The 288,358-nt window shown below is 40.5% G+C and overlaps 3 protein-coding genes across 10 annotated transcripts; 2 read left to right on the top strand and 1 right to left on the bottom strand.

Annotated features, from left to right (window-relative positions):
• Positions 1-51,226: 51,226 nt before the first annotated feature.
• On the bottom strand, positions 51,227-62,546 carry TIGD4 (tigger transposable element derived 4). 4 transcript variants are annotated; one of them, XM_057547217.1, is made up of 3 exons: positions 62,368-62,546; positions 54,340-54,430; positions 51,227-54,167 (listed from the first exon to the last, which is right to left on the bottom strand). In XM_057547217.1, exon 3 carries the CDS (start codon positions 53,623-53,625, stop codon positions 52,087-52,089), a length of 1,539 nt encoding a protein of 512 aa, XP_057403200.1. In that variant the 5' UTR covers positions 53,626-54,167; positions 54,340-54,430; positions 62,368-62,546; the 3' UTR covers positions 51,227-52,086. The 4 variants fall into 4 exon arrangements, with proteins under 4 accessions (XP_057403200.1, XP_057403199.1, XP_057403202.1 ...); XM_057547216.1 differs by lacking the exon at positions 54,340-54,430; XM_057547219.1 differs by lacking the exon at positions 54,340-54,430 and having other exon boundaries at positions 51,227-54,161; positions 62,180-62,546.
• Positions 62,547-62,579: 33 nt separating this feature from the next.
• On the top strand, positions 62,580-194,708 carry ARFIP1 (ADP ribosylation factor interacting protein 1). 4 transcript variants are annotated; one of them, XM_007189421.2, is made up of 10 exons: positions 62,580-62,831; positions 80,713-80,792; positions 104,667-104,768; positions 121,434-121,542; positions 127,553-127,648; positions 128,972-129,084; positions 148,207-148,428; positions 155,650-155,807; positions 165,612-165,786; positions 192,838-194,708. In XM_007189421.2, the coding sequence occupies exons 2-10, from the start codon at positions 80,715-80,717 to the stop codon at positions 192,991-192,993; spliced, it is 1,209 nt and encodes a 402-aa protein (XP_007189483.2). In that variant the 5' UTR covers positions 62,580-62,831; positions 80,713-80,714; the 3' UTR covers positions 192,994-194,708. The 4 variants fall into 4 exon arrangements, with proteins under 4 accessions (XP_007189483.2, XP_007189485.2, XP_007189486.2 ...); XM_007189422.2 differs by lacking the exon at positions 62,580-62,831 and adding an exon at positions 62,980-63,061; XM_007189423.2 differs by lacking the exon at positions 80,713-80,792.
• Positions 194,709-222,749: 28,041 nt separating this feature from the next.
• FHDC1 (FH2 domain containing 1) lies at positions 222,750-261,209 on the top strand. 2 transcript variants are annotated; one of them, XM_057547455.1, is made up of 12 exons: positions 222,750-222,848; positions 228,726-229,350; positions 239,319-239,380; positions 240,047-240,149; positions 245,795-245,880; positions 245,973-246,073; positions 248,619-248,689; positions 248,790-248,897; positions 250,658-250,728; positions 253,205-253,322; positions 256,606-256,770; positions 258,800-261,209. In XM_057547455.1, exons 2-12 carry the CDS (start codon positions 228,862-228,864, stop codon positions 260,816-260,818), a joined length of 3,393 nt encoding a protein of 1,130 aa, XP_057403438.1. In that variant the 5' UTR covers positions 222,750-222,848; positions 228,726-228,861; the 3' UTR covers positions 260,819-261,209. The 2 variants fall into 2 exon arrangements, with proteins under 2 accessions (XP_057403438.1, XP_057403437.1); XM_057547454.1 differs by lacking the exon at positions 222,750-222,848 and adding an exon at positions 223,818-224,182.
• The last annotated feature ends 27,149 nt before the right edge of the window (positions 261,210-288,358 follow it).

The raw sequence follows: 288,358 nt of genomic DNA on the forward strand, positions 1-288,358 counted from the left end.
TATGTTCACATAACAAACTTTATTTGAATGTCTACAGTAGCCTTATTAAAAATTGCCCAAAGCTGGAAACAACCTAAATGTCCTTCCACTGGGAACAGATAAACTATGATTCATCCATACAGTGAAATATTACTCTGCAATGGAAAGTAAAGAACTACTAATATGCATGCCGCAACATTGATGAACCTCAAAAACATTATGCTGAATGAAAGAAGCCAGGCTCAAAAATCCACATAATGTATGTTTTTTCCATTATCATGATATTTTTGTGAGATTCTTGCAAAGGCAAAATTTTAGGGGCAGAAAACAGACCAGTGGTGGCCAGGGACTGGGAGTGTGGAGGGGTTAACCACAAAGGGGCGTGGGGGAATTCTGGGAGTGATGGAGTGTTCTAGATCTTAATTAGGGTGGTGGTTACACTACTGTACACATTCATCAAAGTTCACAGAACTATACACTGAGGGTGAATTTTACCCTAAATAAACTATACCTTAGCTTTTAAAATACAAAGCCAGTGTCTCCAGGCAGCCTGTGTAAATGCTTACTATGTCACCTTTCCAGTCAGCCTCCCCTGAAGGGCCATGTCACTGCTTCTCTCCTCCCCGTCTGTATGAGAAATGTCACCTCAGAGCTGCTGAAAAGGAATGTGGCTTTGCCACAGGCTTTTCCAGCTCAGGAGGAAATTGCTGTTGCTGCTTCGTTGACAGAGGTGATGCTGGTAATGAAAGTCAGCTTGTGCAGCTGGTTAAATGCAGCTGGGAGGGACGCTGTCAGGTCTGCCCTTTATAAACATCAAGTCGTCAGGGGTCATGTAGGACATGGCCACCACGAGCCACTGAGCGCCTAGGATGACCTCTAGGGTGAACGTGACAGGAGGCAGCCCTGCCTACCCCATGGTCAGCACATGACAAACTCAAGAAGGTCCCCAACCCAGGTTACCCCCCATGCCTCCCCTCCCCGACACAGTGCCCAGTGCCGGAGGTGGGCGCAGGGGGCGGCTGTCCTGGTGAGTAATGCCTCACTCTGCAAGCAGAAAGCTGCCTGACTCTGGCCTAGAAAACCAGGTCTCCTGGTCGCTGGTTACCCTGATGAGCGAGGTCTAGCTCTGAGCCAGTTTGAGACTGTGGGTTCCCTCCACGCGGAAAGCACGTGTTCCTGGGAGCCAGCCAGCTGCTGCTTCTGGAAAGAATCCTTTGGGCCCGAGTTGAACTGGGGCCTGGATGGTTCTCCCAGGTGAGTTCCTCTCCAGCCTGCTGAGCCCGGTGGCGGGGGGTCCCTAGCGAGGCAGGCCAGCCCCGCAGCATGTGGAGGGCAGGATGAGGATTCACCTTGCCCCTGGTTTCTGCCTCGCCCTGGCCCCAGGCCTCTCTCCCCTGGTCTTTCTCTTCCACATTCTTTCCTAGCTCTCAGTTATTCTGGCCATCAGCTTCTCTCTCTCTAGCAGCTTCCTTGAGGTATAACTGATACACGATAAACTGTACGGTTTTTTTTTGTTTTTTTTTTGTTGTTGTTGTTGTTGTTTTTTAAAGCATTATTTTTTTTAATACTTTTTATTTATTTATTTTATTTATTTATTTATGACTGTGTTGGGTCTCTTAGTTTTCGTGTGAGGGCTTTCTCTAGTTGCGGCAAGTGGGGGCCACTCTTCATCGCGGTGCGGGGGCCGCTCTTCATCGCGGTGCATGGACCTTTCACTATCGCGGCCCCTCCCGTTGCGGGGCACAGGCTCCAGACGCGCAGGCTCAGTAGTTGTGGCTCACGGGCCCAGTTGCTCCGCGGCATGTGGGATCCTCCCAGACCAGGGCTCGAACCCGTGTCCCCTGCATTAGCAGGCAGATTCTCAACCACTGCGCCACCAGGGAAGCCCCAAACTGTACGTTTTAAAGCTCACAGTTGGATATATTTTGCCATGTGCCTACATCCAGGAAACCCTCACCAGAATCAAGATAGAGAACCTACATATCACCCCCCAAAACTTCCTTATGCCCCCTTGGTCATCCCTCCTCCTGCCCTTGCTTGCCCCTCATTCCCAAGAACCACTAACCTGCTGTCACTATAGGTTAGTTACATTTCTAGAGTTTTACATAAATACAATCATACAAAATTGCTCTTTTTTGGGGGCTGGGGCTGGGGAGGGTTCGGCTACTTTCAGAAAAATTATTTTAAGATTTATCCATGTTGCCGCATGCATCAATAATTCATTCCTTTTTATTGCTGAGTAGCATTCCACCATATGGCTACACCACAATCCATTTATCCATTCATCTCTTGATGAACATTTCAATTGTTCCAAGGTTTGGGGCAGCCTTTTTCCTTTTTTTTTTTTTTATTTTTTTTTATTTTTAGAAATTTCATGTAATGTCTGAAACATTTATATTAACATATTTCCATACATATTTCCATACAAATACACATATAAGATTTTTAGAAATTTCATGTAATGTCTGAAACATTTATATTAACATATTTCCATACAAATAACCCAATGAAAGTTTAGTATTAGTTGTTTTGTTTGTTTGTTTTTTTATACTGCAGGTTCTTATTAGGCATCAATTTTATACACATCAGTGTATACATGTCAATCCCAATCGCCCAATTCAGCACACCACCATCCCCACCCCACCGCAGTTTTCCCCCCTTGGTGTCCATATGTCCATTCTCTACATCTGTGTCTCAACTTCTGCCCTGCAAACTGGCTCATCTGTACCATTTTTCTAGGTTCCACATACATGCATTAATATACGATATTTGTTTTTCTCTTTCTGACTTACTTCACTCTGTATGACAGTCTCTAGAGCCATCCACTTCTCAACAAATGACTCAATTTCGTTCCTTTTTATGGCTGAGTAATATTCCATTGTATATATGTACCACAACTTCTTTATCCATTCATCTGTTGATGGGCATTTAGGTTGCTTCCATGACCTGGCTATTGTAAATAGTGCTGCAATGAACATTCGGGTGCATGTGTCTTTTTGAATTACGGTTTTCTCTGGGTATATGCTCAGTAGTGGGATTGCTGGGTCATATGGTAATTCTATTTTTAGTTTTTTAAGGAACCTCCGTACTGTTCTCCATAGTGGCTGTATCAATTTACATTCCCACCAACAGTGCAAGAGGGTTCCCTTTTCTCCACACCCTCTCCAGCATTTGTTGTTTGTAGATTTTCTGAAGATGCCCATTCTAACAGGAGTGAGGTGATACCTCATTGTAGTTTTGATTTGCATTTCTCTAATAATTAGCGATGTTGAGCATCTTTTCATGTGCTTCGTGGCCGTCTGTATGTCTTCTTTGGAGAAATGTCTATTTAGGTCTTCTGCCCATTTTTGGATTGGGGTGTTTGTTTCTTTAATATTGAGCTGAATGAGCTGTTTATATATTTTGGAGATTAATCCTTTGTCCGTTGATTCGTTTGCAAATATTTTCTCCCATTCCGAGGGTTGTCTTTTCGTCTTGTTTACAGTTTCGTTTGCTGTGCAAAAGCTTTGAAGTTTCATTAGGTCCCATTTGTTTATTTTTGTTTTTATTTCCATTACTCTAGGAGGTGGATCAAAAAAGATCTTGCTGTGATTTATGTCAAAGAGTGATCTTCCTGTGTTTTCCTCTAAGAGTTTTATAGTGTCCAGTCTTATATTTAGGTCTCTAATCCATTTTGAGTTTATTTTTGTGTATGGTGTTAGGCAGTATTCTAATTTCATTCTTTTACATGTAGCTGTCCAGTTTTCCCAGCACCACTTATTGAAGAGACTGTCTTTTCTCCATTGTATATCTTTGCCTCCTTTGTCATAGATTAGTTGACCATAGGTGCATGGGTTAGTCTCTGGGCTTTTCTATCTTGTTCCATTGATCTGTGTTTCTGTTTTTGTGCCATTACCATATTGTCTTGATTACTGTAGCTTTGTAGTATAGTCTGAAGTCAGGGAGTCTGATTCCTCCAGCTCCATTTTTTTCCCTCCAGACTGCTTTGGCTATTCGGGGTCTTTTGTGACTCCATACAAATTTTAAGATGATTTGTTCTAGCTCCGTAAAAAATGCCATTGGTAATTTGATAGGGATTGCATTGAATCTGTATATTGCTTTGGGTAGTATACTCATTTTCACAATGTTGATTCTTCCAATCCAAGAACATGGTATATCTCTCCATCTGTTGGTATCATCTTTAATTTCTTTCATCAGTGTCTTATAGTTTTCTGCATACAGGTCTTTTGTCTCCCTAGGTAGGTTTATTCCTAGGTATTTTATTCTTTTTGTTGCACTGGTAAATGGGAGTGTTTCCATAATTTCTCTTTCAGATTGTTCATCATTAGTGTATAGGAATGCAAGAGATTTCTGTGCATTCATTTTGTATCCTGCAACTTTACCATATCCATTCATTAGCTCTAGCAGTTTTCTGGTGGCAGTTTTAGGATTCTCTATGTATAGTATCACGTCATCCGCAAACAGTGACAGTTTTACTTCTTCTTTTCCAATTTGTATTCCTTTTATTTCTTTTTCTTCTCTGATTGCCGTGGCTAGGACTTCCAGAACTATGTTGAATAATAGTGGTGAGAGTGGACCTCCTTGTCTCGTTCCTGATCTTAGAGGAAATGCTTTCAGTTTTTCACCATTGAGAATGATGTTTGCTGTGGGTTTGTCATATATGGCCTTTATTATGTAGAGGTAGGTTCCCTCTATGCCCACTTTCTGGAGAGTTTTTATCATAACTGGGTGTTGAATTTTGTCAAAAGCTTTTTCTGCATCTATTGAGATGATCATATGGTTTTTATTCTTCAATTTGTTAATATGGTATATCACATTGATTGATTTGCGTATATTGAAGAATCCTTGCATCCCTGGGATAAATGCCACTTGATCGTGGTGTATGATCCTTTTAATGTGTTGTTGGATTCTGTTTGCTAGTATTTTGTTGAGGATTTTTGCATCTGTATTCATCAGTGATATTGGTCTGTAATTTTCTTTTTTTGTAGTGTCTTTGTCTGGTTTTGGTATCAGGGTGATGGTGGCCTCATAGAATGAGTTTGGGAGTGTTCCTTCCTCTGCAATTTTTTGGAAGAGTTTGAGAAGGATAGGTGTTAGCTCTTCTCTAAATGTTTGATAGAATTCACCTGTGAAGCCATCTGGTCCTGGACTTTTGTTTGTTGGAAGATTTTTAATCACACTTTCAATTTCATTACTTGTGATTGGTCTGTTCATATTTTCTGTTTCTTCCTGGTTCAGTCTTGGAAGGTTATGCCTTTCTAAAAATGTGTCCATTTCTTCCAGGTTGTCCATTTTATTGGCATAAAGTTGCTTGTAGTAGTCTCTTAGGATGCTTTGTATTTCTGCGGTGTCTGTTGTAACTTCTCCTTTTTCATTTCGGATTCTATTGATTTGAGTCCTCTCCCTCTTTTTCTTGATGAGTCTGGCTAATGGCTTATCAATTTTGTTTATCTTCTCAAAGAAGCAACTTTTAGTTTTATTGATCTTTGCTATTGTTTTCTTTGTCTCCATTTCATTTATTTCTGCTCTGATCTTTATGATTTCTTTCCTTCTGCTAACTTAGGGTTTTGTTTGTTCTTCTTTCTCTAGTTTCTTTAGGTGTAAGGTTAGATTGTTTACTTGAGATTTTTCTTGTTTCTTGAGACAGGCTTGTATAGCGATAAACTTCCCTCTTAGAACTGCTTTTGCTGCATCCCATAGGTTTTGGGTCGTCGTGTTTTCATTGTCATTTGTCTCTAGGTATTTTTTTTTTTTTTTTTTTTTTTTTTTTTTTTTTATAATTTCTCAGATTTTTCATGCACTTTTTTTTTTTAAATTTATTTATTTATGGCTGTGTTGGGTCTTCGTTTCTGTGCGAGGGCTTTCTCCAGTTGCGGCAAGTGGGGGCCACTCTTCATCGCAGTGCGCGGGCCTCTCATTATCGCGGCCTCTTGTTACGGAGCACAGGCTCCAGATGCGCAGGCTCAGTAGTTGTGGCTCACGGGCCTGGTTGCTCCGTGGCACGTGGGATCTTCCCAGACCAGGACTCGAACCCGTGTCCCCTGCATTGGCAGGCAAATTCTCAACCACTGCGCCACCAGGGAAGCCCTCTAGGTATTTTTTGATTGCCTCTCTGATTTCTTCAGTGATCTCTTGGTTATTTAGTAACGTATTGTTTAGCCTCCATGTGTTTGTCTGTTTTACGTTTTTTTCCCCTGTAATTCATTTCTAATCTCATAGCGTTGTGGTCCGAAAAGATGCTTGATATGATTTCAATTTTCTTAAATTTACTGAGGCTTGATTTGTGACCCAAGATGTGATCTATCCTGGAGAATGTTCTGTGCGCACTTGAGAAGAACGTGTAATCTGCTGTTTTTGGATGGAATGTCCTATATATATCAATTAACTCTAACTGGTCTATTGTGTCATTTAAAGCTTCTGTTTCCTTATTCATTTTCATTTTGGATGATCTGTCCTTTGGTGTAAGTGAGGTGTTAAAGCCCCCCACTATTATTGTGTTACTGTCGATTTCCTCTTTTATAGCTGTTAGCAGTTGCCTTATGTATTGAGGTGCTCCTAGCTTGGGTGCATATATATTTATAATCGTTATATCTTCTTCTTGGATTGATCCCTTGATCATTATGTAGTGTCCTTCCTTGTCTCTTGCAACATTCTTTATTTTCAAGTCTATTTTATCTGATACGAGTATAGCTACTCTCCAGCTTTCTTTTGATTTCCATTTGCATGGAATATCTTTTTCCATCCCCTCACTTTCAGTCTGTATGTGTCCCTAGGTCTAAAGTGGGTCTCTTGTAGACAGCATATATATGGGTCTTGTTTTTGTATCCATTCAGCCAGTCTATGTCTTTTGGTTGGGGCATTTAATCCATTCACGTTTAAGGTAATTATCGATATGTATGTTCCTGTGACCATTTTCTTAATTGTTTTGGGTTTGTTTTTGTAGGTCCTTTTCTTCTCTTGTGTTTCCCACTTAGAGAAGTTCCTTTAGCATTTGTTGTAGAGCTGGTTTGGTGGTGCTGAATTCTCGTAGCTTTTGCTTGTCTGTAAAGCTTTTGATTTCTCCATCAAATCTAAATGAGATCCTTGCCGGGTAGAGTAATCTTGGTTGTAGGTTCTTCCCTTTCATCACTTGAAGTATATCATGCCACTCCCTTCTGGCTTGTAGAGTTTCTGCTGAGAAATCAGCTGTTAACCTTATGGGAGTTCCCTTGTATGTTATTTGTCGTTTTTCCCTTGCTGCTTTCAATAATTTTTCTTTGTCTTTAATTTTTGCCACTTTGATTACTATGTGTCTCGGTGTGTTTCTCCTTGGGTTGATCCTGTATGGGACTCTCTGCGCTTGCTGGACTTGGGTGGCTATTTCCTTTCCCATGTTAGGGAAGTTTTCGACTATAATCTCTTCAGATATTTTCTCTGGTCCTTTCTCTCTCTCTTCTCCTTCTGGGACCCCTATAATGCGAATGTTGTTGCGTTTAATGTTGTCCCAGAGGTCTCTTAGGCTGTCTTCATTTCTTTTCATTCTTTTTTCTTTATTCTGTTCCGCAGCAGTGAATTCCACCATTCTGTCTTCCAGGTCACTTATCCGTTCTTCTGCCTCAGTTATTCTGCTATTGATTCCTTCTAGTGTAGTTTTCATTTCAGTTATTGTATTGGTCATCTCTGTTTGTTTGTTCTTTAATTCTTCTAGGTCTTTGTTAATCATTTCTTGCATCTTCTCAATCTTTGCCTCCATTCTTATTCCGAGGTCCTGGATCATCTTCACTATCATTATTCTGAATTCTTTTTCTGGAAGGTTGCCTATCTCCACTTCATTTAGTTGTTTTTCTGGGGTTTTTTCTTGTTCCTTCATCTGGTACATAGCCCTCTGCCTTTTCATCTTGTCTATCTTTCTGTAACTGTGGTTTTTGGTCCACAGGCTGCAGGATTGTAGTTTTTCTTGCTTCTGCTGTCTGCCCTCTGGTGGTTGAGGCTATCTAAGAGGCTTGATGGGAGGCTCTGGTGGTGGGTAGAGCTGACTGTTGCTGTGGCGGTCAGAGCTCAGTAAAAAACAGCCTTTTTCTTAAACCAGTCAGGCTGGCAGTTCTTTAGGAAACACCCAGAGCTCCTCACTCTGGCTTCTTGCTCTGACTGCTCCTGACCTGCCCAGTGGGAGCAGCAGGAAGTCATTCTGAGGTAGGAGGTAAATAAGCCTTGGGAAAGCCTGCTGAAGCCAGTTTCATGCTGACCCTTTAAGATAAACTACCAACGGGAACAATGCGCCCTGACTGGGTGAAAGACAAAGCAGCCCACCACAGCCTCCTCATTTTTGTGGTTGAGAGGATTTCCCAGTCCAACACATGCACAGAAGGGGTCTCAAGTCATCCTCTAGTAACCTTGGCTGCATTGTAATATCATTATAATATCATTAGTATTGTGTTTTTGACAGCCCCCTCCCTGTGGGTTTTGCTTAGGTGCTCACTGGAAAGATTCAAAATGGCGCCTGGTGGAAGCCCAAATAAGGAATTATAGATGACATGATCATAGGGGAGGGAAAAAGGGAGTCATCTTCATCTAAACCCCTGAAGACTAACCCCATATTAACAACCTAAGCTACCCCTATCGGGGGCAACTCACTCTGCAAGTTCTCGTGTGTGTTCTCCCACACTGACTGTGCTTCTAATAAACTCTGTGCCTGCTATGCAATCTTGGTTTCTTTGCTGAATTCTTTCTTCAAAGAAGACAAGGACCTTCACTTGCTGAAAACAATTCCACAGAGCATGGGAATTATGGTGGGGAGCACTGACTTCTCCTTACGGCCCTCCTCCTTCCCACCACCCCCATTCCAGTGGCCTCTCAAATCTCAACTGCCCCTTCATTCGAGCCAGAAAGAGAGGTGAGAACTGGGAGGAATGGGGCAGTTCAATAGTGACACCTTCGGGCTTCCCTGATGGCGCAGTGGTTGAGAATCTGCCTGCCAATGCAGGGGACACGGGTTCGAGCCCTGGTCTGGGAAGATCCCACATGCTGTGGAGCAACTAGGCCCGTGAGCCACAGCTACTGAGCCTGCGCGTCTGGAGCCTGTGCTCCGCAATGAAAGGCAACGATAGAGGCCCGCGCACCGTGATGAAGAGTGGCCCCCACTTGCCGCAGCTAGAGGAAGCCCTCGCACAGAAACGAAGACCCAACACAGCCATAAATAAATAAATAAATAATTAATTAAAAAAAAAAAATAGTGACACCTTCTCTCCGTTTGCCTTGGAGAAGAAGGCACGTCTCTGCAGAGTAGTTGGTTGCTGACAGTTTTTATAATACCGGCTCTTGAAACATGTTTTTAAGATCCCAATATAGAATGTCAATGGCAGTGCTTCTTAAACTTTGATGTGGACACAAATCATTATAGGATCATGCTAAAAATACAGATTCTGGTTCAGTAGGCCTGGGATAGAGACCTCCGATTCTAGATTTCTAGCAAGATCCTAGACAATTTGATACCGGTGGTCTTCAGACCACACTCTTGGGAGGGGTCAGTCACAGGTGTTTATTTAGTAATTGCTTTTAACAAGCGTTTAATCACTACCTATAAAAGGCCACTACATACAGGCTGATTGCAGTCTGCGTCTCTCCTGGAGATCCCTACAGCTCCTCTGATCCGACCAGGGCCTGCTGAACGCCTCCAGTGCTCCCTGGAAGCCAGAAGGAGGAAGGACTGGATGGTGTCAGACTCTAGAGGGTCAGGAACAGCATCTCTTATCAGCAAGATACCTACTGCTTCTCTTGTGTTCTGACTTACACATTAGTTCCTGGAAAATACTAAGTTCAGGAACTAAGACTCTGCAGAAATGGTTTATGGGACAGGCTGAAAGACTGGAAAAAAGGGGAAAGGAAACAAGGGTATTCAGAGGAAAGCAAGGAGGAACTCCTAATTATGTTCCCCAGGCAGATCCAGCTTAAGGCCCAGGACCGAATGGGGAATCTGAGATGTGCTGTTAGTTTAAAACCTCGATCCCCAGGAAAACTTTCCAAAAGGGCTCAGCTGCTCCACTATCCCCATGAAATGCCCCTCCCCTTCCTTTCACTGGCCCTCAATAACCCCCACGTTTGAGAAACGGTTGCATTCATCTGGCTCATTCTTTAGGCCATATACACTTGGCCCAGAGCCTAAACCTAATGGAATCTTTTTTCCATAGGGACCAACTATCGCAGACCTATCTCGGGTGGAAATGAGCTGGTAATGGTAACTGTGGAGATCACAGATCTCTGGGTGAAAAGTTTCAATCAAGTGATTCACTCAATCATGCAAATGAATATCCATCTCCTATAATGTGCCAGGCGCTGTGGACACAGCCCCTTCCCTCAAGGGAGGACGAGATATATACTGATATATCTACACTCCTTCATGTGGGGAGGTACAAACAAAGCTTCTTGGGAGATCAGAGAAGGTCACTTCTAACCATGGTATACAGGGAAGGCGGCCCCGGGCAGGTGGCACTTACCTGAATGATCGCTAGGAGCTGGTCAGGGGAAAGCTGGGGAGAGGGTTTTCCAAGACAAAGTCACAAAGGTGAGCATGCCCGCTGTCTGTGGAGAAAGCAAGTCCACCTGGTCTTTGTGTCGAGAGGAATGGAACATGGAGATGTGCAGGGACGCCAGAGGCTTACCTGCTGTACTTGATGGCTAACTGAAGATACAGAAGTGACAGAACAAAAACGGTTCTTTAATGTTGATTGGCCCCAACGTGCTTGGATCAGAGTGTGGGTGAGTCGGGAAGTGAGGAGAACAGTTAGGAAGCCACTGTGTCAGTCTAGGTGGGAAAACCTCGGCCAGGATGGGGTTCTGGGGACAGAAAAGTGGTTCAGATGAGCAGGTAGGGAAGGAAGACACCCCAGGATCAGGTAGATGCATGTCAGAAGTGATGGAGGGCAGGTGCAATTTTGAGCCTTTCTGGGTGAATGACAGTTCCAAACCGTGAGTTTGGTTTTAGTTAAATTGAGACATTTATGTGAAAATGTCCAGCAGTCAGTTAGAAACACAAAGCTGCAGCTTTGAAAGCCAGGGCCTCCCAGAGACACGTGCTTAGGTTACTCACACTGAGGTCCTTTTACAATCAAGCAAACAAAAACGAGAGAATCTCCAGTATCCGACCCAGTGCTGCTCACTGCAGCTCAAAGTGAGACAGAGTCCTTCCCTTGCGGAGTTCTCATGTTTGTGAAGGAAACAGGCCCTCCTGCAATCACAGATCCCAGGGCCGAGGGCCATCTGCAGTGGAGGTGTGTGCGGAGCTGCGGGAACACAGCTGGCCAAGGGGTGTGAGGGAAGGACAGGCTCTTTTCTCTCAGGCCTACATTTTCCCAGTGTTTACAACGAGCCAGGCACTGGGCTGAGTACGGCAAAGTGCAGACTCGTGCCCGCTGTACTATACTATCCCACTAAGTAATGTCTGCCTAGGCAGAGGAGAGAAACTAGTCAGAGAAGGAAATGGAAGGGAACAGTCCCAGGGGTAGGAAATCAAGATACTGAGATGCCCGGAAGCCAAAAAGGAAACAATTCCAAGTGATAGCCGTGCTCATCAATGTCAAATACTACCAAAAAGTCAGGAAGGAGAACTGAACAGAGGTGACTGAATTGGGGACTTAGAGGTCACGGTGACCTTTGGTAGCAATCTCAGTTAAGACACATCAGAGAGAGTCATATTCTAAGGGATTAAGGCAGGTGGAGGAACACTGAGTGAAGATGTCTTTTTAGAAAATTTTGGTAATAAAAGGGAAAATGAGTGCTCCTGGTTCAAGGTGAGAGCAATGTAGGATTCTTTTTTTTAAGATAAGAGAGCCTGGGGCAGGACTTCCCTGGTGGCGCAGTGGTTAAGAATCCGCCTGCCAATGCAGGGAACAAAGGTTCAAGCCCTGGTCTGGGAAGATCCCACATGCCGCGGAGCAACTAAGCCCGTGCGCCATGCTACTGAGCCTGCGCTCTAGAGCCCACGAGCCACAACTACTGAGCCTGTGCGCCACAACTGCTAAGCCTGTGCTCTAGAGCCCATGCGCCACAACCACTGAAGCCTGCACGCTTGGAGCCCCTGCTCCGCAAGAAGAGAAGCCACCACAGTGAGAGGCCCGCGTGCCGCAACAAAGAGTAGCCCCCGCTCGCCACAACTAGAGAAAGCCCGTGCGCAGCAACAAAGACCCAACGCAGCCAAAAATAAATAAATAAAAATAAATAAATTTAAAAAAAAGAAAAAGTACTTTCCCTTTAAAAAAAAAGAAAGAGAGAGCCTCGGCCAGGGTGGTATTCAGAGGAAGAAGGAACCAATGGGGTGGTAATGTTCAAAGATGAAGGAGATAATTAACGCACTAGATTCGAGAGTGTAAAGGTCTCCTGGGCTGCCCACGTCTAGGGGCCCTGTCCTCCCCTCGGCAGCCACCAGGCCCTCACCTGTACCTGCAGCTCTCAGCGGGGAGACGGGGCCCCCGTCATCAGCATTCTGGTTGGACCCTGAGTCCTTCTGGAGCCGCCCTGCCCGGATCTGTGGTTTCTCTCTTCTGCTCCATTTCCCTGACAGTGAATCATTGGCTTAAAGCCCAGTTTCCTAGTGGCGTTATTTGTCCGTGTTCTCACCTGTAAATAAAGTTCTGTCCAGACCCAAAGACCTCAAGAAACTGGTTTTCCTAGTCCTGGACACCAGAATCCCCTGATACCCAGTGACAGCTCTGTTAAGTGCTGACCATTTGTCCACCTAGATTTCTATGAAGTCCAGCTATGTGAACTTTGACACCCGGATTTAGGACTCGATTTGGAAATTTTGGTAGCTGTCCTTCTCCCAAGAGATGTCACGTGGAAAAATGCCTTTTTTAACCCACATCTATCAAATTACTTGCTTTATTTGCACCAGATAACCAGCGTTCAGCTTTCTCCAGTTTAGGCAGCCTGCTGTTGCTTCAGCTTCAGGGTTGAGAACAGGAGAAACTGTGCTAACAGGCAGAGGTGCGGAGCATGGGGTGGGAGGGGCACGTCCTTCCCTCCAGGAAGTTTAAAATTAGAGGAGAAAGCTTGGGGAGTTCCAGCAGGTCAGCCTGGAGCTCCCCAGTCTCCAGCCAACCAGCCATCCTCTTGTCCGTTCTTTTATTCCGCCTCTCAGTCATCCACTTCCCTGTCTGCCGGTCAACAATGTTAGTGAAACACCCACAGCATGCCGGGCTCCAGAAACAAGAGACCGAGAGAGCCTCAGGAAAGACTGCAACTAGCCCATCAGTGACTCAGAGACCTAGACACGCCCAAACCGCTCTGCTTTCTGCCAGGGAGAAAGGGGAAAACCTGTTTTATTTGCAGTCTCAGTTCCGGGGCTTCCCTTAACCAATTAGGACCACAGGCCTCACACCTAGGAGGTGTAAGCAGACCCATCCTTTGGCAATGCTGGGTAGTATGGCCCGCACGGGGTGCCAGGCATTTAAAGACCTCGCCCCATTGCCCAATCTGGAGGTGAGGATGAACGCTACCTGCCTGATAATTCTTGCTATTAATAATAGCGACAGGAACATGAGTATTTTTAACATTTGAAACTCAAATCAAACACCAGGCCCTGCTCCAGCAGAAGCCCCATGACCAGCGGCTTCTCAGCTTCTCCTGTTCAGCAGTTAGGGACCAGCAGCGGCTCCCACAGCCCAGTCCTACCTGGAGATGCCCGCTTCTGCCTCCACTGCCTTCCCTAACAAGACGCACGGGACCCACGGTCCCTCCATCTGCTCCTCCAGGACCAGAGCAGAGCCCAGCCTAAGGCCAGGCAAAGGAAGATGCAGGGACATCAACTCAAGGGAGGAGTGAAAGAAAAGACTTTAACAAACCAGCAGGAGGCGTGGCCTACCTCACCCGGCCTCTGTCAGACATGGGAATCAACAGGCCTCTAGCTACGTGATGTTCGTTTCAAAATAGATTCGTATTTTTTACTTTTCTGATTAAAAGCAAAAATACTGTTATGGTGGAAATTTATCAAACATTAAAAAGGATTAAGAAGAAATCAGAGTCATCCAGAAATAAACACTGTTCATGTTCGGTCTGTTGCCAGCCTTGCTTTGTCTGCATATATGTTATATGTTCCCAAAGTTATCTCCTTTGTAATCTGCTCTTTTTTTCACTTCATACGTCATGTCCACTTCCTCACATTTTCAGATGTTCTTCGACACCATATTTAATGGCCATGTTGAATCCATGGAAAGAATAATAATAATGACAGCAGCTAACACTTAGAATATAGCAGGCACTTTACACAGAGTAACTCATTTCATTCTCACAATAACTTAATGGGGCAGATGCTATAAAATTATCCTCATTTTACATATGAAGACACTGAAGCACAGAGAAGCCACACAGCTAGTAAGTGGAGAGGCAGAATTTGAACCCAGGCCGTCTCAGTGTCCATACTCTTAACCACTTAATCATACTGCAACGAAATTTACTGAACCTAAATTCCCTCTTGATGGAGATCACTCCAGCTCAGGGGCTTTTTTACTGTCATAAACAATACTGAACTGAACATCCTTGAATACACAATTTTGTACACACTTAATTATTTCTTTACGACAATTCCAAGGCCAAAGGGAAAAATCACTTTTAAGACTTTTGATACATATTGCTGAATTTCAGAAACATACCAAATTATATTCTGCACGTATGAAAGTATGACTTTTTAAAGAATGCTTACCAATGCTGGGTATTTTTTTTTCTTAGCAATTTATCTGGAGGAAATGGTTCCTCATGATTGTTTTAATGTATATTTCCTTGTTTACTAGTTTTATAGAAATTTTTTTCATGAAAGTATTGGCCAGTTGCATTTTTTTCTTATAAATAACCATTTTGTTTGTTAACATATTTTTTCTATTAGGGTATTCTCTTTTATTTTAATTAGAAGTGTTGCGAGTATATTAAGATTTTAAGTCTTATGTCAGGTACATGTGTTGGAAACATCATTCAAGGTTGTCATTTGCCTTTTAATGTTGTTTACAGTGGTTTTAAAAAATATACATGGGGCTTCCCTGGTGGCGCAGTGGTTGAGAATCTGCCTGCTAATGCAGGGGACACGGGTTCGAGCCCTGGTCTGGGAGGATCCCACATGCCGCGGAGCAACTAGGCCCGTGAGCCACAACTACTGAGCCTGCGCGTCTGGAGCCTGTGCTCCGCAACAAGAGAGGCCGCGATGGTGAGAGGCCCGCGCACCGCGATGAAGAGTGGCCCCCACTTGCCGCAGTTAGAGAAAGCCCTCGCACAGAAACGAAAACCCAACACAGCCATATAATAAATAAATAAATAAATAAATAAATAAATAAAGGGAAAAAGATGGTTCAATTAAAAAAAATTATAAATAAAAAAATATACAGACATTTTTAATTTTTAGTTTTTACTGTGTCCAATTCACTGATCTTTTCCCTTACGTTCTATTTTTAATGCCATGTCTAGAAAGGATTTCCCTACCTCAAGAGATTAATATTCACTTATATTTTCTTGCAGTTCTTTCCAAACAATATCGTTTAATGGCTTTATGATCCAGTGAGGAAAACTGCAGAAAATCAGAACAACTTGTCCAATGACATGATTGTTTGCCCAGCTCAATATCTACTTTGCTGCCATTTAAAAAAATGTCCCTCTTGGGAAAGGACAGGACTCGGTGCCATTTTGTGGGTCTCCTGGGAGCTGCTTATCATTCCAACTCAGGGACTTGAGTTTACCACGTACCCCAAGGCTTCATTTCCTATCTCAGAGGTTGTCTGCTTGAGTCAAGATGATTTCTTTGCTGCTGTTGATGGGAGCCGTGGGTTTACCATCTGTGTGCACTTGGACCACTTTCTTTCCTCTCCAGGCTTCTCCAAAGAATATGTTTAGGAAAAATAAACACCTAGAGCTCCCAAAGACATTGAGAAATTGGTCCAAGGACTCCAACATTTCTTTTCTTAAAAAAAAAAAAAAAAGAAAAAGATCATTGCCTTTGTAGATGCTCGCTAAACCTTCTCCCGGCAGGAATACCCCACCCAGGGGACCACCTCTATCTGGCTGTGATCCTTACTCCGTAAAGTTGTTTTCCAAGCTCCACGGAGCATTCTTGCTGAGTGACAAGAAGACTTGCAGTATTCAGCTGCACTGCCTCAGCAGCCACCGGAAGTAAGAAAAAGATAATTTAAGTGCACGAGAGTCACACACTGCTGGCACAGAGTGTCTTTCTAGACAAACTTTACCAGGTGGGGAATGATCGAGCTATATTCTAAATGCCTGAGCAAGAAGCTGACAGTCAAGGTGACAGTCAAGCGAATAGACCCACTTGTGAGTGAAGAGCCGCTGAATTCCCGATTCTTATAATAATTCTCCCCCGCATGTGAGGAAAAGTAAAGAAAAATATTTTCTCTGCATAAGTTGTCTTCATCCCCTCATTTCACCATCTTTTTCTCCCCTGTATTACAATTATTACCAGGGTCTTTTAAGAGTTCTCACAGAGAAGTGTTTTGTCCCTACAAGGACAAAGGTAGGAATGAAAGGCACCTCAGCTGAGACAGGGATGGAGGGACTTGGCTCAATCTGACCAGATTCTTAGAAAACAGCGTCGTTGTGCTAATCACACAGTTTTCTCCCCATCCTCCCTGCACCAGAAGATACAGGTTTCCTGCAACCCTGAAGTAGAGACTAGCAGTGAGTCTGAAGTTAGCAGCAACCTGTTCCTTCTCTTGAAACAGAGGAGGGAAAAGAGTGCCTATGAAATACCAACTTTCAGTCACTTTCAATTTCTTCTCTCAGAAACACTTAAACAGTCTTTACTGAGGAGTTCAGGCCTGCTGGGGGCAAAAGAACGTTACAAGTAGAAATGAGAGATTCTAAGAAACTCAGTTCAGCATACTATCAACACTAAACCCAAAAACCAATAGTTTTGTTTTTCTAAATACACTTTCCTTCTTAGATTTACAGAATTTACAGTTTCAGATTTACAGAATTATTGTGAAGAGAGAGTTCCTATATACCTAGTTTCTCCTATTATTAACTATTAACATCTTACATTAGTATGGTACATTTTTTACAGTTAAGGAACCGATATTGATACGTTATTATCAAAATCCATACATTATTCACGTTTTTTAGTTTTTACCTAACATCCTTTTTCTGTTCCAGGATCCCACCCAGGACCCCACATTACATGTATTTGTCACGTCTCCTTAGGCTCCTCTTGACTGTGACAGTTTCTCAGACTTTCCTTGCTTTTGATGGCCTTGACAGTTATGAGGACTGGTCAGGTATTTCGTAGACTGGCCCTCAGTTTGGGTTTGTCTGATATTTTTTTCAGGATTAGACTGCGTTACTACATTTTTAGGAGGAAGATGACAGAGGCAAAGGGTCATTCTCATCACATCAGGCCAGGGACACATACCATCAATATGCTTCACCACTGTTGACATTAACCTTCATCACCAGGCTTGAGGTGGTGTAGGACAGGTTTCTTCACTGCACAGTTGCTCTTTTTCGTGCCCTTTCCATCACGCTCTCAGGAAAAAAGTTGTTATGCTGAGGCCACACTTCAGGAGTGGGGAGCTATGATCTGCTTCCTTGAGGGCAGGGTGTCCACATTAATGATTTGGAGTTCTTCTTCCACACTTATGTATTTATTTTATGTATATCACTATTGATTCATGGACATTTATATTATCATATTATAATATGTAAGTTCTATTTATATAAGTTATATATGTTATAATTATAGTATAACTTTAGGTTATAATTCCAAATGACTTTAGCCAATAGTTCTTTTTTTTTTTTTTTTACTTTTTATTACAAAATATTTTGAATATATATAAAAGCAACCAAAATAGTGTAATGAGCCCTCATGTACCAGTCATCCAGCCCCAATACCCATTAAACCATGGGCAATTCTGCCCCCCAAACACCCTCAGGTATTTCTATATGTATCCCTAAAAGACAAGGATTTTAAAAAAATAACTATGATACAATGAGCACAGCTAAAACAATTAATAATAAATCCTGAAAAGCAAATCATCAAGATTTAAATTTTGCATTGTTTCATTATTGTATATTTTACAGTTTTTCTTGTAAATCAAGATCCAAATCAGATCCACACATTGTGATTAATGTGTCCTTTAAGTCTTGTTTAATCTGTAAATTCCCTTTTTATCTCTCTCTATTTTTTTTTTTTTTTGTAAGGTTTGCAATTTATTTGATGAAGTGATCAATTGTATATCCTGAGAGTTTTCCAGGCTGGATTTTGCTGATGGTATTGCTGAGGAGAAGTTAGAGTTTCCTCTGGCCTCTGTAGTTCTTTCAAATTCGTAGTTGATCTAGCACCACTGCTGGTTTTCAAAGCTTACATCAATTGTCAGTGAATAATGAGACAGAAGTTATCTGTCCTTGCTAGTGTGACCAAGAACATGGAAGCTGGTCTAGGCGGGGCCACATTCAAGGCTTGGACCAGCGTTACCTTGAGGTGGGTGCGTGCTGTGCGCCTCCAGAACCCCGTCTTCACCTGAAGCCGCCTAAAGGATGCCCGCCGGCCGGCTGTAAAAATGGCAGCATACTAACTTAGCATGATCTGCAATGGAATCCCCCCAGAATTCAGGTTCAAAGTGGCCTGTGCAGATCTCAGTCTCCTGTTTCTATTAATTTTTAAAGGTTTTTGAGGTTCTTTATAAGCAGCTGCTGATGCGCTAAGTTTCTTATCTATTAAAATTCCTGAGCCCTGTGATCAGAAACAGCTACATAATAGGTAAGAAGCCTAGGTATGAAGAGGTGGGGTCCCTTGTTCAAAAGTATTTAGAGGGACTTCCCTGGCGGTCCAGAGGTTAGGGCTCTGAGCTTCCACTGCAGGGGGCACAGGTTCCATCCCTGGTTGGGGACCTAGGATCCCGCATGCCCTGCAGTGCTCCCCCCGCCACCAGAAAAAAAGACCAAAGTATTAAGAATTTCAAGACAGCAATAGCAGAGCATTAAACCAAGCACTGAGCCCTTCTAAGTGTAGGACCCTGTGTGACTGCAGGGCCCCGGAAGCCCGTCCTGGCTGTGATACTCCTTAGGAGTTAAACGGGAAGATGGATACTTTTATCATCTCCGCCCCTTACACAGGCCGAAGGAAAGGCACCTCTACGGAACAGAGCACTTCCAACCAGAGCTCTCCGAGTCCTTTGTGGAATACCCTAGGACACCGACACACACATCCCTCCATGACAAATCCCTCCTCATCTAACTCAGGGACACCAGCGACAAAGGCCTTGGCTCTGCATCCAGGGCACGAGGGGACAGTTTCATGGCAGGTTACACTGCCTGGCACCAGGGGAGTTCAGATTCCAAGAGCCCGATCTCCAGTATTGTGGTTATGTGGGAAATGTCTCTTATTCTTAAGAGATACATGCTTAAGTATTTTGGAGTGAAGCATCAAAATGCCTGCAACTAATTTTCAGATGGTTCAGGATATATGTACACTACATATACATGTAGTGGTAAGGGAAGGCCACTCTAAGAGTGCGTCAAGTGGAAATCTAGGGAAAGAACGTTCCAGAACAGAGAACCACAGGAGCAAAGACTTGAACCAGGGTGCCCTTGAACCAGGCAACCAGCTTGGCAGAGCTAAAAGCTTAAATTTGGGGTTCCGAAAAGAAACGCTTTATTCTGTCTATCACTGTAGGAACTCACCCTGCTCTGTCATTTGTTTGTTTCTCTCTCCTCTCCCCGACCCATTAGAATGTGAGGCCATGAGAGGAGGAAGCCTGTGCTCCTTATTCACCCTATCCCACCGGATCCCAGCACCCAGAACAGGGCTGCAGCCCGAGGAACTCGGGGTTTGTTCACTGGGTGACAAGGGATGAATCAGTGGTCAGAAGGGGCGTTTAGCTCAAGACCGTCCCCGGGGCCCGTTTCTCCTTGTTCTCCCGCGCACTGTTGGCCCGACGGGAGGAAAGGAATCAGTGATGTCAGTCACACTGACCCATCAGATCTGCTGCAGCTTCTCGGGAGGGAGTATGAGACGTTTCAAAGAAAGCCAAGGAGAGGAGAGCGCTTTTGCTAGGACGGCAAACATCTGTGGCAGAGATGGTGGGGTGGGCGGAAGAGGAGGATGAAAGGGGGAGCTTTCCTGCTGTTCAGATCATTCCACATAAACAGAGTCTGGGCTCCACCTTCCCTTTCCCTTTGTGGATCCTCCTAAAATGTGTGCGCGTGCAGGGTGGAGGAGTTGCTGCCGGTGTATTTCATCTTTGCTCAGCAGCCCTCTCTTGTCAGAAACAGGATTTCAAAGGTCCAGGGGTTAAAATACCACGAAGCCCCCTCACCAGGCTCCCCAGGGGGCTTCACAACCTGTTGGAATTAATCTCCTGAGGTTTAAGGCATAACCCACGGAGCGATGTGGTTATTATAACTTTTCAGTCTGGCAAGACACAGGAGCAGGCTGATTTAAAGGGAGATTTACATTCACCTGCCTAGAATGTTGATGATCTGGCAGAATTACAGCGGAATCCAGGGCCACATTTTCAAAATAACTTTTAGCAGACAGGCCTAGTCTGGTGCCAAGAAAAAAAGAAAAAGAAAACAACTGTCTGGGAGATCAAATAAAATGATAATTCCGGACCTTGAGAATCAGAGTTGGTTACATGCCACGGGGCTCAGCACTCTTGTCTAACATGTTTTAAGAACAGCAGTTTTCTTAAAAACAGCCCCATATGCGGTATCGAGCAACCTGTGTGGTTGCATCCCCACCTTGTGAAAATGTGTGCATTTATTCATCCTAAAACTTCCTGAGATTGTGAAATACTAAAAAGTAAAAATAGGACTTGTCCTGTCAGACAGGATGTACGAATCAAATATGACTTGTATGTCAGAAAGTAAAAAATAGAAGCCTCTGAAGAGTTAGAAGTTTGAAAATATAAAGGTTGTTTTTTTTCCTATCATTCCCCAAAGCCAAGATAACAAAATACAGATGATGCCAAATGATTCCACTGTTTCTCTCTGCTAGTGAGTTTAAAATATTTTAGGGAACAGTCCATCTGTTTAGACAAAAGAGCAACAGTCCCTTAGCCTTGACACAGGTCAAACTTCTTAAGAGACTTGGCCCTTTGCCTCGGATAAAAGCTAGACACGCCAAGTCCACAGACGTATCAGAAATGAAGGTGATTCCCTTCCAGGAACACTTATTAGTTCAGCCATTTGGCAAATGAATAGGTAAGCGCCTTGTTGGCAGACGGATAAAACTGAAGCAAACAGCAGCTTGAAAGTTTCTGTAGCTTCTCTCACAATCAAAGAAATATAAAGTTGGTGATACCACCCAGCCCATTATGGACTAGAAAAACTGGCATTAAGTATTCCATTGCAGCAGGGCTTGTATCATACAAATAACCAAACTAACAAATCAATGCATCTAACAATAATTAGACATCTGCTTTAGAAGAATTGTCATCTATGTCTTTGTCTTAGTCATCATAAATTTTAAGAACAAACTTAAAACTACTAGCAAAATCAAGCAAATCCCTTCAGATGGTAAGCAAGGGTCTGAAGACAACCTAGGAAATAAATGTAAGGAAAGGCCAAGTTCATTGTCTATTTTTCTTTGGGTCTTTACTTCTGCTTCTTTTGCTTTCAGGCTGGGGCAAGTCCTTTCTTAACAGTATCCAGCTAATGTCTTAGAAACTAAACCAGTAAGAACTGATACGGGGACATATGCTGTTGAGATAGCCTCTGAAACACACATTTTAAATGATCACAGTGTTTTTAAAAATAGTTTGGAATTTGAAACTATTTTCTAAGACCTATGTCTAAATATTAGTCAGAAAACTTTTTAAAAGGCCAGGCTTTCATGAATTCATTTGGAAAAAAATGTTTGTTATACATGTATGTTGGAACCAAAACAACACCTTTAATTTTTAAATCTCATTTTCTTTATTCATATAGATGAAGTAATCATTTCTATCTTACGATTGCTACTAGATAGAAAAATGCCCTCACACTAAGATTCTCAGCAAAGAGGGCTGATCATGTGTTCAGCTTTGTTCTCTCTTGCCTATGATGATACACGCCACTCATCCTCTATTTACTGAGACCCACTATGTGCAAAGAAATGCACTAAAGGCTTTGGTGCATACAGAGATGGCTCAGGTGTAGCTCATTTTGCATTTTGCGTGTTGGATAAGGGACACACAGTGTTAGAAATTGGGGGATCAAGTTCTAGTCCTGGGTCTGCCACTGACAGTGTGACTCTTGGCAAATCACTTAACCTCTGGAGGCCGCACTCTCTTCACCTATAAAAAGAGGAAGAAACTAGATCAGTAGTTCCTAACCTGGGGTCTACAATCCCCAAGGTGTTCGAGGATAATATTCCGGTCAATAAACTTGTATGGGGAAAAACTGCATTGTATTTCCACTCACCTCTAACTGAAAAAGTACATTTCCTCCCATTGTGAATGTAGGCAACAAACCACAGTTGTATTAGCTATGTATTAGCTGTGCTTTGCCACCAATAGAAACCAAAGATATCTTCATTTGGCAATTGTTGCAAATATGTTGAAATATTGTTTAGGCTCATTATTACTTTGAAGTTATGGTAATTATTAGACCAGCTGCTAGATTTTTTTAAAAATAACATGTTACTAAAAAGCATATATATCTATTACTACAAATTTGTTTTTAAAAATACGTTGAAAACTCCACCTTATACCCATTAGGATGGTTACTATTTAAAAACAAACAAACAAAATAACAAATGCTGGAGAGGGTGTGGGGAAAAAGGAACCCTCTTGCACTGTTGGTGGGAATGTAAAATGGTGCAGCCACTATGAAAAACAGTATGATAGGTCCTCAAGAAATTAAATATAGAATTACCATATGATCCAGAAATTCCACTTCTGGGTATATACCCAAAAGAATTGAAAGAAAGAGCTCAAACAGGTATTTTTACACCCATATTCATAGAAGCATTACTTATAATAGCCAAGAAGTGAAACAACTCAAATGTCCATGAAGGGATGAATGAAATAAATAAAGAGTGGCTTGTACTTACAATGAAATATTATTCGGCTGTGAAAAAGCTACATCCATGCTACAACATGGATGAAGCTTGAAGACGTGATGCTAAGTGAAATAAGCCAGATACAAAAGGGCAATACCATATGATTCCCCTGTTTTTTGAGGTACTTAGAGTAGACAAATTTATAGAGACAGAAAGTAGAAGGGTGGTTGTCTGGGGCAGTGTTGGGATGGGGAGAGAACAGAGGGTGTTTGTTCAATCAGCACAGAGTTTCAGTTTTGAAGATGAAAAGAATTCTGGAGGTGGACAGTGGTGACAGTTGCACAACAATGTGAATGTACTTAATGACACTGAACAGTACGTTTTAAAATGGTTAAGATGGCAAATTTTATGTTATGTGTATTTTATCACAATTAAAAAAAAATAATAATATATATTGATGACTATATTTCAACATGGTTGACGTTTCTGGAATCTTATGCATTTTATTTTATGCATTTAAAAATATTATTCTGAAAGGGGACAGTGGGCTTCACAAGAATGCCAAAGGGGTCCATGACACAAAAAATAAAGAACTCCTTAAAACCTCCAAAGCGGTTGTCAGTTTGGAAACTCTAGAATTCTCTGAAATGGAAAAGGAAGCAAGAGAAAAAAAAAATAGCAGTTTTATAAATGGAAGAATGCAGCTCTACAGAGGAATATTGAAACCTTCACTATAAAGTATTTTTTCATAATAAAAATTTTAAACTAGATTCAGAAATATTTAAAATGTTCTTCAAATCCCAAGAAAGAACAACCATTCTACAAGCTGCCCTTTTCTTCATAATGCTCACCTTGGGCATCTGATCAGGTGCTCTATGAATGATTTTAATTATTGATTACAACTAATCAAGCCATTTTTTTCCCCAGCATTTAGCAAGATACTGTAGCAGGCTAAGACTTTTATATCATTTTGCATGTAGGAAGAAAACAGAAAAGACATCCTTTCACTTTCTCTTATATATTGACCTCAAACGGGAAGAGGAAAAGTATCTCAAATCTTTAACGCAGTTTATTTGCTCTGACGCTGCTGGACCAGCCTCCCCTTGTCTGCCCCAACTGGCCCCACTGCAGAAAGCAGGCCAGTCTGGGCAAAGGTCAAAAGGAAATTCCTTCCTCAAGGAGAAGCAAGGTCTATTTCCCTTACCTGATCCCCAAGGTTTTGTCTAATTACCTAAGTTGCAAGTAGGTCACTTTCAGTTGTAAAGGATTTTTGTATAAACTGCTAACTAGGGTGTCATTTGTACAAACTGCCTGCCCTGAAGAATGTCTTCATGTTGCTTATCTCACAGGTTCCCGATTTTGTCCTCCAGGGACGTGTGGCCACGTCTGGAGGCATCATTGGTCATCAGGACTGAGGGGTGGGATGGGCGGGGGCGTGTATTGGCATTTAGTGGAGAGGTCGGGGCCAGGGGTGCTGCTACACGTGCTGCAACGCACAGGACAGACCCCTACCCCCCAAAAGATTATCCTGCTCAAAGTGTCCATAATGTTCAAGTTGAGAAACCCTGCTTTATCTGATTTTGTTTAAAAGAAAATGATTCTCGGATGTCTCTTGAGAGCCATCTTGGGGGGAGGGGCGGTGGGCAAGGGAGAAGAGCAGAAAGTCATACTGAGCAGTTTAGGCTTTACTAACTAATACCTGTCATGCTCACTGCAACCGTGTATTTTAGTATGTTCTCCATTTGTACAAATGAAGAAGTAGGCTTTGTAAACAAGCCACTTGTTGGGGTTGTAATGTGACAGGTCTAGAATGAACCTGAGACAATCTGGCCCTAAAGCCTAAGATCTCTCTATTATTTGTGATCTAGGTACTAAAAATTCATCTGGAGTGTAATAGAATGAGCCTCAAAAACCCGGGTCCCTAGTCTTTATTAAGCCCTTACAATGTCATGGACAGAGACCTAGGATCTCATACAAGACCCTGTATAGCCTAACCCTCTGTTGCTAAAGCGGTGTACCAAAGAAGTACTGGATTGTTCGAGGGGAGCAGAAATGAATTGAGAAGAAAAAATGAATCTGTATGAAGCTACTAAATAATAGCGCAACCTATTGTAGCACAGTGTATTGAATTGAAATTATAGCACACGTATACAACAAGAGTTGAATTACTTGGCATCAGCAGTGAGTGCAACGGGAGTTGAGAAGGGACCCCTCTCATGTGTGTTGGTGTAGACAGGACAGCTTCAAAAAGGAAGTCAGAACTGCACTTTCAGAGAGCATAGGCTTTGAAGACAGAGTTAAATTCAGGAGGTTAAGGCAACATGTTATTGTGGGGAGTATGAGGTGCTCAGACGTCAGATTCCCTAGGTTTAACTCCTTTCTCTAGCACTTAATAAGTGGTGTGGCCTTAGGCAAAGCATTAAATCTTTTGGTGTTTGTTTTTTTCATATGTAGTATCCAGATACTACATTTGGGTTGTTATGAGAATTAAATATGATAATGCATGTAAAGTCTTAGCCTAGGGCTTGCCCCATGGTAAATGCTCACTGACTGTTAGCTTAAAAAAAAAGCCACGGTGTGTGTGTGTGTGTTTGTGTGTTTGTGTGTGCATGTGTGGGCACGCAATGTCAGCAGGAGTTCTTATTTGGAAGCAACAGAAATCTAGTTAACTTAAGTAGGAAATAATTTTGCTGGAAGGTTACAAGGTAGCTCCAAGAATTGACAGAGGGCAGGAAACCTGTAACAAGAAGCCAAGGGCAGCTGGGTCACCGAAATTACAGCCCAAATCATGTGGTGACAGGCACAGTCCTGTCTCCCACCAACACTCACACAAGGAGGAGTTCCCCCAAGGAGGAAGGGGACGAAGAATTTGGGTAGCTTCTCAATTATGAAATATCTACTAATGTGTGTGTTATGTTTGGGGGGGGAGTCAGAATGGATTTTAAGGGTTCAATGGTGAGGGATAACAAGAGGAAAGCCTCTAACATTGAATGGACATAGGGTCGGAGGTGCAATGGAACCTTCCGACGGTGCCTATAAGAGCAAGTAAAATGAAAGGAGGAGTGAGTGGAAGGGAAAGCGGCTTCACCAGCAGGCAGAGGAGAATGAGCTCTTACCTCTGACGGACCAGAAGGCACAGCCCAGAGGGACCTGCCACAAACTCAAAACTTCTTTTAAGTGTCCTGTTTAGAATTTAAAGTTGCTGTGAATTTAATATTCTTGCTCCTAATAGGTTCGTTTTACTATAAAATATGATTTAGGTGCCTTACTAGTTAAACTTTTTAGTATTTTCCCCTCAAATCTTCAAGTAAAATGGATATTACAGGAAAATATATTTTATCCATGTGACTTCACACATCCCCACCCAAAGTGGCCTTGTACTCTCCAGGGGGATATGCATGGTTTCAAACATTCATTCATCAAACCTTGATTAAGCCCCTCCTACGAGCCAGATGCTAGATATACGAAGTGAGTAGTAACCAGTGAGGCCCTTTCCCATGTGGAGTGATGGTCTAGGTCATACTCCAATCTAAGAAGCATGAATCCTAGAGGGTTGTGAACAAATACAGCTGGAGAAATATGGATGGGGTAGACCATGGAGTCGATCTCAGTTCAACAAACACTGGGCCCTAAAGAGAAAAAAGAGTTTACAACAAGTAGGAGACGCAGACAGGAAGAAGAGAAAATTAGCCTCAGAAAGTGGGCAGAAAATATATAAAGACATTCAATATGAATGATGTAATTCCTCATAGAAATACCTATAAGAAAGAGAGACAGCACAAATGAGGCAGAAATGAATTCTGCAGAGGAGGAGACATTGGCCTGAAGAGGGTTTTAAAGGATGACTAGAAGCTGACCAGGCAGGCAAGGAGGGAAGGGCCTTCCAGGCAGAGAAGACACGGCCTTGTGACACAGCATGGGGTGCTGGGGAGTTTTAAGTGTAAGAGAGCGAGTGGAGGAGACTGGAGAGATGATCAGGGGCCAGACAGTTGTCCCTTTGTCTGTCTGTCACATAAGTGCTGGGACTTTATCTGAAAGCAGTGAGGAGTCACCAAAAATGTTGTAACATTTCTCAGGAATGAAAGGATCAAATTTGTTTTCAAGAAACATAACTATGGAAGCATTGGGTGGGTCTAAAGGAGACAAAACCATGGACTGGTTTGACTAGTGAGATAGTCTAGGCAAGAGATAGTAAGAACCTGAAATGGGAAAACCACTGTGGGGATGGAGAGGAGGGAATAAATCCAGTAGTGATGAAGAAGATGATAATTATAGCAATAAAAAATTCCAGTTAAGATTAATAAAATCATTACTATATGCTAAGCACTGTTCTATGGCCATTAAGTGAATTATTTCATTTTATGAATTCACTCAATAAATATTTATTGAGCACCTACTATATGCCAGATACAGAACCAGGCAATAGGATACAACAGTGAATAAACTCAATAAAAAATCCTTGCCTTCATAGGGCTTACATTCTCCTGGGGGAGACAGACAATAAACAAACAATAAATACAATTTAGTAGCATGTTAGATAGTGCTAAGAGCTAAGGAGAAAAAACTAATGCAAGAAAGGGGAAATAAAGTATTGTGGAGGGTGTAAAGATTTTAGAGAGCAGAGCCACGCAAGGCCTCAATATAAGGTGAGATTTGAATAGACGTGAAGAAATGAGGGAACCAGCCACAAAGATATCTGGGGGAAGGGCACTGCATGCAGAGTGAACAGCATGTGTGACACAGAGGCCAGAGCATCCCTGGTAAGTTCCAGTAACAGCAGGAAGGTCATTTGGTCTTAGCTAATGAGAGGAAGAGGAACTGGAGACATGCTAGGAGCAATGATGGGGTCGTGATCTTGTTGGACCTTGAAAGTCATAATAAGGACTTTGGCTTTTACTCTGAGTGATTTGGGAACTGGAGCACCTGGAGCAAAAGAGTGACGTGATGGGACTTGAATCTTAACAGGGTCACTCCTGGCTGATTTTTGAGAATAGATTGCAGAGACCAGGGCAGATTCGGAGAAACCGATATGGTACTGCCATCCAGGAGAGAAATGATGGTGGCTCAGAACACAATGGTCACAACAGGGATGGTGAGAAGTGATCCGTCTCTGATTAGAATTTGAAGGTTGAGTCAATAAAATTTGCTGATGGATCAGATACTGTGTGCGTGTGTAAGAGAAAGAGAGAAAGAGAAGAGAGAGAAGGCAGAAACCAAGGATTTCTAAGGGTTTTGGCTGAGCAGATGGAAAAAATTGAATGACGTTTATGGGGAAGACTGCAGGGAGGTGGATTTAGCAGTTCAGTTTGGGACCTGATAAATTAACGATGTCAAGTTAGCAGCTGGATATATTGGTCTGGGCTTCAGGGGAGCGGTCTGTGCTGGAGATAAAAATGCTAGAATGATCAGCATATAGGTGATGTTTAAAGCCAGATGAGATCAACGAGGGAGTGAATAACTAGTAAAAAGGAGAGGTCCAAGGACTAAGTCCCCACGCATTCTGACAGTCAGAGGTTGAGGAGTTGAGGAAGAAGAAATTATTATAGGACATGTAGATGGAGCAGTCAGAAGGGTGGGAGGAAAACCAGTAAGTGTGCTGTCCTGGAAGCCAAGTGAAGAAAGTGTTTCAAGGAGGAAGGTGTCGGAAACATCATCTGTGTGTAACTTGAAACTGTGAAGACATAAGCCAGGGGTAACCCTGGAGGGAAGGTGAGACAGCTATTAAAATAATCAAAGAGTGATACGAATGACTGGAGACTAGGTGTTCCGGTCTGAGGACAAGATCATCAGAGTTGACGCGGCAAGGAAGAGCCCCACCCCACCTCCAAGTTCTGTGAGTGGGGATCCGGCCCCCAGCAGAGGGCGCAGGGGAGGGAGTGTCCCTGAGGCACAGAGCCAAGTTTCAGTTAGGGAGGACAAGAGACTGCTCAGGAGAGGTAGGGGAAGGAGGAGTTTGCTGATGACTGACCCAGGTTCCAGAGGGCAGGTGAAAGGGTTTCAGAGATGGGGAGAGGGGCCCAATGAGGTCAGAAAATAGCGTGGGGATTAGACTCCCAGGGACGAAAGTTGACCTGTGAATGCCGAGTCTTGTGGGGATGGGCATCGGTGGGGATAAGGGACACGATGGGTTAGTCCTGATGGTCACAAGGCAGATAGCAAGGGACCTGGCAGACTTGATAGGAGTTGGACAGGTTTGGGGGCTCCCCCCTGATGGCTGTTGGGAGGGGTGTGGGATCTGGCACAGGGGTGGTCTACCCTGAGCTGGTCCCTCTCTAGGGCCTTATTTAATCCACACAACACTGTGAAGTGAGTACTGCTATTATTCCAGTTTTACAAAAGAAGATATATTCAAAAAGTAGGGAGGATGAAAAGCAACAGGACTTGGTGAACAAAGGCCTTAAATTGCAGGTTGAATCTGGTCTTAATCACCAGTAAGGGAGTTGAGAAGGGAGGCTACTTGGGTGTGAATGTGGAGGGAAGAATAGACTGGGAAGCGGATTCCTGTTTAACAGGTTTTGAGTTGAAGGTGCGGGCAGAGGGGATTGACAAATGGAAATGAGTTGAAGATGACTGGAAACATAGAAGCAGGCTTGACTGATGTGTCAGAGCAGGAGAGGTTGATCTGGAAGTCAGCAGTCCAAGCCAGAGCACACCTTTCCATCCCAGTTCTTCCCTGGGTAGGGGTCTTACTACCACAGGGGAAACAGATTTGTTTTCTAGGGGTGAGAAACAGGAGGAGATTAGAAGTGGATTTTAATTTAGGAACTTGAAAAAATCCCAGCTGTTGCCTTCAAACTACCCTTGGTAGTTTGCCCTCAACTTCTTGCCCTCAACTTCTCATGCCAACTTCTCACTTGGCGTGATCTGAAGGATCTTCTCTCAATTTTATTGCTGGTGTAAAGCTGATGCTTTTGAAATATTGCTTGAACAGTGACCTCTAGTGTTATAAAGAGATCTCTGCTAACCGATGAAGCAGTCTAAAAATGAAAATTCCCTTAACCTAAGAGTCATTGCATAGATTCATATTGCCAGGATGTACCTTAATAAATTATTCAGTCCATCTCTCTGCCTTTAGGGAGGACATCACTTGAACAATTCCAGGTCACTTCCCTTCAAGGCAGATGTAATGGAGCTTGAGAAAGTTCAGAGAATGGCAACTAGAGTAAACATGGAGAGAAATGTACTTTCCTGTGAGAATGGATTTTTTTTTAGAGATGCAGAATATACTACAGACTAGAAAGTTGACACGTATGAAACACTGAACTAACAGAACAGATCTCCAAGTGTGAGATCTCTTTGAAACCATGAAGAGAGGGCTTTAGTATAATGCTGGCTACCACTTTTGAGTATTTGCTCTGTGCCAGGTATGCTTTCAACCACCCTTGAGGTAAGAACGATTATTATCTCCATTTTACAGGTAAGGAAACCAAGGTATAGAAAAACTGATTGCTATTGTAATGAACCAAGGTGACACAGCTGAAAGGGGGCAAAAATCAGGATTGGAACCAGGCTCCCTGACTCCCAAGTCTGTGCTCCTAACCTGTAGACACAACAACCCTGGAATAAACAAGAATGCTAATTTAGATATAGGATGCACATGAATCGGTAAATTAGCAAAGGATAAAATTGTAAATTTGTTCAAGAAAAGTGTGGATGTGGACATGGCAGTTTGGGAACGACTAGGATATTCTAGGCATGGGTGGTTCTCTTCCATTTCTCACCCAGCGTTCCTCAGTCCTAGCAAACCCTGGATCTGTGGACCTTCAGAGAAGAAACCCCATGCAGACTGAGCCATGCATTTCAATTTTTTAAAACCCTCATTAGCAGAAAAATTCTTCGTGTCTAGTCCAAATCCCTCCTGTTGATGCCCATTTTCTTTTATTCCTTTTTTTTTTTTTTAAAGAATCAATTTTTGAAATTTATTTGGTTAGTTAGTTTTGGCTGCGTTGGGTCTTCGTTGCTGCACACAGGCTTCCTCTAGTTGCGGCAAGCGGGGGCTCGTCTTCGTTGCGGTGTGTGGACTTCTCATTGCGGTGGCCTCTCCTGTTGCGGAGCACGGGCTCCAGGCGCACGGGCCTCAGTTGTGGCACACAGGCCCAGTAGTTGTGGCTCACGGGCTCTAGAGCACAGGCTCAGTAGTTGTGGCACACGGGCTTAGTTGCTCCATGGTATGTGGGATCTTCCTGGACCAGGGCTTGAACCCGTGTCCCCTGCATTGGCAGGCGGATTCTTAACCAATGCGCCACCAGGGAAGTCCTCATTTTCTTTTATTCTGTCATCAGTGAAGATGGAAAACAGGTGGACAGAATCCTCGTTAAGTTTTTCTGTATCTGAATACCATCCGTGAGTCCCTCTTCAGTCTTCTGGTCTACCCGCCTTCAAGATACACCATCATCCCCCATCCTTTCCAGTATCTCCATAGGTCTTTTGTCTACCTTAAGGCTTTAATGCATCTTATGGGAACATTTTCAACCCTAAAAAGAAGTTTGTGCTTACTAAATAAATCATAAAAATGTCTTCCTTCATAATATTTACACAATGTTTCTCATTTTCAAAGGACTTCCATATACCTTATCTTGCTTGATTCCCATGTGCTTGTCCCTGTTTAACAGAAGAGAAAATGAGGCTCTGGCAAGTGAAATGATTTGCCTAAGATCCCATAAGGGAGTAGTAGAAAAATAATGAAGTTGACAAGAAAAGAGGCTGCATGGTATTTTATGACAGATTTTTTTTTAGAAAGCATGTAAGGGTTGGAAAATAATCCTTTTTACCTTTTCTGTTTGTTTTGGTAGCTATCAGCATCTGATGATAGAAATATCTAGCAAACAAAACAAAAGTACAGCTTCCCTTTCCTGTCATCCTTGGGGGTTTCATTTTCATGATTAGAGCCCAGAACCTCTCCTTCAAGTTATGGGACTTAGGTAACTACCAACTCAGTGCCACCTAATTATTGGGCCAGGCACTGTTCCAACCACCCTCCATGTACCAACTCATGTAATCTTCACAGCAACCTTGTGTGGTGGGGACTATTTTTAACTCTTATTTTACAGATGAGGAAAGAAGCACAGACAGGGTAAATAATTTGCTCAAGATTTTACAGGTAGTCCTGGCCAATATAAAGGTAAAGTTAAAATAAAATCCGCCTAAATCCTGCTGTTAAACAGTAAGCATCCATCACAGACTATGACCCATTATGATGCTGTGTAGGCAGACAAATATGACTCCTTTGACACATGAGGAATTTGGGTTTTAGTGAGATTAAGTCACTTAGTGTTGGTCACACAGTGATGCAGGGCTGGTACCCGCTGGCATCCTCCAATGGTCATACCAGTTGTTAAAATGGTAAATTTTTCTGTACGGGTTGACCGTGGTGTTGCCTCAAGCTCCGCAAGAATCCCCATCACCGCTGCTGCCCAGGCTTCTCCCCTACAAGCCCTCCAGATCTCCCTACAGCCCGGCGACTCCAGGGTTCCCTGCTCCAATGATGCTTTCACCCGGCTCTGGCAGGTTCCCTTTGGGAACTGGCATCAGGGAGACAGGAGGGGGGTTTCAGGGAGAGGGGTGGTCCACAGGAGAGAGGGCAGCCCAGGACAGGAGGATTTGAGGGGTGTCTGCTGCATAGATGGTCTCATTTCCCCTCTGCGTTATTACCTAACAGACAAAATAGGACTCAGGAACAGCAGAGGAAGTATTTCTCCTTTGTTTTCAACATTACCTGGAGAAACTCTAGGTGTCTGAGCAAGGAAACAACCCTGTCTGTGCTGCTGGTGGACTTAGAGGAGAGAGGACCCCAGTATATGGGGAAGCCAGAGGGCTGGAAATGAAGACTAAGGGATCTCTCTCCTTCTTGATAGATGGATCCGTGAGGATACATACACATGAAGCCCTCCTATACCAGGCCAGGCCCTTACCTGGGCCTCCATAAATACGTGTGTACTTTCTTAAATTATGACGTGAGTTGTTTAAGAAAGAGCCGTGAGTCTGCTTTCAGCCTTGCATTTAGTAGGGGATTACTGTAGCTCCAGAGCAGACAGGCAGCAGCCGGGAAGGGATTACCAAATAGGGAGACGATGTTTTGGTAAATGAGAGAGAGTCTCTGAAATGGGCCAGTAGTTATAAATATCAGTGGGACATGCCTGTATGCTGATGTCAGAAGATGAATAGTAAAAGCAAGAAAGTCTTAGAAAAGGCCTGAGCATAACTGATTCTTCCACGTATAAATGCTCTCAGTTGGTTCCCAGTCTCCTCAGGCATTACGTGGAAAAAGGAACAGCAGATGAGGCCTCCGTCTGTTTGTACACGTACACTCTCAGAGCACAAGGAAGCAAACAGAAGCAAAAACAGGATAAATGGCACAGGGTGAGAAGTCAAGACAGATGACCAACAGATGGAGCCTGAAAACTGGCAAGGGTGTTCCCTAGTCAACAAAGAGACTCCACAAAGATTCACTTGTTGAGTTTAATAACCACATTCTTGCAAAGGGTATAGCAGAAAGAGAACTGAGTCATAAAAAGCAAAAGATGTTTGTATTACTTTGCTAGGGCTGCTAACTCGGTGACTTACAACAAAAATTTATTCTCTCACAGTTCCAGGGGCCAGAGTCCAAAATGGAGGTGTCGGCAGGGCCATGCTCCGTCTGAAGGCTCCAAGAGACAACCTTTTCTTGTGTCTTCCAGCTTCTGGTGGCTCCTGGCATTCCGTGGCTTGTGGCAGCATCACCTCAATCTCTGCCTCTGTCTTGTGACCTCTCCTCTTTTCATTTTTGTTATTTTAGGGGTGAATTTTTTTCTTCCAGTTTTGTTGAGATATAATGGACATACAGCACTGTGTAAGCTACAGCGTCCTGATTTGACTTACATATGTCGTGGAATGATGACCACAATAAAGTTGGTGAGCATCCATCATCTCCTACAGATGCAGAATTAAGAAAAAGAAAAAAAAAAACCTTTTTCCTTGTGATAAGAACTCTTAGGATTTATTCTTTTAACGTTCACATATAACATATAGCAGTGTTAATTATATTTATCATGTTGTACATTCCATCCTTAGTATTTATTTACCTTATAACTGGAAATTCATACCTTCTGACTGACTTCATCCAACTCTCCCTCCCCCCACTCCCCACCTCTGGTAACCACACATTTGATCTCTTTTTCTATGACTTTTTGTTTGTTTGTTTGTTGAGGTGTAATTGACCTACAGCACTGTGTCAGTTCCTGGCACAGTCTTTCCTCTTCTTAAAAGAACACTGGTCATTGAATTCAGGGCCTGCCCTAAATCCAGCCTGATTTCATTTCAAGATCCTTAACTAATTACGTCTGCAAAGACCCTCTTTCCAAATAAGTCCACATTCTGAAGTTCTGGGTGGATATGAATTTTGGGGGAGGGTCATTATTCGACCCACTACAATGTGTGACCTATTGCAGGAAATGGACAAAAGGGAGAGATTATGCATTTATAAGACAGGAAATTCTTTTACTCTTTGTGATTAACTTGTTATTCTTACTACAGCAAATTATCTCACGATTGTTGACAATTAAAAGCAAACTTGACCTTTACCTATATCCTGTAGGACAGTGGTTCCCAGATGCTGGGTGATAGCACAGCCCTGGTCCAAGGGAAGTTTTCACAGGTCAAGGCATCTTTCCCTATAAACCCTGCAGGCCCTGAGTTGAGGCCCCGGGGCCTCCAGCTGCCCAGTCTCAGCTAAGCGGAGTCACTGAGTAGGAGTTTCTTACAGGCACCTGGGTTCTTCAGGGCCCAGCAGAGAATGAGTGTAGCAACAGCGCTGTCAGTGAACTTGCTTCAGTTTGCACAGAATATTCCAAATTAAGGGAAATGCCATGAAGAGTGTCACTTCTGTTTTTGTTAACAAATCTATGAGAAACAGAGCTTAATAGGGAAAGATAAAGGCAAAATATGAGAATAAATTGAACATTTACACTCTACTTCATGATATCTCATTGAATATATAACCACAAGCTGAGAAATGTGTATCAAACTAACAATTATATAAATGTAATATTGTAAAACAAAATTTCATATTGCAATTCTTCTCAACTCAAACACTATGTATATATTTGTAAAATTATATTTCATCTGTGTTTGTTTGTCATCATCTGTGTTTGTCATCAGGCTATACCAACTGACCTTTATGCTATGTCCTTTTTACTTTCTGACCTTTATGCAACTGACCTTTATGCTATGTCCTTTTTACTTTTTACTTTCTGTATGTCCAATTAGTATTTTTTTAATGAAATAATAGCAAAAATAGATTTCTACCTCACAAAATTTAAAGAGGGCAACTTTTTGTTGTCCTGTACCTTAAAAACAATTTACTGAATATATTTTACGTTTCAATGACTTATTAACCTATTGCTTTGGAACACAGAATGATTACAGAAATAGATTTCAGAATATAAAGGTATTTCACCATAAGAAAAGAAAACCTGCCATTTAAAAGTCAAATTTAAAGGCTATATTGGTTAAAATATTACTATAGGTACTGTTTTGCTTTACAGTAAGAGAGTTTGCACTTGAGGGAAGATACACCATGGAGGTCCTTTACACAGTCAACTTCTGAAGTGCATTTATAATATGATTCCACTTTATACTTAAATCCAAATTTAAAGAGTATAGACTCTTTGCAAATCGAATTACCGCCAGCGGTAGGCAAGGTATTCTATCTGCAGCTCCCACTCTCCCACCCACCTGAGTGCTCCCCTGGCACCTTGAGATCAGGCAGGAAGAAGGGCTGCACAGGTGGGAGCCACACCCAGACTGGGCAGAGTCATCCTGGCCAGGACATTGGCTCTTCTTTTCCCTGGGCCTTCACTGCAATTGACCAGCACGTGACAACTGACAGTGATGGCAGGGTCCCCGGATCGTCACTCCAGTCACTTTCAAATGTCAGAAGACCTCAGTCCTCCTTCAGAAGGAAACCCTCACCCCAGCCTCGTTTAAAGGAAGTTGAACACCTACTCTGTCCAAGGTGTTCCAAGGGGAGTGGCTCACGCCTAACCGTGTTTTATTGTCATTACCTCTTTGGTGTTTGTCTGTGTAACTGCTTCTGTGCTTCTCTCCCTGTATCCTTAGGGAGAAAAGTCAAAACTTTCAGATGCTTTACTAGGAATTGTTTTTGTCAGCTATTGATAATTAGAAAAGCACTAAATCAAGTTGTCATCTAGTCTTTCCAAATATTTCAAGCTTTTAGAAACCAAGGTCTTATTCATTTTAAATGTTTTTGAATTACAACCAGAGGTTTATTTACCAATCTCCAGTACAAAGTCATATTCTAAGAGACATGTCTGTCACATGGCTGACTTGCTTTCAAATTCTAACTCGTGGTGTATGCGTATCTCTGGCTGATTCCCAGTGAAATCTCTTATTCACCTCCATGGAGATACATAGTTTAACTTGATGCATCAAACTGCTTGGGCCTTGCATTCCAGAGGAGGAGCTGACATAGACAGGAGGATGGCAGGAGTCTAAAAAAGATGAAAAACAATTTCTTCCTGGTCTCTCTTGTGCTTCTGCAATTCATACATAAAATACATTATGCCCTTGGAAATGGCCTTTATTTTCTCCCCCTCCTCCCATCATGTTAGAGTCTAATATATCATAGTGTGAGGCAGATATAAGCATCCTTTTGGATTGAGCTGGCTAGTAAATTAACTTATGCTAAACGCTGTCTGCCCATGACTGTCAACTATGTCATCCTGGTCAGCCTCCTTTTCCTTCCCCCAGACATTTCATTTCACTGTGGGTGACATTTCATTTCATTCTCCACACCATTTCATCTCCTTGCAATGTATGAAATTTTTCAGTGAACAGCCTACTCACTGACCCTTCTGAAGCTGACAAGGATACTTGTACGCCCCCTACAAGTCCAATAATACAACACTGTTTGGATTCCCTTCCACTCTCTCTCAAGCTTGTCTACACTTCAGAAGCTGAGTTCTTAAAAAGGAGCACTTCTCCCACCTGTGCTCAAAGGCCAAGACTGGACTTAAGCCTTCATTACAGACACACACCATCAAGGATAATCTATCACATGAAGGTCTTTAATAAGCTAGTGGGCAAAGGTCATCTAGGAATCAGAAATCAAGATATTTTCTGAGCACTTAAACAGTGTGACCTTGGATGTTGGCCTGGTCTGAGAGTCACCTTAGGAACACGTGATCCTCATGTGCTTTATGATAATAAGAGATTCCTAGCAGAGCAACTTTCTGGACGTCTCTTATAAATATACTGGGGACCTAAGTTCCCTGCACCTCTTCAGTCCAGATACAGAATCACTTTTTCACACAATTATTTACTGAGGTCCCACTAAGTGCCAGGATTAGATATTGTTAAATGCTGAGAATGCAAGGCTGAAAAAGATGTGTGTGGCTTAGTTCCTCACCGAGCTTATGGTCTGGCTGAGGAGCAAGACAAGAAAACTATGAAGAAAAGAAGCTGGGAAGTATAGAACACTGTGGGAGCACACAGGAAAAAATCCCTAACACAGGTCTTGGAAATCGGGAGGGCTTCCAAGAGGAAGCAATATTAAGCTGAGACCTGAAAGGTGAGTGGAAATTAGATAAGAGAATAGTGAGGGGACCAATCTCCTGTGGATTAAACATTGGCTAGGTTTATTATAGTAATCACTCACACACACCATTCTAGATTAACTTTAATGACCTCTTACTATTTCATGCTCTTCTGAAACCTGAGATGCAGTTTCTGGTTCTACTGCCCAGTCTCTACAGCTCAGGCTTAGCCAAGTCCTGGCTCATGGTGGGTGTTCAATAAATGAATGAAATGAAATGACCACTATGAACCCAGCATCTGACTCACTGAAGATGCATTCTTTTTTTCCTGGGAAGATGAATCAACTGAATGGAGACAGAACGTTTTTGGAGAGGAAGTAGAATGAAATAATAATAATAAATAACCCTTACATACTCTGTACACCAGATACTATTCTACATGTTCACACATATTAATGCTTGTGCTCTTAGGACAGTTACTTAACCTCTCTCTGCCTTAATTTTCCCATCTGTAAAGTGGAAATAATAATAGCACTGACCTCATAGCCTTGTCGTGAGAGTTAAGTCGGTTAATCCATACATAATTCTTAGAACAATTCCTCATACATGGTAAGTACTCAATATGTTTTAACTCTGATTAGGTTATGAAATTACCACCTCTCCATGTTTTAGCAATGTGCTGTTCTGAGTTCAGTAAATAAGTGCTTTACAAGTTCTGAGATGAGGCCAAGGTAGGCAGTAGGTGCATTTACCAGAGGACATAGGATTTAAGCTGGGCCTTTGCTCAATTTGGGTGGGCAGAGTGGAGCGGGAAGGGCATTTCAGGAGGAGGGAGGATGTAGGGGGATGAGGTTAGAGTCATCCTCTAACGTGCTTGGATTCCAGCTTGACCATTTACTGGTTTCCCCATGTGTAAAATCAGGACAATATCTGCCTCACAGTGTTATTGCTATTTGGATGTTCCATGAGATAGTGAACATAAAATTCTTAGCACAGTGCCAGGCACATTGTAAGCATCCAATGTAGGTAGCTAGTGTTACTATTGTCATACAATAGAAGGGCAGAAATAGAAGTTTGTGAGACTATGAGGAAACTAACCACTTCCATCTAGAATTGGCTCCCCTATTCTATCATTAACTTAGTGATTTTTTCACCTACATAAGACCTTATTAATAGCACAAACCTGGTTTAAGTGGAGCCTTAAGTTTTAATGGTTTGGAATTGGGGAGTGGGGAGTGGGACCTGATTTTGAATAGACTACTTAGAATACCTTTCATTCTTAAACTGGTTAAGGTTAAAGTTACTGAGAAACTGAATCACTGGAGAGTAAACCAAATAGCAAGTGTAGTGGGGAGGTGATTTGCTCTTTCTTCACACCTTTGCAAGCAGGCAGACAGACTCGTGCTCCTTCTAAGTCACCTTGCTGCTGCTGGGGCAGGAGGAAGAAGTAACATGAGCCAGATGCCTTTCCAGCCACTCCTTAACATACTTGATATGAACTTCTAGCTCCCAAAATAATTTCCCTGACCTCAGCGCTCTTTTGGACTCGGGTTTTCCCTACTTGATCTTTCAGCCAACCCTACCCCAGATATCCTACAGAAGCCCAAGCTTAGGCCCCTCTAACTTTTTCTTTCATATCTAGGGCAGGAATTGCCGTTTTAATCAATTTTTGGTTTCCTGTGAAGATTCCATGCACATATGGAATGGAAGGGCATTTTCTCTTCAGAGCTTTATGCACTCAAGGGTGGCCTTTTGTAGATTTATCTACAACATGTATGAAGCCCCAAGTGACTTCATGGACTCTTCTACAACCTACATTTGGAGATACTGTAGATGTACACTCTTTCTTCCTTATATACAGCACAGAAAATATCAAATTAAAAACCTCTGAATTCTTCCAACCTGGCCTTATTGCCCTTCACTTCACCTGTCCAGGCCTGGGACCCCCTGCAGGAGAGCTTCCTGACTAGAGCAGCTCATGCCAAGCTTTTCTCTATACTCTAGGAATTCTTTTACCACACTGATTTGAAACTTAGCATACAATGGCTTTTATTACCCAGTGTGTTTATTCTGTCTTCCCAACCAGATGGCAAAATCCAAGGTAGGGATGAGGTCTTTCCCTGCTCTTTATCCCTTCTCGATACCTAACGCAATGCACTGGCAGAGAAAGCTCTCGAAATAATATCTTACCCCTATGTGACAGTCCTCTTCCCATTTCAGAAATAGATCAACTAATAGTTGATCCTATGATTCAATCTTTATTTTCTTTGCTCTGAAAACAGAAAATACATCATTCTGAAGAGGTTAGCTTGGGGTCTGTAGGGTTCACTTTTTAAACATTGTGTTTCAGATGCTTCACCAGATGATAATATCTCTGAGTGTCAAAATGACCAAGTCCTGGTGGTGGAGAATCAGCCAGGGGCTAATTTCGGACTCTGTGTTCAGCTTCTAGAGAGCCAAGGCCTCAGACAGTTCTATTTATTAATTGGATTTGGCAAGGGGAGTTAATTCCTTGTAAAAGTACACAAGCAAGCTTTTAAAAATAACAGTCAAAGAAGAAAGTTAAAAATAATATGCAAAAGACCAAACTGCTTAACTCAAACACAAGTTTAGAAAAATAATTCTCTTACAATTTCTTTAAGTATTTATTGGTAACATTGAAGAGTTTGAAAAAGAAGAGGGAGAGGTGGGATGTTAGCTTAATATCCTCAGAGATTGAGAGGTTTTTTTTCTCTTTTTAACAGTTTGTATAACTTTTAATACTGAATACTTTATATACGGTGGAAAGATGAAGTAGGGTTTCTTAATAGTGAAATCTTAAACAAATTTTATATGCACGTCCTTTTTCTGGAGAAAGTCCAAAGCTTTATTTGAATTCTCAGAAGGGGCTGTTAATCAGAAGAGATTCTAAAACACAGGTAACCTTCCTCCATACTACTCTGAGTTTAGTAGGAGAGATGTAGACACTTATAAATTACCTTTATTCCAAGTACATCTCAGATTTCAATGCGTTTTCCAGTTCTTTTAAAGTAAACAACAACCCAAAATATCCTGTACCTTTAACAATCTTAAAATTAAAAAGAAAAAAAAAAACCACACAGGTAGTATTTATTCAAAGGCTAAGCTTATACAACGATCCCATGGGCCTATGGAACTTGACAAGGATTTCTAGAGTTGCTCTCCAGAGCTTTGAACATCTGGAGTCTTCATAGCAGTGGGCTGCTAAGTCATTAAAAAGTGTTAGCTTTTTAGTTTGCCTGATTAAAAACATATATCATCTCCCTCAGGCCCCACAAAAACCACTAGAAGTACTTAACGGACTTCCACACAGTGAAAGCATTCTCTGGGCAGTTAATTAGGAGCCAGGTCTTCCCCAGACTCAGACGTTTTTGAACTGATCAGCACAGTGTATCTATTCCACACATTATTGAAAGTAAAAAAAAAAAAAAAAAAAGTTGCCGAATTTGTGGAGAAGGTTCTTACAGAAAATTAAATCCAAAGAACCATCTTCTAACCAGGGGCGTTATGTGAGATAGTTTTTTAGAAGTCTGGCTTCTCGTTTTGAAATAGGGGGAGGTGGAGTCGTGTGAGAAGAAAAGCGGATTGTCAGTGAATAATTTTAAAGACACCGGCTCCTGTTCATGTGCTCATCACAAAGCAGTGAATGATACTCCAGCTGAGAACAGTGGTCACTCAAGTGACAACAGAATTTGGAGAGGACAGCAAATAGTTCTAAAAATATATATTCTAGGGCTTCCCTGGTGGCGCAGTGGTTGAGAATCTGCCTGCCGATGCAGGGGACACGGGTTCGAGCCCTGGTCTGGGAAGATCCCACATGCCGCGGAGCAGCTGGGCCCGTGAGCCACAACTACTGAGCCTGCGCGTCTGGAGCCTGCGCTCTGCAACAAGAGAAGCCGCGATAGTGAGAGGCCCGCGCACCGCGATGAAGAGTGGCCCCCGCTTGCCGCAACTGGAGAAAGCCCTCGCACAGAAACGAAGACCCAACACTGCCATAAATAAATAAATTAATTAATTAAAAAATATATATTCTATCTTTTATGTTAAGGATAGATAGCTGCAGAATATGATTAAAACACCAAAGATCCAAAATTAAAAATTAGAGAACGAACCTTATCTGTTGTGCTTTCCATCTCCTAAAATATACTTTTATTATTCCTTCTTGAGCCCCAGCCTGTTATATAGACCAACACATCTTGTTACTATACTAGATAAGAAAAAAAATAAAGGAGGGGGAAATCATTTATTAGAGAATCATTTGTTTTTAAACATTAATTTTGCCTTTTGTCATGTTGTTTTTTTCCCTCCTCAACTGTTTTCAGATCCTCCTTTTGAGGCTTGAATCTTAAAAGACATAGCTTTCAGATGGATCATTTACTTTTTTTCCCAATAGTATTGAGGATGTTTTATTCCAAGAAGGATGTTCATTCCCAGTGAGACCATTTGAGAGCACTGGCCTAACATAATTCAAGCTACCCCCGATAAACCACACCTCAAAACAGAGAATTAGGAGAACCCTGGTTATTATTTAACCTGTGGTTCCTAATTACACACAATAGTCATAATATTTATAGAGAAGTGGCAGAAAGGGAATCAAGAATGTTAATATGTGGGGTGGGGGAGGGACAGACTGGGAGTTTGGGGTGAGCAGGTGCAAACTATTACATATAGGATGGATAAACAACAAGGCCCTACTGTACAGCACAGGGAACTATATTCAATATCCTGTGATAAACCATAATGGAAAAGAATATTTTTAAAATGTATATATATGTATAACTGAATCAATTTGCTGTACAGCAGAAATTAATACATTATAAATCACTACTTCAATTTTTAAAAAAATGTTAATATGAGACTGTTGAAATCTATTTTATTGTCTTGTAAAGATGTATGTCTTACAGCCTGACCTTATCTATTTGTTCCATAGACACATTCTTTCCTTCCAGGTTATAATTTATCTTAACATAAAGGAAATGGTTTCAGCACTGGGAGAGTATGTTGGGAGGAGGGGGGACAGTTTACAGGGATCTTAAATGAGCTCCGTTTAGGTCCTACTTCAGGAATGGGAAGATTTCTCTTCCTCATCCCCGCCGCCATCTCGGAGGTGTCCAAGGTCCACCTGCCCTTCTCTTGGGCAGTTGAAAGGCAGGCTGCTCACATGGGGAAGTGGACAAGATCTGCCAAGGTCTTGGGGCTAAGACTGGAACCACTTCTGCAAGATGGTCACCAAACAAAGTACTGGCTGCTGTGGAAGAAGGATTCCCCTGGATGCCATGAGGAGGGAGGGGCAATGGACACTGCCCATCCCAGGGGGCACTGGGCCATCTGCAAAGTCAACTCAGCTCCCGTAGTTATTTGACCTTCAAACAATGTCCATCTCAGTGACCCTGGCTATAATCTTCCTCATTCCTGTGTGGCTCTCAGGGCCTTTCTTTTCTCCCCACACCTGGAGGAAATTTTTTTCATCTTGAGAGGAGCCTCCACTTTTCTCAAACTCTCCTTTCTAATGCTTTGCCTATGTTCTGAGTCAGGCTTTGGAAAACAAAGATGGGAAGACTTCTCCTTTTCCTCTTCCATTTTTGTTTGTTTGTTTGTTTTGGTAAATAAGAGAGCGAATGCTTACCTTGTCCTGACTATAGGCCAGTCTCTGCAGGCCTGGCCTCTACCTCCTCATCCCACTTTTCGTCACTTGAGATGCTTTCTTCCGGTGCTTTAACCTATTCAGTCTCCTTCCCTCCGAGAACCTTTGCCTAGAACGTCTTCTCCTTTCATCTCCTTTGCCTCATTGACCCTTATTTATCAGTCAAATCTCAGATCTCAGCTCCTGACACTTCCTTCCTGACCTTGAGATTAGGTCAGGTTCCCATATTATATGGTTTTATAGAAGCAGGTACTATTCCTTCAGATATTTCAGCATGGTCGTAATTTTATATTTGTTCGTGTCATTATTGAGGACCATCTGCCTCCGCCACTAGCCTATCAATTCCATCACGGCGGGGACTTTTTTTTTCACTCTCACCGTTCAACCCACAGTCCCTCGCATAATGAGTGTGATAGGCTCATATGGAATAACCAGCCATTTTTTTTCTTCACTATAATCTTCTGGAGTCACTAGGCTTGAATCAAGTCTATCTGGAAAATTCTCTGAGCAACAAAATCAATTAGGCAATATCAATCTGGACTACCTAGGATTTTGTATTATTTCTCTAACAGAATAACTGAATATGGCAGATAATGATCAAATGTAGGGAAAGAAAAAAGACAAAGTTGAAATTCCACAGCCTAAGTGGATGTTGTAATAGGTTATTAGCCTTGTAGTAGACTTAAACTGTACAACTACAATTCAGGAATGCAAAAATATACTTTTTTTTTTTACAAAATTAAACTTTACGGGACTTCCCTGCTGGCGCAGTGGTTAAGAATCCGCCTGTCAATGCAGGGGACACAGGTTCAAGCCCTGGTCCGGGAAGATCCCACATGCTGCGGAGCAAATAAACCCGTGCGCCACATCTACTGAGCCTGCGCTCTAGAGCCTGTGACAAGAGAAGCCCACGCACTGCAATGAAGAGTAGCCCCCAATCGCCACAACTAGAGAAAGCCTGCGCGCAGCAATGAAGACTCAACGCAGACAAAAATAAATAAAAATTTTTTTAAAAAGTTAAACTTTACTTGTCCACAAGCCCCCATTTCCATTTAGCAGCAGAAAAACAACAATCTTTCCACTTAAATATTAATTGTCTTCTGGTTTAAAATTTAATTTCATTTTAGAAATTACTCAGACATTGTAGGATTTAAACTCTTCAGCATGACCTCTCAGTGCAGGTGCAGGAACTTGTTATAAATAGAAAAGACATTACAAAAGAGTAAACTAGTCAGCATAGGGTGATAACTTTCCCTTTAGGACAACAGGATTAGATCCTTGCCTCTACCACACACAGGATAAATCCAAATATGAAAACAAAGCTTGTAAGCTACTAGAAGAAAATCCAGAGGACTATTTCACAGTCTTGAAGTAGGGACAAGAAAAATAAAATAATTAGTATAAATTCAAAAACACAGAGATTAAGTGATCCCAATTTTAAATAATGAAATGATCTGACTAAAAACCATACTTGAATTAATAAGAAACTTTGATGATGTGACTAGATATAAAATAGTCAAAAATCATTCACTATTCTCTATACTAGTAATAATCAGAAAATTAAAAATTAAAAAACTATTCCATTCACAGTTGCAACCAAACTATAAAATATTTAGGAATAGATTAAGAAAATAAAGGATATATATGGTAATCTGAAGCAAACATCATATTATGTAAATTGGTAGATATTTGTATTGTATATACTTTCCCATACTTTTAAATTAAAAATTAGAGTATGTCAAATTAATGATTATTCTCTTGTGATATTGTATATGAGTCTTCTTTTACCAAGTTTATTGTTGGGTGACTTTACAACAATTAAAATGGTTGCAGTGCATAGGTCTGAGTTTTTTGGTGTTATTTGCTTTATTTTCTTTCTTACTTTTTTGGTAACTAATTTGTTTGGTTTAATTTTACTTGGGAATTAACTGTTCATTGCAATAAACAGTATGAAATTCTCATAGATATATAGAGTGTAGGGGTGGGGCAAATATATCTCTGCAAACCACTCCAAGTGTTGAGAGATACAATTCTGGATCTTTTTTTGGGAGGAGTTGTGCTCAGTGGGGCAGGTAATAACATGAAAATGACTCTTATCTCTGCGCTGTTATCTATTTTGCAATATAGGAAATAACGCATGGCACGAGCCAGCAATGCTGGTGTGACTTTGCATTAACAACAGGAGAGTTTAGTGGCATACAAAGAGGAAGTTAGGGGAAAACAAAACAAAACAAAACGTTGTGTTTATTACTAATACAGGAAACAAGACTATCTGTAACGTCATTGAGTTCCCCAATTGAGCAAATATTTAATCATATTAACAACCTGCCTATATTTAATAGGTACTATTGGAAGGATATAAAGGGATTATATAAGAGTCCACCTTTAAAAAGCAAAACATGATGTTGTTGGGATTTGATGACTCAGAAAAAATAAGTAAAAGTGGAGTGAAATGGGGCTCCTATTCTTCTGATTTTTCTCCCTGACACATTGGCTAAGAGTTTTCCTATCAAGGAAGCTGACTTCTTTGGACTTGTATTGGGCTAATGTGCGAAGGTGAACATGTAATTTATAGTACCTTAAACCAGCAAGTCTAGTTTTTCACCAGTTCGATACTATGTATAGTTTCTGTTTTACTTGGCAAGGAATTTCCTAGCCTTGTGGTAACGGTAAGATGTTAAAAAGGAGAATCATAAGGAGATTTTAGTTCCAGAATTTGCAAGTTGAATTTAGAAAATATCCACTTCAGTTCAAGCAAGGAAATTTGCATATACACACAAGTAAAAGAAATTTTTAAAACGTTTAGACCTTGATGTTTCATCAATGTAAACATATATGTAATCAATTTTCTTAAAAACCTTCAAATAGTTTTCGGTTTTTTGTTTTTGCTTTAAGCTATTATAGGACTGCAATCTGCTATCTGCATTCTGAAACATGAAAAGCTCTGAAAACCTTTTTGTAACCTGTGTGGTGGTAAAAGCTGACCTGATATGAACTTATTTGGCAGTAAAAACTACGAAGCTACTAAGCTATTTATAATTTTTACATATCTGACTTCATGTGAATATGATTCACCACAAAATTATTGTTTGGGGATGCTGCCATAGTATTCCCAGGGGTGTTATATAATATGAAGTATATGCATTATTATCTTTTTCAAATCTGAGAAATTCTTAATTCTGAAACATATATGCCCCCAAGGTTTTGGATAAGGAACTATGGGCCTGTATACACTGCAACAAATATTCTTAATATCTTTGTTTTGTTAGGATGAATTTATATCATGTACAACATATTTCTAAGTCAGGTTTTCTGGGTTTAAATCCTTGTTTTGTTATTTATTAGCTGTAGCTGTACTTAAATTTTCTCAGTGGTAAAGTGGAAATGATAATAATTGTAGGTATTCTGAGGATTAATTGAGACAACATATGCAAAACACTTAGAACAGGTGGGTAATTAGTAAGCATTTAATACATGTCAGCTATAATTTTACCAGAGTGTACCAATTTATATTTCCAACAACAGTGCACTCATTTTTCTGTGCTCTTGTCTACATTTGGTATTATCCTTCTTTATAATCTTTTCTAATGTGCTAGGCCCTCCCCCAAAAGATATCCCATTTTTGCTTGCATTTCTTTGATTTCTAGTGATATTGAAAATATTTTCATACTTTATTAGTATTTTAATACTCAACTACTTTTCTTGAGTATCATACTTTTTAAAAGATCTCTGTTGAAGTAATATTAAAATATTTACATTTACCTATATTTTTCTTAGTGTTTGCAAGTTTCTTTCCTCCCTTCCTTTCTCTTTTTCTTCTTCCTTTCCTCTCCTCCTTCCTTTCTTCCTTTTTTGCTTTCTTTCCTTCTTTTCTTCCTTTTAAGAGTTTAATCCTTCTAGGATTCATTTTGAATATGACTTTAAAAAATCCTATATTGTTAACCAGTTGCCCCAGTGCCAGTTACTTAATAATCCATCTTTTTCACCACGGATTAAAAACTATTTTTATCATATGCAAATTCTTTGTCTTTTTCTAGACATCATACATTATTCTTTTGATTGACCTATTAATTCCCTTGCCAACAGTATATCATTTAAACTTCTGCTATAGGTCAAATACTACCTATTTTTATTTTTCAAGAATTCCTTAGATATTGATACATTTTTATTCTTCCAGATAAAAATCAGAATTATTTTGCAAAATTTTCAGCAAACCTGCATTGGGATTTTGTTTGAAATTAACTTGGAGGAAACGGACATATTTCAAAGTTGAGTCTTTCCGTTTGTTCAAGGACATGAAATATGTTCCCATTTCTTTTTAAAGTTTCATAAACTTTAAAGTCTTTGCTAATAGCTACAGCTAATTAACAAGTTCTGAAATATGCATGCCTTTTTAGTTTATAGAAAATTGAAAACTAAATTAATATGTGAGAACAGTTAACCCTTGAACAACTTGTGGGTTAGGGGCACCGACCCTCCAGGAAGTTGAAAATATGCGTATAACTTTACAGTCTGCTCCCTGTATCCACGCATTCAACCAACTGGGGGCCAGTGTAGTCCTGTAGTATGTATTTAGTGAAAGAAATGCACATCTAAGTGGACCCTTGAAATTCAAAGCTGTGTTTTTCGAGGGTCAACTGTACCTTAATCGGTACGAGGTAGTCATTATGGACAGAATGAATGACTCAGAATTCATATGTTGAAGCCCTAACTCCCCAGTGTGATGGTACTTGGAGATGGAGCTTTACGAAGGTAATTAGGGTTAGATGAGGTCATGAAGATAGGGTCCTCGCGACGGGATAGTGCTCTTATAAGAGACACCAGAGAGCTAGCACTTGCTCTCTCTCTCTCTGTGCTGGCACAAAGAAGAGATCACATGAGCATCAGTAAGAAGACAACTGTCTGCAACCCAAGGCGAGAGCCCTCACCATAAACTGACCAGCTGGCACCCTGATTCCAAGACTTCCAGCCTCTAGAACGGTGAGAAAATAAATTTCTGTTGTTTAAGCCACCCAGTCAATGGTATTTTGTTATGGCAACCCAAGCAGATTACACTAGTAGTGTGTATATTAGTATTCCCCCCCGACTCGGGGTTACCCTCAGCTACACAAGTTAATCACAGGCCAAGGAAATAGTACAACCAAATCAGCTAGCATGGTGACTACTTTCTAAGCAGCGTGGAAGGGGCTACTTAGAAAAGGCTACTTCACAATGAGTACTTATTTTATTGAATTGCTTTCCGTGAGGATCAGTTTTTTAAAAATGAAGGTTTCTAAGTCGCCTTATTCCCTCATTCAAAAAGGAAATAATTTTTTTATTTCTACAGATGAATTGCATATTTCTAGAAGTGTTGGCTTTCCTATTTTACTGCACAGAAGACTCTCAATGAGAAAACTGTCAGTGGTGTTTAGCGACCACAATATTAATACTTGAGCATATCTGGGAGTAGTAACATAGAGGCACCTTTCTGGTCATTCTCTAAAGTTCTGGAACACTTCAGAGTTTGCTAAAGGCATTCACATGCAAATTTTTCTTTCATCTTCAAAATAAATTCAAATGAAGTGTCAGTCTCATTTTATGGATGGAGGAAACTGAGATTCAGAGAAATGAAATGTCTTTTGCAAGGTAGCATAGAACTAGGGCCAGATTTAATATATTCCAGCGAATGAAATGTTTTCTGAGAACTTAATTGTATGCATATCGTGGCCCCTAACCTAGGCCTTTCTCTCATGGGATCTCCTCTCAGCAGCTAGGGTAGCTGTCTGGCTGCCTTATACCATGCTGTCCTCAGCCCAAGTAGCTTTTAGCACCCCCAAAGATCCAGCCCACCACTGGACTCTGAACCTCTGGGCAGATGTGTGGTGTCGTCTTTCCTAGAGGCAAACCTCTATCTGCCTCTCTCTACCATGCCCCTGCTGGGCCAGTGATTGAGAGGGCTTCTCTTGACATCTGAGGTGTTTGTGTGGCAAGCTCTCCTTCGACTCTTCCTCTCCTACTTTACTCCCCCTTCCAATTATTCTGCTTTGTATACACTAAGAGGGAGGTTTAACATTTGATATTAGGTCCAAATAAGAAGCCAGGCAAGTAACATGAAACCCACAGGCCTTGATTTACTCATTGTCCTACTTTATCCTGAACAAAACCTCTTACTAGTGGAGTGAAGCAATGTCTCAAATTCAATACAAGATTCGTTGCTTGATGAAGTAGAAACAGGCAAAAACATTGTTGAAACAGTAGGAATTTATAAGGAAGAATAATGAAAATAATGCCACATTTAATTGAAAAACAAGTGAATTGTAAATCAAGTTCTTCTTTGAAAAGACAAGTGACATTTAGTCCCAAATTTGTATTGACTGTGTATAGAGAAGATAAATCAGGAGTGAGGCAGGCAGTACTGACTGTCTTAGGAAAAGTGACTTTTTAAAATTTTTGTTCTGAGAATGATTTAAATCTATATATCTTGTAAACTGCACAGAAGCATGTACATCATCAACAACTTAAAAGTTTATCTTTGAATTTAAATCTGCAGGCATCTTTTGCTTATTCTTTATAGGAGCCTTGTCTTATTTTATCACCTTTAGATTTATTATGCCCCAGAAGTAAAAAATGGATGATGTCATACAGAGGGAAAAAGAGTAGGTACTTTCAACACTTTGGGAATATTAAAGTTGTTCTAAATATTTTCATTAGAACTCCACTGGAACCTCTGTGTTAAAGTGGTACAGAATTACCAAATCAAAAGGTCCTGGTATTTCATTAGCAACAATGTTCTCAGGAGAGATGTTAATGAATACAGCTATCAGCAAAGATCCAGGCAGGGTATTTTCTGAAATACTTTGACCTCCGGGCCCTAAACCCAAGGGAAAAAACAACAGAATTTTCTTTTATAGAGTATAGAAAAGAAGTATTGTGGTATATAGTTAGAGGAACACAGGACGAGGTGACAGGGAACTACTGCATTTTAGTTTTGGTCCTGAGATTTTAACCAAGTCATCTTTCCAGGTTTTAATATCCTCATCTGTAAAAATGCAGATAATAATTCTTATGTCATAAAATATCTGGAATGATTAAATAAAATATTTGATATCAAAATGGTATGAAGTGGAGAAAGAAAGAGAAAAAATTTATTGAGGGCTCAGTATACACCAAGTACTTTAGTTACAGGTGGGGCTCTTAAGAGAGATCAATGTCCATGATTTAGGTCCATGATTCCACCACTTTAAAATTTTAAATCAGATCATTAATAAAAATGCTTTTAATTAAATTTAAATAATCCGTATTTCACTCTAAAAGAAACTTTCTTAATATTAATATATTTTTAAGGCATACTGTTACTAAATCTCAAAACCAAAGTAAATCAACAGTGGAAAATAAAAATACTTTCTATAAATATTTCCTTCCAAATGTGTCTTGTGTTGGCAGATTAATGATAATTCAGAATAAAAATCATCTGTATAATGTTTTATACTTTTCCAAAATACTTTTCAAAGGGAACAGTAAATTAGATGTAATAAGTTAAATAAACATAGTATTTAAAATTTAGGGGCTTCCCTGGTGGCACAGTGGTTGAGAATCTGCCTGCCAATGCAGGGGACACAGGTTCGAGCCCTGGTCTGGGCAGATCCCACATGCCGCGGAGCAACTAGGCCCGTGAGCCACAATTGCTGAGCCTGCGCGTCTGGAGCCTGTGCTCCACAAGAGAGGACGCGATGATGAGAGGCCCGCGCACCGCGATGAAGAGTGGCCCCCACTTGCCGCAACTGGAAAAAGCCCTCGCACAGAAACGAAAACCCAACACAGCCATAAATAAATAAATAAATAAAAATTTTAAAAAATAAAATAAAATTTAACAACAGAAAAGTCTGACACATTGTTATATTTTTCTATTGGTTAAAGACTATTTTATGGATGGAATATAAATAATTTCATACAACATTTTAAAACATCCTGAAAACAAAACTTCCCCAAACAGAAAGTTAATCCAAAAAGTTACCCACTGGATTTGAAAAAAAAAAAATCAAAATATGCTGAAAGAACAATCAGTTTTTCCTGAAAATAAAATTCAGTAAAATCAAAAAAATTCAACATTACAGATGAAAAGTTTCAGCTCTTAAAATCGGAAAACTATCTAAGAACTACATAAGACATTTTCTTTTTTAGTAACTGCATATGTATATTCATATTTACTTTTTAAGAGTAATCTTATTAAAGTATAAATATCGTAAGAGTTTAATACATATTTCAATAATGTACTTTTCTATTAAACACACATATACATACAAATATTTAGGAAGAACCCATATCACCTTCTGGTTATAGATGATTAAAAAACATCTGATAAGGTCATAGTTTTTTATTTGATCTTATATAGAAATAACTTGAAAGTTAGACACATTTTTAATCATATCGGTATATATAATTGGGTCAGATTTTATTTTCAGTAATTTTTCATAGTTTTTATTGGGACGATTAGCTAGTTATGAGAAAAATAATTTAAAATTAACACTCGATACTTTAGTTAGAATATATATGTTTATGAAACTAAATATCTAACCAATAGATAGATATTTTGTTTCTTAGATGAGGTAGATAAATTAAAATATCCTAGAACATGATCTGAACTTAAGAAAAAACAGAAAATAGCAATCACCAATTCAACCTGTATGAATCAAACAGCTGGAGAGTTCTTTTTATTTTTTACATATATGCCATATGTTTCAAGTACAGGCCTCTGAAATTCATTTTCTGCTCCCCAAAACCTTACTAAATTGAAATTCCTATTTTTTATTTACTTACTCATTATTTAATCTACCTAGGGGACTTTGCTCTTCAGACTAAAGACATTTGCAATTAAACCAGATTACTAGTTTTTCATTTTTTAGGTTTAAGTAGTGTTTTCCCTTTACATACCTTAAATAGTAAAATGTATTACAAAAAGCTATTATCGTCAGATGTTGTACAATAAATAACTACTTAGATGATAAAGAGTTAATAAAAATTTCAAGGTCTGCTAAAGAATTATGAAGCTCATCATTCATATCTTGACTTCTAAGAAAACTTTTCAGAGTATCTAAAGCGGTTATTGCCACATTTTTTGATGGTAAAGGGAGTTCTGTTCCCAGAGATCCACCATCATCCTCTTCGTCAGAAGTATAAAATCCAGTTTCATCTGATTTACTTTCTTTGGTCCACACAGCATCACCACCTGGTGCTGCTTCACACGTCTCTAAATCATCATCCAGGGCAGCATATTCTTCTATGGATAAGCCTTCAGGAAATTCCACTCCTGCCGCCTGGGCATGGGCAACCAAATCAAGACCAGTGTCCATCTCTGCATTTGTCTTGTCACTTTCTCCCTTTTGAGATTTGAATCCTGCCTCTTCATAGCTCTTAACAATAGTCTCTGGGGTGACAGCCCTCCAACAGAGATGCAATGTATCAACTGCATCTAGCAGGGAAAACATAAATTCTTTGCTGCCTTCAACAGAGCTTAAAAATTTCTTAATGAGACAATGTCGATATTTGATTTTAAGGCTTTTAATAACACCTTGTTTCATAGCTATAAGTTTGGAAGATAAACATGATGGAAAGAATGCTAACTCAATGGATTTTAGGTTTTTTACCTCTGGATGTGCAGGAAACGATTCAACAAAAATCACCACTCTTCTTTGCTGGGCTTGAAATTTCTCATCAAGCTTCCGCATCCATTGTTCAAATACAACTGAGGTCATCCGTGCCATTTTGTTAGCTTCATAATATACAGGCAATGATTTTATGCCTTTGAAACAATGTGGATTTCTGTTCTTTCCAATGATAAGCAAAGGAAGTTTCTCTGAGCCGTCCATGTTTGTCCCAACCACCAGAGTTATTCTGTCTTTGCATAACTTGCCAATTGAGCATGTTTCTCCTTTAAATGCAAATGTATTTGTAGGCAACATTCGATAAAGCAGCCCAGTCTCTTTTACATTAAAAACATTTTTAGGATGATAATCATTTAAATAATAAGGAAGTATGTTTTGGTGCCAGACATCTGAAGGGTCTACTGATACACCTGTAGCTTCTACAGGTTGAGCTCTGAATACTAAACCATACCTGGATTTAAAGCGATCCAGCCAACCGTTGCTGCACTTAAAATCATTATGTCCCAGTTTCTGGGCAAAATCATTAGCTTTTAGACGCAACATTGGACCATTAACTGGTACATTCAGACACTGAGCGATTCGATACCACCTCATTAGTGCCTCTTCCAGATCTGTGTAAAAAGCAGTTCTCAGTCTTTTTCTCTTTGGATCAAATCTCAGAGATTCAAAGGCTTCTAGAACCTTGTCTTTATTCTTCATAATAGAAGACAATGAATTTTTCTTTATTCCATATTCAGCTGCAATCTCTGCTTTTTTCTTACCACTTTCTACTGCATTTATGATGTCGATCTTTTCTTCAATGGATAGACTTTTCTTTTTCTTCACAGTTACGGGCAGAGTTGAGGCATCCACAGGAGCCTCTGCCATCTCACCCTGTGCTTATGTAGAGATGTCTTCTCTTTCTGGGTCTGTTTCTTGATGAAAATTTATTTTCCAGTATGATACAAGTTGCTGCTTTCTATTCCACTTCATATATTAAAAGTTGGTAAGTGTCTAATAGTCGTATTCCTCAGAAAATGGATGAGTAAATAATTTCTTCAAAGGATCTGAATAAGAAAAATGTTATCTGCAGCTAGAATATTTTAGAAGAGAAACTTCCTCCCCAGGACCTTGTGTAGCTCAGTTTATAGTTTATTTGGAGTTCCGGAAGTCAAGCTAAAATAGAAATCTCATTATGTCAAACCTGTCCAGTCCTGCTGATGTATTTTTGGAACTTCAATCCTTTAAGATGATCCATTTTATCCATGCGTGCATTCAACCTCCTCTTAATTCTCCACAGAAGGCCTCAGAGATAAGACGAAAAGCATCCAGTAATTTCATGCAAAATGTTACCGATTAATTTCCAAGTCTCTTTAGGATGGAGAAGAAAATGGCAGAACCCTTTTAGGACTTGACGATATCCTCTATCTCTTGAAATATTAAAAAAACAAAACAAAACAAAAAAACAACAATTTTAACAATGATGTCAACTGAATATCAAAAAATATTTATATTAATTAGTTATGCTTTTAATAATAATGAAAAGAATGGGAACATATTTCTCAAAATACAATAACTAAAGCTTCCAGGAGAAATGCTTACCTCCTAAATAGTGCCTCTGTGAAAAGCTCTCTAGCTCTGCTCTGAGCCTTTGAATTCTCACTTGCCTTTGAATGCTTTGTAATATATACTTCTGAAATAAATCAGACAAATTTAATCTGTTTTGAAAATGTGAGCTTACCAAAATTAAAGAACTAAAAATGATGCTGGATAGATCTTTGGTGGCTATTTTTTCCATGAAGTCACAAACTGTCCCCTCTGACTTCTCTAAAAGAAAAACACAGTCAGACAGTGGTCACAAGGTCCAACTTTTAATAGCACATGGGAGACAGTGCCTCTTTTATAGGAGTCTGGTACAAAATGCTTCACTAAAAATCAAATCAAGGGATTCCATTACAAATTTTAAAAATCGAAATCTTATTCTATCTAAATGCTTAAAAATCTAGTAACTTTTTATCAATTTGACACATTAGCTGGATGCATAAAGGCCAAAAATACTTGACAAAATGCATAGGAATAAATAAATTACTGAGAAGATATAATGCAGAAAAAGACCTAGATGAAAAGTTAGAAGGAGAGTGACCATGGTCTTAACCTCGCAGGACTTCCACTTCTTTATCTGTAAAATAAAGGGCTTATCATAGTGTAAGGAGATGGGCTTTGGTGCCAGACACACCCGAATTGACAAGTGACTCTGCCATTTAGTACTTAATGTGATCCTGGGTAGTTTATTTAACCAGCTGAAGCCTTGGCACCCTTATTTGTAAAATAAGGGTAACTACAGCACGTACCTCGTGGGGTAATTGCACATTCAGTGAGACGGTGTAAAGCACTTAGCACAGTATTTTGCACCTTACAGAGTGTTCAATAAATGTTTGATGATCTCATCATCATTGTCTTCTCTCTAATGTTCCTTTCAGCTGTGTCAATCTATAAAATTCAGAGATTTAATGAAATCGTACTTCAAACAGAAGCAAGAATCCCACTTAAGACATATACTGAAAGCAGAGCTCTTCTTAAGCCAAATAGTACTGTGAGAACAGTCACAGGGCCCCAGGTGGGCTCGCCTCTACCTTCCCAGGTAGCATCTCCCCTACTGGAAACCACAGGCTTTGGGCCTCCTGCAAGCCAAGGAAACAAGCTAATTTGATGAACCCGTGTTACTTCCGTGTGAGAGTGTGGGCACTCCATTCCTCTAATTTTTCTCTGTCCTCCGAGGTTTCAAGATGACACATGCATTTTTTTTTTGCACAAAACTTTGTTAAAATTCCTCTGCCTTTGTCATCAAAATCAAAGAAGTAATTTTTATTATAGGAAATATAACCAGTAAAGGAGTTTTTGTTGTTGCTGTTATTGTAAAAAAAAGGTCTTAAAAATAATTATGAGAGCCTAGAGTGTGAGTTTCTAAACTGCTTTACTTCCTGTATTCCAAACAACGCAGGAGGGAGGTAAAAGTGGATTTCAAAGCTCATACAGCTCATACATGTGGGTGAATGCAGTCCAGAATCCAGGCTTTCTAATGTCAAGTCTACATTCTTTTCACCGTATTACAGTGTCCTTGAATTACATGGTGTGGCTCCTCTAACAGGGGCACATTCTATGCCCCCAGCACCAAGCCAACTCAGCATTTCCAATGCCTATCCAAACCTATCCCCACCCCAAAAGGCAATATCAGGCCTCCATAGGAGAATAGCCATTATGAATTCTGTGGACACAAATAGCAACCCCATTCCATATCCAACTGTTAGGGTGGTCTGACCTTTCTAAGTAAATAAGATTTGACCATTCAACTAAAAAAAAAAAAAATCTTACTCATATATGGGACCTCCCTGTATATTTTTGTGCAATTTCCTATAAATCTACCATTATTTCAAAATAAAAAATTAAAAATATCTTGCTCTCATTAGGAAGACAACCAATCTTCAGAAATTTAGGTAGCAAGAACCAATTTCTTAAGAAAAATCAAGCAAAACTACTCTCCAAAAGAGAGGGAATCTCTTTCTTCTTTCTGTTCTTTCCTTTCTTCCTCTTCTCTTCTTTCCTTCCTTTTTCCCTTCTGCCTTATTTCATTTGTCAGAAATAAACCCTATCATCTCAAATAACAAGGATTACAGAAAAGTGACTTGAATTTTCTCCCTTACCCCATCCCAAATAAAGCAATGTAATATACACAATCAGAGATCACTGATTATCTTGATCAAACTGAAAATAGTGATATGTTTATTTAGGAAGATAGTTTTTTTCTGAAGTTAACAGTATATATTTCCTTCTTGAACAGTAGTCAAAGCTACAATTTTCCAAGGTAAGACGCAATATATCTTTATTCCTGAAACAACCACACTTCTAATGACAAACCAGACATGCTAAACTTTTTCCCTAGCAAAGAATAAGGCACCAATACTGCCTAATCAATGAAGCTGACATCTTCCATTCTCCCACAGTACAAATGGCTGGGATATTTTTTTGCAGGGAGTGATAGCAGCAGCTAATATTGCTTAGAATATTCATTCTCTCAATTAATTAATCATTCTCTCAATTAATCATTCTACCCCTTGAAAATATTACAAGAGAAATGCTGTACTACACGTTAGGAACTACCTTCTCTATGTCAACAGTAAAGCTAACTAACGACTAAGAACAGGCAATTCACTAAAAAAGACTTACCAACTGAATTCCAAATAAAGAAAACAATGGTCAGTTCTACTGGTAATAAGAGAAATGTAAATCTTCCTTCAAAACAGGAGATACCTTTTTGTTTTTGTTTTTATTTACCAGAACAGCAGTATCTAGTGTTTGCCAGGATGCAGTAACACAGGTTGCTAGGAGCCTATGTTAAATAAATTGGTACAAAGCTTATGGAGGGCAAATTAGCAATAGAGTACAAAAACCTTAAAAAAGGGGCTTCCCTGGGGGCGCAGTGGTTAAGAATCTGCCTGCCAATGCAGGGGACACGGGTTCGAGCCCTGGTCCGGGAAGATCCCACATTCTGCGGAGCAACTAAGCCCGTGCGCCACAACTTCTGAGCCTGCGCTCTAGAGCCCGTGAGCCACAGCTACTGAAGTCTGCACACCTAGAGCCCGTGCTCCACCACAAGAGAAGCCACTGCAACGAGAAGCCCATGCACTGATACGAAGAGTAGCCCCTGCTTGCCACAACTAGAGAAAGCCCACGCGCAGCAACGAAGACCCAATGCAGCCAAAAATAAATAAATTAAAATAAATAATTTTTTTTAAAAAAACCTTAAAAATGTGCATAAGTTTTATCCAGCAAGTCCATCCCCACCCAAAAAAATTGTAGATGTAAAAATAATCTAGCTTACGAATATATTCATTTTCTATTGCTGTGTAACAAATTAATACACATTTAGTGGCTTAAAACAACACCCATTTATTATCTTACAGCCTGTAGCCAGAAGTCCAGGCGGGCTTAACTAAGTCCTCTGCTTTGGGTCTTACAGGGAAGAAATCAAGATGTCAGTCAGGCTGGGCTCTTATCTAGAGGCTGGAGGAGAATCTGTTTCCAAGTTCATTCAGGTTATTTGCAGAATTCAACATCTGTGGTTGTAGGGCTGAGGTCCCTGGGCTTTTTGTTGGCTGTGAGCAGACTGCTCTCAGCTCTTGGAAGCCTCCCTCAGGTACTTGCCTGTGGCCCTCTTTATTTAAAAGTTTCATGTAACCTAATTAAACTTAAAAGCTTTTGGACAGCAAAGGAAACCATACATGGAATGAAAAGACAACTTACTGAATGGGAGGAAATATTTGCAAATGATGTGACCGAGAAGGGGTTAATATCCAAAATATATAAACAGCCCATTAACTCAATATCAAAAAACAAACAACCCAATTAGAAATAGGCAGAAGACTTAATTAGACATTTTTCCAAAGAAGATACGCAGATGGCCAACAGGCACATGAAAAGATGCTCAACATCACTAATACTCAGGGAAATGCAAATTAAAACCACAATGAGATATCACATCACACCTGTCAGAATGGCTATCATCAAAAATAATAAAAAATGTTGGCGAGGATGTGGAGAAAAGGGAACCTTTGTACACTGTTGGTGGGAATGTAAATTGGTGCAACCAATGTGGAAAACAGTATTGAGGTTCCTCAGAAAACTAGAAATAGAGCTATCATATGACCCAGCAGTTCCAGTGCTGGATATATATCTGAAGAAAACAAAAACATTCATATGAAAAGATACACACACCCCAATGTTGATAGCAGCATTATTTACAATAGCCAGGATATGGAAGCAACCTAAGTGTCCATCAACAGGTGAATGGATAAAGATGTGGTATAAATATACAATGGAATATTACTCAGCCCTAAAAAAGAATGAAATTCTGCCATTTGCAATAATGTGGATGGACCTAGAGGGTATTATGCTTTGTGAAATAAGTCAGACAGAAAAAGACAAATAATCTATGAGATCACTTTTATGTGGAATCCAAAAAATAAAACAAAGGAATGTATATAACAAAACAGAAACAGACTCACAGATATAGAGAACAAACTAGTGACTACCACTGAGAAGAGGGAAAGGAGGTGGGGCAAGATAGGTGTATGGGATTAAGAGATACAAACTACTATGTATAAAATAAATAATCAACAAGGATATATTGTACAGCACAGGGAAATGTAGCTATTATTTTGTAATAACTTTAAATGGAGTATAATCTATAGAAATATTGAATCACTATGTTGTACATATGAAACTAATATAATATTGTAAATCAACTATACTTCAATAAAATAAAATAAAATATAAGGCTCACGTAGTCAGTTTAGGACCACCCAGATTATCTTCATTTTGAGTAACTCAAAGTCAACTGATTAGTAACCTCAATTACATCTGCAAAATTCCTTTTGTATGTAATATAATCATAGGAATGATATCCTATCATGTTCACAGAGGAGGTAATTATACAAGGTGAACGTCATTGGAAGTCATCTAAGAATTCAACCACACGAGACTGTTCCTCATATTGTTGTTTTATAATTATAGACAAAACTAAAAATAATCCAAATGTGTAACAAAAAGGATTAGATAAATAAATTAAGGAATATCTATATGCTAAAATACTATTGAGTCACTGAAGGAGAATATTTAATGATATGATGGAAATTCCATATATTAAGTGGAAAAAGCAAAATACAAAACTGTATGCCAACAAATACAACATACACTGAAAGTTACATGAGGGCAAAGGCTCATGGCTATTCCTACAGTGCTTAGTGCCCAGGAAACAGTAGGTTCTTAATAACGATCTGTTAAATAAATGAAGAAAAAAATATTCACAGAAAAAAAAGATACTGACCAAAATGTTGAATGTTAACTCTAGAAAATGGAATTATGAATAGGTTTTTTTTCTTTTAGTTAAAACAATTTCTACTCTTATGTTCTACTCATTCTACTATTCATGGGCTTGTTTAAATGTTCCATTAATCAGTACCCTCTAATAAATGGTTTATTTCCAGAGAATTACACTGTGCAATCAGTAACTAAATATCTCTTCATGAAAAGGAAGCTGTCAATAAACAGTGATAAAATTACTGTGACACTACCAGAATTCCCCTAGAAAAGAAAAATAGCACCTTCTTCTTCCAAGGAGATAATATTGATAAGCAGAATACAGATTCAACATCTAAAGCAAAGAGAAAAGGTTGCATGCATATTTAATTCACTCAGAAAGGAAAAATAACAATATCCTTTAACCCACTGCCTCCTTTCCTTCCCGGTCAATAAATAAAAGATAGGCTGCCACAATTCCCCACAAGCCAAGTGAATAAATGGTACCTGATTTTTCTAAAGCTGAATAATAGCCAATAGCAGTGCAAAGGTAAATGAGTAGATAAGCCCCATGTCATAAGCATATGTGACAGGCAGCTATTCCCTTTTTGTCTTACTTCTCCAAACACAATGCCAATTAAAAGAAAAGTAGTAATCTTCTATTCTTCCTAAGGAGAATGGCCAGGCAGAATTCCCCAAGCTGTAGGGAGAGGGGGAGATAGAGATAGAGAGATAGAGAGACCAAAAAAAAAGTCTCCATCTAAGCAAGGTTAGGTTTAAAATAGTCTTTGAGTTAGTATGAAAAATTTTCCCCAAACCCAAGAATAATGGCTACTACTTCCTTTTTCTCAGAGAATGTGCATAGACTTTCACTGTTTTCCATTGCCAGCTGAAGTAGTTTCCAGTGTATCCTTCGAGCTTTCCTACCTTCTAATTTCTCTTGGGGTGGCAGAAGTCATAGGAAGAGTAATCCTGTGTATAGCCTTGCACAGCATAACACTATGTATAAGGACTAATAATGCACAATACCAGAATTGCACTGGACCAAAGAGTACCTAAAGTGATTCACAGCACCTTCACCAAGCAGAAGTTAGCATTAGTTCCAAGCAGTTCCAACTCTATCAGAATCTCTATCAAAACCAGCAGCTGAGAAGAAAACTATCCAGCTAAGGACAAATAACTAAAGCAAGTGTCCACCTTTCTAATATCAGAAATACCTCTGGGCCTAACAGTCTAATAGACAACTTTAGTTAAGTGTCCCGAAACTCAAGAGACAGCTAGCAGGAACACTTACAGCACCAGCCAGCTCAAACAGTTACATACACATCTTTCAAGCACCACTGAGCACTGCCACGCAACTCTTCCTAATCACCCTTCTGAAACTCTAACCCTTGTACTGGGCTACTAAGTTCCATTCTGTTCCTATATAATAAAAGCAGTAATTATTCTAGATTGGAAACCTTTTCTTTTAATTGAGAAGACTAACAGGATGGCTTTGAACAGGAAAATCCACAGTAAACTGTAGAACTGAAGTTAAATGAATCGGCATATATATTCACCCATTTAAGATAAGGGCCCTTTAACCACAGATTTATGTTTTGGGATTTCATTACAGTTTTTGTCAGAGAAGGTGTCCTGGAGATTTCAGACAATAAATATTGTTATTTACTTTTGAAATATTCGTGGTGTCACGGGTATCTACTCTCCACATATATGGGAAAGATTATCTGTACAGGGATGTACCGTTCACTACGCTGAAACTCCCTACAAATTTGCAGAAGCAGAGTTCTGCCTTCGGGCACTTAGTCATTAAAAATGTCTTGTCAACTAATGTGACAAGGCAGGTGAGAATTATGGTCTAAAGAGGGGTAGGTCCCACGGAGTGCACTTTTACCTTTGGCATTCCTGCAAGTGAAATGGTGGTGAAAATGAGCACCCAAGGCTGTCAAAGTAAAAGCGGAGTCCGGAACCTTGAAGGGAGATGCGCTCGGCTGCATCACCGGTATGTACTGTATGTAACTGAGCTTCAGGTTTGTCTAGCACCACTGCAGAGCCATACGGTGCTGGGGGCAGGGAGAATATCCGAAGTACAGATTGGGGCCTCCACTTAGGAAACTACAAAGGGATCTGAGAGAAGGACTGTTCGGCGGCTTCTGTAGACAGGGCAGTGATCAACTTAAGTAACGGGGCGAGCAAAGAAAGCAGAAATCAGTTCTCTGGATAACCAGGAGCAGGAAAGAACAGTATCATGGATCCACTGTCTGCGAGCGAGCAGAGCAGAAGGTGATCACAAAGATAGAGCAAATCATAAGAACTCAGGGATGCCGGGCGAGGGGGTCTGGTCTTCCTGAAGCGGGTGGGCGTGAGTGATGTGGCCAGAGGGTGGCTTTCCAGGCACTGGGGAAGGAGAGTGAGGCGCCCGCACCCCGTCTGCTCCCTAAACCCCGCATTCCCTCCACCCTCCCACCTCCCACGGGGCTGGAATAACCTTCTACGTGCTCTCTGGCAGCTGAGAAAGAAGCTTGGCTCTCCTGTGATTGCGAGGCGGTGAGCTACGTCCACCTCCACCCTCCCGCCACCGGCTCACCGTCTGTTGGGGGGACGCCTAATACGTGAGGCTGGGGTGTGTGGGTGAGAAAAGGATGCCGAGGGCTCCTGGACCTCCGACCACTCAAGACCAGGCCGGCGCGCCCTTCGGAAAGCTCCCAGCTCTGGCAGGTGCATCTGGACCCGCGCTCACACCCCCCAGTGATCTAGCCGCAGCCAGAAAATTACCCGGGCAAAGGCGCCGGCTGAGTCCCGGATGTGGTTGCTAGGGGCCGCAGCGGGAGGGGCGGGGCCCGCCTCCTGGAGCGGGGCGGAGGGGGCCTCGGGGGAAGCGCGCTGGCACCATCGAGACGTGGCTGGGCCGGCCAGACTGAGGGAGAGAGAGGCCGTCCAGGGCTACGGACAACGCTACTTCCGGTCCCCTCACTTCCGGCTCCGCTGCTCTCGGTGTTGGAGCTGTAGGCCTGGTGGAGCTGCCGCCGATCTGAGTGTCCTCGGCGGTTGGTCAGTGTGAGGCTGTGACAGCTGCTGTTGCTCCCCGCCCCCGAGGAGCCAAGGTGCGTGGGAGAAGAGGAAGAAGGAAAAGGCCCGGGTCGCGTTTCCTCTCACTTCTTGCCAGGGCTGAGGCGACTCCGGAGAGCAGAGGCAGGGATAATCCTCGACGTGCGAGCTGCCGGCTTCCCTGCAGACAGGTGAGGGCGGAGCTGGCCGGCTGGGAAAGAGGCGGGGGAATGCTTCTCGGAGATGGTTGGCGGGGCTGGACACGTTGCCTCTGGGGCTCGCAGTTCCGGACTTCCACAGGGCACTTATGTCCTTAGTCTGTGTGTGCCATCTCTCTCTGCCCAGGCATTCGGCCTTGGGTTTCTGCCCCTTCGTTCCTCCCGTCCCCCTGAGTGTGCCCCCGAAACAGCCGGGTGAAGAGGTAGGACTGGCCCTCCCAGGGCGGCACCCTCCCGGTTTTGCATGTATTGAGTGGGGAAAGGGGTTGCAGGATCCAGGTCTTTCTCGACTAAGTCTCGGAGCGGGCCACCTTCAGGTTTGGTGTCCAGCCTTTATTGCTCTTCTTCTTTCCCTGCATCCCCTATTTCTCCTCTCCCGCAGTGAGAGGAAGGGAGATAGCGATAGTCCCGGCGAGAGGTTCCTCGGGCAGTGGTGCAGGGAGGAGCCTTGCCTGTGAAATGTCCCAAGCCTGACTGCTTGCGAGGACGTCCAAGGAATGCTGGAGTTTGGGAAGGAAGTTGTGTCGTCGTCTCGTCCGTTCCTCTTTGCCAAGTTACTACTGTTTACGTGTCTAGGAAAAAGGAAAGAGGTTTTTGTTTTGTTTTAAGAACAGTTTCTAGACGCTTTTCCCTTTTACTTTATTTTATTATTACTTCCTTTGTTTTATTCTCATCTCCCTCTTGAGCCCTTTGATCTCAAAAGGTTCGTAGTTTACACTTCCTGCAGATCCTTTAGCCACCCCGTTTGAGGATTTCTGGCCCCCTCCCTTCCTTTTCTCCTAGATTAAAGCATATAATTTCTCTAAGTCGGTTCTTAAGGAAAAAAATGGAAGATTTGCAGGACTTTGGTTAAACTTGTGCTTTCACCTGCAAGTGTGACAGGTGTGTGTTCACATTTGCCATTTAATTAACTTCACTGGCATGGGAATGTGCACCAAAATTGGTTACCTTAAATCGTTCCTTGTTAAGGCTGCAGGAATTGGCCATTTTATTGCTGCTGTCTCAGAGTGAATGCAACAGACTACATGTCAGTACTGTTTTAATTCCACTTTTCTTTTGTTATTCCTGTGTTTTTTTGTTTTCCTCGCTCAACATGACCAACACCCTCTCCCAGCCACCACGTCTAACACTCATTAGCTGAGAAAACAAAATATTTCTAATCTTGTTTTACTTTCTGGATTAAAATCTCAGTCTCAGTTACTTTCATTCCTTTTCAGATTGATAAATTAGTTTGCCTTAATCCTGGGTCATGCCTTTGGGGACTGTGGTCTAGTGGTCAGTGACTTTCAGGGGACTTCCTTATCCCCACCCCTGAAATTAAGTGCACAGTTTTGTTTTCAGTGCATTTTCTCCTTTCTGGGGAGAATGTCCATTCTTTTAATCAAATTCTCAAAGGAGATATATAACCTCCAGGTAGATTAAAAGCCACTCCTTAGACAGTGTCTTGAAGTTAATGAAAACTTTTTTTGTGGAGCTACTACTTTTTCAAACTGTACATAGCTAGTTTGGGCACCAAGGAGAGTAGAATGCAGAGATTCCAGCTTTATAGTGATGAAATCTCTAGCTACTTCAAAACTTCAGTGTTTCTAAATTTCTTCCTAGACCTAGAGAAGGAAGTAAGACTGCCTGTTTGTTTAGTTCCTGATTTGTGGTTTTGAGGTTTCTTTTTAGGGATAAGTATTTGTGGCCAATGTTGTGGAGATCCAGTGGATTTACAAATTGATACATTTATTATTGTTTAATACATATTTAATATCACCAACCTACTGGGTACAGTTCAGAGTAAAAGTTTAAATTTCTAGTGTACTTTGTTTTCATTTTCTTGTTTTTCACTTGAGGCATCTACTTTGGGCTTCGGCTTTGTTCAGAAGGGCAAATGATGTTTCAGTGGTGTGGTCTGTAAGCCTTTGGCATGTTGCTGCTCATCTCGACATCTCCTTTCCCTCCATATTACCTCCATGTTAGGAATTTAATGATCGTTCTCTTTTGTGACTAAGTTAGTATCCTTCCGAACTTAATGTAAGTTGAGAGTGCATATTTGAACTTACTGATTTGATGGTAAAGCGTTTATTGATCAAGGGTTGACGTTCTAAAATGTTGGACGCCTGTTTCATAGAATGTTAGAACTTGAAGAGACCTGCACAGCTCATCATAGTCCATATGGAGTAACCAGTGTATCCTGCTCACAAAATCATTTTCCCGCTGTCTAGCATCCTCACGCTGGGGGGCAGAAAACACAAGTTTATAAAGAGTCAATTACGCTAAATTAGTTTCCTTCTAAGGTAATGACAGAGTCAGAAGATTGATTATATCTGACACCATAACAGCAATTAACATTTGTTTGCTTACTGTGTGCCAGGCATTATGCTAAGTGCTTTATATGAGTATCTCACCTAATCCTCACAGCAACCTTATAAAGTGGCTAAATTTTTCATTTTTGTAGATGAAGAAATTGAAACTAAATGATTAACTGAAGCTAAAGTAATCTGCTCAGAATTACGCTGGTCAAGCCAGGATTGAACCTAGGTTATCTGAATCCAGACTGAGCTCTTAACTACTACTCTAGGCTGCTTCTACCATATTTTCTTTACATCTTTTATTGGCATGTGTTGGGTTATCTCACCTGATTTTCTATCAGACATTAAGTAAAGAAGGTGTTTTCCTTTATTAATCTTCAGTAGCTGAACACCTGGTTGAATATCATACCAAAAAGTATGACAAAAAGAAATGAATTTGGAGGAGGCCTATGGAGTGTTATTTGATAGTTTTCCCACAGGGCAGATATAAATCTGTGTATGTGTTTGTCGGGTGTGTGTGTGTGTTTGTATGTATGTATGATGACATATGAGGAGTGGAAAATGTGAAAATAAAGGTTTTAAGTAATAGACTTGGCATTGTAAGAGTCTGGAGGTATAAAAACATTCCAGAATGATAACTTTGGGTTGGGGTAAGGAATAAATTCAGGATGGAGGAAGGAGTAAATTTAATAGGGAATTCAAGATAATATGGCTGTGGATGAAAAACTAACAACATATGTGCAGATTGGAAAGAGTAGTCCCACAGAATATGTATGATGATGACGTAGGGACCAAAACAGTCTAAAAGTCAGATATACACCAGCATTAGTTCTAGGAAGTATGAAAAAGATTATAAAACAAAGGAACCTGAAAATAATCTTGTTCTCTTTAGTTTCTAGTTTAGCTTTAGGCAGTCATGGAAGCCAGTGATTAGCTCTTACGGATTCTCAGCTGTTTTCTACAAGACAAAAGTCTACATTTTCTTTTTCTCTTTGTTTCTTTTCTCTTTCATCTTCCCTCCATCCCTTATTTCCCTCTCTTCCATTACTTCTAAACTTTTGTCTTAAGATGGTTCTAGGCAGATGTTGCTGGAAATTGCTCACATCTTTTGTGAAAATATGGTAACATCTTTGCCGTATTGTCACCTGAGAGTTTTTATTTTGTTTCATTTTTTGTATATGTATGATGGCATTGGACTAGCAGCTCCTGGATGTTCAGGCTTGATCCTTTTTGATCCTTTGGGGAACTGTGACATCACTGTCTTTGAAGCAGGATCATAAGAATAACAGAGTTGGTGGTGAGACCTAAATCATCCAGAGGAGGGAGTCATTTGGCCAACTCCAGTGTCTGCCGACATGACATAGTATGTTAGAGCAAAGTTTCCAAACTTCTGCCTCATGGATGGTACACATAAAAATGATTATTTGTACGGCAGACTCCCCAGCTCGCTGTAGGCGGAGGGGGCTAGGGAGAGGGGGTGTCAATATTTCAGCACATCTGTAATCCATTCTTTTTTTTTTTATTTTTTTATTTTTGGCTGCGCTGGGTCTTTCATTGCTGCGCACGGACTTTCTCTAGTTTCAGTGAATGGGGACTACACTTCATTGTGGTGCGCGGGCTTCTCATTGCAGTGGCTTCTCTTGTTGCAGAGCACGGGATCTAGGCGCGCAGGCTTCAGTAGTTGTGGCACATGGGCTCACTAGTTGTGACTCATGGTCTCTAGAGCTCAGGCTCAGTAGTTGTGGCACACAGGCTTAGTTGCTCCGCGGCAACTAAGGGATCTTAGTTTCCGCGGAGCAACAACTAAGATTGGGATCTTCCCGGACCAGGGCTCGAACCTGTGTCCCCTGCCTTCCCACCAGGGAAGTCCCTGTAATCCATTCTTGGCATATTGATTGGAAAGCTTTGTCCAAGAGAGGAGGAATATGATACTCTTTAATACCTTCTGTTTATTTAGCATATAATAATTTACAAAACATTTTCACATATATTCTCATTTTATTTTTACTCCAGCCATCTCAAGTAGGTAAGAGCAGATAACATTACCATGTTAGAAATGAAGAAATTAGATCTTAGATGAAGTACTTTGCATAAGGTCACACATCTAATAAGGGATGGATCAGGAATTCATATCCCAGATGGAAAGAGTCCCTGGGGGTTAAGCCAGTGTAACGTAACCTCTAGGATGGCTGGGATTCTGTTTTGTTTCAGAGCTCTCCCCTTCAGTATCTAGGGCAGCGCCAGGCACATAGAAGTCCGTAATAGTTGTCATTTATCGAGTGCTACTCTGGCTAAGCATTATGCTTTATAGATGCTATCTGTGTATTAGGTACTCTTATTTTCTATAAACAAATGAAGAAACAGGTATAGAAACCAGCAGAAGTAATTAGTCCAAGATCATCCAAATAGTAAAAGGAGAACCACAGACTCATAAAGTTGCTTGACTCCAAAGCTTGTACTCTTTTTCACTATAGTGACTAATGATTCCATGATATTGTGGGGTAGAGATTGGGTTCCAGTTAAAGTGTATGACATTGGTGGCAGAGGGTGGTTGTAATGGTGGTGAAAGGGAGATAAGCAAGAGGACTATTACGTGTTTATTTTTGGCAGCCTTGAGGTAGAGTTCTAGAGATGATAGCTTTCTAATAGGATTCTCAAGGTGTTTGGGATGGGGTAGAAGAGAAATATGATAAAACTCATAGAGAGTAACTTGGGCCATTGGTGCGCCTTCTAACAAAAGGGTTAAAAGTGTAGATCCTCTTCATAGATGGCTAAATGTTAATTATAGATTATTTCTTAAAGTAGGTTTACAGATTATTTTCATTTTCCTCTTTCTGTATTTCCTAATTTTTCTGTACAGCGTTTAATTAATTTTAAAATTAAAAATATTTTAAATTTTACAAGTAAGATATATTCTTGAAATAAAAATTCAAATAATATAATAAGCAGATGGAATGAAAGCTTCTACTTCTTTAATTCCTCTATCCCCCACACTGGCTCTCAGTTAATTCACAAGGTGGTTGTTTGGGATTAGATGAAATATACAAGGAAGCTCTAAACTGCTCCTGTCCGATAGAGTAGCCACTATCCACATGTGACTATTTAAATTAGTTAAGATAAAATAGGATAAAAATTCAGTTCCTCAGTCAAACCAGTCACGTATCAAGTGCTCAGTAGCCACATGTGGCTAGTGGCTACTTTACTGACTAGTGCAGGTATTGAATATTTCCAAGGACATTGGCCAGCCCTGCTAAAACTTTAAAATACTGTATGATTAGTGACATAATAAACATACTATTGAAACAAGATTTTTAAAACTCTGGGTTCCGCATGGTGCCTAGCAGTTTTTGTTGTAGTTGATGAAATATTACTGCCACGTTCTGTCTCAGCTTTTTGTTTTAACTAAATACAGATGGTCGAAGTCTTAACGTTTTTCTTAGATATTTGGCAATTGTAGTTAGCTGCTTTACTAGAATAAAGATGTCAGCTTTTCTAAGGACATGAGTGTTTTCTATCTCATCTGAGCTCTAGATCTATATATTTTGCTTTCTAGTTGGCACCTCTCTTGCATATATTAGAGATATCGCAAATACAAGGTATAAAACTAAACTGAATTTTCCCTCACTCCCAAAACCCCCCCAAAATGTTGGTCCTCTTTCTTTGCTTTTTATTTCAGTGAATGACTCCATTATTTTTCCAGTTGGAAAATCCAGGACAGTAGGAGTGATCCTTAATAACTCCCTCTCCCTTATACGTCTAGTCTGTCAACAAGTTTTATTAATCTTACTTTCTAAGTATCTCTTAAATCTGTCTACTACTTCCCATTTCCACTACCACCACTTTAGTTTGTTACCATCATCTTGCCTGAAATTTCTACAGTAGCCTTCATTCTTGCCTACCGACTTCTGTTTCAACCCCTCTCTAATCCAGTATCCATCCTGAAGGCACAGTGATTTATTTTGAAACACACGTCTGATTGTCACTCTTCCCTCCTCTTCCCCAGTCTTTTTATGGCTTCTCATTGCTTTTAGGATAAAAACAAAACTCCTTAACAATGGTCCAGCCTTATCTTTTATCATGTTCTGCTTAACTCTCCATTTCACCCATGCTGGCCTTCATTAGTCCCTTTGTACTTGTCTTGCTCCTTGCATTACATGGCTTTTGCACATGCTTTTCTCCCTGTCTTTACCACTCTTTCTTTTCTTTCATTTCACTTGTTGGCTCTTAGCTATCCTTCACACCTCAACTGAAGTTTTGCTTCTTGAGGAAATATCCTGACCTCCCAGATGAGGTAGTAACGTCATATGTTTTCCACAGTTGCCGTTTACATTTATATGTGTGACTGTATGATTGTCTTTCTCTTCCGCTACTGCCATATCCATGCAGATAGGGACCCATCTTATTTTCTTTTTTGGCTCATTATTGACTCCCAAAGACCTAGACCAGTGCCTGACACCTAAATATTGATTGAATTTCCAAGTTGATAGTATTAAAGATTTCAGTTCATGGAGTTTTGCCATATAGGATTTTAAATATAAATATTTAGAAATATATTAGTTAAACTGCCAGTTATGCTGTTTTTTCCAAGTGCATGAAAATACATTTTTTTTTAAAATTGGGGTATAGTTGCTTCATAATGTTGTGTCAGTTCCTGCTGTACAACAAAGTGAATCAGCTATATGTATACATATATCCCCTCCCTCTTGGACCCCCCTCCCCCCTCCATCCCGCCCATCTAAGTCACCACAGAGCACTGAGCTGAGCTCCCTGCGCTATATAGCAGGTTCCCACTAGCTATCCGTTTTACACATGGTAGTGTATATATATCAATCCCAATCACCCAGTTCATCCCACACCCCCCTTCCCCACCTCCATGTCCACACATCCCTTCTCTACGTCTACATCTCTATTCCTGCCATGCAGATAGGTTCATCTGTACCATTTTTCTAGATTCCACATACATGTGTTAATATACGATATTTGTTTTTCACTTTCTGACTTACTTCACTCTGTATGATAGACTCTAGGTCCATCCATGTCTCTACAAATGACCCAATTCATTCCTTTTTATGGCTGAGTAATGTTCCACTGTATATATGTACCACATCTTCTTCATCCATTCATCAGTTGATGGGCATTTAGGTTGCTTCCATGTCCTGGCTATTGTAAATAGTTCTGTAATGAACATTGGGGAGCATACATGTAAAAGAATGAAGTATTTTAATAATATAAATTTATATTATTAATATTAATTATTAAAAACAATAATTATAAAATAATAATATAGCACAGTATTCTTAGATTATTATATGGTAAACTCTTATTTTAGAATCATTTTAGATTTACAGAATTACTGTAGAGATAGTATACAGATTCCTATATACACCATGTCCAGTTTCCCACATTATTAACATATTACATTAGTATGGTACATTTGTCACAGTTCGTGAACCAGTATTTATGCATTATTAGATAACATATGTTCAGATTGCCTCAGTTTTCTCCTAATGACCTTTTTCTATACCAGAATTCTATGCAGGAATAAATCCTGGTTATCATGTGTCCTCTTAGTTTTAACAGTTTCTTGGACTCCTCATTTTTGATGACAAGTTGATAGTTTAGAGGATTGCTGGTCAGGTGTTTCGTAGACTGTCCCTCAGTTGGGATTTGGCTGATTCTTTTCTCATGATTAGACTGGGTAATGTGTTTTGGGGAGAAAGACAACAGAGGTAAAGTGCCATTCTTATCGTATATCAAGAGTAAATACTATCAATATGCCTTACCACTGTTGATGTTAACCTTGATCACCTGGCTTAAGAGAGTGTTTGTCAAGTTTGTATCTGTAAAGTTACTTTTCCTCTCCTCCCTTTGCATATTGTACTTTTTAGAAGAAAGTCATTATGTGAAGTGCACACTTAATGTGTGGGGAATTATGTTCTACCTCCGTAACAGTGGAGTGTGTACATAAATTTTTTGGAATTCTTCTGCAAGGGAGATTTGCCTCTTCTCTCCCATTTATTAATTTATTCAATCATTTATTTATATCAGCATTGACTCATGGTTATTTATTTTATACTTTGCATTATAATCCAGTATTACTTTATTTTATTGCTCAAATTGTTCCAGCTTTGGCCACTGGAAGCTCTTTCAGTTGGTTCCTATATTCTTTGGAGCTTTTGTTGTTGTTCTGTTATGGTGTTTTTTTTTAAAGCACGTTCTTGCTTTCCAGCACTACAAAATACTCCAGGCTCATCTTGTATATAATCCTGCCCCAGTCCTAGAATCAGCCATTTCTCCAAGGAGCACTGGTTCCCTTTATTGGAGAATGGTATTAGAAACCAAGATCTGGGCACCATGTGTGCTCATTGTTGCTGGAGTTGCTTCTCGGAAATATACACTAACTCATGTATATACACATATCTATAAATATTTCTGTGTAACTATCTATATTATTAAGCTGTCTTCTTAGGTTATTTCCTCTGAGCTTTTTCCCATTGAAAAAATTACCTGTGAATATTGAGGGGTTTATTTTATATGGTTTTGGGGATTAATACAGAATTTTAAAGTAACTCTCCAATTCTCTTGGTTGGCTTCATTGCTAATGTTCTGGACCTTAGCTAGCCGTTTGTGAAGAATGAGGCCACAGTACACTGAATAATTTAGAGTTTATTTACAGCTAGTTTTCTTTTCAGGGAGTAATTTAGTTTTGAGAGTCTTATCATTTTACTTCTCATTAGTTTCTCTGTTACACAATCTGAATGGGGAAAATAAATTAAGACTTCTCCAAACTGTTAATTTTGTCACTTGGTTAGAAGGTGGTATAATGGTGAGGATGAGAATAGTTGAATATCTGTTGATTTTTAAATTGTTTCTCATTACTGCATATAATTGAGAATTAACTATATTTTGTCAAAGCTTTCTAATTTTGAATTATCTAGACTGATGTGTTTATCCTAATGAGCAACGTGAACTTAATTTATCACTGTCTAAAAGGACTTAGGAGTATCTAACAAAATAGCTTTTATGGATACCAGATAGTTGTTGACATAAAGACAGCAGTATAATGTAGATGATTCTTTATCTTACTCTTGATTATTCTACTTATCAAAGAAAATGTAATATACCTTGAACATATTGTGTGGTAAACCATTTTCAGTTTAGTATCATTTGCATTGACAATAGGGAAAAGGATCTTTCCCCCATGTTAAGGAAACTACCATCATAAAAAAACCCCACTATTTTAAATTGTTTTGACCAAAACAGAAAACTAATGTATTTTAGATACTGTTTTTCACTCTTAACGTATATAGTTATTTAATGTAGTCACTATGTATTTTAACTCTAAATTTTTTACTGTAAACAAGTCAGTTCAACTTGAAAATTAATATTGAATTATGAAATTAAAACAAATCTTACCATTCTCTTCCTGTTTATCTATGAGCAAGAAAAGATAGACATATTTGAGTGAAAGAAATAGAGCCATTTTCTTTAATCTCTAACCAGTCTCTGAAATCAATGAAATACCCAGTCTAGAGAAGCTAAGCAAGTTCAGACCAAAGCAAGCCCAAGTTTTGCTACTTTTTGCCCTCAGTTTTCTGTATTTACCTCCCTAGCATTGTCCTTGAGTTCCAGTCAGAACTCCTTACTCCCATACATCAAAATTATTTATAGTACTTCTCCAACTTTTTTACTGAAGTACCCCTAGAAAGAATAACTCTTCAGATATTCCTTTGGAGATTCGTATTTCATCATAAAAATTCAAGAAATTTCTTAGAAGGCTTATGTGTATTTTATTCAAGTGAATTTTGTTTTAGATTCCATAACAGCATACTTATTTTCATTTAAAAAAAGTGTAACTTCTCATTCCACTATGATGTGCTGTGTTTATCCTGTTTATGTCTGCCCTGTTTATATCTGCTCTCCTGTGCCTTGAGCATACCATTTCAGATCCCCTGTGGTATGTGAGTACATTAATTTGAAATGTGCTCATGTTATAATTTCTATTCAACATTCATCTTTTAGTATTATAATTCTGAATCTTTAACTCATGGAGATTGTAAATGCAGTTTTTTCTTTTCTGGTATCCATGGAGTATTTTGTTTCTTCTTATCTTCTAGGATCCTGGCAAGTCTCTTACCTCTTGCCCTCTCTTTCCTGGGTCCTTGGAAAGACCTTAAATGCACTTAACAGTTGTAGGATATAAAATTCTCCCTCATTAAATTCTGGTTAAAGTTCTTATATAGTTTCCCTCTATAAACTGAATAGATCTAGTCTATTCAGTTTATAGAAAACAAAATGTGATTTTGATAATAAATCAACAACTCCAAAAAGTTGGATGAATTATAAACTTCAGGTAATATTAGTTATGCTTTTTTTTTTTACAAATGTTAATTAGTAATTCACTTTATAGGTCATTGGTTCTTACACTCATTAGTTAATGAATACCCCTGGCTGATTTATGGAAGTAGAGCCCCAGAGATGACTTGAGGTGTATTTGGCCTCCAGTATAAACCAGTCTATGAAGCCTCAACATTGATGGCAGTTTTGTAATAATGATTTATCATTTTATTTTGAAGACAGATTTAAAGATAACTTTAAATTCGTGTAAAGATCAGAACACATATATCTTAAACAGCACATTCTGCAAGTCATTAACTTTTTTTTTTTGGTTTCCCATAATTATAAGTTTTTTTTTCTTCCAGTTTTATTGAGATATGATTGACATATAGCACATATAAGTTTAAGGTGTACAGCATAATGATTTGATTTACATACGTCATGAAGTGATTATCACAGTAAGTTCAGTAAGTCATTAACTTTAAATCTTGTTGTCATTCCCTATGTGTGTCCATTATTAAAGTTATGAACAAACGAACTTTTAAAAAATGTGAAGGTAAGAGCATTTAAATAATATGAATAAAACACAGACTTAGTACCTGACTCCGTAATTCTCAGAAATTTGATTCCCTGTTTCCCTATCTGCTTGGAGTTATTTGGTCTTTTTTTTTTTTTATACTTATCAGTTTATTATATAGTAAAGGATATGATAAAGGATACAGATAGATAGCCAGATGGAAAGGACATTGGGCAAGATCTGGAAGCGTTCTGAGTACAGGAGCTTCTGTCTCTGTGAGTTGGGGTGTTCCATGATCCCAGGACATGGATGTGTTCACCACAGAATTTCTCCAAACCCCATAGTTCGGGGATTTTTGTGGAGGCTTCCTCACTGACGCATTATCAATTATTAACTCCTCTAGCCCCTTTCACCTCTGAAAGTTCCAAACTTCTAATCATGGCTTGGTCTTCCTGGTGACCAGCCCCATTCTAAAGCTATCATTTGGTCTTTTCTTGAGCTGGATGATAATGATATATTTTGCTAATTGGTGCTACTGATGAATACAGGGGAGCAGATGATAACTCCTATTTCACAAGAAAGTAGAAGACAGCAAAAATGAACTGCCTTAACTTTCTTCTGTTTTCCATTCCATTCCTCACTATTTCCATGGGTTCCTTCCTTCTTTCACTCTTCCTTCTATCTAAGGAAGAGATTTCTTCCGTCTATCTAAGGGTAATTCCTCTACCTTTGCTCAGCATTCCTTACGGTTCTTTAAAACTTTTATTTTGATCTAATTTTAGACTTGCAGAAATGGTACAGAGAGCTGCTTTATATTCCTTACCCTACTTCCCATAATGCTAACATCTTACATAACCATGATATAATTATCAAGAATAAGAAATTAGGGGCTTCCCTGGTGGCGCAGTGGTTAAGAATCCGCCTGCCAACGCAGGGGACACGGGTTCGATCCCTGGTCTGGGAAGGTCCCACATACAGAGCAGCAAAGCCCGTGCACCACAGCTACTGAGCCTGCGCACCACAACTACCAAAGCCCGCGCACCTGAAGCCCATGCTACACAACAAGAGAGGCCACCGCAATGAAGAGTAGCCCCTGCTCACTGCAACTAGAGAAAGCCTGTGTGCACCAGCAAAGACCCAACGCAGCCAAAAGTAAAAAAAATAAATAAATTTATATTAAAAAAAAAGAATAGGAAATTAACATTGGTATAATATTATTAACTGAACTACAGACCCTATTGGAATTTCACCAAATTTTCAACTAACTATCCTTTTTCTGCTGCAGGATTCTGTCTAGGAACCCATATTGAGTTTGGTTATTTCTCCATAGTCTCTTTCAATCTGTATGTTTCTCACACTTCCCTGGTCTTCATGACCATGACACTTTGAAGAGAACTGGTCAATTATTTTGTAGAATGTTCCTCAGTTTGGGTTTGTCCAATGTTTTCTCATGATTGGACTGAGTTAATGCATTTGGGGGAAGAATACCACAAAAAATAATGTTGTCCTTTTCAGTGCAATGTATCAGGGATTATGCTCTTGATATGTCTTACTACTGGTGATTACTTAATCACTTGGTTAAGTTAGATCTGCTGAGTTTCTTCACTGTGAACTGTGAGTTTTTCCATTTAACTGTCTTTCTTTTTTCAGTTAAGTACCTTGTGGGAGATATTGGAGATTATGTAAATGCTGTTTCTCGTCAAACTTTTGCTCTCTAATTTTAGCATCCATCAGTGAATCTTTCTGCAACACTTATTACTGTGATGTTTGCCTGGTGGAGAGTTCTGGTTTTCTCTTTCTTTTCTGTGTTTATTAATTGAGATTCTGTTGTGATGAATTGTCACTTTACCCCCATTTACCTATTTATTTGATTATTTATTTCTATCAGTATGGATTCATTAATATTTGTTTTATTCTAGGAGTTTCAATTCAGTACTATCATTATTTATTTTGTTGCTCAAGATGTCTCAGGATTGGCCATTAGGGGCCTTCAGGTTGGGTCCTTTTTTCTTTCGACAAGCCCCTGTCCTTTTTTGAATTTTTTCTTATTTTCTGACACCAGAAAAATGCCCCAGGCTCCTCTTGTATTTTCCTTGCCCCAGTATTAGAATCAACCACTTTTCCTTAAGAGTTGTGGTTCCTTTTATTGGAGAATGGTGTTTCGAGACCAAGATTTGAGCACCAAGTGTACTCATTGTTACTGGGTATCACTGCTTCTAGGCCCTCTCAGTGGACAAAGCTAGGAAACCTATACATACATGCATATGTGTGTGTGTATAACAAATATATATACACGAATACAGACACACATGTATTAAAAACCCAGTGTTTATACTGATAACTCTGATTCCAGTCCAGTACCACAGGGTTTATTTAGCATTTCTCCTTTCTTTATTACTTTTTTCTCTAGCAGTGAGAAACCAAGTTCTCAGTATCTACATACTATTTACATATTTGTTCTGTTCTGTTACACACATAAAGTAATTTAAGAATTATTAACCTATACCCCTGTGAGAAATACTTTTACTAACTATATTAACAGAATTTGTGTATAATTCTTTTTGTCTTTAGCCTCATGGTGTCCTGTCAAGACACTCTTTTCTCCTGCTCTTCCTTTCCCTCCCCTTCCTTTCCCCTCTACTCCCCCTCCCCTTCTTCTCTCTCTCCTCCCCCATCTCCCTTTGCCCCACCTTCTCCTTTCCCCCTTCCCTTTCCTGGGTTATTCATTTCTCATACAGTTGGTTTCATGTGTTAGTGATTTTTACTGTTTGAATTCCTCTCAAATCCTGGTTGGTTTTATTTTTTTTTTTATGAAGGGTATGTGAAAATTTCTATGGTTCTAAGAGTCAGAATTATTTAAAACTATATATTCAGAGAAGTGTCACTCCTTCCTTATTCCTGCTACTTTGTTCCCATTTCCTACTTTTTTTCCCACTCTTTTCCCACCTCTCCCTGTAGGTAACCTATCTCTAGTTTCTGGTTTATTCTTCTTGTATTTCTTTTGTTCCAATGAGCAGAAACATGTATTTTCATGTATCCTCTTTGTTCTTACATGGAGACAGCATACCTATAGGTATTTTTGGACTTTGCATTTTTCGCTTATCACTATGTCCTGGAAATTACAGTATATCATAGAGATCTTCATTTTTTTCAACAGTTGCACAGTACTTCATTGTCTGGATGTGTCATAGTTTATTCAGTCACTTTGCTATGTAAAGACATTTAGGCTCTTCCCAATATTTTACAATTATGAAGAATGCTGCAATGTGTAAGTATTTTTGTATTATTGGAGATGTATTCCTGGGATGGATTCCTAGACATGGGATTGCTGGGTTCAAAGGTAAGTACATGTGTGATTTTGTTAGGCATTACCAAAGTTCCTTCCAGAATGGATGTACAAATTTGTGTTCCTATCAGCAATGTATATGAGTGCCTGTTTCCTTACATCCCCAGTAACAGAATGTTTTGTTACATTTAAAAAATTTTTGCTAGTCTAATAGATGAGAAATGGTATCTCAGTGTTGTTTTAACTTGCATTTCTCTAATTATGAGTGAATTTGATCATTTTTTATATTTTGGAGGCCATTTTAATCTTTTTTTTGTGAATCGTCTGTTCATGTCTTTTTCCTGCTTTCTATCTGGTTTTGGTTTTCTCCCCTTTGTTTTTAAGACTTCTTTATATATTAAGGATATTAACCTATTGTGGCATATGTTGTAAATTTTTTTTTTTTTTTTTTTGGCTGCATTGGGTCTTCATTGCTGCATGCCAGCTTTTTCTAGTTGCAGTGAGCGGGGGCTACTCTTCATTGCGGTGCGTGGGCTTCTCGTTGCGGTGGCTTCTCTTGTTGCAGAGCATGGGCTTCAGTAGTTGTGGCTCAGAGGCTCTAGAGCGCAGGCTCAGTAGTTGTGGCACATGGATTAGTTGCTCTGTGCATGTGGGATCTTCCCGGACCAGGGCTTGAACCCGCATCCCCTGCATTGGCAGGTGGATTCTTAACCACTGTGCCCCCAGGGAAGCCCCTGTTGTAAATATTTTATCCTAGTTTTTCAGTTGTCTTTTTTCTTTGTTTATAGTGCTTATGTTATACAATTTTTAAAACATCTTTATTTAGTCAAATTAATCAATTTTTAAAATTATCTCTAGATTCTTAGAATTAGAAAGTTTAAAGAACAATTCATTTATGTTTTCTTTTAACAGTTCATCTATGGTTTCATTTTTTACATCTAGATTCCTAATCCATTTGGAGTTTATTCTTGTGTGTGGTGGTCTAATTTTGTATTTTTCCAAATGGGTACCTAGTTTTCCTGGCATCATTTATTGAGAAGCCCATCTTTAATTAAGTAATTTGAGATGTCACCTTTGTTATATATTAAATTTTTGTATATATTTGGTCTAACTTTAGACTTTTTATTCTGGTCTCTTTGTTTATTCGTGTGCTAGTACCATAGTGCTTTAAGTATAGATACTTTATGGTATGTTTTAACATCTGACAAAGTTAGTCCCCTTGTGAGTTTCCTTTTTCAGTGTTTTCCTAACTACTCTTGCATGTTTGATTTTTCCATATCAACTTTAATATAACTTATCTAACTGTATAATTTAGCTTGTTATATTTTTCTCTATTGCACTGAATTTGTAAACTAACTAAGGGAGAAATGACTTCTTTGTAATGTCATCATAGCCGAGAACAGGATGTCTTTTCATTTGCTCAGTCTTTAGTGTCTCTCAGTTGTGTTTAAACATTTTTCTCATATAGGTTTTATACATTGTTTAATTTATTCCTAAGTATTTAATCTTCTTTGTTGTAATTGTAAACAGGATTTTTCTCTGCCTTTATGTCCACTGATTATTGTTTTTCAATAACAGTTCAAAAATTGTTGTTTTTTTAAATTGAAATATAGTTGATTTACAATGTTCTGTTAGTTTCAGGTGTACAGCAAAGTGATTCATATACATATATATATATAATACATATATATTGTTTTTCAGATTCTTTTCCCTTATAGGTTGTTAGAAAATATTGAGTATAGTTACCTGTGCTATACAGTGGGTCCTTGTTGGTTATCTATTTTGTGTATAGTAGAGTGTATATGTTAATCCCAAACTCCTTTTGTATGTTAATTTTTTATCCTACTTTTTCACTGAATTCTTTTAATTTTTAGTTAGTTTTACCATTGAGTCTTTGGAGTTTTTCAGGTGTACTATCATATCATCTGCAAAAAGAAATAGTTTTACTTCTTCACCTATTATTCTTCTAATTGGTTTATCTACTTGGATTGGCTAATACCTCTAGTTCAGTGTTGAATAGTAGCAGAAATGGTGGGTTCCTTTGCATTGTTCCTGTTCATAGTGGAAATGCCTCTGTTATTTCTTTATTATATAAAATAATGGTTGTAGGATTAAAGCGTGTATCATGTTGAAGACATCTCCCTTAATTCCTTTTTCCTTGAGTATTGAATTATGAGTGGGTATTGAATTCTGTCAATAGATTTCTCAACATCTACATAGAAAACCATGTTTTTTTCCCCTTAGATTTATGAGTATATTATATATTAATAGCTTTCTTAATTGAACAGCCTTGTATTCCTGGAATAAATCCCACTTGTTCATGTTGTATTATTTTCTTAATGTGGTATTGGATTTGATTTGTGAACAATAAAGTTGTTCCCTCCATTGTATTTCATGAGTAAAACTTTGCTTCTGTACGTTATAGTACCTAATATGGTGTTTTGTACTTATTTATCTGTCTCCTTGATTAGATTCAGAGTACAGTCGCCCTCGCTATATATGGGGTATGGGTTCTAGTACACCCACAGATAACAAAATCTGCAGATGCTCAAGTCCCTTATATAAAATGGTATAGTATTTGCATATAACCTATGCACATCCTCCCATATACTTTAAATCCTCTGTACATTACTTATAATATATAATATAATGTAAGTGTTGTATAAATAGTTACTGGTGCATGGCAAATTCAAGTTTTGCTTTTTGGAACTTTCTGGAATTTTTTTTTCAAATATTTTTGATCTTCGTTTGAACCTGCAGATATGGAGAGCATTATGCTCTTATAACCTGAATTAGATTTTACTTTTCTTTCTCTTTAGTGCCTAGCAGAATTCTTCATATGTAGTTAGCATTCTCTAAATGTTGTTGAATAAGTTAGAAGCAGAAATAGCACATTAAAGTTTTATTGAATGAAATCTGAGTATAGTGTTTGACTTTGACAATGAGCAGTCACATCTGTTATCGGTACTAAAGAGCACTGGTCAGAGAGTTGGAAGATGTCTGAGTTCTGGTCTGAAACTTTGATTTTATATAGACCATGAATAACTAATATTTTGGCTTTATCTTTGGATATTTTGACATTTTTGATCTCAGTTTTTTCATCTAGCAAATCAAGTTGACACTCTGATCTTTTAACTTGTTTCATATCTAAAATGATTTTATGAAATTATTTTTTAGTCACTGAGGTATGTGTTTTTACATTTTGCATAAAAACTTTTCCTGAATTTTTGTCTGTTTTTGGAATCGTTTATCTGTTATAATCAATAGATACTCATGTGGTTATAGATAGTTTTGCAAAACAAATTCTGACTGTAAATAAATGATTTATGTTGTGGAATGTTTGTAAGAATATTGGTAAGGTGATATAGCTCTTTTAACTAAATTATTTAATATGTGCTTAACACATTTTACTTTTAGGTATGTCTGACTGCAGCAATGATACTACAACTCTTGGTACATCTAAACCAGCCACAGAAGAAGTCAAGTCTAATTCTGAGGTGAATGGGTGGTATTTATATTGTTTTTTTAAAGTCAACCCATATCAATCAAATTTAGACTGTCCAAATTGACTTAGTTTGTCTAAACATGTGCCATTCTAAATAAACTCTTCTATACACATAGACACAGGAAAGGGGTGGGAGGAGAGAGAGCTATTTCTTCATAATTGGAAGTAAGTTAACATTTGCCTTTGGGCATATGAAATTTTAGAGTATACCTGTCCCATAAAAATCAACATGAAAAAAATCAACATAAAAGTCTGGTCGAACTATAGTTTTAAATTTAAATATGAAATGAAGTTTCTGTGGAAATAACAGTAGTAATTGGTTCACATTTGCACTCATCTACTCCCATATTCTCTCTCTAGTTAATTATGCATCAGAATCCAAATGTAGTGTTTAAAAAAAATACTGAGTTCTGGACTTTACTTCAGACTCACTAAGTCTGAGTCTGTAGTGATAGACACCGGGCTGTGCGTGTGTGTGTGTTTTCTTTTTGAGAGTTCTACAGATGATTCTAATATATACCACCTAAGAACCACTGTTCTACCTCATTAGAGTAGAAAGCTGTTAAGAAATTAATTTTATATTGAATTCAAGTCATCAGATGCTTTTTTGAACACCTAATCCTAGGAACAGCTCTCAAATTTATAGTGCTTAAAGATTTACAGGGTAACACTTTCATATTGTCCCACCTTTGATCCTTTGACTGATTTGATACAATTCAGTTAGGCAAGTAGAACAACCATTATCTCCCCCATTTACTTGTTGATCATATTTAACTTGCACAGAGGTAGTGCCTGAGTTAGAGTAACCGGCAAGGCTGGAACACAACATGGGTTCTTCCAGCTCCAGTTGCAGTGTTCCTGAACCAGTTTGCCATCTGTGTATGTGGCACGGTGCTAGCCACAGTGTTTCCTCATCACGCCAAGATGCTGAGTCTGTGTGACAGACTTTAACGTAGGGTTTAGAGCTGGATAATTTATTTTTCGCCCAAAAGTCAAAGATGAGTTCTGGTTGGCAAAATATGTATTATCTGTGAGGGATTCAGGATTCTTCGTGATTTAAAATAGTTTGGCTGGGACTTCCCTGGTGGTGCAGTGGTTAAGAATCTGCCTGCCAATGCAGGGGACACGGGTTTGATCCCTGGTCCGGGAAGATCCCACATACCACAGAGCAACTAAGCCCGTGCGCCACAACTACTGAGCCTGCGCTCTAGAGCCCGCGAGCTGCAACTACTGAGCCCACATGCCACAACCACTGAAGCCCGCGTGCCTAGAGCCCGTGCTCCGCAACAAGAGAATCCACTGCAGTGAGAGGCCCGCACACCGCAACAAAGAGTAGCCCCCGCCCACCGCAACTAGAGAAAGCCCGCACACAGCAACAAAGACGCAACACAGCCAAAAATAAATAAATAAATTAATTAATTAAAAAAAAATAGTTTGGCTGTTTACTATTTGTCAAAGCAGTGCTGTAGTTATATTTAGTTCTGAGAACCTAGGGAATTATGTATACCGTATTTGTCCTAACTCATGGATTTGATTTTTTACAATCACATCTCTGAATCTATACCGTTGAGAGATCGTCAGAGGAAGTTTAATGCTTGTGAACTACAGGAAGGATTGGTAGCCCTGTCAGTGATGGGACTCATCATAATAAAAGAAAGTATTCCCTTTGTGGTTTACCACTGTGCGTTTCTTTTATGTGAATGTCACACCAGTAGATGCTAAACTAGACATCTGCTCAGGAGAGTTAAGGCTGGATGACAATGATCTGAAGGAATCCACTGCCAAATAATTGTTCAAATTTGTCTGTAAATTAACATTAAAATTCATATTAGGCATTCCCTGTGTTTTTAGCCATGCCCAAATGTGCAGCATCCACAGGGAATATTGTAATTTAAAAAAAAAAAAAAAGGCCAGGTGTGTGAGTATAATCTGAATTTATACCCAAATTTAAAAGCATTGTATGAGTTTACAGTTAACCAAAGTAGTATTTAGGAATATTCTGTAACTTTAAAATTCCCCATTTATCAATATTAGTATTCTACTAACTTAAATCTTCTTTTTTCAATATCCTTGATGAAAACATTTTGGGGGTCAGATTTGCTTATAAGAATTCTTCTTTTAATATATGTGTATATATATTTATATTTTTAAATTTTTTGTCTGCGTTGGGTCTTCATTGCTGCGCGCAGGCTTTCTCTAGTTGCCGCTAGCGGGGACTACTCTTTGTTGTGGTGCGTGGACTTCTCTCATTTGCGGTGGCTTCTCTCGTTGCGGAGCATGGGCTGTAGGTGCACGGGCTTCAGTAGTTGTGGCACACGGGCTCAGTAGTTGTGGCTCACAGGCTCTAGAGCGCAGGCTCAGTAGTTGTGGCGTGTGGGTTTAGTTGCTCCGCAGCATGTGGGATCTTCCCGGACCAGGGATCGAACCTGCGTCCCATACATTGACAGGCGGATTCTTAACCACTGCGCCACAGGGAAGTCCCTTCTTTTAATCTATTATAACTCTGTATGTATTATGGCCATTAACTCTTAATTAAATGTTCTATACATTGGACTTTTCAGTAATTCAGGCTAATCCTAGCAGAGGCTGGCACATCACTGATGGCCAGTTTGATGAATGAATTAATCCTCACTCCACTAGTATAAACGATATATGGATACTGGTTTCTTAGGAATAGAATATGATGACCTGGATGATAGTTTTCATTTCTTTAAGAGCAAAACAAAGCAACAACAACAAAAACTCCAGCATTTTGAACTGAGCCAAAAACAGTATCAACCCTGAACAATAAAGGACTTAAGGTTCATTTTAGGTTCTGTCAGGTGAATTGCCTTTGTGCAGGATCACTCAGCTGGTTAATTGCAGAATCCAGGTGATTTCCTCTGAATCAAATGATGTTTTCATTAAGATATCTATCCTATCAGTGACCATAAAAACACTTTCTTCCTCTCATTTTTTTTTATGACATCAGTTGTTTGGTTTTTTTTTTTTCTTTTTGAATTAAAAAAGAAGAAAACGTGAGCTTGGCTTGGTTTGTACTCTATTCCAGTCTTGATTAGAGCAGAAAAAGGTGGATTTTGTTTTTGTATTTTTAATACTCAAACTTTATACCCTGAAATGTGTTTAAAAACTGCAGCTTCTATATCTGTAGAAGAAACAATAGCCAAATAGGCACCATTCACTGAGAGCCTGTTCGGTGCCAGGCACTATACTGGGTTTTATCAGATATATTATCTCATTTAATGCTATAATAACCCATTTGCAGTTGAGGTTCTCTCCCTCATTTTATAGATTAGGCAACAGAGACCTGGAAGGGTTAACATGGCTAATGAGGAAAAGAACTATGATTTGAACCCAAAGAAAAGTGGAAAGATGAGTAAATGTAAGAAACTTAATAGGAAAAAATTATGTAAAGATGGAAGCAAGGAAGTTGGGAAAACAAGTGTATTTTTAACAACAATAAAAAAGGAAAGAAAGCAAAGTACTTGTGTTAGGTATTTATTAGTGTATCTTAGGATTATTGCATGAATTCTCCTTTTCTGTCTGCCCTTTGATACAGTAACACTAATACATATACTTACTTCTAATATCCAAGAAAAAATATACAAATATTTCCATTCCTCTTTTATGTAAGTAACCCAGAGGTCTAAAAGTGAATTCGTTTAGATCCTGCACTCAAGCTGCATGTTGATTATTAGAGGAAATTTTAAATTAAATAAAATATAGAATAATAATGCCTTTAGAGCGGTACAGATGAAGAATTGTGGCAGTTCAGAGGAGTATCAGCCAGGAATATCAGTAAAGGTGGTGTTTAAACTGTTTCTTACAGTGTGGGTAGAATTTGAGTGTGTGAATGATGATGGTCACAGCTTGGGCTGAGTCGTAGAGAAAGGAAATTGAGAGACGTGTATGGGGAAGTGTGAGTAATTAAGTTTGATTTAATAGGGTATCTGAAGAAGCATAATAAGTGGGAAGAACATAGTTCAGGTCTTCGAAGGATTGTGAGTGTCAGGAGGAGTTGGCTTTTATGTTGTAAACATATTGGGGAGGGAGACAGACATGTTAAATATATACATAACATATACATAAATTATTTTATAATATAATGTAAAGTAGTCTTTACTGCTGTAAAGCAGGATAAGGGGCTAAAGAGTGATGAAGTGTGCTAATTTACATCAGTTGGTCAGGGAAGGCCCTTTCTGTTTGAGCAGAAACCTAAATGAAATGAGGAAGGGTCATGTGAAAATCTGGGAGTAAGAACCTTCCAGAGAGAGCAAAGGCAAGGGCAAAAATAAGATTGGTATGTTTGAGGAATAGCAGTGAGAACTCTGGCTGGAACTGAGGGTCAGTGAGGGAAGAGTGGGAAGAAATGCGGTTCAAGTGGTAGCTAGCGGCTAAGATTGGCTTGACCCAGAAATGAGAATGACAGGCAGAAGGTGAGAAACTTGGGAGACCTGAAATGCAGTATTCGAGTAGCAAGTGGTTGAAAATATAAGACAAATAGGTGTTGATACTAGTAGATTAAAACATCTGTTAAGAAAAATTAGCAATGTATGAAATAAAGGTGAAGTAGTAAATGAATTACCATATATTAATCATCCAGATTCAGTAATTATTTGGACTTGACCACATTGCTTTATCCATCCTTATGTAGGATCATCTTCCTTTTAAAACCATGAAATTGCCAAGAAAGAAAAAAAAAAGAACTTGGCCAAAGACGATAACATTTGTAACCATATTTCAGCTCTGTCTTGATATTGGTCTGTTTTAGAGAAATGTATTTAGGGTACCCATAGTGACAGTTAGGAGGAGTAGCTATGCTGGTAAATGCTAGTGTTGATGGGACTACTCCAATATTTGTCCTTAGCCGAAATCAGTGTGCTATAATTATAACATCTTTATAACGTTTTCAGTTTGCCAAGCAATTTCATATTTGATTCTTATAATAGCTGTATGATATATAGGTGAAGTTAAGAATCTCATTTTATAAATGAGGAAATTGAAACTTAGGGAAGTACAGTGACTTCTGTAAACTTATAAAAAAGTGGCAGAACTGGTCCTTAAATCTGTGTCTTCTGACACCTTGGTTAGTTATCTTGAGACCTCATGGGTAGGCTTATTCACCTAATACTTTTGAACCATGTTAAATTAACTTTGCTATAAATACATTGACCAGTTTTTAAAGGTCATGTTTTTACTAATACAGAGGGAAATTTCAAAGACTGAATTATGAGTTTAATAGAATTGCTTTCTTTTTTTGTAGGCAAACAAAAATCTAAATAATTTCATCTGACACAGAAGGCATTTGTGCTTTTTGGTTTTAGAACAAAATATGGTCTCTGTTGACATACATAATTAGTTCACTAAGCACTGCGACCTTCATTGTCTGAAACCATAACTAGAACAATTAGAGTTGAATATTTGTAGCTTCCCTTCTTTTCTTTTTTTTTTCCACACTGTTTACTTTATTCACTGCTCTTTTGTCTAGATTTGACTGAAATTAAGAATTCAGTCCTTTAAATTAGAAGAACTACTTGATAGCAGAACAAAATACCTACTGAGCATTAGAAATATTTCATAGTGCTTTTTAATGAATTTTCAAATAACTTTTTTAAAAAAATGGTAGATGTAAGAAACAATTGGGAAAACTTTAAGCTTATTATTATACCACTTTATTTTTACCAGCTCAGTGGTAAATTGGGTTAAAGAACAATGTTAAATATGTGTGTTTTAGAAGATGTGATGCCTTGTATTGTTCCAGAAGTCTGATTAAGGCTAAGACAAGTTCTTTTACATCCTTTCTAGAAAGTTTCTATCTTTTTCTAATAAGCATTTTAGAAATTAGGTTTTACCATTCATAATGTAATATATAGATAACATCAAGAAACTTATTTCCAGTATCCTTCTCTTGCATTATTAAGGTAGATTTTTAGTCTTTGGGTGAATTTTTGTTAATGTTGAATCTTTTATTTTCCATGAAGTGTTCACCCATAGATGCTGATTGTCAAATGTAAAGCCTTTTATAATGTTAATGTCAAGGTATATTTTCAGGATTTGAAAAACATAAGTAGTGCCAGAAAAAATTACGTGAGCTTTTTTCTTTTAGCTTTGGTCTTGGGCAGCTACAGAAAAGGCCATAGACTAGGAGTTGAATTTACAGGGAGAAGAGCTACTGTGCACCATGAAGTGAGCAGACATTTAGTTGGCCAGTATGGAGAAAGTTAGGGAAGAATATGGTCTGAGAAGTGGCTGCAGAAGTGGGTAGGGGTCAGACTGTCAGCAGTTTTATGAGCCATGTTATAGCTATTGTGGTGTTGAGAAAGTTCTCTGGAGTGATGGATAGTGTTAGGTGGTGCACCAAAGGAGGGCATGGGGGAGTTATCCTCCCCCAGTGCAGTTGGTCTTGCTTTGAAATGGGTTACATTTATGACATTAAAGTAAGTTTTTTTTTTAATTGAAGTATAGTTGATTTACAATGTTGTGTTAGTTTCTGGTGTACAGCAGAGTGATTCAGTTATACATATAGATACATATTCTTTTTCATATTCTTTTCCATTATGATTTATTACAGGATATTATATATAGTTCCCTGTGCTATACAGAGGACCTTCTTGTTTATTTTATATATAGTAGTTTGTATCTGTCAATCCCAAACTCCTAATTTATCCCTCCCCCACCCCCTTTCCCCTTTGGTAACCATAAGTTTGTTTTCTATGTCTCTGAGTTTGTTTCTTTTTCATAAATATGTTCATTTGTGTCATATTTTAGATTCTACATATAAGTGATATCTTATGGTATTTGTGTTTCTCTTTCTAAGTTACATCAGTATGATAATCTCTAGGTCCTCCATGTTGCTGCAAATGGCATTATTTCATTCTTTTTTATGGCTAATATTCCACTGTGTATATATACACCACATCTTCTTTATCCATTCATCTGTCGATGGACATTTAGGTTGTTTCCATGTCCTGGCTATTGTAAAGAGTGCTGCTGTGAACATTGGGGTGCATGTATCTTTTCAGATTATAGTTTTCTCTGGATATATACCCAGGAGTGGGGTTGCTGGATCATATGGCAACTCAATTTTTAGTTTTTTAAGGAACCTTCATACTGTTCTCCATAGTGACTGTATCAATTTACATTCCCACCAACAGTGCAGGAGAGTTCCCTTTTCTCCACACGCTCTCCAGCATTTGTTGTTTGTAGATTTTTTTGATGATGGCCATTCTGACTGGTGTGAGGTGGTACCTTGTAGTTTTGATTTGCATTTCTCTAATGATTAGTGATGTTGAGCATCTTTTCATGTGCCTGTTGGCCATCTGTATATCTTCTTTGGAGAAATGTCTACTTAGGTCTTCTCCCCATTTTTTGATTGGGTTGTTTGTTTTTTTGTTATTGAGTTGTATGAGCTGTTTATATAATTTGGAAATTAAGCCCTTATTGGTCACATCATTTGCAGATATTTTCTCCCAGTCCGTAGGTTGTCTTTTCATTTTGTTTATGGTTTCCTTTGCTGTGCAAAAGCTTATAAGTTTGATTAGGTCCCACTCGTTTATTTTTGCTTTCGTTTCTATTGCCTTGGGAGACTGAGCTAAGAAAACATTGATACAACTTACGTCAGAGAATGTTTTGCCTGTGTTCTCTTCTAATTTTATTGTGTCATGTCTGATATTTAACTCTTTAAGCCATTTTGAGTTTTTTTGTGTATGGTGTGAGGGTGTGTCCTAACTTCATTGATTTACATGAGGCTGTCCAGCTTTCCCAGTACCATTTGCTGAAGAGACTGTCTTTTCTCCACTGTACATTCTTGCCTCCTTTGTTGAAGCTTAATTGACTATAGGTGTATGGGTTTGTTTCTGGGCTCTCTATTCTGTTTCATTGATCCATATGTCTGTTTTTGTGCCAATACCACACTGTTTTGATTACTGTGGCTTTGTAGTATTGTCTGAAGTCTGGGAGGGTTATGCATTCAGTGTTGTTCTTTTTCCTTGGGATTGCTTTGGCAATTCTGGTTCTTTTGTGGTCCCATATAAATTTTAGGATTATTTGTTCTACCTCTGTGAAAAATGTCTTGGGTAACTTGATAAAATGAGTAAGTATTAAGACCCATTGGGCCTGCTATTATAAGAAGCAGTTTATAGCATCAGGCTATTTACAGAGTTTTTCAGCCTTGACTCTGTGACATATTTGGCTATATGATTTTTTACTGTGGGGGATTATCCTGTGCATTGTAGGACCTCTAGCAACATTCCTGGCCTGTACCTTCAAGAAGCCAGTAGCACACCATCCCCGGCTATAACAACCAGAAATGTCTCTAGATGTTGTCTGGGGGGATGGATACTAAAATTGACCCCAATTGCTAACCAAGGAGTTATCAGGATCAATAATAACATGCATATTTTCTGGCAGCTGATGCCATTTGCAGCAGCAGGCGTAGTCCATATCCTGAAGCTCCTGATTCCCAGATGTCCTAGTTTAATTCTGCAACCTCCCACAGCTAGGAGTAGGAAGTTCCTGGTCGCAGCTGTCTCTAGGGCTCTGTTATTAGCAAAAGGCAGCAATAATGATATAACTGGAGGCTGTTGCTTCAATCTTGAATTGTTGGAAGTGAAGGGTCAGATTAAGACAAGTAGCACAGTTAGAGTAGCGCAGGTTGATATGGAAACAGAAGAAACAACAGTACAAGTTGTCAACATCAAGAAAGCAGTACGTTTGACTCATAAATATCTGAAGGCATATATATTGGTTGGCATGGCCCATTGATGTATTTCAGTCACCTTTAGGGAGGCAGTATAATGTCGAGGTTAAAAATAAGGTCTCTGAAGCTGGACTGCCAGATTTGAATCCCAGTTCATCACTTGCTAGCTGCATGTCATTAAGCACATTTCTTAATCTTTCTGTTCTCTTACCTGTAAAACAGGAATAATAATGGTATCTAGGTTCGTGAGTTGTGGTGGGTTTGAATGAGTTCATGCATAATTAGAATTAAATCAGTATGTGAAAAACGTCTAGAACAGTGCCTGACACTTGGTATGTACTCATTGTTAGCTCTTACTATTCTGGTAGGGCTCCATTTGCAAGAGGATACATTATTTAAATTCTTTAAATTCTTTAACCTTCCTAGCCCTCAGTTTTCTCATCCGTAAAATTGGGAAAATCTTATCTACCTAACAGGGCAGTTGTGAGGGTTAAATGAAATATTTCCTGTAATGTGCTTATTATTAGCACAGTGCCTGGCATGTAGAAGGCAGTTAATTAAGGTCAGCTTTTTAGTTGTTATTGGCACATTAGATTAGGGTATCATGAAGCTATCAAACAAGTTCCATAGCTAACTTGTTCACTAACATTCTCAAAAGTTTCTAGACCATTTCATAGTTATCACTTGGTATGCAGGAGCACTCATAAAGATAGTATAAGACCTTTTCACATTTATCCACTTTTTGCAGGTCAGCTGTCAGGATCTTATGTTGGAAGCACATGAAACCAACTCCAGCTCTCTTACATAGAAAAGACATTTACTAAGAGGCTCTGAGGTAGCTTACTGGAAGGTTGGAAAACCAGAATGCGGGCTCCATATCCGGGAGTATGCTCCAAATCACGGTTCAGCACGATTTCAGCGAGGGCACTGTCGCTGCCATTGCTTAGCACTGGCCCTAGCACCTCGCACTGCCGGGACTCTGGTGACTAGCTCTGGTGACTGGGTGCTGCCCCTGGTGCTGTGGACACTGCTGAAGGCATTTGGTCTCACCACAGTTGTGGCTGCCCCAGAGTGAGTTCCTCATCATTCCTCTTTCTTGTTGTCGCTAGTTTCTGATTCCAGGTCTGGGGCAAGTGCCTTTGATTTGGCAGAGCCAAGGTCACATGGCAGTGCCCCCAGAGTTTGGGAAACAAATAATTATAATGTGACCTATATACCACTTATTATATGCCAGATACTTTTCTAAGTACTTTATATTTTATTTTATCCTCACAACAACATCGTAAGGTAGGCACAATACTATTATTTTACTGATGAGGAAAGAGAATTTTAGGAAGTTTAGGAAGTTTACATAGCTAGTATGTGGAGGAGCCAGGGATTGAACTCAAGTAATCTGGCTCCAGATATTTGCTTGATTATCTGGTGTTTTGAGCTTTTATATAATAAGAAGCAGGCTCTGCCTTTCCCCAGCCTTATGTGGAGGCTTTCCCCAACATTGGGGGGGGACTGTGGCTGGGCAGCCGGGAGAATGAGATATACACAGTACTTGGCTAAAAGTCTGACTTGGCAAACCAGTCATTGCCTTAAAAGATCTAGGATGGGGACTCCTCTGGCGGTCCAGTGGCTAAGACTTCGCCTTCCAATGCAGGGGGTGCGGGTTTGATCCCTGGTCGGGGAGCTAAGATCCCACATGCCTCGCGGCCAAAAAACCAAAACATAAAACAGAAGCAATATTGTAAAAACTTCAATAAAGACTTTAAAAAAAAAAAAAAAGATCTAGGATGAGGGACACTGGATCTGAGGAACAGAGGGATTTTTTTAATGCTCTGCCATTTTTTAGATATTCTCTTAGAGGCGAGTGCTTGTGAATTTTCAGACTCTGGATCAAACAGGGAATATATGTCTGTAAATGACACTTAGGATTCTGCAGTAATTTTTATAGTGAGAGGGTATTGACCTAATTTATTTTTGTCATGAACACATATTTTGGAAGGTGACAAACTTTATTTGCTACTGGGTTGTAGAGCTGCAAGTCCGTTCTTCCTTGTGGGTGGGCAAGGAAGATCATGATCAGGGCCATATGCCTCCCCCCATCAGACTGGTATGGTCTCCCTGGGGGTGGATTTTGGGCTTTCAGGCAAAACAGATCCTCTGTCCTTAGAGATGGTAGAATGGAATTCACCCTTAAAAAAAAATTGACAGTTTATTGAAGTAAATTTTGCATATGATAAAATGCATACATTTAAAATATGCAGTTCGATGAGTTTTGACAAATGTATAAACTTGGGAAACCCATAATCACAATCAAGATACAGATAAAGTTTCTTGTGCCCCTTTGCCATCAGTCTTCCCCATCCACCCCTCTCCCCAGGCAACAACTGATTTGTCGTGATAAATTAATTTTGTGTGTTCTAGAGTTCTGTATAAATGCAATCATATAGCATGTATTTGTGTCTGGCTTTTTTTGGCTCAGCATAATATTATGAGATTAATCAACAGTTATTGCATGCATCAGTAATTCACTCTTTTTTATTGCTGAGGAATATTCTGTTATATGTATGTACTATAATTTGTCTATCCATTAACCTGTTAATGGGCTTTTTTTTTTTTTTTTTTTCTAGTTTTGGGCTCTTATGAGTAAAGCTGCTATGAATACACATATACAAGTCTCTTTGGGACATTTGTTTTTATTTTTCTTGTGAATGCTTAGGTACAGAATGAGTGATATGATCAAGTGTATGTTAACTTTTATAAGAAATTGCTAAACAGTTGTCCAAAGTGAAGTAGTTTTTTACGTTTCCTCCAGCAGTGTATGCAAATTCCAGTTACTCTTTACCAACACTTGGTATTGTCAGTCTTTTTAAACTTCAGCCATTGTATTGGGTATATAGTTGTATCTTCTTGTAGCTTAAAATTGCATTTCCTTGATGATTAGTGACGTTGACTATCTTCTCATGCACTTACTTGCCATTCATTTGTTTTCTTTAGTGAAGCGTCTGTTAAAATTTTGGGCCATATTTTATTTGGGTTGTTTGTCGTCTTATTGAATTTTAAGACTTATTTATATATTTTGAATACCAGTCATTTGTCAGATACATATCTTACATCTGTTTTCTCCCTATCTGTGGCTTGCCTTTTCATTTTTTTAATGGTGTCTTTTTGAAAAGAAGTTTTTAATTTTGATGAAGTCCAGGTTATCAGTGTTTCTCTTATTGTTTATGTTTTTTGTTTCCTAAGAAATGTTTGCCTACCCCAAGGTCATTGTTCAGTCTACTAATAAGCCCGTCAAAGGCATTCTTCATTTCTGTTATTAAGTGATTTTTATCTCTAACATTTCTTTTTGGTTCTTTCTTAGGATTTCTACATCTCTGTTTATGTTGCTCATCTGTTCATGCATGCTGTCTGCTTTATCCATTACAGCCGTTAGCATATTAATCATAGTTTTTAAATTCCTGGTCTGATAATTCCAACATCCCTGCCATTTCTGATTGTGATGCTTGCTCTGTGATCTCAAATTGTGTTTTTTGCCTTTGGAAGCCTTGTAATTTTTTTCTTTATAGTCAGCCATGATGTATCAGGTAAAAGGAACTGCTGTAAATAGGGCTTTAGCAATGTCTGGGTAAGGTGTGGGAGGAGGGAAGCACTATATAGTCCTATGATTAGGTCTCAGTCTTTTAGTGGGCCTGTGCCTCTGGATTATGAACTTCACAAGTGTTTCTCAGTTTTTCTGTCCTCCCCTTAGGGGGGGACAGGATAGTTAGAGTGTGCTGGGCTTGGGTGTTTCCCTTCCTCATCTCTGTTAGGTGCTGGTTTTACCCAAGAGGTTAGGTTCTGGTTTCTCCTGAGGGTAGGCCTTGTTAAGAACAGAGTGCTCGGTGTATTTCAAAATGCTTTCAATTCTCCACCACTTGCTGGAAGGATGAGGGGGTTTTTCTGCAATATTTGCAGGGGTAACCTGGTCTGGCTCTTGGAAGCAAAACTCAACATTGTGGGACCCTGCTTATGACTGGGTCCCCCTGGAGTCTTTAATTCTCACAGTTGTCCACACTGAGCCTCCAGCAGCTCATCGATTACAGTTCAGGTTTTCCTACCCCAGCACTGGTTCCTGAGGTGGTTTTTGCTGCAGTGAGCCATGGCTCCCTGCATTTGCCTGTCTCTCCAATTTTGGGAGTAGCGGTGTGCCCTGTGTCTCCCCTTTTATGAATCCAGGAAAAGTTGATTTTTTAGTCTGTTCAGCTTCTTACTTGTTGTTAGAATGAAGTGGTGACTCCCAAGCTCCTTCCATGCAGAAACGAAACCGGAAGTCAAGGTCATGACTGAGTACTTCCTCACACCAAGATTACCACTGTTCTGCCTACAGTCATCGTTCCTTATTGGTTTTCTTTTTGAATTGAATCATATGGTACCTACTGTTTGGGTCTGGCTTCATTGGCTCAACGTTGTCTGTGAGATTTTTTGTTTTTAATAGCCGCAGTTCTGTTTTATTGCTGTGTAGTGTTCCATTGTATGATTATACTTCAGCTTCTTTATCTGTTCTACTGTTGATGGACATTTGGGTTGTTTCCAGTTTTTAGCTATTTTGGATAAAGCTGCTGTGAATATTCTTGTATTTGTTTTATGATGGACATATGCACTATATTTCTTGGGTATATTTCCTAGGAGTGGAGTTGCTGGGTCATAGGATAGGCATATGTTTAACTTTAATAGTTAAATACTGCCAAAAAGTTTTCCACAGTGATTTTACCAATTTTTACTTGCACCAGCAATGTATGAGAATCCACATACTTGCTAACACTTGGTTTTGTCAGTCTTTCTAAATTTGGCCATTCTAATGGGTGTACAGTAGTATCTGATTTGTGGTTTTAATCTGCATGACAAGTTGAGCTGAATGACTTGTAGATCCTCCCCAATACTAAAGTTTTATGTTTGTTTGTTTGTTTAAAGAGTCTAGTGCCTGCTTATAGCAGTGGTTCTCAGTTAGCTGCACATTGGAATCACCTGGTGAACTTTTAAAACTTAAAGTTCCCCAGGTAGTTCTAAGATTCAGAGAGGGTTGAAAATCATTGGCATTTATGGATGAAACAGTCTGTGCCTCTCAGGACTTTGCTGTACCCTTTGGTGAGTGACATGTTTGTCTTTCGCCTTGCCCAAGCCAAAAATTGGGTAGGGGGCAGGGAGGGGGCATGGGCTATCCTACATTCCTCCCCCTTCTTGATCCCCCACAATCTAGTCACTCTGTAAGTCTCTTACTTTACCTCCTAAAGAACTCTTGAATCTACCTTTTTCCATTCCCACAACCTTAATTTAGATCTTTATTATTTCTTACTTGGACTGTAAAATACCTCCTAAATAGTTCTTCTACTTCTACTCTTTCCTTCTTTCCCTTCAGTCTAACCTCCTACCAGACTGTTCTCTAAAATAAATTGATCAGATTCTTCTGCTTCTTTCTCCCTTATCCCTTTTAAGAGAAGTCCATACTTCTTGGTCTGGCATTTATAAAGTCCATCACGATAGTCTCCTGCATACTTTTCTAGCCTCTTTTGTTATTTTTATTTTTCAAACTTTAAATTTTGATAAAATTTCATACAGAAAACTTAAACCCTTTACCCATATTCACCAGTCATTGTTTTGTCCCATTTACTTTAATGTTTTCTCTTTATATATATATAGTTTCTTCTCTTTTCAGCCATTTGAGAGTGATTTGCAGACATCGTGTCCCTTTATTCCTAAGAACAAGGACTTTTTCTTATATAATCTCAGTACTTTTATCAAAATTAGAAAATTATTTAGGAAATTGATACAGTACTATTATTCAATCCACAGTTGTTCCAGTAATATCCTTTATAGCTATTTTTTTCCTATTTTGTGATCCAGTCCATATTGTATATTGTATTTAGTTGGCATTTATCTTGTCTCCTTTTATCTGCAACAGTTCAGCTACTTTTATTTTTCATGAGCTTAAGCTTTTTGAAGTATGCGAGCCAGTTTTTCTACTGCCTACCATCTATTTCCTTGATTTTTGGTCTTTATTATTATTTCCTTCCTACGTCTTACTTTTAGTTTAATTTGCTCTTTTTCTGTTTTCTTAAGGTACAATCTTAGATTGTTGGTTTAAGATCTTCCTTCTATTCAAATATAAGCATTTAAAGCTATAAATTTCTCTCTAAGCTTTGCATTAGGTGCATTGCACAAATATTGCTATGTTGTGTTTTCATTATCATTCAGTTCAAAATATTTTCTTTCTCTTGTGGTTTCTTCTTTTTCACATTAATTTTTTAGATGTGTTATTTTAATTTCCAAATTTTGGGGGGTTTCCTGCATATCTGTGTTGATTGATTGTAATTAAATTCCACTGTGGTCATAGAACATTCTCTATATGATTTCACTCTTTTAAAATTTATTGAGTCTTGTTTTATGGCATGAAATATGACCTGTTTTGCTAAATACATCATGTTCGTGTGAAAATAATATGTATTCTGCCATTATTAAGTTTCCTATTCCGTAAATATCAGTCAGGGTGGCTGATGGTGTTCAGATCTTCTATGTCTATGCCAGTTTTCCTTGTCTAGTTGTTCTTTCAGTTGCTATAAGAGTGGTGATAAAGTCTCCAAAGATGATTGTGGAGTTGTCTGTTTCTCCTTTTAAGTCAGTCAATGTTTGTTTCATTTATTTTGAAGCTCTGTTATTGGAACCAACATACACATTTATGATTGTTACATATTCCTGATGAATTGATCATTTTATCATTATGAAACATCTCTCTTTATCTTTGGTAATACTTAAAAAAAAACTATTTTATCAGATATTAGTAAAACCATGCCAACTTTCTTATGCCTACTCTTTGCATGGTGTATCTTTCTCCATCCATTTATTTTCCATCTATTTATACCTTTGGCTTTAAAGTGCATCTCTCATAGGTAGAATATAGTAGGGTCACTTTTAAAAAATATCCAGGTAATTCCCTGGCGGTCCAACGGTTAGGACTTTGCACTTTCATTGCCAAGGGCCCAGGTTCAATACCTGGTTGGGGAACTAAGATACCGCAAGATGCGTGGCATGGCCAAAAAATAAATAAAAAATAAAAATTCCACTCTGACAATCTCTGCCTTTTAACTAAAATGTTTAGTCCAATAATATTTAATGCCATTATTGATGTGGTTGATTTTGTATCTACCCTCTTAGTTTCTTTGTTTTTTACTTCTTTCCTCTGTATTTTTTCTCTCCTCCTCTTTTCCTGCCTTTTTTTATTATCTGAATATTTTAAAGAATTTCACTTTTATTTTCCTGGTAATTTTTTAGTTACACTTCTTTGCATTATACTTCTAGTGGTTGCCATGATTATAGTATATAAAACTTTTCATATTTCACTTATAATTAATAATGTACCGCTTTTCTCTTAAAACATAGAAATTTTGTATCCTTTTAGGTCCATATTTCCCTTACCTCCCCCCTTGTTCTTTAATACAGTTGTTTTATATGTATTACATCTAGATACATTGTAAACCACAGAAATGATGTTCTAACATTTGCTTTAAGCAGTTTTATGGTTTATAAAGAAATTGAGATGAAAAGGCAAAAAGAAAAAAAAATGGTTTTTGCATTTACCCAGGGAATTACCATTTCATTTCCTTCTCATTCTTTTCTGAACATCTGCTTTTTCTGTCTGGTTTTATTTCCCTTCAGCCTGAGAACTTCCTTTAGTATTTCTTGTAGTTCAGGTCTGCTGGTGATGAATTCTCTTAGTTTTACCTGAAAATATCCTTAATATCCTCTCTAATTCTTAAAGGATATTTTCACTGGATAAAGAATTCTAGGTGGACAGTTTTCTTCTTTTTACCACAGTGTTCCACTCTCTTCTGGCCTTTACAGTTTCTGATGAGAAATCAGACATTAGTTGGATTGTTGTTCTCTGATAGTAATATTTTTTTTCTCTCTTGCTGCTTTTGAGGTTAGCTCTTTATCTTTGGCTTTAAATAGTTTGACTGATGTACTTTGTGTTTATTCTGCATGCTGTTCATTAAACATCTTGCATGTATAAATGTTTGTCTTTCATCAAATTTGGAAAAAATTGGGCCATTAATTCTCCAGACACTTTTTCTGTACCCTTTTCTGTCTGCTTTTCTTCTGGTATTTTACTTACACATAAATTGGAATATTTAATATTTTCTTACAGGTCTGTGAAGCTCTTTTTCTTTAGTCTTTTTTTCTCTCTGTTCTTTACCTTGGATAATTTATATTGATTTAATTTAGTTTTACTTTACTCTTTCCTGTCATCTTCATTTGGCTAGGTCCATCTAGTGAATATTTTCTTTGAAAAATTGTAGTTTTCAATTCTAGAATCTATTTGCTTCATTTTTACTATGCTGAGATTTCCTGTTTTTTTCACTGAGATTTTTGATTCACTGAAAATATTTTGTTTTACTTAATTGAAGGTATTATAATAGTGTCTTTTAAATCCTTATCTGTTAGTTCCAATCTCTTGTTCATCTCAGAGCCAGACTAAATTGATTTTCTTTTCCCTTGGGAATTCTGTTTCATTTTCTTGGTTCATTATATACCTGATAATTTTGGATTGTATCCTGAACGTTTTGAACATTGAGATGTGAAGATCCTGGATTCTGTTATTTTTCTCCAGTGAGTATTGCTTCCTTTGTTTTGGCTGATAATTTTCTTGGCTGGACTTGCATTACAAACTGTTTCTTGGGTGGCAGCTCTGGTCTCAATTCAGATCTTTCGGCTTTAGGTGAGCTCAGTCGAGTCTGTTCTGTGCAGGTACCTTGAGGGGTTAGAGATGTGAGTAGACAGAGTTTGGGAATCCCCTTTCTGGATCTTTCCTTTTCAGGATTCCCCCATACCTTTTACTTTTGTGAGCTTAACTTTTCCGCAACTCAGAAGGACTAGTTTTCCCCTGGATGCTCTGGCAGCTACTGGGTGCACAGCATAGATAGGATTTAGTTTTAGGCTAAAAGCCAAGGAGATGGAAACTTGCTTGCATAGCTCCCTATCTCCCCTCCTCCAAGCAAGCATGTGCTCTCCACCAGAGTCTCTTTACTCTCCAGTGCCTTCAATTAATTGCTTCTTAAGTTGTGTTCAGCTTTTACAGTTGTTTTCTGTGCAGGGTTGGGGAGGTTTAGTATAGGGTCTTAGTCCATTAGTTCCAGAAGCAGAAACCTGTCCTTGGAAGCCTCCTATTGTGGTTTTCCTCCTACCCTGCTTGCCATCCCTTATAAGTTTCCTTTGCTAGTTCCTCCCATGTCCAAATATTGGGGTGTCCTAGAGCTCAGTCTACAAACCTCTCTTTTCTATCTACATCAACTTTCTAGATCAAAGGTCAAGCCAAATCCATGCCTAGTCATTTATGTATTGCCTGTGTCTGCTTTTGGGCTATAACAGCAGAGTTGAGTAGTTATAACAGAGACCTTACAGCTCACAGAGCCTAAAATGTTTGCTATTTGGCCCTTTATAGAAAATGTTTGTTGACCCGTGTTCTAGGTGATCTTATCCAATCCAAGGGATTTAAATGCCATCTACACACTGATGACTTATAAATTTCTTACCCCCAGCTTCAAGCTTTCTTCTGGACTCAGGCTCATATATCCAAGAGCCTAGTAACCTTATCTACATAAACCTTAATATGTCCTACGCTAAACTTTAGCTATTTTCTCCATGTTGTGCTCCACCCCCAGTCTTGCCCAGGTCTGTTAACAGCAATTCCACCTTTCCAGCTGTTGGGGCCAAAAACCTCTGTAGTTGTCCTTCACCTCTCTTTTTCCCATCTTTCACATCTGTCTGTAAGGAATTCCAATTGGTTCTGCCTTCAGAATATGCCTAGAATCTAACCACTTCTTACCTCCTCAGCCAATGTCACCTTACTCCAAGCTACCATTATCTCTTGCTTAGATTAATCCGTTAAATTGTTCTCCTTGCTTCTGCCTTTGCTCACTTATAGTTTAATGCAACACAGCAGGAAAAAAGTGATCCTTTTTAAACATAAGTCAGGTCATTTCACTCTTACGCTCAGACCTTCAAGTGGCTTCTCATTTCACTAAGAATAAAATCCAAAGTTCTTATTATGGTCTTTAAAGCTGCACATGTTCTTGCCCTTCGCTGCCTCTCTGACATTTCCTTCTGTTCTCCTCTGGCCCTCAAGCTGCATGGCCTTCTTGTTGTTCCTTGAAAAGCTGAGCATGTTCCCACCTCCTCGTCTTTGTATTTACTATTTCTTCTGCCTGGGATTCTGGACTCCCGGATATCTTTATGGCTCACTCCCTCACTTTATTCAGGTCTCACAAAAATATGATACCTCTTCTGAGGTTTTCCCTGACTACCTTATTTAAAGCAGCACATTCATGAACACATGCCCATTAGCATTTATGACTGTATAACATGTGTATTTATTTATTTGTTTTCCCCAACTAGGACATGAGCTCTATGAGGGTAGGGAGTTTTGTCTGTTTTGTTCACCACTCTATCCTGAGTATCTGATATTGTGAGAGAGCTCAATAAATTGAGCTCAATAAATTAGTAGAACTGATGAATGTATGAATGAATAATCACCATTCTACCCAAATTGCTTTAGTTGCAGTTTCTAGAATATACTAGACTCTTTCTATTCTGCTCCTGTTATTCCTTCTATTTAGAATCTCTCCTTTACTGTGTCCCCATCTGTCATCCTATAAGATTCAGCTTAAATATCACCTCTGATTAAGTCTTCCCTCTGAGTGCTTACCATGTTAAGTGCTTCCCTCTGGTGCTCACCACACTGTACTGTAATTATTTTTTACCAATACTTCTAGTTCCTAGAAGCCTAAGATCTGATTTCTATTTCTATTTCATCCCATGCATATTGCATAGAAGATAGTAAATACCTGTTGAATCACCAGCTATTTTTAGGAGGAAGAAAGTAAGAGCATATCTTACAATTTGGAAGAGTGATGATTATTTAGATAGCTAGATCTTAATCTTCCTGATTGGATTAGAGACCAAATACCTAGTGTCTGTACATCTCTTAACCACAAGGAGCAGAAACTTAACTCCAGTAGCCTCAAGTAATCTGGGTATATTGTAAGGAGGCAGTGGCAGTGAGGAAAATAGGGATCTCAAAAGAAGCCAAGATGTGGAGACCCTTCAGTGGAAAAAGGAAAGTCTCTTCAACAAATGGCTCTGGGAAAACTGGATATCAACATGCAAGTTGGACCCTGTCTTATACCATACACAAAACCAGCTCCAGAATATATCTAAGACCTAAATGTAAGACCTATAACTATAAAACTCTTAGAAGAAAAGCTTATGATAGTGGATTTGGCAAAGATTTCCTGAATATGACATCAAGAGCACTGGCAACAAAAGTAAAAATAGACAAATTGAACTACATCTAAACTAAAAACTTCTATACATCAAAGGACACAATCAACAGAGTGAAAAGGTAGCCTACAGAATGGGAGAAAATATTTGCAAATCATATATCTGATGAGGTTAATATCCAGAATATATAAAGAACTCCTACAACTCAACAATTAAAACACAAATAACCCAATTTAAAAAATGGACAAAAGACTTGAATAGACATTTCTTCAAAGATGATACACAAATGGCCAACAAGCATATGAAAAAGTGCTCAACATCACTAATCATTAGGGAAATGCAAATCAGAACCACAATGAGATATCTTCTCACAGTTAATAGGTTGGCTACTGTTTTAAAAATGTAAGTAACAATTATTGGTGAGGATATGAAGAAATTGGAACCTTTGTGCACCGTTGGTAGGAATATAAAATTGTGCGACCGTTATGGAAAACAGTATGGTGTTTCCTAAAAAATTTAAAAATAGAATTACCATGTGATCCAGCAATCCCACTTTGGGGTATATTTCTGAAAGAATTGAAAGCAAGACCTTGAAGAGATATTTGCACACCCATGTTCACAGCAGCACTATTCGCAATAGCCAAGAAATGGAAGCAACCTAAATGTCCATCAGTGGATGACTGAATAAATAAAATGTGGTATATACATACAGTGGAATATTATTCAGCCTTAAGAAGAAAGGAAATTTTGGGGCTTCCCTGGTGGCGCGGTGGTTGGGAGTCTGCCTGCCATTGCAGGGGACATGGGTTCGAGCCCTGGTCTGGGAGGATCCCACGTCCCGCGGAGCAGTTGGGCCCGTGAGCCACAATTACTGAGCCTGCGCGTCTGGAGCCTGTGCTCCGCAACGAGAGGCCACGATAGTGAGAGACCCGCTCACCGCGATGAAGAGTGGCCCCCGCTTGCCGCAACTGGAGAAGGCCCTCGCACAGAAACGAAGACCCAACACAGCCATAAATAAATAAATAAAAACAAATACTTAAAAAAAAAAAAAAGAAGAGTAAAAAAAAAAAAAAAAAAGGAAATTTGGACACATGTCCAACATGGATGAATCTTGAGGACATTATGTAAAGTGAGATAAGCCAGTCATAAAAAGTCAAATACTATATGATTCCATTGATATGAGGTATTCAGATCAGTCAAATTCATAGAAAGTAGAATGATGCTTGCTAAGGGCTCTGGGGGAGTGGGGGAGGGGAATGGAGAGTTGTTGTTTATTGGGTATAGAGTTTCAGTTTTGCAAGATGAAGAAGTTCTGGAGATTGCACAGCATTGAGAATACTATACATAACAGTACTGAACTATACATTTAGAAATGGTTAACATGGTAAATTTTACGTTACACGTTTTTTACCATAATAAAAAAAAACCAGAAGATTTTCATAAGGTCATAATTTAGAAACAGAGGAAGCTCTAGATACAGATAACACTTTGTCAACAAACTTTGACAAGTTTGGTAACACTTGTCAAGTAGAGTTTGTGAATTTTTAAGCTGTGACTTTTCATCAAAATAATTCTACTCTTTGTTCTTCTTGTGCTTTCATTTGTCTTCCCAGTACCCTAGTTGACTGATTTGCTCAGCATTCCCAGCTCAAACCTTCAGAAAGGGTCCGATTAGCTCAGGAAATTCCTCTTTCCTCTGTTGCGCAATGGTTTTCTAACCCGGCCTTATCTTGAAACCTGTAGCTTGCAAGGCCTTGTGTCAGGGGTTCTTCTTTGGTTCAATCAGGGGCCACCCCTTAATTGGGGACTGTGAAAGAGACAGTTTCTCTTAGTAGAAATCAGTGAAAGTCTGTAAATATATGCATAAAAGTAGCCAGATATAATTTAAATAAGACATTCCAAATCCTTTTAAAGTAGATACTGCTTTAGAAGAATAATAAGGAAGATATAGTGGATGCTATGGTGAGGGGCTCAGTTACCTCCTTTAGGACCAGGGCTGTCCTTCCAGGAGTGATGCCTGCTGAGGGCTCATAGCTGAGTCTCCCCAGGAATTGCCTCTGCCAAAGAGAACTGCCTTGTCCACGATTCTACCCCTATCCAGGGGATAGCCTGCATCTAATAACCAGGGGTAGGGATGCGGGGGTACAAAGGCCTGGCCCCCTTCCCTTAATTTGGAACAACTTTAAAGAGCCATCTCAGCTTCAGTGCTCCATATACGATTGGCCAAGGCCTATGATGTAACGACAGCATTGCAGCTCTGTCCAGTCTTACTACCCTCACTCACTTTAGTGGAGAACCCTACAATAAGTTTCCTGCATTCAGAGACTCTTCCCCCAGAATCCGATCTAAAGCAGAGAAGTTTTTGTTTTCCCCTCTTGAACTTTTGAAATCTTCTCTCTGAAATTTTTTTTTAAATTTTCAAGTCTTATGTGAGATGTTCAGTTTATTAATTCCCTCACTAGTTTCGAGCCTGTGGTAAGGTGAACTCTGAAATATGGCATTTTTTAAACCAGTATTTTTTTAATAAGATATTTAGGAATGCAAGGAAATAACTGAGTTTTCTGGGAAATGTTTTAAGTGATATTAACAGGATTTTGCCTTATTATAAAAGTTCTCTTTTCATTGGCTTAACCAAGTTCAGTTTGATATTTTAGTCTTTTATTAAAATTGTCTCTATATAATTAAAGTACACTGATTTTGAGATACTTGGTAATTCACTTTTTTTGTTTTGCTATTTCGACATTTCCCCTTGGTTTGTTTTACTGCAGTGATATCCATAAGAAGTAACGAATGTGTGACTACATGCTCAATGGGTGGGACAAGGGAGAGAGTGAGGGTGGAACATAAATGTATAATGATCATTTTAACACCTTCATAACTACAAATCAGACTTTTGATGTAGCTCGTATCCTTTCCATTCAGTAAACATTTATTGAGAACCCTGGGCTAATCTCTAATGATACAGAGATGGCTATGACTGTCTCTGTCCTCAAGGACCTGACTTTACTGAAAGGGAATGTATTCATTTATTTGCTTAGATCCCTGGGAATACAAAGATGTAGAGATAGTCTATTAAATTTTGTGTCAGACATTAGAAACATTACTATGTATAAAATTTGTCATGGTAAAGAAAAAGAGGTTTGTATAAGGAGTAGAAGTGTAATATAAATGTGGATCTATGGGAAGCAGAACATTTCTAGAGCTTCCAGGAAATAGAAATTTGGCATAGGAAGACCCTAGGATTTATGCAATCTATAACTATTCCAAAAGTTTTGGTTTTAGAGGATCCAAAAGAAAGAGGGGCAGATACTTACTGTTCTAGGTATTTACTGAAGAGTCCAGTCAGTCTCCCAAACTGAGTCAGTGGTACTTTCCCCCAGAGCAGTGCCTACCTTATCTTTTTTTTTTAATATTCTCTAGAATCTAGTAGAGTGCCTTGCACATAACAAGTTTCACTAAATGTTGGTTAAATTTGTCTATACCAGTGTTTTTCAAAGTGTGGTCTGTAGATCCAAGAATCTTTCAGGCAGCCTGTAAAGTCAAAACTATTTTCAATAATACTAAGACATTATTTGCATTTTTTGATTTTTGTGTCATTTGTACTGTTTACAAGGTAAGGATATTGCCCCCTGGTACCTACAATAAGATCAAGAAATATAAGTTGAATGCAGTTTTAAAGGCCAGATGTGTTTTTTATTATATTAGTATCATGTTTATTACATAAGGATTAGGTAGGTTATAATTATTTTTAAAAAGGACTATAATGGTGGCTTTTAAGTGCTATAAACATGAATATAGTCTTTTGAATGTTTGCCTTTTATGATTTGGTGTTATTTATGACTATTTCTTTCCTCCTTTTTTTAGGAGTCTACTATGGCTCAAGAATCTCCAAAAAATTCAGCAGCAGAAATTCCAGTGACTAGTAATGGAGAAGTTGATGACTCTCATGAACATGGCTTTAATAGGGTAAGAACACTTTGCTGTCTCTTAATACAAAGAATCATGATAAGCCCTTAAAGTTGAGACAAAAGTAATAGAGTTTAATATAGGAATATGTTCTTAGATAGGCTGAAATGCCAGGAATCCAATGTTATTATGGAGGGATGACTAGGTGGGACATGTTAGTGATTTGTCAAGAATAAGCTCCAGGCCACTAAAGCATTTAGGCTTTGATGTTACTATCTGCAATTTTATTACATGACCAGAGCAAGAGTATATCTGATGATTTTGGCATATAACTTTATAGAAAATGACTTCATTTTACTTGTGATAAGAAAAAATATTAACTAGATTATCCTTTAAAAAATTGGTACTATCTTATCTCTTTTCTTAGTACATAATTCCTAAGTAGGCTTCTCTTGACTTTGCCGTTCACTTTCTAAAATGGCATATTTGACTCAGTGGTAAATGAAACTTGGGGTGTGTTTAATTTTGATCTGCTGCGCATTTGAAATTGACATTTAATGCATTTTAATGGAAGAATCATGGGTTTAGAGATAATGTGGGTTCAAATTTCAGCTGTGCCATTCCTAGCAGTGTAACCTTGGGCAGATATTTACTTAATCTCTTCTAGTAGTTGTTTTCTAATCTCTCTAAATGAGATCTTATTTTCATGGAGATATTAATATTAAATGAGATTAAAATAAGTAATATGCCTAATATAGTCCTAGAAATGATAATGATGGTTATCATTTCTGGAGATACTTGAATTATACATCCCTTTTTACGACATTTGATACATGTGTACAACTTTAAATAACTTTAAAAATATAGTTTCGTATTCTTGAAAAAGTATTGGTTGAAAGATACTTGAATTATTTTACAGCTTAAATAGGCCTCTTTTTACTTCATATGTTTTAAGAATAAAATTCTTTATTTTAGTTTAACAGAAGGTGATATTTTAGATCAAGATTTCTCATTCTCAGCATTATCTACATTTTGGGCCAGGTAAATTCCTTAGTGGAGGGTTGGCCTGTGCGTGTAAGGTGGTTAGCTGGATCCCTGGCCTCCTCCTAGTAGATGCCAGTAGCACCCTCCAGTTGTGACAAGCAAAAATGTCTCCAGATGTTGCCAAATGTCAAGGGTAGGGAAAAACTTGCCTCTGGTTGAAAACTACTGTTTTAGATAGATCACTTTAATGGATTTTTAGAAAATTCCACTGAATTTCACTTATTTTTGGCTCAGCAGTCCTTTGGAAGAAACAAATGTGTTTTCAAGCTTGGGATATGTTTATTTTAATTGCAAGTGTTTTAACTCGGTTTCTAAGCATCCATGGCCCAATATAGGGTGACTGACAGAAGAAAGACTTAAATTCTGAGCACTCAAAGGAAATTTTCACTTTCTGGTATTTGAAAACACTAAGACACACTTGTATATTAAGGAGACTCAAGTTACCATCATTAGACAGTCTACCAATTACTTTATAAACTTCTATTAATTCAAATAATTCGTTATACCAGGATTTTAGTTAATGATTGCTTCATCTTATTTTTGGTAACAGCTCCTTTTTGTGAATTTATTCTGCAAACATTTATTGAGTGTCTGTTGTATACCAGGCACTGGGGATATCATCACAACAAAAATGACAGAAATACCTGCCACCAGGGAGTTGATACTCTAATAGACAGTCTAATGAAACCTTTGAGAAAAATGCAACACATACAAAATGCTGCATTATTTTGGGGATTCACCTGCCATCTTCCATCTTAAGCCTTAAGCCTGTTTTTTTTTTTTTTTTTTTGAGCTATAGCTTATACATAGTAAAAAGAACAAATGTTAAGTGTAAAGCTCAACAGAACCACCACCCACATCAAGAAGTAGAACATTTCGAGGTCCTGCCTTACCTGGCTCCCTCTTGCCCTCTTCTAAGCAATATACCTCCCTCCCTTCTAGGGTAATTACTACTATAATTCTGTTGTCACTGATTGCTTTTGACTCTTCCTGAACTGCATATAAATGGAATCATACAGTGTGTACTCTTTTCTGACTGGCCTTCACTCAACATTATGTCTATAATATTGTTGCTTTGGCAGTATTTAATTCTTTTTCATTGTAATATAGTTTTCCATTGTGTCAATACACCACGATTTGTATATCCATTCTTCAGTTGATGGATACCTAGGTTGTTTCCAGCCTGTGCCTATTATGAATAAAGCTGCTGTGACCATTCTTATACAGGTCTTTTGGTGTACATAATCACCTATTTCTGTTGAGTATATACCCTGAGTGAAATTGCCAAGTCATGGTGATGTTTGGGTTTGGTAGATATTGTCAGCTAGTTTGCTGAGTGATCAAACCAGCTGACAATCCTGACAGCAGTGAATAAGTATTGTAGTTATTCCACATCATTACCAATTTTTGGTATTGTCATACTTTTAAATTTTAGCCATCTGATAGAATCATAATGGTTATCTTATTGTGGTTTTAACCTGCGTCTCCCTGATGACTAATGATGGTGAGCATATTTTCAGATTATTATTGACCATTTGAGTATTATCTTTTATGAAGTATCTTTTCAAGTCCTTTGCCCATTTTTCTATTAAGTATATGCCTTTTTCTAATTCATTTGTAGGAGTTCTTTATATGTTCTGGGTATAAGTCATTTGTATGGATGTGTGTATTGCAGATGTTTACCTCCAGTCTGTAACTTGCTTTTGTACTCTGTTAATGGTATCTTTAGATGAGCAAAAGTTAATTTTAATGAAGTCCAATTTATTAGTGTTTCTTTACCTTTAATGATTTTTGTGACCCTTCTAAGAAATCTTTGCCTATCCCAGTATCATGAAGATACTCTATCTTCTTCTAAAAGTTTTACTGTTTTACTTCTTACTCATAGGTCTGTGATTCATCTTGAATTTTGTGTATGGCATGATGTAGGGGTCAAGGTTCATTTTCTTTTCTCATATGCATGTGATTTTCATCATTTGTTGAAAAGACTATCCTTTTTCCACATAGGGGCCGTTGCTGTTAATCAGGTGATCGTGTATGTGTGGCTCTGCTACTGGGCTGTTTTATATCTTGGTCTTTTTTTCTATCCTTCCAATAATACCACACTATCTTACCTACTTACTTATTAGAGTAGTTAAGTCTAGAACAAATACTAGCTTCAACCGTGATACCTGGTAGTTAATTCCACCAGCTTCATTCTTCTGCAGGGTTGCTTTGTACCTTAAACCTATTCATGAGTCTTTAGTTAAGAACCTTTACTGCCTTTGAGTAGTACTGAAAAGTTTTTTTTAATCCTTTCAAATTTTAACTTTAGAATAGAGTCTTATTAGAGTGAAGTGAATTAAATCATTATATATCTGTATAAGTTCTTTGCTTATGCAGTCAAAGCCAGTTAACTTGCTGCTTTGTAAGTTTACTTCTTATTTAATGTTTAATTCTCTTTTTGGAGATTCCCCTGTAATGTTATTTCATTTTCTGTTGGGGGGTAAAGAAGGAAAAAAAGAAATGTTGTCCTGGAGCTCTCTTCTTATTGGATGTGAACTTTACCAGTAGGCAAGACTCCTTAGAAGCAGTAATCCACTTCAAACAGTACACCCCACTTTACCTCTCTAAAGCAATTCAACATCATAAAACTTGTTTCTCTTTGTAGCTGCTCTTATGAACAATATATATCATGAGAGTTTCTTATATATTTAATATTCTTTAAAATAAAACTTGGCTATGTGATCCCTTTTACTATGAGTGAAAACAGTATTTCAAAAGCATCTTTTGACTTTTAAATAAATTACTCCCAAGATCTGTTAGGCATATATTTACCTACATTTTGGCATACTCCTTTATTTTCCTGAGCAATAAAATGGAAATTGTATTTAACGTCATATTCATATTTCTCTTTTAATATAGATAAAAGTTCATAAGGAAAGTGTGAATAATGTACTGCTTAGTATTATATAGACTAGTAAAGAGATTTCATGAGAAACTAGCTCATAACTAAGGGTATTTTACTAATATACATATTTTATACATCTTTGATGTTTAAAATCATACAATACACAACATTGTAAATCAACTATACTTCAATAAAAAAATATTGAAAAAATGAAATAAAATAAAATCATATAATGGCTTTTATTTAATGCATACTGCATAATGTACTTTAAAAAGTATAAAGTCTTGTATGAAATTAAGATGATGGCTTATTAAGTTGTCATAACTTGGCTGGCCAGTTGGCGTCACTGTGGCCCAGGCAGTGAAATTGTAAATGGTTCTGTTCTCCTTTCTGTGTCTCACTGCCGATGTTTCATTTTTCATTTGATTTCCCTTCTTAGTCTCCTACGACGCGAGGCTCTGGTGGACTTTAACTCAACATTCACATTGAAATAGAGAATGTAATGGGAGAGTTTGTCCTAGAAATTCCCTGGCAGCAGCTTAACATGTGTTAATGTTTCGACTTTTGTTACTTTTTTTATTAAGATGAGGGGCAGCAGCTATATGTAGAGAGGACAGGATAATAATTTTAGTATTATCTCAGTTCTTTACAGCAAAAATATTTTTGCTTCTAAATAAAAAGTAATTGTTATTTTTTAAAGAGTAGTAAAGTTTAATCTCTAAAGAATACAAATTACTCTTTTACTTATAAACTACATATTATTTATAATTTATTATGTTATAGTGCTGGTCAAAATATTAGGTTAGAAATGTGCAATTTGTACCATGAGTTAAAGAAGTGAATATTAGCTCCTTGTGAATTAAGTTGAAACTTCTTGTGAATTAAGTTATATTTGGCAGATTTAGAGAAATTACCTTAGTAAATATAGCTAAAATAAAACTTTTCCTGTCGTAGGCCCAAAACTAAAATTCATAATTTAGGTTTTTCCACCTATAGACCTTTTCTCTAGAAAAACCTATATATACACAAAGCTACCAAATCTTGTGTTCAATTTGAAGGAGTTTAGGATCCCTTGAACCTTGCAGGTGGATCCTTAGGTTCCCTGTGTTTTAAGTACTCCTGATCTACAAGTTTTGAGTTAAATCACAGGATTTTAATCCAGTAGGAATACCTTGAAGATCCCTGTGTCTCACTACTTTATTTTACAACTGAGGAAAAGGGGCCCTGAGGTTGTGATGGAATTACCCATATTAACTTGCTGTACCAAAAGCTTATGTGATTGACTGTAAGTACAGTGTGGGCAAGAATGCTCATTCATTACCTTATCTCCAGGCCCTGGCAGCAGTGCTGGCACATAATAGATCATCAGGCTTTCATTAAATGTTTAGTGAATGAATGAACAAATGTTAGAACCAGGATTAGAAACACGGTTTCTAGACTTCTATGGAACAACTGGAAGAGATATTATACTCTTAGACTTGACACATCTTTTGTCCTTAATTTTCCACATGCATCATGGTCATCATTGTTGTAGTTGTTGTTGTTGGAAGTTTTATTGTTTTGGAAGTCTTTATTGTTATTTTTCTTTTACTCTTTAATTCTTTTGTTAAACTAAGTAGTTTCTCCATTCCCCTGTACTTATTAGTCTGGATAACATACTTTAGCAGTCTAAAGAAGACTTGGGAAAGAATATAAGAATAGAAATTATAAGAACCCTTTTTAGAACATATTTCCTCTCCGCACCTTGATGTCGTAACTGTCCATTTATTTATCTGCTTTTCCCAAGAGCTTGGAATCACTCTGTTCAGGGCAGAGATGGTATGTGCGCAGTGCACAGCTTAGGGTTCACAGTAGTTGTTCAGTGAAAGAGTGAGTTTCAGTATGACTTAAATTTAACATAATTTCTACTTCAGCCATTCTATCCTAGAGTTTGAGTAGCATCTGATGACAGTTTTTCCCCATACTATATGGTGATACAATATAATGTTTCTGCATTATCTGAAAAATTTAGTAGCTCTGTCATTGGCAGCATTGATTTGATGAGGGCTTTTTCCTAAGGCCAGTTTTTACCAGATGTATATCTTAAGACCCTTTTTAAGGTATGGCAAATGTTTTTCAGGGGTTGTTTAATCCATGCAAATCTAAATTCATTTTAATATTTACTTTTTTAAACTATAGAATATATTCTTAGTGCTATTACCACAAATTAAGTTTTAAAATATATGTGTTTATTATATATACACCTATTAAATTAACTCTGGATTCATATTCCTGTTGAAAATTGTGAATAAGTATAATTTTTAATGAAAAGCTGAAGCCATATGTATCTTTTTTTTTTTAAGTATTTATTTATTTATTTATTTATTTATTTATTTATTTATGGCTGTGTTGGGTCTTCGTTTCTGTGCGAGGGCTTTCTCTAGTTGTGGCAAGCGGGGGCCACTCTTCATCGCGGTGCGCGGGCCTCTCACTATCGTGGCCTCTCTTGTTGCGGAGCACAGGCTCCAGATGCGCAGGCTCAGTAATTGTGGCTCACGGGCCTAGTTGCTCCGTGGCATGTGGGATCCTCCCAGACCAGGGCTCGAACCCGTGTCCCCTGCATTGGCAGGCGGATTCTCAACCACTGCGCCACCAGGGAAGCCCGCCATATGTATCTTAATTATAATTTTTAGATTGCACCTTTATAAACAAATGCTATCATGGATAAGTGTTTTACTATTTAGGAGAAATTGTTTTGAATGTAGTTATATACAAACATTTCCATAGTGATAGTCTTTGAATGAATTCAGCAGTTCCTTGATGCAAATTGTTACATCTTAACTTCAGTAGTACTTAGAATCTAGACTTTAGTCTAAGATGCAGGGGTTGGGGTGGAACCAAGAGAATAGACAGTAAACTGCCAGAAGATAGTGATGCTCTAAGTTCTTGTTAAATGTTTGTTGAGTGAATGAGAGGGAAGTGGGGAGAGAGAGAGAGAGAAATGAGATTGAGTTTGTGTGTGTGTGTGTGTGTGTGTGTGTGTGTGTGTTGATAAAATGAAGAAAGTAGGTAAGTCAGGAGATTTGCTGTCTTGATCTGGAGTAACAGATATGGGAGAAGATTGTGATCATAAAGTAAGTTATTAGATTTAAGATTCCAGAAGTGTTGCTTCCTGAGCAATGACAAGATCCAAAGAGTGGCCATGGGAGTTCCAGTTGCTTAAGTAGAATTGGGCATGAAAGATGAAAGGCATTAGAGATGAAGAAGTTAATGAAATCTGAGACTAAAGTGCAGGTTGGGATGTAGTGTATTAGTTGAATATATCTTTTATCTGCTGTCACACTCTTTTGGCCCCTTGTCCAACTACAGATCACCAAATCTGAATGAAACTACCAACCTTAGGCTTCCTACAAGCATACTGAGGGGGAAAAAATCATACATCTTCACAGATGGTTATTACTACAACCCATCATTCTGCATCAACATAGGTAGACAGGCTCATGCAATAGATTTTATTTCATTTTAAGTATTTCACAGTTTGTATTAAAAAAAATAAAGCAACAGACTACATACCGTGCCATTAATAGAGTACGTTTTTGATGAGCTGTAAAACTCAGCTTAGACACCTCACATATCACTTTGGAAGTAATTGCAAACTGAACATAGAGTCATTCCCTGAAAGTGTGCCCAATGGCATGCAAAATGTTGGGAACACCCAGGATAATGGTAAAAGTTGGGGATAGAGCAGAAGACCTGGATATGCCAAAGCCCTCATTATTGAGGGGACTGACCGGAAAGAAGGTGGGTGATGGAGGGCGGTAGGTGGGGCGGCCCGCAAGGGCAGTGAGAGGTGGGAGTCGGCACTGCACACTACAGCAGAGCTCTTCAGAGTGTAGACAGAGGGTTACCTACATCAGAGTCACCTCACTTACTTGTTTGAAATTCTGACTCCTGGGCTCCACACTTCAACTTAACCAGAATTACAACAGGCAGCTAAGAAGAACCTGCATTTTTAGTAGTTTTCTCAGGTGATTCTTACCCAAACCAAAGTTTGGGAACTGGTAGTTAGGAAGTGGACAGCTGAGAAAATGCTGACCCTCCCTCTGCCCGCTTGATAAACAATGTTGGAGAATAGTCCACTTTGACTCAAGGTAATTGTAGAGTGTCAGAGAGGCCACCGTGAGGAGGTTAAGGATGTTGCAGTATGTTTACAGCAGAATTAGGAATGTGGAGGTCTGTTGAATAACAGCTTTGCTTCTGGCAGATGCTCCTTATAAGCAGCTAACTGTTAAAACAACAAAAGGGGGTTTTAAATTACCAAAGTTTATAGAATATTTAACATAAAATTTTCAATTTGTTTCTTTTAAAATTATATTATGTAAATGCTATGGAAGGTTTTATCCATTTTGAAGAATGAGATAAGGTGTTTAAATTGAGAAAATTAAATGAAGTATTAGTATTATATCTGCTAAATACTAGGAGTACCAAAAAGGAACAAAATAGATGGTCTTAGGGAGCTTACCGTCTTCAGGAGAGAGAATGTAGACAAATAATGTTACTGCTGTGTGAGAAGTGATATGCTAAGCCCAGTATAGCATGGGCTGATAACGGGTACAAACAAGTATGGGAAGATTACCTGAGGGAGTGCTCTCCAAGCTGAATCTAAAGGATGAGCCAACCCGATGAAGAAGAGTAAAGAATGGTCCCATCAGAGGCAACTAGAAAGACCTGAAAAAGGTGCGAGACCATAGAATTGAAAATTCACTATTGTTGGAGTGGGGAACGTGGGGGCAGATGTGTGAGAAATGAGGTTGGAGAGTAAGTAGGGACGAGGTCCTGTAAAACCTCAAAACCATGTGGAGGAGTTTGGACTTTACCTAAAAAGCAATGGAGGACCACTAAATGAGTAAAAACTGAAGTGCCTCATCACATTCGCATTTTAGAAAGTTGTCTCCGCCTACTGTACAAAGAATGAATTTCAGGGCTGACAAGACTAGAGACAAGGGAGACAGATTCTTCAGGTCACCACGGCAAGAAGGGAAGTGAGACTTCGGACTTTGCTCTTGTAGGGAAACTAGAGCCAGGAAAGAACACCAAACCATTTTTAAAGATGCAGAAAGGAGGAAAACTGGGAAAATATAGTGTAAGGAAACTAGGGAGAAGAGAGTTTGTGTAGTTTGTGGAATACTTGGAGAATCCTTACAGATTGTTGGTGGTTACAATGCATGCTTTGCGAATTCCTCCTTTTTAAAAGATTTCTCCTCCTCTCTCTGAGTAAAAGGGGAGAATTCATTAATAAATCTCTAGTTCTTTTTTTAACATCTTTATTGGAGTATAGTTCTTTTACAGTGGTGTGTTAGTTTCTGCTGTATAACAAAGTGAATCAGCTATACATATACATATATCCCCATATCTCCTCCCTCTTGTGTCTCCCTCCCACCCTCCCTATCCCACCCCTCTAGGTGGTCACAAAGCACCGAGCTTAAAATCTCTAGTTCTGCTTATATACTGTAGTGTTGTGCATCTTATTAAGCATGTGTATATTTTTTAATTTATTTATTTATTTTATTCTTGGCTGCGTTGGGTCCTCATTGCTGCGCGCGGGCTTTCTTTTAGTTGCAGCGAGTGGGGGCTACTCTTCATTGCGGTGGGCGGGCTTCTCATTGCGGTGGCTCCTCTTGTTGTGGAGCACAGGCTCTAGGCACGCAGGCTTCAGTAGCTGTGGCACGTGGGCTCAGTAGTTGTAGCACGCAGGCTCTAGAGCGCAAGCTCAGTAGTTGTGGCGCACGGGCTTAGTTGCTCCGCAGCATGTGGGATCTTCCCGGACCAGGACTCAAACCTGTGTCCCCCGCATTGACAGACGGGATTCTTAACCAGTGCGCCACCAGGGAATCCCCAAAGCATGTGTATTTTAAAGCAAATTTGCTGAACATTTGGTGTTCTTTAATTGTTAATTTTGCACTAACTTCAGTTCAAAAGTAGATTACTATGCTAAATTATAAAGTTACATTTTTAACCTCATTCTTATTCTTACCTCTGTTAAAATATGCAAATGGAAGCAAGTTATTTTGGTTGAAAATGAGCACCCCTTCACAGCTTTATGGAAGCTGTAACTACAAGTATTATCTTGTATCCTCTGAAAAGAACTTAAACTATACATGAAACTTTTTTGCCAGAAGCATTATATTTTATTTTAATTGTTTGAAGATTTATTTTTAAAAACTGTTAAATACTCCAGTATTATCCTAGTAGCTTGAATAGAAAATTAACTTCAGGTTTATTCCATTTTATTGTGCAATTGTTAAGCATGACTTTGCAAAGTCTTAAACGTTGAGTTGAATGTTAGCGACATAAAAATGCAAATTAGGGATTTTACGTTGTTGGTTATAAATGGGCTCATTGTCTCTCAAATATATTCTGGAAACTATAGGAGTAAATGCAGTAACATATATTTTAAAAGTTACTAAGCTAGGCACAGCCTTACAACTGAGCCACTAAAAGTTTAAGGATTATGTAAAGATACATTTTTAAGTTTTTGTGAACTATGAGGCTAAATTATATTACTTAGAGAATGTGTATTTTACAGAAAGCAGTCAACAAGCTCATAAAATACTGAGTGTTTTCTTACAAGTCATGCATTCCACTCTCATAGCGCATATCATTTTGTGTTGCAGCAACTTAACTGCCAGACCACTATCAAAATGATAATTCTGTTCACAATCTGAATGGATCTATTTGTACCACTTTTGGTTAGGCTCCTTCTATTAGTAAGAGTTTAAGCAAAGGAAGGCCTTAGTGCTTTTCAGATTTTACAGCTGTTTTACATAAAGGACACGAGGTTTTTTTCTAGAACTTTTGTTTGTTGAGTAAAGGACCCTTGGGAGACCATTGGGAGGGGTTTGAGTGAAATGCAGTATCCTCAGACAGCTAGAAGTTGTTTCTTCCAGAGGCCATGTATGACAAGATGGAAGCATCCCTTAACTTCTTAAAAACTTAGGGAATAAGAGGTATCCATCAAATTCCCTATTTAACCTGTTACTCGCTCCTGTCTTCCCAACTACTACTACTATATCTCTTTTCTGGGAATTCACACAGTATTTTGTGACAGGACAGATGATTCAAATGAGTAATGTTCTTTCAATTAAGTTCTAAGAATACAGCAAACACAACTCTTCTGGACCTCTCTGCCATTTGTATGTTGTTTATGGTTTTTCACCCTCATATTTTGAGAGATGTCTTTGATACATTTTTCCTTAAGGAGAGCTAAAAAGCTGTCAAGACTTGGAGCAAAGCAATATCCAGGGAAACCACTCTATAAATAATTGACCTTAATAACCAAACTCACAGAGTTTAAGAAATATCTTGGTGCTTTGACATTATTTATTTTGTAAGTGATGTATTTGTCTTTTAGAGAGAAAAAATTATCTGGTTTTATGTAAATATGAATAAAAGTGTCAGTAATATTTAAAACTGGAAACCATTGATTTAGTACATTAGTATATTAAAAAATAAACTGGAAAGGTAAAGATCATTTATTCAGCAAAATGAACAGACTCAGAGATTTGGTTTAAAAATAAGAAGTAAATAAAACTGAGTGTAAAGAGTGTTTTCTTTTTAATTCTAAGTGCTCTCCAAAACAATACACAGATGAAAAGGATGTTGTCCTGTGACAAGAGGTTTTACGTGACATTCGGAAATAAGTGAAATAGAATGAAAGTTGTTATCTGTTTTGTACCAGTAGGAAATTACAAGTTGAGAATATATTTGCATTAGTGTGTTTAAGCTAGTGAGCAGATCTGCAATGATTTTTAAAAGGTATTTTTTAAATAATTTTTTTAAGAAAACATACTAGCTAAAATAAATTCTGAGTCTCTAACAAATTGCTTGTGTCTGTTTACATTTACTATACATTACAGTTAATAGTGTGTCTTGAAGCTTAGTCCTATTTCTGTGTTCCTGCTTTCTCATCTGTAAAATACTAGTGATAGTACTACTAACTGAGATAATATTAGGCAGTTCTTGCTCTGTATAGTTCCAAAATGCATTAATTTTGGTTACCGTGGTTTAATTAAATAATATATGTCCCCAACAACACAGCTCAGATTTCTGTCACCACAGTATATTAACTGTAGTTGAATGAAGTACAAACTTCACTGCTAGCACTTAAGTTCAAAAATCACCATGTGAATAATGATGCATATCATGATTATTGAGTAATCACGTCACTTTCAAAGTCTCTTGGTGATTGGTCACTGTATCTGTTATTCATTTCATACACAGACAGCAAATCATGTGGTTGTGTTATCACCTTGTCTCCTGGTCATAAACCCATGTGGCATTTTACAGAAGTGGATAATCAAAAGGGAATGGATGAACAAAGATAGAACTGCAGCAAAGAAATGAAAAGTGATAACAGAAATTCAAATCAAACCTAAACGGGGGATGGGGGCGGATTCCCTGGTGGCACAGTGGTTAAGAATCCGCCTGCCAATGCAGGGGACACGGGTTCTAGCCATGGTCTGGGAAGATCCCACATGCCGCGGAACAGCTAAGCCCGTGCGCCACAACTACTGAGCCTGTGCTCTAGAGCCAGCAAGCCACAACTACTGAAGCCCGTGCGCCTGGAGCCCATGCTCTGCAACAAGAGAAACCACCACAATGAGAAGCCCGTGCACCGCAACGAAAAGTAGCCCCTGCTCACTGCAACTAGAGGAAGCCCGCACGCAGCAACGAAGACCCAACTCAGCCCCCGCCCCCCCCCAAAAAAAAACCTAAATGGGGGACTTCCCCTGGGGGCACAGTGGTTAAGAATCCGCTTGCCAAAGCAGGGGACACGGGTTCGAGCCTTGGTCCAGGAAGATCCCACATGCCGAGGAGCAACTAAACCCATGTGCTACAACTACTGAGCCTGTGCTCTAGAGCCCAGAAGCCACAACTACTGAGCCCACGTGCTGCAACTACTGAAGCCCGTGCGCCTAGAGCCCATGCTCTGTAACAAGAGAAGTGACCGCAATGAGAAGCTCGCGCTCGGCAACGAAGAGTAGGCCCTTCTTGCTGCATCTAGAGAAAGCCCGTGCACAGCAGCGAAGACCCAACGCAGCCAAAAATAAATAAATAAATTTATTTTTTAAAAAAAAAGACCCCAACAAAACCTAAATGGGACTTCCCTGGCTGGTGGTCCAGTGGTTAAGACTTCGAAATTCCACTGCAGGGGGCGTGGGTTTAATCCCTGGTAGGGGAACTAAGATCCATGTGCCCCGCGGTGTGACCAAAAGAAAAATAAACCTAAACGGAGTTGTGGAAGAAATAACTGACGCACAGGCATGTTGACACTGCCACTGTTTGAGAGACTCTAGATGTGAGCCAGAAGAACTTAGTGAAGGCTAACTTAACAACATAAGCAAGGAAAGAGTTTTTTAAAGTTTTGACAAGAGTTTTTGAAGGTCATGGAATAATCAATTTTGCCCATTAACCACTTTGCATGGTTTCTCCTCGCTTGGTCATTTTTATGATTTTGATCTTGCACTGTCATGGAGAGTGAAGACTGCGTGTACATAAAGTGCTTAGAACAATCCCTGGCACATAGTAAGTGCTCGAGAAATCTTTGCTATTGTAATTATTAGTGGTAGCACTAATTAGTTGTAAAGATGATTGTAGTAGGGGAGAGGGATGGCCAGCTTAACTGAGTGCCTAAAAATATGTATCTGGGTATCTTGCCCATATTATCTCGTCTAATTGTCGTAGTACTCTGGGGTAATTTTGACCCTCTTTTTACAGCTGAGCTAACAGGAGCTAGAAAGTTTTTAAGTACTTACCCAGGATCACATAGCCACTAAATATTGATAGGAAAGTAGTATTCAAATGAGGTCATCTGAATTATCTTTCCAGGTCTTTCATGTTTCTAGTAATAGTTGATACTTGATGAGACTATCACAAACTTTAAAAAGTGATTTTAGAGTCTTTGCCGTTGGTAAACATTTTTAAAGTTTGCCATACAAAATTCAAAAGGTGATTTCACGGGGAGCTCTAATTAGGGTGAAGAAAGCAAGAATCAATCTTTCAGCTTACTTGTATTTGCTATTACGTTATTGTGCTTTTATTTTATGTTTATTCGTTTTTGTTTGTCCTCATAATGATTAGCAGTGCGATCCTTAAATTTTTTTTAAAAATTATGTCATAGCTTTGCTTATAACAAATCATTGGAGTGTGTACTTTTTTTTTTTTTTAACAGGCCAATTCAAAGAAATGTCCCTGGTAAAAATAATGTTAATTAGTTTTCTCTTTTGGAATAGACATATCTCCATTGGATTATCCAACAAAAAGTTTGCCTTTGATCTTTTTGGTCTTGCTAATGAAAAACTCTAGATGTTAAGTGTACGTTGGTTTTGCCACTTTTTTTTAATGTTTTAATCAAATATTGGATATAAAAGAGTATTGATACAATATGTATAAGATATAAAGAATAATTATACACACAAAAGGCATACAGATTGGAAAGGAAGAGGTAAAACTATCTCCATTTGCAGACATCATAACCTTGTATATAGAAAATCCTGAGGAATCCACACACAAAAAAACCTTTTAAAAATAATAAGTTCAGCATAGTTGAAGGATAGAAGAGCAAAATGCAAAGCTCAATTTTTTTTCTATACTCTAGGAATAAATAATCCAAAAATAAATTTAAGAAAACAATTGCATTTACAGTAGCATCAAAAATAAGAAAATACTCAGGAATATGTGCAAAACTTGTACCCTAAAAACTATAGAACATTGAGGAAAGAAGTTAAAAAAGATATAAATAGATGGAAGGACATCTCACGTTCATGGATCAGAAGACTTAATTTGTTAAGATGGGAGTCTCCCTAAATTGATCAGATTCAACATAGTCTCTATCAAAATCCCAGCTGGCTTTTTTTTTGTAGAAATTGACAAACTGATCATATGTAAATGGCTCACTCCCTCATTTTGTTCAGAATTCTGCCCACATCTTACCTCTTCAGAGAGACCTTCCCTGAATATCCCATCTAAAGTAGCACCCTTTGCCTATCACTCTGTATCCCTCTTATCCTGCTTTAAAAAAAATAAACAAACACACTTACAACTTATTACAGTTTACCCTTGAACAATGGGTTGGGTGACCACCCTCCCCACAGTCAAATTTTTGTGTAACTTTTCCTTTGGCCCTCCTTATCCACGATTCGGCATCTGAGGAGTCAACCGCCTTGGATCTTGTAGTACTGTAGTACAAGCATATTTATTGAAAAAAATTGGCATAAAAGGGGATGCAGTTCAAACCTGTGTTTTTCAAGGATCAACTGTACTTACTACAGCACTTCTTATTACCTGAGATACGTTTATTTACTGTCCGTCTCCTCCTTTCCCTATACCTCACATGAGTCTGATGGGCAGAGACCATCTGTTTCCTACAGTGCTTATCTGTAGTGTCTAGAGGAGTGGCTGTCATAACTTGGTGCTCATTAAATGTTGACTCAATAAATCCTTTATGTTCCAGAGCTCAAGCAGTACTTTCTCTTTTCCTATTCGATTTTCATGGACTTAGTCCCTATTGTGAATTCCTCTGATACTTACTGTCTTTACTTTGGCACCAAGTTCAACTTTTATATTAATGTTTGTGTATCTTGTCTCTCCCGTGAGGCAAGTACCGTACCTTATGTTATCTTGTTCTTTGCCCAGCAAGTCTAACATAGTAAGAATAAGCAGATACTCATTAAATTAAATTTTAAAATAAGCCTATTGCTGTATCAGCTTCTTAATCTATATGGTGTTATCATAAGTCCTTTAGTTTATTCAACAAATACATTTATTTATTCATCCAACAAATATTTATTGAATATAATAAATAAATTATATTTAGTTGTCACTAGCTACTTAATGATAACTGCTGTGAGAAAAATAAAACAGGGTAAACAGAATAGGGAGTTCCAGTGTGAAGGCTGCAGGAGTTTCATATGATAACTGTACATTATATGTGGTGGAATAGAGTATTAAGAAAGCATTTCAAAGATTTTTATCTTTTAGTGCATCGCTAACTTGTCATTGTTGTGAAAAACCAGTAGGATCCATTCATAGACTCTGATTATGAAAATTGGGTAATTCCTCATATCCAAGCCAGAGGACAGAAAGGACTTCTGTGTTTCGTGGCTTTTTCTCTTTTCTTTTACTATAAGACTGAATGTCAAATATTATATTTATTACCATTAAAAGCTAAATTGCAGTTAGGTTGGCTAATATAATATAATTTATATTATAGGTTGGTTTAATATAAATCTAAATAACAAGAAATTTTCTTTACCTCAACCTTTATCTCACCCTGACTGAAGTGAGAGAAGCCCTGTTTACCTAGCTAACCTGGAAATCAAAGGGAAGTTTAATTTTGCAAATGAATGATTTGTTTATACTGAACATTAGCCAGGCTCATCATGATTATATTAGACATCAGTGAGGTTTTTAATATTACACTTGACTTTTTAATTTTAATTCTACTCTTTAAAATGATTTTCCTGACGTATCAGTAGATTAGAAATTTGAAATTGAATTTTAATATCTGCCTGATGCTTAGTTCTAAAATGATGAAAGTATTTTGTATTTGATATACACTGTATCTCTTAATAGCAGATGTTGCTGAGTTTGCTGCTGATTATACATCATTACAGAACACTGTGACAGCATAGGGAATACTACATAGTAGAGAGAAAAAATAGTTTAAGGTGGATTAAAAGGACATAGTTATGCTGAAATGTTATGTGATGTGAGATTTTTTACAAGATTTTCTCTTTTATTTAAATGTTGCTAAGGATTTGAAGCGTTCATTACCAGCTGGACTTGGTCTCTCAGAAACCCAAATCACATCTCATGGCTTTGAAAGTACCAAAGAGGGGGTTATTGAAGCAGGAGCATTTCAAGGTAAGGAACCCATTATTTTTAAAGATGGCTGGGGTGGAGCCTTTATTAATAAAGTATGAGGGTTGAGCCCTTTAATTCCATGATAAAACACTGATTATAAACATAATCCTTTTTCTCTTCAATTTAAATAATTTAAGAATTGTTTTAGTAGTCATCTCTATATAAATAAATCAATGTGCATAATTGCACTGATTATTACTTAAGAATTGGTTTTAAAATACTGAAATAAAAACTCAAAAAATATGTCAAGAATGCATATTTAAATTATTTTAGGGGTAACCACAAAATTTATAGGTCAATATTGATTTGTATAAATACGTATGTCCTGTTTCATAGCAATTAGGAAAATGAAACTTTTATTTTCTTACTATACATGCTGTGTAGGAGGTCTCCAAGACCACCCTCAGATTCAGTAATTTCCTAAGAGGACTAATAGGACTCAGTCTATAGTCATACTCCAGGCTATGATTATTACAGCAAAAGTATACCGAGCACAGTTAGCAAAGGCAAAGGATGCCTGAGGCGAAGTCTAGGGAAACTGGGCATAAGCTTGCAAGGATCTTTTCCCGGTTCCATCACACAGGACATGCTTAATTCCCCCAGCAGAGCTGTGACAACAAATGTGAAATGTTGCTAATGAGGGAAGGTAATTAGAGCCTCAATGCCCAGAGTTTTTACTGGAGATTGCTTGCTCACATAGGCACCCTCTGTGAGCACGTGCCCAGATTCCAGACTCCCAGAAGGAAAGCGTAAACCACATTGTTTGTATAAACAGTTTAGGCATAGTGAGCAAGTCTTACCATTTTGGGAATGGAGGGAATCACCCCAAAATTAAAGTTCTCAGATGCCAGCCAAGGGCCAGTCTTCTGTAAGCTGGTCTTTTTAAGGATAAGTAGTTAGACCTACTATGTTAGCTCTTTTCTGCACACATCCCATGTATATATGTCTATTTTTAATATAAAGAAAAATGCTTCGGGGCTTCCCTGGTGGCGCAGTGGTTGAGAATCTGCCTGCCAATGCAGGGGACACGGGTTTGAGCCCTGGTCTAGGAAGGTCCCACATGCCGCGGAGCAACTAGGCCCGTGAGCCACAACTACTGAGCCTGCGCGTCTGGAGCCTGTGCTCCGCAACAAGAGACACCGTGATAGTGAGAGGCCCGCGCACCGCGATGAAGAGTGGCCCCCGCTCGCCGCAACTAGAGAAAGTCCTCACAGAGAAAAGAAGACCCAACATAGCCAAAAATAAAAATAAATTAATTAATTAATTTTTTAAAAAAAGAAAGAAAATGCTTCTTTTTTAATGTTCTTGCCTATAATAACATTTTTTAGGTATTCTTTCATTTTCACACAAGTGAAAGAAAGTAAAATCATGTGGAAATTTGGACATGAAAATGGATCGTTTTCTCGACAGAGCTGTAGTTAAAGTAGTAATAGTTGATGTTCAATGAAGAATTTTAATTTTAATATTGCATTATAATTTCACAAAATAAAGATATCTCCATGCCTTTGTAATCCTTAGCCCTCTTGCAGATAATAGTATTCTATATTTTTATTATACTAATGGCCAATACTTTAGTCAGAAACAACTTATATTTTGGGACTTCCCTGGTTGTCCAGTGGTTAAGACTCTGCGATCCCAATGCAGGGGGGCCTGGGTTCGATCCCTGGTCGGGGAACTAGATCCCACATGCTGCAACTAAAGATCCCACACGCAGCAAAGAAGAGCCCATGTGCTACAGCTAAGACCCGACACAGCCAAATAAATAAATAAATATTTATTTTAAAACCTGTATTTTGAAATATATTCTTTGTTAAATGGATCCTGGAAATAGGCATTTAGGATAACCCAGTATAATATCCTCTGCTCTAGGCTGTAAAATGAGTGGGCTACCTACTGACATTATTTTTTTTCGTTTTTCATTCTTATGTTCAGAAAAATAAAGATATAGAAAGGGAGCATATGTGTCAGTATCTCCGTAGTCATTGCATAGCATTGTGGTGTTATTCTCTAGGGGATAACTTTGAATTTGAAAAGGTTGACTGATTGCCTAAAATTATGAGTGCTTAAAGATATAAGGCTTACTTTGCATAATGTGACAACATTTTTGGGCCAGTCACCAATTTCCAAATTTAAATGTCAACATAGAATAAAAAAAAAAAAAAAACTTTTACAATTAAGATATTTTAAGTATTTTCAGTGAAATTATTTAGCTGATGTTTGGTTTTATTCTTTCCCCCTTAATCAGAATAGTATTATACAATAATCGAAATCAGCTGGCCATTGTAACCTGCTGTGCATGAGCATGAAAATGCCAGTCACTTTCACTTGCTTATAGATCTATCTTAATCCTTCAAATTGGAATAAAAAATGTTTCATGATAATGGCGGTAATTTATGTCTCTTTGAATTGACTTTGTAAAACACTTTTTAACACAAACTGCGTTGTTAATCAGTATATGAAAAAGATAATCATTCTGCCATACTCAGATTAGTTGAGCATTTATTGGAAAGTTGTAGTTGTTTTAAGTGCCCTTGTTTTTGTTTTGTTTTTTATAAATTTATTTATTTTATTTATTTATTTTTGGCTGCGTTGGGTCTGTTGCTGCACGCGGGCTTTCTCTACTTGCGGCGAGCAGGGGCTACTCTTCGTTGCGGTGTGCAGACTTCTCATTGTAGTGGCTTCTCTTGTTGCAGAGCACGGGCTGTAGGCACACGGGCTCAGTAGTTGTGGCTCGCGGGCTCTAGAACGCAGGCTCAGTAGTTGTGGCGCACGGGCTTAGTTGCTCCACAGCATGTGGGATCTTCCCAATGCAGGGCTTGAACCCGTGTCCCCTGCATTGGCAGGCGGATTCTTAACCACTGCGCCAACAGGGAAGCCTTAAGTGCCCTTGTTTGAAGACATACATAGATAAATTGGAATGAACATGATTTTCTCATGTTTAAAATTTAGGAAATAGGTCTTATGAAAAAATATTAGGAGTTGGGGCTATGTTAGCTCTCTGGAGAAGTGACTGAATGATAACTTTAAATGACTCTATTACCATTTACTTTTCCATCTCTAGAGCAAATTTAGAAGAAATGATACTTAAATTCAGCCTAACAACAAGAAATACTGAAATCTGCCCAGCAAATACATTGTAGAATCAATAATAGTAGAAATCATGAATAAATCAACTCATAAGAGTGAAGTATACTTGGTATCTGAGTTTTGTTTTAATGGGGTTTTGATCATTGCATACACATATTCATATTCCTAGATTTCTGCTGTTGAGAGAAAACAGAGCTAACTCCCCAAATTTAGTCAATTAGCAAAAGCATAGAGTTTTAAGAATTATTTTTTGTTGGAATGATTTACTTATTTATTGTGAATGATTTTAGTAACTAATTTAGTCTAAATTAGTGGTTTAAAGGGTTGAAGATACAGAGAATAATTACCCTTGAGCAAACAGTTGAAGGTACACACTTACCTCAGCACCATGTCTTTTGCTACTTTAGTTTGGAAAGTTCTGTATCATTTGTTACATATATTATACATATCTCTTGTTATGTCATGGGATTATCTCTTATGTAAGATTAATAAACAGTAATAACCAGAACAACAGAGCTCTGTTCCTAGGATCATCAAGAAATGGAACTACAGTAGTCATCTTTTATTTAACACTTCCTTATACAATAGAAACCCTTGTGCCTTGGATAGTAGAGATAGTCTTTGTTTAAAATGGTGATTGAACCGGATAACGTTAAATGCCTTCCAACTCAACAAGTAATTTATGGATTCGTGTTTTCTGTATTGAATTTAGTAATGGAGACATGATGGTGTGGATTTGGAACATCTGAGTCTCTAATAAGAAGCTGTTTTAACCTCTCTGCACCTCATTTCTCCTGTAATTTAATGTAGTTTAATGTCCTGTAGAAACCCTTGTGCCTTGGATAATAGAGAGTCTTTGTTTAAAATGGTGATTGAACTGGATAACATTAAATGCCTTCCAACTCAACAAGTAATTTATGGATTCGTGTTTTCTGTATTGAATTTAGTAATGGAGACATTATGGTGTGGATTTGGAACATCTGAGTCTCTAATAAGAAGTTGTTTTAACCTCTCTGCACCTCATTTCTCCTGTAGTTTAATGTCAGACTAGTTGATTTCCGTTGTCCCTTCCAGTTTTCTTGTTTTGTTTTTTTGTTTGTTTGTTTTGGCCGAGTGGCATGTGGGATCTTAGTTCCCTGACCAGGGATTGAACCCGTGCCCTCTGCATTGGGAGCGCACAGTCTTAACCACTGGACCACCAAGGAATTCCCCTTCCAGTTTTAAATTTTATGGCTCAACAGATTTTTTTTTTAAAGACAGGTATCTCTCACTTTGAAAGGTAGCAGCAACCTATTTAGGTCTATTGCATGTTTGGATTTTAACATTAGATCCAGTCCAGATGAAGGTTTTCATATTATTAAACCTGGTGGCTGTTTCTGATCAGAATTTAGTATATCTGGGATATGAGAAAGTTGACGTTGATTCTTATTAGAAAATTTTAATTATAAATTTTGATACATTATGTATTTTCTAGAGAACTGGGAAAGAGTGTTAGTTGAAATAAAATTATCTTATAAACATTAAAATATACTCAGCTAAATGTAGAAGGATGTTAATAATTTTTTCAACTTCTTTTTAATTATCACTTCCCTAAAGATTTATAGCCTTTAGAATTTAAAATAAAGAAATCAGTTGAAGCTAATTTTCTTTAGTTTAATGCCAGACTGTTTTCTTAGTTTAATGCTGGCCATTAGCAACAATGTTGGATAGTCAGTTTTTCTTACTTTATAGGTAACTAAGGCTCAGAGACCTTAAGTAATTTGCCAGGGTGTTACTGACAAATTACTGATACTAAAATATTGATACTATGTGGTTAAATAGAGCCAGAATTTCAAACCCAGTTAGAATTTAAAACTCAGTTGTGTTTCACTCAAAAATTGTGTCATTTCCTCTGGTTCTCAAACTTAGTTGTGTTTGAGAATAGCCTAAGTAGCTTTTAAAAAACTACAGTTGCCTAATGTGCAGCATGGTGACTATGGTTAATAATAACGTATACCTGAAATCTGCTAAGAGAGTAGATCTTAAGTATTTTCACCACACACACAAAAGAGGTAACTATGTGAGGTGATGGATGTAATCATTTCACAATGTATACATATATCAAAACATCACTTTGTACACCTTAAATATATGCAATTTTTATTTACCTAATAAATAAATGAAAACCAAAAATCAATCGAATAAAAAAGCTAAGACTGTCAAAAAAAGAAAAAAAAGCCCTACAGATACCTGTTTCACTGATAATCAGATTTTATGGAATGTCTCAGGTATGTTTTAAAAGCTTCAGAAGTAATGCTTATGATTAATCGGAACAACACTCTGTATTAGCACTTCTCAAGCTTCAAAATGCATGCAGATCACCTGAGGATCTTGTGAAAATGCAGATTCTGGTTCAGTACATCTGTGGCAGGGCCTGAGTTTTGCATTTCTGGTGAGCTCCCAGGTGACATAATTGATGGAGACCCCTTGCATCCATACTATGAGTAGCAGTGACCTACACTATGTGATATTTGATTTATGATATGAAAATTTTGGCTACAGTTTCTGTGAAGGCTGTGATTAATTCACATTTCTATGAATTTTAATTATAAATTTGATACAGTGTTACGTGCCTTTGGATTTCTACTTGAAGAGCTTTCCTCCCTGTGTTAAAGTAGCAAGTGATAAAATATTTACTTGAGCTTTAAATCATTCAGCTATGGGACTTTAATCACATTCTTTTAATTGATTTGGAAACTAAGAACTCAGTCTGGTAGCATCCATTTATTATTAGTCCATTTCTGCAAGAAAACAAGTATATTAATTCTAGCTTTTAATCCTAGTTTTTGACTATCTTAAAGAAAATGTCAGTACACCTATATTCAAAATGTAAGTATGTGGAAGAAGAAAAGGATTTTCACAGTGAAATGTCTGCCCTTTTCAGGTTCCCCAGCACCACCCCTGCCATCTGTTATGTCTCCTGGCAGGGTGGCAGCTAGTCGACTGGCTCAACAAGGAAGTGATTTAATTGTTCCTGCAGGTATTCACTGCACTGATTGGATAAAGCCCTTCTTGCTACTGCTGAAACTAAACTAATTCACTCAGTTTCTTATCACTTGCTTTGTATTCTTAGGTGTGTGTTATTCTGGCTTTTTTGGTGGCTGCTTTTTTTTTTTTTTTTAACAATAGGGAAAATAATCTTTCTAGCCATGGCTTATCTTTCTGGCTTTTTGAAGTTTATTAGGCTCTATTTCAAACCCAAAATTTAATTTACCTTAACGATTACAAAACACTGTAAAATTTGATTCATTTTAAATCATCCTCTCTTTGCTCTGGAAAATGTTGGTTTACTTATTTGATCCTAAAGTGCTCTGCACTTTAATATTGCTGGACTATAAAAACAGGGAAAAAATAAACTTTGTATTTCTTTTTACATGAAATGTTAATATTTTATATTTTGTTTCTGTGAGAATTTTGTAAATTCTTAAATGTGCTTGATTTTGTATGCTGTTCTTTCTTAGATTGTGGTAAAGCTATATGATAAAGGCTGGGCTGGCTAGAGGAGTGAGAAGATTTTTGCTGACTGTAACCTTTTACAGACATTTTATAAAACATTTTCTCTTGTCTTCTTTTCATTGTTATTTTAAAATTATTATGAAGTTTCTATCCCAAGTCATTAGCATCATAAATGTTTATTAAATATTTTCTTCTGTGAAAAATATTTTACTATTAGGAACTATATAGTTGTAGAGTTGCTTTTATGTCATAATTTCTTGATTGTTGGAGTAATGCATTATCAGGGCTTTATACTGCCTGTATTGATTATGGCTTTTTTGAGAGGTGGGGGGTCTCTTGAGAAAAAACGAAGTACAATGTAGGTCTTGTTATAACACAGCCTCTTATACTAGTGGTAAGATATTTTTAATGACTATTTAAAATTATAGTGTTTTTAAATCCTACAAAATTACAATAACATTCTATTGCTGCTCTCTTCTGTGTAGTATAGTGAAAGGAGATCACTGTGAAGAGTGCGTGGCCTTTCAGATTTTCACTGACAGTTTTTTTAGAATCATTAGGTTATAAGATTAATTGTGGAAATTTTATTTTTCTTGAAGTAAACAGCAATGTATTTAGAAAGCCGGTTTGTTTTTAAGAAGATGGACAAACCTCAGAAATATATTTTTTTAAGTGTTAGGAAATTATCCTCAAAATGATTCCAGGAAGTTCTAGTCCTTCACTTTGTGGGAACTTTTTTATTTCTTTAAATGCATAAGTAGTTTAATTAGAACAGCATCAGTGTTTTGTTTTCTTTCTACTTGTCTTTATCTGGTTTGCATTTTTATCTTTTGTTCTGATCTTACAGGTGGCCAGAGAACGCAGACAAAAAGTGGACCAGTTATTCTAGCAGATGAAACTAAAAATCCTGCAATGGAAAAGTTAGAACTTGTTAGAAAATGGAGTCTAAATACCTATAAGGTTTGTAATTTTATTTTTTTTAATGTTTCCACCCTATCTGGCTCTAAGAATTTTCATTTGTATGTTATTCAAATTATTATTTTGCAATTATATGAATATATAGGAGAGAATAATGCTATTTAAACATAAAGATACAATTAGAAAAATGAAGTATTTTGTCTTATTGATCTTGGCATAAATGTATTTTAAAAAGTCAGTAGCAAGAGTTTAAAAAAAAACTACTAAAGTTCTTACTAATTGACAGATAACACATAGTTGAAGAAGAAATACAGTGCCTGGGAGGGAGCACATTTAGCTGTATACAGAGCTGCTCTAGATATGTTTCTCACAACCTGCAGCTTTTTGATGCTTTATAGCAGCTGAATGTCAAGAGAGGTGTATTAGTTTTCCAAAGTTTGGAATTCTCTGATGTATTGTAATAACTAAGCACTAACTGTACACACAGCAAATGAGTTGGACTTCAAAATTTATTGTTGTTAGTTGTATTGTTTCAGAGTAATTGTTGGGTTTTTTTTTATGTTCTTATAAAACAAATAAGCAAATTATTTAATCTATACTATATTTGATGTATTACAAATAGATAAGCCCCAAATCCACTTAGTACCTTCAAATCTTAACAGGGACAAGACGGTAGAATTCATAGAATAGTTAAGTGGGTGAAAGCCCTAGCAGTTCAAGTTAGAGCATTAGCCTTAACACTGGCTGTATTTGTGAATTGGTAGTGGGCCTAGTGGTTTGTAAGTCAGAAATTGTCTGTATTTTTATACGGGAGTCTCTTATGTGTCTTCTTTTTTTTTTTTTTTCTTCAATGGAAGGCTTTTTTTTTTTTTTTTCCAAAGGAACTCCTTTATTTATTTATTTATTTTTGGCTGTGTTGGGTCTTCGCTTCTGTGCCAGGGCTTTCTGTAGCTGCGGCAAGCGGGGGCCACTCTTCATTGCAGTGCGCGGGCCCCTCACTATCGCGGCCTCTCTTGTTGCGGAGCACAGGCTCCAGACGCGCAGGCTCAGTAGTTGTGGCTCACGGGCCTAGTCGCTCCGCGGCATGTGGGATCTTCCCAGACCAGGGCTCGAACCTGCGTCCCCTGCATTGGCAGGCAGACTCTCAACCACTGCACCACCAGGGAAGCCCTCTTATGTGTCTTCTAAAAAGTAATACAAAAGCGAATTTATTCTTTCAGTTAGTATTTTTAAAGTATGGTCTGCAGTTTTCTACAAAAGTACAGGTATTCTTAAGATGGTAAAAGCGCCCTGAAACTGCTACATGAATCTTTTCCAAAAAATTATTTAGTTCATGTCAGTGTAGAACTGAGAAATGCCAGTGGTAGCCATCAAGAAGGCATCAGTGGATGCCTGCGAAACTGTTCTCACTCAGGACATTCTGTTTACTCATTGCCCCTTTTGTTCTCAAGGACATGGATTCTCTCATTCCATGTATTGTTCTTCCCTTTGTATTCCCTCATATCACAACAGTTCACCCAAATATTCAAACGTCTACTTCATCTTCTCGCTGAATCTGCGTATCTAGTTAATTATTAAATGGATTCTGCCTCTTTAATATTCTTTGACTTTATCCCCTCGTCTCCATCTCACCTTTCACAGCCATATGATTACTCTCTCACATTACTGTAGTAGCTTCTTGACAAATTCTCTTAGCCTACATATTCTGCTCTGCCTGACATGGTTCATTCTTGCTTAAACCCCTTCACTCGCTCCCCATTGTCTTTAGAACAGCATGAATCTGACCCCATCTACCTTTCCAACTTCATCTCCTGCTGCTCCTCTCTTCACCCAGGGATCCAGTGATCCATACCAGATTATCCAGATATTTCCTAAACAAGCTGTGCTTTCTCACACCTCTACTACTTTGTTCACGGGGCTGTATTTGCCTACTGCTTGGAATTCCCCTTCATGCTCCCTTTCATTCCACTTGTTTATCTTTCATACCAGACTGAGCTTCATTCATTTATTTATTAAATTCTGTTCAGCCATTCCTTTGTTCATTTATTCCTGAAATTTGACTCTAACCATTGGCATTCTCTATCCACACATTTGGAGCCTAAAGAATATGGGCCTTATTTCTGAACTAAATCCTAGTAATTTTACAATTTACCAAATTAAATTTTTCTCATTTTAGCCTTCCTCTCTTATGTCATTTAATTTGTGTTTTCCTTGTTCTTTATCTTTTTTTTTTCCTATATGTGTGTGTTTGTCATGTATTTCTTTTCTTCTGTCTTTTACCTCTTCAGTAATCTGAGCTGAATCATGAAGATTCCAGTTATCTGTACATTAACATACCACATTCAGACTTTTCTGTTAATAAAAATGACCAGTCTTCATAATGTGTACACATGGCATAGTACTACGTGAAAGAGTTATTCTCTTCAGAGTGATCACTTTATTTTTAACTGAAAATTTTTTTTCATCAGAAAAGTTTGGATATCTCAGTCTAAGTCAAAAGAGAGAAAGTCCTAGCTTACATGATTTTATGAAGTTTGTAGCCCAGTGTGTCTGGGCTGACATAGGACTCTATTCTTGTGGCTTTTTGACCTTTTTGGTCCAAATTGTGAGCTGATATAGGACATTCGCTGTCATTTGGATAATCCTTCAAGTATTGATTCTGATTTGGGTGAACTAGGACTTTGCTTGTTACCCATCTTACTCTTGAGGACCTTGATTCTGGCTATGACTTTGATCCTTTCTTTCTTAGACTTCAGTTCCTACGTGATTTCTAACTTTAATTTCTTCTGTCTGTTTCTGTTCTCTAGCAAACACTTTAAGGCTTTTCCTAAAAGAGAATATTAACACCTCCTTTATTGGTTGTTAATTTTGGCTCCAAGAGCAGTCTGGTGATTAAAACCAAATATGTAATAGGAGTGATGTTAAGTTTAGGCCTTGAACCTATCTTCTTAAATATCATTATTATTATTATTAATTTATTTACTCATTTATAGCTGGGTCTTCATTGCTGGGCGCAGGCTTTTTCTGGTTGCAGCGAGCAAGGGCTACACTTGGTTAGCATGCACGGGCTTCTCATTGCGGTGGCTTCTCTTGTTATGGATCACGGGCTCTAGGTGCACGGGCTTCAGTAGTTGTGGCACGCGGGCTTCAGTCGTTGTGGCTCGCGGGCTCTAGAGCACAGACTCAGTAGTTTTGGCACATGGACTTAGTTGTTCTGCAGCATGTGAGATCTTCCCGGACTAGGGCTTGAACCCATGTCCCCTGCATTGGCAGGCAGATTCTTAACCACTGCACCACCAGGGGAGTCCCTTAAATATTATTTTAATCTACCTGATTTTATTCACACAGTTTGAATACAAAATTTATTTATTTTCTTATTTATTCTCATCTGCAGGAATAGTTGTGAATAATGAACTCTGGTTTATCATTTTTGTTTGTTTTGTATTTTCCTAGTATAGAATAGGGTACTTTAAGAAGTCCATCTTATTTTTTTAAGAATAATCTCACTTTCAGCATTCAGACCTGTTTGGCATCTCTTCCAACCACTAAATGTTTTTTAAAAATGTTTTAAGAATGTGCCACCAGTATTCACACCTTTATCAAGTAAATATTTGTTGTCTTAAAGCCAATATCTTTTAAACTTTCATTCCCGTTTTTCTTATCATATTACCTTATTTATTTACTTCTTGACCTGTCTCCCCTGTTCAATTTCTAGTTATTTCCTTTTATGCTCCCTTTTCCCCTATCCTTCACTCTTAATAACTCTTTTAATGTAATATCTATCAGTTGCTGCCATGAAATTATTCTTTTCCTTGTACTTAAATTGTTTTATTCCTTTTTTTTTTTTTTTGCATTATACAAAAGCTCTTGGTGCTATTTAAATACTAGTAGTACCCAGTGACTATCTTGTAAATTCATGACCTATACGGTGGTGATTTACGGTATTTTATACACTATTTATCATTATATTATCTTCCCCCAAGTAGGAGATCTATGTAGAGCAATAATTTACTTTCGCTTCTTCCTGCCCCTTTAATTTTGTTCCATTTGTCCTATTATTTTCAAAATGAATTCTTTTTTTTTCTTTACATTTTTATTGGAGTATAATTGCTTTACATTGTTGTGTTAGTTTCTGCTGTATAACAAAGTGAATCAGCAGTACATATATATATATCCCCATATCCCCTCCCTCTTGCGTCTCCCTCCCACCCCTCTAGGTGGTCACAAAGCACCGAGCTTATCTCCCTGTGCTATGCGGCTGCTTCCCACTAGCTATCTGTCTTACATTTGGTAGTGTATATATGTCAGTGCCGCTCTCTCACTTTGTCCCAGCTTACCCATACACCTCCCCGTGTCCTCAAGTCCATTCTCTACATCTGCGTCTTTATTCCTGTCCTGCCCCTAGGTTCTTCTGACCAATTTTTTTTCTTTTTTTTTTTTAGATTCCATATATATGTGTTAGCATACAGTATTTGTTTTTCTCTTTCTGACTTACTTCACTCTGTATGACAGACTCTAGGTCCATCCACCTCACTACAAATAACTCAATTTCGTTTCTTTTTATGGCTAAGTAATATTCCATTGTATATATGTGCCACATCTTCTTTACCCATTCATCTGTCGATGGACACTTAGGTTGCTTCCATGTCCTGGCTGTTGTAAAGAGAGCTGCAATGAACATTGTGGTACATGACTCTTTTTGAATTATGGTTTTCTCAGGGTATATGCCCAGTACTGGGATTGCTGGGTCATATGGTAGTTCTATTTTTAGTTTTTTAAGGACCCTCCATACTGTTCTCCATAGGGGCTGTATCAATTTATATTCCCACCAACAGTGCAAGAGGGTTCCCTTTTCTCCACACCCTCTCCAGCATTTATTGTTTGTAGATTTTTTGATGATGGCCATTCTGACCAGTGTGAGGTGATACATCATTGTAGTTTTGATTTGCATTTCTCTAATGATTAGTGATGTTGAGCATCTTTTCATGTGTTTGTTGGCAATCTGTATATCTTTGGAGAAATGTCTATTTAGGTCTTCTGCCCATTTTTGGATTGGGTTGTTTGTTTTTTTGATATTGAGCTACATGAGCTGCTTGTATATTTTGGAGATTAATCCTTTGTCAGTTGCTTCGTTTGCAACTATTTTCTCCCATTCTGAGGGTTGTCGTTTCGTCTTGTTTATGGTTTCCTTTGCTGTGCAAAAGCTTTGAAGTTTCATTAGGTCCCATTTGTTTATTTTTGTTTTTATTTCCATTTCTCTAGGAGGTGGGTCAAAAAGGATCTTGCTGTGATTTATGTCATAGAGTGTTCTGCCTATGTTTTCCTCTAAGAGTTTTACAGTGTCTGGCCTTACATTTAGGTCTTTAATCCATTTTGAGTTTATTTTTGTGTATGGTGGTAGGGAGTGTTCTAATTTCATTCTTTTACATGTAGTTGTCCAGTTTTCCCAGCACCACTTATTGAAGAGGCTGTCTTTTCTCCATTGTATATTCTTGCCTCTTTTATCAAAGATAAGGTGACCATAAGTATGTGGGTTTATCTCTGGGCTTTTTATCCTGTTCCATTGATCTATGTTTCTGTTTTTGTGCCAGTACCATATTGTCTTGATTACTGTAGCTTTGTAGTATAGTCTGAAGTCAGGGAGCCTGATTCCTCCAGCTCCGTTTTTCTTTCTCAACATTGCTTTGGCTCTTCAGGGTCTTTAGTGTTTCCATACAAATTGTGAAATTTTTTGTTCTAGTTCTGTGAAAAATGCCAGTGGTAGTTTGATAGGGATTGCATTGAATCTGTAGATTGCTTTGGGTAGTATAGTCATTTTCACAATGTTGATTCTTCTAATCCAAGAACATGGTATATCTCTCTATCTGTTTGTATCATCTTTAATTTCTTTCATCAGTGTCTTATAGTTTTCTACATACAGGTCTTTTGTCTCCTTAGGTTGGTTTATTCCTAGGTATTTTATTCTTTTTGTTGCAATGGTAAATGGGAGGGTTTCCTTAATTTCTCTTTCAGATTTCTCATCATTAGTGTATAGGAATGCACGAGATTTCTGTGCATAAATTTTGTATCCTGCTACTTTACCAAATTCATTGATTAGCTTTAGTAGTTTTCTGGTAGCATCTTTAGGATTCTCTATGTATAGTGTGTTATCTGCAAGCAGTGATAGTTTTACTTCTTCTTTTCCAATTTGGATTCCTTTTATTTCTTTTTCGTCTCTGACTACTGTGGCTAAAAGTTCCAAAACTATGTTGAATAATAGGGCTGAGAGTGAACAACCTTGTCTTGTTCCTGATCTTAGAGGAAATGGTTTCAGTATTTCACCACTGAGAACAGTGTTGGCTGTGGGTTTGTCATATATGGCCTTTATTATGTTGAGGAAAGTTCCCTCTATGCCTACTTTCTGGAGGGTTTTTATCATAAATGGGTGTTGAATTTTGGCAAGAGCTTTTTCTGCATCTATTGAAATTACCATATGGTTTTTATCCTTCAATTTGTTTAATGTGGTGTATCATATTGATTGATTTGCATATACTGAAGAATCCTTGCATTCCTGGGATAGACCCCACTTGATCATGGTATATGATCCTTTTAATGTGCTGCTGGATTCTGTTTGCTAGTATTTTGTTGAAGACTTTTGCATCTTTGTTCATCAGTGATGTTGGCCTGTATTTTTCTTTTTTTGTGACATCTTTGTCTGGTTTTGGTATTTGGGTGATGGTGGCCTTGTAGAATGAGTATGGAAGTATTCCTCCGTCTGCTGTATTTTGGAAGAGTTTGAAAACGATAGGTGTTAGCTCTTCTCTAAGTGTTTGATAGAATTCACCTGTGAAGCCATCTGGTCCTGTACTTTTGTTTCCTGGAAGATTTTTCATGACAGTTTCAATTTCATTACTTGTGATTGGTCTGTTCATATTTTCTCTTTCTTCCTGCTTCAGTCTCGGAAGATTGTGCTTTTCTAAGAATTTGTCCATTTCTTCCAGGTTGTCCATTTTATTGGCATATAGTTGCTTGTAGTAATCTCTCATGATCCTTTGTATTTCTGCAGTGTCAGTGGTTACTTCTCCTTTTTCATTTCTAATTCTATTGATCTGAGTCTTCTCCCTTTTTCTCTTGATGAGTCTGGCTAATGGTTTATCAATTTTGTTTATCTTCTCAAAGAACCAGCTTTTAGTTTCATTGATTTTTGCTATTGTTTCCTTCATTTCTTTTTCATTTATTTCTGACCTGATCTTTATAATTTCTTTCCTTCTGCTGGCTTTGGGGTTTTTTTGTTCTTCTTTCTCTAATTGCTTTAGGTGCAAGGTTAGGTTGTTTATTCGAGATTTTTCTTGTTTCTTGAGGTAGGATTGTATTGCTATGCTTCCCTCTTAGAACTGCTTTTGCTGCATCCCATAGGTTTTGGGCCGTTGTGTTTTCATTGTCATTTGTTTCTAGGTAATTTTTGGTTTCCTCTTTGATTTCTTCAGTGATCGCTTGGTTATTTAGTAGTGTATTGTTTAGCCTCCATGTGTTTGTATTTTTTACAGTTTTTTTCCTGTAATTGTTATCTAGTCTCATAGTGTTGTGGTCAGAAAAGATACTTGATATGATTTCAGTTTTCTTAAATTTACCAAGGCTTGATTTGTGGCCCAAGATATTCTCTATCCTGGAGAATGTTCCATGAGCACAAGAAGAAAGTGTTTCTTGTTGTTTTTGGATGGAATGTCCTATAAATATCAGTTAAGTCCATGTTGTTTAACGTGTCATTTAAAGCTTGTGTTTCCTTATTTATTTTCATTTTGGATGATCTGTCCATTGGTGAAAGTGGGGTGTTAAAGTCCCCTACTATGATTGTGTTACTGTCAATTTCCCCTTTTATGGCTGTTAGCATTTGCCTTATGTATTGAGGGGCTCCTATGTTGGGTGCATAAATATTTACAATTGCTATATCTTCTTCTTGGATTGATCCCTTGATCATTATGTAGTGTCTTTGTCTCTTTTAATAGTCTTTATTTTAAAGTCTATTTTGTCTGGTATGAGAATTACTACTCCAGCTTTCTTTTGATTTCCATTTGCGTGGAATATCTTTTTCCATCCCCTCACTTTCAGTCTGTATGTGTCCCTAGGTCTGAAGTGGTTCTCTTGTAGACAGCATATATATGGCTCTTGTTTTTGTATCCATTCAGCCAGTCTGTGTCTTTTGGTTGTAACATTTAATCCATTTACATTTAAGGTAGTTATCGATATGTATGTTCCTATTACCATTTTCTTAATTGTTTGGGGTTTGTTATTGTAGGTCTTTTCCTTCTCTTGTGTTTCCTGCCTGGAGACGTTCCTTTAGCATTTGTTGTAGAGCTGGTTTGGTGGTGCTGAATTCTCTTAGCTTTTGCTTGTCTGTAACAGTTTTAATTTCTCCGCCAAATCTGAATGAGATCCTTGCTGGGTAGAGTAATCTTGGTTGTAGGTTTTTCGCTTTCATCACTTGAAATATGTCCTGCCACTCCCTTCTGGCTTGCAGAGTTTCTGCTGAAAGATCAGCTGTTAACCTTATGGGGATTCCCTTGTATGTTATTTGTTGCTTTTCTCTTGCTGCTTTTAATATTTTTTTTTGTATTTAATTTTTGATAGTTTGATTAATATGTGTCTTGGCATGTTTCTTCTTAGATTTACCCTGTATGGGACTCTCTGTGCTTCCTGAACTTGATTGACTATTTCCTTTCCTATATTAGGGAAGTTTTCAAGTATAATCTCTTCAAATGTTTTCTCAGTCCCTTTCTTTTTCTCTTCTTCTTCTGAAACCCCTATAAGTCAAATGTTGGTGCGTTTAATGTTATCCCAGAGGTCTCTGAGACTGTCCTCAATTCTTTTCATTCTTTTTTCTTTGTTCTGCTCTTTGGTAGTTATTTCCACTATTTTATCTTCCAGGTCACTTATCCCTTCTTCTGCCTCAGTTACTCTCCATTGATTCCTTCTAGAGAATTTTTAATTTCATTTATTGGTTTGTTCATCATTGTTTGTTTGCTCTTTAGTTCTTCTAGGTCCTTGTTAAATGTTTCTTGTGTTTTCTCCATTCTATTTCCAAGATTTTTGATAATCTTTACTATTATTACTCTGAATTCTTCAGGTAGACAGCCTATTTCCTCTTCATTTGTTTGGTCTGGTGGGTTTTTACCTTGCTCCTTCATCTGCTTGTGTTTCTCTGTGTTCTCATTTTGCTTAACTTACTGTGTTTGGGGTCTCCTTTTTGCAGCCTGCAGGTTCCCGTTGTTTTTGGTGTCTGCCCCCAGTGGGTAAGGTTGGTTCAGTGAGTTGTGTAGGCTTCATGGTGGAGGGGACTGGTGCCTGTGTTCTGGTGGGTGGGGCTAGATCTTGTCTTTCTGGTGGGCAGGATCATGTCCAGTGGTATGTTTTCAGTGTCTGTGAACTTATGATTTTAGGTAGCCTCTCTGCTAATGGGTGGGGTTGTGTTCCTGTCTTGTTAGTTGTTTGGCATGGGGTTCCCAGCACGGGAGCTTGCTGGTCATTGAGTGGAGGTGGGTCTTAACATTGAGACGGAGTTCTCTGGGAAAGCTCTTGCCAATTGATATTACCTGGGCCCTGGAGGTCTCTGGTGGTCCAATTTCCTGAGCTCGGCTTTCCCACCTCAGAGGCTAAGGCTTGACACCCGGATGGAGCACCACGACCCTGTCAGCCGCACGGCTCTTCCTGGGAATTCCCTAGCCATCCAGTGGTTAGGACTCCGAGCTTTCACTGCCGAGGGTACGGCTTCGATCCTTGGTCGGAGAACTAAGATCCTGCAAGACACCGCCAAAAAAAAAAAAGAAACAAAGAAACACCTTTTCCTGGAGACAAAGTGTCACTGCATGCTTCTGAGAAAGCTCTCCCAGCAACTCCAAAATGAATTCTTAATTTATAAGTATGGAAAACTGGGTAGGACCACCAGCTCACTGTAAGTCATATACATTTTCAGGGACTTGGAGAAGGGTAAAGAACTGAGATTCTTAATTCTCTTCTATTTTAAACTCGCTTTATAATATATACTGACCTCTAATTTTATATTTCAATTTCAGTATTTACTGGGAAGCAACTTAAATAAAAATCTGTTTTTTTTATTGATCATATGAGAAACTTGCTCTGGGACCCTGATGAGTGGGGAAATGCCTAGCACCTTTATATTTTCTCACTGCAGCTTTCTTTACACAGTAGCTCCACGTAGGCTATCTGTAGCACTCTCACTTCCAGATTACTTAGATTTTCCTTAAGAGTAGTTATCTGTGTTGAAATACAAGCTCTGTAAGTTCAGTTTCAAAATTTGTTTCAAGTGTCCAGATTTATCTTATGCCTCCATATTCACTGTTGCCTTACTTTTCCCACTGCTGTAGCTTCCTGAAAACAAAAAACATTTCCTCATTAAACCTTTGACCCTGCTATCTGCTTGTAACCGTTATTTCTATGAAAAAATGACCACTCACACAACAGTAGACATTTCTTTCATTTTGCCCAGTCTACCAAACTCCTTCAGTGAATTCTGGCTTCTTGATTTTCAACAAACTATTATATCTGGGTTGCCTTGGAAGGTACCACATGCTTTGGCTTGCGAGCAGAGTAAATGCCTCTGATAATATTCTGTTGCATAGGGAAAATCCTGGTGTGGATGAAAAGTGGGAATGAGTGGTATATCTCCTTTATCTTTTTACCATTTCAGATATTATTTCTTGCTGATGTGTCTCTTGTTAAAATCACGAAGTCTGCAGTTAAACTTTTCTCTTGATGTGATTTTCATCTCCCAGGAGTGTTTGTGTGTTTTCCATAGAAATAGTTTTATCTCCCTTCTGTGAGTTTGGCCTCTCACCTTCCTATCATTTTCTGTATAGTTAATTTCTCTGCTTTTTTTATTTATTTAGTGATTTATTCAATTGTATGTTTATTCGGTTACATATTTAACAATTTGTTTGCTCATCACTCTTTCTTTTTTTTTTTAACATCTTTTTTTTCTTTTAAATGGATGACTACAACAAAAGCAACAATGATTGCAATTACCAAACATGAAACACACTCATACTATGTCATAATATTGACATTCAGTCCAGTAATCCTCTACTGTAACAGCTCCTTTACTTTGCAGTGAAAATTGATTTGTATATTTTTTGCCTCTGAGTACTTGTGGGATTTTTTTTTTATTCAAACAGAAAGTCACAAAAATTATAATCATCCTCATCAGTTCACTCAGTCCCATGTAATTAATTTTTTTTTCATCTTGATCTTTTGTTAGCACTTTTATGAATTCATCAGTTTTCCGTTAGAGTTCTGAAAATGCTTATTCATTAAGTTCAGCAGTATAGTCAGTTACCAGAAACCTGTACTTGTCAGAGTCTTTTCCATGAATTCCTTGAAGATGAAACCCTTTTATAGGAACATATTTGCAAAAGCATCAGAGTACACCCAGAACTGTCTGTAAATGACAAAAGACTTAAAAATGACCACGGTTAAGGATTTGATGAAAGTTCATAATAATGTAATTGACAAGGTAATTTAGTTATTTCTGAGATATACATTTTAAAGTAATAACTAGAATTATGACTTATAACATTTTACCAGAACATATAATATTTTTAGAAATTTCATGTAATGTCTGAAACATTTATATTAACACATTTCCATATAAATAACTGAAAGAAAGTTTAGTTATTAGTTGTTTTTTTTGTTTGTTTGTTTGTTTCTTTATACTGCAGGTACTTACTAGTCATCAATTTTATACACGTCAGTGTATACATGTGAATTCCAATCGCCCAATTTAGCACACCACCATCCCCACCCCACCTCAGTTTTCCCCCCTTGGTGTCCATACGTTTGTTCTCTACATCTGTGTCTCAACTTCTGCCCTGCAAACCAGTTCATCTGTACCATTTATCGAGATTCCACATACATGCGTTAATATACGATATTTGTTTTTCTCTTTCTGACTTACTTCACTGTCATACATGACAGTCTCTAGATCCATCCACGTATCAACAAATGACGCAATTTCGTTCCTTTTTATGGCTGAGTAATATTCCATTGTATATGTATACCACATCTTCTTTATCCATTCGTCTGTCAATGGGCATTTAGGTTGCTTCCATGACCTGGCTATTGTAAATAGAGCTGCAATGAACATTGTGGTACATGACTCTTTTTGAATTATGGTTTTCTCTGGGTATATGCCCAGTAGTGGGATTGCTGGATCATATGGTAATTCTATTTTTAGTTTTTTAAGGAACCTCTGTACTGTTCTCCATAGTGGCTGTATCAATTTACATTCCCACCAACAGTGCAAGAGGGTTCCCTTTTCTCCGCACCCTCTCCAGCATTTGTTCTTTGTAGATTTTCTGATGATGGCCATTCTGACTGGTGTGAGGTGATACCTCACTGTAGTTTTGATTTGCATTTCTCTAATAATTAGTGATGTTGAGCAGCTTTTCATGTGCTTCTTGGCCATCTGTATGTCTTCTTTGGAGAAATGTCTATTTAGGTCTTCTGCCCATTTTTGGATTGGGTTGTTTGGTTTTTAAATATTGAGCTGCATGAGCTGTTTATATATTTTGGAGATTAATCCTTTGTCCGTTGATTTATTTGCAAATATTTTCTCCCATTCTGAGAGTTGTCTTTTCGTCTTGTTTATGGTTTCCTTTGCTGTGCAAAAGCTTTGAAGTTTCATTATGTCCCATTTGTTTATTTTTGTTTTTATTTCCATTACTTTAGGAGGTGGATCAAAAAAGATCTTGCTGTGAATTATGTCAAAGAATGTTCTTCCTATGTTTTCCTCTAAGAGTTTTATAATGTCTGGTCTTACATTTAGGTCTCGAATCCATATTGAGTTTATTTTTGTGTATGGTGGTAGGGAGTGTTCTAATTTCATTCTTTTACATGTAGCTGTCCAGTTTTCCCAGCACCACTTATTGAAGAGACTGTCTTTTCTCCATTGTATATCTTTGCCTGCTTTGTCATAGATTCGTTGACCATAGGTGCGTGGGTTTATCTCTGGGCTTTCTATCTTATTCCATTGATCTATGTTTCTGTTTTTGTGACAGTACCATATTATCTTGATTACTGTAGCTTTGTAGTATAGTCTGAAGTCAGGGAGTCTGATTCCTCCAGCTCCGTTTTTTTCCCTCCAGACTGCTTTGGCTATTCGGGGTCTTTTGTGTCTCCATACAAATTTTAAGATGATTTGTTCTAGTTCTGTAAAACATGCCATTGGTAATTTGATAGGGATTGCATTGAATCTGTAGATTGCTTTGGGTAGTATAGTCATTTTCACAATATTGATTCTTCCAATCCAAGAACATGGTATATCTCTCCATCTGTTGGTATCATCCTTAATTTCTTCATCAGCGTCTTATAGTTTTCTGTGTACAGGTCTTTTGTCTCCCTAGGTAGGTTTATTCCTAGGTATTTTATTCTTTTTGTTGCAATGGTAAATGGGAGTGTTTCCATCATTTCTCTTTCAGACTTTTCATCATTAGTGTATAGGAATGCAAGAGATTTCTGTGCATTCATTTTGTATCCTGCAACTTTACCAAATTCATTGATTAGCTTTAGTAGTTTTCTGGTGGCATTTTTAGGATTCTCTATGTATAGTATCATGTCATCTGCAAACAGTGACAGTTTTACTTCCTGTTTTCTGATTTGGATTCCTTTTATTTCTTTCTCTTCTCTGATTGCCGTGGCTAGGGCTTCCAAAACTATGTTGAATAATAGTGGTGAGAGTGGACATCCTTGTCTTGTTCCTGATCTTAGAGGAAATGCTTTCAGTTTTTCACCATTGAGAATGATGTTTGCTGTGGGTTTGTCATATGTGGCCTGTATTATGTTGAGGTAGGTTCCCTCTATGCCCACATTCTGGAGAGTTTTTATCATAAATGGGTGTTGAATTTTGTCAAAAGCTTTTTCTGCATCTATTGAGATGATCATATGGTTTTTATTCTTCAATTGGTTAATATGGTGTATCACATTGATTGATTTGCATATATTGAAGAATCCTTGCATCCCTGGGATAAATCCCACTTGATCATGGTGTATGATCCTTTTAATGTGTTGTTGGATTCTGTTTGCTAGTATTTTGTTGAGGATTTTTGCATCTATATTCATCAGAGATATTGGTCTTAATTTTCTTTTTTTGTAGTATCTTTGGTTTTGGTATCAGGGTGATGGTGGCCTCATAGAATGAGTTTGGGAGTGTTCCTTCCTCTGCAATTTTTTGGAAGAGTTTGAGAAGGATGGGTGTTAGCTCTTCTCTAAATGTTTGATAGAATTCACCTGTGAAGCCATCTGGTCCTGGACTTTTGTTTGTTGGAAGATTTTTCATCACAGTTTCAATTTCATTACTTGTGATTGGTCTGTTCATATTTTCTGTTTCTTCCTGGTTCAGTCTTGGTAGGTTATACCTTTCTAAGAATTTGTCCATTTCTTCCAGGTTGTCCATTTTATTGGCATAGAGTTGCTTGTAGTAGTCTCTTAGGATGCTTTGTATTTCTGCGGTGTCTGTTGTAACTTCTCCTTTTTCATTTCTAATTTTATTGATTTGAGTCCTCTCCCTCTTTTTCTTGATGAGTCTGGCTAATGGCTTATCAATTTTCTTTATCTTCTCAAAGAACCAGCTTTTAGTTTTATTGATCTTTGCTATTGTTTTCTTTGTCTCCATTTCATTTATTTCTGCTCTGATCTTTATGATTTCTTTCCTTCTGCTAACTTTGGGTTTTGTTTGTTCTTCTTTCTCTAGTTCCTTCAGGTGTAAGGTTAGATTTTTTACTTGAGATTTTTCTTGTTTCTTTAGGTAGGCTTGTACAGCTATAAACTTCCCTCTTAGAACTGCTTTTGCTGCATCCCATAGGTTTTGGATCGTCGTGTTTTCATTGTCATTTGTCTCTAGGTATTTTTTTATTTCCTGTGACTTCTTCAGTGATCTCTTGGTTATTTAGTAACGTATTGTTTAGCCTCCATGTGTTTGTGTTTTTTACAATTTTTTCCCTGTAATTCATTTCTAATCTCATAGTGTTGTGGTTAGAAAAGATGCTTGATATGACTTCAATTTTCTTGAATTTACTGAGGCTTGATTTGTGACCCAAGATGTGATGTATCCTGGAGAATGTTCTGTGTGCACTTGAGAAAAAAGTGTAATCTGCTGTTTTTGGATGGAATGTCCTATAAATATCATTTAAATCTATCTGGTCTATTGTGTCATTTAAAGCTTTTGTTTCCTTATTTATTTTCATTTTGGATGATCTGTCCATTGGTGTAAGTGAGGTGTTAAAGTCCCCCACTATTATTGTGTTACTGTCGATTTCCTCTTTTATAGCTGTTAGCAGCTGCCTTATGTATTGAGGTGCTCCTTTTTTGGGTGCATATATATTTATAATTGTTATATCTTCTTCTTGGATTGATCCCTTGATCATTATGCAGTGTCCTTTCTTGTCTCTTGTAACATTCTTTATTTTAAAGTCTATTTTATCTGATATGAGTATAGCTACTCCAGCTTTCTTTTGATTTCCATTTGCATGGAATATCTTTTTCCATCCCCTCACTTTCAGTCCGTATGTGTCCCTAGGGCTGAAGTGGGTCTCTTATAGACAGCATATATATGGGTCTTGTTTTTGTATCCATTCAGCAAGCCTGTGTCTTTTGGTTGGAGCATTTAATCCATTAACATTTAAGGTAATTATCGATATGTATGTTCCTATGACCATTTTCTTAATTGTTTGGGGTTTGTTTTTGTAGGTCCTTTTCTTCTCTTGTGTTTCCCACTTAGAGACGTTCCTTTAGCATTTGTTGTAGAGCTGGTTTGGTGGTGCTGAATTCTCTTAGCTTTTGCTTGTCTGTAAAGCTTTTGATTTCTCCATCGAATCTGAATGAGATCCTTGCCGGGTAGAGTGATCTTGGTTGTAGGTTCTTCCCTTTCATCACTTTAAGTATATCATGCCACTCCCTTCTGGCTTGCAGTTTCTGCTGAGAAATCAGCTGTTAACCTTATGGGAGTTCCCTTGTATGTTATTTGTCATTTTTCCCTTGCTGCTTTCAATAATTGTTCTTTGTCTTTAATTTTTGCCAATTTGATTACTATGTGTCTCAGCGTGTTCTCTTTGGGTTTATCCTGTATGGGACTCACTGTGCTTCCTGTACTTGGGTGGCTATTTTTTTTCCCATGTTAGGGAAGTTTTCAACTATAATGTCTTCAAATATTTTCCCGGGTCCTTTCTCTCTCTCTTCTCCTTCTGGGACCCCTATAATGCAAATGTTGTTGCGTTTAATGTTGTCCCAGAGGTCTCTTAGGCTGTCTTCATTTCTTTCCATTCTTTTTTCTTTATTCTGTTCTGCAGAAGTGAATTCCACTATTCTGTCTTCCAGGTCACTTATCCGTTCTTCTGCCTCAATTTTTCTGCTATTGATTCCTTCTAGTGTAGTTTTCATTTCAGTTATTGTATTGGTCATCTCTGTTTGTTTGTTGTTTAATTCTTCTAGGTCTTTGTTAAACATTTCTTGCATCTTCTCGCTCTTTGCCTCCATTCTTTTTCCGAGGTCCTGGATCATCTTCACTATCATTATTCTGAATTCTTTTTCTGGAAGGTTGCCTATCTCCACTTCATTTAGTTGTTTATCTTGTTCCTTCCTCTGGTTCATAGCCCTCTGCCTTTTCATCTTTTCTGTCTTTCTGTGAATGTGGTTTTTGTTCCACAGGCTGCAGGATTGTAGTTCTTCTTGCTTCTGCTGTCTGCCCTCTGGTGGATGAGGCTATCTAAGAGGCTTGATGGGAGGGACTGTGGTGGGTAGAGCTGACTGTTTCTCTGGTTGGCAGAGCTCAGTAAAACTTTAATCCACTTGACTGTTGATTGGTGGGCTGGATTCCTTCCCTGTTGGTTGTTTGGCCTGAGGCAATCCAACACTGGAGCCTACCTGGGCTCTTTGGTGGGGCTAATGACAGACTCTGGGAGGGCTCACGCCAAGGAGTACTTCCCAGAACTTCTGCTGCCAGTGTCCTTGTCCCCACGGTGAAACAAAGCCACCCCCCGCCTCTGCAGGATACCCTCCAACACAGGCAGGTAGGTCTGGTTCAGTCTCCCCTGGGGTTAACTGCTCCTTCCCCTGGGTCCCGATGTGCACACTACTTTGTGTGTGCCCTTCAAGAGTGGAGTCTCTGTTTCCCCCAGTCCTGTCAAAGTCCTGCAGTCAATTCCCACTAGGCTTCAAAGTCTGATTCTCTAGGAATTCCTCCTCCTGTTGCCAGACCCCCAGGTTGGGAAACCTGACGTGGGGCTCAGAACCTTCACTCCAGTGGGTGGACTTCTGTGGTATAAGTGTTTGCCAGTCTATGAGTCACCCACCCACCAGTTATGGGATTTGATGTTACTGTGATTGTGCCCCTCCTACCATCTTATTGTGGCTTCTCCTTTGTCTTTGGATGTGGGGTATCTCTTTTGGTGAGTTCCAGTGTCTTCCTGTCGATGGTTTTCCAGCAGCTAGTTGTGATTCTGGTGTTCTCGCAAGAGGGAGTGAGAGCACGTCCTTCTACTCCGCCATCTTGGTTCCTCCTCTCTCTGCTTTTTAAAAAAAGAACTCCTTTATAAAAAATGTTTATTCATAAAAATCCTTAGTTGATGTTAAGAGAGAATGTGTCAGAGAGTTCATTTCAATTTTAGAATAGAAAATATGAATAGCTAAATATAAATTTATGTGTATTGACAAGGAAAAGTCTCAAGATATTCATTCTTAGGAAAGAAATGCTCAGGATATTATGTATAGCATAGCATAGGCTCATGTTTACTTTAAGAATATTATACATGTGATTATATAGGTTTAAAGGAGAGTCTAGACTACCCATCAAACTATTAATAGTTTTCTATTATTTAGTTAAATTAAAGGACGGAAGAGGAATTCCATTTTTTTTTAATTAATTTATTTATTTATCTATGGCTGTGTTGGGTCTTCGTTTCTGTGTGAGGGCTTTCTCCATTTGTGGCAAGCTGGGGCCACTCTTCATCGCGGTGTGCAGGCCTCTCACTATTGCGGCCTCTCTTGTTGCAGAGCACAGGCTCCAGACGCTCAGGCTCAGTAATTGTGGCTCATGGGCCCAGCTGCTCCGCGGCATGTGGGATCTTCCCAGACTAGGGCTCGAACCTGTGTCCCCTGCATTGGCAGGCAGATTCTCAACCACTGCACCACCAGGGAAGCCCAGGAATTTCATTTTTATTTCATTCATTATTTTAACTTTTACAATATATATTAATTCTGTGACCAAACCTTTGAAAGACATGATAAAAGTACAAATTTGCAAATTTTAAAAATTGCAAAACTTATTTACTACTTTTTAGAATATTTTTGTTAGGTTTAAATGATAAGGATTATATTAATGTCCTACATTGTTACTCTAAAAATTTATTGTTGAGTAGTGAATTTGCTTGTAATTTTTTATTTCTATCAAAAATTACTAGAAAACTTATTTTCATGTGCTCTAAAGTTTAGGTACTTTAAAAAATTGTAAATTCCTGTATCATTATTTCTGGGACAGAGATAGAATAACATAGAATAGAATAACATAATTTAATTTTATCTGGGCAAAAGTAGAACAATTCAGGAGTCTGTAATCACTACCTCTTTCTCTTTCTCTGTCCCTCCCCCTTCCCTCCCTCTCCACCTCCTCTTTCTTCTTTCTCCTTCCTTTGTTCCCCTCATTCTTCCTACTCACACACATATACACAGCTATTTAAGGGGAAAATAGAAGGAAAAAAAGCATTTGAAACGAATAAGAGAGTAGAATTTTGGTATTCTTATTATCCCTATATTAATAGTCCAGTATTGTTCTTAAATCAGTGCCAAGTATCTTGGTTGTTTTCAGTAATCTACTGAAGTGCACAAAGCTTGAAATATGATTATGTGAGAGAGCTCATCTGGCAGTATATAAATTAGCTAGATAAGTCTTAAAACTTCCTATAATAAGTAATAGTTAATAAACATGTCTGATAAATTTACTTTCTGAGTCCTGATGAACCTCTAAGGGGGCTGACAATTTTCAGTTTGTTAGGCTAGCTTGTTTGAAGCCAAAAATGGTGTATGCCATATGCTCCAGCATTTGCACTTTGGATTGCTGTATTACTGTTTTTTTCTTTTGTTCTTTTTTTTCTTCCTAAACAAAGTATATCTTTCCACTTTTAGTGCACTCGACAAATTATCTCTGAGAAGCTGGGCCGTGGATCAAGAACTGTGGACCTTGAACTTGAAGCTCAGATTGATATATTAAGAGATAACAAGAAAAAATATGAAAATATTCTAAAACTGGCTCAGACATTGTCAACCCAGCTTTTCCAGATGGTGCATACCCAAAGGCAACTTGGAGATGCATTTGCTGACCTGAGTTTGAAGTCACTAGAACTCCATGTAAGATTATTTGAAATAAATATTGGGGGGTGAGGGGGATGAAAATGGCAATAGGAGTATACTAAGAGGTAAGTTGTTACATTTCTGATTTGCTGAATTCTTAATAAAATTATAATCTTGTGGTGTTCTTTAAGATATTTCATATAATTTTCAAGAAGGCCCAACTGACTTTTATCAGCATAGTGGTCCAGTTGTACCCTAAAGAAGATGTCATCTGGAGGTTTCAGGGGAAGGGAACTTGGTAAAGGAAAGGAAAAAGAGTACTCAGCCTGCTTGAGCCTAGAAAGAATCATAGCTATGTATATAGCTGGGCGTGGGTAAAAAGTAAATTCAAGCACCTATTGAAAATCTCCTACGTAGTCTCTGAATGTCCTGAGCAAAGAGTAGCTTGCTTGACTGGATTTGTGATACACTTTTACTGAAATCATTAGTGTAAAATTGTGAATTTTAGAATGAAATTATTTTTCTGTATATATCTATATAAGTATTCAGCAAAGCATTATTAACAATTTCTTATGATATCTTAAGTGACTCCTTTTATGTCTTTTTTTTTTAACTCATGTGAAGCCAAAAGGTACAGAAATTCCTTGCCTACAGACTTCTAACTTGCACAGTTAGATAATTTAGAGCATTAAATCATTTGATAATATCTAGAATCTTGGACAAAGAAAGTTTGGCTGCAGATGACAATATTGAGAAAAACATTGAGATTAAATTCTAACTGAGTCATTAGACAGTCAAAAAGAAGAATGAAACTAATATTTAGGAAGCTGAGTTATCATAACAGCTGCAATTATTGAGTATCCACAATTTCAATATAATGGGCTAGGTGCTTTATAACCATTATATCATGTAATTTATCTAACACTGCAAGAAATGTTATCCCCTATTTATAGATGAGGAAGTTGAGGCCAAGAGAGGTTACGTAGTTTTTATAAACTCACAAAACAAATGAAAGATAGAATTGGAATTTATATCCAGGCCTTTTTGTTGCTCCATGATCTCTTTTTTTTAAAAATAAGAATTAATAGCATTTTTTTAAAAATATTTATTTTTTGGCTGCGTCGGGTCTTAGTTGCAGCACACAGCGCACAGGCTCTTTGTTGAGGTGCAGGCTCCAGAGCAAGTGGGCTCGGTAGTTGTGGCGCATGGGCTCTCTAGTTGTGGCACGCAGGCTCAGTTGCCCCATGGCATGTGGGATCTTAGTTCCCCGACCAGGGATTGAACCAGCGTCCTCTGCATTGCAAGATAGATTCTTAACCACTGGATCACAAGGGAAGTCCCTTTCCATGATCTCTTGCTGTCTCTTTAAGTGGAATCTTTCGATGGCCTGTGACCCAGAGGAAAATCCCCACAGTATGGAGAGAGGTAGCCAGAGTATAGGGTCTGGGGAAGTGTTGCAGTAATGTTATCACTGATGCTGTATTCAGTAGAACCTATTAATTATAATAGTTAACAGAGATTGGGGACTTACTATACACCAGATACAGTGGTTTATATGTGTATTAGCTCATCTAATGCTCAGTCTTAGCTAGTAGTACTTTTATTATCTTTCTTTTACAGATGTGAAGTCCTTTTTTTTAAAACAGAACTGAGAGGGTAATCCTCAGTATTCAAGTCCATTGGACCCAGTTTGAATTTTTGAGTTTTTTATTTGAGCATTTCTAACTCTTTGTAAGGATTGGTATTTCATGACTTTATTCTTTCTTAGAGGTCTTCCAATGAGAAAATTTACTTATGTTTTTAATAGAATAAAACTTGTTATCTTGCAACTACCATATGGGTCCATTGGAAATCAAAGACACGATATGGGATCTTAATGATCCTATTTTCCTATATCTTAAAACATTTTGCTGTTTCACCACCTTAGGAACTATTTCATTATTACTCATCAGTTTTTTCCTACCATGTTAAAAGTGACTAAGACAATAAGAAAACTAAAGAGTGACAGCATTGCCTAGAAGAATGATACAATAGTGAGATAAATACTTTTTGTTTGTTTGCATTGCCAAAAAGAAATCTGGAGAAACTATTTATGTAGTTGTTTTTTTTTTTAATGTTCATGCAACACAATTAAGAATTTTGGAATTTTTCATTTTTGCACATAATGGAAAGAGACTACAATACCAGATGAATACATTTCACAATTATTACACAAATCAGAAGATGACTGCAAAGAGATAGCAGTATTGACTCTTAACAATGATGGCAAAATTGATAATATCAGTGAAATTACGGGCTATAAGTATTCCAATGATGATATCCTACGTGAATTTTCTTAAAGAGTCATTGAATAATAATGTATTTTTAAGGACAAAAGGAAATATGGTATTGTATTAGTCAAGATTCTCCAGAGAAACAGAATCAACAGCATATATAGCTATATAGAGATTTATTTTAAGAAACTGGTTCACATGATTGGCAAGGCTGGTACATCCAAAATCTGCAGGGTAGGCTGGCAGGCTGGAGACCCAGGAAAGAGTAGCAGTGCAAGTCCAAAGGCAGTCTGCTAGCAGAATTCTTTCTTGTCCAGGGGAGGTCAGTCGTTGTTCTATTAAGGTCTTCAACTGATTGCATGACACCCCCTCACGTTATGGAGGGCAGTCTGCTTTACTGACAGTACACCAATTAAAATATAATTCTCATTCAGAAACACCCTCACAGAAACATCAGAATTATGTTTGACCAAATATTTAGACACCATGACCCAACCAAGTTGACGCACAAACTATCCCAGGTATTTTCATTTAGTTAGTTGTTCAACAGGAACAACTCCAACATGCAACATTTTTTTAAAGATCTGGACCATCCTATTTTGCTAAGAAGACATGATATTACTTCTTTTATGATGTTTATGCACCAAAATGTACTTGATATATTTGTTAGTGAACAAATGCTGAAAGTAAGTGTGTATACAAAAGTGATTTGAAGGAAACATATAATATAGAAATTTTTAAAAATTCATTGAATTGAACATTCTAGTTGGTATTTATAAATGTAAAAGTAATGGTAAACTAGAACCTACTGGAGATGAATTTGAAATCTGGAATCAACATTTACAAGGAGGATGTTTTGTATCATTCAAGGTTTTCCAGAGAAAGAGAATCAATAGGAGATACACACATACACACACACACCCAAAAGATTTATTTTAAGGAATTGGCTGACACTATTATAGGGATTGGCAAGTCTGCAATCCATAGGGTAGGCCAGAAGGCTGGAAACTTGGACAAGATTTCTGTGTTACAGTGTGAAGACGGAATTCCTTCTTCTCCAGGAAACAAACTTTTGCTCTTAAGACCTTCGGCTGATTAGATGAGGCCCATCATGTTACGGAGGATAATCTCTTTAAAGTCAACTTTAAACCACGTCTTCAGTGTTTATCATTGTAAATGTTGATCACATCACAAAATCTGCACCTTCATAGCGACATCTAGACTGATGTTTGACCAAACAACTGGACACCATAGTCTTATCAAGTGGGCACATAAAATTAACCATCACAGTGCACCCTTTGTCAACTTAGCAGCACTTATATGCATCTCTTTAAACCACACTTAATCTCCAAATCAAGACAATAAAGTCTTACTTCCACCTAATGTGATATAACTATCCTGTGTACTATCAAAGACACAGTAACTCTTTCCCTAGAAGATGATGCAAAGTCCTTGGGTGAGGATCACTTTTTTCCTTGATCTCCTGAAACTTAAATACTATGGTGTTAAGTTAACAATAGCTATATATCATGATGTAAAGTTAATATATCTTATGTGATAAGGGAGGAAAGATAAGAGAGGGAAGAAAACAAAGGTACTTGCTTTACACACACACACACACACACACACACACACACACACAAACATTCATAACAAAGTAAGGAAGAAATAAGAATTATAGTCCTCATTTCTACAGATGGTCACATGGTTGTAGCTTCTTCCATTACCCATTCCATACTGCATTTGCTCTCAGGTAGCACCTCAGTCTGTGATGGTTCTTTGCCTGGTGAGATGACCCAAACCATCATTCCTGAAAGGTCCAGACCATTAGCAGTCCTTCCTGAAATGGGCTGTTGTAGTTTTCCATTGAAATTAATCACAGGACATGGTAGTAGTAAGGGATCGCCTGGGTTCCAGGCTTACTCTTCCTTACCTCCATTGTGGAGGGGCAGTCCAAATTCTCCTTGGTAATCAGGATCAGTCACACCCGCCAACACAGTAACTCCCTTCTTTGCCTGTTGGTTCTTTTTGAGGAAGAGTTTATAGAGTACAGTAGTGAAGAGCTGGGGTCCACTTTCTTCCACCTTATGCCATATTAACTGAGATTCCTGGAAAATACATAGTGCAGGGTCTGGCACATAGCAGCACTAAATAAATTATGATGGTTACGATAGCTGTTGTTGAGACTGTGACATTTGGAGGTTGAGGAAGAATTTATAGATTAGTCCAGTTTCTTCATTTTCTAGAGAAACAACCAATATCCAGCAGTAAAAAAAGTCAAATCTCCTGAAGGGGATAGGAAATGATCTTTTAATGAATGCCTGTCATCTGTCAGAAACTTTATACAGGTTGCCTTGTTACACTTCCTGTCAAGCTTGTAAGCGAATTATCTTCATTTTATTAGTAAGGAAATGGAGGCCCAAAGAATTTGAGTTATTCATGAGAGACACAAATCCATTGAGTGGCAGAATCAAGATATGAATTCCCAAACTGTTTGAATTTCCAAACTAGACTTTTACCATTTTGTCACATGCCTTCTTCCTCCTAGTTCTGTTGTACCATGGCACCTTATTACATTGCATTTTCTCAAATTAGAGGGTAACATCTACATTGAGATTAGGAAAGTTTCCACAGCCCGAATTACTATCAATTATCAATTAGTTCTTGTGATTCCAGTTTTTTACTGCTCTGTATTATTGTTTAAAATAACTCATTTGTTATTAATTAGGTAATAATTCCTATTACTAAAACTTGGTGTTTTAGGTCCAATCATATGCTTCTGTTATTTAGTCCTAATGTATAAGTTGAATGGGAAATGGTGGTCATTTATATTTGGTAAATTTACATCTGATAAATATTGTAAATAATGTAGGAGCTGCTGAAGAGAAAAACAGTTCAAGTGTTTTGAAACTTCATTCTCTCTATATATGAAGCAAGTAAATTTTTAGATCAAGGAATTATGTTGGCTTTTCTTCTTCAGTGACAGATTAGAACTACAGCCCTGTTCTTGATATGTATACCCTTTGACTATTATAATAATGTGTAAAATACCCCTGTCCAACTGAGAATACTAAAATAACTTATCAACTAAATGAAGTTTGAGTCATGTTTTATTTTATTTTCATTGCCAAAAAAGCATATTTAATTATGTATTTATAATGCATATACATATGTATATTTATTTATTTCTAGTATCCTAATTGTTTTGTAACATTTACTACTATGTCTCTTGTACCTTACTATAAAAAAGCTTTTTTATTTTAGCCAATTAAGTTTCCAAATTATGCAATAAAATCTGAAGTTTTGTACACATTTTCATCACAGAATTATGGGCGAGATTTACATTCATGAAACAGAATAGTGTCCATTTACTCCTCCTGTCTGCTTTGAATTTAGGGCTGTTTTTCTCATCTGTAAGTATAGGATTCCAAATTCTGCTGTATAAGATATCAATCTGCTGTGATTTCATCTTACAATACTCTAGTTTTTTTCTTTATTTGTTGTTAGTAAAAGCACAGCTTTCTAGGTTATATAGATCTCCCTGTGGCTAAATTAGGACTTCTGGCATTTTCAAAGTTAATAATGTGGAATTGTGGATGTTGAGAACTTTTAGCAATGAACAGTGTTACAGGGATATGATACAATGACATATACTTTGTTATACAGTGAATAGAAAAACTATGATATTTATATCCAACTCAATTTCATATTTTTCTTCATCTTATTTGGTGATTTTTTAATTTTGCCTTTTACCTCTTAATGAACACCAAAGAAAATAAGAACAGTTGTGTGAACTCTAAGTTTTTTTTTAATGTTTTCTCCTATATTCTGTTTCCAGTAACATTTATTTAGTCTTCAGTATTGTAACTTAGCTTGTAAAAATGGTGCCAAAACTCTTCAGCTTTTCTGCCTTTTATTTTAGTTTTTACATACATTGATTGATAGTCCTTTTATGTAATCCTTATCTGCCAATATTTGCAAATCAAGGGCTCTACAATTTTTAAGACTGAGTTCCAAGTAAATAGTTACATGGACCTCTCTTAGATGGAAAATGCTTTTAGCATAATAAAGCTAATTTTACTTTCTGTATTTATTAATTATTGAATATTCTATCACCTGGAAATTTAATTGTAGCTATAGCACTAACATTAAATTTGCATCTTCTAAAATTCTAGTTAATTTAATATTACATTATTTTTTTCAGCTGAAATTTTAAAATGTTTTTAACAAACACAATTCTTAAATTGAATGATATATCTTATAATAAGATATGATCAACGTTTTTATTTGGTCAGATGTGTTCCTGATAATCTGTTAACTAATCAAACTTAGACTGGAAAGCTTTCTCTGCTCAAAATTTAGAGTTAGTCCTTGCCATTCATGTGTTAAGGAGTCATGTGTAATGTTTGCTAAGCTAAGACTCAGTTTATTCAGAGAGAATGAACTAAAACTGGTGTTGAGTGATCCTTCCTCAGCTGTTTGTCCAGATAGATCTGAGCTTGGGAGTCAACTGGTTGCTAAGTTTACAAAGAAATGTATATTGTTAATATTTATACTTTAAGGAGATTCAGTCAAAACACAAAAATTGCAATCTATTTTATGTCTGAAAGTTTTAGCCAGTTGTTACCTAATTTGGTTGTGAAAGTTAAAGTTTCTCTGATTAATAATCTGCTATATTTTTCTTCTTAACAGCTGTGCTTACAGTATAATAGAAACAAAACGTAGAAATGAAAATTTTTCTAGTACAAAGTAGTTTCACTTTTTAAAATTATTTGATTTTAGCTATGCCTCAGAGCTGAACAATTTGGTTTATTCGACTTTTTCTGTAATCCTATAGCTAGTTGTGATTTAGATTCCTATTTATTTATTTAAACATTGAAAGAGAAAACTTCTAAAGCTAGATTTCTAAATCAGGTATTTTCCCAATAGTGATATGTTTGAGATTTTCTCTAGTCACATTTACTAATTTGTAACTGGATAAATTAACATGACTTTTTTGTTTTAGGAAGAATTTGGCTATAATGCAGATACACAGAAACTGCTGGCTAAAAATGGAGAAACTCTTCTAGGAGCCATTAATTTTTTCATTGCCAGTGTGAACACTTTGGTGAATAAAACAATTGAGGATACATTAATGACTGTGAAACAGTATGAAAGTGCCAGGTAGGTATAGATTTTCATTATATTGTCTGTTTTACCAGGTGGTACATAATTCGGTTAAGGTTTTGGGTTGCAAATAAGAGAAACTGACTCTGGCCAATATGGGCAGAAAAAGAATTTATTAGAAGGTTATAGGGTAGCCCACAGAGCTAACAGAAAGGCAGGAGAACAGATTCTAGAAACAAGCAAGAACCAAAGCCAAGTTAATGCCTCAGAAGAATCTAATTAGGGTACTTGATGCTGCTACAGCTCCCATAAATAAAAATTTCCAAAAGGCTCCTGAGTACTTTGCTTCATCGCGTTGAGAGTATCTGGTTGAGCGTTGGCCATGTGCCCAAACCCTGCCTGCTAGGGAATAGGGAGGTGGAGGAGCTCCCAGCTCCAGCTTCCTTGGAAGAGGACAGGGCCTTGTGTTCTGCCAGGTAGATACCAGATGCCCTTTCTAATCTGGCCTAAGCCTGCCTCTTCAACCATACTACCACTGCTTCCCTATAAGCAGTTACACTACTTCTGCAGCAGCCAGACTCATAGTTTCAATTTCTCTTGAATATACTAGCTCATTCCTGCCTGCATGATTTTGTTTATGTTGGTTATTCAGATTATAACCAGCCTTCAGACCCTTCCAAATTTTACCTTTTACATAAATTATTTACCTTATATTTTCATAGTTGTTTATAATGCAGTGTTTTCATACATCTTTTTATACACACACACGATTTCTCTATCTCATAACCATCCTGTTAGGTAAACAAAATGCGTATTAATAGGTACTTAGAAATGTCTAAAAAGTAGCAGATCTACAATAGCATTTTTCAACTTTTGATTCCAGGCTCAATTTTTTTCCCCCACTCATTCTTGTCCCCTTTGATTTTTTTTCCTCTGAACACTTGATTTCTTTATTTTCTGTTATACTTTATATAGCATAGTTGAAGATAGTGCAAATTTTACCTTTTGGATATATAACTTTACTTTTGGCCTCTTGATGTAGTTTAATGATGTGAGAAATGCCTATGAAAACTCTAAACTCATCTGGTGTTTTTGCTATTGAGTGCTTATTCTTAAGTATATATGTCCTTATGCTTTATATAGCTAAAAGCCCAAACCATTTGGAAAGTTAACTTTTTTTTTTCTTAAAATTTATTGGTGGTAGTTACTGAAAACATTTTTGTACCTTATAAACACTTATACAATTCCAATTCAAGCTGTAAAAAGTTACTACCATGTTCTGTCTGTAGCTTGCCGTTTTACACACACACCCTCCTTACTCTCCTGAAACTTTTTTTTTCTATTGAACTATAGTTGATTTACAGTATTGTGTTAGTTTCAGATGTATAGCAAAATGATTCAGTTATGTATATATTCTTGTTCAGATTCTTTTCCTTTATAGGTTAGTACAAGATACTGAATATAGTTCCCTGTGGTATACAGTAAATCCTTGTTGTTTATGTATTTTATATATAGTGGTGTGTATCTGTTATCCCTCCCCCACTTTCCCCTTTGGTAACCAAAATTTTGTTTTCTATGTGTGTGAGTCTTTCTGAGTTGTAAATAAGTTCACTTGTATTATTTTTTAAATTCCACAAATAAGTGATATCATGTAGTATTTGTCTTTCTCTGTCTGACTTAGTTCACTTAGTATGGTAATCTCTAGATCCATCCATGCTGCTACAAATGGCATTATTTCATTCTTTTTTATGGCTGAGTAGTATTCCATTGTATATATGTTCCACATCTTTATCCATTCATCTGTCAGTGAACACTTAGGTTGCTTCCATGTCTTGGCTATTGTAAGTAGTGTTGTTGTGAACATTGGGGTGCATGTATCTTTCTGAATTAGAGTTTTCATCTTTTCCAGATAAGAGCCCAGGAGTGGGATTGCTGGATCATATGGTAACTCTATTTTTAGTTATTTAAGGTACCTCCATACTGTTTTCCATAGTGGCTGCACCAATTTACCATCCCACCAACAGTGTAGGATGGTTCCCTTTTCTCCAGACCCCCTCTAGCATTTATTTATTATTTGTAGACTTTTCGATGATGGTCACTCTGACTGGTGTGAGGTGATACCTCATTGTAGTTTTGATTTGCATTTCTCTAATAATTAGAGATGTTGAGCAACCTTTCATGTGCCTAGTGGCCGTCTGTATGTCTTCTCTGGAGAAATGTCTATTTAGGTCTTCTTCCCATTTTTTGATTGGGTTATTTTTTTGATATTGAGTTGTATGAGCTGTTTGTATATTTTGGAAGTTAATTCCTTGTCGGTCACATCGTTTGCAAATATTTTCTCCCAGTCCGTACATTGTCTTTTCGTTTTGTTTATGGTTTCCTTTGCTGTGCAAAAGCTTATGTTTGATTAGGTCCCATTTGTTTATTTTTGCTTTTGTTTCTATTGCCTTGGGAGACTGATCTAAGAAAATATTGCTACAATTGATGTCAGAGAATGTTTTACCTATGTTCTCTTCTAGGAATTTTAAGGTGTCATGTTTTATATTTAAGTCTTTAAGCCATTTTGAGTTTGTTTTTGTGTATGGTGTGAGGGTGTGTTGTAACTTCATTGATTTACATGCGGCTGTCCAGCTTTCCCAACACCACTTGTGGAAGAGACTGTCTTTTCTCCATTGTATATTCTTGCCTCTTTTGTCAAAGATTAATTGACCATAGGTGTATGGGTTTATTTCTGGGCTCTCTGTTCTGTTCCATTGATCCATATGTCCATTTTTGTGCCAATACCACGTTGTTTTGATTACTGTAGCTTTGTAGTATTATCTGAGGTCTGGGAGGGTTATGCCTCCTGCTTTGTTCTTTTTCCTCCAGATTGCTTTGGCAGTTCTGGGTCTTTTGTGGTTCCCTACAAATTTTAGGATTATTTGTTCTACTTCTGTGAAAGAAGTCATGGGTAATTTGAATAGCGATCTCATTAAATCTGTAGATTGCTTTAGGTAGTATGGCAATTTTAATAATATTAATTTTTTCCAATCCAAGAGTATGGGATATCTTTCCATTTCTGTGAGTCACCTTCAATTTCCTTTATCAGTGTTTTATAGTTCTTAGCATATAGTTCTTTCACCTCCTTGGTTAGGTTTATTCCTAGGTTTGTTTTATTTTGTTTTGTTTTGTTTTGTTTGATGAAATTTTAAACGGGATTTTTTTTTTTTATGGAAGGTTAACTTTTGATCTTTGCACAAGAAGAGATGCTTCTATCCTATGCTGTGTTTGTAATTTTCAGTTTAGTATTAACATACTAAATCAGATTCTTACCAGATCTAAATCAGATTCTTAATGACTTGGATAGGAAGGTCAAGACAAATAGCTGTGGTTATCAGGTGGGAGAAGGACACAGATGGATCTGTGTGCCTTATTTAGGTTTTGGGCTTGGTTTTTTATTTTTCTTTATTGTTTGAAGTATTTACTAACATAGTATTAAAATCAGAAGGTGGGAAAAAAGAAACAGAAGAAATCTATCAATATGATTTCCCTCGATAACATTGCAGGAATGTCTCAATAAGGTATCTTTCAGTGGGACTTCCTTCAGTTCCCAGTAATTGGTTTTCCAGTCTCTGTTTAAATCCTTTCATGGGCATTGCCTGTATTTTTCAAAGTATATACATTATTTCAAAGTATATACATTTATTATGTAAATTTTTCACTTCTGTAAACTCTGTTTGGTTCTTTTCCAAATCTATCTATTCCTTATTCTTAGTATCCTAATTTATTTTCCCTTTTACCTCTTTAATCATTTTAAGCATTCTTATTTTCTAGTCTAAAAAGATTATTTTAAATATGTGCTTTTGAAGATGAAAATACTTTTGTTCTAAAAGTATCCCCTATCACTTCCCAGTTAAGAACTACATGAATCTAGTTTCTATCTCTCTACTTTGTAACTGTCCACCTGTCCTGAAATATATTTTAGCTACTATTTTTAGTTTTAGGTATTTTAAAATATAAAATATATTTCAGGGGCTTCCCCAATGGGGCAGTGGTTGAGAATCTGCCTGCCAATGCAGGGGACACAGGTTCGAGCCCTGGTCTGGGAAGAGCCCACATGCCGCGGAGCAACTAAGCCCGTGCGCCACAACTACGGAGCCTGCGCTCTAGAGCCCACGAGCCACAACTACTGAGCCCGCGTGCCACAACTACTGAAGCCCGTGGGCCTAGAGCCCCTGCTCTGCAACAAGAGAAGCCATGGCGATGAGAAGCCCGTGCACCGCAACAAAGAGGAGCCCCCACTCGCCGCAGCTAGAGAAAGCCCACACGCAGCAACGAAGACCCAACACAGCCAAAAATAAATTAATTAAATAAATAAATTTATAAAAAATATATATATATATTTCACTTGAAGCATGTCATATGTTTCTCTTCAGCCTTAATTTCTAACATGCTTTTAAAAATATTAACCCAGGGCTTCCCTGGTGGCACAGTGGTTGAGAATCTGCCTGCCAATGCAGAGGACACGGGTTCGAGCCCTGGTCTAGGAAGATCCCACGTGCCGTGGAGCAGCTGGGCCCATGAGCCACAATTACTGAGCCTGCGCGTCTGGAGCCTGTGCTCCGCAACAAGAGAGGCCGCGATAGTAAGAGGCCCGTGCACCGCGATGAAGAGTAGCCCCCGCTTGCCACAACTAGAAAAAGCCCTCACACAGAAACGAAGACCCAACACAGCCATAAATAAATAAATAAACAAATACTTTTAAAAAAAATATATTAACCCATATTAAAGAAAGACAAATATATTAGATGTCACTGTTCATACAGAAAACATTTTATATTTAATTTGCAAAGGAGAAAAATAAGCCTCTAGAGGTTAAATGGTTTGTCCCCAGGAATCAATTTCAAAGCCAAAATGAAAACCCATGGGCTCCTTACCTTCTATTTTTGATCATTAGGACTCAAGCCTGAACTGGACTAATCTCAAATTTTCACATCTAATTATAAAAAATAATTTTCATGTCTTATGAGGAATCTGACTTAATGTACAATGTGATATAAAATCTCAATTTATCCAATGTATAGGTTTGTTTAAAACTTTTGAGCAAAATTATAAACCAGGTTATGTGTACTTGGTAGCTGATTATCAGGAAACCTTTAGAATACCTCTGTGTGTACTTTAAAAACCAACAACAGTAATGACCTCATCCCATAATTTATTCTCTTTTATTGAAATTGCAATATATGATTTTATTCATTAAGTTTAGCTTGGTGGTTAACTTTTCTGTACATTTATGGAGTAGCTGAGGCATTGACTAGTTATAACACTAAAACATTGTCTACTGAGGGATAACACTGAAAAAGAATCCCAGATTAAAAGTTTCTCAGTAGCTGAATTTTCTTCTCTGTCAGAACCAGAATTTATTGAGTTTTAGGGCAAGGGTCAGCTATTTGATCAGCACAAAAAGTGGCAGTTTAGGCAAATGTCCGGGTGGCCTTTTAATGCTCCCTATTATGTATTGTACAAGTATTTCCTAGCTGTCTGGTGCTTCGTGTATAGAAAATCTTGTAACAGCCCATTCAACACTTCTCTATAGCAGCACCAACAAGGGAGCCTATTGTGGTCAAAACTTTTCAGATGTGGACACCTGTTCTCTAGAAGTTTTATAGAAGCCATAAAGTAACCAGCTATCACTAACTTTATTGGTATGGACTCAGGGCAGACTGGCAAGCTTGAAGTGAAGAGTTGCATTTTGAAAACTTAGTATACTTCTCTTCCTAGTGTTAATGAGCACTGTTAGATAAGCTCTTAGGGAAAGTTTTACTTTGACACCATCTACAAACTGGATATAAATTAAAGGTTATAAGGTCAGTATTATAACTTTGACTGTGTTTAAATTAACTGCTGTTATTTAAAAGTATACCCGAGGCTATGAGGAATATTTGTCTTCACATTAAATCATCACACATTACTGTTTATTTTTGTCTACTTTTTTCTCTCATTTTTTACTGTTTTTAGTGTGTTTGCTTCAGGCCATCCCTCTTCTAATTTGGCTGAAATAGTAAGCACTCTAAAAATATTAGTTATTAGCAGGTGTCCCAAGTACTTTGTACATATATTTTTTTGTGGAGATTATTATTTCCATTTGTAGATGAAAAACTGAAGCAGAAAGAGAGGAAAAAAAAAATAGCTCAAGACATTAGAGCCAGTGAAGGGCAGAGTGGTCATGCAATTTGGCCATAGAACCCATGGAATTTAACTAGCTATTCCCATGTCAGTCTTGCCTCCTAAATTTTTAGTAACTGTCTCCTCCTCCTTAGCTTTACTGCCATTGTCCTTCCTGATTCAGTGACTCATTTTTCTTTTGCCCACAGTCTTCTAATTGGTTTCCTTGCTTCTGATTTCTTAATCTACTCTGGTCCGTCCTCCATGCCTTATATTACCACTAGAGTCACCTTTCTATCCTGAGCGAATAGAATGTGTCACTTTCTAGATCAAAGTTCTGCCATGGCTTTCCATCACTTGTCCTACTGGAGTCAATCTGATCCCTTTAATATGGCCCGTAAGGCCCTGCTTAATCTCAATCCTGCCTTCCTGTCTGATACTAATTCCTTTCGTTATCTTATTCCAACTTCAGGTTCTAAATTATTGAATTACTTCCCAAATGTGTCATGGTATCTTACAAATCTATGCCTTTATTCATGCTGTTCTCCTCCTGAAATATTCTACCAATTTCCCGGCCCCAATCCACCTCATAAACTCCTACCATCCTTTGAAATTTAATTGTTTTAATTCTCTTCTGAGATACCTTTTCAGATGCCTGATTAAGTAATTCTTCCTCTTGATTTCCACCATACCTTATCTTCCCTCCCCCATGGCAGTATCCATTATCTCATTTTGTTGTCGTGTTTAAGAGCTTCTCTCCCTCTAGGCTGTTAGCTTCTTGAAGATAAGCTATGAAGATGAGCAGATAGTTTTCCTTTCTAGCACAGTGCCTGGAACATAGAATGTTAATACTTAATGTTTGTTGAATGAATCATTGTATCAATAAATGAACAAATGATATGCTTTTGACCCTGAAAGATAAAGTTACTAAATTCAGTACGAGTTGCGAATAAATTAGGCTTGGTGTGAGGGACTGATGTGTTCTTTCTCGAGTCGTATATACATTCTAGAGTAAGTTGTTTATTAATTCCTGAAATAGGAGATATGAATTGTACTATAGATATTTTAATAAAGAGCTTTAGTTTTAGGGCATAAGTTTGTGGTGCTGATTTTGACTAAATTAGAGATCACTTTGCTTCTTCCTAGCTGAGTACTGAATAGTTGACACTGCTGGATAAGTCACTGTTTAATTAGCAAGGTAGTGCTATACCTACACAGGTGCTTTGACAGAGGTATTGTGAGGTGCTGTGGAATTGTGGTTTGTCGGTGGTGGGGTAATTATTTCAGTTAGTGGTGGGAGAGTATTAGGGGAGGCATCTCAGGGAGCACAAGGTGATAAGTCCTCTGTAGTAGATGCCATTGTCACATTCTAAATACTAATGTTACGGAAATCCGTCTAGAGTTCCCATAAGGTAGTCACTAGGCACATGAGTCTATGGATAATGAAATGTGGCTAGCCTGAATTGAGATGTGATGGAAGCTTAAAACACAATGGGGACTTCCCTGGTGGCACAGTGGTTAAGAATCCGCCTGCCAATGCAGGGGACACAGGTTCGAGCCCTGGTCCAGGAAGATCCCACATGCCATGGAGCAACTAAGCCCGTGCACCACAACTACCGAGCCTGAGCTCTAGAGCCCGCGAGCCACAATTACTGAGCACGCACGCCACAACTACTGAAGCCCTTGTGCCTAGAGCCCGTGCTCCACAACAAGAGAAGCCACCGCAATGAGAATCCCGTGCACCTCGACAAAGAGCAGCCCCCGCTTGCCGCAACTAGAGAAAGCCCGCATGCAGCAATGAAGACCCAATGCAGGGAAAAAATAAAATAAATTTTAAATTTTTAAATTAATTAATTAATTAATTAATTAATTTTTAAAAAACAATGGATTTCAGAAACTCAGTCCCCCTCTCCCCCCAAAAGTAAAATAGTTCATTAGCAATTTTTTTGCATTGATATATGTTGCAGAGATAATATTTTGGATATATTGTGTAAAATTAAATATACTGTTAAACAGGTGAAGTTAACTCATTATTTTAACATGACTGCTAGAAAATTTAATTTACATATGTGGCTTGCATTATATTTCTGTTGTGCATTGCTGACCTAGAGTATACTTTAAGAAGCACCAGCCCACAGTTAACTCCCTTTTACCATTTAGTTTATGTCATTCTAAAGTCTACTATCCCAACACAGCCAAAATTAAAAAAATAAATAAATAAAGTCTACTATCCTCACCTGCTTTGCCTTATCAACATTAACCAATTCACATGGGGGGTTGATCATTACCCCGATCTTGCTAGCATTACGTTTTAACATCTGTTTTTTAAACTGGTTTTTATTTATTTATTTATTTTAGCCTCATGGCACGTGGGATCTTAGTTCCCCCACCAGGGACTTACCTGGCACCCCCTGCATTGGAAGCACAGAGTCTTAACCACTGGACCACCAGGGAAGTCCCTAAACTGGTTTTTAAATTGTGGAGGGACTTCCCTGGTGGTCCAGTGGTTAAGAATCCACCTTCCAGTGCAGGGGACCCGGGTTTGATCCCTCGTCGGGAAACTAAGATCGAATGTGCCGCGGGACAACTAAGCCCGCGCACCGCAACTACTGAGCCTGCGTGCTCTGGAGCCTGCGTGCCACAACTAGAGAGAAGCCCACGCGCCGCAGCAAAGAGCCTGTGAGCCGCAGCAAAAGATCCCATGTGCTGCAACTAAGACCCAATGCAGCCAAAAATAAATAAATAAATAAATATTTTAAAAATAAATAAACTGTGGAAATTTTACTCGTCAGTTAATACTGTTCTTGGAAAGGAATAGTTAATGAGATTAAGAAGCAGCCCCGGGGCTTCCCTGGTGGCGCAGTGGTTGAGAATTTGCCTGCTAATGTGGGGACGCGGGTTCGAGCCCTGGTCTGGGAGGATCCCACATGCCGCGGAGCAGCTAGGCCCGTGAGCCACAACTGCTGAGCCTGCGCGTCTGGAGCCTGTGCCCCACAACGGGAGGGGCCGCGATAGTGAAAGGCCCGCGCACCGTGATGAAGAGCGGTCCCCGCACCACGATGAAGAGTGGCCCCCACTTGCCGTAGCCAGAGAAAGCCCTCGCACAAACCGAAGATCCAACACAGCCAAAAATAAATAAATAAATAAATAAAGTAGCTATAAAATTAAAAAAAAAAAAAAAAGAAGCAACCCCTCCCCTCCCCTCCCACCATGCTTATATTAATAGCTCTTTGTGCTAAAGAAATACTTGATTTTAAAGGCATAAGGTGGGCTTCCCTGGTGGTGCATTGGTTAGGAATCTGCCTGCCAATGCAGGGGACACGGGTTCGAGCCCTGGTCCAGCAAGATCCCACATGCCATGGAGCAGCTAAGCCCATGCGCCACAACTACTGAGCCTGCACACCTAGAGCCCATGCTCTGCAGCAAGAGAAGCCACTGCAATGAGAAGCCTGCGCACCACAACGAAGAGTAGCCCCTACTCGCCTCAACTAGAGAAAGCCCGCGCATAGCAAGGAAAACCCAACGCAGCCAAAAATAAATTAATTAATTAAATTTTAAAAATAAAAAATAAAAAAATAAAAGCATAAGGTATCAAATATGTATGAGAATTATTATATATTAATGTATAATATGGAACAATTATGTAGTTCCACTTCACGTCCTGAACTTATTTCACACTGTCTTTGTAGTGTGCTTCACTTATTCTCTTCTTTCCAGAATTGAATATGATGCATATCGTACTGATTTGGAAGAACTGAATCTTGGACCACGTGATGCAAACACTCTGCCAAAGATTGAGCAATCACAGCATTTGTTCCAAGCACATAAGGAAAAATACGATAAAATGCGCAATGATGTTTCTATCAAGTTGAAATTTCTAGAAGAAAATAAGGTAAATTTATTCTTTACCTTCTGAGATCTTTCTGTGGACTTTAAAATAAAGTCATCCTAAAGAGAGATAAATAGAAAGTTTTTTGTTTCTGTTAACTGTCTTTCATTATAGAATTGACCCTTGAACAGCTTGGGGGTTAGGGGTGCCAACCCTCCGTACAGTCAAAAATCCACATGTAACTCACAGTTGGTCCCCCCGAATCCAGGGTTCCCCGGAGTCTGCGCTTCCACATCTGCAGGTTCAACCAACCACAGATCATGCAATTCTGTAGTATTTACTGTTGAAAAAACTTCACGTATATGTGGACCCATGCAGTTCAAACCTATGTTGTTCAGGGGTCAACTTTGGAATTGTTGGAAGTGGGATTCCATTTATAATCAGCATTTTAGTTTTTAGAAGTACATAAAATATATTTACCTTTCTGTCTTAAAAGTCATCTTTCACATGTAACAATTGGCAAAAAATACTTGATGTTGATCTTCAGATTGGTGTTGGTATCAAGTGCTTTAAAAAGTTACATAATGATAGATTCTGTTCTGAGTATTTTGAAAACTTTTTATTAATGGTAGGTACAGATTTCAGGAAGGGAACATCATTCTTCCCAGTAACTAATAAATGAGGAATGACTGAAAGGTTCTGTTGAGGGCTGCAGTTAGCATAACCTAGAATAAATAAGCCAGGAAACCAATTTTACACATTATTTTCATGTAACATGAATACATCCAAGGACTAGAACAGTAGGAGCTGAGAGGGACCTGCTTTCCTTGGAGGTAGAGTCAGGTAATAGCAGGCTCCTGAGCTTTGGTTTAAGTGAAGGACAGGTTCCCATGTTTAACATTACATGCATACTCAGTTTGGGGAGGGGGATTGCAGTTCTGAAAATGGGAGAGCCAGTAGTGAGCTCGGTACAGAGGAGGTGTAGATCAGTCCTCTGGAGATGGGGTCTCATCACTGCACATTGGTGGTCCCCTTCCTGTGCTTTTCACGTCCTCTGAAGTCATAATAGACCTTCAGCTCTGCTTTCTTCCAGGTATCGTCTTAATATTATTCTTCAGTTCTAATTGTCTGTTGATATCTTCTTGTTTTCCTTAACATTTCCTTAGAAACTCTTCTGGCTACCATAAGAGCCACATACATTTCCTTCAGGCCAGCAGTATCACGCACTTTTTTTTTTTTTTAACTATAATGGGTGAAAAGTACTGATTTTCCATTACACTGAAACCATTATAGTGTCAGTAAAGGAAACCTCAGCAGAGTCATCAGACAGCTTGCCCAGCACCATTCAGACAAGAGCACAGTGAGCCTTTTAGCATTCATTAGCTGAGCACGTGAGATGGCATTCATTTCAGTCATTTGGTTTAATATTTTGAAGGATAGGAAAATGTCAATACTTAGATATAGACATATATTTTAAATAAAAATATTTTTTACGTACTCCCCTAGAATCAGCACGGTACACTGTGGTGCTAAATGAAATATGCTAGCATTTTATGGGCTCTACCTAAAGCTAATTTGAATGGAAAGAAAGGAATTTGTCTAATTTGGGGGTTCAGGACCTCTGCCAATAGAGAAAATTATTTTAGGAAATGTTTAAAATGGTAATTGTGGTCTATTGGAATCTATTGGTATTGTGTGCTATTCTCTTGATAGTGAGATTATGGGTAATTTTTATTTTCTATGTATTTTTCTGTATTCTAGACATTTTCAGTGAAAAGTTACATTGCTTTTATAAAAAGGAGAGAAACTTATTTTGAAAGAATTAGTATCCCTAAACCATCTATGTTTATATGGTTCTTGCCAGAGTAAATAAAAATAAGCAAATTATACAAAGATAAATAATGCCTGTGTGACTGCTGCTTCTCTTACTATATAACTGTTTTTGAAACTTGGCAGTAGATCTCCAGATTTAGACATGAATCAGGGAAGGCAGTTATTTGTCAGTTACTAGGCATTTTACTTATATTCTCTCACTTAATCCTCATAACAGCCTTCATACTCAGGAGACACACTGAGAAGTGAGGAAAGAAGAGACCAGCCAGGTCATCTCTGTAAATTGTACATGTCAGTCAGGTGGCTCTCACATCCAATTTTATCTTATTGGCATTGAAGAATTTTTAAAGTTGGGAGTAACAGAAAATTATGACTTAAAAACACTCTTCAGGCACCATAGTAAGGGTCTGGACTAGGATCATTGCATTAGCAGAGAAAGGAAAGAGCAGTGGTTTCAAGGCTGCATGACAGGAATTAGGAAATCAACATAGGAAGTTGGTTTGGCCTGAAGCTTATGAGGGATGAAGGTTGGGAACTTGTTCTATTTAACCCAGTATTTAGTTTGAAATGACAACAAGATATTCACATGGAAACAACTGGTAGGAAGTTTATGATGTGGGTTTGCAGTTTGGATGAACAAGGTCAGGGTTCCAGAGATAAAGGTTTAAAAGTCATTACTTTGAGAATAGTGTCGTCATTGTCACATCTTCTCTTCTTTCAACCTTCCTTACTATAAAATAAAAAAGAAAATTGCCTTTATTCTCAAGGATTTTATGTTCTTAGAGAGCCTAGAAATATTCTTTGTTTGGGGTTTTCCGCAGTTGTCATCAAGCTAAGTTTCAGTTTCAACTCAGTAATCATTAATCAGCTATGTCTAAAATAAAATCTAAAAGAAACTCTGATCTTTTTATCTTTTGTGTTTAATTCTTTAAAACTATAAAAAGATAATGTTTTTGGTCTCTGTTATTTTAAGCAATAAACAACTATAATTTGGGTGAAGACTTAGATCCATGAGAAGATTTTTCTTTGTTTTTTATTATTGTTGTTGAACAACTTTTACCCTTTTCTCTTCTTTTATAGCTCTAACAAAGGGAGCAAAAAGCAAGCCTTTAGGCCTAGGAATTGCCTGTCATTCCTGTTTGCTCTCTTGACAGTTTGAAATGCCTCAAATTGGGGGTTTTCTTCTCTTGTTGAACTACAACTGAATTTATACCTTAGTATTTCTTTTATACACAATTGTCAGGTAATCTACTTAGCACTTGAATTTTAACAAAATATACTATACTCTTTCTATTTCTTAAATATTGTATATTAAATTTTTTTTTAAATGTAAGTTATCTGAAACATCGATGAGTGCTATTTTGTAATTTGATGATTTCCTGAAGGCTACTGTTTTTTTCTAAGGTTGTTTTTGCAGCTTTTTTTGCGGGTGGGTGGGTCGCAGGGGAGGGGTTCTTTTGGTTCTCATATCCTGGCTTTTGGAGTGTCCTACCATAGCAACACTTCTCTTGCAAAATGCGAGACCAGATAACCAAACAACTAGAATAGTGCAGAAGTAAAATAGTCACTCAGACTGTGACTATCGTTATAAATTTTAGTGGCCAAACATTGTGAGAATATTTTTGTTTATTTTTTTTTGAACTTTTAAAAAAAATTTGAGAGTGACTGGGAGATGGATTCTTTACTATTATTTTAGAAAATTGAGGTGTTTATATGTGCTTAGTCTAACCTTCCTTCTCTCTGGCAAAACAAAGGGAATAGATGTGTAAAATACCTATGTGCATACCAGGGTGTGTATGTGCATGCATTAATGCTGAGAGATGTGTGCACATATCCATGTTTGTCATTTCCCCTTAATGGAAAAACTTGAATTCTTCTACTGTTTACAATCTGTACTCTATCTAGTCCCCTGCCCTACCCCCAACCCTCCTGATATATTTTGTTTACCTTTAACCTAAACAACCCTCTGATATTCTCTTCCTTGTTTACTAAACAACACTGAGTTGCATAACAGTAAGGACACAGTTAATTAGGCTCTTCTAATGTTTCTCCTTTCATCAATATTTCTTCTAGACCTTTAAATAATGTAACTTGAGCTATTTTCTGACTTAAGGCAGTTTATTTACCTTTTTATTGTACCTTTGAAGGTTCAAAACAAAACAGAAGCTAGAAAATAGAAAACATAGTCAAGAGAGAAAATAGTCATTTCTGGTGCTTTGTAGACTTTGTGGGAACACAGAACACATTGTAAATCAACTATACTTCAATTTAAAAAAAAAAACACAGAACAAAGTAAACATACTCACATAATGTGAGACAGCTATATATGTAGTTGTGGTTACCCAGTGACTTTATACAAATATGTACTGTAATAGGAAATACCCAAAGCCTAGTACATTTTTATAACAACATGCTGTAAATGTTTAGAAAAGCTTGGAGAGCAAAGGTATTCTTCTCCTTGAGAAGAAAATATATAAGCCTCTGAATTTAAAAAATGGATATCTGTTGCCAGATTTTAAGAAACATGTTAATCATTACTTAATATGTAATTAACATGTTTAATCAGATACATTCTTGAAATCTCTTTTTCCCTATTGTCAAAAGAAAAGGACCCTAACTTTTTACTCTTGATATTTTTAAAATAGTCATGCCAGTGATGTACTGTCATCTTTATTTCTGTAACTGTAGGCATAAACAGTATTCTTGGTATTTGCTCATAAGTCAAGTGAAATGAAGTTCTATAGGTAAAAGCAAATAAATAAAAAATAAACATTTATGGATTTATGGATTGAGATGTGTAAATAAAGTAAGCAACCTCAACACTGTGCCAAATATGATTACCTACATTTGGATCCTATGAAACAGTCCCTTAGTCCTGCAGCTCTACTTCCACACTTAATTCCTGAGTGTATTTAATCATGTAATTTGATATAATATCATGTTGTTATTGTTCTTTTCTTCATTCATTTAACAAACATTTATCAAGTATTATACTGTGTACCAGGAAGTGTTCTGGATATTGGTGATACCCAGTGAGCAAAAGTAAAAAAAATTCAACCCTTAGAGTTTATAGCCTAGTAAAAGAAACAACACTGATCAAATCACACCAAAACATAAATGTAAAATTTTGGCTGTGAGCAGTGAGTGCTCAGGCTCAGGCTTCCATGTGATGTTGAATATTAAGCAGGTAAAGTGAGAAGCAAAGAGTATTTCTGGCAGAAATGGCAGGGTGTGGGAGGTAAACGGGGGCCAGACGATGCAGGCCTTATAGGCCATGTTAGGGAAAATTTATTTGAATATCAGTGGGAAGCCACTGAGAGAATTCTTGGCAAATGATGGGTCTGTTTTTGTTTTAATATTTATTTGGTTGCACTGGGTCTTAGTTGCGGCAGGTGGGCTCCTTAGTTGCAGCATGTGAACTCTTAGTTGCGGCATGCATGTGAGATCTAGTTCCCTGACCAGGGCTCGATCCTAGGCCCCCTGCATTGGGAGCATGGAATCTTAACCACTGCGCCACCAGGGAAGTCCCAGCAAATGACAGGTTTTAAAAATGGTGCATAGATTTTAGTAGAACCTAAGAGTGAATATAGGAGTTTAGACAAGAGATAATGGGAGCTTGGATTAATGTTAGTGGAAGTGGAATGAACGGAAGGTTTCAAGAGATACTTACAAGGTAAAACAGAAATACATGTAAAATACTAAGAACAGATTGATGTAATTGGCACCTTTGACATTTTATTCCTTTATTCAGCAAATATTCATTAATTGTTTTTCATATGTCAGTCACAGGGTTAAGTAATAGAAATATAATGGCCTTGTTGTCATAGAGCTTTTGGTCAAGTAAGAGAAATAGACATTAAATAATTACAGAAATACAAACCGTGATCAGTGCTGTGAAGGGAAAATAGAGGGGTCTTGTGACTATACAAAGGGGACTTGGCTTGATGTGGTACAGAGAGTGACATTGGAGCTGAGGATCCAAAGGGATGGAGAGGAGTTACCAAAGGTGTGTGGAGGAAGGAATAGAATATGCAAAAGCCAGTTGAAGGTCAGTGAGGCCAGAGTATGAGGAGAATGGGGGAGAGTAGCTCTGTATGAAGCTGGACCGGTAGATCAGGCCTACACAAGGATGAAAAGACGTATGTACAAGGTTATTCATCGCAGTGTCACTAGTGATATCAAAAGATGAGCAACAACTGAAACAGTTCAGCAGTAAGGCCTAGTCGAATCAACTGTGGTTCATTTATGAAACAGAATACTTTTCAGCTGTTAAAAAAAAAAAAAGAATAGGGATGCAATTGATAGAAAGATCCTCAGAACATACTATTAAATGAAAAGAGCAAGGTGCAAAACAGTGTATATGGTACAGAACCTTTTCTGTGAGAAAGGAAGGAAATAAGAACGTAAAATCATATTTTCTTGTGTTTGCATAAAGAAAAACCAAAGGAATTAACTAATTAAAATTTTTTTACCTATAAGGGGAACAGAGTAGTTGGAGACAGGACTGAAAATGAGACTTCTCATTATATGCTTTTTGTGTCCTTTCAATTTTGATCCTACCTATTCAAAGAATAAAATTTGATTTCTAAAAGAAAGGAAAATAGGTATAGATAGAAAATGTTTGTTTTTAAAATAGTATACCTTCTGTTTTCATAAAGACTCAACTAGATTTCTGTTTTGCTTTTCTCTTTTATTTTTTTTTTTAAATATTTATTTGGTTGCACCAGGTCTTAGTTGAAGCAGGCAGGCAGGCTCCTTAGTTGTCTCTCGCCAGCTCCTTAGTTGCGGCATGTGGGCTCCTTAGTTGCAGCATGCAAACTCTTAGTTGCGGCATGCATGTGGGATCTAGTTCCCTGACCAGGGATTGAACCCAGTCCCCCTGCATTGGAAGTGCAGAGTCTTATCTACTGCGCCACCAGGGAAGTCCCGATTTCTATTTTTCAAACATAGCTTAATATACATATTTATATAACCTATAATTTTCCTCTTAGCTTAAAATCAAATGATTGATTCTGTGTTGGAAAGAATAGAAAAACAGTTTCATCTTAAGTGACAGATTAGAAATGATGTGATAGTGCCTTCCATTAATACGGAAAATATTTTCTTGTATGCTGCCATGTTTGCTGTTCTTAGTGGTTTGACTTCCAGGTCCCTTTAAAACTTTCTAAACACACATGGAGCAGGAAAAATTTGCCTGTGATTTGCATTGTCTCCTTTCTCTCTTTATAAAAGAGGCAGAAGTTAACTATCTTTATATGAATCATGCAACCGAAAAGAACTGTGAGTTGTGGGTTGATTTTGAAATTAACATCAACCAAGCCATATCTATCCAGAGTCGGTTGGTAATTTGCAGTTCTCAACTGATGAATGCAGGAGAGAGCACACCCAGCTGACCAGTTCATACAGTCTCTCTCTCGGTTGTGCTAAGATTTCCATCATGCAGTTTTTGTGAAAGAAAGGTGTTTTGTACAGTAGATTTAAAAGCCTTCCAGAGGGATAGCTGTATAATCATGAGTTGCTGTTTTTATATATTTGGCTTGGTTCTGTTTCTTGGCAATTATATTTAAAGTACTTGTGTTTTCTGACCCCTTTTGGTCAGAAGTGACCAACTCATTTGGAGGATAGGTTCATTTTTCTGTTGTTTATCTTATAGGGGAGAGGATTGTTCAGTCCTTTCACTTTGGGTGTATAGGATTCACTTATTAAAATTTACTTCTTGGGGGCTTCCCTGGTGGCGCAGTGGTTGAGAGTCTGCCTGCCAATGCAGGGGACACGGGATCAAGCCCCGGTCTGGGAGGATCCCACATGCCGCGGAGCGACTAGGCCCGTGAGCCACAATTACTGAGCCTGCGCGTCTGGAGCCTGTGCTCCGCAACAGGAGAGGCCACGATAGTGAGAGGCCCGCGCACCGCGATGAAGAGTGGCCCCCGCTTGCCGCAACTGGAGAAAGCCCTCGCACAGAAACGAAGACCCAACACAGCCAAAAATAAAAATAATAAAATAAATAAATAATAATTTAAAAATTTACTTCTTGGGAATCCCCTGGTGGTCCAGTGGTTAGGACTCCATGCTTCCACTGCAGGGGGCCCGGATTCAATCCCTGGTCGGGGAGCTAAGATCCCGCAAGCTGCACGATGCAGCCCCCCCCCCCCCAAAAATTAACTTCTTGACCATTACTACTGCAATGTCTCTATTCTGTTAGATGGTACTGTGTATGCCTCAGATCCACGTTTCACTTATTTTGCCGGCCTTGGGTATCACCCAAGTCAGTTTGCCAGGCTTTGTGTGATAAAGGTGAGTTTTTCAGTAAGCAACCAATATGAGATTTGAACAGATCACTGATACTCTACCTTGGTTTTGGTGGCGGTGGCATTACTGCACTTTTTTTAGCTCCTAGTAGTTACAGTCTCTGCGATTTACTTAGAAGTAAGCCCTTTAATTAGTATCTCTGAGTAAAATCTCAGACAATACCAGCAGTGTTTAAGAACTTGACTTTGCATTGTTCTTTTTCACCTTTCCTTGAAGTCCTTTCAGTAATGACTCAGTGCTTTCCTGTTGACTGTATATATATATATGCTTAATTACATATATATATATATGTAATTAAGCATTACAAATAGCTTGCTTTGGGCTAATTTGTAATGCCTAATTCTAAAGAAATACTGTATCATGGTATTATGACAAGCTTGCTGACAAGCAACTTACAGTCTAATGGAGAACATTTAGCAAAATCTATTCTATACAAAATGCTGAGTAAAGCATGAGGAAGAAGAAACCCAGAATTTGATGAAGAAAACCTTAGTGTGGGCTAGAAGTACTTGCTGTGCTGGGTGGCAGTGTGACTTGAGCAGGACCACACAGAATGAGGAACATGAGCACTGGCAGAAAGAGGTCAGAAAAAAGTCTTCAAGAAATCCTGGATCATATGTTTCAATGATTTGTAAACTTTTGTTATATTTTCTGTTTTGTTCTTAAAGCAGAACATAGTATTGCTGCTTATGGATTTTTTTAAGGAAAAATAATGGTTTTATAATAACAGATTTTAGTAAAGCTTTTCCATTAAGTTTATAAACAGCTGTTAGGTGCATGGGGTGAGAATTTTGTAAGCTGTGTAAGAGGAAAAAAAGTTAGCTTTCCAAGATAAAATAACAGAACCATACTTCTGAAAGAAAACTATTTTGTGAATGTAAAGATGAATTTGAATTGGCCATTGGTTTATCTGTAAGTTCCTGTTGCCCAGTGTTCAAAGGCCAGTGAGAACTGGGTCACCTAATTAATGAAAGGAAATACCCAGTTCCTTAACTACTCTTCTGGACCTAAATTAATTTTAAACTAGGAGTTCAGATGCTAACTGGAATGATTTCTGCTACTTAATATTTCCTCGAGCAAAGTTTCTTTCTTTCTTCCCCTGTGTATTACAATAGTGCCCAGGGCTTTCTCCAATTAAAGCACAAATCATACTGTGCTGTGAATGCCTGCTAGTCTGTTTCTTCTCCTAGAGGTAAGCTCCATGGATACATATTTAGGGCATCCCCTTCCTACAGTAAGTGAACTGATGGACACTGACCTTTGAGTAATCTGCATATAGAGGAAGCTTTCTGTAAGCATTTTATATAATATCTATATGTATATCTATAATCTGTGATCTAGATGATCATATACTAGTGTGCAGATGATGATGCTGAGGTCCAGAGAGGTTAAGTAACTTGCCCAAAGTCTCACAGCCAGACCAGGATTCAAATCTAGATCTGTTTGACTCCACAGCCCTGCTTTTAGTTAAGTAAATGATGTTATAATGCTGCTCCAAGAAAGGCTTGGAGGGAAAAGATTGGAGATAACCTTGGAAAACAGAAGCCATATTGGTCACATCTAAACCTGGAACTCTTGGAGGGAAGGGTGAGGACAGGGAGTTAGCTAACATGGTAAGCCATAGAACAGAAGGGCCAACAGGCATTTTTGCTAAGGGTGAGGAAACTTGTGCGTTGAGAATTTTAATGTACTGTTGGATAAAAAATGATAAGGCGTAGTGCTGTGACTCACTGTTACTGGAGTTTACAGATTGCGTTTCATCAGTTATCTTCTTTTCAAAACAAAACTGCCATTTTTAACTCATAGGATGCTTTTTTTAAAAAACCCACTTGTCAGTGATTTGTTGAAACCATCCCAGTGAGTCAGAAAAATAAAGTCTATTCTTCCACCTCCATATTTGTGTTTCCTTTTTCTCACTCCCTTCCCAGTGCCCACTCCCATATTTCTGATAGTGCTTCTCTTTTTCAGCTGGTAGCTGCTTTCATGACAAGCATTTCCAAATCTATTACAAAGTAATAAAATTATACTTCACAAACCTAATAAAAGGCCAAGACAGGTATACATTCCTGCTGTTACTCTTCTGGTTTCTTACTTACTGGAAGAAGATCAATGATGGGCAGAGAAAGCATATCACTATACATTTTTAAATAGTTGGGAGTAAAGAAAGGAATTAATTCTTTTTTTTTTTAAACATCTTTATTGAAGTATAATTGCTTCACAATGTTGTGTTAGTTTCTGCTTTATAACAAAGTGAATCAGCTACACATATACACACGTTCCCATATCTCCTCCCTCCTGCATCTCCCTCCCTCAAGAAAGGAATTAATTCTTTACATCAGTGGTTGGAGACTTCTTAACTAAAGAATGATTTTGTGGGCTTCCCTGGTGGCACAGTGGTTAAGAATCCACCTGCCAATGCAAGGGACATGTGTTCGAGCCCTGACCCAGGAAGATCCCACATGCCGCGGAGCAACTAAGCCCCTGCACCACAACTACTGAGCCTGAGTTCTAGAGCCCGTAAGCCACAACTACTGAGCCCATGGGCCACAACTACTGAAGCCTGCGTACCTAGAGCCTGTGCTCCGCAACAAGAGAAGCCATGACAATGAGAAGCCCGCGCACTGCAAGGAAGACACAACACAGCCAAAAATTAATTAATTAATTAATTAATTATTTTTAAAAAAAGAAAAAAAGAATGATTTTGTTCCAGCTTTTCCTTTCATGCTTAAGCCAAGGTACTGCCCCAATATTGTTGTACACTTAATATAAAGCCCTATTTTTATATAATTACCGGAAGAGCCAATAAGTACTTTGAAGAACTTAACAATTGTAAATATATTAAAACTAATAGCTTTTTTAACTAGAAATTACCTCATTTAAAAAAAATACTTCAGTGTCTCTGATAAGAAGGTATATAATCTAAATTTGATTTGGAAAAAAGTTCATTTGGTAGAAATAAAGTACTTTTTTATGGTTTTGATGCCTATGAAATAATACTTTAAGTTTTTTAGTCAATAACTTTGTAAGTGGTATTTATCTTCTGTTGGTACATGCTGTATCAGCAGGAGAAAGTTTTCAGTGTGATCCACTTGACATCATCTATCAGTTCTGCTCTTAAATTTCTCTTACCCAGTTTATATTTAAAACCCCAGCTTGTCTCTGTGTGTCAGTAGTCAGTGCTGAAGTTTGTTTTGCCCTTTAACAGTTAAAGTATTGTATGGTATATTTTCAGTCATTCACCAGATGTTGCTGTAGTGGTTTTGCTTGTGTCTGATCTGGGTTGCTCATTGTTTGGTAGGTCTTTATGAAAGTTCTTAGTAATTGAGTTCACAGTGATTTAGTATATTTCTAAATTACTCTGTTTCTGATGTTAGGTTTTCAAAGTTGGTCAAATCTGTCATCATCTCACCACAGGAAATATTACCTCTGTCTTCTCCTATTTTAAATCTGCTTTTCTGTCATGTTTTATTTATCCTAATAACCATTTTAAACCTTTTTAAAGTTAGGAGATACATACATAAATAGCTCAATATAGATTTTTTTTCCTGCTCTGAAATTATGGAAAGATTATATGAAAGTTTTTTATGATATGAAAGTTTAATATTGCATTATTCTTCATAATTTTAGAAAGAATTAACTCTTATTTGTTCCAACCCTTGCAATAGATCCTTGTCCTGAGGCTGTTTAAATGCAACTTCAGGACCAGAGACAAAATAGGAAGGAGGTTTAAATATATCTTATCTACATTTCTACCCTTCCTTTTACTGATCTGTTATACCTTCTTTTGTTTGTTTCAAACTTTGTTTAAAAGCTTTCTAAAATGTAGAATAGAGGCAGGTTAGAATAGGTGAAAGAACATGGACCAGTCTTGGAATAAACATTCGTAAGTTCCCCAAATCTGGCCTATCTGCTTCCTACCTGTCTAAAACTTAGGTGAGTTACTTAACTTTCTGAGTCTGTTTTTTGTTTTGTTTTGTTTTGTTTTTTTAACGATAACATGGAGAGAATAGAAGATGTTAAGGGTAACTATTACCTGTCACACAGAAAGTGCTTTACAAAAGTTAGTGTCACCCACCATATCAAAGAATAGTCTACCAAAAATGCTTGGCTGTTTCTTTGATACTGTATGCTTATCACTTCTCATGATTTCATAGCATAAATATAGAAGTAAACTGAAAAAGTGTAATGACCCTAAAATATTTCCTCCAACATTTTGGCTTTTTGCCCCTTCTCCTAAAAGAAGGGTTTGACCTTTTCCCCCCCAACCTTACATTCTTTATCTCTCTCCTCAAGCCAGTTCTAGTTGAGAAACCAGAATCTTTCCCAGACTGACCTTTTTTCTTTTTTTTAATTTATTTTATTTACTTTTATTTTTGGCTGTGTTGGGTCTTCGTTGCTGTGTGCAGGCTTTCTCTAGTTGCGGCGAGCGGGGGCTACTCTTCGTTGCAGTGCGCGGGCTTCTCATGGCGGTGGCTTCTCTTGTTGCGGAGCACGGGCTCAAGGCACGCAGGCTTCAGTAGTTGTGGGTCACGGGCTCTAGAGTGCAGGCTCAGTAGTTGTGGTGCACGGGCTTAGCTGCTCCGCGGCATGTGGGATCTTCCCGGACCAGGGCTTGAACCCGTGTCCCCTGCATTGGCAGGCGGATTCTCAACCACTGCACCACCAGGGAAGCCCTAGAAAAAAAAATTTTTAAGAGAAAAAAATTAGAAAAGCAAAATATTCTAAGTTTTTAATTCATTTAATTTAGAAAGTATACTCCTATTGAGAACTGATTTATTAGTTTATTTTAATTTACCTTTATTTTTGATTTAGTAATGGTTTGATTAGATAAAAGAGTCAACTTACCATTGTTATTTAAATTTGCATCTGATTTTGAAGACTACTACCAGAACTAAAACTCGTACTAGGATAACACTTACATAATCAGTGCTAATAGAAAAATGAGGTAAGTTGTCTGTTTTGGTATGAAATGGCTTCTGAGATTAAAGTGACAATGAAATTTTATATTTTATTTCCATAATTATAATTGAAAAGCTGTGAATCCCCAGAGGCTCTCTTTATTCCAGGAACTTCTCTGAAGTGCAGATACTTTAAAAGGCTTTTACACATCAACCTTCTCACAGTTACCAAGAGAATGTTTTTGTGAAAATGGGTATTGTATTATTTTGTTGTGAAAACTAGAATTCAGTCCTAAAAAGCATCCTCTTTCCTTTATTTCCCATGGATTAAGTTTCACTGGGGAGTGGGGGACCATTTTAAATACAGCTAATGGACCCGTTTTGAGGCTTGGGTGGTGGGCTACCAAGCTTCCCTCAGCTACAAGAAGAGGTGTGTCTCTGTGTTAGGTTTGTAGACTGTCAGGGGGTGGGGACTCTGACTTGTGTTGACAGCAGTAGGGTTAGCTAAAAATTGTCTGATGCCCTTTGCACTTTCTTTCTGACGCTCTAACTTTCTAGGCCGATGTAACAGCTCTCTGCAGTTCAGTATGTGAATCAAATCCTGTGCTCTTTTACTGTCTTCTCCAATTCTTTTTTTTTTTTTAATATTTATTTTATTTATTTATTTGGTTGCATCGGGTCTTAGTTGCGGCAGGTAGGCTCCTTAGTTGCAGCTCATGGGCTCCTTAGTTGTGGCATACAAACTCCTAGTTGCAGCATGCATGTGGGATCTAGTTCCCTGACTAGGGATTGAACCCGGGCCCCCTGCACTGGGAGTGTGGAGTCTTAACCACTGCACCACCAGGGAGGTCCTTGTCTTCTCCAAGTTCTAAAACACTGGGAGATAAAATTCAAGTCAAAAGTTTTTTGTGGTCTGAAAAGCAGTAATTAGTTAGAACCTATTTCTAAAAATTATTAGAATTTCATACTAAAAATACAGAAGCCCTTTAGTTGCTCCAGGAGCCAAGGGTCATCTGAAATTGGAAAACAAGAAAGGCCAAATAATACTAGTAGGTGGAAAATTACTCTGTGACTCAAGTAGGTTACTACCATGAAAACCTTAAAAAATAACTCAGTAACGGGGAAGAGTGTTTATAAACTGGTACATAAACTTTCAGCTAAATTTAATATATCTCTAATAGAAGTGCCAGTTTCTGTCCTTAAAAATACATAGAAATAATGTTTTTCTACTGAAAGAAAGCCTTTCAACAGAACGGCTTTTTGAGAGCCATTTGAGTTTCCAAATATATGTATACCTCTATTTAGAAAGCAGTTTTCTCAGAAAGTTTTAGTAGGAAGGAGCCATAAAAATGATCTTACTCTCAGTTTCTTCATTATGCAAGTGAGGAGAGTTCATATGGTTAACTTGAGGCAAAAATGGGAGTTGAGCCCAATTTTCCTGAATCTTTCATTCTCCTTCAAATATATCAGCCTCCTTCTGCAGTTAACAAGAGTCTCTACAGGCAAAGAAAAAGATTATCTACTTAATGGACAGAGAAAATAGAAAATTAATAAATGGTTTATTTGTGGTAGATTTGCTTTGTTCCTAATCAGGAAAATGGCATTTTAGAGAAGGAAATTTTACTTACATGTGCTTTCCAAAGAATCAAAATGCATCACATATCAGTTTGTAAGTATTGTAACATCATATTTTAGGGCCAGGTAGGAGTTTTCCTTGAATTCTCTGAGGTGTATTACTTTTAGAATCTACAAGCAAAGGTGAAAGTCTCGATTATAAACAGAACTGACTTATGGCTTTAGAGAGAATTAGAAACTAGAAAGATTATTTGAAACTTTCTAATTTAGTTTCATTTTAAAATCTATCTACTCATTTATAGTCTTTATTTTTTATACTACATTGAAACAAGTCATGAAGCTTCATTATTTTCCCTTTTTTTTCTTTGTTTTAAAAAAAAATATTTGGTATACACACAAAACAATATATGTAATGCATTCCTCTCAGGTCAGTACCTAGTTGTGGAATAGCTGAATTGTATGTATACATACACATGGCAATAGTAGGTGCATGTTTAACTTTTTAAGAAACTGGCAAACTTTTCCAAGATGGTTGTACCATTTGACATTTCCACCAATAGTATATGAGAGACCAATTTGCTCCACATTCTCACCAATAAGGTATGGTTAACCTTTCATTTTAGCCATTCTGGTGGATGTGTAGTAGACCTCATTGTGGTTTAAATTGGAATTTCCCTAATAAATAAAGATGTTGGTCATTTCATGTACTTATTTGCCATCTGTATATTTTCTTTGGAGAAATGCCTGTTCAGATTTTTTCCCCATTTTTTCGTTGGGTTTCTCATTTCCTTATTAATTTGTAAGAATTTTTTGTATATTCTAGCATCAGGTTCTTTGCCTGATATGTTTTGCACATATTTTCTCCCAATAGGAGAAAATACATAACATGCTGTGGGACCAAACACAACCTATATATATATATATATATATATATATATATATATATATATATATAATTTTTTTAAAAGGACAGAAAAGGAAGGGGAAAAAAGAAAGAAAAATTGGACAACATTAAAAAAAAAACCAATAGGGATGATAAGCAAAACTCAGAATAGGGAGGAAACTTGCACAAGCCTCTTAGATGACCGCAGACAGCAGAAGCAAGAAGAACTACAGTCCTGCAGCCTGTGGAACAAAAACCACATTCACAGAAAGATAGAAAAGATGAAAAGGCAGAGGGCTATGAACCAGATGAAGGAACAAGACAAAACCCCAGAAAAACAACTAAATGAAGTGGAGATAGGCAACCTTCCAGAAGAAGAATTCAGAATAATGATAGTGAAGATGATCTAGGACCTCGGAAAAAGAATGGAGGCAAAGATCGAGGAGATGCAAGAAATGTTTAACAAAGACCTAGAAGAATTAAAGAACAAACAAACAGACATGAGCAATACAATAACTGAAATGAAAAATACACTAGAAGGAATCAATAGAAGAATAACTGAGGCAGAAGAACGGATAAGTGACCTGGAAGACAGAATGGTGGAAATCACTGCTGCAGAAGAGAATAAAGAAAAAGAATGAACAGAAATGAAGACAGCCTAAGAGACCTTTGGGACAACATTAAATATAACAACATTCACATTATAGGGGTCCCAGAAGGAGAAGAGAGAGAGAAAGGACCCAGGAAATATTTGAAGAGATTATACTTGAAAACTTCCCTAACATGGGAAAGGAAATAGTCCCCAAGTCCAGGAGGTGCAGAGAGTTCCAGGCAGGATAAATCCAAAGAGAAACATGCCAAGACACATAGTAATCCAACTGACAAAAATTAAAGACAAATTATTGAAAGCAACAAGGGAAAAACGACAAAAAACGTGCAAGGGAACTCCCATAAGGTTAACAGCTGATTTCTCAGCAGAAACTCTACAAGCCAGAAGGGAGTGGCATGATATATTTAAAATGATGAAACAGAAGAACCTACAACCAAGATTACTCTACCCGGCAAGGATCTCATTCAGATTTCATGGAGAAATCAAAAGCTTTACAGACAAGCAAAAGCTAAGAGAAATCAGCACCACCAAACCAGCTCTACAACAAATGCTACAGGAACTTCTCTAAGTGGGAAGCACAAGAGAAGAAAAGGACCTACAAAAACAAACCCAAAACAATTAAGAAATGGTAATAGGAACATACATATCAATTATTACCTTAAACGTGAATGGATTAAATGCTCCAACCAAATGACACAGGATCGCTGAATGGATACAAAAACAAGACCCATATATATGCTGTCTACAAGGGACCCACTTCAGACCTAGGTACACATACAGACTGAAAGTGAAGGGATGGAAAAAGATATTCCATGCAAATGGAAATCAAAAGAAAGCTGGAGTAGCATTACTCAATATCAGATAAAATAGACATTAAAATAAAGAATGTTACAAGAGACAAGAAAGGACACTGCATAATGATCAAGGGATCAATCCAAGAAGACGATATAACAATTATAAATATATATGCACCCAACATAGGAACACCTCAATACATAAGGCAACTGTTAACAGCTATAAAAGAGGAAATCGACAGTAACACAATAATAATGGGGGACTTTAACACCAATGGACAGATCATCCAAAATGAAAATAAATAAGGAAATAGAAACTTGAAATGACACAGTAGGCCAGATAGATTTAATTGATATTTATAGGCCATTCCATCCAAAAACACCAGATTACACTTTCTTCTCAAGTGCACACTGAACATTCTCCAGGATAGATCACATCTTGGGTCACAAATCAAGCCTCAGTAAATTTAAGAAAATTGAAATCATATCAAGCATCTTTTCTGACCACAACACTATGAGATTAGAAATGAATTACAGGGAAAAAACCATAAAAAACACAAGCACATAGAGGCTAAACAATACGTTACTAAATAACCAAGAGATCACTGAAGAAATCAAAGAGGAAATCAAAAAATACCTAGAGACAAATGATGACGAAAACACGACGACCCAAAACCTATGGGATGCAGCAAAAGCGGTTCTAAGAGGGAAGTTTATAGCAATACAACCCTACCTCAAGAAACAAGAAAAATCTCAAATACACATCTAACCTTGCACCTAAAGGAACTAGAGAAAGAAAAACAAACAAAACCCAAAGTTAGCAGAAGGAAAGAAATCATAAAGAGCAGAGCAGAAATAAATGAAATAGAAACAAGGAAAACAATAGCAAAGATCAGTAAAACTAAAAGCTAGTTCTTTGAGAAGATAAACAAAATTGATAAACCATTAGCCAGACTCATCAAGAAAAAGGGAGAGGACTCAAATCAATAGAATTAGAAATGTAAAAGGAGAAGTTGCAGCAGACACTGCAGAAATACAAAGCATCCTAAGAGACTACTACAAGCAACTATATGCCAATAAAACGGACAACCTGGAAGAAATGGACAAATTCTTAGAAAGGTATAACCTTCCAAGACTGAACCAGGAAGAAATAGAAAATATGAACAGACCAATCACAAGTAATGACATTGAAACTGTGATTAAAAATCTTCCAACAAACAAAAGTCCAGGACCAGATGGCTTCACAGGTGAATTCTATCAAACATTTAGAGAAGAGTTAACACCCATCCTTCTCAAACTCTTCCAAAAAATTGCAGAGGAAGGAACACTCCCAAACTCATTCTATGAGACCACCATCACCCTGATACCAAAACCAGACAAAGATACTACAAAAAAAGAAAATTACAGACCAATATCACTGATGAATATAGATGTAAAAATCCTCAACAAAATACTAGCAAACAGAATCCAACAACACATTAAAAGGATCATACACCATGATCAAGTGGGATTTATCCCAGGGATGCAAGGATTCTTCAATATATGCAAATCAATCAATGTGATACACCATATTAACCAATTGAAGAATAAAAACCATCTGATCATCTCAATAGATGCAGAAAAAGCTTTTGACAAAATTCAACACCCATTTATGATAAAAACTCTCCAGAATGTGGGCATAGAGGGAACCTACCTCAACATAATAAAGGCCATATATGACAAACCCACAGCAAACATCATTCTCAATGGTGAAAAACTGAAAGCATTTCCTTTAAGATCAGGAACAAGACGAGGATGTCCACTCTTGCCGCTGTTATTCAACATAGTTTTGGATATCCTAGCCTCGGCAATCAGAGAAGAGAAAGAAATAAAAGGAATACAAATTGGAAAAGAAGAAGTAAAACTGTCACTGTTTGCAGATGACATGATACTATACATAGAGAATCCTAAAGATGCCACCAGAAAACCACTAGAGTTAATCAATGAATTTGGTAAAGTTGCAGGATACAAAATTAATATGCACAGAAATCTCTTGCATTCCTATACATGAATGATGAAAAATCTGAAAGAGAAATTAAGGAAGCACTCCCATTAACGATTGCAACAAAAAGAATAAAATACCTAGGAATAAACCTACCTAGGGAAACAAAAGACCTGTATGCAGAAAACTATAAGACACTGATGAAAGAAATTAAAGATGATACAAACAGATGGAGAGATATACCATGTTCTTGGGTTGGAAGAATCAATATTGTGAAAATGACTATACTACCCAAAGCAATCTACAGATTCCATGCAATCCCTATCAAATTACCAATGGCATTTTTTACAGAACTAGGACAAAAAAATCTTAAAATTTTTATGGAGACACAAAAGACCCCAAATAGCCGAAGCAGTCTTAAGGGAAAAAAATGGAGCTGGAGGAATCAGACTCCCTGACTTCAGACTATACCACAAAGCTACAGTAATCAAAACAATATGGTACTGGCACAAAAACAGAAATATAGATCAATGGAACCAGATAGAAAGCCCAGAGATAAACCCACGCACCTCTGGTCAACTAATCTATGACAAAGGAGGCAAGGATATACAATGGAGAAAAGACAGTCTCTTCAATAAGTGGTGCTGGGAAAACTGGACAGCTACATGTAAAAGAATGAAATTAGAACACTCCCTAACACCATACACAAAAATAAACTCAAAATGGATTAAAGACCCAAATGTAAGGCCAGACACTGTAAAACTCTTAGAGGAAAACAAAGGAAGAACACTCTTTGACATAAATCACAGCAAGATCTTTTTTGATCCACCTCCTAGAGTAAAGGCAATAAAAACAAAAATAAACAAATGGGACCTAATGAAACTTAAAAGCTTTTGCAAAGCAAAGGAAACTACAAACAAGACGAAAAGACAACCCTCAGAATGGGAGAAAATATTTGCAAATGAATCAACAGACAAAGGATTAATCTCCAAAATATATAAACAGCTCATGCAGCTCAATATTTAAAAACCAAACAACCCAATCCAAAAATGGGCAGAAGACCTAAATAGACATTTCTCCAAAGAAGACATACAGATGGCCAAGAAGCACATGAAAAGCTGCTCAACATCACTAATTATTAGAGAAATGCAAATCAAAACTACAATGAGGTATCAACCTCACACCAGTTAGAATGGCCATCATCAGAAAATCTACAAACAACAAATGCTGGAGAGCGTGTGGAGAAAAGGGAACCCTATTGCACTGTTGGTGGGAAGTCAATTGATACAGCCACTATGGAGAACAGTATGGAGGTTCCTTAAAAAACTAAAAATAGAATTACCATACGACCCAGCAATCCCACTACTGGGCATATACCCTGAGAAAACCATAATTCAAAAAGAGTCATGTACCACAATGTTCATTGCAGCACTATTTACAATATCCAGGTCATGGAAGCAACCTAAATGCCCATCGACAGACGAATGGATGAAGAAGATATGATACATGTATACAATGGAATATTACTCAGCCATAAAAAGGAACGAAATTGGGTCATTTGTAGAGACGTGGATGGATCTGGAGTCTGTCATACAGAGTGAAGTAAGTCAGAAAGAGAAAAACAAATATCGTATATTAACGCATATATGTGGAACCTAAAAAAATGGTACAGATGAACTGGTTTGCAGGGCAGAAATAGAGACACAGATGTAGAGAACAAACGTATGGACACCAAGGGGGGATAGTGGCGGGGGGATGGTGGTGGTGGGATGAATTGGGAGATTGGGATTGACATGTATACACTAATATGTATAAAATGGATAACTAATAAGGCCTGCTGTATAAAACAAAATAAATTCAAAAAAAGAAAAGTCACAATAGGGGTTATGGAAGGAGCAGAATGGTTATCTATTTTATATATAGATATATATATAAAGATATTATATATTCAGAGAAAAAAAATACCGCACCTAAAATGTTACTTACATTCATTCACTCAGTAAATATTACCATGGATCTGGTGTTGAGCATTACTCTAGGGACTGGAATGCCTTTATATATAGAGAGAGAGAGAGAAATAGATATAGATATAGATATATTGATATATATATGAAGAGACATATGTATCGTTATATCTATATCTTAATTTACTGTTCCATAGGATATATTCATCTTTCATTTTACTAGTTAATGCCAAACTTTTCAAAAGTAGTTGTACAAATTTATACACTGATCAGCAGTGTATAAGAGTTCTTATTAAGTCTTTCTAATGTAGAGGGTAAAAAATACCATCCCACATCAGTCTAAATTTGCATTTTCCTGTTTTCTAATGAGACTGGAAGTCTTTTCAGATTTAATTGGCCACTCCCGTTTCCTCTGCTGTAAAATGGCATTCATGTTATTTGCTCTTTTTAATTGGGTTCTCGCGGTGTGTAGGAGGTCTTCACATTTTCTAGATGCGTACCCTTTGTCAGCCCCTGTAATGCAGATTCCTCTCCCCAGTTTGTAACTTGTCCTTTCAGTCTTCGGGTGAATAGAAATACTAAATTTCAAAGTAATTTAATTTATCGATCTTTTCGTCATAATTTATGATTTTTTATCTTTAAGAAGTTATTTCATACCTAAGGTCATCTGGAAACTTTTCCACCCTTCTGTCAAAACGTACTGCCCTCAGAGCTCTCCTTTGACCAATCTTTGACGGTCTGTTCTCCAGAAGAGACCTGAAACTCATTCACACTGGCAGAGGTTACTGAGAACAGGTCAGTTTTAGAAAACATTTTTATGTAAATAGGAATCAAATGTGAACTAGCCTGTAATAATTTACTTTACTTCTTTTTTCTAGCTGTAATTTTCATTGACTCTAGTGACTTACAGGAAAGAGATTTGGTCCTGAAATCAAACTCCACTCATGTAAGGTGAACGCTGGTTATAACTTTAATTAGCATAATTTGACCTTTTCTTAGTAGATACTTACACAGATCAGTTTATCATTTTAAAGCTTGTTTTAAAAGTGATTGCGGGCTTCCCTGGTGGCGTAGTGGTTGAGAATCTGCCTGCCAATGCAGGGGACACGGGTTCGAGCCCTGGTCTGGGAAGATCCCACATGCCGCAGAGCAACTAGGCCCGTGAGCCACAACTACTGAGCCTGCGCGACTGGAGCCTGTGCTCCACAACAAGAGAGGCCGCGATAGTGAGAGGCCCGCGCACTGCGATGAAGAGTGGCCCCCGCTTGCCACAGCTAGAGAAAGCCCTCGCACAGAAACGAAGACCCAACACAGCCAAAAAATAAATAAATAGATAAATAATAATAAAAAAAAAAAGTGATTGCAATGCAAAACTTTTCTGTCTAGACGTAGAGAAAGAAGCCAATATGAATTAGTGGAAGTCTGTATTAAGAATGTTTAAACAAATTTTTAGTGTAATACTGTTAACTTGAATGGTGCTAACCAATGAATAATTTGGAAGAAATTAGGTGCCTTCTTATTGCTCGAAAAATGTGTTCATTTTAGAAGCACAGAATCATGGGGTTGTAAAGGGACCCTTAAAGGTTCTTCTGAGGTGATCCATTAGGCAGAGGAATTCCTTCTGCAGCATCTCTGCCCTTGGATTGAAGGCCTTGTCAAGGCAGGCAGTGTTGATAAACCGTGTTCATGCACTCTTGTCAACAAAATTTATTTGCTTAGCACACACCTTCTTTTCACTGTGCGAAGGTAGACTTCACATCAGCTTCTATCTTTGAAAAGGAAAAAACTCTGTGTTCCTTGCTTCACTCACAGCACTTCTCTTACATCAGATATGTGTGGGTTTTTTCCCCCACACAGACCAAGTCTCTGATTTTCTGGACACTAGCTAGGTGTCCTACAATTCGGTTCACTTCTGACCAACCAGCTATAAGTCGAAGGTTCCCACAACCCCCTTCTCAGCTTCAGTCATTTGCTAGAGCAGCTCCCAGAGCTCAGGAAACAGTTTACTTATTATATTACCAGTTCATTACAAAAAAATATTAAAGGATACAGATGCAGAGGTCCATAGGGCAAAGTCTGGAAGGGTCCTCAGCACAAGAGCTTCTGTCCCCATTGGGCTTGGGGTGCACCACCCTCCTGGCTTGTGGATGTGTCAGCCAACCCAGAAGCTGTCCAAACCCCACACTACAGGGATTTTTAAGGAGGCTTCATTGCAGAGGCACAGCTGATTAAATCTTTGTCCCGAGGTTGGTGGGGGATGAGGGTGAAAATTCCCACTCTCTAATCACAATTTAGTTCCCCTGGCAACCAGCCCCAAGCTGTGGTTATCTAGGGGCTTTCCAAAAATCTCATTAACATAAAGGCAGGTGCCGTTGAAAAGGGCTTATTGTGAATAACAGAAGACACTCCATTCACCTTTAATAGCTCTGGGGCTATTTCAGGAACAGAACCAGAGACCAAATATTACAACAAAAGATGCTTCCTAGGCTCTTATCACTTAGGAAATTAACAAGGGTTTTAGGAGCTCTGTGCCTGGAATGGGATGAAGACCAAGTATTTACTTCTCATTGTAAATCACAGTATCACAATCTTACTTCTTACAAGTTCCAAATCAGGGGGTTCTAAATAAATGAAATTTTATTTACTAAAAAAAGTCAATGTTGTTTGAAGGTTTAACCATCAAATAGGTAAACTTAAATTCCACTGAAATTGAATGAGTACTTATCCTGTGTCAGACAGTGTGCTAGGTAGTATCTCATTTCATTTAACCCTTACAACAGCACTACAAATGCAGTTTGGTAATGGCATCCCTGATAAACGGATAAAGACCTTGGCCAGTGAAGTTAGAAGTAACCTGTGCCTGGTGTCACAAAGAAAACTGGGAAGTGGTACAACTGGGACTGGCACGAGTGCCTCCTGATTCCAGAGCTCTTTCTGGTAATTTCTATAAAAGAACAGTACTAGTAATGGGGATATTTTACTAATGACCTAGGTGAGTAACAAATAAAAATTTGGGGAGGCTGTGACCAGTATCAACTATGCCTAATGCGCCTCTTCCCAGAAAATTGGAAGTAAAAGTTCTCAAAGATACTGTATGTACTCCTAAACTGCACTTAGGTCTTGGGGCTGGTTAGTAGCAGTTTTGCCTTGCTTGTTTGTTTGAATCTCTGTTCCCTACCTGCTTTCTCTATTAATTTCTCTCCTGTATCACAGCCACTTTTTAGCCTTTCTTCCTTCTAGGCCTATCCTCCTCCCTCTGATTTTCCTCCTTTTCACTGTTTTCTAGACCCTCATTCATTCCTAGGAAAGCACATTCTTAACCTTTTCCTTTTTTAAAAAAAAATCTATTTATTTATTTATTTATTTTGGCTGCATTGGGTCTTCATTGCTGCACGCGGGCTTTCTCTAGTTGCAGCGAGCGAGGGCTACTCTTCGTTGCGGTGCGTGGGCTTCTCACTGTGGTGGCTTATCTTGTTGCGGAGCACTGGCTCTAGGCGTGCGGGCTTCAGTAGTTGTGTCTCACGGGCTCTAGAGAGCGGGCTCAGTGGTTGTGGTGCACAGGCTTAGTTGTTCCACGGCATGTGGCATCTTCCCACACCAGGGATCGAACCCGTGTCCCCTGCATTGGCAGGCAGATTCTTAACCCCTGCGCCACCAGGGAGGTCCCTTTATTTTATTTTATTTTTTTTAATAAACATTTCTTTTTTTATTTACTTATTTTATTTAGGTGCAGCATGTGCGCTCCTTAGTTGCGGCTCACCAGCTCTTTAGTTGTGACATGCGAACTCTTAGTTGTGGCATGCATGTGGGATCTAGTTTCCTGACCAGGGATCAAACCCGGGCCCCCTGCATGGGGAGCACGGAGTCTTAACCACTGTGCCACCAGGGAAGTCCCTTTAACCTTTTTCAGGGATGCACCTCTTTTGCTGCATAATGAAACACCCACTACTTAGTGGCCTGTTACACAAGTGATTTATTATTTCCCACCATTGCCTAGGTATGGGATAGGTGGATTCTTCCTGTTTCACTTTCAACTAGAATGCCTGCTGGGCACTGGGAGCAGCTGGAATGACTGGGCCTCTGTCCCCATGGGCTTCCATCCCAAAGGGAGGCTACACGGGGTTTCCTCACAACGTGGCGACACTAGTCCCAGAGCGCCAGCACTTGCTTATCAGGCCTCATTTTCTAAAGTTACAGGCCAAGCTTATTTTCATTGTAGAAGCCTCCCCAAGAGTGTGGATTGAGAGGGGTGATTGGGGCCATTATTGTAACCGTCATTATAATAATATACTTTGCTCACCTCCTAATTGCCTTCTAGAAACCTGCTTTTCCTATCATTATCCTGTCTCCTTAATAATTGCCCCTGGGTAGAGGTTCATCATCCTTTGAAATATCCCCCCTTATCTCAGCACCAGAGGGCAGGGGAGTTAGAGTTCGCCCATCCCGATGTTCTCTTTCAACCTTTCTTGAAAAAACCCTCTTCTCCCCACAAGTGCCTTTTTTCTTTTTTTAAGTTAACAAGATGTATTTTTACTACCCATTTATCATATTAACCATCATTTTTACTGCACTCTGCCTTACTTATCCTTGTATCCTTGTATCCCTAGTACTGTGCCTGATGCATAGTGTTATGCATCAGGTTTCGTTGTCATCCTTGTACCTGGTACCAAAGGTTTTCATTTAGGAAGGTTGCAGGCCTTAAATTTCTGACCAGATGAATGCAAGGTATTTTTTTTAGTTTGTACAGACATTTTTAGTTGTCATTTCATGGTCTCTGGCCCTCTTAAACTATCTCCCTGCCAGAAACTTTCTTATCTTTGTCAGAGAAAGAGAAAAAAATCCCTTTTATTTTTTAAACAACTTTAGTTGAATCAGCAGCTCCAGATGCCCTAAATGTTAACCCAGCTTCTTCGCAAGGCTTGAGATACTCATTCCCTGGGGTCAGTTTGGTTTCCTGCCTACCTCCTCCTTTTTCCACACCAAGACTGTAAGCTCATGAGGGAAGGAATTTCTTTCTGTATCTCCTAGAACAGTGCCTGGCACTTAGAAGGTACTTAAGGTCTGTTGAACGAATAAATGAATGGAATAAAAAGTTATCTAAGATACTTTAAGTAAAAATCTGTTACTGAAAGTGTGCATGGTGCAATCCGTTTATGTTTTTAAATATTGTATATAAGCCTAGAAAATTTCTCAAAGGATACACAATAAAATGTTAACAGTGATTCTCTCAGGCGAGGAGGAGAGAATAAATGCAGAGTGGATCAGGAGATTTTACTTTATAATCTTGAGCATATGCCATTTTTATAACATTTTAATTTTTAAAATAAAGGCTTTACAAATCAAAAATATCCACTATAAATATATTAGTGTTATTTCCTTTATAGAGGTACATGGACGAAGAAATGACTAGAGAGACTATGCATGTGTGTGTTAATAGTGAATACAGATGTCATATCATATATGTTATAATCCTAGTTTTTCACTTAGCATCATATATCAGATGTTTTTACATCATTAAAAATGATTAAAGCTCAGTTTTAGTGAATATTGCATTGGATGGGTAAATTAGAGTGTATTTTATACTTTACTGTTGAACAATTTGCAATTATAAATAAGACCTCAGGAAACACTTCATTCATAAACTCTTTTTGATGCTTTGCTGATTTCTTTAAAAGAGTCATAGAGATAGTGTTACCTGATTAAAACATACTCTTGATATCATTAGAAGTAATAAGCAATTGAAAATAACTGAGAGGCCTATGAACTTTAAGTAAATTGGCTTTCTGGGCATCTCTTGCCACCCTTCTTCAATCTTTGCAGAGAAGTATGGTATTTAAAAGTATCCAGCCTACTCAGTTTTCATAAAGTGTGGCCTTAATGATGTCTATACTTGGTATAGAGTATGTATCATATAGTAATTATTTATGTATAATTTTGCCTCTTCAAAATTTGATTTTGAATATACTTAGTTTGAAGGGGGATCTAATGATATGTTTAATTAAAGTAAGCTCAATAATGTTTGAAAATGGTTAAGAGAGTACATATTTAGCATCTTAAACTGATCTGTTCCCTTCAGGGAAGTTAAGAAGTCATCGAAGTTTCAGTGACTTTACAAAGCAATGTACAATCGGTGTGTGAGAAATACTTTGTCAAAACAACTTTTCTGGAGGAGAGATACGCTCTTTCATTATGACATGTAATAAATCACCTTATATTTCATTGTCGTTGGTGTTAATGCTTGGTCTTGTAACTCTGCCCTGTTCACAGGTTAAAGTATTACACAATCAGCTGGTCCTTTTCCACAATGCCATTGCCGCTTACTTTGCTGGGAATCAGAAGCAGCTTGAACAGACACTTAAACAGTTCCATATCAAATTGAAAAATCCTGGAGTGGACGCCCCATCTTGGCTTGAAGAACAGTAAAATCACACCTGGAAAAAAAGAGAAAGTCACATTGTTATATTTCTAAACAAACCTAATAAGCAGAGTTGGGGGAAGAGGGAAAGGGTGACAACCTTTGTAGTGATTCTTGCACAAACAGCTTTAATTTTTCCCTTTTTTCATACTTTAACAATTGAACTGTTAAATTTGATGGGAAGGTGGGTGGTTTTAATGTAAACATAATTTCTATAATCTGAACACAATAATTTTCCTTTTTGAGAAATCCTTTTGTATTGTGAGGGTTGATGGCTATTTCTGTAGTTTGAAAACACTTAATATAGATTTGCACTGACAAGATAAAAATTCAAGGTTTTTGGTCCTGCAAATGAGGACCAGTTGTACCTTTTCCGAAGGGAGGTTTACATGATTTGTATCAACATCAGATATTTTATATATGAATGTATTAAATATCTTTAAGAGATTCATTTTCATGTATTGTCTTAAAGAAAAAAAGAAACTATTTTGCAGAGTAAAATTATATGGTGTTCCTGCAGCATCCACAGAGAGGTGGCAGCTCTTATGAATGACTGATCGGCTGGTGGAGTTGTGGCAGATACCTTTTTAAAAATGAATCTGTACCATTATAATTTTGTTTAAGACTTTTTCTTAAAGACGCAGGAATCACACTGTCATTTCTGTGAGGCTTTTGAACTTACAAATTTGCATCACCCAGAGTCTTGGAGCGCATATGTTAGCCATTTCTTTGATTCATAATGAAACCTGCTTAAGAGAATTTTTTTGACAGGTAGACTTGGGAATAGAAATTCTCCGTGGTTTCTAGAGTAGAATTCTGTGCTTGGAAAGCTAGTTTTTGGGTAAGTTCCACTTTGACAGAAGTGAATTCCTAGACAGCTTTCATTGACTTCTATGTGTAACGATACCGGTTAAGCCTTAAATCACAGATATGTGCCTTCTCAGATACAGTAATTCTCTTTCAACCAATGTACATAAATCCATAAAGAAGCCCCTTTCAGATAATGTTTGATGTGTCTGTTACTTCCTTGCAAAGGAGCACTGTGTATAAATGTTGAGTTTCTTTGTATTTGTTAAGCCACATTTAAAGTTTATGGAGAAATCAACTCTAGAATTTGCTTTTTGGTTTTTCTTCATTCCTTTTACAGAATGGGAAGGCAGAGGACTTGTTTTCATTTGAATAAAGGAAAGGTGACGTGGGTCCGTGTGGTGGTAGCCAGAAGAAGGGGGCTGGAAGGGCCAGTGCTGTTTCAGTTGCTCAGTGCCTTTGGTTTTGTGTTACGTGGTTGGCCTGTCTGCTGTGTGGTTTTATCAGTAATGTAATCCTTTTAAAATATAAGTTCTCTTGATTTTTGACATAGACATAAATTAATATTTTGAGAGGTATCTCTTCGCCTGCTCATTTCTTTTGTGTTGAAATGAAGTACTTAAAATTACTGTCATACATGTACTTTGTGGGCTGTAAGATTTGTTATATATGTTCAAATGCCATTTAGCTGGCTTTTTAATTAATATGCCTGTTTTCAGTGCTTAACACAATGTAATGTGACTGTAAATCATAAACCTATTTTAAATCATTCCCTCCTGTATATTTGTACTCTGAGAGAGCCTTATTTTATTCTTCCAGCAGAATTACTACTTGTGATAGTTCATTTACATTCCCCAGAATGTGCCTCTGGTGTGAATTTTGTATTCTTATTAAAAGTGTTTGCTTCAGTACCTCATTTCTCTGACTCCTCATAATTTAAAATAAGAAGCAACTATTTGGAAAAAATGAGGACATGTGATTTGTCTTTAAAAACAGTGACAAAAACTGGTGCTTCTGTCACTTAAAATTGTTTTATTTCAGTAAGTTACTCTTTTCCCTCAATTGGAATCTCTTGGGAGCAGCAAAACATGTCCACTCTTACACACTTCAGTAACAGTTGTAGCTAAGGAATTCAATTGTTTCATGGATTGATGATTTTTCAGAATAAACTAAAATTATCAGTGATTTTGAGTAGTGGGTACATGTGCAAAAGAAATAAGTAAATTAACATATTAGCCAGTGGTATATTTACTTTGTTAGGAAAGTAATTCATATTCATTGTAGAAAAGAATTTGAAGATAATCTCCAAAATTGAGGATAAAATAAATAACTTCCCAAATCAATAAGTACTGCGTGGGACCCCCTAAATCCCCCTGAAATTAGATACTTTAGTTACCAGTTATTTCTATTACAAGCTCTAGTTTGAATATCCCTTAAGGCGCACTCTTATCAGGTTATTCCCTTAGGTTAGATTCCAAAAGTGAAAATGAGCCCTCAAAGTATATACACATTTTTAGGACTTTACTATGCATTGCCAGTCGGCTTTCAAGAAAGATTTTGCCAATTTATATACATGTGCCTGTTTAGCATATTTTTAAAGCCAGTATACATAAAAGGACACCATGCATGTAATCAGCAGAACATCATTTTATAAATGTTTTAAGTGGATAGGGGAAAACCGTCAAGAAGATAAAGGCTGAACCATCAGGATTTGGGGAGTTGTGGGGTGTGGGGCAGAGGATAGATGGAAATGGCAAACTTTTCTCTCATTAAAATAGAAATTTTTCAAGAAAAAAAATGCACTGAAGAGCAAGCCTGTGAAATTGAATTCTTCATCCGTCATCAGTTAAAAGATAAACTGAGGCATATTAAAAATTTTGAGTTTAGGGACTTCCCTGGTGGTCCAGTGGGTAAGGCTCCGTGCTCCCAGTGCTGGGGCCCTGGGTTCGATCCCTGGTTGGGGAACTAGATCCCACATGCATGCTGTAACTAAGAGTCTGTGTGCCGCAACTAAAAGATCCCACATGCCACAACAAAGACCTGGTGCAGCCTAAATAAATTAATAAATAAATTTTTTTTAGTTTATATTTAAAATGGATTTGAATCAGGCAGCACCAAACTGGAAGTAGTTAGCCCTCCACCAGCAGGAGCTGGGCTTGGGGGATACTTTTATAGAGAAGAGGTAGGTGCAAAGGAAGGAAAGCATTTGATTGACTGTAGCTTAAGGGTTGATTATTTGGGAAAGCCTAGTTGGCTGTTTGTGATTAGTTGTCCTTAGGTTTTGATTTCTTAAGTTTGAGGCATTTGTGGCTTAAGTGTTGGTTTGCTTACGTAGGCTACTAAGGCATTAAAGCCACCTCAGTCTGTTGGCCTCCTTTTTTAATTAATTTAATAATCCCAAAGTTGCCAAAATCTTAGAGCCCAGGAGGGACGTGGGCTTATAGAAGTAATTTAGCTGAAATCTAGACTTTAAGAAGCATCTTTTCCATATTCAAAGCACAGTGATGATGTTACTGAAGTATATCCCATAGAGTTGAAGCTAGAAGTTTCCTTAGAGATTAACTGTTTAAGGCCCTTTTTTTCACAAGGCCCCAAAACATTAAACTGACCTAGCCAACTCCCAACTCTAAATGTAATGCCAGCTGAGTATTTGCAACTAAATATATGAATTCCCCTTTAAATCCTTCCAATTTCAACTGCATAATTAAATCAATGTGTCAAAAGTGTCATTTCTTCTACTAAAGCACTATGTGGATAAATGTCTTCTCAGTCGAAAAAAATAATCCACCCCCAAATGGATTCATATTAGATATATTTCAAAATATTTACGATCCACTGATCTTTAACTTAAAGTATTCTGAAATACTGTGAACCTAAAAAGGACTATATTAAGTAAAATTATGCATATTGAAAAAGCTAAAGCTAAATCTGTTAATCATGGGACTGTTAATTTGGAGAATAATGTATCTACCTCATATGCCCAGTCTCCTTTACCCTTCACTAGAGATGACTGTAGGTGTGGAAAACAAAAGCAAAATATCTAAATTGCTAATTCAGTGTAACATCTGTATATAATTTGTACTGATTTTTGTGAAGCTTAAGAATGCCTATATTTTGTAGTAATATTGCTTAACATCTGCCCATTAGCTCTTTTCTTGAACCTTTCTGGGAGAGTTGAGACCATCTGAGATCCTTCATCACTCAATTCTAACGCAATTTAGGCACTTAGAAAAATTATTCCCCCCTGTAAGACTGCATATTTTTATATTGGCTAAGACTATCCAGTTGTGAATAGGCTATTTTCCGACCAAAAGGCCAGTTATATTTTGCATTAGTTCAAAGCTTTTCCAAGGGCCACAGGTCCTTAACTATTTTTACAACATAGCAAGACCTGTTAAAATAGAATGACAATGCAAACAACTTTCCTCTTTTAAGGCCCCGCATTGAATTCTATTCTGTGTTCCCACTTGAAGGTTTCCTGCTCAACAGGTTTCCTGGCATAAATGAGCCTTTATAATAAATTGCCAAGTGGTTCTCCTAATGTACAGAAAACTATGAAGTTCGGCTTTGTTTTTGTGAAATAAAGGCGAACTCATAGCAGTTTCTGTATATTAAGTGAGAACTATTTATTATTCTGGTTGTAACTCTGCTGTGGAAAGAGGAGACTCTCCATATAAGGAAGGGAAATAAGGCCCAGTCCGACAACCCTAACTCTGTCCCTGAGTAGTTAGTTGATTAATATGCTATCAGAGCTGGAATGTCAATGACATTTTTACAAATGAAACTTCCATTAAAAAAATAAAACCACAGTTTGTTTGGTTTGGGCCCAAGCTAGGCTTTGCCATATGCATCCTCTGTCAAAGACTGAGAGCTTTCTGCAACTATGGTTTCTCATAAGATGTTGATTCATAAGAAAAATCAAAGAAGAACGAGATACCACTTTGTTGAGCTTAGACACAAAAGTAACTTTCCATATCTTAGGCTTTCCTATTGTTTTGCTTTTGGTACAGGTGTATGTTGTATAAATATCTTAGAAGTGAAATGTACATCGAGCTGGCATGGGGGCACATAGGGAAGCAAAATGTAAACCATATTAGTCTTCACTGTATCTTGGACCTTTGACTATTGAAGTTCTATGGAAAAAGCAAAATCTCACTGTAAAAAAAAAGGAGTGGAAGGTATTATGGGATAGGGAGAGGGAAGGTAACTTTAATCCTGTTGGCCTTGCTGCAAAGTTTTAAAATTATGAAGTTTTTAGAGTAATGAATTAAGTACTCAAATTATTTTTATATTTGCGACTTGACTTTGATCCTCTCCCTAAATGATTTCGAATTCTGTATTAGGAAGCTTTTTATGAAAAACTACCTAAAGTTTTAAGCAGATAATTATACTTCTTTCCTTTAAGGAATATATATGTGCTTATTATTAAGGCTAGGCTCTAAGCTCTTGAGAAAGGCACAGGGTATTGCTTTTTATTCACCCTGCATCCCCAACTCCTTGTATGGTTCTTAGCTCAAAGGAGCCGTGTAGTAAAAACACGTCTGGTTTGTGATACAAAATTCAAATATAGGAAAACATTTGGTGGGGACTTCCCTGGTGGTCCAGTGGGTAAGACGCCACGCTCCCAATGCAGGGGGCCCAGGTTTGATGCCTGTTCAGGGAACTAGATCCCGCATGCTGCAACTAAGAGTTCACATGCCATAACTAAGAAGCCCACGTGCTGCAACTAGAAGATCCCACATGCCACAATGAAGATCCCACGTGCCACAACTGAGACCCAGGTCAGCCAAAATAAATAAATAAATATTTAAATTTTATTTTTTAAAACTTTGGGTTTATTTATTTATTTATTTATTTATTTATTTATTTATTTATGGCTGTGTTGGGTCTTCGTTTCTGTGCGAGGACTTTCTCTAGTTGCGGCAAGTGGGGGCCACTCTTCATCGCGGTGTGTGGGCCTCTCACTATTGCAGCCTCTCCTGTTGCAGAGCACAGGCTCCAGACATGCAGGCTCAGTAATTGTGGTTCACAGGCCTAGTTGCTCCGCGGCATGCGGGATCCTCACAGACCAGGGCTTGAACCCGTGTCCCCTGCATTGGCAGGCAGATTCTCAACCACTGCGCCACCAGGGAAGCCCTAAATATTTTTTTTAAAAAAAGAAAAAAAAACTTGGTGGTTGCACTGCCATTTCATTTGAATGAATTATAAAGGAGGCGGTACATTTATAACATTCTAGATCTGTCAGGGTGTTACCTAAGGTACTAGGAATGGCCAGTTAAAAAAAAAAAAGTAGAGATATTGGCAGACTTAGAAAAATCACCATTGTGCAGCCCCTAGTGAAATATTGATTCACACAGGGATCACCAGTGGAATCTAAAATCATTAGAGATTGAAAGAAAACAGATTATGTCCATAATACGAAGTATTACCTCACGTCTTACTCAATGTGAAAGGGGGGAAAAGTGCCATTTGTAAGAGTTTTATGCTTCACATCTAACTCGAGTGATCAAAGTTAACATCACTAATAACCTAATAATCATGTACCTCCAGATATGATGCAGTATAAATTATGCAACATCACTTGTGAGATGAGATATTCCTGCCGGGGTTGTTTCTGAGTAAAGAACAAGTTAAATGATACCATGAGGAATTAATTGGACAAACCCAGAATCTGGGACTTTCTCCAAGATAATTGGTGTAATTTCTTCAAAAAGTATGTTACAAAAGAAAAAATATTTTAGAAATTTGTTAGAAAATAAAAGAGACTTTAGATTACAGTTCAAGAAAATAGCTATATAAAATATTTGGGGCTTCCCTGGTGGTGCAGTGGTTGAGAATCCGCCTGCCAATGCAGGGGACACGGGTTCGAGCCCTGGTCTGGGAAGATCCCACATGCCACGGAGCAACTGGGCCTGTGAGCCACAACTACTGAGCCTGCGCATCTGGAGCCTGTAATCCGCAACAAGAGAGGCCGCGATAGTGAGAGGCCCGCGCACCGCGATGAAGAGTGGCCCCCACTTGCCGCAACTAGAGAAAGCCCTCGCACAGAAACGAAGACCCAACACAGCCGTAAATAAATAAATAAATAAATAAGTCATTAAAAAAAAAAAAAAAGAGTGGCCCCAGCTCTCGCCGCAACTAGAGAAAGCCCTCCCACAGAAACGAAGACCCAACGCAGCCAAAAATAAATTAATTAATTAATTAATTTAAAAAAAAAATTTGAGGAACCACTGAGTAATCTGAATGTGTATTTGATATGACTAGTGACTTTTTGTTAATTTTGGGCTGTGCTATTGTGGTTGGGGGAGATGCACATGCCCAAAAGCATTGAAAAGTGAGGTGGCATGATATCTGCAATATACTCTTAAGTGGTTCAGCAAAAATATATACATTCATGCATACATACTTGCAGAAAGCTGGGGGAAAGAGAAAAGGAAGAAGAAAAAGACATCTTAAAGTAAATATGGCCTTAGGTTGGCGGGTGGATGTGTGGGGTTTCACTGTACTCATCTTTTAACTTTTCCTTTTTTGAAAATTTTCATAATAAAAATTAAAAAGAAAATATCTAGGATATTTGGTCCAGAAATGCAGGTAGCCTTCTCCTAAGTCTTCCCTCTTGCACCAAGGTGGCAATCAGGGGCTTCGTTCGGTTACAGCCAATGACACCACTTGCTTCACTCCTGCAGATACGAGAACCCCTCCGCCAGCATGTAAAAGAAATTGGTTTGTACTTGGAAGCACGGAAATTCAAGAAAGTGTAAAGTTGAACAGTTTTCTATTTGTCAGTAAAGATTACAGAAACTTAGGACAATTGAAGAAATAGAAATAACTTAGGATATGAGACTAGTTTAAAAAAAGACATGTAGGAAAATATGCATTTACTAAACTAGATTTTTTTTCTTCTCCTCTTTCTCAACTTTCTAAATGGCTATTTGCAACTATAAGGGAAATTAAGCCCCAGAATAAAACACTAACTTGATGTTAGCTTAATACCAAGTTTTCTTCTGTCTCAATTTTTTCTCCTCTTCTCATAAGTAAGCATATATACTATTCTGTACTAATACTCTAGATTTCTTAAAGCTTAGCTGCTTATAGCTTCACTTATTATAACAACTTAGACTTCTTAAGGTAAATTGTATTTGTACATTGGTAATTTTTAATAACTTATTTTCAGTCTGACAAGATATCTTAAGAGCTGGACAAGTTGTCCTTAATTCACACTTGTTAAATTAATAAAATAGCTTAAATATTTAAAGAACTCCCCAAATAAATAACGGATGTTTACCTTGTTCTCAAATTCTCTGTTTCTCATTCCCTCACCCCTACCTTAGGTCAGAACAAAGAAAATCCTGTGGATTAAAATTTTCTAACTAGTTTATGTCAGTAATAGAAGCAGTAAAAGGCCGAGACAATGTTTTGAGAATTGAGTTTTTACCATGGCAATGGTTACTATATAATCACTGGTACTATCAAGTGAGTTGGAAAAAAAAAAAAAAAATCTTTGTAGGTTTAAACGGTCATGAGTATTTGCTGAACAAACCAGTCAGCATGTCCATGTTGCCTTTCATCACCTGATTCCACTAACACCCTCAAGAGGGTCAGAGAGTCCCTGAAGTGGGTCTAACAATTCCTTCTTGGACGGGTGCTGGCCACTGGAGAAGACCAGGCCTTTAATTTGTCATTCAGATTTCCCATGGTGTGCCTTTTAAAAAAATAATCTGTCTTCGTATTCTCTAAACTTTATCTTAAAAAAGCTCCCTACATTTTCTTTGTGAAGTTCAGCATTTTCCTCCAATTAAGACAGTCATAAAATAAGAGAAATTAGTTAGAAACTGCAAATGAGGGCTTCCCTGGTGGCGCAGTGGTTGAGAATCTGCCTGCTAATGCAGGGGACACGGGTTCGAGCCCTGGTCTGGGAAGATCCCACATGCCACGGAGCAGCTGGGCCCGTGAGCCACAATTGCTGAGCCTGCGCGTCTGGAGCCTGTGCCCCACGACGGGAGGGGCCGCGATAGAGAAAGGCCCGCGCACCGCGATGAAGAGCGGTCCCCGCACCGCGATGAAGAGTGGCCCCCGCTTGCCGCAACTGGAGAAAGCCCTCGCACGAACCGAAGACCCAACACAGCCAAAAATAAATAAATAAATAAATAAATAAATCAAGTAAAACTTAAAAAAAAAAAAAAAAAGAAACTGCAAATGAAGAGCTCTAAGTCTAACGAAAAAACTTTTATATGTGTATGTGTGTGTGTGTGTGTGTGTATATATATATGTAGGAGACCTTGTCTAAACTCACAAGGGAAGGGAAAGTAAAGTATTAAAGGTTCATAGCAGGCTCTAGTCCTAACTTGCCTTTGTCCTTTGAAAAAAAACAATGACATAATAAGCGGCTGTTGTGCTGTCTTCGGGTTTTCAAGCTTCGGAGTCACTATTTGTGCTCAAGGCTGGAGCAATGAAAACAAGTCTTTTTTCCCCAAGACACAGTAGCTTCAGTCCAAGCTACTCCAGACTTCCTTGCCAGTGACCTCAACACTGACCTTGACCTATTCTAGGAAGAACTCTGCCTGTTTAGTCCTTTTAGCTCATTTTTATATGAATTTCTGTTCCCTAGTAGTGAACTGGAACCATCCAATTAATTAAGAAAAACCTCATTCATGATTAACTTAATTTCTAGTATGCTGATTTTTCATTATTATAATATCATCTTTCCTCACAGTGGCCTGTTTGGGGTCTTGTACACCTGGCCTGCGGAAGCAGTTTCCCCAAGCAGTGGCAGAGCTAGATGACTGTCTTTCCAAGGGCCTCTCTTCCTTTGAAATCAGGAATTCTCATCTCTTTTTGATTCTCAAGCCTCTGTATCAAATTTCAGAAGAGAGAACTCAATCCAATCACTCTTTTTCCCAAACCGTGTCAAAGCTGGAGGTGTTGTTTGGTGCATCGCCAGGCTGCACTGCTATATGCAGGACATCAGCGTATCCTTAGAAATATTTCGCATGACTGGCCTGTACACGCCTACATTTCTTCAGTTCACTGTGAAATGTTATGACACCTGGCTGTTCTCTTCATGTGCCTTTATATCCTGTTCCAAAGAGCTTGAGTCTCGTCTGGTGGATTCCCTTCTGGATTATAGAAGCTTCTTGAGGGCAGATCTGTTTTGAACGTTTGTGTAGCCCTCCCTGTGCCTTGCACACAAAAGGCATTCGGTTTTGTTGGTAGTGATGATTATCATTGCTGGAGACTCCAGCTTGGAAGGACTGGAGGCCCATTGGCCTCATTCGCTAGTGATGAGGACCAAGTTTAGTTGGCAGACACAGTGACAACCAGCGTTCATTGTCAGAGCCCTGGGGGTAGATACTACTGAGACATGAAGATAAGTAAGGTGACCCTGCCCTCAAACTTTTTGGTTTAATAGGGATAAAGTCCGTGCAAATCCTCGGAAGGCATGGTGTGGGGAATACATGCTGTTTATTAGTGGTTGAGTGCGGAAGCAGCCAGCCTTCAGCTCCACATTGGATTGTCTTGTGTGAGCGTGTGCATTGGGTGCAGAGGGGTGCATTTTACCCTCCTGCCAGGGCAGCCCCATCAGGGGAAACAGTCCTATCTGTGTTGTCCAACTAACCCTCACGAAAATCAAATGTTCAATACAGTACAATGTTATTTATTTATAGGCTTTGAATCAACACTATTTTTTTCCTGGTACCAGTCCATCTATCAGAATGCTTGATTCCTTTTTTATCTAATAGCACTAGAGTGTATTTAGACAAAGAGGCAGAACTTGTCTATAACTTCTAGGGCATCAGGGGAGACTTGTTGGTCAGAATATATGACTTAGTTTCCATCTGGAGGTCAACCTGAGTACTCCCATTTTTTTTTTTTTTTTAGTACTCCCATTTTTGAAAAGGAAAAAAAATTAATAACTAGTTCCCTAGCTGCTCAAATGTGTGGATTAGGACTAGACACAAAGGACTGGGGCGCATGCCTGTTTCAGGGTCCCCCGGGTAAGCCTTAGAATCTGCAAAAATGGCCTGGAATTTGAAAACAATTCTGGTAAAAGTCCTTTATTGTGATTTCAATGATTGCAGCCTAATGAAGAAATCAGCTTACTTTGACAGGGAAGACACACACATGCAAAAAATGTCACTGGTGGTTATCTCCAGAGCTCTGGCCCAAGTAGAAACACATGTGACTTTTGTTAACAATTTGATGGTAATAAGAATTTGGGGGTGAATCCTCATCTCTATGGCTCCCCCTTCTCCTGCTATGCCTGTTCCAGCTTTCTCAGCCCCTCTGATTTCTTTATGGTGCCTCAAGCCAGCCTGTCACACAGGACAAAGGTCTTTGAACATCAAGTGACTTCTGTAGACTCTGTACCATGAGCATGGGATCACAAAGGGCCCCCTTTTTTATGAGCTCCTGTGCAGTGGAGCTGCTGGCTAGAATTTCTTCCTCTGCCCTCCCGTCCAGTAGACAAGGTTTAACCTGATTCTGCCCAGCAGGCAAGTAAGGCCCTTGGAAATTAGTCTCCTTATTGAGATCAACTGTGCAAAGGGCATGCTTGGAAAGAATGCAAAGCTAGAAAATATGTTCAAATCTCTGATAATGGGGAGTATGAAGGAGGGGAACGAGATGCATGAACAACTAACATTTTCTCTGCTTTTCCTTATTTATACTCCTCTTAAAATGACAAGTGTGATGGGTCTTTGTGACCCCAAACTTGAAGTATCAATAAATACGAATCCAGAGTGAGAAGATATTCAATTTTCCTGGAAAGAGAAACACCCTCTTTTGTGTGTGTGTGAAGCCATTTCCAAATTTTAAAAATTCCATTGCATAAGGTAAATTAAAGTCCTGCGCTTAATTGTGTGCTTGCCCTGCATCCCCCAGCCCCCATCGTAAACCAGACACCCAGAGCAACACTGCCCATTAATCATCCCACAGGAAACATGACAATTCAAAACTCAAAAATTCAGAAATTCATTCACCCGTGCCTTCAGCAAAAGGATACGGTACGCAGTGAGTCCAGGGTTTTACTTAGAAAACCAGCTACATTTCAAGAAAAACTTTTTAAAAGTTATTTGCTCTTTTCTCTAGCCTAGTCCTGAGAAATCACCACCAATAGAAAAATAATTTGTATAGGTAAATTTTACTCCTTAACACACAAAGTTGATCATATGCACAAAAACACTAGATAAAAGAAACTTAGAAATGTGAGGGGAAATTTTTTCGTCCATTTTAAACTACAGATGGCTGAATATGTAATACCACCTCTCCAAGTTAAGTACAAGAGCCTCTTTTTTCAGGAGGGAGCCAGCAAGTTAGGAGTAAAGATAAGTCCTGGGTTTAACCCCAATGCACCCCCTTTCAGTTTTAACCTGGTCAGCCCACAAAGGGATATAAATGTCAGCTAATTGTGATGCTGAGTATTTTGACAGGGATCCTCTTTGTGGCCAAGGCCAGTCAAAACTTGAATAACGGTATTTCCACCAAAAAGCTCACCCTCTTTACTTTCTCCAAAAATGGTCCGTTTTCATTATGTTTATAAATCTGACTTGAGAAATTTTAAGATGCTAATTGTTATGGGCTGGTTTTATTATTTGTTATCATACCCAGAGTATTTACCTTTTTATTAAAATGGAAGCTTAGTGCGAAGGGATTGTTCATAAACTAAGTACAAACTCAATTTCCCAGGGGAGTAAAAAAGGCTTTCCAAATTGCTAAGTCACCAACATGGCCTTTCTCCCACCTTCATATGCCCTACAAAGTCTTGTACAAGACATGAACTTAGTATTTTCCCAGGGACACACACACACACACACACACATACACCATCACATCCCAGTATTGTTAGTTCACTGGGTTTCTGTTTGGGGACTGCCTATGCTGTGTGTGTTATGGTTTTAAATTACTGTTTGCTCTTCTAACTTCTTGGAAGGTAAACAACTTGGAAACAGAACTGGTAGCAAAAGAAATTGGCATCTGACATACTCTTTACCTTAATTCCTCTTATTGAGACTCACACTTTTTTTTCTTTTAAATACTTTATTTATTTATTTACTTGGTTGCACTGGGTCTTAGTTGAGCCTGGCAGGCTCCTTAGTTGAGGCATGCATGTGGGATCTAGTTCCCTGACCTGGGATCGAACCCGTGTCCCCTGCATTGGGAGCACGGAGTCTTAACCACTGCACCACCAGGGAAGTCCCTCACACTTGTTTTTGATGATGGGTAGTGGAAAGAAGTGATACGCTTTCATGTTATATTTTAAAACTATTTTTCTCCTCAGAATTTGAATGTTATAACAGGCAGACATACATTTATAATTAATACCAACCAATTTTCTAAGCACTATACCAACTGTAAACTAAAAAAAGGCCTAGCTGAAAGTTTTCTGGGTGAAAACTCTGTGATACTTACAGCTTTTCTCTTACCTTAGTCTCCTCTTCCTTCCCTGTCTCCAAACACACACATAAACACACACACACACACACACACACACACACACGTCTTAAAAAAGAGAAAATGGACAATTTGCTCTAAGGAAACATAGGTAAGGACAGGGTCATGGGGTGTCTAATTGCCTCAGTACTATACATTGGGTGAGGATTGTCTGTAATCTCTCCTACCCCCAAACAACTCAGGCGCTGTTGTTGACAAAGTACCTGTATTTACTTCTGGCAAAGGAAAAGCCGTTAATGCTGCCATGGATATCAACACTACGTGTGGAAACATTTTCTATTTAAAACTTTCAGAAATCACTACTTAGCATCCAGAAGCAAAGTTTCTCCCTCTTAATGATCAAAGCCTAGTCATTATTTACTATATTTAAAGGCAGCTTACTATTTAAATTTCTTAGCCTGAAAATATAAAACATCGCTTTGCCAGTTCAAAGTTGTTTGGAAAATTATAATAATAATACAGTGTCTGCAATTTGCCGGTAATGTCACTATGGATGCAAACCTGCATCCATAGTGACATTAAAAATTCTGCTGATTTTGTTTTTACACTTTCGTTATCTGAAGGAAACAAGGTCTAGCAATTTCTTTTAGAAATGGCTGTTGCTAGAAGGGCTGGTGAGTCTTTCCATTTGTCTGCAAGTCTGTTTAAATACAGAGTTCGAAGGATGTTTCTTTTGCAGTTTCCAACTGTAAGAGTAGACACAGCCTATAATCTACTGAACAACTGGATCTCATCAGAGATATGTTTTCAGAAGAGCAAAGATTAAGTAAATCTCAGTCTGTATCAGAGAGAAAGAAAGAGGGAGAGAAAAATTTAAAATTCAGCTTGGGAATTCCCTGGCAGTCCACTGGTTAGGACTCCATGCTCTTACTGCCAAGGGTCCAGGTCGGGATCCCTTTGTGGGGAACTAAAATGCCACAAGCTGCATGGTGTGGCAGACCAAAATAAAAACGAAAAAAAACTACATTTAAAAATGAGTTTGGGAGAGACCTTCAAGACGGCAGAGGAGTAAGACGTGGAGATCACCTTCCTCCCCACAAATACATCAGAAATACATCTATCCACATGTGGAACAACTCCTACAGAACACCTACTGAGCGCTGGCAGAAGACCTCAGAATTCCCAAAATATATATATTTTTTCCTCCTTTTTCTCTTTTTGTGAGTGTATATGTGTACGCTTCTTTGCGTGATTTTGTCTGTATAGCTTTGCTTTTACTGTTTGTCCTAGGGTTCTCTCTGTCCATTTTTTTGTTTGTTTGTTTGTTTGTTTTTGTATAGTTTTTAGCACTTGTTATCATTGGTGGATTTGGTTTTTGGTTTGGTGGCTCTCTCTTGCTTTTTTTTTATTACTTTTAAATTTTTTAAAATAATTTTTTATTTTAATTATTTTATTTTATTTTATTTTTCTTTCTTTCTTTCATTTTTTCTCCCTTTTCTTCTGAGCCATGTAGCTGATAGGGTCTTGGTGCTCCGGCTGGGTGTCAGGCCTGTGCCTCTGAGGTGGGAGAGCTGAGTTCAGGACATTGGTCCACCAGAGACCTCCCAGCTCCACGTAATATCAAATGGTGACAGGTCTCCCAGAGATCTCCATTGCAACGCTAAGACCCAGCTCCACTCAACAACAAGCAAGCTACAGTGCTCGACACCCTATGCCAAACAACTAGCAAGACAGGAACACTACCCCACACATTAGCAGAGAGGCTGCCTAAAATCATAATAAGGTCATAGACACCTCAAAACACACCACCGGATGTGGTCCTGCCCACCAGAAAGACAAGATCCAGCTTCATCCACCGAAACACAGGCACCAGTCCCCTCTACCAGGAATCCTACATAGCCCAATGAACCAACCTTAGCCACTGGGGGCAGACACCAAAAACAACAGGAACTACGAACGTGCAGCCAGCGAAAAGGAGACCCCAAACACAGTAAGTTAAGGAAAATGAGAAGACAGAGAAACACACAGCAGATGAAGGAGCACGGTAAAAACCACCAAACCAAACAAATTGAGAGGAAATAGGCAGTCTACCTGAAAAAGAATTCAGAATAATGATAGTAAAGATGATCCAAAATCTTGGAAATAGATTGGACAAAATACAAGAAACATTTAACAAGGACATAGAAGAACTAAAGAGCAAACAAACAATGATGAACAACACAATAAATGAAATTAAAAATTCTCTAGAAGGAATCAATAGCAGAATAACTGAGGCAGAAGAACGGATAAGTGACCTGGAAGATAAAATAGTGCAAATAACTACTGAAGAGCAGAATAAAGAAAAAAGAATGAAAGGAATTGAGGACAGTCTCAGAGACTCTGGGACAACATTAAATACACCAATATTTGAATTATAGGGGTCCCAGAAGAAGAAGAGAAAAAGAAAAGGACTGAGAAAATATTTGAAGACATTACAGTTGAAAACTTCCTTCGTATGGGAAACAAAAGAGTCAGTCAAGTCCAGGAGGCACAGAGAGTACCATAAAGGATAAATCCAAGGAGAAACATGCCAAGACACATAGTAATCAAACTATCAAAACATAAATACAGACATTCACAGAAAGATAGACAAGATGAAAATGCAGAGGGCTATGTACCTGATGAAGGAACAAGATAAAACCCCAGAAAAAACAACTAAATGAAGTGGAGATAGGCAATCTTCCAGAAAAAGAATTCAAAATAATGATAGTGAAGATGATCCAGGACCTTGGAAAAAGGATGGAGGCAAAGATCGAGAAGATGCAAGAAATGTTTAACGAAGACCTAGAAGAATTAAAGAACAAACATGTAGAAGAATTAGAGAACAAACAAACAGAGATGAACAATACAATAACTGAAATGAAAAATACACTAGAAAGAATCAATAGCAGAATAACTGAAGCAGAAGAACAGATAAGTGACCTGGAAGACAGAATGGTGGAATTCTCTGCCACGAAACAGAATAAAGAAAAAAGAATGAAGAGAAATGAAGACAGCCTAAGAGACCTCTGGGACAACATTAAATGCAACAACATTTGCATTATAGGGGTCCCAGAAGGAGAAGAGAGAGAGAAAGGACCCAAGAATATATTTGAAGAGATTATAGTCGAAAACTTCCCAAATATGGGAAAGGAAATAGTCAATCAAGTTCAGGAACCGCAGAGAGTCCCACACAGGGTAAAACCAAGGAGAAACACACCAAGACACATAGTAATCAACTTGACAAAAATTAAAGACAAAGAAAATTATTGAAAGCAGCAAGGGAAAAATGACAAAAAAAATACAAGGGAACTCCCATAAGGTTAACAGCTGATTTCTCAGCAGAAACTCTACAAGCCAGAAAGGACTGGCATGATATATTTAAAGTGATGAAACGGAAAAACCTACAACCAAGATTCTCTACCCGGAAAAGATCTCATTCAGATTTCATGGAGAAATCAAAAGCTTTACAGACAAGCAAAAGCTAAAAGAATTCAGCACCACCAAACCAGCTCTACAACAAATGCTAAAGGAACTTTTCTAAGTGGGGAACACAAGAGAAGAAAAGGACCTACAAAAACAAACCCAAAACAATTAAGAAAATGGCCATAGGAACATACATATCGATAAGTACATTAAATATGAATGGATTAAATGCTCCAACCAAATGACACAGGATCGCTGAATGGATACAAAAACAAGACACATATATATGCTGTCTACTAGAGACCCACTTCAGACCTAGGGACACATACACACTGAAAGTGAAGGTGTGGAAAAAGATATTCCATGCAAATGGAAATCAAAAGAAAGCTGGAGTAGCAATACTCATATCACATAAAATAGACTTTAAAATAAAGAATGTTACAAGAGACAAGGAAGGACACTACATAATGATCAAGGGATCAATCCAAGAAGAAGATACAACAATTATAAATATATATGCACCCAACATAGGAGCACCTCAATACATAAGGCAACTGCTAACCACTATAAAAGAGGAAATAGACAGTAACATAATAATAGTGGGGGATTTTAACACCTCACTTACACCAATGGACAGATCATCCAAAATGAAAATAAATAAGGAAACACAAGCTTGAAATGACACAATAGACCAGATAGATTTAATTGATATTTATAGGACATTCCATCCCAAAACAGCAGATTACACTTTCTTCTCAAATGCACATGGAACATTCTCCAGGATAGATCACATTTTGGGTCACAAATCAAGCCTCAGTAAATTGAAGAACATTGAAATCATATGAAGCATCTTTTCTGACCACAATGCTTTGAGATTAGAAATCAATTACAATGAAAAAAACGTAAAAACACAAACACATGAAGGCAAAACAATACATTACTAAGTAACCAAGAGATCACTGAAGAAATCAAGGAGGAAATCAAAAAATACCTAGAGACAAATGATTATGAAAACACGACGACCCAAAACCTATGGGATGCAGCAAAAGCAGTTCTAAGAGGGAAGTTTATAACAATACAAGCTTACCTCAAGAAACAAGAAAAATCTCAAATACACATCTAACCTTGCACCTAAAGGAACTAGAGAAAGAAGAACAAACAAAACCCAATGTTAGCAGAAGGAAAGAAATCATAAAGATCAGAGCAGAAATAAATGAAATAGAAACAAAGGAAACAATAGCAAAGATGAATAAAACTAAAGGCTGGTTCTTTGAGAAGATAAACAAAATTGATAAGCCATTAGCCAGACTCATCAACAAAAAGAGGGAGAGGACTCAAATCAATAGAATTAGAAATGAAAAAGGAAAAGTTACGACAGACATTGCAGAAATACAAAGCATCCTAAGAGACTACTACAAACAACTCTATGCCAACGAAATGGACAACCTAGAGGAAATGGACAAATTTTTAGAAAGGTATAACCTTCCAAGACTGAACCAGGAAGAAACAGAAAATATGAACAGACCAATCACAAGTAATGAAATTGAAACTGTGATGAAAAATCTTCCAACAAACAAAAGTCCAGGACCAGATGGCTTCACAGGTGAATTCTATCAAACATTTAGAGAAGAGCTAACACCCATCCTTCTAAAGCTCTTCCAAAACATAGCAGACGGAGGAACACTCCCAAACTCATTCTATGAGGCCACCATCACCCTGATACCGAAACCAGACAAAGATACTACAAAAAAACAGACCAATATCACTGATGAATATAGATGCAAAAATCCTCAACAAAATACTAGCAAACAGAATCCAACAACACATTAAAAGGATCATACACCATGATCAAGTAGGATTTATCCCAGGGATGCAAGGATTCTTTAATATATGCAAATCAATCAATGTGATACACCATAATAACAAATTGAAGAATAAAAACCATATGATCATCTCAATAGATGCAGAAAAAGCTTTTGACAAAATTCAACACCCATTTATGATAAAAACTCTCCAGAAAGTGGGCATAGAGGGAACCTACTTCAGCATAATAAAGGCCATATACGACAAACCCACAGCAAACATCATTCTCAATGGTGAAAAACTGAAAGCGTTTCCTCTAAGATCAGGAACAAGACAAGGATGTCCACTCTCACCACTATTATTCAACACAGTTTTGGAAGGCCTAGCCACAGCAATCAGAGAAGAAAAAGAAATAAAAGATTACAAATTGGAAAAGAAGAAGTAAAACTGTCCTGTGTGCAGATAACATGATACTATACATAGAGACTCCTAAAAATGCCACCAGAAAACTACTAGAGCTAATCACTGAATTTGGTAAAGTTTCAGGATACAAAATTAATGCACAGAAATCTCTCGCATTCCTATGCACTAATGATGAAAAATCTGAAAGAGAAATTAAGGGAACACTCCCATTTACCATTGCAAGAAAGAGAATAAAATACCTTGGAATAAACCTACCTAGGGAGCCAAAAGACCTGCATGCAGAAAACTGTAAGACACTGATGAAAGAAATTAAAGATGATACAAACAGATGGAGAGATATACCGTGTTCTTGGATTGGAGGAATCAATATTGTGAAAATGACTATACTACCCAAAGCAATCTACAGATTCAATGCAATCCCTATCAAATTACCAATGGCATTTTTTACAGAACTAGAACAAAAAATCTTAACATTTTTATGGAGACACAGAAGACCCCGAATAGCCAAAGCAGTCCTGAGTGAAAAAAATGGAGCTGGAGGAATCAGACTCCATAACTTCAGACTATACTACAAAGCTACAGTAATCAAAACAATATGGTACTGGCACAAAAACAGAAATATAGATCAATGGAACAGGATAGAAAGACCAGAGATAAACCCACACACCTATGGTCAACTAATTTATGATAAAGGAGGCAAGGATATGCAATGGAAAAAAGACAGTCTTTTCAATAAGTGGTGCTGGGAAAACTGGACAGCTTCATGTAAAAGAATGAAATTAGAACACTCCCTAACACCATACACACAAATAAATTCAAAATGAATTAGAGACCTAAATATAAGACCGGACACCATAAAACTCTTAGAGGAAAACATAGAAACAACACTCTTTGACATAAATCACAGCAAGATCTTTTTTGATCCACCTCCTAGAGTAAAGGCAATAAAAACAAAAATAAACAAATGGGACCTAATGAAACTTAAAAGCTTTTGCAAAGCAAAGGAAACTACAAACAAGACGAAAAGACAACCCTCAGAATGTGAGAAAATATTTGCAAATGAATCAACGGACAAAAGATTAATCTCCAAAATATATAAATATCTCACGCAGCTCAATATGAAAAAAAACAAACAACCCAACCAAAAAATGGGCACAAGACCCAAAGAAACATTTCTCCAAGAAGACATATAGATGGCCAAGAAGCACATGAAAAGCTGCTCAACATCACTAATTATTAGAGAAATGCAAATCAAAACTACAATGAGGTATCACCTCACACCAGTCAGAATGGCCATCATCAGAAAATCTATAAACAACAAATGCCGGAGAGGGTGTGGAGAAAAGGGAACCCTCTTGCACTGTTGGTGGGAATGTAAATTGATACAGCAACTATGGAGAACAGTATGGAGGTTCCTTAAAAAACTAAAAATAGAATTACCTTTTAACCCAGCAATCCCCTCCTGGGCATAAACCCAGAGAAAACCATAATTGAAAAAGACACATGCACCCTAATGTTCATTGCAGCTCTATTTACAATAACCAGGTCATGGAAGCAACCTAAATGCCCATCGACAGACTAATGGATAAAGAAGATGTGGTACAAATATAAAATAGAATATTACTCAGCTATAAAAAGGAAAGAAATTGGGTCATTTGTAGAGATGTGGATGCATCTAGAGACTATCATACAGAGTGAAGTAAGTCAGAAAGAGGAAAACAAATATCGTATATTAACACATATATGTGAAACCTAGAAAAATGGTACAGATGAACCGGTTTCCAGGGCAGAGGTGGAGACACAGATGTAGAGAACAAACGTATAGAAACCAATGAGGGGAAGTGGCGGGGGGTGGTAGTGGTGGTGTGATGAATTGGGAGATTGGGATTGACATGTATACACTAATATGTATAAAATGGATAACTAATAAGAACCTGCTCTATAAAAAAATAAATAAAATTCAAAAATTCAAAAAAAATTATATACAAAGGAAAAATATTAAAAGCACCAAGGGAAAAACGACAAATAACATACAAGGGAATCCCCATAAGGTTAACAGCTGATTTTTCAGCAGAAACTCTGCAAGCCAGAAGGGAGTGGCAGGACATATTTAAAGTGATGAAAAGAAAAACCTACAACGAAGATTATTCTACACAGCAAGGATCTCATTCAGATTTGACAGAGAACTTAAAACTTTTACAGACAAGCAAAAGCTAAGAGAATTCAGCACCACCAAACCAGCTCTACAACAAATGTTAAAGGAAATTCTCTAGGCAGGAAACACAAGAGAAGGAAAAGACTTACAATAACAAACCCAAAACAATTAAGAAAATGGTAATAGGAACATACATATCGATAACTACCTTAAATGTAAATGGATTAAATGCTCCAACCAAAGACATAGACTGACTGAATGGATACAAAAACAAGACTCATATATATGCTGTCTACAAGAGACCCAGTTCAGACCTACAGACACATACAGACTTGAAAGTGAGGGGATGGAAAAACATATTCCATACAAATGGAAATGAAAAGAAAGCTGGAGTAGCAATACTCATCAGATAAAACAGATTTCAAAATAAAGACTGCTACAAAAGAGAAAGAAGGACACTACATAATGATCAAGGTCTCAATCCAAGAAGAAGATATAACAATTGTAAATATTTATGCACCCAACATAGGAGCACCTCAATACATAAGGCAAATGCTAACAGCCATAAAAGGGGAAATCGACAGTAACATAATCATAGTAGGGGACTTTAACACCCCACTTTCACCAATGGACAGATCATACAAAATGAAAATAAATAAGGAAACACAAGCTTTAAATGATACATTAAACAAGATGGACTTAATTGATATTTATAGGATATTCCATCCAAAAAAACAGAATACACTTTCTTCTCAAGTGCTCATGGAACATTCTCCAGGATAGATCATATCTTGGGTCACAAAACAAGCCTTGGTAAATTTAAGAAAATTGAAATCGTATCAAGTGTCTTTTCCTACCACAACGCTGTGAGACTAGATATCAATTACAAGAAAAAAAACGTAAAAAACACAAACACATGGAGGCTAAACAATACACTACTAAATAACCGAGAGATCACTGAAGAAATCAACGAGGAAATCAAAAAATACCTAGAAACAAATGACAATGAAAACACGACTACCCAAAACCTATGAGATGCAGCAAAAGCAGTTCTAAGAGGGAAGTTTATAGCAATAAAATCCTACCTCAAGAAACAAGAAAAATCTCAAATAAACAACCTAACCTTCAATGTAAAGCAATTAGAGAAAGAACAAAAAAACCCCAAAGTTAGCAAAAGGAAAGAAATCATAAAGAGCAGAGCAGAAATAAATGAAGTAAACAATAGCAAAGATCAATAAAATTAAAATCTGGTTCTTTGAGAAGATAAACATAATTGATAGACCATTAGCCAGACTCATCAAGAAAAAAAGGGAGAAGACTCAAATCAACAGAATTAGAAATGAAAAAGGAGAAGTAACAACTGACTTTGCAGAAATACAAAGGATCATGAGAGATTACTACAAGCAACTATATGCCAATAAAATGGACAACCTGGAAGAAATGGACAAGTTCTTAGAAAGATATAAGCTTCCAAGACTGAACCAGGAAGAAAGAGAAAATATGAACAGACCAATCACAAGTAATGAAATTGAAATTGTGATGAAAAATCTTCCAGCAAACAAAAGCCCAGGACCAGATGACTTCACAGGTGAGTTCTATCAAACATTTAGAGAAGAACTAACACCTATCCTTCTCAAACTCTTCCAAAACATAGCAGAGGGAGGAACACTCCCAAACTCATTCTATGAGACCATCATCACCCTGATACCAAAACCAGACAAAGATGTCACTAAGAAAGAAAACTACAGGCCAATATCACTGATGAACATAGATGCAAAAATCCTCAACAAAATGCTAGCAAACAGAATCCAACAACACATTAAAAGGATCATACACCATGATCAAGTGGGGTTTATCCCAGGAATGCAAGGATTCTTCAATATACACAAATCAATCAGTGTGATAAACCATAATAACAAATTGAAGGAGAAAAACCATATGATCATCTCAATAGATGCAGAAAAAGCTTTCGACAAAATTCAACACCCATTTATGATAAAAAAACCCTCCAGAAAGTAGGCATAGAGGGAACTTACCTCAACATAATAAAAGCCATATATGACAAACCCACAGCCAACATCGTTCTCACCGGTGAAAAATTGAAACCATTTCCTCTAAGATCAGGAACAAGACAAGGTTGCCCACTCTCACCACTATTATTCAACATAGTTTTGGAAGTCTTAGCCGCAGCAATCAGAGAAGAAAAAGAAATAAAAGGAATCCAAATTGGAAAAGAAGAAGTAAAGCTGTCACTGTTTGCAGATGACATGATACTACACATAGAGAATCCTAAAGATGCTACCAGAAAACTACTAAAGCTAATCAATGAATTTGGTAAAGTTGCAGGATACAAAATTAATGCACAGAAATCACTTGCATTCCTATACATTATTTTTTTTTTTAAAGGATTTTCTTATTTATTTATTTATTTATTTATTTATTTTTGGCTGTGTTGGGTCTTCGGTTCGTGCGAGGGCTTTCTCCAGTTGCGGCAAGCGGAGGCCACCCTTCATCGCGGTGCGGGGACCGCTCTTCATCGCGGTGCACGGGCCTTTCTCTATCGCGGCCCCTCCCGTCGCGGGGCACAGGCTCCAGACGCGCAGGCTCAGCAATTGTGGCTCACGGGCCCAGCTGCTCCGCGGCATGTGGGATCTTCCCAGACCAGGGCTCGAACCCGTGTCCCCTGCATTAGCAGGCAGACTCTCAACCACTGCGCCACCAGGGAAGCCCCCTATACATTATTGATGAACATTCTGAAAGAGAAATTAAGGAAGCACTCTCATTTACCATTGCAACAAAAAGAATAAAATACCTAGGAATAAACCTACCTAAGGAGACAAAAGACCTGTATGCAGAAAACTGTAAGACACTGATGAAAGAAATTAAAGATCATACAAACAGATGGAGAGATATACCATGTTCTTGGATTGGAAGAATCAACATTGTGAAAATGACTATACTACCCAATGCAACCTACAGATTCAATGCAATCCCTATCAAACTACCACTGGCATTTTTCACAGAACTAGAAGAAAAAACTTCATGATTTGTATGGAAACACAAAAGACCCCGAATAGCCAAAGCAACCTTGAGAAAGAAAAACAGAGCTGGAGGAATCAGGCTCCCAAACTTCAGACACTACTACAAAGCTACAGTAATCAAGACAGTATAGTACTGGCACAAAACAGAAATATAGATCAATGGAACAGGATAGAAAGCCCAGAGATAAACCCATGCACATATGGTCAACTCATTTTTGAAAGGAGGCAAGAATATACAAGGGAGAAAAGACAGCCTCTTCAATAAGTGGTGCTGGGAAAACTGGACAGATACATGTAAAAGTATGAAATTAGAACACTCCCTAACACCATACACAAAAATAAACTCAAAATGGATTTCAGACCTAAATGTAAGGCCAGACACTATAAAAGTCTTAGAGGAAAACACAGGCAGAACACTCTATGACATAAATTACAGCAGGATCCTTTTTGACCCACCTCCTAGAGAAATGGAAATAAAACAAAAATACACAAACAGGACTTAATGAAACTTAAAAGCTTTTGCAAAACAGAGGAAAACATAAACAAGATGAAAAGACAAAGAATGGGAGAAAATATTCGCAAATGAAGCAACTGACAAAGGATTAATCACAAAAATTTACAAGCAGCTCATGTAGCTCAATATCAAAAAAACAAACAACCCAATCCAAAAATGGGCAGAAGACCTAAATAGACATTTCTCCAAAGAAGATATGCATATTGCCAACAAACATATGAAAGGATGCTCAACATCACTAATCATTAGAGAAATGCAAATCAAAACTACAGTGAGGTATCACCTCACAGCAGTCAGAATGGCCATCATCAAAAAATCTACAAACAACAAATGCTAGAGAGGGTGTGGAGAAAAGGGAACCCTCTTGCACTGTTGGTGGGAATATAAATTGATACAGCCACTATGGAGAACAGTATGGAGGTTCCTTAAAAAACTAAAAATAGAACTACCACATGACCCAGCAATCCCAGTACTGGGCATATACCCTGAGAAAACCATAATTCAAAAAGAGTCATGTACCACAATGTTCATTGCAGCTCTATTTACAATAGCCAGCACGTGGAAGCAACCTAAGTGTCCATCGACAGATGAATGGATAAAGAAGATGTGGCACATATATACAATGGAATATTACTCAGCCATAAAAAGAAATGAAATTGAGTTATTTGTAGTTAGGTGGATGGACCTAGAGTCTGTCATACAGAGTGAAGTAAGTCATAAAGAGAAAAACAAATACCATATGCTAACACATATATATGGAATCTAAAAAAAAAAAAAAAGGTTCTGAAGAACATAGGGGCAGGACAGGAATAAAGATGCAGACATAGAGAATGGACTTGAGGACACGGGGAAGGGGAAAGGTAAGCTGGGACGAAGTGAGAGAGTGGCATGGACATATATACCAAAGGTAAAATAGATAGCTAGTGGGAAGCAGCCACATAGCATAGGGAGATGAGCTTGGTGCTTTGTGACCACCTAGAGGGGTGGGATAGGGAGGGTGGGAGGGAGATGCAAGAGGGAGGAGATATGGGGATATATGTATATGTATAGCTGATTCACTTTGTTATACAGCAGAAACTAACATACCATTGTAAAGCAATTATACTCCAATAAGGATGTTAAAAAAAATAGAATAAAATAAAATAAAAAATAAAAAAATAGAAATGAGTTTGATGCCTCATTCCTGTGCCAGAGGCGACTCGTTTCAGTGTGTCCACTGTGGTCCCCAGAGGGCCCATGAAGTCAGCTCATGGATTAGACTTACTTTTTCAGTAAATAAGCCTGTCTTAGAACTGTGAGGTCTTCTTTAGAATGCATCCTGGCATTTGCTTCATTTTGGTTTGAAAGTTTGTTTTGGGGCTCCTAATGACAGATTCAAATCCAAAATGCTTGATGTAGGAGAAATTGAAAGCTTCTCAGCGCTGAGGAGGTGAAGCTGGAAGAAAGGAAATGAACTGGGCAAAGGAAATGGAGCAATCTGGAAGGGACAGCCTGGGGAGAGGGAGGAGCAAGCTGCAAACAGAATTATTCAGTAGGGCTTGGAGCCGGCACCCGGGAGGCCACTCTGAGCTACAGGCACACTCCCAGGAGGTGTGGCTTGCTTGCAGGAGCGTGGGCTGGCCACTGACCAAGGCTCAGGAGCTGAGGACGTAGCAGCAACAGTCAGCTCCAAGCCACAAGCTCCAGGGCTGCGCTGACTTTGGGCGGCTTGGCTTCAGGAGTCTCTCCAGCCTTCCTCGAAGACAGGGTGGATGGCAGGTTGCTGGGATACAGATGAATGGCAGGTCCTTTTTTTTTTTTTTTTTTAACATCTTTATTGGAGTATAATTGCTTTACAATGGTGTGTTAATTTCTGCTGTATAACAAGGTGAATCAGCTATACATATACATATATCCCCTCCCTCTTGCGTCTCCCTCCCACCCTCCCTATCCCACCCCTCTAGGTGGACACAAAGCACCAAGCTGATCTCCCTCTGCTATGCGGCTGCTTCCCACTAGCTATCGATTTTACATTTGGTAGTGTATACTCGCAAGCACGATCTTAGGTGAGATGAAGGTGTGGCTCACAATTAATAAATGAAGAATAAATTGTCCTCTGGATTTGCAGCCTCCGATCCAATGCATCAGGACCTTGACTCTACATGGGAGCTGTGTTCTGCTCTATTCAAGTACTTCTTGGCTGCCTCACATGCACAACACCGAAAAGAAGAATCAAAATAAGCACGTCACATTCAGGGGCAGCACACAATGCTGCTCGAGTGAAATGGGAGGGAATCAAAACGGCAGAGTAAAAGGATGTGGATCTCACTTCCACCCGCAAATGCATCAAAAATACATCTACAAACTGAGTGAAATGGGGCGCTTCACACCGTGGAGATGGAGGCAGGATGCTGCCAGAGGCAGCCTTCCCCGTAGGCACCTACGTAACCTACAGAAGGCTTGAACAGGTGCGTAGTGTGATGAAATCAGACTTTTTTCTTTAAATTTATTTTATTTATTTTTTGCTGCATTGGATCTTCGTTGCTGCGTGCGGGCTTTCTCTAGTTTCAGCGAGCGGGGGCTACTCTTCGTTGTGCTGTGTGGGCTTCTCACTGCAGTGGCTTCTCTTGTTGCGGAGCATGGGCTCCAGGTGCGCGAGCTTCAGTAGTTGTGGCACGCAGGCTCAGTAGTTGCGGCACACAGGCTTAGTTGCTCCAAGGCATGTGGGATCTTCCCAGACCAGGGCTCGAACTCGTGTCCCCTGCATTGGCAGGCGGATCCTTAACCACTGCACCCCCAGGGAAGCCCAAAATCAGACTTTTAAAAGCACTGACCTAACAGCAGAGTCGGGAGAAGAAGGGAGAGGCAGAAAGACGGCTGAGGCAGTGGATGCACCAGTCCGGTTTCACTTGTCTAAGCCAGACAATACAGAAGGTAGGGTTTCTAGGATGGCTGTGAGAATCAAGTGTGATGCCTGACACACAGCCAATAGCAAATGAACATCAGTTCCCCTTTCCTCTAATCGGGGCATATGTAGTGGCAGTGGATGTAAAGTACAGATGGAAGAGATCTTACTGGGGAAAGAGCAACAAATTTGGCAAATACTTGGATATAAAAAATGTAAAAGAGGAAAAGAACCCAAGGGAAAGCTGGGATTTCGAATTTTAAAAGTCAGGTCTTAAGTAAGGGGTGCAGGCCGGAAGAGTAGTAGTTTTGAGAGACAGAGGAGTTGACTTCTGGACAATGAATTTGGACTTGAACCATTACAGGGACAATGTGGATTCAAGAATCCCTGACATAGAGGTGAAATCAGCAGTGGGTTTACCTCGGAGCTCAAGTTTTCGTGGCTCTAACTTTCCCCGGACACTTCCAAAAGCACGTAGCTGGTGTTGTGTTTGTATATAAGTTTTTATTGTTTTTCTTTTAAAAGCTCCCTCATGAGTTACACAAGCTTCAGGCTCCACAAAATCTGGGCCCCTTCAGGTTGAAGTCAGAAGGCAGTACCCATGGGATAATGGGAAATAAAGAGTTGGAAGAATCTGGTTACCGTCCTCAAAGGGCAAGAAGGGTCAACAGAGGAGGCCAAAGAGGCAGAGGGAAGGCCTGTAGGCCAGGATGCTGCAGGACATCAAAGGGCTGAGGGGCTGAGGGGCTGAGGGGCTGGGGACGGGTCACTGGACTTGACCCTTCAAAAAAGTGACTGATTTTAGAATGCACACTCAGTACATTGTGGGGAAGCCCAGGTTGGAGGGGGGCTTGAGAAGCAGGAAGTGTGCAGTGGCTCTAGACTCCTCATCTGGCGAGACTGACATAAAAGAAAAGGAGGGGATGCCATTAGCTCCTCACTGTGATATTCTGTCCTTTAACTTTTGCCTGTGCAGTCAGTATTCCTTTGGGGTTAATATTAACTCCCCGAGCATGGGGCTCTTTTATTACACTTCCCACTCCTTGAGATTTTCCGTGGTCTTAGTTGGATCTACTTCTCTTGATGGTTAGTGTAAGCCCGGTCCATGGCTAAAAAATGGGCTGTTGGTGGGCAGAATTTTGCTTTTTGGTTTTTTGTTTGTTTGTTTTCAGTTTTTACCCTAATAGCTTCTCTTTTTCTTTCTATTCCTGTGGAGGTTGAGAATTCTGTCCTGTGAGTTCAGGGGCTGTGGACCAGGGTGGAGAGGCGGAAGTCATCAGGCTCCAGAGGCTGGATAAGCCCTGGTCTGTTATCTGGGAGCACAGAGCCAAAGGTAGCAATGACTTCATCCCCGCAGAGGGCGCCTCCCCACCCCTGCAGCTGATTTCAGATCAGTCGGTTCTCCGGGGATAGGTTTTCTTTGATTACTCGGTTCTCACTACCTGACATCATAAGTCACTTTGAAAAAAGATGCGATAAAACCATTCCCCGGTTTCCTCCTGTGAGGAGCCTTTCCCAGACAGCATCTGTTCATGTGATCAGTCCTGGAGTGGACTTTTTCTTTTATATATAACTGAAAGGTTTCTGTTACCATCATCATTGAGGAGATTAAAAAAAAAAAGAAGAAGAAAGAAAGAAAGAAAGAAAGAAAAGAACAAAGTAACAAACTTGCAGGATGGCAGGTCCCAGGGAGAAGCTGACCTTTGGGAACCTCCGGCCCGGCTGGGACTCGGCCACGCGGGCTGGGACAGTTCACCCAGATGCTGCTTCCTGCTCAGGGAAAAACGAGTGTGTTGGGCAGAGGATGGCCTGTGTGCACGCGGGGTTTGAGCGGAGCGTGCATGAGTGTGCGTGTGTGCACATGTGTGTGCGCGCGCGTGTGCGCAGGAGAGGGTGTCGGGGAGGCTGCCGCAGAGGCTCCTTTGTGGAGCCACTTGCCAGTTCAGAGCCAGCTTGGCGCCTCCCGTTGCTGGTTCCACGAGGACCCCTAGCTCTTCTTCACAGTCCGTACATCTCTGTCCCCCGCCGCCGCCCCTACTTTCCTCGGTGGCCGCCCCGCTCCAGCCTTCAGGTGCTGGCAGCCGCCTGCCGGGTGGCGGCTCCCAGGCCCCCGGGGTCCCGCGCAGGTGAAGGTGAGCGCCGCAGCGCCGATGTCGGCGCTCAAGGATGGGAGGGAGGAAGGGCCGAGATGGAAAGGGCGTGCTGCCCTTTGCAGCTGGCGCTGGGAGCAGCCTGGTCTGCAGCATTGTTACCTGAGGCAGCGGCCGCGCCCCGCCCCGCGCCGCCCTGCCCCCTCGCGGCCCCGAGCAGCCAGGGCTGCGGTGACCCGGGAGGAGGCGACGGCGCTGTGAGACCGCGGGCGGCCGGGAGAGAGGAGCGCGCGCTGGGAGCGCCGGCCGCGGGTGAGTGAGTCGCGCTGCCCAGGCAGGGCGATCGCTGCTCGGGTGCTCCCGGGGACCGAGACTCCTCGGCTCCGGAGGGCCGGGGGCGGGGATCCGTCAGGAACGAGGGCTGTGGCACTGAATCTCGGCTGCCTTCGAGCCTCACCGGGAAGGCTGGGGAGGTTTGAGCTCCCCCGACTTTGGCGGCTGCACTCCCTGGGCCGCAGAGGACAGCCATCCGTCCTTTGAGGGGAAGACGCGCGCGTCCCGGGCCGCCTCCGGGTTAAACCTGGGCCGGCTGATTTAGCTTAGCTGCCAGGACTTTTGGCTAAACTGAGCTCCCACTTGATCCCCGCCCGTCCAAGAGCGCGCAAGTGGGGGCGCCCGCGCCGGGTCCCTGGCCAGCGGGGGAGCCACGACTTGCCCCTCCTGACTGTGGTGCGGGGCTGGCCAGGACCGCGTCCGGGTGATACGGACCGAGGACAAGGCGGTACTCGCTCTGGCACGTTCGCTCTGCCCGTGCGAAGTTCAGCTTAGAAGCTGAGCCCTGCGCTTGTGGAAGTTGAGGGAGGAAGTGGGTGGGCTGGCGGGTCACCTCCAGCCTCTGCGATGCCCCAGCTCGGGGACAACGGGCTCTCGGTTTAATCCTCCGACCAAACACCAGGAGTCTCCCCTCTGTGTTTTTCTCGCCGGCTCTTCCCCGCTCCTTTTGGCTGCTCCGCACTGCGGCCGTGAGGCTCTCTCCCCCCGCGCTCGGGACCCGGACCCCAGACGTGGGGAGGTGTCGCCGCGGAGGTTCGAGGAGGGGGCGGGGCCCGCAAACTGGGAGATCCCCCTTTCGCTTCAAGCACAGTGACACCTTCCCTACTGAGCCCCCCACTCCGCTTGGAGGAGCCAGGTTCGGCGGCCCCCGCGAAGGGGGCGGGGCCTCGGGGATCCGCGGGGGAGGCGGGGGCCCTCGAGGCGAGGGGCGGGGCCGGCGATCCCTGCGGGGCTCCGGGAGGGGCGAGCTAGTGCGGCTGCTGCTCCACTAGCTTCTGCCTGAGGACGCGCGCGTGCTCGGTGCCCGCGGGAGGTAGTGGGTCCCGCCGTGCCCCGGCGTCCGCCCCGTGGACCCGCGTGTCCTCGCGCGGCAGGCGGCGGCCCCTCCCCGGCGCGCGCCTCGGCCCCGCCGCAGAGCCTGCGCGGCGCGTGTGGGCGTCTGTCTGGGCCGCGCACCGGCGCCCGCTCTCTCACCCCTTCCGCAGCCGCCCAGATAAGGACGCGCTGGGGCTGGCGGCCCGCGGACTCCCCGGGGACTCGGACGGACGCGGCGCCCTCCGAGCCTTTCGTGCGGCCGAGCCGGTGGCGCTTTGGTGAGTGGCTGGGGCGGGACGCGGGCCGAGGGTTGGGGGCGGAAGGACGCGGTAGACCGCCCGCCACTGCAGAGACCTAGGGAACTGTTGGGCGTCCAGACTGCGAAAGAAATCGGGCCCCCGGTGTTCCCCACGCCGAGTGTCTTCAGGCCCCACGAGTCCGTTTTCGAACAGCTGTTTGCACAGAAACTGCGCCTGCTGTTCGGCCGTCTGTGACCCCCTCTCGTCTCTTGACCCACAGTTGTCTTCCTGGAGTGAGTCTCGAGCGCTTCCTTTCCTCTCTCTAGAGCATCCTTTGGCACCCGTTTGCTTTGTTTGGGGACACTGAGAGAAGCTGAAAATGCACATTCAGAAGCAGGCGTTTTTTCCTCTGCTCCCAGGGTGTTGCGCTCGGGGGGCATCTGTGGACTGTTTATGTTGTGCGGCGGCAGATTAAACGCGCGGACTGGAAACATCTTGGGTTCTTCCACTGCTGGCGAGAGTGCCAAGGTGAAGAGCTGGATGTTGCCAGCTCTGGTTCGACTGTGGGGTTGACATGCTGTGTTTAATAATCCAGAAAGATTTTGAAAGATAGGTGGTGGTGGAAGAGCCTGTCGCCAGTGAGTTGGTGGAGAGCAAAAGCTCCATATTTTAACATGGCCTGTCCCTTCCCCACCCTCTCTTCTCCCCCCAGTAAAATAGGGCCGTGCGTTCCTCTGCCTCTCTTCCACACCCGGCTTGCTCTGCCCCCGTTTGTCATCAGAAGGGTGTGGGCCAGCCTTTCCTGATCCCACCTCATCTGTGACACATGTCAGGAATCAAGGGGAAAGGTTTTTCTGGTGTGGCGTTTACTTCTGATTATTGTTGACCTAGGGGGTGAGTGACCAGCTGAGCAACAAGGCCCCACCAACCGTTTTTCAGGAGAGCTCTGAGCCCTAAACGGGCTTTCAGAAACATGTTTTCCTCCTAAATACACTGTGAAATGAAGCATACTTGCTCTTTTCTTCCCTCCCAACCACTCCCTTGAAGAGAACAGAGCTTCAACGATGTTTCTGACACCAAGAGCAAAGTAATCCTGGCTCTTTAGGCAAGAGAGTTTAGGAGGGGCCACAGGGCTTCTTTGAAGACCCTTATTCTCCTTCTCATTCTAAGACTTTTTGCTTGCTGATCAGCTAAAGGCTAGGTACATGGTCGCAGCATCCCCTTATTAAAAATCCACACAGATGGGAGATGCTCAGCTGAACCAGTGGCCTCCGCAGGAGGGGCCTTCACTGGGACTTACCCCCAGTGGGTCATGATTAGCGCCCAGGGGACTCAAAGAGAAGTTATCATCTTCAGAGACTTACTGTGACAGCTGTACAATTTACTCAGGGCTGGGCATTTGTCAACCTTAGCAGCCATCCCCCCTGCTGCTGAGGTCCCCAACCTGTAGGTGAGATGTTAAATACAAGCCTGTCTCTGTTTGCCCTGGGGAGATTGATGGGACACTTGACATTTTCCAGATAGAGCCTAAGGCTAATTCCATTGTCCTTGCCGGCAACTGCCTGCTGTGTGAAACAGCCATCTTTGGGGCTGCTGCATCACCTATGTTCTCCTAGCATATTTGGAGAGTATGCGTTTGCATCGTTACTGCGGACAGTACCATAGTAAATTGAATATTCTTTGTGTATCCTCTGTTTTAATATCTCGTGAGACTGTGGAAAGGGTTAGAATGTGTGTCTGCACTCTCTTTTTCCTGCCATCTCTTTGACATTGGAAATCCTGGCCCAAGGGGGAAACCCTATCAAAGCCCTATTGAGGCTTGTAGTAAAAGCATTAGCATCTTAGCTAATCATTGCTGGAGAACTCATTCATTAGAAGCTGTTGGGGGCCTAGGATCCTTGTATGTTACCCTGGGAAAAAATTAGCCAGACAACATACCAGGAACAATGTTGTAAATTTTCTTTTGTTCCTTTAACTTTCTAAAATAACATTCTTTCTCAAGAGGGGACAGTGGTTAGAATCCTGCTGATGCATAGCTAACGCCTGTCGCTTTTTACTTTGACAAGCTTTAATCTGGTACTTCCTCTGCAAAACAGACTATACTCAAAAGGACTCACATGCTTTGGGGCTTTGGTATTAGAAGACGGTGTTGCACGACCTCCGAGGGCATAGTCTTTTTCACTCTTCATTAGTATCTCTGCATTTGCTCTGTGAGGTTTAATGGCACAGCTGTGCATATACTAACGCAGCACTGAATGAGTTATTGCTTTCTAGGATGGAGACTTTTTTAGCTTATCACCATTCTTAACAGGGATAATCTATAAACAAGTCAGCATATCTGGAATTGGAGGTGAATTGGAGGATTAGCAATTCTTCTGTACATGAGATATTTCATGTACAGAAGTATTTTAAAATATGTAAGGATAAACTGCCAAGATTACCTGTACAGTCTTGAGAAAAGAAGAGTTCAGATATAACTATAAACTGTAATTGACAGTGAGTCATTTGCTTTAGGGATGCCAACTATGAAAACAGCCTAGTTATGCCCCTAATGATAATTACGAAAACTCCTTTTAAAAGCTAGTTGCATCTCAAGTGAGCTGTAAGTTGGCTTGGATAAATATTTTCAGTTTTACTTTCTAAAAAATTATCCCATGATGACACTGCACAACACTGTGAATGTACTTAATGCCACTGATGTACACTTAAAAGTGGTTAAAATGCTAAAAAAAAAAAATTATCCAGCAAATAGTTGGAAATGCTATTTTCTGCCCATACATAATTCTCAGAACTTAAATATTTAAATGTTTCATAAAAACATTTGTTCTTGTAATGTAGAGATAACTTAATATACAATCACTGAGTATTGAAAAGGGACAGAGCTCACAAACCTAGTAACTTAGAAAGCAGAGGATGGAAATATTAAAGGTATGTTTCTAGTAGCCAAGGGTAACCTAGCGTTTTACTTATAAACACAATACATATTTTAAAGCAAATGTAGTGCCTGTGAAAATAAAGAGAAATCGTATGTACCTGTGACACCAGTTGTTAATAATGGCTAACTATGTACAATCTTGGTAAGGGTGTACACGTAAGAGCTCATTTATTCTCATACAAACCAATGGAATGGTATATGCTTATAGTATAGAGGAGGATGCTGCAACATAGGTTAGATAACCTACCTCACCCCAGGTTGCACACCTAAAGAAGTAGCAGAACTGGGATCTGAGGAAAAGCGGTCTGTTTTTGGAGTCTCCCCTCTTACTCCCGAGGCAGTCCTGCCTTTTATGTATGATTCTGTGTAAAAGATTTAATAATATTTGAATTAGTGATATCAGACCATTTACTCCTGTAGAATTCTGCATTGTTTGATGAAGATGTGTAACTGTGAGCTTTGAACAGTAGTGCTGTAGAAGGATAATTCCTCTCAGAAGTCCAGAAGTCCACATGACCCTTTACGACCTAGACGAAAGAGCCCCCTTTTCACACACCCGAATAGTTGGGGTGCTCATTCCGCAAGCCTACACGGGGCCCCGTGTTCTACATCTCCACTTACCTGTCCTCACATCTGAAGAACTGTAGTTATTTTGACCCCTGTTTTCACATCAGGTCCCCAACAAATGAACAAATACGAACATTTAAAGGTCAATAAAAACACGAGCCACCAAGATAAGTCAGTGACCGAGTGGCTAAGGGGTAGCCGTGTGGCAGGTGTGATTCGGGCAGCATCCCCTTGGGTGCGTGTGTCTCCTCTGCTGATAGCGTCACAGAAGAAGCAGAAGAGCCACTGAGAAGTTCTGGTGGTTTCCAGAGAGTTAAGCTCCAGAGAGCTTAACCAGAACCCAAAACGATCGCATCGCAAGTGACGATGGAGGTCAGTGCCAACCTCCTAATTTTACAAATGAGAAACTCCAAATCTAGTGAGGCAAAAATGCCTTTTCTAAAATTGCAAGCAGTAAAGCTTGATTTAGAGCTGGAACCTTTCATCTTCATGTCCGCTGTTCTTTTCTCTGTTTGCGGGGGAGCAGCATCACCAAGTGTAGGGAGAAGACGATGGCACTGACTCCGGGGGAAGGAGTTTGGCCATTATTTTATCATCCCCGAGTGCCCTGCCTATTATGTGCAAGGTGGAGGATGCCCTTTGACCCACTGATGGGTAGGGGACATGTCCGTACTGGAAAAAGGCAGAGTCACTAGGGCTGCAGCCATTTGGGTCATTTCCCCAGGGGTTGGGGATCCGCTGCCCAAAGAAAACGAGCCAGTTAATGAACAAGTAGCTTGTTCAGAAAGTGAGCAATACTTGCTGAACCTATTGCAGGTTCTTGGTAAATATGTGTTTTATTGATGAATGGAAGGTTTCCAAGTTGGATTTATTGCTGCTGCTTTGGCAGCATTTCCAGGTAGCAAAATTTGGTTCACATTTAGAAAAGTATTAGTCCCTTTTAGTTCTCCTTTGGATGTGTGGCCCCTCATTGATTTTAATATCCAACTACTCTGGGAGGACTGGCGCTGGCCTCGGAAGGGAGTCGCTAGTATAGCAGTGTTTTCCTGCACTGATTTTAAAGTTGTTTTATCTTTGCAGGTCTGGAAGATGACACACAACGCAGTTGCCTTTGCTCTGGCGGCAGACTAGCGGGAGGAAAAGTATGACACAAATTTGATGTCGGTGTCTGCTTCCCCAAGGTCAAGAAATTATCTCCTTAGAAGGCAACAGTACTATGCATGTTATGAATTGTGTCTCCTTGGTCAGTGATAAAGGAAATGGGAATATTGCCACGACAGCTGGATTCATGATTGGGCAGACGCCGCCACCGCCACCTCCTCCTCCGCCCCCTCCACCTCCACCATGCCCATACTCAGGGGAAGGGTTTCCTCCCTCTCCTCCCCCTCCCCCTCCCCCTCCACTGCCTGGGGGGCCTCTGGTCCCCCCTCCCGCCCCAGGACTACCCCCAACCTCTCACCTGAACGGCTACAGCCACCTCGGTAAGAAAAAGCGGATCAGAAGCTTTTTCTGGAAAACCATTCCAGAGGAGCAAGTTCGTGGCAAAACCAACATCTGGACCTTGGCAGCCAGGCAGCAGCATCACTACCAAATTGATACAAAGAGCATCGAGGAGCTGTTTGGGCAGCAAGAAAACACCACCATCGCTTCCCCTTCTGGGAGAGGAGGGCCTTTAAATTCGTCCTTCAGGGAGGGCAGAGAAGAGGTAAGAATGGTCCACGGAGGGATGGCTCTCCCCACACCGCACTGTTTTGAGTCTGGGGACGTGTGTACATTCCAAACCTGCTAGAATCACTGAGAAATAAGATAATGCAAGTGAACGTGCTTTGGAAATGATGAGCTTGAGCTGAGTAGCAAAAAAGTGTGAGAGGCATGCAAGCCGTATCCTGGCAGACATCCCAGAGGATGGTGACCTCATGCAGGGAACATGCTATCTGGAGGCCTCGCTCCTGGCCTCCCGGCAGTGCCTTGCCTCCAGCACATCTGCCTGGTTTCCCCTGGTGGAGCAGTTCTGCTGAAGCCCAGTATTATGAGTCGCCATTGAAACAAAAACCTGAGCTCCTGAACTCAGTTACCTGAGATTAACTGGGGGTTTCTGAGACAAAGTGCCTTTTATTAAATAACATCATTAAATAGTGTACATCCTTAGACTTTTATCTTTATTTTTCCCTCCAGCTTTCTTTCCACAAGTGTTGTGAGGTGGCCTTCGTTCTTCGAATCTCTGAATTTAGTGTTGGCCATTGTGGAACAGATTCCAGAGAGCCAAACCATAAAGCTATTTCAGATAGACTTTCTACAAAGCACATTTCCAGTGAACAGGAACTGTGTTACTTTGAGGAAAATATAAAGCTAGCAAGTTAGGACTTGCCTAGCGGTCCAGTGGTTAAGACTTCGCCTTCCAATGCAGGGAGTGCGGGTTCGATCCCTGGTCGGGGAGCTAAGATCCCATGTGCCTCGTGGCCAAAAAACCAAAACAAAAAAAACCAGAAGCAATATTGTAACAAATTCAATAAAGACTTTAAAAATTGTCCACATCGAAAAAAATCTTTAAAAAAAAAAAAAAAAGCTAGCAAGTTATAAGAAGGTAAGTGAAAGCATGGCTTCAGAGCTTCAGGTCACCGAACATCACAGAAACTGAGTCAAAAATTACATTTGTAAGTACTCTCTGGTTAGAAACATGAAAGTAAATTAAGAAACCTCTATTTGCTAGAAGAAATAATAGGAAACCGGGGTTCAAAGAAAAGAATGCTGTCCCCCCCACCAAAAAAAAGGGCAACAGAAATGCATCATTTTTTAATCTGTTGTAAAGGAGCAGAGAAAATAGGTCAAAGATAGAGCTGACTAGATAAGAGAGTGGGCAGGCAGGGCTCTGGAATGAAGTAGCAGCTCTCTGCATTACTGAATTCTTGAGCTGACAGTATTGACCTCTTTTCTCTGTCTGGCTCAGGAATTCACTTGGGGGCCCTTGAAGCTGGCAGTATGGTCCCCTGTTGAAATAGCCAAGAGTCTATTTATTATAAAATGTGGAGAACCCTAGGACTAGAATTAGGTGTAAGCTGTGAGATGATTTGAGAGGAAGTCTTCAGGACATCCTTAGTGCCCTCCTGTGCTGAACCTGGCTTTCCCTGCTCTTTCCTTTATGCAAAGGCCTTTTATTTCTCAGTGCATCCTTTCAGTATCAGAAGGAGCAAGAAGTCATTTCCTTAGTACACTGGCCTCTGCCCCAGCTTCCAGCAGAGACTCCTTGCTGGACAGTAGGTCATGCTCACCATTGTTTCCTAGCTCTACTTACTGGCCTTGAAGCATTTTAAAGGAAAGAGTGGATGGGTGCGTGGAGATGGAGCTCATGTCTCAGGAGAGCCCCTGTCACACACAGAAGGGGGTCTGGCTGATCACGCTCCTGGGGAGGCAGCTGACCAGGTTAGAATGGGCAGTGTCCTTTATAAACTGGGGACATTTATTTGGCCAGTGATAGTTCAGGGGGCTGTGTGGAACTTGCTGCTTTATGTTAGTGACTTCAAGAGGGCTTAAGACCCACTGATGGAGGGAAGTGGCAGGGTGTGTGGCATCTTTTCCCACCTATGGCAGAAGCAGAGACGTCCATTTCTTAGGCCAGATCTAAAATTCAGGTAAAAAGAATCTTTCTTTTTGCCTCTCTCCCCCCTAGATACATTTCTTTACTCTTTTTTGTTTGTTTGTTTTTCTTTAACTTAAAAAAAAGAAAAAACCTGAAACTGAACAATTATTTTTTAAATGGTGGTAAAATATACATAACATAACATTCACCCTCTTAACAATTTGTAAGCATACAGTTCAGTGGCACAGAAACATCCACATTGTTGGAAGGCTGCCATCACTATCCATCCACGGAATCCTTTGCATCTCGCAAAACTGAAACGCTGTTCCCCATTCCCCCCCTCCCCCCAGCCCCTGGAAGCCACCCTTCTACTTTCTGTCTCTATGAACCTGAGTACTCTAGGTACCTCACACAGTATCTGTCTTTTTTTTTTTTTTTTTAAAGGAACCATTTAAGAGTTTCAGAAGAGTTTTTTTTTTTTTTTTTTTTGGCCACGTGGCATGTGGGATCTTAGCTCCCTAACCAGGGATCGAACCCACACGCCCTGCATTGGAAGAGCGGAGTCTTAACCACTAGACTGTCAGGGAAGTCCCAGTATTTGTCTTTTTGTGACTGGACTGTTTTACTCAGCATAATGTCCTCAAGGTTCATCCATGTTGTAGCATGCACCAGAATTTTAAGGCTGAATAATATTCCATTGTATGTATATACCACATTCTGTTTATCCAGTCATTTGTTGATGGACACTTGGGTTGCTTCCACCTTTTGGCTTTTGTGAATAATGCTGCTATGAATGATGGGTGTGCAGATATCTTTACTTTAACACATGTAGGTTCTAATCTGCAAGATAGCAGTCTAGAAAGAAAAATTAAATCGCCATGATTTAATAGATAAGATAATCTAACTCTTCAACTTCTCGGTACTCAGGTAGGATAAGTAGTGTAGGTGGATGGATTTAAGGGCAGATTGGATAATACTGTCACATCACAGAGGGTTACCCAGAATTAGTTTCCATTTTTCATGCTATCTCCAACATGGCTAGAAGTATTACATATACTTTTATTTTTTTTGGTAAAAGAATATAGTACATGCTGTTTTCTTCCCTCATTAGATTTTCTTTAAAGAAGTTACAACGCAGCAGAATGATAGTCTAACATGGACCAGTAATAAATCTTCCAATTTCCTCTGTAGAAAGTGGAGTCCAGGGTTGAAACTGTGTGGACTGGAGAATACATACATAGCATGTTTGGCCGAGGGACCCATCCTGAGCCTGGAAATGTGGCCTTCCCATCTGCTGCCACACAGCTCATAATTCTGAAGGCTCAAACATGCCACGGATCAGATTATGTTCCCTTGAAATGTAATAACCTCCTACAGAAATGGCCTGCCATTATGCGGTTGGCTCCGGCTTTAAAGGGCTTATAAAGCACTACAAATAAGTTCCATTATACTACGAAGGAAGAAGTTACTGGGAGACAGGGAAGAGCTGGGTTTGGGAATGGCTGAATTTAGGGAGAACAACATCTAAAATAGTAAATTAAAACATAGTAAAGGGGGGAAAAGGTTTTGAAATACTATCTTTGTATCTTCGCTAGACGAAAATTAACTTGAAGCTACAGATGTTACAATAATAAACTTTAGTAAAGTAATTAGAAATAACAAAGGGTATTACTGGGGATAATAATAAAGAGGTTCAACTCAAACTCCACCTTCTTTTCCGAGTTTGGTGATCTCACGTTTGAGAAGCCCCCATCCATCTGCTAGCGCTGCTCTTCAGCCCCTCGGAGCTGGTTAGTTGGGGCTACCCTTGTCTCCCTACAGAATCTGAAATGCTCTCAAGGCAAGGACAGCCCTAGCCATTTGGTATCCTCCAAAGAAAGTAAACTGAACTGACAGAACTGAACCAAGGGAGCAAAGGGGCTATCTTATAAGGTATCAGTATGATAAGTCAAAATAGGGGTTCACAGAGAAAACACAATAATATGAATAGGGTCTAAGGACATAATGTGAAACCTGGCAACTATAGTTGATAACGCTGTATTCTGTAATTGAAATTTGCTAAAAGAGTAGAACTTAATTGTTCTCACCAAAAAGTAAATAAATAAGTAAATAAATATGTGAGGTGATGGAGGGAATGTATACAAGTATATAGTGTATACATATATCAAATCACCATGATGTGCACCTTAAATATCTTAGTTTTATTTGTCAATTATACCTCCATAAAATTGAAATTTAAAAATGAAAAAGAAAATGCAAACATTGAAACACTTGAGGTCATTCACTATGGTGTCTGTGGTAATATTACAATTAGTGTTAGTTAATTATACCACATAAGAAATAATTAAAATTGCTTATTAGAAAAAGAGAGGACAGGAAAGAGAGAGGAAGGAAGGAAGATTGGTTTTTCTAAGTTTATGAAAAGGAATGTTATTCTCCCACACAGTAATTCAGGTATCAGTCATTCTTTGTCAACTTTTGTTATGGTCCCAGAATGTTCTAGAATTCTGAGACATGCTCAGTTGAGAACTATAGAACTAGATAGAGTATTTGAAAGGGGAAAAAAAGCTTCAACTGGACTATCATTTTTTTCCTCAGAGCTGGGGGAGGGACATTTCCCAATGAATAGCCAACCAAAAATAAAAAAAGAATGAAAAACCATCAAAACCCAAAAGCTAAGTCTATATTAGTGGATACAGGACGATTTTTTAAATAATTGCTTTTCAGGTTTGACATAGGATTGAAATAACTACTATTTAGTGTTACTTAAGTAGGTAAGGAAGCCTCCTTTGACAAATGGAAGCTAAAGTGATTTAAGAATTTCTTCTTCCACCTTAAGGATATTACGCTAAATGAAATAAACCAGTCACCAAAGGACAAATACTGTATGATTTCACTTATATGAAGTACCCAGAGTAGTCAGATTCACTGAGACAGAAAGTAGAATGGTGGCTGCCAGGGGGTGGGGAGGGGACGTGGGGAGTTAGTGTTTAATGGGGACAGCGTTTCAGTTTTGCAAGATGAAGGGTTCTGGAGGCGGATGGTGGTGATGATTCCACAACAGTGTGAATGTACCTATTGCCGCTGAACTGTACACTTAAAAACTGTTAAGATGGTAACTGTTATGTGTGTTTTACCACAACTAAAAAAGAAAAGTTCCTTCTTCCTTTAACGAATATGGGAGGCAGATCTTGTGGTGGATGGATGAGAGTGCAAGAATTGCAGAAGAAGAAAAGGAGGAGAGCTTATTTGGAGGTTTGAACAGGTGGGGCTGGGGGTGTAGCCATTCATATGCTTCCCTGAGCACGCAGCACTGCTGTTTCCGCGCCTCAGAGGGATCTGAGCAGCCCCACCGCCTGGCAGCCTGTGGGGAGACTGTTAGGAGAGCGGGTGGGACGTCTTTAGGGTGGATGAGCTGAGCACATCGCCTGACGTCTTTGCTCCCCTGTTCACCAGGGATGGTGTAACTCTTGGGTGGGCCTTTAATGGGACAGGTCATGAGCTCTGTACATGCTGAGTACACCCGCCTCAGCAGGCCTGCGGTGTCCAGAAGAGTAGATACGGATTGATTGAACTGGTGGGGAGGGAGGGGCCAGGTCAGTTCACCCCTGTTCCCAGGGTTGTTTGTCTCCGCCTGTGCAGTCCTCGAGGCGTGCGCTCCTGGGAGTGACTCAAAAGCACCTCTAGCCGCTCTCGCTTGGGCGTCTGAACTGCCGGCAAGCCTTTGGGAAGTAAGATAAGCTAATTTACACATGTAGTGATAACCCTCTTTAAAGGACTGTGTAATAACACTGCTTTAGAAGGCTGAGTGTGATGCCCTCTGAGAGCAGACTGCCCGTGCACTGGGCAGAGCTGAGGATGCCCGGAGAGAAGGGCACTGTCCCTGCAGTGTTATCAACTGTCTCATTTTCCTGTGGTTTGGAGGAGGCGCTGGGCTTTGTCTTCCCCCTTACACTGCTCAGCGATGGCCCGCCCAGGTTTTCCCTTAGGAGTATTGCTGGATTCCCTTAAATTAGTGACCAGTTTCCTCGCTGGTGACACAGCTGCTGCCCCAGGCGTGGCCCCTGTGCTCCCCTCGGCCTGAGCTCCACTCCCTGCCTGAGCTCTACTCCCTGCCTGAGCTCCACGCCCGGCAGCCGTCTCAGCTGGTGAGAATGTGAGTCCTGGCCTTTGTCCCACAGATACAACTCTGGGGTCACCAGGGGCCTCGGCCAGGCCCCGTGGATGGCTCTCTGCAGATCTGCCCCCATTCCCAGAGAAGCATCCCAATGTAGATACTGGGCTGGTGGGGAACCTTCCCTACTTCTCTGTTTTCCTATATCCACAGCAATATTGAAAGTCCCAGGAACTAGAGTGAACAGGAACCAGAGAGACCCTGGGGCATTTCAGTTCAGTATTGCTTTGGGGAAGGTATAAAATGACATCTCTGAGGCTGAGTTTCTGTATGTGTCAAATAGGAACAATAACAGTAATTTCTCCACCACTTTTCCAGCAAGAATAGCTATGGATCTAGGCTGAGGATACAGAGTCCCAGAGGGTTGAGGGGTGAAGAGGATGAGGGTGGGGCTTGGGTGTGGAGGCTGGGAGGGTGCTGCCGTCAAGGGTTAAATGTAGCAGGAGGTGGTAATTTAATGAAAAAATATAAAAAGTTTTTCCCCCGTTCTGGATAGAAGTGAGTGCAGAGAAAGCTCTTCGGATATACATATATAGCCAGATCAGTGCACATGCTCCTACTTTTTAATTTATGAATTATAATAAGCACATATTTTCTGTCTTAAATTTAGATTCCTCTCTTTGGTAAAAGCTTTCCTCTTAAAGGATGTTAAGTTTGACAGGTTTTATTATCACCCTTTCTTTCCCCTCTCCTCTCCCCTCCCTTTACACTGAACTTGAACTGTAATCCGTGGGTAGGATTCCAATAAGGAGCCTGTCCTTTTAGCTTGGGAGTTTAGTTTATAACTGGCAGGTGATTGTGTTAACACGAAATAAACCCCTAGGACAGTAAATAATGTGATTGTTTAAGATTAGTCTTCAAAAGAAGGCAACCATACTCTTGTAAAAATTTAACCTTCTAGCCAGGAAGTCCCATTAACTTTGGTTAACAGACTTGCTGCCTCTTATAAACTTAGAAGCAGGCCCGGAGATCAGGAATTTAATCTGAAACCTGATTCTTTTTTGTTCACAGTGAATCACATACTTTTGGAAAGAAAGAGCCTTATAACAACATTCCTATTTAGCTCGTCTCCCTTTTCCAAAAAACAAATGGGGAAAATTGCGGACTTTTAAGTTTATCTTTCTTCCATGTATCCTGGATATTTACTTCCAAAGAAATGGCTTCTGTATTTAACAATACCCACCCCCTGAAAAAAGATTCTGTCTAAATTTTAGTCTGATAAAACCCTTCCAAATTATTACAGTAGTTCTCCCTTATCTGCGGGGGATACGTTCCAAGACCCCCAGAGGATGCCTGAAACCGTGGATAGTACCAAACCCTATATATACAGGTGGTCCCATGATGGTTCAGCTTAAGATTTTTCTCCTTTATGATGGTGTGAGAGCAATAGGCATACAGTAGAAGCCGTTCTTGGAATTTTGAGTTTTGATCTTTCCCGGCTAGCCATTTGCGGTACAACCCCTCTTGTGATGCTGGGTAACGGTGGTGCAGCAGCTCCCATCAGCCATGCGATCACAAGGGCAAACAATCGATACACTGACAGACATTCTGTTTTCCACTTTCAGTACAGTGTCCCATTAATTACGTGAGATGTTCAACACTTTATTATAAAATAGGCTTTGTGTTAGATGATTTTGCCTAACTGTAGGCTAATGTAAAGGTTCTGAACACATTTAAAGTAGGCTGGGCTAAGCTGTGATGTTCGGTAGGTTAGGTGTGTTAAATGCATTTTTCAGTATTTTCAATTTATGGTGGGTTTATCTGGACATAAGTCAAAGAAGATCTGTACTGTGTTTTTTCCTATACATATGCAACTATGATAAAGTTTAATTTATCAGTTAGGCACAGTAAGAGATTAACAACAATAAGGAATAATAAAATAGACCAACTATAATGTCAGCGAACAAAAATGGATCAGCTGATCTAAGAAAGATGGAAAATTTTATTCGAGCCAAATTGAGGATTATAACCCGGGAACAGCCTCTCAGAAAGCTCTGAGAACTGTTCCGCCCATTAGAGGTCAAAGCACAGTTGTATAAATTTTTGAGACAGAGGACTGTGCATTAAATGACGTATTATTGACAGTTTACACAGTCCAGATCTACCCGTACAAAGCGAATAGTGGGTCATAGGTCATGGTGGCCCCTTACAAGATTAAGAAGGAAGGTTATCTCCTAAGGAGTTATCTTGTTGATGCCAGGGGAATGTTGCTCTTTATGGTTGAGCAGGTATTTCTGCTGATGGGGAGGTTTGGTCGATGCATAAGGCAGATACGCAATGCACAGTAGAGGGGAAAGAGGAGGCCAAAGGGCAGAGAAAAATTTTTATGTTTACATTTTCCTTGATTTGCCTTAGAATATGAATTTTTATTTCATCAATAACAATGTATTATAATAAAAGTTATGTGAATGTGGTCTCTCTCTCAAAATATCTTGTACAAATTTAATGTCTTTTCCATTGTAACAAAGCACTTATCATGCACTGTGGCTCTAACTTTTGCAGTTTAAGGTGCAACAGCAAAACTAGCAAGAATTTCTTTTTCCTTCTTCACAATTTCATGGATGGAAGATTCGTTCTTACTGTAGATCTTAGCAACCTTGGCATACGAGTTTTTTCTTTCCTTATTGAGAACTTTCACCTTTTCACTTAAAGGAAGCTCTGTACAGCCTCTCTTTGGCATATCTAAGTTGCCATCATCACTACTTCTGCGCTTTGGGGCCATTACTACGTAAAATAAGGCTCACTTGAGAACAAGCACTGTGGTACTGTGACAATAACCCCATAACCAAGGTGGCTACTAAGTGACTAACGGGCAGGATACGCTGGACAAAGGGATGATTCACGTCCCGAGGCGTGAGATTTCAGATTTCATTACTCTGCTCAGAACAGCACACAGTTTAAAACGTATGAATTGTTTATTTCTGGAATTTTCCATTTAATATTTTCAGATTTCTGTTGACCTAGGGTAACTGAAACTGTGGGTAAGGGGAGACTATTGTAATTCTGAACAGCTTAAATCTGTTGCAGCCAAAATCTGGGTTTGGATGGTACATTAGAATAACCACCATATTTTATTAAATCAAAGATGATCCCTATATTATAAGACATATCCTGATTCCAGAGATATTCATATGCCAAAAAACAAAAACAAAAACGCATCTTAGACTTGGTAAAATACAGCACAAAAGTTTTCCTTTTTAAATTCTGAGTAAATAAAGTGTAGGACGCTTTCTTACCTCCTCCTAAAAGGGCTACTGGACATACATATTTTTTCCCAATGAAAATAAAATTTTCCTTTAGAAAAATATTAAGAATTTTATTATGTTTCTGAAAATAACAGTGTTGGTCCTTTTACATCCCTGAATCAGGGTTGGGACTCACTCTGCAATAGCTTCAGAGTTCAAATCTCATATGATTCTTGCTATGCTAAGACATCTGTTTCCAAATTAGGACTTTTAAATGTGGCCTATACTATTCTAAGAGGAAATTGCAAAATTTAGAAAATGTGAGTATAATTTATTTTAAGTTATACAATATTAAAATAGATCTATATGGGAATTCCCTGCGGGCCAGTGGTTAAGACTCAGCGTTTTCACTGATGTGGGCCCAGATTCGATCCCTGGTCAGGGAACTAAGAACCTGCAAGCCGCATGGCGCAGCCAAAAAAAACCCAAAAAGATATATGTAATTATTACCATTAAGGAAATATATATTGCAGAAAGTAAATTTGGGGAGATAATAGTATTTTGATATTCATAAAACTATATTAGGTGCATCAATTAATCACCAGATTTACATATTGGGAATTACTCTCTTATACATTAAAATTGGTGTTGTATTTTGATAGGTTTTAATTCTCTTCTTTCCTCCAACTCTTCTTATTCATACTTTAATAATCTTACGTGTCTTTGTTTTTTTCCAGATTACTATCTTGGATGCAAAACGGAGCATGAACATTGGGATATTTCTAAAGCAGTTTAAGAAGTAAGATTTTGCACACATTTGAAACTTTAGTCACATCCCTGCTGTCAGCATCAGAGTCTGTGGGTGTGAGCCGAAACGCAGATTCTAATGAGGGAAAGCCATCCCTCATACTTTCAAATTGTTTTTAGACACATGGCTTGAGGAGTCCCCAGGTGTGTGTCGCTTTCCGCTGTTTTCCTCCATAAAAACATAATCAGGTAGCTTGGAGTTCAGGGAGAATTGCCTTGGGTCATCTGTCCACGCCTGACATGTCAGGGAATTTATAAATTCACCTGAGGTGTTGCTCCATGAGTGGAGGATGGATGGGTGAGTCAAACAGTGTTAAATTCACGTGTCCTCAAGTGGAAAGGAGAGGGCTCTGGCTCCAGGAGGCCCACAGAACCGCTTTTCTTCTCCCAGAGAAGACTCCCAGTGGTTGTTGCTACCTTCGCCCTCTCTGGGATGCCCGAGGATGGTTTTCTGGGGAAAGGGGCCTCTGGTGTATCAGGATCCCTGCTTTCCCTGGCAGTGGGGCTCTTATGATCGCTGACACAAAACCACCCATCAGACTGGGAAGGAGGCGGAATGGAAGGGAGGGTGGAGGTGGTTTGCTTTCATTTCCCCTGGCTTGTGTTTCTTTGGCACTCCAGCCAATGTGAAAGGGAATCTGATCTTTGTCTTTTCAAGGTCTCCTCTGTCCATTGTGGAAGATATTCATCAAGGAAAGAGTGAGCATTATGGATCGGAGACATTACGCGAATTTCTTAAGCTTTTGCCAGAGTCAGAGGAGGTAAGGAATTTGGGGCGTGAGTTTTAGATGTTAGGAGTGAGAATAAAAGCTTAATATTTTTAGGAATGTCAGAACTCACATGGGAAGGGCACTGTCCTACCCAGAGCCAGAGTTGTCTCGCCTAACAATTAAAACTTACCCAGTAGAAAGAGCATGGGTTATCGAGTTGGAGAACCTAGGTTTAAATTGGCGCTGTTCCCTTAAGTGAGAAAGTTGGGCAAGTTTTCATAAGTCCTGTGAACTTTAGTTTCCTCACCTGTAAAATGAGGATAATGATGCTTACCTCACTGGATTGTTGATGATTAAGCCCTAGTTATGCATCTAACGTGGTACTTGGCACATGGGAGCTCAATAAATGTTAGTTCCCTTTTCTGTCATCTAAGGATGATCTTTGCCTAGGGTGTACCTGGGGTTGTTTCATAATACATATACTTTTTTAAAAAAAAAGAAGAAAAACAACCACTTTTGAATAAAGATGCTCTAAAAACTGGAGAGATAGGTAAATTGTTAATAAATGTTGTCTATATAATTGATTAAAAGGTGGGGATTGCTATCATAGCAATATAGTACCACAATATAAATAAAGTATTGATTTTTTTTTGGACCGAATTAACTAAATTTATGAATGATTAGGAGCTTGATAGGATAAAAAAGAGAAAAACAGTTTTGTAAAACCTTCCAAAATTGTGATATTGTCTATTTCTGAAGAAGTGACCCTTTAAAAATTTCAGTAATAAGTTACACGAATACATTTGCTTGTAAACACTTAAATAATACAGAGCCTTATAAAGTAAAAAGTGTAAGTTATCCTTTTACACATATTGCTGGCTTCTCCCTCCCCGATCTCTCTCCACTTCCTAGACATAATTTATGGAACTTGACTTTAGTGCCATTAATAACAACAAGAGAAATGTATTTGTGCTTTTTCTTTTCCATCAGTGATAAACTCACAATGCCAAACTGAGGGTCTTCGGGCGTAACTGGATATTTACGTATTCTGAGCTGCTCTCTCCACCTCGGGTTTTCTGTTTGCAAATCAATTATAATTTACCAAAGCCAAGATTAATTAATGGCATTTGTTAATGTTAGTAAAGGGTCTTAAAGAGTTGAGGGAAAGGTACATTAGATCAAAATTTACCCTGGATCCTATATACTGAACACTCCTTAATCTTTTATGTAAAGAATGGGCATTCCAAAATGTATTTTTTAAATTGAAGTGTAGTTGATTTACAGTATTGTGTTAGTTTTAGGTGTACTCAAGATCTTTTATTAGGATGGATAGTGTTTAATGAATTGAGTTTTCAAAAAGATTTAGTTGCTCTGGAAATCTCCCCGCTTGGGCATTTTTCATGCTTCCTCCTTAGGACTGCTCTGGTACCCAGTCCTAACGGAGCTCTAAATTTCCAACTAAATGGGAGTTAGGCATGAGGGAGGCTGCCAGCTTCATGCCATGAAGAGGCAGGAGGTTCAATGCGGTTTCCTTAATACCTTCCTTCCTAATTTAACAATCAGAGGCGATTAAAAAATTAAATTAAAAAAATTAAAAAATGCAAAGCCTGTGGAAGACTAAGGGATCTTTCAAAGAAGCAACTTAGCTGTCGAACCTCTCATGTTTTAAAGAACCCTGTTTCTTGGGTTGTCTGTGGGATATAATTCAGAGGAAAGAGGCTGTTAAGGGCGTGATGACTAAAAGCCACCCCGGCGCTGCCCTGAGACTCCGAGGCACTCTCTCACCCCCAGACAATTAGCTGAGCCCGGAGACGAGACGCCCGGGGTCCTGCAATGCCTTCCCAGCCGCTGGACCAGGCCATCCCCCTCCCCCTGCAGGGTCACCGGAGTGACCAGGGTCTGAGTATCTGACAAGCTCGTCACACTCCTGCTTGTTTACGTTACCAGCTCAGCACACCCTCGGGCTCCTCTGGGAGCTTCCTTCAGCAGGTGCACCCTGACAGTCCTCAGGGCTGCTCGGCACCCGCCCCCTCCCCAGACCGGCGGAGGGAGCCACCTCCTGACCCCTGCCACTGCAGGGACAGACTGGCAGTGCTGGGCGGCCCGGCCCCACGCGGACGCAGGACCTACCCTGCAGTCCTGGGTCGAGGGCAGAGGATGGCGAAGAGGCCAAGGAGGAGGCAAGGCCAATTGAGAGAGGGTTAGGAGTGTGGCAGAAAAATGCTAATAAACGCATCGCTGTGCGTTACCGTGCGTTGCTATGTTTGTGGGGTCACGTCCTGTGCTCATTCTTAGCACAAGGATGGGCGACACGTTGATTGAGTGCCCCACGTTCCAGGCCCCGGACGGGGCCAGAGGCGATCGAGTGCTCAGCCCAGTGCCGGGCACACAGAAGGTCAATAAATCACACCCATGATGTGTGTGTGTGTGTGTGTCTGTTTCATTTAATCCTCACAGTGACATTGTAAGCTATTCCTCATTTAACAGATGAGAAACTGGGGCCCACACAGGTTAGATAGACCTTGCCTAGTGCCACATGACTAATGGGCTATGGAGGGCGGTGGGTTTGACCTGGTTTGTCTGACCCCAGAGTAGTTCCTTGGGCCGCACTCCACCACCTCCCTCTGAGGAAGGAAGGGCAAAGGTTCCCCAAACCCCGCCTCACTTCAGGCTGGCCTTGCGTCACCTCCGCTCTCACGAAGTACTGGTGTGAGTGTCACTCATAATACTGTCAACTTATCAGCACACTGAACTGATGAACGGAAACGGCCCAGCTGCCAGGCTAACCCCAGGTTAATTTGTTTTCAGATGTTCTCTGCCCTTCACCACAAAACTTTTATCTGGCACGTTTTTTGTCTTGCCTCAAACTCATGATTAAAACTTGCTGAGGGAGAAAGGTAGACTCAGAAATAAAAGCATGCTCCCTGTCTGGGCCCTGAGAGGCGGCTTGAGAAGGAGCCCTTCCCTCTGTTGGCGCTGGTACCCTACTGCCACAGTCAGCATCAGGGATGCAGGGCTGGAGGTGGAACTGCTGTCTATGGCAGCAAGTTGAGTCGCCTCCCTTGATATTTTTATCACCTCATTCTTACCTTGTTTGTTTACTCTCTGTTCCTGGGAGGAGGAAGCCCCAGTGTCTTCTCTTGGGTGGGTCTGCTGGTGGGAAACCCTGCTGTTTCAAGGCCATGTGAGTGGAATTAGAGGGGATGAAGGAGGCCTGCCCTTTGGAATGCGTGAGTCTTAAGGAGCACGCTGTTTGCTGTTAGAGCAGAAACCAGGCACAGCTGGGTCATAACGAGAGTCCCTTGGCTCAGCCAAGAAAATGATGCCTAACAACATTTGCTAAATGCTTTTTGATGATGATGAGAATGCAGAATAATTATAGGGTCTGTCCACCCTCTTTTTTACCTTCCTCTCTGTGAAGGCACAGTAATCCCTCTTAATGAACATAAATCTCATTTTGAAATGGAATTAAGAACTGTATACATGGCATTTAAATCAAATACTATCTTTAGTATCACCATTCTCTTGAACTCCATAAACATTTTTCACTCATTATGTAAGTGAAGGTGATTAATCATTGTTCATTTACAGTTCAGCACATGTTTAATAGAAATATCTACCAAGTGTACTTAGCATGACCTGTTCTTGTGCTTCAGACAGGAAACCGTGCTGTGATTCTCAGAAGTTTTGCCCATGCTACATATGTGGTCTTATATAAAGGCACAGCCCCGCTCTGCCTCTGCCCATATGTGGTGAATCATTAGACTGTAGTTCAGGAGGGACCAGAATTCATCCTGTGGCTTTCTCAGTTCAGAAACTAGGCACTAGTTTGGGTTTAGCTAATGCAGAAGTTCCATCATCTGCCCTTAAATTTAGTAAGGCTGAAAATGGAAAATTCAATTTGGGGCACTAAAGGTAGGGGAAATAATGCAATTCTATAAATGGCTATTTTCTGCCCATTGTGGGGAAAAATGTAGTCTTAAGGCCCAGACTTAATACCAGGGTGTCTGGGGTGTGCATCTGCACTGTTACATTTTTTTTTTTAATTTATTTATTTTTTATTTTTGGCTGTGTTGGGTCTTTGTTTCTGTGCGCGGGCTTTCTCTAGTTGTGGCAAATGGGGGCCACTCTTCATCGCGGGGCATGGGCCTCTCACCATCGCGGCCTCTCCCGTTGCGGAGCACAGGCTCCAGACGCGCAGGCTCAGTAATTGTGCACTGTTACATTTTGATGCAGATATTTCAGTTTGTGGATCTTTGCAAATACCCCTCCTCTGTGCTTTTGAACTGTTATTTCCTATTTTTCAAGAGGTTTAAAAATTAGGTTATTTTTATGGGCACCTAACATAATCCAGGGGGTGGAAGAGAGAAAGCTTTATAAAACATAACAAAGTGGTAAGTGCTTACTGGGAACAGTTAGCTTCAAAGACAGGCTATCAGCTTTACTCTAGAAGTCTTTTTTTTTTAATTGAAGTATAGTATGTATATATATATATATTTTTTTTTTCCGGATTCTTTTCTTTTATAGGTTACTACAAACTCTAGCAGTCTTAAGGTGCTCCTGACCATAAAGTGTTGTTGGAAGACTCTCCATTACAGTAGACAGAGATGTGTTTTTTGGGTTGGTCCTATTTTCTCTGTGGGGAAGGCATGCCTTGCTCTCTGATGCAGTTTGAGAACTTTCTCTTTGCCTGCATCCCTACTTGCTAGCTGTTTGGCTATATTCCTATGTTGGAACTCTTTTTTTTTTTTTTTCTTTACTACAGTTGAAGGGATATTTGTGTGTTTAATAACTTTTAGTATAACTTTTTACAGGAGTAGTACATGCTCATTGTGGACATTTTAGGAAATAAAAATGAGCAGCAGATGAAAATGGTAATGACTGTGGTGATTCTATCACCTAGCGTAGACGTCTGGTTTGTCTTGTTCCTGTGTTTGTAGTGTGTGCGTGGAGGGTCGGGGCATAGTAGACACTTCTTTTCTTAATTTACAGAAGTGGGATCCACTGTACACACTCTTTATGTTACCTGATTTTTTTTCACAGGGGGAAATCTTGACACTGATCTTTCAATTGTTTAAGCCGTTTTCCTCTTTATCTTCCTGCTGGAGAGCCAGTGTGTACTCAGCTCAACATCCAGTGGTCCCTTCCTATAAAGCTACTAGATGTGAAGGAGGACTTGTCCTCAGAAAGAAGATCTGTGTTAGACACCCTCCCCCAGTCTAAGTATCTTATATGCAAAATACTCAAAATAATAAGATTTTTTCCTTTATGACTCAAAGGCTCTGCTATCGTGACTATCCAGTCTCTTCTTTCTTCTTCCAAACAGTGGTCTCCCTTCCAGATTATAACTTACAGAACGTTTGCATCCTTGGAACCGATCCTTTCCCTTTAGTAACCTCTCTGAGGATGCCGGTGACTCCAGCTTTCTGGTTCGTGTGGGATTGTTTACGCCCACATAAGTGGCACAGCTCTCCTCTCCCTAATTTGCTTGTTTGGGTTTTTTTCTTTTAAACAACAAAGTAGTAGCTGTGATGATTCCCTTTTCTGTCTTTTCTTAGGCTGACATTTTTATTAATTTGAATTTAGCACTGATATCCTTAATTTCCTAAAGGAATTCTAAGATGAAATTTAAAATGATGTTCCATTTTAATCATTTGTCCTTTTTTTCTTGACCCCCTTTTCCATCTGTCTTTTAGATAAAGAAACTAAAGGCATTTAGTGGAGACGTGGCCAAGCTGTCCCTAGCAGACTCCTTTCTGCACTGCTTAATTCAGGTGCCAAAGTAAGGATCACCCATCACTGTTCTTTGCAGAGTAAGGTTTTAAAATCAACAAGGTCAAATTCTACACTGTAGCTGTACTTTTTGTTTTTCAGCTATTCACTGCGGATTGAAGCCATGGTGCTAAAGAAAGAATTTTTGCCTTCTTGTTCTTCTCTATACACAGATATAACCATTCTAAGAACCGCTACAAAAGGTGAGTAAATACATGATGCTTCGTGTAATTTGATTTGATTAATTTTGGTAGCCGTTTATTTTTAAAAAACTGTTCAATTGAAAAATTAGATACGGAAAGTTCCATTTCTGATATGCTCTAAAAAGGGAAATGAGATGTTACCAGGGATGGTATTTAAAGTTTATTTCCATTTACTTTTCTGCCTCCCCGGTTAATTAATTTAATTAATTGACCAATCAATCAATTAATTAGCATATTATCCTCCTGTAAAAGAAGGTTTCTTTCATCTCAAGCTTAGGAGTAAACCTTGTTGGTTGCAGCTTGCTTTTGTTCCTCTCCTAGATTAGCTTTCTGTGTATGTGTGTGGTGTGTGTATGGTGTGTGCTTAGTGTGTGTATGGTGTGTGTGTATCGTGTGCATTTAGTGCGTGTGGTGTGTGCATAGTGTATATATGGTTCATGTTTTGTGTCTGTGTTGTAGTATGTGGTGTGTGTGTAGTTGTGTATGTGGTGTGTGTGTAGTTGTGTGTATGTGGTGTGTCTGTGTGTAGTATGTGGTGTGTGTGTAGTGGTGTGTGTCTGGTGTGTGTGTAGTATGTGGTGTGTGTGTAGTTGTGTGTATAGTATGTGGTGTGGGTGTAGTTGTGTGGTATGCAGTGTGTGTGTATGTGGTGTGTGTGTAGTTGCGTGTGTATTATGTGGTGTGTGTGTAGGTGTGTGTAGTATGTGGCACATGTGTAGTTGTGTGTAATATGTGGTGTGTGTGTAGTATGTGGTGTGTGTGTAGTTGCGTGTGTCTGGTATGTGTGTAGTATGTGATGTATGTGTAGTTGTGTGTGGTGTGTGTAGTATGTGGTGTGTGTGTAGTTGTGTGTATGTGGTGTGTGTGGTGTGTGTATGTGGTGTGTGTATGTGGTGTGTGTAGTGTGTGGTGTGTGTGTAATTATGTGTGTCTGGTGTGTGTGTACATGGTGGCGCGTGCTCACAGCCTGGGCCCGGGACCAGCTGCCTGTCTCCTCCAGCGCTCTGGCCTCTGTTGGCGGCTGGGACCCTGCTTTTCCGGAAGCATCCCTCCTTCCCTCCTGACTCCTCCCCAGGCATCTCCTGTTCCTCTTCTACCAGCTTTCCTGATGTTTCTGCTCCAGTGGTGTCTTCTCCCACCCGCGTCCCCTCCAGACTCTAACACCTGGTGGGCTCATTACATTTGAGAGAGAGCAACTTGCTAATTTTTGCTCGCCCCTTGGATAGCCTCCTCAGGTTGCTCTAGTGTCTCATTCCATAGGGTTGGGAGCTTGCTTTCTGGCATGTACGGCACTGAGAATGCCGGCTCCAAGGCAAAGTCTCTGGTGCTCCCTGGCCCTCACAGTTTCCAGCATTCATCAGCTGGGATCTCCAGCCTGATTTCCTCCTGGTCACTTTCTGGATTCCTAGTTATTGTGGTAGAATGTTTATTCCAATTTGGTTTTCTTGTTTAGTTGCTCTGACTTGTATTAAGTTTTTCTCTTCAGCTCATCATATTTTCTTCATTTTAGAGAGGAGACTAAGAATTAAGAAGAATTTTCTTCTTTCAATATAGAGGCCTTTTAAAATTTCTTCCTGTGTCAAGCCTAAAGCAGCAATTTTGAAAGAATTGTCTCTCCTGTTCAAGTAGAGATGGGAAAATATGTTTTCATGTTGAGTGATGCAAATTTGTGGCCACGGTGGAAACGTTTCTTATCTGGTTACTCTTCAAAACCTGGCCTTCTTAGATAACACAGTATAGGCAGTGACCCAAGTGTAAATTTTTGAAAGTAATACCAGACTTAATGGAGAATATTAACTTAACAATATCATAGGTGACATTTTATTACCTATGTATACAGTAATTTTAATAATTAAATTTTCTTTTCAGCTTTTCAAATACATTAGCAATTTTTAATATTGTTTATTTGCATAGGTGTCTGTACAAAAGACTTCATGTTTAACGAACTAGTTTACCAATATATGACAATGATAAGTTCCTTGTTAAACCTTTAAGCCAATCCAAATGAAATGTAGAGTTTTAAATAAAATGGAAAGGTTCTCTGGGTACTTGCCGCTAAGGGTTGGAGCTTTGCAAGTTATTTACCTGAAATCCCAGCCTGTTTACTTTTTATCTCCTCATAGCTCATCAGCTGAGCAAAATGCTGTGCACTATTCGTTGTCATAGTCCATAAATATAGTCTCAAAGGATATAAAGGAAACCATAAAGAAATAACTGCTGAGAGGAGATTATTCCTGTAACACAGTGTGCTGCTTTTCCTAAGGCTTTTGTATTCTCCACTCCTTGAAAATGTTCATTATCAAAGTATGTGTGATACTTAAGGGTCATACATATTCGATTCCCAGTTGAACACTAGCATGTGCATCACCAGTAGCCAGTGGCACATTAGATACCATGCAGTGTGCTACTTTGTTTGTTTCAGTCTTTTATACAGTTTAAGGTCAGAGCTTGCTTCAGACACACTTGAACTTGGATGTGGTAGCTGTCTCGTGTGTGTGTAAGCTGAAGCCTTCTCTAAGATACCGTGGTGTGTTCTTTCTGACAGAGCTGATGTCATGTGAGGAACTACATTCGATATTACACTTGGTGCTGCAAGCAGGGAATATCATGAATGCAGTAAGTGAAGCTCAAAACAAAATTTTAATGTTGTATTTCCAACTTTATTTGTCTGTCTAAAGGTGTATGTATATTTTTTCTTTTGATTTGTCTTCTTTAGGGAGGGTATGCTGGCAATGCAGTAGGATTTAAACTATCTTCTTTGCTCAAATTGGCAGACACAAAAGCAAATAAACCTGGGATGAATCTCCTGCACTTTGTTGCACAGGTATGTGGAAGTGATTGATACAGAGAGAGAATGTACGTTACCCACCCCCGCCCCCAAGGCAGTGAAGTTTTTCAGAGGTGTAAGGTGGCATCAAACAGAGTCAGGAAAGGGCACCGTAGGTGCCAAGAAGGTTCTATTTGCAGATTCCTGAGTTGGGCTGCACCTGGGGTTACAGGCCTGGAGGGAAGTGGAGGGGTCGGGGGTGAGGCGGAGTGGTGGCTGGGGAATCTGGACTCCACGCTTTAGCCATGGGGAGCCAACAGAAGTTTATACACAGCACCACGGCCTGACCAGGTATGTTTTTGTTGCTAGGGAAATGAGGCACCGTGGAGGGTGGGTTAGAGTGGAGAGAGAATAGAAATAGGGGTACCTCTTGGTGGAAGTTGGCGCTCCTTGTTTGGCGAGAGTTGAGAATCAGAGTAATGGCCACAGGGATGGAGAGCAGGGGCCTGGGTGTTGAAACATTTCCGAGTTGACCTGACTAGATTTTTGACGCGTTGTGTGTAAAGAGTGGAAGAGTCAGAGCAATGAGGAGATCTCTTGCATATTTTCCTTGTGAACTGGGGGTTACAGGGCCTTGCCGTTCACACAGCGTTTGGGGTCTGAACCCTGTCCATCACTTGCATTTTTGACTGGGTCTGTGTGACACCCCAGTAACTAGTTACAAAGCCAGAGATCAGCCAAGGACAGTTCTCTCTTTGTTGTTAAATTATCTCAAAGAGCGAATTGTGCTGGTTTGTTTTTCCCATTGAATCTCCTTGTTGTTTTGACAGCGATCACATAGATACAGCTTCACCTGGGAGGAAAGCTGTGTTGCAGCCTTGTTTCACGTATGAGCTTCAGAATAGAACGGGGAGATTTTGACTTGTCCTTTATTAGCTGTACTTCCTCAGACAAGTTACTTAAGCCTTAAGTTCCTCAATTTCTTCATCTAATGATGGGGGGTAGTGATACCTCAAAACTAGGTAATTGAGAGGGCGGAGGGAGATAATTCCAGAACGCGCTTATTAGCTCAGTGTTCCAAATATGGTAAGCTCTCCATAAACAATACACACTATTATGACTGTATTCTTCAGAAGACAGAGGGCACATTGAACTTGGCACTAATTTTTGCCAATTTTCAGGGCATTGAAACCAGAAAATGTGTTCCTCATCCCATGTGGCTTGCAGCATCTCCCGGCTGCCCTTTTAGATCCCCATATCCAGGTGCTCTGTGTAGCTTGGCCCCTGCCCACGTGGGGAAGTTTCCTGAGTTGGTAACTGCCCCCTTCATACCTGCCTTCTTTGTACCCTCTGAACAGATGAAGGATCCAAACACCCCCATGGCCTGTGCACCTTCTGATTAAACTCAGTTTGCAAACTGGTCTAACAGCTGCAAGTAGCTCGGTCAAGTAGAGGCATACTCATAGGTATGGGTGGTATTTCAGCAGGATGTATTGGATTCTCTTAGGAACAATGAGCCCTGCTAAGCCGCCGCCTCCTTCCACTGAGTCTTCATGCACATGAGTCGTGTTTCATGTCAGGATCAGTTGCTCTGGGAGGTTAAATGTTTCTTGAGAGTAGGAGAGTTCTGGTCAGTCTTACTAAGAATATCAGACTAAGAGTTCATGACTCAGTGAATTGCTTTGAATGTATCAAGCCTAAAAATGGGAACAGTGATTTTATGGTTCCTTTAAGCCCTGAAAAAGTTTTCTCCATATAGTGGATAAAATTCCAGTTTTATCCCTATATAGTGAGAGAAAATTCTGGTTTTGTTCCAGGAAGCCCAGAAGAAAGATGCCGTGCTTCTAAACTTTTCTGAAAAATTGCATCATGTTCAGGAGGCTGCTAGGTAAGCAAGGAAGAGAATTGTGAGAACAAGGTTTTTTGTTGTTTTTCTTTAACTACCTTCTTATGAAAACTGATGAATATTTTACAACTTCTGGATTCAGGTTTGAAATTTTAAAAGTTTTATCTTGTTGAACTTTCAGACCTTCCTTTCATTTGGTTACAGAGGTATGTGTGCACCTTTGGAATTTGGGGGTTTTGAAAAATTAATCTTTATTTTTAATCTAAAAAACTCCTATTGCAGTCTATTCTAATGAATCTCATCAGTGTAAAAATATATCTATCTATATATATATATATGGATTAAGAACTTCAAATACCTCCACACCCAAAAGATAGGGCTCAAAGAACACAGCCTGTTACGTTGGGAGTTGGTATATATCAGGCAAGCTTCCAGGGTCATACATCACTGATTCCTTTAGAATCTAACATGGTACGTTTATTTTCTATTGCATTAAAAGAAGTTGGAACCATACCAAGGGCTGTGAAAGGATTTTGTTTTAAATTAGTCACTCAACTTTGCAGAGAAAGTATCTACCAAACATAAAGCTGTATTTACATCACTGTTTACTTCTGATCCTAATATAGATGTGTATTTTAACATAGCTGTAATCTGTGTATACATGCTATTTTGAGTCCTGTGCTTTTAAATTTACAATACATATCCACGCATCAGTGGTAAATGTTCGACGACCAGCTTTTTAGGGAGAAAAGTCCTGATTTGTAGCAACTGCTGATTTCCATGGCGTAAATACTGCTGCCATGGCTGATCTCAAGCTCCCAATGTGGCACTGCTGACTGTGGAGCTGGGGAGGGATACCCACAGCCACAGCTGCGTCCCATGGCTGGCTCCAGCACCTCACCTCACGTATCAACCCAGTGCATGTCATCTGCTTGTTATCTGAGGGACTCTATCCAGTTGGGACAGCTGTGAACCGTATGCATAAACACATGAACCAGAGCTTTCTAAGCCCCACCCCGCCACTGGCCCACATCTCGGTGTTACTGACTGCAAACATCTAACCACAGATGACATGTCTTTCCCAAAGTGAGATTATCCGTCCAAAGGTGTAAACAGTTCATAGTTCATATTTACAGATCACCAGAGTATTCTCCCCAAAGAATGAGCATTTTCAAAGATGTAAACTGTTTTGGTTTCTGAATTACTAACAGAAATTTGTGTGGGAATATTTTTTCCACTTCCTAGTATGGAAATGTTTCTAAGAGATACATAGAGTAATAACCATTCCATTTCTGGTCAGAGTTAGATGGGGAAAGTTAGCTAGATATTGTCTTAGAAAAAACTTATTTACTAAGGTTATTTATTTGAAATGGAAAGTGAAGTACAAACAGGTCATAGGTGGGTGCTGGTGACCAGTGATGGTGGAAAACTATTTTTTTTTAATAAATTTATTTATTTTATTTATTTATTTTTATTTTTGGCTGCGTTGGGTCTTCGTTGCTGTGTGCGGGCTTTCTCTAGTTGCGGCGAGCAGGGGCTACTCTTGGTTGCGGTGCGTGGGCTTCTCATTGCGGTGGCTTCTCTTGTTGCGGAGCACGGGCTCTAGGCACACGGGCTTCAGTAGTTGTGGCACGTGGGCCCTGTAGTTTTGGCTCACGGGCTCTAGAACCCAGGCTCAGCAGTTGTGGTGCATGGGCTTAGATGCTCTGCAGCACGTGGGATCTTCCCAGACCCAGGGCTCGAACCCGTGTCCCCTGAGTTGGCAGGTGGATTCTTAACCACTGCGCCACCAGGGAAGCCCCTGAAGGTGGAAAACTATTGCATAAAAAAAAAAGTTAGAATTGATCATGGAAGCATGAAAGCATCTTGATTTATGAATTTGCTAATTGAATTCCACCTGGATTGAGGTTTCATCTATTCGCTTTACCAGGCGACATAAACATCATTCATGCTCTATTAATCTGGGTGTGACATATGTAACAAAAGCCTTGCCATCAATTCCACCATTTCTCTCCAGAACTGTTAGCTGTGTGTCAGTTCTCTCTAAGACACAGGGTGCTGACTCTGGTTGCCTGTGGCGAGCAACATGCAGTCTGTGTAGTGTCTCCGTATCACCCTTAGTATCCCGTTTATCAGCATGCGCTGCCTTGCTTTTCACGGGTTAGAGCTTTTGTATTTGCGTTTCATGGCCAGAGGAAAGTATAAGTATCTGAGTCCTGCTGAATTCTAAGGCTGATGGCATAAAGATGTTCAGACCTAGTTCATGAAAAGCTTCACAAGTCCCATGCTTTTGGTCATCTCACCAGCAAGAATAAAATTACAGCCTGCTCTTTGAACCAGTGTGTGTCTTTAGGAAGGAATCGCCTCTTAAGGAAACATAGGAGGAAACTCTAGATACAGAGGTCGGTAAACGTAATTGCGGTAGCTCTCCCCTTCTGTTTCCAGGGTCTTGTCTGATGTACCTGCGTGACACCTGGCCTCCTGTACCAGGTACCCACTCTCCCCTTTCTTCTTTCAGATTATCTCTGGATAACACAGAGGCAGAGCTGCACTCGCTCTTTGTCAGGACAAGATCTCTAAAGGAGAACGTCCAGCGGGATGGCGAGCTCTGTCAGCAGATGGAAGATTTCCTTCAGGTGTGTGTGTGATTCGAGTCAGTCCCTCTGATCTCATCTTCAGCAGCCCCTCAAGGCTGGTTACGTTTGCAGGGCTGTTTGTGGAAGCAGCAGGTTCCCATTCATATTTTTTCCCCCAAGTCGGTAAAAGGAAGTTTGTATTTCAGTGCCCAGCCTTTGCTGGGCTGGTTTTTTGGCAGGGGATATTGAATATGGTCTAACCCTGAGGCTTTGGTTAGGGACAGGGTCTCTGTTTATCTCTGCTCTGTCTGCATGATGGCATCGCCCGGGAGTGAACTGGGATCCCTTATGCTTACACTTGGCAGCTTCTGCCTGGCAACTCAGGTTTTGCTTCTAAAGCACGGTTCAGGAGTTCCTGTCTCCCACTTGAACTTTTGGACACCAGTAGGAAGTTCCACGGAGATCGTTAAAGACAACCTGAGCACTTGGGCTGTTGTTCCTTCAGTTGTTTTTGTGGCAGAAACAAGCTCCGTTTTGGCATGTTTTACAGGGAGGGCAGGAGAACACACCAGAGCCGGTGCCTCTCACCACCCCAAATGCACCAGCCCCACAGGGTGTGGCAGGAGCTGTTCGGAATAACATCAACAAAACCCAGCAGAGAGAACATGTCTGTGACAGCTCACTGTGACTCACTAATCACAGTCTGACATACTTCTTTTATCTTCCTTATTTTTTTTAAAAAAAGGTGGCACCTTTTCATGCTTTCAGTCTTCAGTGAAATGGTGTGCTGCCTTCAGTGTCAGGGCTTCGAGGCTCATGAGCTGGAATACATGAGGCAGGGCCGCCCTGGGCGGTGGAAAGGGACCAGTGCTTTTGAGGGTTGGACCAACCTCAGCCTCCCCTCGTTTCCTTGTAATGAAGTCACATCAAATGCTGTGAGCTGCAGCTCCCGTCAGCGAACATTTGATTTTGTTTGGCTCTGCTGGGAGTTTGTTTTTATTATTAAACACATGTTCTGTATTTTCTTTCATAAGTCACTAAACTCTAATTTTCCCTTAAAAGTGCACAGATTTTCTTCTCAAAGTGAGACAACAAAGCAAACACCACCACAGAATCATCTAACAGTAGCTAGGAAAACACTCAGCAGTAAAGACAAATGGAACAAATCCAGAAATTCAAGGAGAAGGCCTGTCACACATCAGGAGGAGGATTCTGGAGGTCTCATTTCTCAGTTCTTATATTAAATGTTAATCTCTTATGATAAATAGTAGCACAGAAAGGCTTATGATGCAAAGCCATACCCCCGGACTGCTCTTCAGAAGCAATCTTGTTTTCACTCTGAACTCGTCTTCCTGGTAGTCATCTTTATCTCTCTAAGTAAACTGTTCCACACAGCTATTTATTTTTCTTTTTTAAGTTCACTTCCTTTTTAAATGGGGGAAATACAATTTTTTAAGTTAGGTTATGGTCCGGCCACGAAGGGCTCTGAATGCCAGTCTGAAAACTTTGCTCTCTAAGCCGTGGTGAACCATTTTTGAGCAGAAAAATGACAGGAACACAGTTTTGCAGATATGTTTCAGTGTTTTGACCCTTTGGGTGAGAGGTACCAAGTGCACTGGTGTGGAACTTTGGTCCACAGCAGACAAGTTCGAGCTGGAAAGTTGAGTTTGCTGCCACAACTGCCAATCTGTCATTCATGTTTTGCCAGTGTCACTTTGGGCTTCTTCATCTGTGGCCTTAACCATGAGGAAAGGGTTCAGCAACCAGCTCTTGGCAAACAACTCTGAGCGTGGTGGCTTTTCAGGCCCTATTCAGAATGTTTCACTTTCCCAAGTCCTAAGGGGACTGCAAGCGCTCAGGCACTCTCCCTGTCCCCACAAGATCTGCGATGAGATATCCCAGGTGGAGTAAGCGCCCATGAAGATTCTTGTCAAAGTCTTGTTTTTCTGCAGTTGAGCTGTTCTTGGCTGGAATCCACCTTTCCCCCTGTGTGAGAATGACAGGCAAAGATTTATCCTTCCATTAATACCCTTCTCTCCTCGAAGAAAAATACAGCGTGAACGCACACACTGCCTCGGGTTACTGACTCAGATGGTTACTTTCTCTGGTATTTGGTTTCCTAAATAGTTTTGGTTTCCTGCTACCTCTCGAATGTGTTTGGTGGAAGAAAAGGGCTTTGAAGGGGGTTAGTGTGTGGGTAGGTGTGAGGGGACGCGTCTTCTCGGAATTTCTCCTGAGATTCTCTTTAGTGTTCCAGCAGTGAGCCCATCCGCCAGGTGGGCAGCCCGCAACTTCACTATTTCCCACGCCCAGCCCTCCACCCAAGAAGAATTTTCTCAAATAGAAGTGTGATTTCATAAAGGAATATACCCCATGCATTCCTTCTTCATATAAGCCTTGTTATCCAGTGAAAAAGAAAGCACCGTCAGGCTTCACTGTGACCCCAAATGCTGTCTCCCCGGGGATACATCTCCTCTACCTGCTGCTTCCTCACCTCAGCTCAACAGGAAATGTCACTGAGCTGCCGTCGGGGACATTTGCTTGTGCCTTTGGCCCTGGGGATCCCCATCCTGAAGGGGCTGGGGCTCAGTGGAGGAGAGCGGGCTTCCTTTGGCCCCACTGTGTTGCTGCAGTACTTGAGTCTGTATGGGCCTTGAGACGTTGTCCTAGAAGAATTAGGGAAAAACAAAGAGGCCAAGAGGATTGATTTGTATAGGGCAGTAGTTCCAAGCCATGGGTACCCATCAGAACCTCCTGGGGAGTTTTAATAAAGTAATGGCAGGTCCACCCCAAATCTACTGAATGGCTTGGGGGTGAGGGGTGCAAGCGTGGGCCATAGACAGAGCTGACTCAGATAAGAAGCCCTGGCTGGGCATTTGTCCCTGCGGGGGTGACACTGACCCTGATAGAGCTCATTTGGGGGTAAGTTTAAATCCCTCTCAATGGGGCAGACCTCTGAATAAGACAACTGGTCAATATAAGTGACTTCCGGGACCCTGAAGTAGACCCTTGGCCCGGTATAAGCCTCAGTCATGAGAGAAGGAAGAACAGATACAGACAGATGCAGGGTTTTCCTTAACAACACCAACTGCACTCCTGTGCCATGTGTCGAGTGATGTTACAGGGGAACATTTGGTTGGTGGCATCCTCCAGCTTAAAGCTCTTCAGTCTCCTGTGGCTCTCAGGCCTTGCACAGGGGTTCCCGTCGCTTCCCCAAGGTGTTGTTTGGGGTGAATTACTCTCCTGTCAGCTCTGAGGGACGTGCAGTGAGACCTGAAACTGAACCCCAGGCAGCAGGCAGAGCGCTTACCTCAGCGTGTGCTGTTTGTCCCCTTCCCCGCAGTTTGCCCTGAAAAAGCTGGCAGAGCTGGAGCGCTGGAAGCAAGAGCTCCAGGATGAGGCCCACACCCTCATCGACTTTTTCTGTGAAGACAAAGACACCGTGAAACTGGACGAGTGCCTTCAGATATTCAGAGACTTCTGTGTCAAATTCAACAAAGCAGTGAAGGTACGGCTCTGTGTTTTCTGAGTTGTCAGGATTTTTCTTTTTCCTCTTCCCAGCCAGCCCTCTGCCTGTGGCGGAAAGGTGCTTCAGCAGCTCCGCGGCATTAGGAAGGTCTGGCCCCGGCGGTGTTGCCCAGCTGTCACTCGGGATTCCGGGGAAAGGCTCTGCCCTCTCAGCCCCGAGCCTTTCCCTGTTGGCAAGAGTCTAGTGTTTGGCTGCCTTTGCTACTTAGCTGCTCATTCCTACGCTCGCTCTGATGCCCTAAAAGCATTTTGTTAGGTTTTTTTAGGATGGCAGTCACGATATTAAGAGGCCTCTTTGAAGACCCTTCCCCCTTCCCAGGAGACATTTTCCTTTTCCAGGGGGACCTTTGTCTCAGGGGGATGATGGGAAGGCCCTCACTCCCCTGTTTTAAGCTCCATAGCCATTGCCAGGGGTTGGCATCTGGGGAACCAGGCTGTCCTCGGCCAGAGTGGGCTTCAAAGTGCCCGGATAGTGAGGGAGTCTGCTGCGGTCTGAACATGACTGCTGCTTTCTTGCCCTTCAGCCTCCGGGTCCAATAATCTCTGAGTTCATGCAGAAGCCAGAAAACTTTTTGGGGTGCTTGGCTTTGCAAACAAAACTTTCATCTGTCGATTAAAAGCAAAATAACATCCCATCATTTCAGGTGCTGATAAGGAACAAAGTACTCGTGGGTCACCTCTTTCCCTATATTTTAAGTGCAGATTTGTCCTTAGCTGAATTTCTCTGAGGGGTTGCTCAAGCGTCTCCCCAGCCCTAAGTGAGTAACTGGAGTTCTCAAGCTGCCTTTCTCTGTCCAGCGAAGAGGAGGCTGAGCCTGTGGCCACGTTTCCTCTCCCGTATCCAAGCAGTGAGGTCAGCAGGCAGAGGCGCTGGTGGGCGGTAGCGGCCAATTTGGCTCTTTCTGAGGCCCTCACTCCCAGTCAGAATTCTCCAGGCCCATGAGGCCACCTGTATGATGCTCTCAGCCCAGCTGTCCTGAGAGCCAGGAGCTGGCCCCATGCCCTCCCACAGGCAGCCTTGAAAGGAGAAGACCCGGGACCCTGGGGAGCCCGAGGCCAGAGCTGCAGGAGGGGCCCAGAATTTCCGGTCAGAGCCAGAGCCTCTCAGAAACTTGGAAGGGAAAGTCCACTGTTTGAGGAAATTGATTTTCAAGTAAAAAGCGCTAACGATAACAGATTTGGGTGCGACATCTGCACGTTTACGTGACACGAGTATATTTAAGGACAGTAAAGCGTGCTTTGGTGTGTGCATTTGTTCCGGTTCGGTTTGTTGCGGGAGGGCTGGCTCCTTGGAGCAGGGAGAAAGGTAGAAAGATTTGTAAAGCAAATCCTCCTCTCCGATTGTGGGAAGTGGGTGGGGCATAAGGGACAGAGCCTCGGTGGCATTTCTGGTGTTTCTTTACCAGGGAGCATTCAGAGAACACAGATTGAAAGGCATCTCTTAATGTCTTGAGTCTACATTTATGCATCCAAATCATTGTTAAGTAGAATGTGTGCACATGAGTGTGTGTGTGTAGATGTTTCCATGCAACACAGATTCTTTTAACACCCATAGTATTTTTCTCTCTGCTCTTGCCTAAATAGCACTTTCCTGGAAGTCCTTTCTGTCTTGCCCTGCTTAGAAACCAAGTTGGGTTTCCTCCGAGTTGAGGTCTTGGGCATGTGTGGAATCACAGCCCGCACTGAGGGCACAATGCCTTGACTGGAAGTTGGGCCCAGGGATCTGATGACAACCTTAGGCAGATGGTTGGGGCCAGGCCTAGTGTGCACGCCCGGTCACGCCCACGTTGCTTGCAGAGAACCGAGGCCTCCAGCCCTCCCGGCACCCATGCACGTGCAAACACACATTCGCATGCAAACACAGGCCGTCTCCCTCAGTGAAACAAATGACCCAGGTCTCTCCTCCAGCCTGTGTCTCTCAGTGGGGTCTTAGGGTAGCTGTCTCTGGAATTGCAGTTGGGTCCCATGTGTCTCATGCATCTTCTGGCTTCTCTCCGTCCCTCCTTCAGGACAACCACGACCGCGAGGTGCAGGAGCTGAGGCGGCTGCAGCGGCTGAAGGAGCTGGAGCAGAAACGGCATTCCTGGACGGCTGGGGAGCTTGGATTCGGCCGGAGCAGCAGTGAAAATGACGTGGAGCTGTTGACTAAGAGGGGCGTGGAGGACCTGCCCCCTTTCCTGCACTCCAGGCCCATCAGCCTCTCCTACCGGCCCCCCAACACCCGCCGCTCCCGCCTCTCCCTGGGCATCACAGCTGACCGGGAGCTGCTGACCTTCCTGGAGAGCTCCACTGGCAGCCCCGAGGAGCTCAAGTTCCACAGCTTGCCCCGGAGCTGCCCCCGGCAGGCCCCGGCCAGCAGAGCCCGGATGGAGCCTGGAGAACAGAGGGACCAGGGCTCCAGCCCAGCAGACAGACCTCCGGCCTCGGAGGGCCAGGAGGAAGCCCCCCACCCCACCTCCGCTTGGCCGAGCCAGCTCCTGGCCCCCGGGCCTGAGGAACCCGCCTCCGCCTTACCCCGAGTTCGGGGCAATGGGGTCAGCATCCTCCGAAAGAGGAACAGCGAGCCCGTGGGCCTGGGTCCTGTGCGGTCCCCTCCACTCTCGCTGTTGGCTCTAGGGATTAGGGAGCATGAGCTGGTGACAGGTCTGGCCCAGTTCGATCTCCAGGCTGCCAAGGGCCCGGAGGAGCTGGCCCCGCTGACCGTGAATGACTTCAGCCCAATGGAGCTGGCGTCCGTGGGGGATGAGAGCCCGCAGTCCCTGGGCGCCAGCAACGGCAGCCCGACGCCCGTGGGCAGAGGTGCCCAGGGGGGTCCCATCCTGGCCCCGGGGGATGGCAGCGCTGCCCCGGATGAGCCCATCAGCGCGGCTCCGGTATCTGAGGGCAGCAGCGACCCCGAGAACCAAGATCCTGGGCCTCTGTTCTACGTCTCGGACACCACCGACTGCTCGCTGACCCTGGACTGCTCGGAGGGAACCGACTCCAGACCCGAAGGGGCGGATCCGGGGGAGGGGGGCGACGGAGAGGGCTCCGTGTCCTCCAGGGCCGGGGAGACGGGCGGCAGCCAGGTCTCCTCAAACCCCGCCCGCAACCCGCCTGCGGAGGCTCCCATTGCCGCCTCCGCCTCCGGCGGCTCCGTCTCGGGGAAGAGCGAGCCGGGCTGCGAGGGAGGCCTGCCCACGGACAGGACGGCCAGAGGGAGGGAAGTGATGGCCCCGAAGAGGGGCCCCCTCAAACAGGCGTCGGCGGGGGCGTCCAGGGCGGGGCCTGCCCGGCGGGGCGCGGGGGCGGCAGGGCCGGTGCGGGCGCTGACTGGCTGGGAGAGCGAGAGCATGCGCAAGGTCGTGCCCATCTCGCGCGCCGGCCGCGCGCCCCCCGCGGGCAAGCGTCCCCCTTGCGAGGCCCCCGGCGGCGCTAACCCGCCGGCGCCGGTGTCGCGCCGCAGCTCGGTGCTGGGGCCCCCGAACGCATCGCCCGGGAGGCCATCGACAGCGGCCCGGCCCGGGAGGGAGCCCCCAGCGCCGCCCAGGAGCTCCTTCAGGAAGCCCAGCGCCAAGCCCCTGCGCAATGTCCCGCGGCAGAAGCCCGAGGAGAACAAGATCTGCCGCTCCGGCGCCCAGGGCCCCGACGGCCCCGAGGAGCCGCCCCGCGCCCCGCCGGCCCCCAGCGCGCCCCGCGGCCCGGCCCCGGTCCCCAGCTTCGCCCGCAACACGGTCGCCTCCTCGTCTCGGTGTCAGAGGACCGACTCCCCCCCTGTGGCCAGATCCCCGGGCCTCACCCGGACTGTGTTGCAGCGGCAGCTGAAGGTGAAGGGTGGCCCCGAGGACGCCGCCCCCAAGGACAGCGGCGCCCTGCGGCGGGCCGGCAGCGTCCGCGCCCCCCGGAAGGGGCCCGAGTCGGCCGAGGGTCCCGGAGACAGCGCCCAGGCCCCGCCGAAGGGCCGCGGGGCGGGGGAAAGGGCCTCCTTCCGGCTGAAGGATGCCTGTCGGGGGGCGCTGGGGAAGGGGCTCCATCCCTTGTGGAAGTGAGGGGCGTCCGCGCTCCCCTCTCGCCTCCTGGGGTTCGGGTGGTGAGGACTGACTTCTGCGAAAGGCCGACCCCGAATGTCTATTCCACATAAAGTCCTCCGCCGGGGCCACCTGCCAGTGCTCCTGTCACCGAAGGTGCAGCCGTGGGGCCCGCCTACCATGCCACGCTGACCCCGGCTGGACGGACGTCCTGCCGCCATAGGCAGGCATCTCCGCAGCGCCCAGGAGGTGGACCAGGCGGACCCCGTCTCCCAAACAGACCACAGAGACCCGTGAACGACTCAGACGAGGAAAATGACTTTCCTGTGTAACAAGTAAAAGAAGATTTGGGGCCAGTTTTTATATATCAATGACTTATTTTTTAATATAAAAATTAAACGTTGTTTTAGTTGGTTCCTTTCACGGAGTGAAATGCGTCCCAGGGGGAAAATGGTGAAGATGTTTTTATCTTCCTGTGTTCCCTGGCCTCAGGGTTCCACCTGCCCACCCCGTGCATAGCTGGCAACTGGACTTCCGCAAGCCCTTGGGTGTTCTGTGGTTGGCCCCGTCTTCCTGAAGACTTTCTTCTTTGTTCATCTCACCCTGCTGACTTTGGTGAGGGTTTGGGGGTGGACAGGAGGGAAAGTGAGACTGGTGGACGGAAATCGGGTGCTCCCGTGTGTTGGGACAGGCACCGTGGGCAGTGGGGCAAGTCTCCCCTGCAGGTGGGTGGCAGCCCCTGGGAGAATGCTGAAGCTTCCAGAGTTTAGAGGTGCCATATTTTGATGGAAGGTCATCAGGGACTGTTCAGCTGAGCACATCTGTCCCGTTGTGTTTTCTCATTTGAGTATCTGTTGCAAAACTGAGTGAAGGCTGCTATGACCTGTGTTCGCTCTAGTTACAGGGAAGAATAAACCCTTCAGTCTCCCACTCTTTCCTTTGCTAATGTGACCTGGAGCCTGGAGAGAAGCTCTCTCCTCTCTCCTCTCACCTCTCTCTCTCTCTCTCTCTCTCTCTCGATGATACTTTTTAATGTTGCCGTCTATTGTTTGGTACAGTGGTTTTAAATCCTGAGAAAAACCAGATCAAGTTCTTAAAAACAGAGCAAAAAAAAACAAAAAAAGGGCTTCCCTGGTGGCGCAGTGGTTGAGAATCTGCCTGCTAATGCAGGGGACACGGGTTCGAGCCCTGGTCTGGGAGGATCCCACATGCCGCGGAGCAGCTGGGCCCGTGAGCCACAACTACTGAGCCTGCGCGTCTGGAGCCTGTGCCCCGCAACGGGAGGGGCCGCGATAGTGAAAGGCCCGCGCACCGCGATGAAGAGCGGTCCCCGCACCGCGATGAAGAGTGGCCCCCGCTTGCCGTAACCAGAGAAAGCCCTCGCACGAACCGAAGACCCAACAGAGCCAAAAAATAAATAAATAAATAAATAAAAAAACAAAAAAAAAGAAATTGCTTTAAGAAGATTTTATATTAGGAAATTTTTGGGAAAAAAAGTTAGGCTTCATTCAAAAGAAAGAGGAAAACATGTACTATTTCTACTCAGTGCCTGTTCACTATTTCCCTCTAACTGATTGGGAAATGGGGGAATTCTTGAAACTTTTTTGTTATTTAAAAATTGCCCCCCCCCCTTTTTCACTTTTGATCACTTGTTAGTGAAACTTTGTTTCAGATCTGACAGCGGTAGGTGGATTTTGGCAAATATAATGTATTTGTGTTGAATCCATATGGTCGATGTTACAGTCTCCCTCCTGTAGAATGTTGCCTTCCATTCAAATTAATTGGAAACTCTGAGCTTCCATAAGTTAGCTAAATTGAAAAGGTAAACTTCATGGTTGAAGAAGTAAGGCACTTGACCACAAAACCTCTTGTAAAAGCAGCCCTCAGTACGTATTTCCAGTGCTCCACAAAGATGAATCCTGAGCCATTTTTCACCATCTCAAAAAGCCTTAAAAATCATGTATTTAACAATGCAGACAAAAATGTTCAAACCATAGGGCCTGTGAAAGAGGTCAAAAGTTTGTGGATTTGTGGGTAGTGCCAGGGTCGGGACCCCTTGGCGGGACCCTAGAAACGGGGGTCAGAGTCCCTCTTCCATCACTGATGCTGTGTGGTTTTGGCAAGTCACTCCCTCTTCTTAATCCTTTTCCCAGTCTGCAGAAGTAGGGGCATGGCCTCGATCATGGTCTTCAAGGGTCCTTCAAACTCCAAGAGTCCAAGTCATCATGGAAAACCAAGGACCCATGTCTGCCCTGAGATCAGCTTCCAGAACTAACCCCCAGCATCTCTACAGCAGAGGTCTCACATAAAGGGCCACTCAGAAGAAAGCACCTTCAGAATGAGTTGTTGCTTTGATATCTAATAAGCTGAGTTTCCTGAGAAGTGGTGTTTTGCTTAGCCCTATGGACAACTTGTATGCATCTGTGTGAACAGGTGATCATTCTATTACCTTTTATTGGTAGTAAGCTTGGAAAAATAATTTAAATATATAATGCAGAACTGTAAATACGTTTCTATATAAATTTAAGATAAACTGAATGTATTTAAAGGTCCATTTATATGTTCTTTTATGTAATGTGTAGTTTAATAAAGTTCCTGTTTATGGGATTTGTGTTTTCTCCTTGGCTGCTTCTGTGGATATGTGTGCTGTGTGATCCCAGTAAAAGAGTGTGTCATTTCCTGCACAGAGAGAAGGCGGGTTGCAGGAGGTGCCAGAGGGCTGGGATACAGCAGTCCTATCTTCAAAGGGCTCAAGAGCCAAAATTCAGCTGTTGATGTGTATCTTCTTGGTAGCATAGAACCTGCATTTAACCGAAGGCCCAGGGAGTGGGCCTTGCGCCAGACCTGGGATGTGGGCATGCATCTGACACGTGGGCCATCCATGGAATGTTCAGCACCTCATACACGCTTACATTATTCCATGTTGTGGACCAAGCTTTGTGTAATCTCCGTGGGGCCGGCAAGTCTGGATCTGCTCCTGTGTGTTCACGTGTTTTGGCTCAGGACGCTGTTGGGAAATAGCAGCTCACCTCTGTGGCTGCCTCAGGAATAAGAGAGGGAGGGAGGCGTGCTTTTATTTGAAACACAGTGTTGGTTTGAAAAGAAAGGGGGATTGTGTGTAAGATGAGCCTCATACCTTGGGGTTTCCTATCAAGTTTTAGTCCTAGTTACTCTCCCAGTTTAGCTGACAGTGGGTTAGAGGAAGATCCCAGGGTCAGGCAACAACGGATGAGCGAGTAGATGACGTCCTTGTCCTCATTGTGAGTTGCTGCCCCGTGGACATCTGTAGCCTGGTTTTGCCTGGGTTGTAAGCAGTTTGGGGCACTGGACCCCTCCCTCTACCGTCATGTCTGCAGTACCAGGGCTTACTGACCCAAACCAAAGCAAGGCCTTTTATTTCCACAGTAAGTCTCAAGAAGTTTTCTTTATACCCTTTATTTTATGGCTTTCACAAGGAACCTGGGTTCTAGTCTTCCTCCTGAAGATTCTCGTTGAAACCAGGGACCACAATTTCGTAACTGTTCATTCAAGAGTCTGCATATTTATATATTATGGCCAGAGGCTCCAGAATGGTTTGGTAGAACTATTAATTCAGGCTTCTGAGGTGCACAAACCCACCAACTTCTGCCTCTAAGGATGAAGTATCCTTCCTCTATCTCCTCCCATCTGGCAGTGATGACATTTCGCAATTTCACAGAATTTTCTATTGAAACTTAAACTTTAGTCTTTTGCTTCATGCTTCAGTCCCGCCAAAAAAAATAGAAGAGATTTTTTTTTTTCAGTGTATGTGTCCCCAAACTGTAAACACGTACGCCAAATTTGGCATAAACATATAAGCCAAATTTGAATATGAGACATTGCAGCTGGTCACTAAGTACTTCTTAAAATTATCTGGGCCGTGAGCACAAACAAAACGGGTGACAATGGGTCTGCAGAGCCACCCTACTCAGCATCCACGGGGCCACAGTGCATAGCTCGGAATGAAGCCGGCGCAGACTTGAAAACATAACCCAGAGCAGCCTCTCCCTGGGGGTGTTTTCATCTGCAAATATCTTCCAGTAAAATGCTCTATGGCTCACTGGATCGCCTCAGTGAAGACAAAGGTAACATTCTTGTGGTTGTAGAAAGTGGCTTTTCTGTCTTCTAGGCCAGAGCCCTGCGATGAGGCTTTGGCTTTGTGGTTGGTAGGTAGGACAATTGGACCCCACTGCAGGAGGGGTCACGGCCCTAAGCAGCACTCACAGTCTCCTTATTCATGGGCCTTGACCAAGGGCCCTCCGAGAGCCTGGCACGACCTGACCGTCAGCCTGTGGAATGAAGCTGGCTCAGCCTGTCCATGAGGATGCTGCCTGAGGTCCTCTTAGGCACATTCTTGCCAGGCCTCTGCAGTCAGGGCCCGGGCTTTGTCCCTAGCCTCCTCAGAAACATTCAAAGCTGAGTCATAGAGGCGGTCCCTACCTTGCAAGCAAATGATGTTCCCCACGTTTGCTCGCAATTAGATTTGAGCATTTCAGAATGCACATTCCCCGAGCAGCCGTGTCATGCATTATAGGTAGGTTTCCAGGACAGCCCATTAGAAACGTCTTTAACCCCTCCATGGTGGACTGTGGCACTGACGTTTCTATAGAAGAGAACCTCACTTGTAACGGTGCTCCTAGAGGAAAACACCAGGGTGCCACAAACATTCCTCCCCTACTTCGTGGCATCGCGGAGAGGTGCAGGCACTGCCACTGAGGACACCAGTCATGTTCACTCTCCGCTGCTGGACAAGAAAGAGCCTCTCCACTCTTCAGGTCACACACAGAAGCTCCCATCTCCTAGGCCAACTCCAATAAATATGGGCCATTTCTTGTGGGAAACTACCTTTTGTCTGTCCTTCCTGATGGCCCACTGGCCGAGTGAAAAGGGGGGTGCCTTGTGCTTTCAGTTCTCCAGGAGAAAGCCTGGGCTCGGCCACACTCCCTTAGCCTCCTGACAACCAGCAAGCAGGTGGCAGGGTTGTGGCGAGGCCAGCTGTGTGGCCAGGGCCTGCCGTCGTGAGCCAAGGGCAGCCAGCCGTGGGGCCAGTGGGCTGCTTCAACGAGAGCCGGCTCTTTGCTCTGGGTGGTAGGCTCTCCACAGTGATCCCTGACTCCTAACAGTGTCGGAGCACCAGTGGCACCCACTCGCCCTGGGTGGAGTGCTCCAGCGTGCGACAGGTCACCCAGGGCTGCTGGGGGATTCCCGGTCCCACTCCACACCTACACCAAGTCAGCATCTTTCTGGTGGGGCCCCCAGATTTGCATTCAACAACTCCCCAGCGATTCATTTTTCACCCTGCTTTTGAGAACCAGTGGACTGGAGAGAGGCCAGAGGCTGGGCTCCGAGGCAGGCCGTTGCGCTGTTCTCCGGCCTGGACCCCTCTTCGAGCCTCTGCCGGGCGAGGCAGGCGCTTTTCCCCTGGGCAGGTGATGCGGCTCACTCTGAGCTCAGGGCCCGGTTGGGAGGAGAGCCTCCCCTAGAAGCCTGAGGAGGTGGACTAATCTGGATCTTGCAACAGAAGCACCTCCGCTGGTACGCTTGGCCACTCCTTTGAGTCTGGAGCTCTCAGGAACGCAGCATCAGAGCGTCCGGAACAGCGGCTCCAGGGGACCATAGGAAGTGACGCTTCACTCGAGCCTCACAATGGCTGCCTTTTAGAAAGATTATAATTCAGTGTCAGTGAAGCAATTTGCTAAGAAGTGCTGAGCACTGCCACACCCGTCTGTGTGCCCGCGGTGAGATTTTGTCAGCAAAGCTGCTCTTTGGAGCCCTGCTCCCTGGGCCTCTTGGGTTCTGGAGTTTTCCACAGCCTTCATGAGAGTCACTGCAACTGTGTTCTTGGGAGCTTTGCCTGGCGGCCGCGGTTCCTTCCCCCGCTGTGAGCCGGGGCCGGGCGGGCGCATCTGCGCTGACCTCACCGCTCAGGAAGGGGGTGGGGCAGCTCTCCAGGGTGCTGACTCAGTGAGGCCGGAGCTGGCGCCCTCACGCGAGGCCTTCAGGCACGGGAACTCGGCCCGCTCTGCCCTGGTTTAGGGTGTAGGAGCCCTCCCTGAAAGGAGGACTGGGCCCTGGGTCTTTCCAAAGCTGTCAGCACAGACTAAGTCACCTTTCACTGCTGTGTGCTGTAAACAGCTCCCCATCAGACCAGGAAAGTTGCCGAGGTCTCGACAGCCTGGCCACTTCCAGGGACAACCGTTTTGCCAGTTCAGGGAGGGCCGTAGAGGTGATCGAGCTATACCTGGATTAAAACGATGGTTCGGCCTTGGAAGATGCTCCAGCAGAAAGAACAGTAACTCCATTCAGCTGTGGCTGAGCAGAGACGGCAGCCTGGCTGGTCAGCTGTATTTCCCTGTTTCCCAAGGCACCAGCGGTCCCCATCGGCCGATTCGTCCCCAGGGAGGAGAGGGAAGAGGTGGGCTGCTTGCAGGGCAGGCTTCTTGCCCCAGCTGAGAGATGGCGGAACAGCCTCCCCACCTCCACAGGGCCTCCTACTCCCCAGTTCGGGTTTGACTCCTATACGATAGAAACGAGTCACCAGATCAGCACCCAGATAAGGTGCCCACTGCTCTAGCCCTTTCCCAGACCCTGCTTTTCTCAATCAGCTCATCATGGGTTGGACTCTGGCTAGTGCTTTTCTCCCAAGAAGCTTATGGCTTTGCAGACAGTTACTCACCACACACCCACTGTCCCAGTGACCCAGTGGGAGGTGAAATTCAGCGGAGGAATTCCTTCTGGGAGAGGTGGAAGGAGAGCACATGAGCCAGTTGTGCCACATGGCTACCCCAAGGCACCATTTTTGGCCACATTCATGGGGGTGATAATACCCAGCATGAGGTCCAGCTGGTCGGTCCACATCTGGACGCTGTCCTCAGCCCTGGGACACCTTTCAGGAGGAAGTGTGATGAGCTGGATCACGGTGGAGGGAAGGATGGGACAGCCGAGGGTCTGGGCACCATGCTTGAGGATGAGGCCACCAAGACTGTTCCAACTGAAAAAAGGACAGTAAGAACCCGGTGGTGGGATTAACCTTATCCTGTGTTGTTCCAAAGCAAAATGGAGATAAATCTTCAGGTACAGGAGGAGTTCATGCCAAAGCTGCATGTCCCCCTCCCTGGGCTGGAGGCCGCGTAAGTCCCTTCCACCTGGAAGACTCCAAGCCTGTGAGACGGCTGCCCCAGATCCGGTTGCTGAGTTGACCCAGTAGCCCCTGAAGGCCACTTTTTCCTCGCGGTGGGGGGAGGGGGGTCACCTCCTGGAGGCCCAGCTGTACCTTAATATGTCACAAGAAGAAGCTTCAAGACAGTCATCCTTGTCATTGTGCCAAGAAGCCCTCATGGAGGGCCTCCTGGGAATAGGGCCCTCTGTTGCCAGGTCAGCACCGCTCATTCCTCCTGGATTTGACCATGTGGTAGGAATGCAAGGACAGTCACCTTATGACAGAATTTCAGCGGGAGTTCAAGGAAAGCTTGTGATTCTGGAAAGCTGTGAGTCTTGCAGGGATTCTGAAACAGGGTACCCAGATCTGTGCTGTCCAGCGGCTGCTCAGAAGCCCAGGCATCTCCAGTCCAGATCGAATACTTCTTTCCTCCTCTGACCCTTTGCTTTGGAAATCAATCTATCCTCCCCTGAATTCACAGAACACTTGGGGTTATAACACTGATCCCCACCTGACTCCGGGACTAGGAGTGTGTGTGTCGGGTGCGGACGGGGTGATGTTTCATCTGTGGAGCCTTCCTAGGCCCAGCACAGGCCAGTATTAAGTGGGTGCCCCACGTGCACATGCGGGCAGATGGAATCGAATGGGTGAGGGGAAGACTCAGGGACCTGTGTGCTAAGGGAACATGTGATCGAGGACCACGGCCTCTGTCTGGACTTGGCCTTGATAGATAAAGGTAGGGCACCCAAGGCTCCCAGAAGAAGGCCCCATGGAGGTAGCAAAGGGCTTCTGGGAGAGGAGGACTCTGAGAGGCCAGAGAAGGGACAAGAGCAAAGATAAAGACAGTGCTGGGCACCGCAGGCACTAGATCTGCACTTCACACTGAGAGCAATGGGAGCCTCGTGGCCACCTCGCCAACCCTCCGGCCTGTTGGGAGGCAGCTGGACACCCCTTAGCCGCACCCTCGGGCACTGAGAGCAGAAAGAAGCAGCCACCGGACATATCAAACATGACCCCGCATCCTGGATTTTTACAGAGTGCCGGCACATTTCTGGGGATGTTGGGGAGATGGACGTAGCTGGGTGCCTGCCCTCCATGGGCAGCTAGGCTACTGCCCGCTCTGCCATTTGAAAAGCTGTGTGACTTTGGACCAATTGCTTAACATCTCTGCTTGGAAATCATAGCCCTGTGTAACTTCAGAGCAGTTGAGAGGGTTAGATGGTTAAACATGCTGGATAGTATAAATGTTTGCTGTCATCACTATTCTAGGTCAGAGCCCACACCTGGCAGCTTCTCGGGGGTCCGGTGATGGGGGCTGGCTCGCGAGGAGGCCCAGAAACCCATGTTCATCCGGCACGGGGACCAGCAGTTTCCAGAGCAGCTTGCTGCCTCAGTGCACGAGGTCCTCACCTGGACTCTGTCCCTATCTGGCTGGGCGAGCTGGTCACTGAACCCAGCTTTGCCTCTGCTTCTGCTTCCTCTCCCTGAGCCGAGTAATCAAGGCTCCATGACACCTGCCAGTACATAACTAGGCGACTGTGTCTAATTTATTGGATCTATAAAATGCATCTGCTTCCAAGACCCATGATCTCACTCTCGAGGCCACAGTCTTCAGGGGATTCCCTCCCACCTGTGACTCCTGGTGTCCTTCCTCTGGGAAAATATTTGCCCAACAGGTGTATGGAGGGGCCGTGCTCTCGACAGCAGCAGGCTCGGCGTGGGTTCAAGGAAAGGCCAAGGGAACACACCGTGCCCGGAGCCTCCCTCAAGGTCGACGAAGCCCAGCAGGAGCACAAGGAACGGGGTTGGGAGGGCTCTGTCTTCCCAGCCCAGCACATCCTTCCTTCCTGACTCAGCCGTGGGACCACCTGCTGCCCTGGGTCACCTGAGTGGGTGTGTCCTCCACCTACTTAAAATCTGCCACCCTGGCTTCAAGAAAGGCACGACAGACAGACAAAGGAGGCCACCCAATTCTGGGTGAAGAACAGAGGCCTGGAATTCCTGAGCCTTCCTGGTCCTACCCTGGGTGACCCTGGCCAGTTACACATCTTCTTGAGATGTCTGTTTCCTTATTCCTCCAAGGAGGGTGGGCACCACGCCCTCCCAGTTCCCATCAGGGCTGACGTTATTTGATTCCAATGGTCTGGTTCTTGGTGAGAGTGTGAGAGATGTTGGGGCCCAGCAGAGCTCACCCCTTCTGCTCCGTTCACTCACATCTCACACCAGTCGCCTCACTCCTCTCTCAAGAAGAAGCTCAAAGAGCCCACGCCTCGTTCTTTCTGTGGTTGCCCCGGAGGACCTTTCCCAGAGCCCATGAGCGCATGGGCTGTGGAGATGGACAGACCTGATTCGAATCCCAGCTCTGCTACCTGGGTTACTTTGGGGAAATCACTTACCATCCAAGTCTCGGTTTCTCATCTGTAAAATGGGAAAAATCATGCCCACCTTTGGAGGTTGTTATTGTACTATAATGAGAGATATATTCTAGTGCATAGAAGGTGCTCAATAAATAGTAACCAGGATTATTAGTGAAGTCTGTTCCATGAATGTTTCCCATTTGCCTAGTGGCAATTGGCTGGGGCTCTGTTTTCTGCTGGGCACTCATGTGAGAAAAATGGTGGGTAGTCCAACAGGCTTATAACTGTCTTTCATCGCAAACGTGATACAACCCCAAGATAAAAGAACAGTGGCTTATCATCTGGCTCCAAAGGAATTTCTAAAAGAGAAATTCTAAGAGTGATTTGAGCATACGAGACCACTGTTTTCTCGCATGTGGCTACAATGTTTGGCTGCTTCCCGCAATCCAGTACATCTTCAAGGCTCTGAGGTCTGTCACCATTGAAACCTCTTGGAGGTAAGTGCTGACAGCTCAGCCCAGCACCTACAACACGTGTCAAACCTGTGTGCCCCCAGCAGGGCCCAGGTGGCTCAGCAAAGAGCAGCAGCCCATCGCATGATGCCTGCAGATGTCATGGTGCAGGGCAAGCCGGGAGCCAGCCTGGAGCCAGGGCCCAGCGGCCAGGTTTCTGCTGACTTCCCTAGGGATTCCAAGACTAGGCAATCCCTTAGTTCTCTGGGCACCTCAGCAACCCCCAGGCTGGGAACACTGCCGGTCACCTGCCTATCTCACTAGAGAAGAGTTTACTAGTTTAATGCGGCTTTAATCGACTAGCACAGGGTCTCTTGTCTGCGGACACCCTGACCCTGAAGCTGACGGAGTTAAAACAGAAGATGCACACTCATCTGTGTCATTAGAAGCCAGCATAGTGGCGACCCCCTGGAGGGCGGGCAGGGACCTGAAAGGGACACATGGGGCTTTTGCAGTCTGCGAATGTTCTGAAATTTGATCAGGGTACTGATTACATGGGTATGTGAAGTTTGTGAGCATTCATTCTTATGATATATGCTGTTTTCCCTGTGTATGTATATTATGCTTTCATTGTAAAAAGCCAGGCCACGCAGGATCGCGGGGGCATTAGTGATATAAGCTCATTTCGAAGGCTGCTCCTTGGAGAGGTTCCCCGACACTGATTGTTCATACCCGCCTCTCAGGAAAGTTATGGTCATAAACCTCCACCAACTACCCACGTTAATACCCTATCCAATTTTCTTGTCAGCAGTTTTATGGGTCTGTGGGTTCCAGCAAATCTGTTGACATCAACACATCGTACCCACACTGTGCAGGGCTTCTGGACATGCCACGGGCAGGGCGAATGCTGTGGGAAAGATGGGTCCTTTAAAGGCTCACTCCTCCCGCCCTCAGCACCACGATGATATCATTTCCTCCCAACAGGATTCACTCCCATTAAAACCCTGTCCAGGTTCTGCACTTACCTGCCCAGTCGAGTCAATGAGCTCATCTGAGCTTTGAGGTGGTTGTCCTGGAAAGAGGAAAAACACTAAACAACAAAGATAAAGTAGTCCCTGAGCTTCCCAGTTCCCTAGGAACCTTTCACCTTGCACTCTACACAGGAAGAGCCCATTAACGCCAGTGCATTACGTCAGCCTGGGCATCCATGTGCTAAGACAAACAGCTAAGCCCTTTAAACAAACACTCTGGGGAGGTTGGGCTGAGCGATCAGAAAATGGAACTGGACAGAGAGTGGCACAAGGAAGGCCAGCCAGGGGCTAGGACCTGCATCAAGTCTTCCTTTTTCCACCAAAGTGCTGTGCAGCTGAGCCAACTCACATGCCCTCTCTGGGCTCTGGGTTCCTCAACCTTAAAGTGGGGAACTGGGTTGGAATAATTCCTACGGCCGCTGAAAAAAATGGAATGCAATCAGCGTGCTAGTGTGAAGTGCTCTAGGTCAAGGTTTTCACTGGTTGGTTGTCATGCTCTGTGTTGGACCACAGGTACACAGGAGAAAGCCGCCCAGACTCAGTCTTGGAGCACAGGTAGCATCAGTCTGTGCAAAGCCCTTTCATGCTGGATACCGTTTTATCCCCCCATCTGTAATCTCCACTCCCATTCCTCCTCTCCTCAGGAGCCCACCATAAGGTATTTGATGGCTGTTTGTAGATTTGTGTGTGTGTCTGTGTGTGTGCGTGTGTGTCTGTATGTCTATATATAGATAGATCCCATTGCTTTGCATGTGTATTTTTAATTTACGTAAGTGATAACATGCTATGAATCTTGTCCTGTTTCTTCACTCTACACTATTTTTATGATCCTTCCATGTTGCTGTATGCTCATCTAGCTTGGTTTCTTTTTAAAGGTTTTTATTTTAACTGTTTTTTTAACTTTTTAAAAAATATTTACTTATTTATTTGGCCGTGCCAGGTCTTAGTTACGGCACGTGCAGTCTTTTAGTTGTGGTGAGTGGGCTCTTAGTTGTGGCATGTGGGCTCTTAGTTGTGGCATGTGGGATCTAGTTCCCTGACCAGGGATCAAACCGGGGCCCCCTGCATTGGGAGCGTGGAGCCTTAGCCACTGGACCACCAGGGAATTCCCCGTCTGGCTTGTGAATGCTTACTGACACACAGAAGTCCTTAGCCCGTGGCCACCACATTGTCCTATCCGTCCCCTACTGATGGACCCCTATGTCACTCATGCACCACGTCAGCACACGCGGCACCACGGTCGACATTGCCACGCACACCCCCTTAAGGACCCCGGAGAACTTTCCTCGGGATTACCCCGTGTACAGTCTAGGTATAGTCACTGTCGTAGGTCCTGCCAGGTTGCCCTGGGCAGGACGGGAGGCAGCTGCACGGGGCTGGGGAAGCTGGGCCTAGAGAAGGGCCCATGAACGTGGGCGACCTTGGACTGAGTTGTCTGGTCCTGGTTCTGGCTTCCCTTCTGTGGGGAAGGCACGTCTTTCACTGATTGGCTCCGATTTTGAGGCCACGTGTCCCCGTCCTTTATAACCCGCACTACGGTTTGTAATTAAAGGTGATCTGTTGACTGACTGTCTCCTCTCCTCGTAACTGCAAGTTCTCCAAAGGCAGGGCTTTTCTCCCCGCGCCGTAGGACTAGGCCCTGCTCCTAAGACAGAGCTGGTCCAGCAGCTGCCCGGCAGACAGCCACTGGATTTGTGTCAGCAGTGAACCTGGGCTGCGAGGAATGCAAACGAAGCCTGGGCAGGGCAGGGTCCAGGGTGAGGGAAGAGGGTCTCCTAGGGCACAAAAGTTAAGGAGGCCTCGCCCTCGGGTGCCGGTCTGCGCATGTGCCACCTGAGATTGGGGTCTCCCTTTCCTTATTCTAGACCCTGCTCTGATGGCAGATACTTTTGCCTTAGAAAAGCTTTGACCTCAAGCTTAGCATCTAACCTGGTCCCTTCCTCTCTCTTCTCCCTGCCCCTCCTTTCTCTCTCATTGACCGTCACTGTGTGCCCGACCCTGTGCTAGGACCTGGCAAGGACACTGTCCACAGGGGAGGGGACAGGAGAATAACCATTATGATGCATGCACATGAGTTTAAAAAAAAAGAGAGAACGAGTCATCACCCAAGACATCGGTGGCAGGGAAGAATGGGCGGTTACAACCAGCAGCATGCAGGGGGCGATGGCTGGGGTCGTATTTTGTCAAGAAGGCAGTGGCTGGAGGGTGTCTGAGCAGGGGCTCAGGGTCAAAGCCTGCGTCAGAACTACACGTGTGGTCAGGGCTGGCGGGGGTCTGTTCCTGGAGCCTGAGGTCCAAGGCGGGGTGGCAGTGTTCCGGCTCTGGGGAGCAGGGAAGTGAGGCTGCAGGAGAAGGGGGCATGTGAGAGAGATGGGAGGGTAAAAGCGGGATGCAGCTCAGAGGGGCCACTTGGACTGTATCCTGAGGGCAACAGTTTATGGAAGAATTGTAAGCAGGGCATTGGCAGGAACATGCGTGCCCTTCAGAAGACTACACATCTGCGTAAAAGTGTGTAAATTCGTGGCCCTGGGTGTCTGGAGGAGAACTGGGGCAGCTGGGGAGCCAGTGGGTAGGGTCTGACCGGGATAAATAGAAAGAGAGCCTTCTGAATCCAAGACACCTCCTCCACTTTGTAATGCAAACGACCATTAGCAAAGTCGTTTTCCAGAAGCGAGGAAGGTCACAGGACAAACTGTCAGCCTTGTCCGGAAGATGCAGCACCTGACCCCGCACCTAGACCCCGGGAGAGGCCGTGCAGGCCCCCAGCTGGCTGGCCCCGCTCTCAGGACAGAGGGGGCTTGGTTCCCCCACCAGGAGGGGCCTTCTCTTTCCACCTGTGCTCACAGGCCCCAAGGGGGGACTTTCTCCTTCCTCTTCTGAAGCTGAAACCTCAGAATCAGCCTCTAAAATGAGCAGGACCCTCCCAGCGAGGCCATGCTAAAGGAGCCTCATGACATGAGGGAGAAGCCATTATCTTTGTGCTGACCTCACCCGGCAATTTGCTGAAGGGAAACCCTCTCCACCCATTTACCAAACTGGACTTTCAGGCTGGGCTGCTCTCCTGGAACGTGTCTGGGGGTTCCCGGGCCTTCAGGCTTTTTTCTCCTCCTCCCACTGCTCCCCCCCGCCCAGTGCTCTGTCATTGGTTTGCTTCCTTTGAATCTCTTCTTGGTCCCCTGACCTCAGGTCCCTCAGCAGGTGGCCAAGTGGAAAACTGGTGCAGCCCCTGCTGTCCTCTTCCCCTTGGCCCGCCCGGCTTCCAGAAGCAGCAGCAGCTGCCAGTGCCCTGCCAGGCCCCTCCAAGGCCTGTGAAATCTGTTGTTAGCACAGTGCTGTCCGACCAGGGAAACCCCGGGCTACAGCCAGCTTCCTGGCAGAAGTGAGCTCCCTGCACTTAGAAATGGTGCCAAAAATTGGGCTCTAATGTCTTTTCCCCGTTGGTGACACTCACGTCCCTGCTGCAGCCCCCCAGCACCTTCAGGCCCGGCTGAGGGAGGGTAGAGCTTCTTCCATCTCCTTGTGGAAACAGGACTGGGGGACATGTTTTGGCCCAGCCTGGTTAGAATGACACGTAGCTGCGGGTCTCCCCTTAGGGAAATGTCAAAATCACCTGGGGACTTGTTTTTAAATTAAAAAAATAATAATAAATTCAGTTGGTTTTTTTTATCAACCTGGGACGGCTAGGCTGTCCCCACTCCCCTCCTCACTTCCCATCCTCCCTGGGCTGCTGGTGGGCTTCAAGAGTGTCAGTAGGGTGCAAATCCTCCAGAAAGTTCCCCAGGGGGTTCGGTGCAACCCACGGTCTGGAAAGTGCTGGCCCATCACGTATTGTTAGTGCACTGTTTGCACTAGGAGAGGACCCGGTCATTAAGATGCTAAATCCAGGGAGGAAAGGCCTGGGAAAGCAGTTAGAAAAAAGGAGGCAGTTGCTTGGATTTGGAGGGGCAATTTGTGTCCATGGAACACGGCGAGCTATTTGGCCCATTGGTCGATGAATCAATCCTTTGACCTCAGAGTCCCCAGGGGTCTCCACTTCTGAAGCCTAGACCTTCTCCTGTATGTCTGAATTCGACTCTTCAGCTATGGTGTAGGCCAGGTCTTTGAGTTCCTGGGTCAGCCTGCAGCGCAGGCCGAATAGGGAGAGGGAAGGAGGAGGGGAGAGCACAGCTACCTGGGATCCTCAGGGAGAATTTATTTAGGTTTCATTATTCATAGTAGGTTTTTATTTCAAACGCTTGTGCTCTACAAATGTATACGGTACAAGGTGAGAGTCGCCCTGCCCCCCCAGCCAACCCTGCTGATGGCATTCATGGGAACCCGTGTGTCTCCCAGGCTTCGGGGCCACTCCACGTACTTGCTCAGCACGGCCTCGTGCCTATCAGGGAGAGCTTGCAGCTGGTTGTGAGCTGAGTCATCCAGCAGTCTGTCCTGCCTGGCGGTGAGTGAGGTCACCTCTCTGGTGCCAAAGCAGGAGCCCAGAGAGCGACTCAGAGCTGTTCTCCTATGTGTCCGGTTTGCGACCAGCCCTGTCCACTCGGTAAAGGGAATAGTGAGGCAAGCTGTTTTATTCACTTGAGTGGGCCTCAACTTTGGGGTTTCCTCTTAAACCCCTGGTTCATAGGGCTACTGAGGGCAGATCAGAGGCGTGAAAGGCCACTGGACTTGGAGTCACCAGTCAGTCAACAGCTACCTATTGAGGTCCTACTACGTGGAGAGAAACCAAGTCCCAGGGAGCTTATGTGCTGGCGGACGTGCAAGACAGGAAACAGTCATGGAGATAGGAAGGCATTTAGACGCTGGTCACCGACATGCAGAAGGTACGACAGGACGAGCTGACGGGGCCCTGGAGGGGGGCTGAGAATCAGCAGGCCCGGGCGGTTCCCGTCCAGCCAAGAAGCCACTGTGTGACTCGGGACGAGGCATGGACTTCACTCTCCTCCACTGCACGGAGACAGTGTTGGCCCAGGTCACCTGATGTCTCCTTCTATCCGCAGAGGGAGCACATAGCTACCCAGAACGATGTTCTGTGACTGGTTCTCCCCAGAGTCCATTTTCTGTGGTTGCAGCCTCTAGGAAGGGCGATCTTTGTTAACATCCTTCATCCAACAATGGCCAAAGCTCTAGAGAACACAGAACAGCAGCAAGAGGAACCCGGCCTCAAAACCAATATATTCTTTACAAATTCAAAGTGGCTTTGTGCCCTCTGGGCCTTTGTCAGGAGCCCCGGTGGGAGGAAGGCAGGTGGCTCCCCGGAAGTGACAGCACTGGGCCGCTGGGCTCCCGTGGGCAGGGCAGAGCCCGGACACCTGGGGAGGGAGGCGGGGGGTGGGGGGGGCAGGTGGCTCTGAAGTAGAGGGTGGCAGAAGCTTCACACACCCTGGGGGCCCAGAGCCCTCAGCTACGGCACAGGTGCTGGCTGCGGAGGCTCCCAGCCCACCTGTCACATCCCAGCTACACAATAAATCCCCCTTGGCATGGCTCTGCTGCCAACAGGGCCAGCAGATCGGGTTTGCTGGGTGCTCCCAGGACCAGCCCAAAAGGGAACCTGGGTTCAGGCACCACCAAGAAAATCCTGCTTTACAGAGAGGACCAGTTTGGCCCTTGAGAACCAGAGTGGGGAGGAAGCAGTGGAAAGGCTCTTGCCCTTTCCCTCCCTCAAAGTGTAATGACTCATACCATTTCTCTTTTTCTTTAATGTACAGGTTCACAAGTCACTTAGTGGGCACAGTGCCTGAGGGTCTGGGATCCTCAGCTCTTTGGACCCCAACAGGTATAGGATCTCGAACTTCAATCTGTGCAGAGGTTTTCCCATCTCAGCCCCACGGGAATGACACACCTGAAAAGACTGTGCTTTTTCTTTAGGGGAAAGAGGAGAACTCCCTGGAAACATTCTCTCCCATCTGATTTATGCTCATTCATAACGCAGCAGGCTTAGGGACCATGAATGACATATTAGTGCAAGAAAGCAAGCCGGTCAAACAGACTCGTATATCACTGCTCCCGTGACACACAATTATTCACGCTATTGAGGCTGGTAACTTCACAGGGAGCCAGGACAGCCAGGACCGGAGGTAGCTTGCGGGTGGGTAGAAAGCTCCAAACTGCACCACCTTCAGCCACTGGAGGAACATTCCAGACCAGAAGGGTCTGCATACAAAGAGCATAGCACCTGCTCAGCAGCTGGGGGTGGAGCTTCCATGTTTTGCACTTTTTGCACGGACGCACCAAGGGCAGAGCTCTGATTGCCCGGCTGAACCTTCCTTCCCGCACAGAGGCTGGACCCCAGTTCTTTGCCGCTTCGGTTCTGCCAGAGGCGACTCCTTCCGATGGCGAATTTAGTGGTGATGGGTGGCAGCCACAGATGCACGTGTACTCTGGGAGCTTGACTGAGGTTTCCAAAGACAGGCAGAGAGTCGGGCCTCTTCCCACTGCCCTCCTGCCCGCCATCCACTCAAACTCTCCCGCTTACTGTGGCGGGGGGGGTGGGGGGGTGAATGGTGGGTGCCGTTCAGGGCCGAGGTCCCGGTGACATGTCTCAGCTGCCTGCAGGCTCACAGTGACCGGGGTGATCTCAGAGGCGTGGGTGGTGGGCTCGGGACGCCCAGCACTTCCGCTTCGCCTGGGAAGAGTGCAGAGGAGCTCGCGCGGAGGAAAGAGGTTCACGCGCTACGGGGAACCTCAGCTTCCCGATCCTTCCAGATTCCACCATAAACCTCTGCTCCCCCACCCACCCACCCCGTGCCCCATCCTTACAGTCATGCCACTCTGCGACTTCGGCAAAACCCCTTCCCGAAGCTAGGGAGGGAGAGACCTGTGCCCGAGAAAATCACCGGTGTGGGGTAGGGGTGGGGAGGGGTGTGTGTGGCCAGAAGTTACCCTCTTGAACTACTCCCCCGCCCCACCAAGCCGGGCTGCGGGCGCACCGAGCCCCGCTCCCCGCTCCTCCCGGCTCCCCCAGCTGCCTGCAGATCTCTGCCATTTGGGACCTGGTGCAAGAGGCATGGCTCTGGGAAATCTGAGCTGACAGTGCACTGAAGCAGAGGTGACCCCGCCCTCTTTTGTGTTGCCCCGCCCAGCACGGAGCACACCTCCGGGCTCGGGGTCACTCAAGAGATCGCCTGAGTGCCCTGCTGGTGTTCAGTACTTCCTTGTGTGCCTGGCACTCAGCTCGATGGGCACCCGAGGTGTGTTTATTTATTTATTTATTTATTTTAAACATCTTTATTGGAGTATAATTGCTTTACAATGGTGTGTTAGTTTCTGCTTTATAACAAAGTGAATCAGTTATACATATACATATATCCCCATATCTCGTCCCTCCTGCATCTCCCTCCCACCCTCCCTATCCCACCCCTCTAGGTGGTCACAAAGCACCGAGCTGATCTCCCTGTGCTATGTGGCTGCTTCCCACTAGCTATCTATTTTATATTTGGTAGTGTATGTATGTCCATGCTACTCTCTCACTTTGTCACAGCTTACCCCTCCCCCTCCCCATATTCTCAAGTCCATTTTCTAGTAGGTCTGTGTCTTTATTCCCGTCTTGCCACTAGGTTCTTCATGACCTTTTTTTTTTCCCTTAGATTCCATATATATGTGTTAGCATATTGTATTTGTTTTTCACTTTCTGACTTACTTCACTCTGTATGACAGACTCTAACTCCATCCACCTCTCTACAAATAACTCAGTTTTGTTCGTTTTTATGGCTGAGTAATATTCCATTGTATATATGTGCCACATCTTCTTTATCCATTCATCTGTTGATGGGCACTTAGGTTGCTTCCGTGTCCTGGCTATTGTAAATAGAGCTGCAATGAACATTTCAGTACATGACTCTTTTTGAATTATGGTTTTCTCTGGGTATATGCCTAGTAGTGGGATTGCTGGGTCATATGGTAGTTCTATTTTTAGTTTTTTAAGGAATCTCCATACTGTTCTCCATAGTGGCTGTATCAATTTACATTCCCACCAACAGTGCAAGAGGGTTCCCTTTTCTCCACACCCTCTCCAGCATTGGTTCTTTGTAGATTTTCTGATGATGGCCATTCTGACTGGTGTGAGGTGATACCTCATTGTAGTTTTGATTTGCATTTCTCTAATAATTAGGGATGTTGAGCATTCTTTCATGTGTCTGTTGGCAATCTGTATATCTTCTTTGGAGAAATGTCTATTTAGGTCTTCTGCCCATTTTTGGATTGGGTTGTTTGTTTCTTTAATATTGAGCTGCATGAGCTGCTTGTAAATCTTGGAAATTAATCCTTTGTCCGTTGCTTCATTTGCAAATATTTTCTCCCATTCTGAGGGTTGTCCTTTGGTCTTGTTTATGGTTTCCTTTGCTGTGCAAAAGCTTTTAAGTATCATTAGGTCCCATTTGTTTATTTTTGTTTTTATTTCCTTTTCTCTAGGAGCTGGGTCAAAAAGGATCTTGCTGTGATGTATGTCATAGAGTGTTCTGCCTATGTTTTCCTCTAAGAGTTTGATAGTGTCTGGCTTTACACTTAGGTCTTTAATCCATTTTGAGTTTATTTTTGTGTATGGTGTCAGGGAGTGTTCTAATTTCATACTTTTATATGTACCTGTCCAGTTTTCCCAGCACCACTTATTGAAGAGGCTGTCTTTTCTCCACTGTATATGCTTGCCTCCTTTATCAAAGATAAGGTGACCATATGTGCATGGGTTTATCTCTGGGCTTTGTATCCTGTTCCATTGATCTACGTTTCTGTTTTTGTGCCAGTACCAAACTGTCTTGATTACTGTAGCTTTGTAATATAGTCTGAAGTCAGGGAGCCTGATTCCTACAGCTCCATTTTTCGTTCTCAAGATTGCTTTGGCTATTTGGGGTCTTTTGTGTTTCCATACAAATTGTGAAATTTTTTGTTCTAGTTCTGTGAAAAATGCCAGTGGTAGTTTGATAGGGATTGCATTGAATCTGTAGATTGCTTTGGGTAGTAGAGTCATTTTCACAATGTTGATTCTTCCAATCCAGGAACATGGTATATCTCTCCACCTATTTCTATCATCTTTGATTTCTTTCATCAGTATCTTATAATTTTCTGCATACAGGTCTTTTGTCTCCTTAGGTAGGTTTATTCCTAGATACTTTATTCTTTTTGTTGCAGTGGTAAACCAGAGTGTTTTCTTAATTTCACTTTCAGATTTTTCATCATTAGTGTATAGGAATGCAACAGATTTCTGTGCATTAATTTTGTATCCTGCTACTTTACTAAATTCATTGATTAGCTCTAGGAGTTTTCTGGTAGAATCTTTAGGATTCTCTATGTACAGTATCACGTCATCTGCAAACAGTGACAGCTTTACTTCTTCTTTTCCGATTTGGATTCCTTTTATTTCTTTTTCTTCGCTGATTGCTGTGGCTAACACTTCCAAAACTATGTTGAATAATAGTGGTGAGAGTGGACAACCTTGTCTTGTTCCTGATCTTAGTGGAAATGGTTTCAGTTTTTCACCATTGAGGACAATGTTGGCTGTGGGTTTGTCATATATGGCCTTTATTATGTTGAGGAAAGTTCCCTCTATGCCTACTTTCTGCAGGGCTTTTATCATAAATGGGTGTTGAATTTTGTCGAAAGCTTTCTCTGCATCTATTGAGATGATCATATGGTTTTTCTCCTTCAATTTGTTAATATGATGTATCACGTTGATTGATTTGTGTATATTGAAGAATCCTTGCATTCCTGGGATAAACCCCACTTGATCATGGTGTATGATCCTTTTAATGTGCTGTTGGATTCTGTTTGCTAGTATTTTGTTGAGGATTTTTGCATCTATGTTCATCAGTGATATTGGCCTGTAGTTTTCTTTCTTTGTGACATCTTTGTCTGGTTTTGGTATCAGGGTGATGGTGGCCTCGTAGAATGAGTTTGGGAGTGTTCCTCCCTCTGCAATATTGTGGAAGAGTTTGAGAAGGATAGGTGTTAGCTCTTCTCTAAATGTTTGATAGAATTCGCCTGTGAAGCCATCTGATCCTGGGCTTTTGTTTGTTGGAAGATTTTTAATCACAGTTTCAATTTCAGTGCTTGTGATTGGTCTGTTCATATTTTCTATTTCTTCCTGGTTCAGTCTTGGCAGGTTGTGCATTTCTAAGAATCTGTCCATTTCTTCCAGGTTGTCCATTTTATTGGCATAGAGTTGCTTGTAGTAATCTCTCATGATCTTTTGTATTTCTGCAGTGTCAGTGGTTACTTCTCCTTTTTCATTTCTAATTCTATTGATCTGAGTCTTCTCCCTTTTTCTCTTGATGAGTCTGGCTAATGGTTTATCAATTTTGTTTATCTTCTCAAAGAACCAGCTTTTAGTTTCATTGATTTTTGCTATTGTTTCCTTCATTTCTTTTTCATTTATTTCTGATCTGATCTTTATGATTTCTTTCCTTCTGCTAGCTTTGGGGTTTTCTTGTTCTTCTTTCTCTAATTGCTTCAGGTGCAAGGTTAGGTTGTTTATTCGAGATGTTTCCTGTTTCTTGAGGTAGGCTTATATTGCTATAAACTTCCCTCTTAGAACTGCTTTTGCTGTATCCCATAGGTTTTGGGTCGTTGTGTCTCCATTGTCATTTGTTTCTAGGTATTTTTTGATTTCCCCTTTGATTTCTTCAGTGATCACTTCGTTATTAAGTAGTGTATTGTGTAGCCTCCATGTGTTTGTATTTTTTACAGATCTTTTCCTGTAATTGATATCTAGTCTCATAGCGTTGTGGTCAGAAAAGATACTTGATACGATTTCAATTTTCTTAAATTTACCAAGGCTTGATTTGTGACCCAAGATATGATCTATCCTGGAGAATGTTCCATGAGCACTTGAGAAAAATGTGTATTCTGTTGTTTTTGGGTGGAATGTCCTATAAATATCAATTAAGTCCATCTTGTTTAATGTATCATTTAAAGCTTGTGTTTCCTTATTTATTTTCTTTTTGGATGATCTGTCCATTGGTGAAAGTGGGGTGTTAAAGTCCCCTACTATGATTGTGTTGCTGTCGATTTCCCCTTTTATGGCTGTTAGTATTTGCCTTATGTATTGAGGTGCTCCTGTGTTAGATGCATAAATATTTACAATTGTTATACCTTCTTCTTGGATCGATCACTTGATCATTATATAGTGTCCTTCTTTGTCTCTTGCAATAGTCTTTATTTTAAAGTCTCTTTTGTCTGATATGAGAATTGCTACTCCAGCTTTCTTTTGATTTCCATTTGCATGGAATATCTTTTTCCACCCCCTCACTTTCAGCCTGTATGTGTCTCTAGGTCTGAAGTGGGTCTCTTGTAGACAGCATATATATGGGTCTTGTTTTTGTATCCATTCAGCCAGTCTGTGTCGTTTGGTGGGAGCATTTAATCCATTTACATTTAAGGTAATTATCGATATGTATATTCCTATTCCCATTTTCTTAAATGTTTTGGGTTTGTTATTGTAGGTGTCTTCCTTCTCTTGTGTTTCTTGCCTAGAGAAGTTCCTTTAGCATTTGTTGTAGAGCTGGTTTGGTGGTGCTGAACTCTCTCAGCTTTTGCTTGTCTGTAAAGGTTTCAATTTCTCCATCAAATCTGAATGAGATCCTTGCTGGGTAGAGTAATCTTGGTTGTAGGTTTTTCTCCTTCATCACTTTAAGTATATCCTGCCACTCCCTTCTGGCTTGCAGAGTTTCTGCTGAAAGATCAGCTGTTATCCTTATGGGGATTCCCTTGTGTGTCATTTGTTGTTTTTCCCTTGCTGCTTTTAATATGTTTTCTTTATATTTAATTTTTGATAGTTTGATTAATATGTGTCTTGGCGTGTTTCTCCTTGGATTTATCCTGTACGGCACTCTCTGTGCTTCCAGGACTTGATTAACTTTCCTTTCCCATATTAGGGATGTTTTCAACTATAATCTCTTCAAATATTTTCTCAGTCGCCTTCTTTTTCTCTTCTTCTTCTGGGACCCCTATATTTCGAATGTTGGTGCGTTTAATGTTGTCCCAGAGGTCTCTGAGACTGTCCTCAGTTCTTTTCATTCTTTTTTCTTTATTCTGCTCTGCAGTAGTTATTTCCACCATTTTATCTTGCAGGTCACTTATCCGTTCTTCTGCCTCAGTTATTCTGCTATTGATCCCATGTAGAGTATTTTTAATTTCATTTATTGTGTTTTTCATCATTGCTTGGTTCCTCTTTAGTTCTTCTACGTCCTTGTTAAATGTTTCTTGCATTTTGTCTATTCTATTTCCCAGATTTTGGATCATCCTTACTATCATTATTCTGAATTCTTTTTCAGGTAGACTACCTATTTCGTCTTCATTTATTAGGTCTGGTGTGTTTTGACCCTGCTCCTTCATCTGCTGTGTGCTTTTCTGTCTTCTCATTTTGCTTATCTTACTGTGTTTGGGGTCTCCTTTTCACAGGCTGCAGGTTCATAATTCCCGTTGTTTTTGGTGTCTGTCCCCAGTGGCTAAGGTTGGTTCAGTGGGTTGTGTAGGCTTCCTGGTGGAGGGAACTAGTGCCTGTGTTCTGGTGTATAAGGCTGGATCTTATCTTTCTGGTGGGCACGTCCACGCCTGGTGGTGTGTTTTGGGGTGTCTGTGGCCTTATTATGATTTTAGGCAGCCTCTCTGCTAATGGATGGGGCTGTGTTCCCGTCTTGCTAGTTGTTTGGCATAGGGTGTCCAGCACTGTAGCTTGCTGGTCGTTGAGTGAAGCTGGGTCTTGATGTTGAGATGGAGATCTCTGAGAGATTTTCACCGTTTGGTATTATGTGGAGCTGGGAGGTCTCTTGTGGACCAGTGTCCTGAAGTTGGCTCTCCCACCTCAGAGGCACAGCCCTAATGCCTGGCTGGAGCACCAAGATCCTTTCATCCACACGGCTCAGAATAAAAGGGAGAAAAAATAGAAAGAAAGAAAGAAAGAGGATAAAATAAAATAAAGCTATTATAATAAAAAATAAGAAAAATATTATTAAGAAAAAACTTAAGAAAAAAAATTTTTTAATTTTTAAAAATAAATTTATTATTTTTTTATAATAAAAAATAAGAAAAAAATTAAGTAACAAATTTATTAAGGAAAAAAAATTTAATTTTTAAAATAACAAATATGAAAAAACTTATTATGAAAAAATTTTTTTTAATTTTTAAAAATAGAAAATAAGGAAAAAATTAATAAGAAAAAAAATTTTTTAAGTACAAAAAAAAAAAAAAAAAAAACGGATGGACCGAACCTTAGGACAAATGGTGAAAGCAAAGCTATACAGACAAAATCTCACCCAGAAACATACACATATACACTCACAAAAAAAGGAAAAGGGGAAAAATTAATATATCCTGCTCCCAAAGTCCACCTCCTGAATTTGGGATGATTTGTTGTCTATTCAGGTATTCCACAGATGCAGGTACATCAAGTTGTTTGTGGAGCTTTAATCCGCTGCTTCTGAGGCTGCTGGGAGAAATTTCCCTTTCTCTTCTTTGTTCACACAGCTCCCGGGGTTCAGCTTTGGATTTGGACCCGCCTCTGCGTGTAGGTCGCCTGAGGGCGTCTGTTCCCTGCCCAGACAGAATGGGGTTAAAGGAGCAGCTGCTTCGGGGGCTCTGGCTCACCCAGGCCGCGGGGAGGGAGGGGTACGGAGGAGGCGGGGCGAGCCTGCGGCAGCAGAGGCCAGCGTGACGTTGCACCAGCCTGAGGCGCGCAGTGCGTTCTCTCGGGGAAGTTGTCCCTGGATCACGGGAGCCTGGCAGTGGCGGGCTGCACAGGCTCCCGGGAGGGGCGGTGTGGAGAGTGACCTGGGCTCGCACACAGGCTTCTTGGTGGTGGCAGCAGCAGCCTTAGCGTCCCATGCCCGTCTCTGGGGTCCGCGCTGATAGCCGTGGCTTGCGCCCGTCTCTGGAGTTCCTTTAGGCGGCGCTCTGAATCCCCTCTCCTTGCGCGCAGCGAAACAAAGCGGCAAGCAAAAGTCTCTCGCCTCTTCGGCAGCTGCAGACTTTTTCCCGGACTCCCTCCCGGCTAGCAGTGGTGCGCTAACCCCTTCAGGCTGTGCTCACGCCGCCAACCCCAGTCCTCTCCCTGGGATCCGACCAAAGCCCGAGCCTCAGCTCCCAGCCCCCGCCCGCCCCGGCGGCTGAGCAGACAAGCCTCTCGGGCTGGTGAGTGCTGCTCGGCGCCGAGCCTCTGTGCAGGAATCTCTCCGCTTTACCCTCCGCACCCCTGTGGCTGCGCTCTCCTCCGTGGCTCCGAAGCTTCCCCCCTCTGCTACCCGCAGTCTCCGCCCGGGAAGGGGCTTCCTAGTGTGTGGAAACCTTTCCTCCTTCACAGCTCCCTCCCACTGGTGCACGTCCCGTCCCTATTCTTTTGTCTCCGTTATTTCTTTTTTCTTTTGCCCTACCCAAGTACGTGGGGAGTTTCTTGCCTTTTGGGAGGTCTGACGTCTTCTGCCAGCGTTCAGTGGGTATTTTGTAGGAGCAGTTCCACGTGTAGATGTATTCCTAATGTATCTGAGGGAAGGAAGGTGATCTCCGCGTCTTACTCTTCCGCCATCTTGCCCAGACCCCCTGAGGTGTGTTTATTATGTGAGGAAAGTTGCTCACCTGTGAAAACAAGTCATGGGGAAAGGGGCACCAGCTTAGAGAGGGGACGAGGTGCCGATCTCACTTTCTGGTTGTGTGACCCCAAGGGAGTCAAGGAACCTTCCGGAGCCTCACGTGTTAAGTGGAGAGATGCCCATCTCCAGGTATGATGAAAGCTAACTGAAAGACTGCTCAGGACAATAATAAAACACTATGATTTTGTGCCAACCACGTGACAGGCACTGTGACCAGCCTTAGGAATCAAATAGCAAATTAACCAAGAGACTGTCAGGGACAGACCTCGGGGACACATTTGCATGGGAAGGCCCCTGGCAGGTGCTTGGTGCAGAGAACCACGTTCAATAAATGCAAGTTAACAGCCTTGGGGGCTGTGGGCCAAAATGGACCCAGGAGACCAATGGGAACGAATGGCTGGTGAGGATTTGGGAAGGAACGTTCTTTCTTTTTTTCTTTTTTAAATTAATTAATTAATTTATTTATTATTATTATCATTTTGGCTGTGTTGGGTCTTTGTTGCTGCACTCGGGCTTTCTCTAGTTGTGGCGAGCGGGGACTACTCTTTGTTGCGGTGCATGGGGTTTCTCACTGCGGTGGCTTCTCTTGTTGCGGAACACAGGCTCTAGGCATGCGGGCTTCAGTAGTTGTGGCACGTGGGCTCAGTAGTTGTGGCTCGTGAGCTCTAGAGTGCAGGCTCATTAGTTGTGGCTCACAGGCTTAGTTGCTCCTTGGCATGTGGGATCTTCCCGGACCAGGGCTCGAACCCGTTTCCCCCGCATTGGCAGGCAGATTCTTAACCACTGCGCCACCAGGGAAGTCTGGGAGGAAGGTTCTAAGATAGCCAGCCAGCAAGGGACTGCCTCCTTTTTCCCCTCTTGGTAGCTGAAGGAAGTACTTCCTTGGAATTATAGAAAAAACTGGAGACTTCTCCATTTGATGACTAAAAGAAATGAAACAATATTAAAGAAATATTCCCGGGACTTCTAGAAAGGACTAGAGATGTGTTCATTTTGCAGAGAGATTATGAGACATTCTTGGGAAATTTTGGTCTGAGGTCCTGAACCATCTAGCAATGCCCTCAGCCTCTGCTGATGGTACACGTGTTCTAAGCTCCCCCAAACATTTCTATGTCAGCCAAGCATTGATTCATTCACAAAGAGAGTGAGAAAAATAGTACTTGGTTGGGGGCACTAAGGCTTTTACTCCAACTTTCAAAGGCTCACGGGGATTTCTTACCGGCCTTGGTCTTGGTTTACTTTCAAGGCTGACCCCTTCCAGCTGCGCCCAGAGAAAAGCCGGGCTGCACAGCATCGCACTTCTGAAAAGGTTACAAACAGCTGTCTCTGAAATCAGCCACCTTCCCAGGCTGACCCTTCCTAGGGAGGAGGTATGAGGGGTGGTGACCCTAACAGAGCTAGGGGAAGGTTCCTGAGACTTCTAGATCTCGAATTTCAAATGCATTTGCAAAAACTCCAGTGTCCTTTTCTTGTTGAAGAGCCGGGCCTTCCCCAGGGGTCCAGGGCCATGGGGGTGGGGACGTGTCAGAACTCAGGAGAACTTTTCAACAACGTATGTGCCACCCCTGCCCCCATTCTAATTCTCTGGGGGTTTAGGGGGGAGGGGAGCATTTTGTAAAAAGTGCCCAGGAGACCCTGCTCTCTGTTTCTCAGGCCTTACTCTCCAACTGCCCAGTGGCTTGCCATACCACCAGTCTCAAATCCCACGCACCTCTTTTTATTTCCTATTTTTCAGAGAACGGGCTCTCTGGGAATTTGCCAGACCCGGATTTCCTTCCAGATTGAGCAATTGCTTGTGGCTCATTTTTCTCATGGTTTCATCTTTGCAGTCTTGGGGGGGAGGATCATGTGAGACAACATATGTGTCTGGTATGTAACAGCCCCCAGTGAAAGTGCCTGGCGGGGATGCCCAGGACTGCCTGGCTGGGAAGGGAGTCGTGGCCCCAGGTCCCCAGGGAGCTCTCAGTGGTGGTGGGA

The sequence above is a fragment of the Balaenoptera acutorostrata genome, chromosome 5 (genome assembly GCF_949987535.1).
Source record: "Balaenoptera acutorostrata chromosome 5, mBalAcu1.1, whole genome shotgun sequence".
In the NCBI taxonomy this organism is placed as follows: Eukaryota; Metazoa; Chordata; class Mammalia; order Artiodactyla; family Balaenopteridae; genus Balaenoptera; species Balaenoptera acutorostrata.

What these genes read in the sequence shown, in the direction of transcription:
- TIGD4 (XM_057547216.1), bottom strand. Translation starts at nt 53,625, where the DNA reads ATGGCAGAGGCTCCTGTGGATGCCTCAACTCTGCCCGTAACTGTGAAG.
- FHDC1 (XM_057547455.1), top strand. Translation starts at nt 228,862, where the DNA reads ATGCATGTTATGAATTGTGTCTCCTTGGTCAGTGATAAAGGAAATGGG. An exon ending in TGCTTAATTCAGGTGCCAAA is followed by an intron (nt 245,881 to 245,972) that starts GTAAGGATCACC and finishes TTTGTTTTTCAG; the next exon opens with CTATTCACTGCGGATTGAAG. An exon ending in TCCTGCACTTTGTTGCACAG is followed by an intron (nt 248,898 to 250,657) that starts GTATGTGGAAGT and finishes GTTTTGTTCCAG; the next exon opens with GAAGCCCAGAAGAAAGATGC.
- ARFIP1 (XM_007189421.2), top strand. Translation starts at nt 80,715, where the DNA reads ATGTCTGACTGCAGCAATGATACTACAACTCTTGGTACATCTAAACCA. An exon ending in TGATTTAATTGTTCCTGCAG is followed by an intron (nt 127,649 to 128,971) that starts GTATTCACTGCA and finishes CTGATCTTACAG; the next exon opens with GTGGCCAGAGAACGCAGACA. An exon ending in GGAGTCTAAATACCTATAAG is followed by an intron (nt 129,085 to 148,206) that starts GTTTGTAATTTT and finishes TTCCACTTTTAG; the next exon opens with TGCACTCGACAAATTATCTC.